The 240,535-nt window shown below is 49.8% G+C and overlaps 8 protein-coding genes and 1 long non-coding RNA gene across 17 annotated transcripts; 3 read left to right on the top strand and 6 right to left on the bottom strand.

Moving 5' to 3' along the window:
* Positions 1-9,983: 9,983 nt before the first annotated feature.
* PLPP7 (phospholipid phosphatase 7 (inactive)) lies at positions 9,984-29,092 on the bottom strand. Of its 6 annotated transcripts, none has more exons than XM_039388189.1 (5): positions 27,917-29,092; positions 27,647-27,707; positions 23,584-26,852; positions 22,394-22,866; positions 9,984-10,842 (listed from the first exon to the last, which is right to left on the bottom strand). In XM_039388189.1, the coding sequence occupies exons 4-5, from the start codon at positions 22,842-22,844 to the stop codon at positions 10,478-10,480; spliced, it is 816 nt and encodes a 271-aa protein (XP_039244123.1). In that variant the 5' UTR covers positions 22,845-22,866; positions 23,584-26,852; positions 27,647-27,707; positions 27,917-29,092; the 3' UTR covers positions 9,984-10,477. The 6 variants fall into 6 exon arrangements, with proteins under 6 accessions (XP_039244123.1, XP_039244122.1, XP_039244100.1 ...); XM_039388188.1 differs by having other exon boundaries at positions 23,584-26,810; XM_039388166.1 differs by having other exon boundaries at positions 23,584-27,707; positions 27,917-27,951; positions 28,066-29,092.
* FAM78A (family with sequence similarity 78 member A) lies at positions 28,909-42,021 on the top strand. The gene is made up of 2 exons (XM_027739297.2): positions 28,909-30,064; positions 37,509-42,021. Exons 1-2 carry the CDS (start codon positions 29,802-29,804, stop codon positions 38,035-38,037), a joined length of 792 nt encoding a protein of 263 aa, XP_027595098.1. The 5' UTR covers positions 28,909-29,801; the 3' UTR covers positions 38,038-42,021.
* A 6,353-nt stretch (positions 42,022-48,374) lies between these two features.
* NUP214 (nucleoporin 214) lies at positions 48,375-89,618 on the bottom strand. Of its 2 annotated transcripts, none has more exons than XM_027739304.2 (36): positions 89,540-89,618; positions 87,798-87,993; positions 86,968-87,119; positions 86,497-86,701; positions 85,952-86,022; positions 85,542-85,605; positions 84,763-84,866; positions 84,354-84,460; positions 83,671-83,737; positions 83,034-83,157; positions 81,040-81,201; positions 79,521-79,965; positions 77,986-78,161; positions 77,175-77,266; positions 76,768-76,857; positions 76,262-76,411; positions 75,856-76,014; positions 73,579-73,682; positions 72,862-73,041; positions 72,304-72,389; positions 72,115-72,198; positions 71,562-71,798; positions 70,697-70,861; positions 69,637-69,745; positions 66,408-66,483; positions 65,612-65,720; positions 64,525-64,627; positions 62,875-62,948; positions 59,312-61,066; positions 57,830-57,900; positions 57,168-57,324; positions 55,728-55,877; positions 53,766-53,937; positions 50,252-50,394; positions 49,277-49,301; positions 48,375-48,599 (listed from the first exon to the last, which is right to left on the bottom strand). In XM_027739304.2, exons 1-36 carry the CDS (start codon positions 89,579-89,581, stop codon positions 48,566-48,568), a joined length of 6,240 nt encoding a protein of 2,079 aa, XP_027595105.1. In that variant the 5' UTR covers positions 89,582-89,618; the 3' UTR covers positions 48,375-48,565. The 2 variants fall into 2 exon arrangements, with proteins under 2 accessions (XP_027595105.1, XP_027595107.1); XM_027739306.2 differs by having other exon boundaries at positions 57,168-57,321.
* A 1,899-nt stretch (positions 89,619-91,517) lies between these two features.
* AIF1L (allograft inflammatory factor 1 like) lies at positions 91,518-104,015 on the bottom strand. Its single transcript, XM_027739307.2, has 5 exons — positions 103,928-104,015; positions 99,004-99,070; positions 95,938-95,979; positions 94,627-94,789; positions 91,518-92,998 (listed from the first exon to the last, which is right to left on the bottom strand). The coding sequence occupies exons 1-5, from the start codon at positions 104,003-104,005 to the stop codon at positions 92,911-92,913; spliced, it is 438 nt and encodes a 145-aa protein (XP_027595108.1). The 5' UTR covers positions 104,006-104,015; the 3' UTR covers positions 91,518-92,910.
* A 599-nt stretch (positions 104,016-104,614) lies between these two features.
* On the bottom strand, positions 104,615-129,643 carry LAMC3 (laminin subunit gamma 3). 2 transcript variants are annotated; one of them, XM_027739339.2, is made up of 31 exons: positions 129,585-129,643; positions 126,365-126,539; positions 125,917-126,052; positions 123,417-124,022; positions 119,500-119,804; positions 119,184-119,314; positions 118,169-118,335; positions 117,602-117,790; positions 117,306-117,423; positions 117,131-117,229; positions 116,784-116,920; positions 115,187-115,303; positions 114,685-114,880; positions 114,350-114,462; positions 113,868-114,086; positions 111,939-112,127; positions 111,611-111,856; positions 111,125-111,278; positions 110,869-111,011; positions 110,609-110,787; positions 110,379-110,517; positions 109,700-109,905; positions 109,354-109,430; positions 109,105-109,239; positions 108,695-108,827; positions 108,429-108,590; positions 108,142-108,244; positions 107,830-108,029; positions 107,557-107,703; positions 107,260-107,359; positions 104,615-106,616 (listed from the first exon to the last, which is right to left on the bottom strand). In XM_027739339.2, exons 4-31 carry the CDS (start codon positions 123,787-123,789, stop codon positions 106,372-106,374), a joined length of 4,722 nt encoding a protein of 1,573 aa, XP_027595140.1. In that variant the 5' UTR covers positions 123,790-124,022; positions 125,917-126,052; positions 126,365-126,539; positions 129,585-129,643; the 3' UTR covers positions 104,615-106,371. The 2 variants fall into 2 exon arrangements, with proteins under 2 accessions (XP_027595140.1, XP_039244078.1); XM_039388144.1 differs by having other exon boundaries at positions 108,429-108,587.
* Positions 129,644-134,409: 4,766 nt separating this feature from the next.
* LOC120324631 lies at positions 134,410-135,842 on the bottom strand. Its single transcript, XR_005566090.1, has 2 exons — positions 135,720-135,842; positions 134,410-135,121 (listed from the first exon to the last, which is right to left on the bottom strand). It is a non-coding gene; the product is annotated as an uncharacterized LOC120324631 (long non-coding RNA).
* Positions 135,843-136,057: 215 nt separating this feature from the next.
* Positions 136,058-152,238, top strand: FIBCD1 (fibrinogen C domain containing 1). The gene is made up of 7 exons (XM_027739372.2): positions 136,058-136,223; positions 141,138-141,614; positions 142,533-142,692; positions 143,419-143,555; positions 148,653-148,749; positions 149,103-149,282; positions 149,550-152,238. The coding sequence occupies exons 1-7, from the start codon at positions 136,152-136,154 to the stop codon at positions 149,807-149,809; spliced, it is 1,383 nt and encodes a 460-aa protein (XP_027595173.1). The 5' UTR covers positions 136,058-136,151; the 3' UTR covers positions 149,810-152,238.
* A 963-nt stretch (positions 152,239-153,201) lies between these two features.
* On the top strand, positions 153,202-156,673 carry LOC113997467 (pyroglutamylated RFamide peptide). The gene is made up of 2 exons (XM_027739338.2): positions 153,202-153,259; positions 154,386-156,673. Exon 2 carries the CDS (start codon positions 154,386-154,388, stop codon positions 154,770-154,772), a length of 387 nt encoding a protein of 128 aa, XP_027595139.1. The 5' UTR covers positions 153,202-153,259; the 3' UTR covers positions 154,773-156,673.
* A 2,906-nt stretch (positions 156,674-159,579) lies between these two features.
* ABL1 (ABL proto-oncogene 1, non-receptor tyrosine kinase) lies at positions 159,580-238,112 on the bottom strand. Of its 2 annotated transcripts, XM_027739336.2 has the most exons (12): positions 237,543-238,112; positions 237,113-237,430; positions 182,609-182,782; positions 181,561-181,856; positions 175,918-176,190; positions 172,011-172,095; positions 171,470-171,647; positions 169,068-169,252; positions 166,819-166,971; positions 166,087-166,176; positions 165,593-165,757; positions 159,580-163,276 (listed from the first exon to the last, which is right to left on the bottom strand). In XM_027739336.2, the coding sequence occupies exons 2-12, from the start codon at positions 237,246-237,248 to the stop codon at positions 161,580-161,582; spliced, it is 3,432 nt and encodes a 1,143-aa protein (XP_027595137.1). In that variant the 5' UTR covers positions 237,249-237,430; positions 237,543-238,112; the 3' UTR covers positions 159,580-161,579. The 2 variants fall into 2 exon arrangements, with proteins under 2 accessions (XP_027595137.1, XP_027595138.1); XM_027739337.2 differs by lacking the exons at positions 237,113-237,430; positions 237,543-238,112 and adding an exon at positions 191,424-191,774.
* Positions 238,113-240,535: the final 2,423 nt, after the last annotated feature.

Raw genomic sequence — 240,535 nt, 5'->3', positions numbered from 1 at the left:
ACCTACCGCGGGTGCTCAAAGAGGCAGCCAAGGCACCGAGTAGATGCTTCACCACGTGGGAGTGGGTTTTGCCCAGTGTTGTGAGCTGAAACTCTTCACTTGGCGCAGGGGGAGGAGAAGAGGTGATGGGAGAGCCCTGGGAGGGAAATGAACGAAGAAGGGGATGAAAGGGAAACAGGAAGGGAATGGAATGGGGCCACGCTGATGAAGTAAATCCATGTTGCAGAGAAGTTCCCTTTTCTATCCACATGGCCCCATGATAGAGCACGGCAGGATGGAAACAAGTGCCCTATGTCAGAACACAAAATGGAGCCAAGGTGCCACAGTAGCCCAGGGTGCCAGTGGGGAGGTTAGAGCTGTCCCCTTCCCCGGCTCGACAGGAGACCAAGAGAGAAGGGCCAAAGATGAGGGAAAGGAAGGAGACTGGGAAGGGAAGAAACCATGGATGGAGCTGTCAGGGCTCTGGGAGATTCTCCAGGGCTCCAGCTCTACCTGTGAGCTGCAGGGCTAGAGAGGACACAGCCTACTTGGGAAAAAATGAGGAGGTCAGAGGATTTTGGGGCACTACTCCTAGTGCCAGAAAAGGAAGAACCAGAGCAGGAAGGAGGGAGGAAAGAAGAGGAAGAACTCAGTGCTCTATCTGCAGCCAGGACTGCCCCAGACCTGTAAGGCAGCTCCACTTTGCTATTTAAAACCTGTCCAGGGAGTGCTAATGAACCTGGCTAATGAGCACCAGCTGTGGTAAACACAGCCTGGCTCACCCTCACCCCAAATCACCCTGCAGCTATGCAGAGCCCCTGGGGCCGGGGTTGTTTGTGTGATGTGGTGGGGATGTGGGTGTGCTACAGCCCACCTTGAGCAAGAGGAGGCTTGGGCAGCTCTGGGGTGTGCACCCCAGTGCCCAGGGACCCCTAGATGGCTGCTGCAGCCTGTGTGTTTCCCCTGGAGTAGCCCAATCCCAGATTGCATCATCGCCACAGTTTTGCTGAATGTGCCATTCTTTCCCCTGCCCCAGCTTGTCTCCAAGGGGCCTGAGCCTCCTCTGCTTTGCCCTTGCAATCCTGGGAAGAGGAGCATGGGCAAAGGCAAAGGCTGTGACCATAGAAGAGGTTCAGCAGAGACAGACGGAAACCTGGTGGCTGGCAGATCCCATCCTATCCAAATAGACAGGGGGACCAAGTGCCACCAGGGTCTGGACACACCCGATGTGTCCCAGCCCGGGGAGGGGGCAGGTGACAGTGATGATGCTACACTCCAGAAAGCCAAACTTCCCTGAGCTGCAGCCTGGACCAGGACTGATTTTAGGTACAAAAACCAGAGGATCTGGGACAGGGGTGTGGTGTGTCTGACTTCAGCAGCACCAGCAGCCTCTCCTGTGCTGCAGGAGGTGCAGAGCCCTTGGGGTCTCTCCAGACTCCTCCACAAGCCTCACAGCACTCCTGCCCGGCCCTGTGGGTGGGGATGGGGTGTGGGGGCTGGCAGGAAGGAGCCCCTGTCCTTGCCCAGGGTGTGCATCTCACCTCACCACAGAGGAGAGCCAGGCAGTGCCAGGGCTGGCAGGCGCTGCAGTGGGAGCACAGCCAGGGGGTTATTAATAACCTGCTGAGTCAGGGGGGGCTCTTGGGTTTCAGGATCACAAGACACAGACGCCGAGCGGCTCAGATGGATCTCCCTCGTTCCTACTTTTTACATTGACAGGAACAACTGCTAACCCAGCCTTGCTCTATCTGCAGGGCAGCCCGGCCCCATCCTGAAAGTCACTGTGCCCAGCAAGGATACTGGATGAGGACTGGAGCTGCTACATCCCCAAAATACAAGAGCTGCCCTAAAGGAATTAAGCAGAGGGCAGGGCTGAGACACACAGCGTTGATCAGCTGTGTTAGGAGATAGCAGCCATACCAGCCCTGTTCCCACCAGTATAATCAAACCACATCAGGGAGAGAAAAATGAGTACCACAGGCTTCCCATCCTGCTTCCCTGCAGAGTCCTCTCTGCAACCCCCAAAAACGCTGGGCCTGGCACACTGCCCCTAGCCAAAGGGATGGAGGCAAGGAGCTCATGAGATGCAAAGAGAATTCGGAGAATCTTGCAGACACACACATTGTACTGTCTAATTCCAAGAGTTTTGCAGGGGGTGAAAAGCCTCAGGGCAGCTCTAGCAAGGGTGAGACGGGATCAGCTCTCCCAGTATTGTCCCATCCTGGCTGCCACAGGTCACCTGAGTTCCTCTTCAAGCTCTTGACATCATCATACAGACAGGCTGAGGTCTGCTCTGGGATGGGAACTCCTTATGCACCGCTGTGGAAAAGTAGCCTGTGATGTGGAACAGATTAACTTTCAGATGCAGCAGCCCGTGGTAGCAGCGTGCATTGCAACTGAGCAGTTTCTGCAGCAAATACTGTGCAAGAGCAGCTGGAGTGGCAAAAGCCATCCCCAGGTCTGAGCCTGCCCCTCAGGGGTGCTGTCAGAGCAGTGGGGGTGCAGGGACCCCTCGCATGCACGTGAGCTCCCATCGCTCGCTGCTCTGTGTGCTGGGATCCAACTTCCCGGAGCTCTTTAGGGCCCTACAACACACTGGTGTGGGGTTGCTGCCCTGTGTTTTTACCTGGCCCCACTCTCCTTTCCCCATCCTACCCATGGGAGTGCTGGAACACCTACTGGAAGGGAGAGCACCCCTGCTTTTGCTGGCAGTGTGCTCCAGGCTGGCAACATCTCCACCAGCTATTTTTTCACCCAGGACAGGACCAAAATTAGTCTGTCCCACCCCTCCCCAGCAGCTGTTACAGACATCACCCCAGCCACACTGGTGTTCCCTGGCCCCTCTGCTGTCACAGTGCTCAAACCCCGGCGCCTGCAATTGCTGTTGCTGTAGCTGCCACTTGCAGTGGCTGAAATAAGTGAAGTGCTGAAGCTCTGCTGTGTCCCCGGAGAGGTCTCATTTGGTTGTATCAGGCTGTCTGAGCTGCTGAGCCCCGTTCATTTCAATTAGCCCGATAGCTCTCCAATCCTATTTACCTTTATGAATGTGTGAGCATCTCGCTGCTTCCCACAGCAGTGCAGATTAAAGGGTGAGTGAGGAATACGTGCCATGTGATATCAGACAATACACCCGTTGCGAGGCCGACCCACAGCAGTGTATTTCCTGCAGTGAGTAAACTGAGACACAGATAAAGCCGTATGGAAGGGACACCGAGCTGGGAGCAGCCTGCAGGGCTAACCCACAGATTAGCCACGAACCCAGTCTATGCCTTTTGGTTTTAAACAAAGCATTTTACCCTTCAGGCGATGCATCTTTTGGCAGATAAAAGATGCACTTCTTGGCAGAAAAGCCTGGAAAGGCTGTAGTCCCACAACTCCTTTTTGACTAGGTGCTCCCTCCCAGCAGGACCTGTCCTTAGGTCCATGTTCCTCACTTGGATTTTAACAATCATTTACCATCTCAACACATTCCAACACTTAAATAGGCTCCTTGAGAGGGAGAGATAAGGTATCAGCTTTCCGGTTCATCTTGCCAGTCTGTCTGCAGCAGATAAGCATGTTGGGCAGCAGGAAAAAGGTTATCTAGAAAGGAAGCTGAGCAACGGTTGCTGTTGTTGCAGGAGGCTTTGAAAAAAAGTCACCCCACCAGGAATCCCACAAGCCATACAAGCCCTTCCCGGCGGGACATGATTGATGGTTGGAGTCCAGCTGTGCCTTCCTCCCGGGGTGGGAGGCATCTTCCCATCCGGTGAGGGCAGAGCTGCCGAGGTCGTGCTCTCCCAGGGAAGGTCACACCAGAGGCAGGTGCCCAAAAACCTGTTGCTTTCCCTCTCTCCTGCCCTGCCCCTGCTCCGAGGAGCAGCAACTGGAGGGGTTTGGGTTGGTGTTCCTGCTGCCCCTTCACCACATTTTGAATACTTCTGGGCTGAGGAATCTGCAAGAGGGAACTTTTCTGCCCAAAGCTGAGGAACTGCTGTTCTGAGTTGTGCATGGGGTCCCCGGAAATCAGCACTGATCTCTCACCCATCAGCAAGGAGCAACAATAGGAAAGAGTTTCGGAGAATTCCCAGCCTTTCTTAACCCAAGTATCACTTTGCTTTTGGGGATGGGAGAGGAGAAACAAGCCAATTTACCACCTAGTGAAAGATGTGCCTTTGTGATTTTATCTTCCCACCTGTACTTTGTTTGCTTGTTTGCAGATGTAGAAATTATCTCTGTCAGCTAGAAAAAAACCCAAACCAAACCACACCAAACAAACAAACAAACAAAACCCCAAACAAACCCAAAAAACCAAAACAACAACAAAAAAAAGAAAACAAAGAATAGAAAAAACAGCCATTTACAGTCAAATTCCCAGACCCCGCTTTCTTGTTATCACCCAGGGACAAAAGACCCCGGGTTGCAGACCTGCTGGTTCAGGAAATGTTTTGAATCAGGGACTGAAGAACGATAACTGGAGCAAATCCTGCCAGGAAGTGCTCTGAATCCACTCAGCCACCTTCTCTTCCCTCTGGACCTGCCGCCTCCCTCCTGCCTTCCCACCCAAGACATCCTCACCGCATCCCTCCCCATGCTCCTCTATTTTGCTGATTCCCATTAATCTGTGTTTTATATAACCCCTGGCTTGTGCTGGACACAAAAGTGATGCATTACCATGCTATTAATACACAACCTAAGGTTTAGGATTTAGAGAACATAAAACTCCCTTTGCAGCCAGGGGATGCAATCCATGACAAAACAGCGCTGGCAGCTCCAAGGTGCAAATCCCAGTGGAGAGAGGGCATCAGCTCTGGGTGCAGTGGACCCACACCCACATATCAGAGGCTGATTCCCTAATCACAACTGTTTTGAGTGTGTTTAAGTACTGCACAGCTCCTTGGCTGGAAGCAAACATCACCAAATGTCCAGGCACTCTGGGCTCTGGGCAAGTGTTTCGTGAACATCCATCACTGTAGCTCTCAGCTTCTGTTCCCACTGCTCTTATTTTAATTAATTTCTGCAGGTCTGACTTTCCAGCACTGATGGTCTTGCACAAGGCTGCTGGTCCTGGGAGAAGAGAGGAAGTGAGAGAGGGTCCCATGGGCGAGGTTGTACTGAGGGGATGGGAACTCAGGGCGGGTTCTGATGAGTGGAATCCAGCTACACCTGTTTGAAATGCATTAGAAAAACCGGGAGATATCCCTGTGCAAAGCCCACCCCATCCTTCGGAGAGGCTCAGAGGAACCACACTGTAAAGGGAAGAGCACTGGCATTTCCAATGGCGCCGAGCCCGCACGCTGGCCAGCAGCATTTGCCGCAGGGCTCCTACACGTGACCCCACTCGCCCACTTGCTCTGGAGCCGCCTGAGTGCTTGAACCAATTTGTCCCAACACTGCAATTAGCAGTTCATCACGGCCAGGCTGTGAACAAAGCACTGTAATACCACCCAGCCTGCTAAGAACCAGGTATTTTCCAGGGGAAGCCCTGCTTTTGGGGGGGCTGGGGACCCCTCCGGCCATTCAGCATCTTCTCCTGCAGAGGGGCTCGGGCTCGGCTCAGCCTCCCTCAGGCTGCGAGAGGTTAATGGATTTCAAGCGACTCCTGTGATTAACTTTTCCTAAATCTCTAATTCTTTCGTGCTTTCTATTTTTAAAAAAAAAAAAAAAAAAGGGGAGGGAGGCGGTATTTACAAGGGATTTCACTCAAATAATGAAATAAATGTGATCAGCCGAGGGACCTTTAATCCGCTTTGACTCTTGCGTCCTGGGGAACGAAAGAGCACGAAGACCTTTGCTGCTCCGAGTCCCAGCGAGGCAGGGAGTGAAACAACCCCATCCCTGCCTGTCTGGAGGGCAGAGCCCCAGCAACACCTTAAATCAAGCACTACATGCAGACATGGGCACATCAGCCAGGGACTCTGGGGTCAACACGAGAGAAAAACATTTGCAGCCAAAAAACATTTACACCCAACGTGTCCATCCTGGGGTGAACTACAGCCACACCTGTGCTACCACAGGGAGACCTTGTGTAACAGCCTTCCTAATTCCCCCTGAATCCTCAAATCTGCCAACCTGCCCTCCCAGTCCATCCAACTCACACTGCCCCCCCATCGGCTGCCTCGTCCTGGGAAGGACACGGATCCCAGGGACAGCACAGAGGACCCTCCATGACAGAGAGGGCAGCACAGCCCTGATGTGTGAAGGGGTTTGTCCCACCTTCCTTTCAGCACAACCCCAGCCACAAATGTACAAAACAGCTTGTTGGAAAAAAACCACCAGCTTAGGTTGAGGAGGGGAGAACTAAACACCCCAGCCGTGATTCCCACATATGCCCGAAGATATAATCCAGATTTGCTACTGGCCCTGACCCTGGCACCCTTTTTTTTTTATTTATTTAATAAATTAAAATCTCTTTTTGCTGCTGAGCATAATCAGCATTAGGGTGAGGGGAGGAGGGGCCTTTCACTGTCTGCCAAAGAATCACAAACCAAATCACTGTCACCACAGCCTGGGACTCTCCCTGTGGCACTTTGGGAGTGCTGATGGCAGCAGCCCCCAACCCGTGGGGGTTGAGATCCCTTGGCTGATCACATTTATTTAATTATTGCCTCCTCTAAGGCACTTTCTTAATTAATCTGCTAGATGAACTGAAAGGCAGAAGATGCCATGGTCAGGGTTTGTTTGTTCCTCCTGGTTGGAAGGGTCTTGACTTGGAAGGATCACTCCTCCCAGGCCTCATGCTGAGCCCTGCATGGCTGAATTTGGGGATCTAAAGGTTCAGGGAAAACACTCACATTCCTGGGAAATCCTGAGGGAGCTCAAACCATTTGGCCTTTTGCCTCCCCACAGCCATATGACCATGGTGAGCACACAGCAGACCAGTGTCCTGCCCTGGCTCACCCAGGAGAGATGGGGCCAAACCTCTGCGTGAGCATCAGCAGGAGCTCCAGGAGAGTGCAGAACGAGGCATAAACATGCCTCAGCCACTGGCTTACATGTAACACATGCCTGCAAAACCCACTGGTGTTTTCTCAGAGCCACTGCTAAATCCAAGGTCAGTGGAGAGCAGAGCCAGGTGATGCTCCAGCACATTACACAAAAGGCCACATTCTGACAGTGCTGCTGGGGCTGAGACCCAGTCCTATCCCTCTGACACCTTCTGAGGGGGGAGAAAACCCTCCTCAGACCACAGGGCTTTATGGACAGGCAAGCTGCACCCATGCTCCTCCTCACAAGCAGCAACCAAGGGCTGAAAGGCAGATGGCATCTGCACAGCTCTAGAGCCCGAAGACCGGAGTGACTGTCCTTTCCCTCGCACTGCTGTGCCCTTCTTGCCTCTGATCTGGCCCTGGATATCTGTGAGTGCAGCACTGGGCATGGAATCCTTCCCCACGCTGCCTCCTGGCTCCCCCAGCACAGCCCAAGGTCATGTCACTGGGACTGAAAGCTGAGGACAGTCACCGCAGGTTGTACCTTGTCGGTGGCAGAGCCGGGTTGTTCGGTCACTGCTCCCCACATGCCCCTGCCCACACAGTTGTGTCCCAGGGGGGCTGGGCTGGGGGACTCCTGCCTCCCTCCTGGAGGTGATATGTAGCCCAGCCACAGCCTGTCCTGCTTGTTGGGTGACAGGGACTGGCAGGGACAGGGGACACGGTGCCTGCCATCCCTCGCTGTTGCTATAGAGACAGAAGCTGCTTTTCTCCGCAGAAACGCTGGTTGTTTCTGAGTGGTACCTTCGGCATGGCAGCAGCTGGAGAGAGGGACATGGGATGGCTTGCCTTGCTGGGAGGGCAGCCATGGCCAAGGCAAGGCTCTGCCAGGTCTTTCCCAGTGCCTCTGTGCCCAGATCTACACTCACCTTGTGGGGTCTCTCCCCAAACCCTCCCTGCAGCAAGAACGGAGCACTGGGATCCCCCACTCTGGGCACTGAAGTGCTGGGGGAGAAAAGGGACACAGGCTACAGGAAGGCTGAGGAGGAAAACTCCCCAGAGAAACTCTGTGTGGGAGAAAGTCTCATCCTGTGAATCCCAGCTTACCCCCCTGGATCACCCCAACTCACCTCTCTCTGCTCTCCTGCCTTGCTTTGCAACCACGTGCTGGGGTGAGACCAGCTCAGCTGATCTAACCCACCATGGCAGTTTCTCCAGGCCACGCTCTCCTGATTACACCAGCAAGGACCAGGATAACTCCTCCAAAGCCATGCTGCCATCCTGGATATACCAGGAGAAGATAACATAAGTGCAAGAAAACCCTAACCCAGCAACATGCCTGTAGATTCATCCAGCCTATTTGCAAAGGTTCAGTAAATCCTGGAAATACAAAGTGAGAGCTTCCCACAAAGCCATCAGGGCAAAGTCCTCCCCTGTTCCCTATCCCTTCAGGAACCCACCATCTCCAGCTACACATAGGTGCGTCACACGCCATCAGAGCCCAGTGACGTGCCTCCATCCTTCCTGGGGGCGAGGATAAACTCTGCCAAGTGCAACAATGCCTGGAGGGAAGAAAAATCACCACAGCTCACTTCTTCACATAAATCTTCGCAGGAGAAGGATATTGGCAAAGAAAAGCCCTGAGGGAGGGCGGCACATCTCTGCTCCCACCCGCAGCAGCAGGAGGGGAGCTGGGCAGCACCCACCACCCCCCGCTGCTGCACCAACCTCCGGGGAGAACCACTGAGACCCCGAGTTCTCCCCTTTCCTGAAAAAAACCCAGTGACAGCCCTTCCCAAGGGACAGCCCATCCGTGAGCTCCGTGGGAGGCTCGTCTTCAAAGGACGTGGTCGCCTTCCTTACCACGCTTCTGCTCCAGCCTCGGAGCCGGCAACGCGGGAAGTCGGCAGCTCCCAGGGCTCTGTGCTGACATCCCAGCTGGAGACGCATGCCAGGGATAGATTATCTGTTTTGCTTCTTTTCATATTAATCATCAAAGAGTAACAAATGTCAGCAGCTTGCAGCAGTCATTATCTGAATGTCTTCTTCTCACCAGCTCCCGTAGGAAGCTCCTCAACATTCAGGGAGAAATGACAGTGCCAGATCCAGCTGGTTGCTCCCTGGCCTTCCAAGCCAGGTGCATTTTGCTCATTTGGGACAGACAGGAGGGCAGGGATGACAGGATCCCTCCATTCTGCAGGATTCATCCCGTCAAGGAAGGTGCTGAGTCTGGTGGTTTCCATCACCTACCAAACATCAAACTCTCTTCTAAAGACAGAGAAACCACAGAAAACTGGCACATTCTGTTCAAAATATGGGATTTTCTTATGACAGGCATGAGGCTGGATCCATTTCAGAGACACCACGTTGAGCATGACCATCACCTGGGTAAGGATCCACCAGGTTTCAAGGCAGACACTTGTCAATAATGGGAAGGAGCAGCACCATGCCTGGGCATCAAACTCTATAAGTGATCTCTGATTCACAAACAACAATTAGCTCAGGTTTGCAATCAAGGAAGGTCAGGAGTGCTCTCCTCATTTCATACAGGGTAAGACACAGAAATGTTCAGAATTAACCCCAGTAGGAGGGTTACAGCCAAGCGAGCAGAGGCAGGGACGAGGGCAGCCCTGCCTCCCTGCCCTCAGCTCACTGACACTGCTGGGTGTACCAGAAACCAGAAACAGGCACTGCTGTACCAGGCTTACCTTGGAAATTCCCATCTACCACAGCATTTGGCATAATGATAAAATCATGGCCGTGAAGAGATAGAAAAAGACCTTTTTCTGCACATCAAGATCTGCTTTGTAAAATGACCACGACAGCACAATGTCTATTCATCCCTACCAGGATGAAAGTGGGCAATTTGCCTGTGTCCCTTACCAGACCAAAAACTCCCCCCAGACCCTCACAGAGCAGATTTTCCTTTAGTGAGCACCCATCCAGGTCCACTCTAACCAATGCAAACCCTGTGAGCCATCACTTGCACCTCCTCAGTCAGCAAGACTGCAGGACCTGCTCCTCACTGAGTGTGTATCTCAGAGCCACAGCAGGGTGGGTTTGTCCCTTCCCTCACGATAAGAACCAAACAGGGCAGGATTTTTATGATTATTTATTATTTGTAAAGGGCCAGCATTGCCTGTCCTGACTCTGTAGAAGACACAACTGCTGGGCTCACAAAAAGAAAAAAGCACAGTGGCCAAAATCATTTAGCCTCAAAAAAAGTTAATGAATGTGTTCTCAGGAAGCTCTCAGGCACTGCCCATCCTGAGGACATACCAAGGTGCCAGTGTGAACCACCTAAAGTAGGCAGACATGGAGCTCATTTCTCTCACCCGCAAAGCTTAATTAGCTTGCTGTCCAAACACAGCTTGAGAAAATGGCCAAAACACAGGTATGGCCCTCGATTGCTAAAACCCAATCCATTGCAAGAAACTTTTTTTTTTTTAAGGTGGGGAAGCAACATTAAAAAACATCACTACTCATGGAAGTTACAACTACTTCCAACAAACAACATGTAGAAAATACTGGGAGGGAGACTGTCAAAGTATCTGCTAGTTTCCAGTGGAAAGGCATCAAGTCCCCCATGTTCACCAGATGGATATCAACATCTGACACGTGTTGGAAGACATCCATATCAACTCCACCAGCCTGAACTGCAAGTAGCCAAAAACAAAGCCGGAGAGGACATCTGTGATGTGGTGCCGTCCGATCATGACACGGGAAAACCCCACACAGAGGGCCCAGAGGACCAGCAGGATGCGGAGGGGGATGGCCAAGACCAGGTGGTTGAGGAAGAACTTGGAGAGCATGGCCACTCTGCTGGCGTGCCCGGCTGGGAAGGCGTAGGTGTCCATGGTCAGGTAGTCCAACAAGCCAGGGTTGATGTCGTACGGGCCCTTCCGCTTGGCCAGCTTCTGCAAACCAGCCACAATCATGATGTCCAGCAGCAGGGCTACAGAATGAGAGAATAAGAGGGAATGGTCAGAGACAGAAGAAATCCAGGGCTATTTTCAAGGCAGAACCTCCAAGGTTCTGTTGTCTTTAAAGAAAAGGTTTGGGTTCGGTTCCGGCCAGATGTCCACAGTTCAGCTGCACACAACCTCCCCCATCCTCAGTTACCACCCAGATGTTGGTTAACCCTCCCAGTTCGCTCACAGAGAAGGCAATTACCAGTATCATCATCTGACAGAGGAGAAACCCAAACCGCAGAGCAAGCAATCCGCCTGGGGAGGAAGGGAGCAACTGGCAAATCTAAAATTAAAACTCTTTTGGCCTTCAAACCACCACTCGGGGTGTTCCTCTGGCTGTCCTCCACCCCATGCTACAGAAACCTCATGCAGCAAGGTCCCTGCCTGGGGGCCTCTGTGCCAGGGTGACCAGGCTGCTGGAGGAAAAGTGCCCCACAGCACTTTCTGGTGTTGACCCTTGTCCTCTCCCAAGCCCACCACGCCCCCCTGCCCTGAGCCAGCCAGCAGAATGACACCACACTCACAGATTTCACTAAGAGCATTAGGAGCCAGTGAGCCAAGGGGAAAGCCATGCAATAAAGAAAAAAGGGCTCCTGCATTAGAAACAGCACCACTGCAAGTTGAAGCAGAGGGTGGGCAATGTCCTCCTGGATGTCCCCCACCCATCCCTTTCCCTTTGCCAAAGTGCTGAACACCCACTTCTTGTTTCAACTTGTCTTTTGCTCCCTGTGGCTTTCTCCCTGCAAGTCACCCCACACACTCCCTTCCCTGCACAAACGTGGTGGGGGAAACACCTCCCAGCCCCAGCAAACCCAAGCTTGTAGTGGCACAGGGACCATCCCTCCAGCTGCAGCTCTCAACACCAAAACACCTTTCTTCCCTAACAGCTTCAGGAGTGAAACCCATCAGCACTCGTCTACATCCTCCTCCTCTTCATCCCACCTCCTTCTTCCCAGCCGACAGGTACTGTCATTTCTATTTCCTAGCATCCATTTTATTTTTCTTTAATCCCCTCATCTGCTTTTCCCCAACCCTCCTAATTAGTCAGAGTGCTGGTTTCAGCTCCTTGCAGCAGTGACAAGGACATACATGCCATCAGGAGCACAGCCTGCTCCCCTGGCAGGAGCGTGAGGGGCCAGTTGCCTGATTCCCAGGCTGTGATAAAGACCATTCCTTGAGAGCTGACAAGGTTTCAGGAGGATGGATGGGAGTGCGGCGGCGGTGGGGATGGGAAATGAGACAGCACAGGGGAGGAAGGCAGCTCCTCCTGCCTGCTCAGCACCTGGCAGGAGCTGGGAAGTGAGGAGCTGTCACGATGGCTCTGCTCACCCGCCTCCCACAACATCCCACCCCTGCGCACCAGCCCCCGGCACTGCTTTGGGAAGGGGCTGATATTTATCCTGGCCAAACTCTCGCCTCATGGGAGACTACTTTTCTTCCTTGTCTGCAGGGCACCTTGCTTGGGGAAGTGGGACAGCAGGACCTCCCACCCACCAGGTCATGCCCTGGGCTCTGGAGCAGAGGAAGAGATCTGGACACCAGCTCCTTGCTGGCACAGGCAGCAGTGGGAATCCAAGCTAAACACAACAAGAAGCAGGAGGCTGAAAGTTTCATAGGTGGCACCTGAAACAAGGTGGTGAGGCTGCAGGTGGCAAGGGGCTGCAAGGTCACACCTCCGGCCCTGTATTGGTAGGGATGGGCTTAGGAGGACAAGGACAACAAGGGGCTGCTCAGATCCCACCAGGCATGACCAGCAGGAAGGGAGAGAGCAGGGTTAGGCCTGCAGCCCGTGGGGACCCCAGCACTCAGCAGAGCAGTTCTCTGCATTTTGCTGATTTTTTTTTAAGGGCACCCTGAAGGATCCCAATGTCTCCTCCATGGTGTTCAATACACCCACTACAGACCATTCCTCTCCAAACCCACCCGTGGATCAGCAGCACAGATGCTGTGTCCTTTAGCAACGTGTGGTGTTCACCATTGCCCGTCTGTATTTTGCACTGACAATATTTTTTTTACGGTCAAAGGTGATGTCAGGGCAACTCGAGGGATGCAGGCATGTGTGCACGGAGGTGTTCAGGGCATGGAGAACAAGCCAAAGAGCTGTTTTAATAATCCTTTCATTCAGAAGATGAATAAAATGGGCCTTCAGTACTGCTAGGTTTGATTTTCGTCAAATGATGCACAGAAAGCAAAAAGCCTCGTTTGCCCACATTTCAAGATCTGAAGGCACGACAGCACTAAAACCGGGGGTTAATTTGCCGTTAAAAGAAAAAAAACACAGCAAAGATCCCTCTGCCTGGTGCTTTTTCTGTCACTTCCCCCTGCACTTTCTGTTCCTTTCATGAAGCAACTTCTTTATGAAACAGCCCCAGCAGCCTGCCCTGCCCCAGCCCCTGCGGGTCCCACTGCCCTCACCCGGAGCTGGGTCCCCACGGTGTCCCTGCCCTCTCCTGCTCCTGCTGCTGCTGCTGGGCAAGAGCTGGCAGGGTGAATCAGCAGGCAGCACTGCTGCTGACGGTGCTGCCAAGGGCCCATCCTTCAGAAACAGATAAAGATGATACCATTGCCCAGCAGCCCCGGCCCTACTCCCTTGCAATCCCATGACCTACATACCCGCTTGGACCTCGTCTCGCTTGCTTTGTCCCCTTAATGCACATCAAATCCTCCCTCCTCAGGTGGGCACATCCGTGCCAGTGATAGGCAGGTAAGGGGTTAATTGATTACAGGTGCCCTCCACAACTCCAGCTGCAGGTGGGTGTCTCTGCACAGGGGAAGGTGCCTGATGGCTACCAAAGCTTCGAACCCAAAGCCCCCGAGCCCACCTGCAAACTGGCACCGTCACCTTCAGCCTGCCCTTCCCTGGTCCCTCACACAGAGCTGTGCAAATCCTTCAGGCTGACCTGACTGAAGGCTGGAGGAAATACAGCCCCGGGAGAGCCCTGGGAAGGGAGCCTGCAGCTGATGTACCAGCCTGCACTTGCGCAAGGCTGCTCTCTGGGGACCCATGGGGCTGCCAGAGGCGCAGCAGGGATGGCAGAGTGCCACCGGACCGAGGGCGAGATGAGAGGAGCAAGAAATTTTAATTTTAAGCATTTTTTTCCATCATGCCCTTTCTCCAGATCCAGGTAGCATTGGATTTAAACCAGAGGCATCACTGGATGTAAAATCCAGATAGGGCTGGATTTAAGAGCAAAGGAAGGATTAGCTCTTGCCCATCGTTCCTTTCACATTTTTCTGCAAAAGATCACGAATTTTCCCTTTGACCTGCTGTTAAGGGAAACAATCCTTCAGATTTCTACTGCAAAACCATCCAATCCCAAAATCCTCTATTAACATCTAAAACTTCCTTAAAGCCCAAAACCAAAGAGCAAGTCTTGTCTTGCCTGTGACAATTTGAGCATCAGAGATCACCTCGGTATTGAAAAAAACCCGACATCTGGCATTGGATGCACAGTAAATGAGCTGAAAGTGAGCCCCCTGGGCAGGCATTTTATATCTATTAATAAGAAAAGGAAAACAGACATCTGCCTTGCTCCTACCACCAAATTTTAGGAGCACATTAGGAGCAGAGAGGTGAGTGGAGAGGAGCTCTGGGCAGGCAGGGCATGAGGACGAAACTGAACCATCACCAGCAGAACCAAACCAAACCCCAAAGCTTATATGTAAGAGAAATCAAAACAGTTGGACATCTCCTGTCACCATAAGGTGCTTTCTGTCCCTGAGGTGCCACCTCTGCTGCTGTTCCTTATGGCTGAAAGAGGCTGAGGATGGTGCGAGCACCTTGGAGGCATCGCCTGCTCCAGGTCGGAGCCAGGCAGCGTCTCCAGGGACAGAGGCAGATTCCAGCTGAGGTGTTTATATAAACATGTTATCTAAACCACAGCTGAAAAACAACCTGGGTGCAGTGCTGAGGTCAGAGGGGGGAGGAAAAGAGGAGAAAGCCAAAAAAGCCCTTGGCCTTGTCTCCTGAAGCCATGATTCACATGACTTCACACACATGGGGCTGCTCTCCAGGGTCCCAGCCTGTGAGGTTGGGATCAGCAACAGTCACAAGCTGGACTCGGCCTCCCAGGACTGTGGGTGAGCATGTGGGGAGAGGAAAATGGGGAGGTAAATGCCCAGGAATGAAGAGGGAGCTCATCCCGAGAGCTCAAGAGGCTCCCAGCATGGGAGCAGATGTGCATTAGGCAACCCCTCTGCCCAGCCCAGCACTGCCTTAAAGAAGAATCAAGCTGGTGATAACCCATTGCCTGCACCCCACTGTGCTGGAGGTGGCCACTACAGCTGATAAGACCACGTGTAGGGCCAAAACTGGCTTTGAAGGTCCTGTATTTCCCAGACTAGCCAACCTCACTCAGGAGTGAACTCTGGATAAATGTCACCATTCCCAGGAAGCAGTTTCTTTTGCTCCATAATTAGAATTCACAATTCTTTCTTTCGTTTTTCTTTTCACTTACATGCCCCCTCCCACTCCTTCTGAACTTCCCAAATCACCCGCAGGCATCAGGCTCCCTGACCTGGAAAATGAGCTGTTTGCAGCCTTGACTAGTTGACATTAATGAAAGATGTAGGTTTCAAAAGGATCTTCACCCTCTCTCCAGTGGAGTCAGTGGAGGAGGGTTGGAAGAGGTCCACTCCTCTGGAAGTGAACTCCTCTACTCCATTTTCTTCCCCAAACGTGGTCCTATGGTGTGTAAGAGCTGACAAAAGGCACAGATGGCACAACACACTGAAGAGACAATGAATCAGGCACTGTGGTGTTTTGGGGGGGGGCTATTTTTTGGCTGAACAAGCAGCAGCGTGGGGTAAGTGGTCACGGGGAGGTGAAAAAATGGTGGAAAGCAGAATTGTGTAATTAATTAAAATAAAAACCCCCAACCACTAAAAATAGACTCGCTATATTCTGGATGATTAGAAACAGCCCCGAGTGCAAACACAGGCTGCTTGGAGTTCTCCCCTTGGAAACACTGTGCCCTGGGAGCTGGGAAATTTGTACTTAGCATCAAATACCAAGCGGGGCCACCTCACTGGGGGTCTGCACGGGCTTGGATGAGATGTAGGCGAGAGGGGGACTGCAATGAAAAGGGCTCGTGCTGCTGGGGAAAAGGAGCTGAGCAGCCCCCAGGATGGCTCAACTGCCTCCCAGAGGGGCTCTGACAGCTTGAAATGCCCCTGTACCCAACGGCAGCAGCACAGGTACCATCAGCACGTCACAGAGGTGCCACACGCACCAGCACAGCATGGGATGAACTGGGGAAAGAAAAGTGCTGATGACCAGCAGCATGTCCCAGACCACAAAGGCTGGGCTCCTCCCTCGGACTCAGTGCTTCCTGGGCTTGTATTTACACCTCACTGCCTTCAATGAAGCAAATTGGCAAAAAAAAGAAAGGGGGCTGATCCTGTGGGGCTCAGAGGGTCTCCAACCATCAAACCTAACAGGGCACTGGACCTGGATCAGGTACATCCGCCAACATTCCTATATAGATGGAAACGGAGAGCAAGACCAGAACTCTGTTCCAGGTTAAGACATGGAGATTTCTTCACAAGGGGAGTAAAAGAGACAGTTCATCTGATTACCCCTCTCCTACCCCATCCTCCACCACTCCTGGCCCAGAGCAGGAGACCCAATGGGCTCTCCCTGCCTGCTGCTCCTCCCAGCAACTCACCTCACTCCCCCACCTTCCTCTTCCCAGCCACTGCTCCTGTCAAGGCGTGTTAGAGGCAAACACACTCACCCATTTCCCGGGATCTCCCTTCGGGCCAGAGCCTGGCTCAGCTTCCCTGTCAGGGCTGGCTCTGCCTGCGTGAAACAGTTACTGTCCTCTCTGAGCTCCAGGCAGGGGCAATGGGAAGCTGTTCCCAGAGTGACAGACATAAGGATGACTCATTTCCCATGTTTATTCCCCCTTTTCCCATTCAACAACCCTCGCACTTCTCTTTCGCTCTGCATTCAGGCTCTGGAACGTTTCGCTGCTCGCTCTGCGTGAGGGTTTCATTCCAGCTCGCTGCAGATTCCCCAAGGGCTGCACACTGATGGCTGCAGGGCTCTCAGCGTCTCCAGCAGCCTGCCAGGACCTGAGCTCCTCGGTGCTGCCTGGTACCAAGGGGATGATCAGACCGTGGATCTGATGGAGACCCTGTGCAGGTCACTGGAAATTCCCCCCTGCCTGCTCCAGCCACAGTCAGATGGGTCCCAGCCTGTCACTGACTGTCCTTTATCCGAAGGGACACTGCAGCCTGCCCTGCAGTGAGCAGGATACGTTTCTGTAGAGGAAGCAGGGAGGGAGGGGGGCAGGGAAAGCTGGGAGAGCTGGGCATTGCTGCCTGTTCAGAGATGCCTGAGCTCATCAGCTGTGAGGGGATGAAGGCTGAGCACGGCACCTACCAAAGGACCAGGGACTTCAACAGCTGTATCTGGGCAGAACAACTAGAGGCAGATTAGCAGCCTGATGTGATGAAGAGGAATGTTTAATGCCGGGCTGGACCTGGATTAGATGCTGGATGCAGAGAGTGGGCATCTGTGTCATTCTCTCTGCCTGGCACCCTCCATGGGTCAGTTGTGTTGGGTTACTTGGCATTTAAATGTTTCCACCTCTCTGGGCAGATGTGCTGCTGGCTTGCTGAGGTCTTGGTGGGCAGCAGGACAGAGGCTGAACCTCCTCCATGTGCCAGGTTGTACAAGGAGGGACGTTTCCACAGGGCACTGGCTCCCGAGCTCCTCTCCCCTTCCCTGACAGAGCATCATCTGCCCTGCCCGGCTCAGAAAATCCCTGCTCTCACAGCAGAAAAAGGAAAGGGGGAAAAAATAGACACATCTGGCCCCAAACCATCTCTGGGGCTCTCGGCTTTAGCAAGCTCTGCTGCATATGGACTGATCCATCTGCTGTGCAGCTCCCTGGCCCCGTCTGGGGCTGGGCTGCCCTGAGGCTCGACAGGATGAGCTTGTCTGTACTGCCTGAGCATTTCATCTGCCCAGTGACCTTTACCAGTAACGGGCTGTACCGTCTGGATTTCCATCACACAGCCTCCAAAGAGAAGCATGACAATACCTGAGATACGTCTGTATTGTTAGAGCAGGGTCAGTGAGCTCCAGAGGGGTTTGGTGAAGGCATTCCTTGCCTTCTTTCCTTCCTAATCCACCACTTTCCTGCCAATCTGATCTGGCTTGGAAGCTGCTGCAGTGGGATCACAGAGTCCTGACTATATATATATGTATTTATAAATATATATACATATTTTAAAGAAATATAGATATGGCTTGGGATAAAGTCACAGGTTTGCAGGGGACTGTGCCTTAGAATATCACAGCTTGGTTCCCAGTTGGAATGAATCTCAGTCAGTATTCAGGGAGAAGGCTGGATAGAGCAAGAACTTCCTTCTTGCTGACCTCCAGGAATGGAGAAGTGGCCCTGGGCTCCCTCTCTCCCTCCTCCTATGGCATCCACCCATCCCCATTCTGACACACTGCTCAGATGATACATCCACGCCCCGCAGCACTGCTTCACTTGATGGGATAAATGCTTAGTGACAGCACCAAAGAGCCATCCTGCCCCTCGGAAGCAGGATGCAGAGCCAGCTGGGGATGGCTGAGGACTGGCACCAATGTCACAGAGACAGCAGGCGAAGAGAAGACCAGGGCTTTCTCTTCTCCCAGTTTGGATACCTATTTCAGAGAGCCACGACCACAGCAGAACCAGTTACTGGCTGGTACTTCAAACTGAGCACAAACACGAATTTTCCATGCAAGGGTTACCCAAGCAGACACCTCCCAACAGCAAAGGCACATGGCTGGACTGCAGATAACTGAACACAGTGGTGATCTGGCTCTAAACACAACAGCTTTGGGCAGGTGACCATGTTCCATCCCCACCGCAGTGAGAAGGTGCCTGGATCTGCAAAGACCATCAGTTTAACGAGATCAATCTGTTTAGTTTAATAAATAGGAGGTGAAGAAATGACTTGAGCACTATCCAAAATATTGAAAGGCGGAAAAGATGTTGGCTAAAAGAGCTGTTGAGCTGGAGAGACAAGGGTATGCAGTCGCAATGAAGGGAAGAGTCCAACTAAAAGCGCTTGTGAGAAGCCCTGCCACTGCAGTAATACAGAAATGGCTCTGACAAGTTCACCCTCGCTTGTAACTGTACATCAGATTGAGTGTTTGGGTTTTTTCCCTTAGCAAATTGAACAGGAATAAATTAAGGGATGTGCTACAGCCTGTATTTTGCCGTGGGTTAGATCGATGATCCAAATGTTCTTTGCTGGCTTTGCAGTCAATGAATCACTAAATTTGGATCCACATCCTCACTGGATGGATCAGAACCAGAAACCGAGGTACTGCTGCCCCCAGGGTTTAATGGAGTTTATGTTTGGTTCTGAAGCAGACCTGGGATTTTTACTGAAAGTTTTATATCTGCTTTCCCCCTCAAAGGCCAATTGCAAGGTTCAAATAACTTTCTAAGCATCTCAGTTTTCATTAAATCCTTGTGATTTTTCAAAGTAAAGCTTGAATGGTTCTAAAAGTTTCAACACTGGCAGATAAATAAAATGAACCTTAAAACTGAGGGGTTTCCTGAATAATGATTTTCTCCATTTGGCCAGGGGGTGTGGACTTTCTCCCTGAGTCTTGCACAGCCAGGGCTGGTGATGCTGAGACAGACTTCCTGAAAGCATATTCTGGCAGAGGGATTTTTACAATGGGCACAGATATCTGGCTTCTTCTATCTTTTCAGTAACAGGCTCTGAGTGTGTTTCTCTGGCTGTTTGGCATTTGCTGGAAAGGATTACGACGAGAAGGGGAAATCAATAAATTCCATCACAGATGACAAACACGGAGGGAAAACATTGCTCGGGGTTGCTAATCAACATCTGCAGTGGGGATGGATGGAGCATCCCAGGGTCAGACCCCCTCACCCGAAATGCTCCCACATGTGTTGGCAAAGCTCCTGCCGAGAGCTCCTCCTCCATCTGCAGTGGTGCTTTGCCAGGTTCCAGGTCCCACTTCAGCAGTCTCCTGTCTCCTCGCCTTGGAAGCCTGATTGCAAATCCTAAACAAGTGCTCTATGATGGGCTGGCTCCCTGCCCAGAGACTGCATCAGAAATTCTGCTTGATGTATCAAACCCTCAGCAAGCAGGGGGGAGGGAGGAGAGCCAGAGGGGGCAAGGAAGAGGTACCACGGACAACCCCGACTTCCCTCCTTCCCTCTTCTCAGGAGAGCAGGGAAGCACCAGGAGGTTCCCTTCCCTTTGACCTGTCCATCTCCAGGAGGGCTTTTCACCACTTCCTGATGGATTTGAACCACAGGAAACCAGCAGTGAGAGGGACCAAGGAGATGCCAGATGCAGCAGTCGTGCCATGCCCTTCCTGTGTACACAAGACCCCACTTCTCCTGGGACCTGTCGAGGTTCACCAGCCCCACACTTCCCAGCCAGGCTCTTTCCTCCACCAGCAGGGCAGGTATTACAGCAGCAGCTACTCAGATACTTGGAGCTTCTGACTGCAATCTTAAATATCAGCCCAAAGCCACTCTCACAGCAGAGATCTGCTCTGTGGGGTGACACAAGTCCTGCTGTGCAAGCTCTGACAAGAGAAGCTGAGGGCACCTTGGCCAGTCCCACCAGTCTGTGCCATCTATTCAGAGGAAGCAGTGGAGATCTTTGGAGGCTGTCAGATCTATGGAACTAGTTTTTCACACCATTTGACTATTTAATTTCATGGCAGGCAGAGAAGAGGGGTGGGTGTAGTGCATCTAGGGAAGGAAGCAAGACTTCAGAAACCCACTAAATTGTTCCCAGACACCACATTTGAGCTCAGGAGACCTGGAGAGGCAGGCAGTGGTGCAGGGCTCTGCCAGCCACCGCTCGATACTCAAAGTTCCAGCACAACCCCAAGGTGGCTTTGCATTTGGCCTCCTCACATGGCAACAGAAGGGTGAGAAAACCTTCCTTGTTTTTAAACCAAAGAGGGCATCAGCTCTTTATAAGGATCTCAGATATTTTGGAGTCAAAGAGGTCAGTTTTCAGGCTCCAACACCATCAAAGGCTCTTGGGTCAAGAGACATCTGGAAACTGTGGTGGTTGTTGTTAGTCACCTACTATTTCATCCTCGTGCCCTTTTAAATGGATCTTCTCTCAGCGAGGGGTTGACCCCGCGCTCTGAGGAGCCCCTGGAAGAACTGCTGACGCTGGCGGGCTCTGCATCACGCTGGTGCTATTCTGGCTCCTTCCCTGCCATGGCCTCCCCCCATTAGATGTCACAGCATTTGGAGGACAGTCTCCTCCAAAGGCAGAGGGGAGAAAAGGCAGCTACCACTGTGCTTTTCAAGACAGTTCCGTGCAATCTTCACCCTCTCTGGAGGATGAACTTGTGAAAAGAAAAACAACCTGAGGCCACGTTGCAGAGCCTGTATCATGTCTCAGTCAGCTCCTGTGGACAGGACGTCCCTTTCCTGTGGTGCCTGTGAAATAAAGTGTCCCTACGTCGCCTCAAAACGCTCCCTGAGAAGAAGTGGTCTAAATATAATGTTTTTAGTTTCTCTTACCAAACAAAAGAGGGATCGTTGGGTTTTTTGGGGAGGGTGAAACACCAGGGTGGATCACAGCCAGATGAGAGGGTAATTAGTCACAAGGAAGAATAGGATAACTGGGCCCTGTGCCAAAGGCAGAAGAGCAAGAAGAGCAAGGTCCTCAGGTAGACATGGCCAGGGCAGGTTGGGGCCAGGATCCAAGGCAAGTCATGCCTAGAGCTCAGCCTGGTCACTGGTGGGACATCAGTCCACACGGATGGGTGGGATGGGCCCTGCTCAGCAGAGAAGCCAAACCCTTTAACACATCCCAACATTTAGAAACAGGGACACCGACCACCGTGCAAGGAAGAACTAGCAGGAGGGCCAGAGGGATCCCAGCCTGCCTACACGGCCTCTGGGTCAAATTAGCACATGGAAACGGGGACAGCAGCCAGATAGGTACTCAGGGGAAGGAGGATGAAAGAACAAACTGCAGTAGCGAAGGAAACAGGACTCCATTACACAGCAGCTGAGACGTGGAGCCAAGGTCTGGTCAAGAAAGTGGTAAGGGGATGGAAGTCTTTTTTTTTTTCCTCAAGAATATCCTCAGGAATTGATCCAAATATCAAAGACTAAAATCTGCATCTTTTCCTTACATACCAAACCACCAACGCAGATGACCACAGACTAAATAAAATACATCATTGCTGGTATCCACCTGCCCATCACAGATACTCCCCCTCAATCTGACTGGACAACCCTGCCCCACACAGGACCAGGGACCTGCCTCTACTCCATGGGTGTCACTAGCTACCAGGATTACTCCATCACTCTTAGACAACTTCTTGCTACATCTATCACCTACAGTACCTGGGAATGAGATGACCAAAACGTGCAACATTAACCCTAAGGGTCAGTCCTTGCCGCCCGACCACATCGGATTCTGGGAGCAGCCAGAGGAGGAGTCCCAGTGCCACTGTCCCTTGTGACTAGGGTTGGGCTTTCCCAGCAGGGAGGGAGGTTTGCTACTCACCTAGCAGCAGGTTCATGAGGACCTCCTGGCCCGCCAGCGTGCTGCTCTTCACCAGGCAGATGAGTGTACCCGCAATCCAGGGGATCCCGTGCCCCGTTATCCCCAGAAGGTTGATCATGGAGCGGGCACCACCCCAGGAGGAGGCTCTGTTGGCACACACTCCCAGCCTCTTGGACATGCAGATATCGATGGCCAGCAGCGAGTTGAAGGCGATTCCCTTGAAGGAGGGGTTGAGCTGCATGCAATCCTCCTCGGGAAGCTGCTGCGACTGCCTCCGCTCCTTGGGGTTGGTGTTCTGGGCACCGGCTGCCCCGGCCTGGCCGCTCTGCTTTCTTCCCGAGCTCCTGCTCTCCTGGTTCCCCTTCAAGGGCTGATTCAGGGAGAGGAACTCAGCCCTGTTGAGGACATTGTTCCTGTCCCTTGCCCTGGACCGTGGCTGGGATGATGGCATTGCAGTCTCTCTTTAACGCAACCTGCTTTGCGAATAGCGGGAAGGAGAGAAATCCCTCTTCTCCCTGCAGAAAGCTTCCCCCACTCCCACCCTCACAAGCTGTGAATTTGGGAAGCTACAAAGGTTCCCCTCTGTTGCAGTTGCCCCCAGCACAGACTGCAGCTGTTAAATATAGAGTAAGGAATGCACATGGCTGTTTACTTCATGGGCCTAGCAAGCTTGGAAGGAAAATTAATGCCAGGCTTGGCAGCCACTCCAGTGCCAGGGAAAAAGGTTAAACAGCCAATAGATTGGAAGAAGAGGAGGGAAAAACGTTGTGCCAAAGGTTGGTTGCTTCTGGCCTGGTCTATTTAAATCTTCCAATTGCTTATTCCCCTGGGCTGCAAGGGAAACTGGGAAATGTAGTTTTTTGTGCTGCAATTCACATTTCAATATCAGAGTCAGAGCTGGAGGCGATGACAGCATCCCCCTCCCCACAGCAGCCGGTGTTGCTCCCACGGGGGGCTGTGCTGCCTGCCTTTGCAACACCAAGGCTGAGTATTGCCTGGGGGCTTCCCCCCAAGGAGCTGTCCCCAGAATCTTCTTGATTAGTCTGTTCTGCAACATCTCCCCCCCCCCCCCAGGCTAGGGCACCCCAAACACCACCCTCCTCCCCCTAGCACAGATACCTTTCAAGCCCCACTAGCCCCATCCTCCCTCCCCGCTCGGGGTGAGCCCCTGCAGCGACTTCATCACTCACCCTGTTCCCGGACGAAGGAGAAGCATCACCTGCCTCCTGATTACAGGAGACACAGCGCCGCTAATGAATTCCCATCCTCCTGCCCCCGGCGCTGCGCGTGGCCTCGTTACCGCACGTGTCCCTGCCGTGTCACCCAGCACCGCGCAGCCTGTGCCCAGAGCAGGTGACAGGCAGTGCCCGTGTCCCTCAGCTGCAGGTGTGATCAGCAGCACAGGTACCAGCCCCAGCAGCACGGGCAGCGCGGGACAGGGAGGAGGAAAGCTCATGCCAGGCCCTGGGGAGTCCTCCAGCAGAGGACAGGGAATACCTGCTGTCCCTCCTGCCACGGCACATTGTGCTCCATCACACTGCATGGCTGCTGTCAGCCTCCTGACTCCCTGCTCCCCACCTCAGCTGGGGAGAACCCCTCTGAGACATCAAGGGATGGTCCTCGTGGGTGCCTTCCAACTCAGAATGTTCTGTGATTCTGTGATCTCCCACCTGCCGGTCCCAGCACTGATCAGCCCCTGGGAACATCCCATCGGTGCTTGCAGCTCCAATTTACAGATCTGAATGATCTTTCTACAGCCCCTGAACTGCAGTTGCACGGATCTAAGCTGGGAGAAGCCATCCAAAGGATGACAGCCCATGGCAGCAACCACTTGAGCCAGGACCACCCTGGCATCAACCCAGTTACCTTCCCTGGGCAATGGGCTGTCGCAGCTCCACACCACTCACATGCTCCTTGAACGGGATTATTCCTATGCAAATAGGCTGGAAGTCCCCTGTGGATAGACAATTGGAGAATATGAATATTACATTGAGGAGTAGAACAGCCAGTCTCGTGGTGCCTGCTACATTTGACTACACAAAAGTCCAGTTACAGAGGTCAGTGTTTGTACAGGTAATCCTGGGAACTGGACACTCAGGCATCTCAAAGTCTAGTCCAAAATGCACTTGAGAGCTTAACTGTTAAAGGAAAGGTGGTTCTTGGCATCTGAAAATAATAAAAAAAATTTTGCATTTTCTTCACACTTTTTACCCACAGTTCTCAAAATCCTCTCAGTGAATTGTGCACCCAGGCTGTGCCCATCTGACTAACCGACTGGCCAGAGGCAACAGCAATGTTTGGACAAGAAAGTGCTTGAGGTCCTGAGGAGCCCTCACTTCTGGGTTTTGTTCATATTTTCCTCCCTCAAAGGAAAATAACATACATCAATTTATTTCTCAATCATACCCTCCAGCAACCTACCCCTAGTCAAGGGAGGTGATGCTGCCCCTCTACTCTGCCCTGGTGAGACCTTACCTGGAGCACTGTGTCCAGCTCTGGGGTCTCCAGCATAGGAAAGACATAGACCTGTTGGAATGAGTCCATGAAAGGCCATGGAAATGCTCTGAGGGTTGGAGCCCCTCTGCTATGGAGAGCTTAGCCCAAACCCTTCTGTGATTCTATGATCCCAGCTGGAGGAAGAACTCATCCCCTCCTCAGGCACCCACACCCAGCCCATAAAACACAACCCTGCTCAGCTCAGGTACCACATGGGGCTGTGGCAGCCCTGGAGCTTGCACAGAAGGTGCCACAACACCAACACCCCCCAGCTCCCGTCCGATCACCGGCTGTGCAGCCGCATTCTCACACTATCGGGGCAGTCAGCACCCTGTCCCTATCTGCCTGCCCTCATCCCACTGCCCAGCTCCCAGGCATGTGGAAAATCTCAGTCTACCTGACACCAGCCGAGGAGATAAATGTCATCATCACTGCTTTCACTTGCCTGTAGCCATCACCTCCCTGGATGGCCTCCCAGATTCTCCTGCTCCTTGCAGGGCTGCTGCAGCGTGGGGCTCTTTGCAAACATCAGTGGGCAGAGGGTTAAAGGTGCTGGCAGCCAGGAGGCTGCAGAAATAGGGAGACTCCTGCCCAGTCTGGTGCTGGGGATGCTGAGCTACAACCAAGCATGTTCCTTGGGAGCTGTCATGGGTTAAAAAATACCTTGAAAGCTTTGAGAGTGAATTTAATCTGGTGCCTGTCTCTTCTGCTGACACTGATATGAGGGAGCTTCTCTGCCCGAGCCGCCCTGTGAGACTCCAACCTCACGGCCCAGCACGAGTCCCTGGTGGGAAGGGCACAGGGAAGGAAGGGCAGTGCGTGATGGCCCCAGTGCCAGCAAACCCCTGTCAAAAGTAGAGTGGGAAAGGAAAGCTGTTTGGTCTCTCCTGCAGCCAGGTGGGCTGTCACTGCCTGTCCCAGCCAAAGAAAATGAGCTTGGGAAGGAAACGTCCCTGACCCTGCTGGGGCCACAACAAGCCCCATCCTGCTGCGCTGCTCGCAAAACAGCCACAAACCCAGGGGTTTATAAATATCCCTGCTAAACCTGTAGACAGGCTCCCTGCTCTGGTGGGGCTATTCCAGGCCTGACACATGATCCACGGGGGTCATCAAGCACCTGGGAGAGTGCCCAGACGGACAAATCCAGCATGCTCCCTTCACCCATGCCCTGGCTGTGCTCCTCGCCATCCTGCCCACCCTCCCTGGCCCAGGGGCTGGGGGCTGCTGGCCACAATGCCCTGCACAGCTGTGGCCACACACAGTGTCAGTGGCCAGCAGGGCCATGCAAACCACGCTGGAATGTGGGTGGGGCAAGAGTGACAGCTCCAACCCCTTTCTCTGCAGTTCACTGGCAGCATTGGTGAATCTCAGCCACTGGCAGCAACTGGCCAAGAAGCAACACTTGCAACCAAAGTGCTTCGAGCAAAACCAGTGTTCCTGGGTGGGATATTCTTCTAGGGACAAAAAGAAAAGCTTGGTCAAAATAAAATATAATACCCTGCAGTATTTACTGCACACGCAGTGGTGTGTCAGCAGTGCCAGAATGGCCTCTGGTGGGCGGCTTTTATTGCCACTACTCAGACAGTGCAGGGAGACCCTGTCCTTTAATAAACCCAGAAAACATGCTGGAAGGACGTGGAGACACTGTGCAGGCCATGATGGTGGGGGGAACCCCCACAGGAACGGAGCATGGCTGTGCTACAGTGAGACATGGACGGGTGCATCAAATGGGCAGCAGAAGGAAACACAACTCACAGCATCACCAGACACTCCTAATTTTTACTTACCACAGCTTGACCTCGCATCTCCAGCAATCCCATCAGGGAGCACCACGCGCTCGGGCACAGGAACCCTTCTGCCCATGGCTTAATGCAGCCACTCTGGGGTGGGGTGTGCTAATGCCTTAATCACTCACAGCAGCCTGATGGAGACAGGCAAGACCAAAACCCAACGAAAACTCCAGCTGAAGATGAAAAGCTGATTTAATTAGAATGAGATAATGCAATTTCCTAGTTGACCAGAACACCAGAGACAGCCAAGTTGAAGCAAGACCTGGCTGAAGCTTGAGTGAAACTAAAGTCGCAGAATATGCAGTTTCACCAGATCCATGATGCTCTGAGAAACTGTGACAAGCTTGTTTGAAAAGTGTGAAAGAGTCTTGGAGATGTCAAAGGATTTCAGCACCTTCTGGAGGCTGCTGGATATTTCATTCGAAAGATGCTAATTTCATTCTTTCTTGTACTACACAGTAGTAAGTTGCTCGTAGCTTGAGCAGGTTCTTAGTGTTTCTCTCTGTCACAGGGCTAGTGACTGTAATTGTGCCCTTCACAGAGACTGTGAAGTTTAAAATAAATACTTCCCCAGTGCTTTGAGAAGCGCGTGCGGAAGAAAAACACAACAATATACTGTGTTTTTTTCCACCTGCTGTGGGTGGAAAGGAGCAAATTTGCCTCCCCTCATTCTGTGACATTCACTTGTCAGGATCACCCAGTAGCTCCAGTCTCTCCTACCTGCCGAGGGCTAATCCAGCCTACTGAGACTGCGGGGTGGGAAGAGCTAAAAGACATTTACTCATGTCTGTCCTGCTGTACTGCACCACAAGCAGCACCAGCAAAGCAATTTTTACCCCTCTGTTCCCCAAGTTTCCTCTTTAGAAACAAGCGACAGAGGACACTCTCACCCAACATTCAATGCCCACCAGTTATTACCAAAAAAGGAGAGCCATATTCCATGAAAAGCTGGATGCATGCACCTCACCTGGTGTTCAGATCCTCAGATGGCCAGCAGGACCAGCCAGCAGTGGTGCTCCCAAAACCATCTGTAATAGAAGTTTACAACTTTCCACAGGCTGCCGCTGCCTCAGATTCTTCTTCCTCCCTGTTCCAGCTACTCCTTAGTCCCGCTGCTGCTATGGAGAGCATTGCATTTCTCACTGCTGGAACCACAGCCCACCCAGCCTAGGGGCTACAGGTTCTGCAAATAAGGAGACCATCGCCTTTGGTGCCCTTGGGTTGGTACCAAATTTACCTGCAAATCTTCAGCCAGCAGAGGAAAATCTTAATCTGAAAACCCAAGAAAAAATATACTCTGTGTCCAAATTAGAAAAAAATAATAATAAAGGGGGGCGGGGGGGAAGAGAAAGGCGTTTCTAAAAGAAAACAAAAAAACTACATTACCCACAATTCACGGACATGTGGGAGGAAATGCTCCTTTTTTTTTTTTTTGCAAAGGAGGTTTAGCCTTCAACAGCTGCAGTTTAAAAGCGAAATACAGGGGGAGGGATGGCACTGGGCGAAGGAGGGCGGACAGGGCGGCGGGGGGCGCGGGGGGGCCCCGGACCCGCAGCCGGTGCCGCTGGGGCCGGCGGAGCCAAGGGGATGCGGCGGACCCTGCCCGGGCAGCCGGGGCGGCATCGTTCGGGCACGCCCGGGGGCACCGAGGGGCTGCGAGCGAGTTCCTGCAAAGTTTGACCCCGTTGCCTCCCTGATGCTGCGGCGGCGAGCGGAGCGGGAGCCCCCCCGCAACCCCCCGCTCCACCGGCGAGGCTGAGACCCGCGGCCGGCGCCGTCCCCGGGTGCGCGAATGTATTGCGGGAGAGGAAGCCTGCGGCAGCCGGGAGGTGGAGGCACCGATCCTGCTCCGCTCACCTCCCCGGGCAGCTAAAAGCAAAAGAGACGAAGGGGAGAAAAAAAAACCCAAAAAACAGAACCAACCAAAACCAAACCACCCAGCGAAAGAGAAGGAGCCTCCCCCCCCCCCCCCCCCCGCCCCGCGCCGCCGCTCGCCCCCGCAGCGCAGGGAGCCGGGGCTCGGCGGCGCGGCCGGGGCTCGGCGCTGCTCCCCGGGATGCTGTGACGCCCTGCGGGGCCCACGCGTGTGCGGGGCAGCCCCGCCGCCCGCCCATGAGCCCCGCCGGCTGAGCCACCGCCGGCGCGCCCGGGAGCAGCAGCGGGAGGAGGAGGAGGAAGGTCGGACACCCCTGCGGAGAGCCGCTCGCCGAGGAGGAGCAGGAGGAGGAGGAGGAAGGGGAGCGGCGGGGCCGGCGCCCCCCGGGCCGGTGCGTGTCGGGGGATGTCACGGGCGGCGGTTCCGCGGCGCTGAGCGGGCGCGGAGCGGCGCGGCCCCGGCGGGCGCGGGGGAGGCTCCTCGCCGCCTGCCCCGCAGCGCTCCCGGAGCCGCCGGCCCCACCGGCACCGCGCTGCTGCCCTGCCCGCACGGCTATTTCTAAGAGAGAGAGAGAGAAAAAAAAAATTAATCCCCAAAGCCCTGACATCGCTGGCGGAGGAGCCTCCAAATTGGGAGATTTGGCGACTTTTTGCGTTTTTCCAGCCGTCGTTTCTTTTCTGTTATTATTGTAATTCTGTGCGAAAGGAAGTTATGAACAACTGCAAGTCAGGAAGTGGAAATCCACACCGGTTGTGACAAGCTGGGGCTAAAAACTATTTCATTATTTATATAGATGTGTCTATCAACATTCTGCTTTTCATCCAAAGAATAAAGGGAAATACCGGCTAGTCCTATGTTTGACGGTGAATGACAGACCGCATCTGAGGAAAGGAAGGACTAAATATATCAGCTAAGAACACCACCGTTATTTATTGAACTCAAGAGACTTTTTTTAACCCAAAGACTGAGCAAGAGAATTAATGGGTCATTAAAAGGGGAAAAAAATTTTAAAGGCCCTTTTGCTTCTGAAGCGCAGCTAACCTCAAAAATAGGAGTAGTACTGGTAAGACAGATACTCAAATTAAGGCTTTACAAGATGAATTTTCTATCCTATGGATATCAGTTTTGAGACTACAAACCCAGAAGATCTGTAATTGATCTAGCACCAGATAATTTCAATGCCTAATATTCCCAAGGATTGCTGGAGTACCCTAGGAGCCGCGTCGGACTGTACTCGGGGTATGCCATGGGCTGTATTCAGAGTATTAGCTGCAAATCCAAAGTTTTCCGGGAAAGTATTTCAGTGATTGAAGTCAAAGCCTCCATCGATCCCATTCCCACCAGCATTGACGAGTCCTCCAGCGTGGTCCTGCGCTACCGGACCCCTCACTTCCGAGCCTCAGCGCAAGTGTTGGTGCCCCCTCTTCCCAAGAAGGAGACCTGGATTGTGGGCTGGATCCAGGCTTGCAGCCACATGGAATTTTACAATCACTACGGAGAACAGGGGATGTAAGTACTTCCAAGAGCGCGTGCGGGTGCGTTTGCCTAGCAGGAAGGAAGAGAGGGAGGGCCATGGCCTGGCTGGGGAATAGTGGATTATGCCCAAAAATTATAATCCCGATTTTAAAAACCAGCTCCTCTGAAACTTAACAGGACTTTCTTATATGTTTAAAGTACAGGAGAGCTTGTCCCTACCCTATTAAAGGAGTGGGTGTTCTTCTCTTCGAATGGGAATATACCTGCCCAAGCTCCAATCAAACCCTACTTATTCTGGTAGGAACCCAAAAGCAACACTATTTCACAACAGCTTTTGGGCAGCAGTGGAGATCCTGAAACCCCAGGGCAGCCCTACCACGGCAGGCACTCCTGTTTTGATACGTGTTTGACACGAGTGGTTCTCCCGACCACCAGCTCCTGTCACCTGCATCCCTCCCCATCCCAACACTGCGCATTGAGAAGCCCCAGGGAAAGCCGAGGGCTGACACTTGTGGCACAGAGCCGTCCCTGGCGTGCTGTGCTGCTGCTGCTGCTGCTGCAGAGAGCTGTGGCTGGGAGCTCAGTAGCCCACCACCTTTGGGAGCACATTTAACGTCACAGGAGGAATCCTGCTTGCTTTGCCCACGGTAGCAGGCAGCCCACGGGGAAAGCACAGGATGCATTTAACCCATTGATAATTAAACCCTCTGCATCACCTTGGAGCAGGGTGAAAATTTCACGTTACCCTCCTTATGGGTAATGCGCGAATGGGAATTTATAGGTGTATATGTGAGGTAGGGGGAATATAGGGGCTGTTTGCACACCAAAAAAAATCCCCGTGTTACTGGTCAGACAGTCATAGTGAGACAGGAATGAGTCAAATTAGAATGTCACCTCCCTGCTGAGAAAAGTCGTCTCTCCCCAGTCCCCCACCAGCTTGTTCTCCAAACATTGTTGCAGGCTTTGGCCCGCAATTAAGTCAGCCCCAGCACCTGATCCCTAAATGCCCGCACAGAGCAGCAATTCTGCAACTCACGGTGCCGGGCAGCACGAGGTGCAGCCTCCTGGTGCAGCAGAAATCTGTCCGTCCAGGCACGGGGACAGAACCCGAGCGCAGAGCGCGGCGCTGGCAGATGGGTCAGTGGCTGCGGGCGCTGATGCTGCCCGGCCTCTGGGGGAAAGGGAGGAAGGACGGGAAGGTCAGGTCCGAGCAACCCGCCCGCCTGCTCATCCCGAGTGCCCTGAGTCAGGGGGATGCCGGCTCAGCCCCTGCAGGGTCAGTCTGGGTGGCTTAAACATCACCGAATGAGGAGGGCTGAGGGAGGAGGGGAGCACGGAGGGCTGCAGAGCAGGGCAATCTCGGACTTAACGCAGCGCCTTCCTGATGGCCTGAACATCTGCACGCACACCCCGGCCCTCCTTCCCTCCCTGCTGCCAGTAAGCCCCGCCGAGGACACGGGTTCAGCATCTCAGCATCACGCGAATCAGGCGCTGTAAGATGTGGACCAGAGGGAAGGGCACGCCGAGGAGCAGCCGGAGGCGACAGGCTGCCCCCCTTCTGTCCCCACGTCCCCTCTCAGCTCAAGCAGAAAGTGCCTGGAGAAGCGAACTGGCACCTGGCAAACACCAGCAGTGCAGACCGGCTTATCTTGATTTTAAAAGTACTTACAGCAGGCCCGAAATCTGTAGGCTTTTTGGCTCCAACACCATCTTTAGCAAGGACAATTTGTTGCTCAGATGTTCCCAATTCCAGGCCTTTGGGATTTGCATGTGTAATTCTCAGGCTCATTTAGAAATCCTGTCTTTACTGACCAGCTGCAAAGGAAAACAGAGAAGTCCACTGTATATAAATACAGCTCAGATGCACCGAAATAAAAAAGATTGGGCAGTGATGTGCCAGTGCTGCTGTGGGCTGCAAACCTCAGCCTGGCCTTTTATTTCCCTGCACCTGAGTTTCTCTGTGTTTAAAATGAGGCTTTGGTACGGTCTGCCCTTGCTGGAATGCTTTGGGACAAAAAATAAAAGGGAGTATCTACCAGCTAAGTGCTGTAAACAGGTAGAATTAAAAACTGCAGCTATGTAGGAGAGCTATTAGCCAGAAAATCATGGAAACAAAGATTTTTCCCTAGGAGGTTCCTTGACATTTAACTGATACTAAAAAAGTTACCCGAACATAAGCAGGAATTGGTCTGCTCCTCCACTCTCCTTCTATAGACCCGTTGCCATCTGAAAGCTATAAATAAAGGCATTTGGGAGGAAAGGCCTCTTCCAATGCCATCAGAACATGCTCTTGGAAGACCTGTATAGAGAGAGAGACAGGACACAAACCTATGGGAAAGGATGGGCCAAGCCTTTAGCTGGTGTAACTCGATGTAATCCCACTGACCTCCACAGAGCTGCATCGATTTATGCCAACAGAGTATTTGTCCCAACTTTCCATGATGGAGAGAGGCTACTGCCACATGCATATTTTTAATCACTGTCGTGGCAGGCAAAGAGAAAACTCCAAATAATCAAAAATCAATTGGTCAAACAGAGCACCAATACTTACAGCAGGCTTTGGATTAATTTTTCACTTCTCTGCTGGGAAGTTGGTAGCTGTGCATAAGCTGGCCATTATATTGAGGATGGAAACAGCTGAGAAATACTGGAGCAGATGGAGCCGTGCATAATGCTGCTATAAGGATGGGAGCTACAGAGGGGATAATTTAGACACATGCGTTTAAAGTGGCACTGACAATTTTGGGGCTAAATGCAGCGTTTTTAGATGTAAAGGAAAAGAATTAAAGCTCAGATAACACATAAATGCTGGCATTGTTTTACTCAGTGTGACTCAGTAGATGCTGCTGGGTACATGAAAACCACCAGCATGAGGATGTGGATGTGCTCTCTCACCCTGCTCTATGCAGAACTGGGGCGAACTCCTGTTCACCCCTTGACTGCTGTTGCTGCTCCCCCCATGCAGGGTTTTACCCTGATCCTTAGGGAAGGTGCTGCTGTGCAGAGGGAAGGCATCAGGATCAGGCCAGAGCTCTGACCTGCAGCTCTGACCAGGTTCCTGCTGGCATCTCCTGGGGTGGGTGCTGGTTTCTGCACCTGGTGGGACCTGTGGCAGGGGCTGGGCCACGCTGGAATGGCATTATCAGCCCTGTTTCTCCATCTCCATGGAGATGTGCAAGAAGCGGTGCAGATGGGAGATATGCAAAAGAGAGAGAGAAATAAATTGGAGTTGGAATAATACAATCAGCCAAGAATCTGGAGAAGTTTCAGGGGGATGTTTCTCCCCTGGAGGACCGGATGGGGCACTTGCATCATTACATCATCACTTTGCCTTACAGGGCTTCTCTCTGGTGAGATTAAATCTTCCCTGCCCTGCAGCAGGGACACAATGAACTGGAGAAATCAACTTGTCAAGAGAATAAAACCCCAGTCCTCGGGAGGGAGGACACAGTCAAATTTCAGCAAAGGGAAAAAAGGGTATTCTTTCCATGGGAAGTGAAGGGAGGTCAGTTCACTGTGGGAATTCACCCCTCCAGGGGTTTAGAGGAAAAGGCTTTGCTGCCCTTGCACAGCCCAACTCTCACCTGTGCTGTGAGCACCCACCTTAGCTTAAATAGCTTGTCCAGTCAGACTTGAGTCTTCTCAGTCTGCTCAGCTAAACCAGCAGAAACTGATCCTTTTTTCCTAATGCCAGTTTTCTGCTAGTTTTACTCCCTGAACCAGCCATGCATCAAACATTGCTGCCAATTCAAGACACGAGGCAGGAACATGCAGCTGGAGGGTGGGGGGAAGAGGGACCACAGCAACACAGCTTTGTCAGCCAGGGAACAACATCTGAAATTTCCTTCCTGTTCTTCACTCTGACTCTGCCTTGACTTGCCTGACGTGCTGCAGTAGCTGAGAGAGGCACTGTAAAGCACAATTTAAAATTAAGCACCTCTGGCTGTCAGGCTTTCTTTCTTTTATGAGTCCCCAGCACAGGCCAGCGGTGGAGGGAGGCAGGTGGGAGCAGGGATGTGAAATACCTGAGACAGCGTTTCACTGCACCCACACATGGCCCTGGTACCTGCAGGAGCAGGGGCTGCATCCCAGCGGGGCTGCTCTTGTTTGAGGAGCTGCTGGAGAGGAAAGTACCAGAGAGCACAAGGTTATGCAAGTCCATCTGGCCTGTGACTAGTTAGGAGCTGGCTTTAAGGAACTGGAGCTGAGGATGCAATAGTGCCTGTCTGAAAAGGTTAACTGGATGTATCCACACTGCTGGATGCTCAGGGCTGGAGGCTGCTGTGCTGGGTTTGCTGTCACTGCCCAGGCCAGTGCAGTGATTGCCATGGTGGGTGCTGTGAGACAGATATCTGGGGGCTTGAGATGAGCTGGGGGCTTCATTCTGTGTGACAGAATAGGAAGAAAAGTGTCTGAAAGAGGACTAGGAGGCTTAAACCTACAGAAAGCTGCTTGGCTGTCAGCAGCAGGGCTCCGGTTCTGACACAAGAAATAGCTCAAAGTTCCTTCTGGTAGCAAGAAGACATTTGTTAAGAGAGGATTCTTGGCAGCTCCAGTCACTGATGATGCCCAAACTGACTCTGAAGGTTTCAGAAAAGGTTTAAAGCTTTTTTCAGAAACTAGCTTGTCAGTAGTACAAGCCAGAATCTACTGATTTTGGAGCTGATCAGCTATAGTGAACCCATGAAACCAGATAGCTTGGTTTCTTTTCATTCCTCTTCCCTGCTATTGTCAGCAAAGTGTTTACTGGGCACTTTCTGGTCTCTCCTTGGCTCGACACTACCAAAGAAAGATGCTGATGCAGCCAAAGATCATTCCACAGCATTCTTTCCAAAATCATCCAGTTGTTGGCATATTATTTAACATGGACACGCTCTGCAAGCAAAGGCTGCCAAGCCTGGCTGGCACACAGGCTCTGCTGTAGCACCAGGCGAGGGGCAACCACCGCCAGCAGCAACCACCGTGCAGCCTCTGCTCTGCTCCAGTCATGGGACCATCGTGAGGCCTCATTTTTCTCCCCATTCCAAGCTGTGCAGATAAAGCGTGATGGTTTTGAAACCCTGGGGTTAACCACACACCAGAATTAGGCACAGTGTGCTCCGTGAAGAAACACAGTTTCTCCTTCCCCATTCCTGCCCCCGCCTTTCCCTAAGCTGGGTGCCCACCTGGGCCACCCCAGCCAAGCCCTGCCATGCTGCTCACTTGGCTTTGTGCTGGGGTTCTGCAGGCTCTGCCTCCAGCATCCTGCCCAGGCCCTGACACAGCTCCACCTTTTTACTCTTGTGTAAACGCCAGGTAAATCCTAAGAAGGTCCTGCAATTCTGTACTGGGAATGAAGATGGGGAGAAGCAGATATTAGTGGACAGCATTTTCTGAGCATCCTCTACCTGATTTTCCCACCATTCACCCACCAACCTCTGACCCACGTAGGCTGGAGCAGCCCAGGAGGGTTATCAGCCTCTTGTAGCATCTCAGGTCCTGGTTTGGCCCCTCTGTACCTGCAGACATGCTGTGGTTGCACCTTAGCACTGTGCCTGTCACAGAGTCAACCTCCAGGACACTGTCACATCTCATCCCTGGGTGACAGCCAAGCTGAGTACCAGCCACGGTCTGAATGGAAAGTAATCCTAAACCAGCTGCTGAAAGGGAGAGAAAGAGCCCCCAGATGGGGTTTCGGAGCCGGGCTGTGCAGTGGGGAGGAGGTGGGGGGCAGAGCACGACCTCCACTCATCTGCCTGCGAGGGCTGGGTCATAGAGCGTCCCCAGAGCCTTCCCCTGCTCAGCCCTGCCTGCAGAGCGTGGGGGTGGTGAGCCAGGACGACTCTGCTTTGGAGAGCAGAGCATATCAACATCTCTGCAGTGGACAGGGGTCCTGGCAGCACTGCTCAGGGATCTCCTTTTGGCTGCCTTCACTAAAAATTTTCTTCCAGGGAAAGGACTCCCTCTGCCTGCTGGCGATGGGCTCTGGAGGAGAGGATTGCTGCAGCTGCGGTGCTGTAGCTGACAGCAGCCTGTAAATCTGTGCAGGGAGATGTTGTGCTTGCATAACCCCTGGTCCTGCGGCTCAGAGCAGCCCTGCAACCCCCAGTCCTGCTGCTCGGAGCGTCCCCTGGCCCTGCTGCTCGGAGCATCCCTGCATCCCTGCATCCCCCGGAGCACCCCACATCCTGCCTCGCACTTCCATCTCCCGGGTTCCTGCCAGGCATCCGCCTGCGTGGCACAGGGGAGGTGTTTGCTAGGACCCCCCGCTCGCATGGAAAAAAGATAAATGAGATCTTTAAATCCCCCACGGTATCCTCTAGCCAGAGCCAGACACAGCTCACTGTTGAACGATCCAGCAGCTGCAAACATGGAGGCAATTCACGGTCATTAACTAATTAACAATCAGAACAGCCTTGTGAGACGGTCACATCAGCCCTGCCCAGAGCAGCTCATCCCAAAGCTGTGCAAGAGCCGGCCAGGCTGACACGTACCCCCACCCACAGCCCCCACTGCAACCAAAGGGCTATTTTAAGCTGCAGCACCAGACTTATGAAAGGCTTGGACAGTCACCCTGACCCTGACGAGCCTCAGCGTGTCCCGTCTGTCCCTTCCCGGGATAAATCACGTCCCAGCCCGCAGCAGGGAGCCGCAGGACTTGGGGGGCTGGAGCACAGCCCAGAGTCCCAGCCCCAGAGCAGGGTCAGGTGCAAACACCACTTCTGCAGCCACCCAGCCCCTTCTGCCACCTCGGTGGCTGGGACACCACCCCTGGGTGGTGGGGAGGGCTCATTTGTGAGAAAGAGGGAAAAAGTACCTTAGAACCACCTCTGCCAGCCTGTTTTTGAAAAGAGTGTCCTTAAAACACCTGGTGTGCACTGAGCATGTGATCTGTGGTCGTGCTGTCTTAGTGCAAACGTATAACCCTTCTTCTGAGACGTTTACAGCAGTTTGCGCTTCTATTGGCAAATCTAATCTTAAAATTCAAATTGGAAGTTAATAAAAAACCCCACTCCAATTTGTGCATCAGCAGTTCAAGGTGACAGGGGACCATTTTCACTGACTTTCTTGTTAGAAAGACTGACCTTTCTGTTCCTCTCACGGATGACCAGCACAGGCAGTTTTACAAGCTGCTCGACCTCGGGGTCTCTGATTACTGTAACACCATCCCCAGTCGGGAGCCTGGTGTGCAGCCCTTGAGCTGGGTCCTTCCAAGGGCTGGAGAAGGATGGGTTACACTTCCAGCGCCAGGCAGACAGCAGGGAGGGACAGTGGCTCATCCAGAGAGAAATTTAGGGGAGGAACGGATCAAGAGCAGCCCTGCTGAGAAGGATGGTTTTAATGGCAGGGATGAGCTCCTGCAGCAGGATGGCACGAAGGGCACAGATTCCAGTAAAAGCTAAAAAGGGAATGCATCCACAACTTCTTCCTAAAGTCCAGCATGCTTCTAAAGTAATTAATTAATGCACTATCCATAATTTGTTGTTGATTACGGCAGGTCGAGTTGGGAGCTTCCCGATCTACTGGACGGTAAAATCCAGGCCATCAGTGACTCAGACGGGGTGAACTATCCCTGGTACGGAAACACGACAGAAACCTGCACCATCGTGGGTCCCACCAAGAAGGAGTCCAAGTTCAATATCAGCATGAACGACAACTTCTACCCGAGCGTGACGTGGGCCGTGCCCGTCAGCGAGAGCAACGTGGCCAAGCTCACGAGCATCCACCGGGATCAAAGCTTCACCACCTGGCTGGTGGCGACCAACACGGCCACCAACGAGATGGTGACCCTGCAGACTATCAAATGGCGCATGAGGCTGGGCATCGAGGTCAACCCCAGCAGGCCCCTGGGGCAGCGTGCCAAGCTGCAGGAGCCCTCTGCCCAAGAGCAGCCCCAGGTCCTTAGCAAGAATGAGCCAATACCACCCAGTGCCCTTGTCAAACCCAATGCCAATGATGCTCAGGTACTCATGTGGAGGCCAAAGGATGGACCACCACTCGTGGTGATACCTCCCAAACATCGGTAATACACACCTGGCGTCCCCGGCACCAAAAAGGGAGAACACAAAAACCTGAAGCAAAACAATCACTTAGGTATTAGGATACACATGTATAATCTGAGCAAAATCAAAATGCACTTTTTATTCATTCAACAAATGCAACCATTCTACCTTCTCCCATTGGGACGGATTTCACTGTGCTAAAGCTAAAGAGGAGACCTTTGGACTGGGTCTGTCTCATCACTGGATTTCTAAGGGAAGAAACTAACACTGATGTCTACCCTATAGCTTTTTTTTTTTCCTTCCCTACTTTAGTTCCTGTTTGAATTTCAGTCTCATTAGCTTGTCCAGACTGCCCAGAACAATAAGAACATTTTATTTGGGATTTTAAGAAATTATTTTATTTTCTTTTTGGTTGAGAACGAAACAAGTTCCTGGAGCAAAAAGTTGACTATTTAAGATAAGGGATTTTTTTTTTTTTTAAAAGCAGTAAGGTTCTGAGTTGCAAATCCAAGTCATGCGGCCTTATGTAGACTTTGCTTTGCATTGCCAAACTTTTGCCTTAAAGCTATGTTTGAAAAAAAAAAAACAAACAAACAAACAACAAAAACACCACCAGGCAGAATGTTCTTTCTACAGAATTTTGGAGAGAAAATTTTGAAGCCAGGAATAGATTGTCAGTGTGGCACGGGCTGATGGATGAAAAGGGCATGAAATTGGAAGAAGCGAGATAAAAAGAAAACCTTCCTGGTTTTAAAACCTGGAACAAGGAAGCACGGAAATAATCTCAGTTTCAAAGCAATGCAAATAACAAACCTGCTGTCAGCTGGCTCTGGAATGGGAGCTACCAGGCCATCTCCCTACTTTGCAGGAGGGGTAGGAAGCAGCTCACGCTGCTCACCCGTGGTGATCTCAGCCTCCCGTTAACATTTTAATATGGGATAACCTCACAGCTGGAATTGTGGCCCTGGGAGTCAATATCAGTCAAGGGGTGGATGTCCCACTGTGTTTGTCTTCAGGACACACAGATGTTTGCCCAACTAGCCCATAGTCTCCCTTTCTCATGGATAAGAGCCAAGGGCTTGTGCACTGGCTGTTGTTGGGTGAAGCTCTGTCGCCCCGTTTTCCCATGAAATTCCAATGACGGTGCTGTACAAAGAGCAGGATATAAAAAGCATCCTTCTGAAGTCATTGGAGACTCATGGGTGTCAGCGAGGGCAGATCTTATCTACCAAGCCTACCCAGCAATATCCATAATTCAGGAACAGCCACATCTGAAAACTAAAGGCACCCATTCCCAGCAAACACAGCAGAGACAGCTGTGGAAAACTCTTCCTCCTGTGATAACAAACCACATTGGGGTTAGTAGATAATTTTCTTCCCAGTGACCTCCCGACCTACCTGACTGTCAGGAATGGGGTACAGACAGGACCATGACACCATCCCTGTCTGGTCATGGCACAAACATCCACTGTAGCAAAGGGTGATGCACGAGAAGGTGCAGGCAGGGCAAGACCTGAGCCTTGGGTGTGGATCCTCAGTGAGGAAGGAGCATTTGGAGGAGGAGGTGGAACCTGTAGGGTTCAATAAGGACCAGATGGCTTCTGAGATAACCAGATGCACTTCTGCAGAGGAAGGTGGCACGGAGGAGCTGTTTGAATGGGAGGGACGTGGTTTGCAGGCAGAGGAAGTTCTGTGGTAAAGGTGGCATCTGGAAGCTGGGGCACAGGATGGGGAGCAGAGGATCTGCCCTGCTCCAGCACATGGCCCGAGGCAGACCACTTCCCTCTGCAGCTCCTTCCCCTAGAAAACATTTCTTCCTCATATTAACAACTTGCCTCAAGAGCTGAGACTGAGGAGAGCTCCGTGTGCCAGGTACAAGCCTGGCCCTGCTGAGCTGGTCTGAACAGGTCTCACAACCCCACACGTGCTGCTCAAAAGGCTCTCCCCTCAGAGAGGCACCAATTAGCTGCTATTCTCATCTTTATCTTCCACACAGGACATTACCAGCAAGAAATTCTCCTTCCTCACTTCTCCACAGCCACACCACCGACTTTGGCAGCAGGTTCAACGTCACCCCCTGCCCAGGGAACACGCACCCAAGATGTGTCCCCCACCAAGACAGCCTCCAAACAGCAAACAAGGATCCTGGGGCCCTGCAGCCATCCCCTCATCTCCAGGGGAGCCCACCCTCCTCCATCCACTGGCTTTCAGAGATGTTCAGCCCCAGAGCTACTCCCTTCCACGGGCAGATCTCTGAGGTGGGAAGTCCAGCATTACAAGCAGCTTGCAAATGACTGGACTGGATCAAACCCAAATCCATGAGCCAAAGGGTGCCTAGATCTAGGCTTTGGGACTATACAGGATGAAGCTAGAGAGACTTGGACTTGCACAGTCACTCTCTGTATTAAACTCCGTTTTCTTACCTGGATTCAGATCCAACTACATCTCTACTGGCACAGCCCTTTGGGACTTGTCTGTATTTTCTCCGAGGCAATACATGCAGAAGAGGACAAACTGTGAGCTGTGGGTGAATAGCTGATCACACTCACACGCATCTCAGCTGCCACTGAGGTGCTCTCCTGGGCAGTCCTGTGGGTGGGAGCAGAAGGGGGATTTGTGTTTGGTATTCACTTTGTCTCCAGGTGCTGAGTACTTACAGTTCTCACTGATGTCAGCGTGGGTCAAAGGAATCGGGCCCAGTTGTCTTAATTAGCTGCACGAAGGAATTCCAAGGAAAGATTTCTTCTCAGTCACCAAAAACCACATTCAGGGAACACCTCTGTCCTTTTCCACTTAGCTTTGTGTTGGACTTTAGTCTCCCAGTGCATTAAGTAAATCTGGTTCCTCCTATTCCCTCTACCTGGTGGACTGGATGCATCCATGCAATTTGGTAGAAACCTCTTGGCTAATTTGTCCTGTTGCACTGAACGGACCCAGCTAAGCAGTAAATACAAAATTCGAATTTCACGTTGGGGTCGGCTTTGCATGGACTCCTCCCTTCCCAAAGAATGCCTTTATCCCGTGCCTAGGTCAAAACGTGCCCCTCCACCTCCATTTGCATCACCAGACATGGCACAGAAAGTGATGCTGCCTCTTGGGATTTCATGCGTTGTGATTCAAAGTGATGTTTTCCCAGTGCTGCTTCGTTACAGAACTGATAGGGACAGATTGTCTATAAAAGGAAGGATGGCTGGAAGTAACAGGGCTCTAGACACCGCTGTTGCTCCAGCTGGTTAATGGCCGTGTGGTTAGAACAGGGATTGGCAGGGTCCCAGTGGGGACTTAAATATCTGGGGACCTGGGGCATCCTGCACTGAGCAAGGCGGTAAATGAGCAGAGGTAAATCAAGCTCCTTCTCTGGCAGCTTTTTGCAGAACAAGGAATACACAAAGGATACGCTGGGAAGGTGATGAGGCACCGACATGGGATACGGGTGTGTCTCTGCCTCACCCCTCCCATCAACGATGCTCAGCTCTTTACAGCCCCAAATCCCCACAGGAGCTGAGTGTGCAGCCTGACCATCCCTGTCAAAGCCCTGTCGTGGTGCAGGGTGGGAAGCAGGAGGGCTCAGACCATCCCCTGCACCCACTCCCCAGCCAGGGACAGGCAGGAGCTGCCGAGCCTGGCCAAGGTGCCGAGCAGCATCACAGACCTTGTGGTTCTCCTTTCCTACCCTAGACACCGAGATGAGCGTGGGAAGAGAGGGGCAGCCCCTCGGAGAGTCAGTCAAGACCCTCAGCAGCCTTGGGGAGGGGTAGAGACCTGTAGAGCCGGCGTGGCAGAGAGCAAGGGTGGGCCCAGCAGTGGGGGGAAGGTGAGGGCTGCCCAAGCCCCGGCACCGCCGTCCCTCCTGCCCTGGCTCCTGGCGCAGCAATAAGAATCGTCTTTGGTCTTGCAGAGATACTGTGAAAACAAAATCAAGATGTACCGAGTCTGGACACTTAACAGAGATGTAAAAAAAAAAAAACAAACCCAAAACCCTGCTTTTATAACAGACGGAGAAATAAAGTGAAGTTTTCAAACACGTCTGCCTGGAGTCGTTTGGGCGGTGGCTGTTTTTAAACAAATGGCTCTGTGCTCACGTTTCAAGGCAGCGATAAACACCCTGTTTACCAGGACTGCCTTCTCTCTCCATATCAACTCTTAGGCCACAGCAGACAAAGCTTTCTGGTGAAAAACACTGACATCCTGCATTTTTCATCACCAGGCTGCTGCACATCTTGGGGCAGCCAGAGCTGGGCTGGTTGGTGCAGGCAGTGGCTGAACTTCTGCACAGTTCAGTTTCCTGACCCTGTTTGCTTATTTAGCAAAAGCCAGGTCAGATGTTCACTGTAAATACCACATCTGGAGAGAGCACAGCCCTGGGCAAAGGAGAGAGTAAAAGCTGCTGCAGCCCATGATTGGTTTTCAAAGACCACCTGTATTCATTCCATTATTCATTGCTTCCCTCAAAATTATCACGTTTAGCTTTTCTTTGCTTTCCAGCAAAGGAAACTGCTGCCATGAATTCTGGAGAGCGGGGGTTGCCTGGTCAAGCAGCCAGCACAGCTCCACTGCTGATCCCTTAAATCCACCCTGGCACCTTCCAGCTCTGTCCTCCAGCCCCTCCTACCACAGCCCGATCCCACTGCGGGCTCCTGTCCCACCATCTGTGCCCAGGGAAGGGACACAGTTTCTCCTTTTTACATTTTACCCAGGGGCTGGACCCTCACCTGTGGGGACCCCCCCAGCAAGGTGCAGTTCACACAGGTGTCCCCCTTTGCTGCACCTCCCTGGGGTGAGTGAGAGCCTGTCCAGGCCCACTACACTCCTCAAAGGTTCCAGCCAACCCTACCAGAGCCAGGCAGCAGTGAGATGTGGCACCACCACCCAAACCCACCGAGGTGTGTGCCCACATAATCCATGGAGAGCCACAGAGTCCATTTGGGAAGCTCCACCAGCACATGGCAGTGACACAAACCCAAGTGCAGGAAGGGAAGGGAAGGAAGGAAACGTACTGAAGGAATGTGCATGGATGGAGCCTGAGCAGGGGAGAGGACGGGCTCTGAGTGGGATTCCTTTCCAGAGTGGAAACTGTCCAGCCTCATCTGTTGATAGCAGGTTAAATTTAGATGTTCCACTTTTGGAGGGAGGGAGAGGTGGGGAGGGGACACCAGCCAAGTCACAGCTGCTTTGGAAGACACCCTGAAAAAGCCAAAAGCACCCGGTCACTCCCTGTCTGCTCAGAGACTTGGGAACCCCCTCGCACGAGGGATGAGGAGGATGGAGGGAAGCACATGGGCTGGTGAGCCCAGCACAGCCTGGGGGGTGCTGGAGCCCTGTTCTGGTGCTTCAGGTGACACCAACACCAATCCTTGACTGCAGCACATCTGTGAATGCTGAGGCTACAAATTAAAGGTTTTGTCCCTTGGCTTTGTGATTTTCTAACCTCAGTTTTAAGCAGACTGAGGCGGCGGTTACTTCGTTTGAAGAAATACCCTCTGACCCCCACAGTTCCTGCTTGAAACTTTGCAGGGAAGTCCCTTTGCTGATGCAAATCAGGTTTTGTTTCCTATTTCTCCTCTCTCACATCTTAAGCTGCTCATGTGCAGCAGCTGCAAATGCTCATTTTACTCCTTCATGTTTTAAAGCAAAAATATTTTTAGCAATGCCCTGAAGAGCTTGAAGCATCCATTAAAAATAAAATAAAAATACAGTGTCATGAGTTGACACATGATTATAACAGAGCTCCTCAAACAACCTGCACTGAGATTCCCAGGGCTGCCTTTAGTAACCTTTGTAAATTGGTCCCTGAAAAGCTGTCTGTTGGGTACAGTCCTGGCAAAAAGGATTTTGTTAAGAGGGTGGTAAGGGACTGGCACAGGTTGCCCAGAGAAGCTGTGATGCCACATCCCTGGAAGTGCCCAAGGTCAGGGTGGACAGGGCTTGGAGCAACCTGGGCTAGTGGAAGGTGTCTCTGCCCGTGGCAAGGGAGTGGAACTGGATGAGCTTTAAGGTCCCTTCCAACCTAAACCAGTCCCTGATTCTGTGAGGAAACCCAAACATGGCAGAGCAGCACTGGAGAGCCAGGTCTGACTCTACCACGATTCGTTACTTTGGGGCTGTCCCACGTTTCCCCCAAGCTCTGCACCTGCAGCCTGAACTGGGAGCAACTCCAGCACCCTTCTCCAGGAGAGGGTGGTGTAAGGGGGGTCACGGGTCCCTTCCAGCACTGGGGTGGGTCTGTGAGGAGGCAGAGCTGCAGCCCCAGGCCAGAGCAGCACCACAGTCCCAGGAGTGGAGCCACAGCACTTGAGCTTATCTCGGGCACAGGGACCGGTCGGAGTCCCAGTCCAGGCACTGGTAGCACAGAGTGTGCCTGCATGAGATAAGGGCAGGCAGGGGGAAGTTCTGGCTCTGCAGCAAGGGACAGACACATGTTTGTAGAGAAGGAGCTTTGTGACCTTCTAGGAGCTGCAGAAAAAGGAGGGGGGGATGGTGCAAGACAGGGAACCTGCTGAGCACAACCACAGGGCCTTTGGGGGGGGTGGATCCCACAGACACACATAGGTGTGCAGAGCTGAAAAACGTGTGGACACATCCAAACTCAGCCCTGGGTGAGGAAGAGTCATAGAATCACTAAGTTGGAAAAGACCTCGAAGATCATTGAGTCCAACCTTTGGCCAAACACCCCCCTGTGAACTAAACCAGAGCACTGAGTGCCTGTTCCCCGTGGCTGCAGGACCCCGGAGCCTCGTTGCTGCAAGAGGGAGGACAGGGATGGACTCACTGCTGACCCAGAGCTGCTCATCCCTGTGAGCCACAGCCACCTCTTCCCAGCCCCTGGGGCTCCACACGACATTTATCTAGGAACAAAAACTCCCCTGGCACTCCCAGACACACTCATGCCAAAGCCTCATGCAGGATTATTTTTCCTTGTAAGCAATGCTGGAAGCAAAGCACAGGGGACACATGAAAACTAAGAAGGGATAAATAAAATGTGACTTCAGCCTCCGAGCCTGCAGTGTAGGGACACGTCCATGGCTGACAGGGAGAAGGGAGGCAATTCCACACCAAACTGCTGGAAAGGACAGAGACCAGCGTCCCTGGTTCCTGGGCAAAGGGGTGGCAGGAGAGGCAGAGCCACAACCTGCCTTCAGCTTTCCATGGCCTCTGGAGCAAGGGGCTGAGATGTCCTACAGCACTTTTCCAACCTCCCTGGTCTGTCACAGGGATCTTACTCATCCCTGACACTCACCCCACATGTGAACACGCCACAGCAGCCACTGTTGAGGCTGAGAAGCCCATCCTGAGCAGGGTGATCATGTCAGGAACACATCTGGTTTCTCTCTCCCATGGAACTCACCAGGATTTTGGTCAGAGACACACCAGCTCTGCCCCCAGCACTGCTCAGTCAGGAAGGTGGCTGCGAGGGACAAGGCAAGCCCAGGGATACAGCCCAGCAGCACAGGATGAACTTCAGCCCTGTGATCCCTTCTCAGTCTGACAGCAGTGGGATGCCACTGGCATTTGTCCTCCAGTCTCCTCTGCATCACAGCACTGTGGCACAGAAGGGCCAAAGGAACGATGTCCTTCCCTTCCCAGGAGACAGAGCCAGATACAGCCAGGACCACTGGTACTCTGCAAGACACCCACATTCTGGAACACCAAGCATTATACAGTAAAAACCTTTAAAACATGAGATTAAATATTTTTCTCCTACCTCTCTGTGACAAAGGTACGCTTTCTTTGCTCCTTTTCCAGGAAAAGGCTCTTTTCTTTGTTGCTCTTTTAACCTTGGAGGAAGCAGAAATCCCTGGTCTGGTCTCCCCATGGGTTTGGGGAATCCTCTCTGTGCCTCAGGCTCCCCTCTGCCCACCAGTGTGACACTATCCCTGGTGCTCTGCCATAGCAGCATCACCAGCACTCGGCTCTCCGCTGCCTCGAGGCCACGGCGTGGTCTCAGGGGAGGGGAAAATAAGTGTGTTCTTTCCTTAGGAATAATTAAGACTCCACCTTTGATAAAAGCCTGGGAAGATTTCTGCTCATAGTGAAGTGGCAGGAAAAGAGGGGCACAACCACCTTAGCACAGACAAAGGGATAAGCTCCTTCAGAGCAGTGGTGGAGCAAGTGCTGTTAGTTATCAGAGGATTAACCAACATGGACAAACTACTGGAACGAAACTCCAAGCCTGGTTAGTCCTTGACTTCTTCTCCAAGACTGCCAAGACTGGGGCTTTCTACATTAGCAGCTTTGCTCTTTGGTGGACATCTGTCCCAAAAGAGGGGGGGACAGAGGCCCCATGACCACAGGCCACTCAGCACAGATGTGACACAGCCCGTGACAGCTTCTGGCAACCACCAAACGAGCACCACGAGCACTTGCCAAGTCCTTGAGTCATCTAATGAAAATGCAGATTTTTCAAAGTCGACTTTGCTGGGGTTTGTGCATATTCCTGTAGGCTTGTGGTCACGATCAGCCTCTGCACTGCTCAGCTCCTCCAGCAGCTACTATGGAAACCGGGAGCAGCACCCGAATCTCAAGGGCAGATAGTTCAGAGGGTTGGGTTGTTTCAACCATTATTTGGGAAGCATTGCAAGAAAATGGGTCTGGAGTCATTCTAAAGGCACTTCACTTGCCAGGAGTTAAAACAGGTACCAAGCAGCAGAGCAGGGACAACCCCCAACTGCTCCCATCATTCCAAAAAAGAAACTTTAAATGGCTCAGCATGCCAACATCACATTCTTACCAAGCCAATCTTCTCCATAGCAAGAGGTTTCTGAGCTATCTGGGGGAGCACAGCTGATATGGCCTGGAGAGGAGGTGTCACATGCCACAGCCAGGGGAGATTAATGCAAAGAATTTAAGGTCAATGGTTTGGGCCAGCTGCTATTTATAAAGAGGAAGGAAAGCAGAACAAGAGTTTCACCTCTAGGCCTTAAGAAATGTTGTCTAGTCAAGGAGAACACACCGGGAGGGGCACACTTCAATCCAGCTTCAGCTTTTCTTCACCTCCAACCAGCAAAGTTTGGAGCATTCTCTCCTCTGTTCCAGGGCTGTGGTCCCTGGATCACCAGCACTGACCCCCTCCCATCACATGGGCTGGAAGGTCACACACAAATCCCAATAGTGCTGTGACTCTAACATGACCCACAGCACACCTGGGTCCATAAATCCAGGGCATATGGAAAAGCCTTGGGAGCCTATGGCCTTGCAAAGCCTCTCCATAGCTAAAAACAAGCCCTCCTCGGACACTGAATTTCCCACATTTCTTCCTTCTTAAAGGGAACCTACCTAAGGTTGTTCCCAGGTGCAGAGATAGGAAAGTCACCTGCCACAGGTAGGACAGGAGTTAGGACAGACACTGACTTTTTAGGCTGACTTGAAAGAAGCGATTTCTTCAGGAACTGTTGACAAAAGTAGTTTATAATGCTGGACGTGAAAACAAAAAATTATCAACTATTTACAATTCCCAAAAGTGACCACAGGCCCACCAAACCAGAAAATGCCACCTGTTTCTGCTGAAAATAGAAGAAGCAGAGGCACCCCAAAACATCCTAACAGGACCAACAAGATAAACCCATCCAATCTGCAGGAACTCAGCTAACACATGAGATATTATTTCAAATACCTCATTCCAAAGAGCCACCGAACCTGATTACATCATTTGGAGGTTTCATGGAGGTCAAATGCATCAAACAGAAGAAGTGTTTGGCCAGAATGCCTTCAGGGCATTCTTTAAAACATTTGCTCAGTACGTTCAAGTATAATAAACACAGGAGAATTTCACAAACGATAGTGACTAAAGCCAAAAGCTACAGGGAAAAAGCACAAACTCATCCATGTTAGAAAAAAAAAAAATGTACCCAATGGTAGAATCCACGAGTCAAAGCCATGAGCTGCAAAATCACTGATGCCTCTGGATGAAGGTCACATGTGCACTTCAGGGCCAGAAGTTTTCCCTATAACCCAAGTTTGATTTTTTTGAGTTCTGTAAAATTTACAGAAAGGTAAAAATAGGAGAGCTTTTACTTCCCACCTCTTTGCTGAATGTTACTGCCATGGGAACGTGCTCTGCACGCTGCCAGCTTCTTCTCAGATAATTTCCTATTCCTCCACTAAGCCTCTGGCTCACACATGACTCAGTTTTAGCACTTCACTGAGATAAGCATGTGCCCCATCCTAGACTTAAAATTAGCAGGGTAAACCTCAGCCCCTTCTTTAAGAGCCTGGGATAATCAGGCATTCTCTTAATGAAAAATGTGCTGGTTTATGTCAGGAACCAACTGGAGCTACTCCCTTGTGTAAGGCAAGGGATGAACAAGAGAAAAGTTGGAAACCCCAGAACACAGGGAGATAAACCCTTCCAACACAAATAACACCAAGGCAGATAAAATAGTTTAATATAGAGCGAGAACAAGTATTGCATAAAAATAAGCAAAATCTTTTCTTTTTAAAAAAAAAGGAAAAAAAAAAGAAGTCTGAGAACTCGTATTTAAAAGAAAAGCTGGTTGGATATTGATCACGTTGGTGACTCAAGAATGCAGGTTCTACAGGAGAGGTCAGCATGTTCCTAGCTTCTCCATCCACTAAATCCAGAGGAAGATCTGTGGAGCAAGGAAATGAAAAAAAGAAAACCAGGGCAATGAGTGCTAGAGCCTCCCTCAGGCAGCATTAATTCAGCAGATCTCTCAATCAAACCTCCAGTCTCCCTGGTACCAGAAGCTTTTTATGAGAACACACGAGTATTTCCAGCATCTTTTACCTGAGCCTGCAGCAACACACCCTAAGTAGATATAATTGTGCTTATTCTAGAGCCTGTCATCTGCAGAGATCCATGATCTCTCTGCTTGACAGGGAAACAAAGTTTAAGAAACTTGCTGGAAGGGATCCAGCCAGGCAGAGTGGATGACAGAGTTAACCTTTAGCTGTAAATCATCATCTCACTTCAGCCACAAAAGTACCAATTTATTTCATTCCTTGTTTCAACCTGATAAATGGAAGAGATTTTCAGATTCACACACACAGTCTGAGCACACACATAATGTCCCTGAGAGGTGGAGAAAGAACATGATCCAACTAGAAATTCTCTCTTATGAAACAGAAGAGCCTCACTGGAAAGCACAGAGCCTGGACTTCAAGCTCTCTGCAGTGCCACCAAAATGGAAATCAGCACCAGTATTTCACTGTTATTTTCAGAGTTTGCTCTTGTAAACCATTAAACTTTTTCTTCTGATTCTATTTGTATTTTTATTGAAAAATTAGATACAAAAATGGTACTTACGTGTTAGGTGAACCAAAACCAAACCCTGAAAAATTAGAAAAATAGTTGTTAAAAGGGAAAAATGAACACATAAGATTTGTAGTAAATGCCCCCTCCCACACACAGACTGAAAAATATTTCTTTCCTGCCTTGGGCCAAGAAAAAAAAAGATGGGCAAACAATAAAAGTCAAATCTCCATCTAGAAGAGAAGTGACTTGCCTGGCTCCTAAGAGGGCTTGGCTTTCACTGCTCATCAGCCAGGCCATTCATTAGCAGCACTGCAGACAATGTGCCTGGTTTATTCAGCTCTCTGAGAGCAGCTTTCTGGAGATGGTGTGTGCTTAATGCACGTCCTTGGTGACAGGCAGCCACCAGTGAACGTGGCCTTCCACAGGCTCTGCTCTCAGCCCTGGGTAAATCACTGTGGCTTCACTGAATTGCAGCAGAAAAACACTTGGCTATTGGTGCTCCAGCTCAGTTTTGCAGTGCATATTCCTCAGACAGTAGTACTTACACACACAGATACCCATGTGCATGGTACTGAGGAGATATTAATTACTTCTCAATATTTTCCTTTGAGGAGAAAGAGCAACTCCACAAAAAGGGATGAAAAGCAACAATCTGATAAGGTGTGCAGAGGAGGCAGGTATTGACATGCCACACAGCACATCACTGATGGAATTAGGGGCTAAAGGCTGAGAAGGTGCTATACCCCACCCTGCAGCTCAGTTTTCCAGGACATGGTGCCTTATCTATAGCAGAGCCAGGATCAGGCAGATTTTTGGCAGGGAACTGATGAGTCACACCCAATTTCCAGGGATAACCAGAGACGTGGTGGTTGTTTAGGGTCATTATATTTTCACAGAATCACACAATATGCTGAACTGGAAAGGACCCACAAAGGTCACAGAGTCCAACCCTTACCCTGCACAGGACCATCCCTAAGACCATATGCCTGAGAGTATCACCCAAATGCTAATTTTAGCCTCTCCTACCTCCTCCACCTGTCCCAAAAGCTGAGAATCCGCTGCTCTGTGTGCCAAAGCCGGTGCCCTGTTGTGACAGGGATCCAAACGTGGGGGTATTTTGGTTTGCCAGGGTGCCAAACGATGCTGTGTTGTTACTGGTACCACCAAACCTGCAGTTTTTAAAGAGAAAAGCTGTGTTTGCAAACACCTGCTCACTTACACTGGAAGTCTGTCCCCACACCAATGGTAACAGTGCACCCCTTAAGTGAGGATACATCAAAAGTTGATATGAATAATTAGAATAGGTCATTTTGGAAAGAGTTTCTGGTTTGGGAAAGATTATTCTACATAGAAATGTCTGTTCAGCTCCCATTCTTAACATACACCAGGCAGAAAGGCAAATATGTTCATGCTTACCCAGGGTATGTTTTCAAGTGCTTGGAAAAGCCAACTCCAGCCATGAAACGGAATATTTTAATTCACCTCTGTGTGTAGTTTTCACCAAAAGTAGTGCATCATTTCATTTCACAAACAGGGCAGCAAACACAGAATTCATATGAGCTGTTCATGGCTGGAGCACAAAGCAGAGCACAGATACAGAACCCACGCTCCAAATTTCAGGGTGTACCTTACTCACTGCCCATGAAACTATCTGCACATTTCTCAATTCCTTTTTTTTTTCCCAGCCCATTTAGAACCACAAAGAGTTCCAGTGCTTCTCTGAAGATCTGCATCTACCTGGCACTTCTCCCCATCCCCTCTGGATCACTTCCCTAATTGCCTTTGGGGACTGAGATAAAAAACAATTTTATATATGGAAATTTGTCTCCTTTCTCCACCCACTCTGTCCAAGCAGGCAGTGCAGAGCTCCCAGCACGACACACTAATGAGACCACGATATGCATTATGGTTCTCTGCCCCCTCTACACTCCTCCTAATTCTGAATGTAAGAAATGCACTCAAAGAACGACCTTCAAGTTTAACTTAAACTGGGCAAAATGCAGACACAAGATTTCCAAATGCCAAGCTCTGCTAAAGCTCTGCAAGTGCACAGCTCTACCAGCACTAACCCAGCACAGCCTCCCCTGAGCAGAGCTGGACCAGTCACAGTGTGCCAGCTTTGCAGAGCTGTGCCTCACACAAGCTCCTGTCATTTCTGACTTAAAATATGACCTGACAGCACGTTAACCCACCTCTCCATCCATCCACATCTAGTAGACTTAAAAAAACCCCAAAACACAAACCCACATCAAAAGCTATCTCTGCAGATAAAAGACAGCCCTTGCAGTAGTGTGACAAGCAAGTCACCTGGTAAAGGACATCACCTCTCCTCTCCCAGACACTGCCAAGTGCACACACTGCTCCCACAGACAGCATTAGATACCAGGGCAGTTCAGTGACTTTGCATCTCTGGCCCTGCTACCCATCCCCTGTGCCTCTGCTTTGGCTCTTGACCCCTGTACCTTGCAGGCAGCTTCAGCTTAGAGCCACAAATGTGGCTTTGAACAGAACAGGTTTTTTTAGTTCTTTTAAAAGAGAAGCAAGATGGGGTGATACTTTTAGAACAAGAGGCTTTGCAGTGCTCCATCTTCTCAGGACTATACCACAACTCACAAATCACATCTATCTGGTGTAAGGCAGTGGAGGTGAAAACAGTGACAAGGAAAACTTGTGGTTCAAACTGCTCCTTTCAGTTGCAACTAAAACATGCCTGTTGGAAAGTATGATCAGGAAACAGCTTAAGCTACGGACAGATTTTTTTTCCAAACATATAAAAGACATGAGATGCAGCCACTGCCTGGTAACAATTTAATCCAACCTATCTTGCCCAGGTCTTTTGTAAAGCTGATGTGCAAAACACAATTGAGAGGCACTTGAGGTTAGTTTATGAAAGCAAAACGTTATTTGCTCACAAACAGTCAGAACTGCAGACTCTGAAGAAGTGTAGTGGTTTCTATTTTTGACACCCCAGTCATCTATTGAGTGATGCAGATTTTTCAGAATTGAAGCAGTATGAATCACATGTATTTCAGTCAGCAGGGTGTTCTCAGGAACTTGGAGCTAATACGGCACAATGTACTGGCAAGTAACTTCCTTGGAATTGGGATTTTTAAAGTTTCACTTCAGGAAAAAGGCAGAAAGGAAATCCTACACAGATGCTACATTATACTGCAGAATTAAACTATTGCTCAACATTTTGTGGTGAGATTTGGATTTTTGTAAAGCTGCCTGGGAATTCTGCACACTCTTTAAAAGTTTTAAAAATCAAAATCACATTCCTCAGGCAACTCTGAAAATATCAGACCGAGTCTGCACCTTTCTAGTAGAGAAAAAAATTGTCAAAACTTCCCACAAGTTCAGTCACCGAATTATCTTTCTTGAGTCTGCAGACTGCTTATGCAAGACCTCTGTTTCATCAACACGCTGCTTGTTCTGAATCCCATTTTATCTTTTAAGCTTCCAACGTTGTCAGGGAGCACATCCAGTTTCAGTACAAAATCCTGCAGCACAATGGCTGGATGTCAGAACTGAACAAGCCATCAGCTAAGTTAAGCTAAGTCATCCCTACAAGAGCATCCTTCTTTGTGGAGATTTAATCACACCCTTTCCAAAGGGACTGTCCAATTTGCTGCACGGGAGCTCTGGGCAGCAGAACCACAGCTGGAGCCTCCCACAGCTCAGGGGTACCTGCCCTAAACCTCTCAGGGAATTAACAAGTTACACTTTGGGGTGCTCTAATGTGTCTTACATAAAAGGCAGTTCCTCCTGAAACCAGACAGAGACAAACACTTGTGAAATATGTAAACACCAGGACTGGGAAGACATCCGGTTTCCTCTCCTCACTGGAAGTTTTTCCTCTTTTTAATTGGCTCTGTTCAGTCTGAGTTTAACTGCAGGGCGTGAGGGAGCACTGCTGGCTGGTAGCACAGTGTTCAAGAAGTGCACTTACTGCCAGTTGCAGAAGCTGCTCTGCAAGGTTTGAAATTCTGTATTTGCTGAACAAAGCCAGGAATAATGTACTGTCTGCTCTGGTGCCAAGCACAGGCTTAAGGGGTGCAGAACAGGTAAAAACAATCAGTGTGGGATAAACATAAAGTGCTCTGGGAGCACAGGCTGTTACAAGTGCCTCATCCCAAAGGTGAGGGAACAGCCTGAATTCTCATTAGTAGCTCTAGCCCAAATCTAACCAGTGGATAAGGTGGCTGGACAGAGTCACAGATAACAACATTGGTTATTTTCTTTGCTAGGCCTAGATTTGCACTCATTAAGTGAAATACTCCTGCGTTCCCTTAGACAATTGCAAGATGACATCTCTAAAGCTAAAGATTCAACACAGAAGCATCAGCATTAAAATGAGATCACACACATTATTTCCTTTGGGGTTAAAGTCTTATCTTTATGCCTTAATTGTTGTTTTAAAACAAACCAAGGACATTTTGAGCTGGCCAAACAATCACCGAATGTTTTCTTCCCGTTAATGGGGAGGTAACTAAGCATAATCTTGTCATGCAGGAATGTTGTTTTCCCCTGGTTGCCTTACCCAAATCCTCCAGCGCTGGCTGCTGCAGTACCCTCGCCGAACACTTTGCCTCCCGTTGAGCCCAGAGGGCTTGAAAAGGTTGGGGCTGAACCGAATGCTGGCACCCCTCCGAACCCAGGGGATCCCCCGAAAGTGGGAGGGCTGCCAAACACTGGAGCAGCACCGAAGCCACCTGAGCAAAACAGAGGCAAAAAAAAAAAAGAAAAGAAAAAAAGGGGACAAGAACATCACATAAACAATAACACAGAGAGAGAAAGGAAATACTAGGTTTCCAAGTAGATAATGGGGTTTTTCCATCTTATCGTATGAACATCACATTATTTATAAAACTAACTGCAGGGTGTTTTGTTGCAAAAGAAACAGTTGAGAAGTGCCTGAATGCATGCAAGAAACTGCAACCAAATTAAATGAGCATCCATAAGAAAACCACATTCTGTGTCTCTTGTGCTATAGCTCAATTCTAGAGCTGCACTAGAAGGTGGTAATATATTGCACATGCTTGCACACCACGAAGGAATCTCTACTTGCTTTATACAGAATAACCATGGTCCAGTACAAATACATACAAAAGGCCTTAGATTGATGCTTTTACTATTATTATTATTAACAAAAAAAAAAAAAAAAAGAAGGCATATCCATTCTTCATCATACAACTCTTTACCATGGGAAAAAAAAAATAAATCTCATCTTATTTAGTTTTAAAGCTCTGCTCCTCACCATTTAAACATATGACTATCCAAAGGACTGCACACAGCAATGGGGAATGAGAAGTCTCCTGCCAAGGTCAGGTGTATGAACACTTTGCTGCTGTGATTTTATGCAGGGTTTTACCCTGGATCCTAATCTAAAATTCTGGAAGGACACACAAGTGTCCTGCAGACAGAACTTTTCTTGCAGGTGAGTGCTTAAGATGGAATAACTCCCCAGTGCAGTGAGCAAGTCTGCCCCATCTCTTAGGATCAGAGAGTAGATGCAAGCTTGGTTTTTAGGTGCTCCAGTGATGCAAAGATTCAGGAGGCAGGGTATTATCTAATCCCAGTTTAAGTGGTGGAAACTAAAATGCAAGGATTAAATGCCAGGTCAGTGGAACCACACAATTCCCACAGAACTGTGCTCTGCTCTTGGCAATTTCTGTTTGGGGTTTAGCTGCCTTCTGCAGCCCTCAATGGACTTGTACCCAGATTATTTTATTCTCTGTTCATCTGCTGATATGATTGGCCTGTTTCTAATTGACACTGTGGAACGTGAAGGACACCTGCTCTTTTGTCTGCTTAGGGATGAGGATGGGATACCACTGCACATTTTAATACCCAGGGTGAAATTCCAGTCCATGTCAAGGTAATGGATACTGTTTGGCTGTAAACACAAAAGGTCTGGAAAAAAAATAAATGCTAGGCCTGAATTATTTAAACACAGATCAGATATCTTGTTACCTCTGTCTCTAGGAAGTTATAGCACTTATCCCACGGGCTGAAGCTTTGCTCAACATACACTCTCTTCTGCAATGCATTTAACATGTTTCACTTTCTTTTTGCCACTATTTGTAAGTAGTGAAATGGGGATAAAAAGGGTTACAAAACCCAGAGTGAAGTTTGTAAGATAATATTCCAAGGAAGTATCTAAAATAGCAAAAATTCTTTCAGTTCCATATTCTGTACTCTTCATTGTACAGAATAGAAGACCAGAATTAAGTCACACAGCTCTCTGCTCTTAAATGGCAAAGGCAATTTTTGGAATTAAAATCTGAGGATATAGTTTGCTGGGGGCTTTCTTGCACAAGAGTGTAAATTTTTGCCTTGAACCCACCACTTACAGTTCCTTTCATAAGCCATTAGTTATTTTTATTTATTGTTCAGAGACAATGTTTGTATGTGCAAATGAGTCCAGTCTGTAGAGAGCCAAGTGGTAGAATTTTAAATATTTCCCAGACAAACTGTCACAGTGGGTGGATTCCCAAAGTACCTGCTTTGTTTGGACTGGAGAACCCAAAGCCTTGAGAGGCCACACTTCCACCACCGGAGCTGAAGGTGCCCGTGGGCTTCTGCTCTCCAAAAGATGAGCTGCCAAATCCAAAAGTCTTTGCTCCACTGTTTCCAAATAAGCTCGAAGAATCTGGGGAGATGAAGAACACTTGTCAACAGCCAATACTCATAACAGTCAATATTCTACACTGCACTTCATTAACTGAAGCAGCAGAAAGGAAAATGCCTTTTCCTTGCCCAACCCCCAAGCACACAATGAACATCACACCGAAAACAATGAACATCACACTGAAAACCATGCAGAGAGAAGCCAAGTCTTCCCCAGTTACAGGGCTTTGTAGTTCCACCAAGATCCATTCTGGATCTGATGGACCACTAACAACCCTTTATTGCTGCAATCTATAATCTAGTAAATCACCACAATGGATGATTTGTTTAGATGCATCCTGTGCCCCAGTCAGTAAAAGACAATCCCTCAAGTGAGAAATCCCAGCAGCTACAGTCAGTCTCTCCAGGCAACACAAATATCAGCAAACCACAAATTAAAGATTCTCGGCTGTTTTGGCAATGGCCAGTATTTCTACACATTACTATCTGACAGGACCTTAAAGTAGGAGAAATAACTCATGTTTTCATCTTTCACAAGGCTAAATGCTAAATGCAAAACTGAGTTTTTGCATTTAGAGTCAGGACACAGGACAACCAAAGCCTTTCTCTGGTGAATCATCTGTTTTATTTCATCTCAAAACCCAGCACTGCAATAAATTATTAAATTGGCAAGGTTAGAAAACTGACCTCAACCATTAATCCCAATGGATCATTAAAGATGTAATAAAATAAATGAATTTACTCTCTCTTGAGTTGAAGTGCTACTTTTAGCCACTTGCAGCTAAACCTACAGCTACCTGCTTAACCATAGATCATAGCAAAGTTTGATAAAGTTATCTTGAATGTGCTGCACAAAGACGTTCATTTTTAGGATGAGGTTGACAAAACTTCCTCACATACTTGTTAACTTGGTTTCTCTTGATTCTTTAACAATTTTTACAATCTTAGGGCAGATGAGAGATAATTAAAGCTTTCTAACTTCCAGCTAAGTTGGAAGCAGAAATTCAGTGATATCGATTTCCAGTATTCCATTTTAAGGAAGGATTTGGCTGAGAACTCCCTACAGAATATGAGTATTCTTCACACTTCCTGCATCTGCTTGTTTGTTTCAATGGCTTCTCTACTTGTTTTCCATAAACCTAAAAGAAAAATTCTGGATTACACATCACACATACTCTCAGTTACCCCCTCAAAGCCTTTTTTAAATTAACACAGAATTTACTCAAACACAACCAGCAGCAGAAAAGCAGATGGGATCACAAAAGCAGATGGAAATCACGGCACATTTTGTATTCTTGTTTTGCTCACTTACTCTGGGAAGCTGCAGATCCAAATCCTCCACTGGAGGAACCGAAGGGATTCTTATTGGCTGCATCCTGACTTGGCTTTCCTCCCAGACCACTGAAGAAGCCTCCACCTCTCCCACCACTGCCAGCTCCAAACAAGCCTCCACTGGAAGAAGATGGCTGCTAGAGAACAAAAAGGACAAAAAAGGGATTTAAGTGAAGTCAAAGCAGCACATGTTCCCAAGGCTGCTCTTTCTGTCTGGCTCTGGCCTATTCTGGATTTATGAAGGGGCTGACAAACCAGCAAGCAATCACCTTCCAACATGGAATGCCATGAAATTTTATTTAAGTTTGCCTTAAACTTCATCCATGGCATAGAATAACACCTTTGAGACTTGCCCTACATTGTTCACTTTCCACTTAGCATGGAATAAAGGCAGGTGACTTACTGCATCTGTGTCTTGTCTTGCCTGTGATAAAATGTTTGTGCCTCCAAACCCCTCAGAAAACATTCATGCAGATGCTAGTTTGGTGCTCACTACAACAGCAAATGTCTTCACTACAGACTGGGACACGTTTTATTGAACACATCAATTTTTTTTTTTAAATATATCAGTAATAGGGAACCCTGATCAAGTCCCCTACATGTAACAGTCCGTTGTTCCTACAAAAATCCATAAATACTTGCCTGGCCAAAGACAGTGCCTCCAGAATTAGCTGCTTGCCCAAACACAGAACCTGTGGTACTAGAACCAAAACCTAAGAAAAGAAAGAAAAACAAACCACCAGAACTATTAGTAGGGTATAAGACATTCAGGGAGGTGACACTAGTCCAGGACAGGGAAAAGACAGGTCTTCCATACCAAAATACAGGGATACAAATGATGCTACCAAACATATCCAGGCTGCACAAATACAAAGCATGTGCCAACACACAAATAATAAAACGCACTGAAAGTTTATTTGAAAGTCCTTCTCCTGCTCTTGTTGTCCAGCTTAAAAACAAACAGACAATAAGAGGCCTTTTCACTTGTGGGATTGTTGCTACCACCAAGAGAACTGGATTTTTGTTAACATGGCAAAATAGTGCTGCAAGTCATGCACAAGGTCTGCAGCTTTCTGATTGCCCTTGTGTAAGGAGGATCTGAGCTTTGTTACCTGATGACTCTTGTTAAAGATAATGAAATGTTTTGATTAAAAAAAGAACTCCCCTTTCCATTTCCCAGTTCACTTAAATGTGCCTTTTGTAATAAAACTTGCATTTCTATAATTAGGAACACCTTTCTCGAGCAGAGTTCACTTCCCCCAATTTAACTATTCTCTGTTACTGTAGTTAAAATGAACAAGCAGTTGCCTCCAGTGCCATAATTTTTAATTAAATGAGCCTAATTAGTTTTTCTTCCTTGCAAATACATGCTCTCTGTTATTACTGTGTAGTTTTCACTTTTCCCTGGGAGGTCTCTGAAGATTGTACGGACAAACCTCTGTAAAAAAAACAACAATAAGCAGTGAGGAGAACAAAAGGACACTGAGGTTTGGTCTGTGTAAGTATTTCATTTAACTGTGTGGACAGGTAGCTGATGGTCGTGCTACTGTTATATTTAATTCTGAGATGTTTCCAAATGCAAAAGCAGATTTAGCGGATTATTCCTCACTAACTCATCACTTTGAGGGTTTAAAATTTTTTTGCCACCCCAGAAGACAACATGGTATTATACCTGTTTGTACATCCACTGTTGCACATCCTCAGCAGCCCACTGAAGGAAGGGCTGCATCTGTATTCATTGCCTTGGTTATGGTCTCAGAGCTGCCTTTGCCTCTTCCATGTAACAATTTACAACACTTACACTTATTGTGCAACAGGCAGGACAAGACGTCGTTCCAAATTAAATCAAGGTAAACTTGTAAGAATAAAATGAAGGCAGGATTGGATTGACAAGGCTGCATTCAAGAAAGACCTGCTGATGAACAGTGAAGCAGAGCAAAAGCTTCTTTGGTCTCCAACATCAGTCTCCCCCTCACACACACATTGCAGCTTCTGTTCTTACTAATTGAAAAAAAACCAAACCAAAACAGAACAAAGAAGGAGAAAACCCACCAAAAAAATGTAAACCATCAGGTGCCACAGGGGAAAAAAAAAACCACGTCACATCTCCCAGTTTGCTCTTACCTGAAGCCTGGCAGAAGCTGAACGCAGCAGACGACGTGGTGGTGGTGACAGCGGCGGTGCTCCCGAAGACAGATCCCCCCTGCCCAAAGCCAGTGCTCTGCCCAAACACAGGGGGGGTGCTTTGCCCAAAGAGTCCCCCTCCAGTGCTGGCAGATGGCTGTCCAAAGAAGGAGCTGGAGCTGTTGGTGCTAGCCGGTACTCCAAAAACATTCACGGTGCTCGAGGTTGCCGTGGAAGCTGCCGGCTGGCCAAAGGCTGGCATTGTCCCAAACCCAGACTGGCTAAAGGTAAAGACACTTGAAGAACTGCTTGCAGGCTGCCCAAAGATGGGTGCTTGCCCAAAGGCTGGCTGACCAAAGCCCCCTGTCGTGGTGGTGCCAAAAGCAGAAGTACCAAAGCCCGAGCTGGCAGCCGGTGTGGTGGCGGTGGCAGTGGACAGGGTGCTGGTGGTGAGCTGCCCAAACGGAGAGGATGCTGTGGTACCTGCTGGGAGCTGTCCAAAAACCGGTGGTGTGGAAGGAGTGGCAGCTGTATCACCAGCAGCAGGTTGGCTAAATGCTGAGCCAGAAGAGCTGGAACTTGGAGGCTGAGAGAACACCGAGGAGCCTGCAGAAGTGGGGGCAAACACAGGGGCACCGACAGCTGGACTCTGCACAGCTGTAGTAACGTCAGAGGGAGCAGCCAGCACAGCCGTGGCTTCTGCAGGAGAGGCAACGTTTGCTGCAGAGGTGGGTGCTGAGACACTCTGATCTGGTGGGGCGGCTGCAGAGATGGCAGGAGGCACCGGTGCCTTCAAATCACTCGTGGAGGCAGGAGCAGCCACGGCTTCGGGGGCAGGCGGTGCCGCCGTGGTGCTGGAGCCCTCCAGGACGGTGTCCCCGGCTGTGGCCTGGGGTAAGGCGGGTTCTTTCACCGGCTCTGAGAGCTGTGCCTGTGGCTGTGGGGACTGTGCCACTGGAGGTGAAGACACAGCTGCCACAGCTTCATTTTCAGATGTTTTTTCTGACACAGGTGGTAATTTGGCATCCCCTGCAGACTTACTAGAAGTTGCAGCAGGGACGGCAGTTTGTGATGAACTGGAGAAACTTCCAAACGGGAGGGACGTTGAAGCAGAGAGAGTAGAAGGGGTAGAGGTGGATGTGGTCACACTGTTTGTTTGCTGAATACCAAATGAAAAGGTGGGTTTGTTGCCACTAGAGCCTCCAAGATTAAACACCCCGGAAGACCCTGTGTGGGTTAACTGGACATTGCCAAAGAGATTGCCCGTGGCACTCGTGCTGATGGACACGGATGCCATGCCAGCTGACGTGACTGACGTTGAAGCAGCTTCTCCAGCTTTTCCTAATGTCAGGGGAGCAGCAAAATTAAACCCAGAAGGTATTGTAGATACTTTTGTTGACTGAGTTCCTGCAACACTGGTAGATGGTGCTTTAGTGGTAGTCTTGGCATTATCATCTACTTGACCAACCCGTAGTCCTGAGAAGCTCCCCAGAGTTTCCCCAGCCAGATTACTCTGAAACAAGTGATCTCCTGGTTTAGATGGAGCAACATCCAACTTGCCAGAGGCTGTGGGGGGAGCAGAAGATGTTGTTGCAGCAGGTTTGTTTGACTGGGTGCCATCTGCTGAGGAGCTACTTCCCACTACTGGAGCACTTGCTGACTTGTGGGACCCAAAAGCAAAGGAGCCCTCGGGAACTGGGGCAAGTTTGGAACTCCCAGCAAACAAAAATGGCTGGGTAGAATCTTTAGCAGGGGCTGTTGGAGAGAGAGAAGAGGTTACAAATCGAGTTAGGGTATGCAAAGCTCATTTATCAGTCTTACAATACTAGTCCTCTTCAGCACTTCACAGATTGACAGTGCTCTTGCCTCAAAACTATAAAGCCTCTGACCATCAGGTAGCTGCCACCTTCATATGCAATCAGGAGACAACAGTAGCATCTGAAGACTTTATAGCCAGGGTGGCAGTGAAAAACACTGTTAGTGTCATGTCATAGCCTCCACTTAACCATCCCTGTCTTTGAGTACAGACAACTCCAGCCTTTGGCTCCTATTTGTTTTTCTACTGTTTGATAAAAATATAGAAGACCTGATTACTACAAACCATTTGCTATTGACACCACTTTCACCCTTTCTTACTTGGTTCAGCTAAACAATTCCTGACATTCACTACAGAACTTTGTTTAAACCAATGGCTCAGAACAGAGTTTAGGTCATAAAAATACTTTCCAAACACTTAAAGAGTCTTCTACAAATTCAAATCTTTACAAATTCAGCTATTTAGAGACCACCAACCAGTTTCTACCAGCCTGCTTTCAGCTTTGAAAAACTAGAGAAAAGCTCTCAAATATAATTACCAAAGCAGCTCCACTTGTAACATACACTGCTGTCCAACAGTGTGAAACTGCTGAAGTTCTAAGGGAGACTGGGCTAGTTTTATTTAATGTACTGTCATTTCATTTCTGAGCACCAAACACACAATTTCTGACTTGAAAACATTGCATTGGTACTTAGACCTTGGGCCAATTTGGACAAAGTATAGGAAATCTGCATGGAGATCAAATAACAAAGAGCAAAAGCTTCTGAGCTGTTATTATCCTTCTGCTTTCCCCTATAAGTATATTAAGTATATTTAAGTAACCGACGCTCAATAACATCTCTTTTTTCCCCTCCTGAGGCACTGAAATTCCTTCTGTTGTTGTTCCATCACCAGCTAATAGAGACAAAGGTGCTCCTACCATTTCACAGAGCAGTGTGAAGCATCTGCCCTCACACAACACTGTGGTTTGCAAGTCTGTCTCCTGCACCTCCCAATCCTCCTTTATCTGTGTTATTTACCTAAGCTTTTATGTTAACTAAACCTTCACATTTTAAGCCCAGTTCGTTCTCTCTGCTTAACATCAACAGAGTATCAGTAGCACTACTGTGACTGTGATGGTCTAAGGATAGAAACAAGCCAAGATTTGTAAGAAAAGGTGATATCTCTTATCAGAGCAACCAGTAACATTGGGAGCAAGTTTTTGACCATATGGCCTCTTTTGCAAGACCGGAATTAAGAGGCAGAAAACTTCAAGAATATTATAAAGCAGATATATTGGTCCCCTTTGTCTAGGCTGGGCAAATATGATCTACCTATGAAGTGGAAAGGCAGCCTATGTATTGTCACTTCAATTTTAGAAGCAACACAAAGCCATTCCAAGCATTTCCCTCTGATTACTAAGTGCTCATTTCACTGGATGACAGTTTTCTCTGTCAGTCCACCTCAGCAACTTTAAACCTACAGATTAGAGACAGCAGAGGAAATGACTACAGATGTCACCCTTTTTATAAACTAGTACCTCCTAAAAGTTCTTGGCAACAAATATTTTGCTTACTCTTAACTGAAAGGCAGGTGGCCCAGATTCCTGTGTGTCATGGGACAGAGCCCTGTATGCAGCCTGTGCATGTACTGTTATTGCAATTTTAGTACTACAACTGCAACGTAGAACAAGAACCACATGAATTAAGGAGAGTAAATATTCTCTGAGTAAGGAAGAGATGCTGTTGGCACACTCTCCCAAACTAACCTTGCGAGGAAGCGAGGCTGAGCGGCGTCGGTGAGGAAGCAGCTGATGTGACACCACTAAAATTAAACACAGGCCTAGGAGGAAAGAGGAGGAAGGCAAAGAATGACACTTAGCTCAAAGTGTTGAAACTCCCAACCATATGATTAAGACAACTCTGAGACTCAGATTTCCAGTACACACTTGCACAAGGCACACAGCAACAGTTCCTCCAACAACTAAACTGGAAGAGAGAAGCATGCACACAGACTGTGCTCCATTTGTTTCCTCTCTGACAAGCCTTCTAGAGGGTTAAAGCAAGTCAGAATTCAAAGTTCTTTTGACCACCCCTCACCCTCCCACGTTCCTTCCTTTCTGCTGTATATTTTTCCCCCTGCAGCTTGGCCACCGAACACCATGCCCCAAAACTTATAGCTTTGGGGAGACTGGCAAGAGGGGAAACCACAGTGGCAACTAGAGTTTAAAACAGCTAAAAAGGGAAGAGTCAGTGCATGTACAAAAGGGAATAACACCCATCAAAAAGGAGATCACTCATAGCGAGACAGAAATGAAAAGTTACAGTTAACTATTTCACATTAAAAACATTCTGTCTTGCAAAAATACTGTGATCTTTCATAATGAGCGCTGGGGTCTTAGAGAGATCTTCATTCCCTGAGGCTTTTAAAGCTTTCTCTGATTCTCAAAGACCAGCTGCTGATATAGAAGTAAGGCTGTGGAACTAAGACATCACTGACAACAGCACTGTACTTAGCATATGGTTTACACACTGAGGCACTGCACATGGGACAAAGGCAGAGTTGTTTGCCTTTTGAATCTGAATTTCCATCACTCAAAAGGACTCTTTTAGCCCTCTGAAGAGCACAGCAAGGCACTTGGGTAACATCCTCTTGACAAATGTGCAGAGAAATGGGTAAGACTGCAAGAAATCAGCCATTTGAAAGTACGTGTGTTCTGAAATACTTAACGTTGCCCACTTCATAAAGAGAAATTCCCTTGAGTGTTAGACTGGTAAACATGCAGAATTTCAAACAATCATGTCTAAGGAGTTGTCCCTCTCCCCTAAACATAGATTATGTTTAGATATGATCAAAGAAGTATTTCTGCCATCCCTGAAAAAACACCCCCTAAGAGAGATTTCAGAGTAACTGTATGTTCATAACATGTGCCTTGCTTTGTGCTGTTGTTATGTAACAGCCATCACCAGATGGCAGGGGGCCTCTCTAGTCACCTTCAGGAACTGACTTTTTTTCCAAGCCAAAACATGAAATTTGCTCTGCTGTACTAGAATAAATAACTCATTCAGCAAGCCTGACCATCAGGACAGATGTCAAGCCCTAACTGGGAACTTGTTCAATACTCCACTGTAGATAAACCCCCAAAGCAAGCCAGTCATCCTTTACTCTTGATTAGTTACACACTGAAAAATCTCAGAGCAACATGATACTGCACCCAAGTCTCAGAGACCTTCAGACCTCGCTCAGGCTTCCACAAACAAAGTCTTCCAAGAACTCTGGTACAAAACTCCTGCCCTCCCAGTCTAACACGTGCAGGTGCCGTTTTATAGCATTACACATCTTGCAGGCAACACCTGCTGTAACAGCCCATACTCATATTTAAAGTCAACCACAAAGAACTCTTAAGGTTCATACAGACCCCGCAGAAGAGAACGAGAACGCTTTGTTAAGCTGTGAAGTTGTTGCTTGTACTGATGTCACAGTAGAAGAAACAGCTGTAACTGTTTTTACTGTCCCTTGTCCTGTAAGTTACAAGAACAACAAATAAATATACGGATAAAATACATTTACAAACAAAAAACCAAAAAGCACCTTGTCGTCCAGCTATCAGAAAAGGAATTAATAGCTTGCACATGCAGTCTGCAATTTAATAAACTTCAAATAAAAAGGAAATACTATCAAATTCAGGAGCTGACATTTTCAATAAACCAAAATTTAAGAAGCATTTGCCAAGTCAAATATGATTCCTAGTTATTTTTACTGCTTTTTACCCCTAGCTAAGAGGCAACCTACATCCACGGATTAAAGGCAAAAGACCAACAGAGATGGATTTCAGACATTTATGCAAGAGGCTTATAAAACCATGTCCAATGCAAGCATTATTATCTAATACACATTAAAAATCAATTCCTTCCTTCCCTGTCTCCTCTTCCCCCATTTGCATGAGTGATTTTAACTGAGCATTCCTTTCCTAAGAAACTTCCAAGCTGCGTTAGACCGATCACAGCATCTGAACTGGCTCTGAAGTTGGTCTTAGAGCTCAGTGCTCAACACACCCAGCACCAAATTAGTTCACTTCAAGCTTCTTCCGGTACTCCTATAATGCTGTGTGTTTAAAAATCAAACTAGCATGTTTAAAATGTTTAAAACCAGCATGATTTTCACATTTTAAAAACAAAACAGCTGCTTTTGATTTGCTGTCAAACCGCAGCAGCCTTTGGAAGACGTGCTTTTGTGTCTACTGATAAGGATTACATGTCTCGAGTCCACTCTGAACAAGGAATTCTATCACTGAATTCTAGATGCAGGAACAGAGACAAAACACAGGGCAAGATAGAAAACCACCCTCCTGTGCTTCTGTAACTCGGTTTCTCAAATTCTCTCCCTCAAGACTGGCACAGCAACCTCTCAGGGGAGGCAAATCTTTTCTCCTCTGTCTTCATTCACCCTGAGAGGTGGCAAGAGACATCCAGGCCTTATTTCCACCCCCACTCACGACAACTTACCTGAGATCTTGTTGACAGATGATGTTGGACCAGCTGTAGATGCCACAGTACAGGGTGCACACACAGAGGAAGGTGGAGTCTGTCCCTTAATGGAGCTTGTTAGAGGTGTCTAAAAACACAACACCAGGTCAGTGCAGTCTGTCCATTGACAAAGGTCCTTGGACATTGGTTTGGTATTGTTAGTGTCAAGCAATGACTTAAGAATAAAATAGAGGAAGGTGGTTGAAGCTCTCAGAATTGCCCTTCAATCTTGGGCCCATTATGTCCTGACACTTAAATACAGAGTCAATACTGAACTTTTTCAACAGGTCAGTAAACCTCCATGGGCAGCAGCTCAGTGATTCCAGGGGACAAAAACTGCTGTGTTGTTTTTTTTTTTTGATGTGTAGATATAAAACCCCCTAGCCTGACAACCAGTAAGAAATGTTTTCAGTAGGGTAACAGGATAAGTAAACTACTCTGTCCCTTGATTGCCTATCACTTTTTTTTTTTTGGTGTATCTACCTAACACAGTTTCCTTTGCTGTTTTTTTGCTGCAACCCCTCCTGCAGCAAGGTTGTGGCCATTAGAAAGCTGCAAGTCTTCAAAAGTGAGAAAAGGCAAGACATAACAAAGATATGTCTCTGGCATCACACTGTTGAGGTCACAGATAGATAAATGGTTTGTCAAGAATGCAGGGCGAGTTGTGAAAAGTGATTTTTAGATGATTTGTTCATCAACAACAACTAAACCCCCAAACTGTGCTGAGCATGCCCAGGTACAGCATTCCCCAGGGAAAGGGTTCTGTATCAGGTACCTGTTTAGCTTGATTTGTAGCAACAGTAGCCAAAACTTGATGAACTGCCTGGGCTGCAGAGTGAGGCACGGATGATCTTAAAAAGAAAAATTAAACAATTATATGAATAACTAGTCTGAAAGAGGATTTCCTCTCCTCTCAGAAAGCACAGCTTCCAGAAGCCTCGAACGACCGCCGCTATTAAAGATTCCACACACAACTCCAAACGAACAAATCTGATTAGAGAATAAACCTCTTAAGTGAATCAGCCACATTTAACAAAGGAAGTCTGCAAGTGTGTTTAAACCTCTAGACTTAAATGATCAAGTCTTCTTCATATACTGAAGGGAGTCAGGGCTTTCTATTTTACAGGGAGTTGATGAAATATCAGCAGGTAAGGAGATTACAATTTTATGCTTTGTGGATAACAAATCTAAGCAGCTTCCTTTATAGTGTGGAACCCAGACAAATAAATGCAATGCTCAGAAATGCTGAGCAAGGAGACAGAGTTGGGAGGGGGTGGAGAGAGCATTTCCTGTCTTTGAAGTGTAGCACAAACATTAACGAGGTCATGGCAAGAACTGTGATAAAATTAACCTGCATTCTACACTACAGGTTTGGGAATTTGACCATGAAATAAATTATACATGAGAACCCACAGAAAACTGCTGCAGAAAGGCAGCTTCTTATGGGATAAAGCATCCAACCTCTGCACTGTGGGCCATTAGCACACCAAATCACCATAACCTGGGAACAGCCATCCAGTTTTAACACCTCCTCAAGGTACGTGGCCCACCAGGTTCACAAGTTTCAATGGTCAATACCAGAAGATTTCAGAAGCTTAAATTCAACACTGTTTGCATTTTTTTTGTGGCAAAGGCCAGCTTTCTTACCCTAGCAGGCTCTCTCCATTTTGACTCAGGTCAGATGTTCCCTAAGGCAATAACCAATCTCTGTAATATGAAAAGGGCTGAGGCTGAAGTGAATCTGGGCATCTAAAGCTGTCTATCTTGTAAAGCATGTAACTTCCCAAACTGCAGTTACTGTCTGGTCAGCTACAGGCCAACTGACAGGAATTTTCTACCATATTCCAAAGGAAGTGGACACATGCATGAAACATTTTGCATGGCCATTTGGTCTTGGATATGGTTTTGTGCCTTAAACAGCTTTGCATTACTAGTAAGTCCTTTCTCCCCTCCAGCAATGCATGCTGTCTCTCCACATTGCATGGTCTGGATTTGCCCTCTGCCCAAAGCAAAACTAAAGCAAACAAGGAAAACTTCAAGATTAACACTGGAAGGAGTCGGTGTTGGGATGGTGCAGCTGTAAACTCAAGTTTAAAGTGAACAAAGAAGAAAACAACAGAAGGTCTGTGAAATTCATGACAGGGTGGGACCTTTCCCCCAGAAAAGTCTCAAGATCATTTGACCCACAGGTTCTCTGACAAGGCTATGGAAGTGCTGGGTTGGACTTCAGTTGTGGAAACTGGATTTTTTTTCTTCCACTGGAAACTATGTAAATGGACTGGGACCACCAACAAACCCAGTCACAGGCCACTGAACAACTGAAAAATCGTTCCTGCTTAACAACCCAAAGAGTGTGCTGTGGCAGCAAAAGGGAGTCAGGATGTCTGAAGTAGCAAAAACTGATGAATTAACTTTGCTGGGTGAATGCTCTTCATTTTAGTGCTGAATCTGACTGGCAAGTACGGTTCATTTGGGTAGAATTTTTAGAAAGTACATTTTTATGAGGTCAGCTATAAAATAAGACTATAGAGAAAGCCTTCAAGATATCAAGCTAGCTGGAGATCTATAAATTAGAGAGATCAATCAATACTGCCAGTCTAAAACTACTTGAAAGTAAGACAGGTCTTTAACTACAGCTCAAGTGAAAACCAATCTCATTTATGTATTGCTTGCTCACGTCCTTCTCTATGCACAGCCAGTACTTTCTACTTTTTTTCATCATAGTTCTGATGAAAAAGAGAGTGGAAAAGTCTTCCTGGTCACAATACTGCTAAAATGCTCCCACACTGTTTCACAATTAAAATGCAGAAGAAACCATGAAGTAAATGTCAAGGTCAGCAGCTGAGCACCACCACTGTAAGATTGTTCTGTCTGAAAAGCTGCATCAAAGGAACTTCACCTTTTTTCTTTGACAGTGAAGAGTATAAAAAAAATGTATGAAAACCAGAAGTGATGCAACAACAGCACTTGTTCCAGGAGCTGCATGTACAGCTCACAGTCATATGGATAAAGGATCTGCAACTCTGAGACATGTGGTGAGTTTATCCCACTTTATGCAGTAAGCCCAACTTTGCTCATACTTTTCAGCAGCACCCTTGCCTTCCCAGCCCAGAATATGGTGGCCATGCACTATCCTGGTCTTAAGCAGCAGTAGCAACTTCAAACAAAGACAGTTTCAAGGTCATTATAATGACAGGGAAAAGGACTAGTTCTGTGGCTGGTGACAGAGCCTGGTGATAAGACAGAAATCTTTGGAATGAGCTGAGCTGGCTGTTGTCTGTACGAGGCAGAGCAGGGAGGCCAAGTGTTACAGCTAACTCACAAGAAATCATAACAACTTCAAGGTTAAATAACAGAAGTCAACATTCATAATTTACTCATGAGGAAGACAGCCTGGCAGCTCTGTACTTCCCCAAAGTGATCGGCCCCCAGTGACACACAACCCTTCAGTCAAAATTCTGATGTCAAAAAATTTGAGACAAGTTTCCATAAAAGCCAGAGCACAGTTCTGCCTCCCTCAGGGGGTGAATCTGGGAATAGACAGAAGAGGCATAAGTCCAGAGGTTTTCTCTGTAATGGATGACAAAGTAGAAGGAAAACATCTGGACAGCCTAAAGTCAGACCACACTCAGCGACAGAGGGCTGCACGTCCCTCACTGAAAGAGGCAGAACAGAGGTAGTGACTGGAGAGATACCAGGTCCAAAGTACATATTAACAGTAAAACCATTGGATCCCAAAAGGAGAGGATGCACTAAAATGCATTTCACAGACTAATGGAGAAGGAGGTTAATACTGGTCTCATCATTTGTTCAGGACAAACCATGAGCAAATCCTTGAATGACCCGGAAAGAAGATCTATCTTTCTTTCTTTCTTTCATTCCACAAACCCAACACTCTTCTCTAAAACCCCTTTAGGTTTTCCACAGCCAGGCTATGTAAAACACTGCTACTGCTCCCCACTGGCAGATGTGCTCTACTGCAAGTGTTACTGAAGGCCACTCACCCTATTACTGCAGAGACAGCTGGAGTCAATGCACCAGGCTTGAGTTCTCGCACATTCACCACCTGAGGAACGTTTTTCAGAGTTGATTCAGTCAAGGAGGTGCTTACAGCTTTAAGGAACAAAAAAAGAGAGGAGGAAAAAAAAAAAAAAAAAAAGATGTAAAGATGATCTCCATATTAAGCATTTCATTCAAGATGGTGCCTGAGTAACTCCAAAAAATCCATCTCAGTTTCTGCAACATATGTAGCATATCTGGCCAAAAACATTTGGTATCTCAGCCCTCAATAAAGACACCAGAGAAGTGGACAATGACCTATATAGTTGGTACAATTTTTGTTGCTTGTTGACCAATTATTCTTATGAAGTTTCCCTTACACACACTGTAACATCTTCAGTTAACAGTGTAGTTACTCCCCAGCCTCTGCCAGAATTCATGTCACTAGTTAACCTTCTGCACTTAGGCACTCCTCAGGCAAGGAGAATAAACTAATCCAATTCCTCTACCAGTAACTGAGTTGTGTGTCTTTTCTGCACTGGCACTGCAGTGCTGGAGAAGCACCAAGAAATGTCTAAAGCTAAACAGGAAAAGCTTAGATTGGGGAACTCTTCTCCTGTCAATTCAAAACCTTACAAGCAAATCCAAGACTTAACAGTTCACCTTCAAATTTAAATTTCAATATTAATTTGTTTTACAATTCAGATCTTTAATTGCATAACTAATAATGAATAGTTATTAATACAGGCCACTGACATCCTTTCTCTGCTCTCCAAGAGTTTCCTGCACACAGATCAATGGTTGTGCCAGGACCTCATCAGCATTTCTGCCACTGCACAGATGAGAAAGGCAGAAGAAGTTTGAGGTGGGAGTTCCTCAGGCATTTTGTACTAGTAGCTTCCAGGAAGAAGGAAGACAAAGATGCACTGGATAGCTCAGAGATGCAACAACTACAGATCTGCGTCACATTTTGTCTGATGATCTTCTCCTCTGAGAGAAATAAATTCCTGTGAAAGCCACATTCAGCTGCTCAGAGGTCACTTGGGCAATTAGCCATCCTTTTACCTGGGGATTGGTTAGCAGCCATCTGCCTCTGCAGAGCTGCAGCAGCTGCTGCTTGTGGTGCTGGAACAGTGACAGTGGGAGCAGGGGCCCCGTGTTTCACAGTCTTTGTTGCAAGCATTGTGCTGTCTGCCCCTTGTGGTATTATTCTGTTTGAAGACGTAGGCACTGAAAAACAAAATGCACAAAAACATTACAGTCCATTGTATCTCTACAAATCAGGCAAGTCTTTGAAAGCCTTTGCTGAACTGCAGTTCCTCTAAAGTGCACAGTTTCCTTCTGACAGGACTGATGTGCAGACCTTTCAAAACAATCAACACAATCTGTCCCTAGCAGTTTTGGTGTATCCCAAGGAATTCAGCAAGTAAGTCTCAATAGATGTCATTTCAGTGCATTAGAGGACTTTAAGTTTGCTGTTACAGACACTTCTGGTGACACTTTATTTTTCTCTGGCTTCAAAGATTAAAAAACCTCTCCCACACAAGGAAAACTGAGTGTATGCAAATACAGTTCTTAGTGAGACTTGCTGGGCTCAGAACTCCTAACCTTGGCCACATCAATCAAATGCAGCAGTACTTCAGTTTCCTAGTCTTTAGGGCAGTATTTTAGGTCACTACAATCTGAAAGAACCAGGCTATCATGAAAACACAGTCAATGAGTCAAGGTCTTTTAGTACTTTTAGCTCAAGTTCATGAGTTAACAATGCCACTCTGCTATTGCTCCTGGGAACTTGGCAGCATAAATCTGCCTCCTGCAATCTCACTTCTCCAGGGCCTGAAGCACTGGCAGTGGATACAGTGGTTAAAGATACCCACAAGAACATACTCAGAATTGAAGAGGCACTGCAAACACAACTCATGCAAAGTACCCAGGGAGAGGTGCTGCTTCCCAAAGGACGGAGACTGAGCCATCAAACCAGGCTGGATAGAGGGAGTTCGGACCACAGGAGCATGACGAGGGATCTGGACTGGAGCAGCCTCTTCTTCCTGGTCCACTGCTTGGGAATCATCATTCTCCAGTGACTGGGAAACTGAGGATGTTGAGCTGACTTCATCCAAATCTTCATAGTATCTTGTGGACAGGAAGGCAGATCGGGACAAACTTGCTGCAATATCAGAAACAAAATCATGTGTGTATTAAGTTGAGGGAACCATTCAGCCCAACAGCCACAACAGGTGCACCCTATTTTAGGATGCTCTTCTATTGGCTTGTTTTAATCCTGCATTGTTAGGATTTGACTTCTTAGCTGCCAGGAAAGGCAGCCTTCAACCAGACAGTAACTGAAGAAAATTCTTACTGAGAGCAGATGGGGGAACAGGAAAGGGTTGAGAAGCCAAAAGCTAACTTCAGGACTGAGTCCTACAGCAAGTACTCACCCTCCTGGAAATCACTTCAGACTTCTACATTAACTAAAGGTTTACCTGGAGCTGTAGACCTAATTGGTGGAGTTTTCCTCTTGGCTAGGAAATTCCTCAACTGTGCCTGCTTCACTGGGGACAACTTAGCTGAAAAATGGAAGACAGTTATTAGTCTGTAATCGAACTGCAAGTCAAAAAAAAAAAAGTAATTCACATTTATGGTCTGAATGCCAGGAAGAAAGAATAAATTACCAGGTGCTTTAGGCAGAGGTTTGGCTTGTGATTTCAAGGTAGTTTTCATCAAAGCATTGCGTAGGCTTTCAAGGTCGCTGTCAAAACTGGGACAAAACAGAGCAGTGAAAAAACATCATCAGCAGAAAGAAGCCAAACAAATCAGGAACAGAAGAGGGTCAAAAGAGCCACTAGAACCACTGGAAGAACAATCCGCTCCTCTAGACACTGTGTGATTTAAACAACTATTTTGGAAACTTCAAGAGCCATTCACTTCTTCCTCCCAACTCAGACAGACAACCAGCAGTATCTCAGCCTGGAGGCTCTATTATCCCATTTACTATAAAACCCCTTAGGCTTCTAGGGGAAATTTCTGACACAGCATCAAACAGTGTGTCACAGAATATAACCAATGAGCTTCTATATCACCCGGGCACAGTTCAGTGTAATTTTTAGGGACATCCTGTCCTCCCATACCATGCCCACAAAACATCATTCTTTGGAGGATGCACCTTGCACACTGCTAGGGGCAAGAGAGGAGGAGTGTCAACACCACTCAGAAATTCATGTTACACATACCTCTGAGCACTGCTGAGAGATGTATCGCTGGGAACACTCCACTGAGATGTCTGATTATACAGGCGGAGCTGCTGCAGGCTGTTCACCAGGTGATTCAGTCTCTTCCTCTGCTGGTTGATTATTTCCCGGTTATTAGCCAGGGTGTTAAACAAAGTCTCTCGCTCAGGAACGATCAGACGCCTGAAGGGATCAGATCAAGAGATAAGGACCATTCTGTCTATCTGGCCACAGGCAGGCAAGCAAACACCAAGTGGTTTAGTGGTTCTGGCTACTTAAAACTCAGTGAGGTTTGGTGGTTCTGGCGACTTAAACTCAATGAGGTCAAACATGGTTTGGTTTGAACAACAAAGAAGTTCAGTTCATCTCCAGTGCATATTTCTCCTTTAGATATGCTGCCCCTTTATTCATTTAGCTCATTTTCTTCATGATGTTTTACCTATTAGTAAGGTTTCATTAGCTACCATCAATGGATTTCTACAGGTTCTTTCTATAAGCACTATTTGCACTTACACAGAGACATAGCAATGTATGTAACACGTATGAAGCCAGAGAGTCTAAACCTGTAGCTCCCAGTAGGTGTCTTAGCCAAGCTTTACTCCCAGACCCCTTGAAAAAGATCACCCTGTTAAAAGGCTTCTGTCTGTTGATTAGAAACTAATTCCCAATTCACTGATGTGTTCTTTATAGTAGTTCTCTACTCCAATTTCAATGACTTACTTCTGCTTTCTCTTCTGTTCCAGATGCCGATCCCACTCCAAATCCAGAACATCATTCACATCCTGAACAGCAAACTTCACGTACTGGTGCAAGCGCCGGATTTCCTGCCATGCAAGATAAAGTCAGTTTTTAATTCAGTTCAGAAATCTCAGTTTCAGAAGCTGAAGACTCTTTGGGTTCATTCAGTCCAAGCCATGCAGCACTTCCCTATATTTCTGCCTGGAAAGTTTTACCAGCACAACAGAACCAAACGTAGAGAAAATTTACTTATCAGTCAGTAGGGTACACACAGGGTTTAGCTTGGGCATTTTACCCCAGCTCTCATTTCTCTCTCTAGAAATAATACTTTCCATAATATTTGCAAAACATTGCCAGATCTTTAAAGAGAGGGTTTTACAAACACCAGGCATTGTACAAAACAATCCTTATTTCAAATGTCATTTCACAGAACATGAGTCATTTGCTCCCATTTTATAACGCTGAAACTTCTAACAATTGTAAGTGATCAAAGCTTTGCAGGCAATTTGCAAGGCTCTGGGAGACCAGCGTTCACAGACCATGATTCATGAAAGCATTCACAAATGCTCACAACTCCCACATTAAGGCAAGGAATTAATTTGATTTTTTATAGGTAGGAAAGAAAAAAAATAAATAAAAAGCAAGCACGGAGAGTAAAGTGACTTATCCATGACCACACAGTTGCACAACTGCCACGGCTAAGCCAGAGACCTCTGGCCTCAAGCCCTGCTCCTTAAACAAACCCAGCACTCAGTCTCATTACTGTCATCCCTCCAGCCTGCCATGGCACGGCCATGGCTTGAACTCTGACCTTGTAAATTGGAAGAAACCAACTGCAGTTGGTTCCAGCTCATCCCAACAGAACGCTCACTTAAAATACAACGATCAAGCAGCCAAGGAACATGGTTTGGGAAAAATTCCACTGCAAATGTTTTCAAGACACAGCATGAAATTCTAGTGTGACATCCCCAACCTGAAACCAAACCTAGTTCTGCTGTGGGCTTAGTGTTACACACTGCCAAGGCCAAGTTTTCTCCCTCCAGCAACTATATAGCAGCAACTCTCTGGATACCAAATCAATATGGCTGGACATCAGAAAATTTTCAGGGTCTTTAAAACTTCATTGAAAACTAAGACACAAAGCTGACTAAGGGAGCTTTTCTCACCCAGGAGAATGGGGATCATGCAGACTGAGCAAAATTTAAGAGTCAGAGCAGAGCTTTCCCTCAAACTTTCAGAAAGTTGACCTGAAAGTTCTCTCCTTACATTCCAGTCCACTTCCACTTCTCTCTCAGTGTGTTAGCCTTTCCTCATGATCCTCTCTCTAGAACAGGGAAACATGCATTTCAAGATTATCTCTGAAGTCACAAGCATAAGCTTGAACTGTTACAGAGACATACTGGACATCAAAGCAAGGGGTGCAATTAAGACTGTGAATCAATCTGCAGAACCCAGGTGAAGATCAGAGATCAGACCTGAAAGAAATGACTTTGTGTCAGCTCATTTCTAATAACTGCATGCCTACTCCTGATAACTCCTGCCACAAAGATGACATTCAATTATGCCTTCAGCCTGCCAGTCAAACTTCTTGAGGGGAACTTATCAGTGTATAAAAGACCAAGTATCATTTGTAGGGCACATTCACTCTATTTTGCTTAGGGTTAAATAGCCCTCATCACCAGAGCTGTAACAAAGAGTGCTTCACCCCTATTTTCTTTCATGTCTTTGAAAGCCTCTTTATGTACTGTTGGTTATTTTCCTTTGTGCCCCAGCTTTTAGAATATCATTAAGCTTTATGCTCCACCATCCATGAAATTAACCACACAATTCTGTAAGTCATAATAAATCATCAAATTGTTCCATAAGGCACTTGCTGAAGATAAAAATAATTCCAAGAACTCTTCTATAAAGTGTAGGAAAAAAAACCCCAGCACTCTTTTATCTGAAATCCTTGAGCAAATATTACAGGCTGAGAAGGAACAGGATGTCAAAGAGTCACATTCTAAGCTTAGAATAGACTTGGATCTCAGGTGAACTACTTCCCTTCAGCAGGAGTTTTGAATCACTGCAAACGGCAACAACAGAGAGGAGCTTTAGGAGAAGATTTTCAGAGTGTCTTTAAACTCATGGAAAACAAAGCTCACTGCACTTTTGCTAGACTATGTTGAAACAGCAAATACCTAGGGCAGAACAACAATGCTGGGCACTCGCACATGCAAACCTCAGTTATATTTTACTTAAAACTCTCTATTTTCGTACCTGAAGCTGTGCTTCACTCTTGGGATCCAAAGGTTTCTTATAGAGCAAGTGTAAATACCCCGAACTACGGTTCTGTTCGTTCTGTTCTTTAGCCTCTTCTACCCCTGCAAATCCCTCCAGCAAGGTTGTCTTCAGAATACTAATATCTCCATGAAGTGACTGCAATTAGAAATAGAACAGATGGGACAAGGTTCAAAGTAGGTTCTCATTGCCATCTCCAGCACAAGGGCTTTTGCAAGCACCTGCCTGAAAGCACAAATGCAAATGTCACCCCCACATTAACACGGCAGAGTCAGATGTTCCATCTACATCAGTTCAGCTCTGGCAGGTTAAGTAGGAACATCAGGTGAGGAACAGTCACTGCTGAGGAGCTAAATGGTTTACAGTTTGAAGATACCCTGCTCACCTCTGTTGTCTCTTTAATTTCCAAGAGGAAGGTGTGAAGATCATCTGACTCGGTTCGCAACATCTTCATTTCCTCTGGAGTTCCAACTTGGAAACAGGCTTTGGAAGTCCGGGCCTTCAGCTCCTCCATCTCCTTTTGAAAATGTGCAATCTGCAAAGTCAAGAGGAAGAAAGTGCAGCCAATGAAACACAGCAGGGTCTGGAACAAATGTCACAGCTCCTGGATCATGCTTCAATTGCACCATGAACACCTGTCACTTTGCAGCCAAAGCGGGAAATTTCTCTTGAACTTTTTAACAGGAAAGAACAGTCCATCTTTTTAGCACAGTGAGTGAAGATGACTGAAGAGGACACACAGACAGCAACTACAAACCAGGCTGATTATCTTGGGAAAAATTTCCATTCTGATTCCTAAGCTACTTACAGGCACCATCAGAACACAGCTGAACTGAAGTGTCTGTGGTCTTAACAGTTTCCAAAATGTAGAAAACTGCTTCAAAGTCTCACCTCCTCTCTGATTCCTGCTATGACAGGGTCTGAATCCTTCCACTGGTGGGTCTGTTTTTCTAAAGCTGCATTGGGGAGTGCTGATTTGCCCTGGGGAAAAAAAACCAAACCAATATTAAAGGATATATCCACTGCAACAGGGAGCTTAGAATACCAACAAAGGCCTCATGTTAGAAACTACATTCAGACACCAGATAACTCTGATTATAACAACACAGATCAAAACACAACTCTCTAAAGACATGCAGAGAACATTGTTTTAGAACCACAGATTTGCTGTTATTTAAATGTCAAAAGCTAGCTAATTCTTGGACCTAAGAATACTAATTCTGTCCAAGGAATTCTAAGCAATTGATGGGCCATGCAAAATATTCACCCTCTGAAGAACCCAGTCCAGTTCCTGTTACCTGAGCAGAGCTTGGCTTTGCTGCAGACGGGGTGATTTTGGGTGTCTTCTGTACTAAGGAAGCTGAAGGAACATTTTGAGCAGGACGTGCCACTGGAATTTAAGAAGAGGAACAGTAATTTATGAACTTATACAAAGGTTGAGAAAACAGCTTGTGATCAGACACATAATCACTGCTGTCAAATCCAACAGCAGCAGTGCTATGGGCCCTAGCCCAAGAACACACCTTCCTCAGGTGCCTTTTCACTCCCATCCAGTGAAAACTGGCTAACAGTAAAAACTGCCACTTTGCAGTAAACCCAGTAAAAACTGCTAACAGTAAAAACTGCTACTCTGCAGTGGCTGGCTGTACCACTCCTGAGGACCTCGAGACCCCCAGTCACACAACCATTTGAGAGATGGAATATCATTCTGCTAAGAAGTGAGTGCCATCTGATTTGAACTCATTTGCGATCCTTTTGAACTCTAGTCAATCCAGATGCAAAGAAAGGCATCAATTTGTGTGACTGCCCAGAAACATGCATAATCAGAGCTGCATTACAGAGCCCTGAAAATGCCAGAACTTGTGGATGAATGTAAGCAGCTGAATATAATTGTTTCACATATGTCTCTCTGAGGGATGAAGAGCACAAATGGAAAAACTGCTCAGTTTCAAGACTAAATGCATCACACCATTACAGTGTGCCAATCAGGAGGGTCATTAAAGCAAGAAAAACAAGAAAGAAAGAAGCCAAATAAAGCTCTCTATATTTTAAGACTTTTAGAACATTGTTTATAATGCACTATTCCCAACAACAGGATCAGTCTCCTACCCGTGGGAGGCACAGGGGATGAAGTCTTCAGTGGTGTGGCAGGAGAGGCTGGGACAGGTGTGGACTGGCTCAGAGAACCTCCAGAAGCAGGTTTTGAAGTGGTTGAGAAGGAAAACATTGTGGAAGTGCATTGGCCACTGCTGCTCGTGGGAGAAGAGGTGTCTACAGCAGTGAACCTGCAACAAAAAGCAGAACATCTCTCAGCTCTGAACTGATCCTGCTGCCTCCCTCCCTCCCTCCAAAATGAAGCATTAAGTTCCCATGAATTAGCATCCACTGGAATCAGCAACAACTCAAGCTCCAGCTATAACACCAGGAGGGTAACTTCTGGAGATGGTAGGGAGGAGCCACTCAGGATAATTTCTGAATACATGGAACCACAAAGACTTCTACCACAGACCCACCCAGTGAGCAAAAGCCAAATGCCAGCAAAAAGTACTACACTGCTTCAAAATGCATCTCATCATTTTGCACCAACTATAGCAAATCTGAGCTGCCCTTCAGTATCATCCTCACAGCAAGGCTCAAGCAGAAATTCTGCAAGAAAAGATGAATTTCTATTCATCTGCAAACTCATCTCCTCAAGGCAGCCAGTTTAAATATTCAGCCAATTCACTGGTGTATCATTTGCTTTATACATAAAATATAAAAAGCCCTAAGAGCTCCCATCAGATCCTGGTGTAGTAAAGATTTTCCCAATTAAAAAAAAAAAAATCATTTGAACCATTGGAAATTTCTTGTGATACATTTACATAAAAGTTGCTTTCTATAAAAAGCAGCTTCAATTAACATAGCTCTGTGTTTTAAACCATTTTTTCTAAAAACAGAGAGCAAATCTCAGGAGTTGGAGGGAAGAGTGGGTACATGAAATCTGAGAACATTCACTCAAACCCATTTTGCATAGTTTCTAATCAATATTATTTTTTTTAGTGGGTGTGAACAAGCTTTAAAGATTCCAGATCCTGTGTTCAGTGACCAAGCATCCATTTAGAACAAAACCAAAAGGTCTGGCACCTTCTCTGTCGAACACAGGAGTGGCAAAGCCATCCATCAACTGTGGATACAGCTTCCCCTCAGCTCTCCAAGTTACTCTTCAGGTTGGGGGAAGGAACCTTCAACAAACACTCTTGTGCTATCACCACCTCAATAAATCAGTCCCAGACAGAAGGGATTTCAAATCCCAGAGTTTTTAACCACGATTTGCATCAAACCAAGGCATGGAATTACCATTTGATGCCTATGAAGAAGACACATAAAAAAAACCTCCTAGGTCTCAGGCAGTTTGGCAAATTATCAGTCTAATTTTTGGCATTGTCCCTTCACTTATATCCTACCCATGAACATAACCTCTGAGGGTTTTCACAGTTGAGACAGCTACATCTTAAAGGTGGGCTTCCTCAGTGCTTTCTTGGGAGCATGGGGAACAGCTGTCAAGGCAAAAAGCCAGACACCATCTTCAGAACTACCATACAATATCCATGCCTAGAGCAATTTAAGAAGTAACCAGCCCCTGCATTCACTATTTATCTATTTACTTCTCATTGAGGTTCACTTTGACTGAAGAAGCTGAAGGTGCAAAAGACGACTTCTGAGCAGCAGGAGCTGTGGAGAACGGTGGCCCAGGTGAGCTGTCTGCAGCTGGCTTAAAGTTCATGGATCCAAAAGGAAAGGAGGTGGCAGTAGCTGTAGTGGTGCCCACAGGAGGAGTCATGGATGCCTTAGAAGCAGCAGAGGAGAATGTTGCTGCTCCAGTCAGAGCAGGAGTCTGGGCTTGCTTGGAGGCATCAGTGGCAAAGGGGTACGGTGGAGGATCACTGCCCGAGGAGCCAGGTGTCTTCACAGCCGAAGGCATGAAGGAAAAAGCAGCTGTTCCACCCCCTGTGGGAGGCTGACTTGAGGCAGGAGTAGCAGGAGCAACACCCGGTACTGTGTCAGGCTTTAGAGAAGTTGGAGGAGTGGTTGGAGTTGGGGCAGTGATTCCTGCAAAAAGACAAATTGGAAAGGATGAGACTCATCTGGCTGCACTGACTAATGGCAGAAGGTATTGCAAGGCCAAATGTTGTTTGATGGGGACAGCTCAGCACTGCCTCACTCACTGGACAGACAGCACAGTGAGGAAGAGAGATGGCAGAGCTGGGCCTGCAGTCCCCAAACTCAGCAAGTGATACAGAAAGTGCACACAGTCCAAGTCACGATCAATACTACAATCTGTCTAGATTAATGTTGTCTGCAGTTTCCTGTGAAAAGGCTTCACCTCTCTCCATTGATTTTGATGAGGTTCCTGCCATCTCAAGTAAAACAGGCAATCAGCACACAAGCCAGCCAGCACTGCAGAGGGGCAGGCTGCCAAACAGCAGCATTGGGGTTGGGGAAGGAGAAGCAAATTTGGGCTTAGAGACAAAAATGATGCTTTTGCAGTTATTACTCCTGCACTGAGACAAGCAAAACAATCAGCTTATCTGCCTACCCCGCACAGAGAACTGCCTATGTCACACTACACAGGGCAACACATCTATAATTCAAAACAAAACTACTATTCTTCACCTGCTGACACAATTTTCACAGAGCTGCAGAAAGCTATCGTTTAAGTAAGGTTTGCTGCAGCCAAACACCTTAGTTTGCATCATGACCTCCTGTGGCAAAAGTATGGAGGAAAACCATCACCTCTCTGAAGTGTGCAGACCACGCTCTGGGTCTGCAAAGTGCTTGATCCTTGTCCCCAAGCAGAGCCTGCAGCCCCTGCTGCAGTTAGAATCGTGCACCCCAAAGCTGGACAAAGGGCCTCCTAAAACTGCTTTGGCTCTGTTCTCCAGAGGTTGAGTCTAAGAGCACAGCCTGCAAAGTACTTGAGATCCTACAACAGACAGGACTAGATGATTTCACACTGATGCACAAAGGACACAGAACAGTCCTGGGAGCACAAAGCACCCATCATTACATAGAAAAAAAAAAATGTTTTCTGTGACCACATACGTGTCTGACTACCAAACTGACAGACGAAGACGACACAGATCCACAAATGCAAGTGTTCCCCTACCCCACTGGAGCACTTACCTGCTGACTTTGGAACTCTCTCTCCTGCCAACTGCAGCGGCTCTGGGGTCACAATAAGTGACCTGACCCCCGGGTTTTGGTTGATCATGTAAAACGGGCAGAGCACACCGTCCGTAGAGAGCAAGATCAGAACTGGAGCTGGGGCAAGGACCTTGTCATCACCTGCCAGAGACCACATATGTAAGTCCTGCAGTCAAAGTTTCTTGTTCTGTTCCTATTGGCATTGCCACCTTAATGTGACTTGATGAGTACAATATTTCCTACATTTCTCCCTTCATGATTTTATTTGCATTTTTGTTCCCTTGCTTCTCTATGAAATGCCCGGTTTTTTATTTTCCTTTTGCTGTCCTTTCTGTTCCTGACTTCATGTTTCATAAATTCATAGATGAAGAGTTATTTTGGCACTCAGATGTCACCTCCTGAATGACAAAGTCCAAATTCCACCCATGAATTCCTGTGCCAAGCTTTTTCATATTTTGAAGCAGTCCTTTTTCCTCACTGATATGCTGCTCCCTCTGTCCCTTTCAGCAGTCCCCATATTCCAGTGGGTCCTGTCACCTCATTAACATTCATATCCATAAAGTACCAAAGAGAATTGCTACATAGGAAGCTTCTTAACTTTAAAGAAAGCCAACATCAAACAAATATCCTTGTGATCTGAACCTCTGATATAAAATACTTGTGTTATTTGCAGCTGCTCTGTGAGTCTGCTTCAGTTAAAAAATTCTCAGCACGGTTAAACGCTCCCTATATTTCTAAATAAAAAAGTCAATAATGGTTTAACTGCCTTTAATTAAACAAAAAACCTCATACAATCTAGAATGCAGGAAAAATCTGCTATAATCATGGTGCCTTGTTTGTCAGGCAGTGCAGTGCATGGCCATGTTTCTTTACCTATCGATTCTTCAAGAAAAGCATGCCAGGGAAGGGCAGTTTCCACATGGGAACAAGTTACAGGACAAAAGAGGTTTGTTTGCAACCTAAACTTGCTGTGAACTGCAAAGCCAATTGGTTGCACTCTGTGAGAATACAGAGAATGTGTTAGTAAAAAGCTTCTCCAAAAGCCTTTCTAAAAACCCTACAGGTTTTAAAAATCTGTCCTGAGAGATTCCTTAATCCAGCAACTGTATAGATTAACAGAGAAAAGGCTTCAAATTCAATTTGGCATTCAAGTACAAAGTTTGACCTCAATTCCCTACTGTAGGTTTTCATCCAGGTAAAGTTCTCAGTTAACTGGCACCCTCCTGTGCTCTTCAGGAACTCCTGACTGCAGTACCTTCCACTCTGCCTGAAGGCATCTCTATTTCAATCTGCCTCTGGGTTTCAAGGGAGAGTTCTCAGAATTCACTAAGATACAACACAGTAGCTCAGATGTAGCTTCAGACTCTGACAAGGTGCTCAGAAGAGCCTTCAGGCAGCACAGAAGGTACAGCAATAGTGCAGCTGCCTAGATGTAGAGCACAGCAGGGTTTAGGCAGTACAGACCCTGTGCTTTAATGCAGAATTAAAACCTACACATTCACCTCAACAATCTTTGCTGTTTCTGGCTTTGAAACCAACCCATTTTTGCTTTAGATCAGTGCAAATGTACTTCACACAAAACAGTTCAGCAAAAGGACATAAGTGACAAGAATAAAGAACACCTTGCAGGCAGCCTGAAATCCCCAGTGTTAGAACATGACTCATTTAAACTCGCTATTATCCCAGTTCTGTGAAACACAGGTGTAGCTCAGGAGCTTTGTTTCCCAAGTCTGTTACTGTAGTATCCCAGGCTCCTGAAAGCTCCAAGGAAGAACTGCATTTAACACTTTGCCATTTGAATCCTTACACAAAAGTAAGGCCACATGTTGTTGGTTTGGTACTAAAGGCAGGAGGTGTGTCAGTCTGCCTTTCAGAACCATCTCCCAGAACCCCGAGCACCAGCCTGCCCCTCAAAAATATCTCCTACATTGAGATTTTTGGACTACTCCACCAGAGAGACTAACAAGACTTACTGATCATGATGGGCATGTTACTGGTGTAGTCTACAGCAACACCAACGGGCAGAGTGTCATCACTTTTATCTGTCACAGGAAGTTCTGCTCTGCTGGAGTCCTCCAAAAGCCACAATTCCCAGTTCTGCAAAAAGCGAGAATATTAATTTGACTACTGCTTTCCTGTGATCAGCTCTCTTCAGAACTCCAGCCTGAAGGACTAGCTAGAGAGCATCTACTTAAATTTTTCACATTAACAAATGCCAGAAGTATCAGGGCCCTTCACAGGTCTGTGTGTGACTTCTCACACATCACTGCATGTCACCTCACATGAATCACTTCATTAAAGTGAGCTTGACCAAATTTTGAGACTGCTAAATGAATCATGAAAAACAGACTTCTGGTATTTGGTTCACAACCCACTGTTTCTGTTTGTGCTTTCTCTCTGTGTCACACAAATCTCTTGTTCATCTAAGAATTACCTTAAGATTCTGTACAATTTAGAAGCTTGTTTAGTTTTGAGGTGCTTTTAAAAAATTCATCCTCTCATTGTATTCCAGGTTTTATACAGGTTATACTTAGATTTCTGGCAAAGAGGAGGTACACATGCACAAATACAACACAAAAATATATTCCCCAAGTGGAACAAAAACATTACCTGATCCCCTTGCTTGGCAAGAATGCTAACTTCTGTGGAAGCTGCCGAAGCTGCCAGAACCAGATCCCTGCAAGCATGGACACAAACAGCTTAAAACTAACAAGACAGTCCACTGCAAGGTCCCCAGCTCCACAATTCATTATTATCTACATAAATCTGCAACTAGGAATCAACTAAGAATACAGTTGTACAATACAAAAATGACTTTCCCTGCCAAGATGAGGGAAACACGTCTGGTACATCACTACAGAGCTTTTTCTTTCTTTCAAAGCAATGATTTGGCAGACCCTGTATCATCATAAATAACAATGGTCCAAGTCAGGTAGTTGAAAAGTTAGAACAGTTTCTTCATACAGACACATAACTAAGTGAGACAAGTCGTGCTTTACCCACCCAGTAACTTAAAATCTCAAGGGAGATAGTTATGACAGATTTTAAACAGTCTTATGTACCTACATGAAATCATACAAATTCTCACCAAATGAGTATGTTGGCACAGAGATAAAGCATGCAGGAGAAATAAGCTGTACTTTTCACACAGCATTTTCAAAATAGCAATTTAATTTCTCTCAAACTCAGGTATTATATAGTTTACAAAAAGAAGGAACACAGTATAGGGAAAGGAATGACCACTCAGACACAAACACCAAGGGAAAGACCTTGCCATGATTCCTGCCACTCACCACTCCTCAACAAAGCTGAGGAAATAATGATGCTGTCTCTCCGTGCAGCTCCCATAGCACGGCTCCATGAAATTCACAAACTTCTCTGGTCGCTTCTCTTCCTTTTTCTGTAAAATCAACATTCCTGATTTATCTTGCAATGTAGAAACTGAGTAATCTCCTATAAATCTGCATCAGGGTACACCAATAATGTCCTGATTTGATCTCAGCAGAGAACAGGTTGAACTCATTGATTTTCAAGTGGATTTTACTTCCTCCACTGAATCCCCCCAACCTCAAAACCATGATTTACCACAGCACCAAACCTGAGTTCTATATGATGCCAACAATAAAGGCAACTTGCCACTGTAATAAACAAGTCAAGAACAAGCAACAAACACTTGTGTAGCTGTGACTTGCTGGCACTTACAGGCAATATGGCTATGACCACTTCTGGGGCTGTTTCCAGAGTCCCATCAGCTGCTGCATACACGATAGTAAAGACATATGTGCCAATCCACAGTACATCCAAAACTGAAAGAGAAAGCAAATACCTCAGCCAGAAACACTTCAGAATGATACTTCCTTGGTTATCTTGATTTTAACTGTGCACAGCACACAGAAGGAAATGACAAAAAAACGGCAACTAACTCCTTAACTACCAAGTTTCAATGATTTGTCTGCAGAACATCAAAATTATTAGGGGGGAAAATTCTTTGATCCCAGAAATTTCAAATACAAGCTAAAAGAATATATTTGGGTTGCTTGATGATATCACAGATGAGACAATGCCAGTGTTTCCACATATAAGTGGTGGTGTGGCATATCCAAATGAAGCATTCCTGCTTTTCTAAACTTTCTATTTTGACACTGTATTGAAGAGGCAAAATGATGAGGTGAAACTCATGTGGAATATGAGAATTAGATTTATATTCAGAAATTTTCATGCTAAAGGGAAATACTTGTGACAGTACTGTCTATCATATCAGTGAACAAAAAATAGCTTTCAAAATGCATATTGAAAACATTCTAGAAATAGAGGAGGACTCTGGCCAACTGGTAATTTTTCTATGCAATTCAGAGATATAGCATTTTTCCCAAATATGTGAATTAAATCACACTGTAATTACATAACCAGTGCAGTATACAGCTGCTACAACTAAAGACAACAGGAGAGAAAACAAGTTAAAAAGAAATAAAAAGATGTACCTTTAACAGGATTGTCCGAGTCATAAAAAGGAGGACAAGGGATTACTTTCTTCTCCTGTAGATTCTGCAAATAAAACAACTCTTAAATACAAAGAAAAGACAATGAACAAAGCCAACTGCAAGTTTTGCAGAAAGCCCACAGAATTGTTTTAAAGCAACTCACTCTTTAACACTCATCATGTGCCACTCTGAAATTGTGACTTTTTAGTGACCATTGCAAAACCTTAAACTAAACCCAATATTGGCCTAAGACACTTGAATATTACTGAAGCACTTGGGCAGCATTACATGGCTCACACTGTGTGCCACCTGACCAAATGCTGTAGCTTCTGATGAAAAAAAAAAGATTAAAAAAATCATATTGCAAAAGTATTGAGCAGACATAAGGCCTTACCATCAACAATACTTACAGGCAGATATTGCACCACGGTGCCATTTTGCCTCCCTACAGCCAGTTGTTTTCCCTTTGGGCTCCAACACACTAAGCAAAAAAAAGATAATTTCATTAGCACCAAGGAACCAAACAGTTACAAGGCCCCACAAAAACAGGACCAGTAAATTCAAACTGCTATATTTTTTTCCCCCCGCAAAAAATCATGAATCTGAATTAAACATGGAATCATCCAGACACAGAGAAAACAAGTCAAAAACCAACAGCTGATGATGTTTATTTGCCTGTTTTCCTGGAAATGAGAGTCAAGCCTGAGACAGCAAAAGCCACAGGTGAGCCCATTTGATAACTCACAAGACTCAGCTGCTCCAATCAACTGGGAAAGAGCAATTTCATTGCAACACACTCTGAGTCTCAAGTTTAAATCTTTCCTTTTTGCAAAGGTTTTTTTTTAACGTTAAGAAACCTCCTCCCGAGACAAACAGCCTGTGTTTTCACACCCATCGACGTGCGCCCGCTCTTCAGCGCCCAACGCTCCGTGTGCCACCTGAGGATGCCACTCACCAGATGTCACAGCCACGGAGGATGGGAGGGTGGCATAGACCTTCACAGAGTCTGTGACCTGCAGGACAGAGATGCTGCCATCGGACAGACAGATGGCCACCATGGGGGGACTGGCAGGGTTCCACTTCAGGTCATTGACTGTGGCCGTGCTCCCCGAGTCCTTGGCCAGTTTGTGGTAAGCAAATGCCTGTTTCTGCTGCTTTGCCTTTTAGGAAAGACAAATACATGAGACAAAGCTGATCACAGAATTCTCCCAAAGTTATAGCTCAAAGCAGTTTTGACCTTTCTATAAATTAATGACTGATAAAAAGACGCAGATTTATGAGCTTACTGAGCAATTCCTTTACAAGACATCTCTCAAAGAGAGAGACAGAAAATCCCACCCCAGCTATTCCTCTCCTCTGCTGTATTCTGAAAAAAAACCAAACCAAAATCTAAACCAAAACCAAACCCACTTTGCACACACTGTACCTGATTCAGGAACGTGCGGACATCGAAAAAGCTGATGAAGGAACCGATCTCACTGGACGTCATACACACAGAGAGGGTGAGATTGTCACAGCTCAGAGCCAGGTGCTGCACAGGAAACTTCATGGGGACCAAGGTACTCTGAACATTCTCCACTGAAAACACAAAAGGAAAAGAAGACAGAATGAAGGGGACAAATTTAAATAGCAAGAACTGTTCTTGTAAAAAAATACAATTAGAACAAGTTTATGCAAAAATCCACGGTCTTATTAACAGCAGCTGTCAAAGATAACATGAAAAACTGAGGAAAACAGAAAAACTGAGGGAAAGGGGTACATTTGTGTGTAGGAAAAGTCAGCCCCACTGCATGGCATCAAACACAGGTGACCCTGAACAGGAGCACAGAGCTCCTGGTGACATGTTCCCAACAGCAATTAAGGTTCTTCCCCCACAGGGTGGTCGGGCACTGAACAGGCTCCCCAGGGCAGTGGTGACAGCCCCAAGGCTGCAAGAGCTCAAGGAGCATTTGGACAAGGCTCTCAAGGATATGGTGGGGTTGTTGGGATGTCCTGTGCAGGGTCAGGAGTTGGACTGATGATCCTTGTGGATCCTTTCCAACTCAGGATATTCTGTGATTCTATGAACTGTACTTCATTTCGGCTACAGGTACAGCAAATATTGTTGCTGCCTTCCCACACAAGAACCTGTGGCAATTCAAACCCATGACAGAGCATGACAAGGTCTGCATCACATATCAGAAACCAAAAGCTCCGTGTCATAAATCCCACATAAACCTGTCCCTGCAAAGACTACGGAATGTCAGCACATCTTACCGATTTTATTGGGATCTTCTCCCAGCTGGTTCTGCATGAGAAGATCTCTGGTGTGGAAGATCTGCAGGCTGGTCCCCCCACCAGCAAAGACCAGCCCATATTTGTTGGACACTGCAAGGAGGCTGGAGCGCTCTTTGGGGAGGTCATCTGGAGCATCAAAGATACGGACCTTCTTCAGGGCTCTGAACTGAAAATCCTGTTGGGAGAGAGTTGGGAAGGAGCTGTTCATGTGCAGGGCAAGAGGAAGGGTTTACTTCAGTTTCCCTAAGGCAGTAAGTGAAAGAGCCTCTCCACAAGAGCTGCAAACTCGTGCCAAGGCAGAGCCCACATTGTTTCTGGCCATCCCAACAAATTTTATGTCTCATCCAGGAAAGACTGAGATCACACCACGTTTTTTCTACTGCCTGAATTTCCCTTCCGCCCAGTGCCTGTGCTCATAAAACCTGCAGGAGCTGAATCTGTTTGGGACATCTGACCTTCTCAGGAACACACCAAAAGCAGCCAAGGGATACAGAGGAAAAGAGAAGGGAATAAAGCAAATACAGAACAGGACTGAACAAAACCTGCTGCTACAAATCACACACTTTCTTACATGGATCTTTGGTTGCCATTGTACCATATGACACACAGAACAGACACAGGTTTTCCTCTCACCCACCCCCAGAAATTACTTCGTACACTCAGATATTTTTTTTTGCATTCATTTCTCTCATAATTCACCTTGTCCTTTTGGAAACAGGAGGGAGAGAAAAGCAGAGTGAGAGATAAAAGCCTCCAAACCCACAAAGTGAATTAAGAAACAGCAGTTGCACTGTTACCAAGCAAAACCTGAGGTTCCCTTTAGGAATGACCCTCCCTTCCCAAGTAGAGAAGGGAGATCTAACACTGGATCTAATGCCAGTAACTCCAATCAAGCATCTGAGTTTTATTTCCAAATTATTCCCAAAGCATTCCGTAAGCGCATTCCTGCAACCTGAGGAACTGCAGGAACTCAGAAACTTCTGCAACACAAAAAGCCCAATTTCCCTGTTTCTGAGGGCAGAAAGCAGCTGCACAAAGACCCACACGTGCTCCAGGAACCTGTTCCCCCGTGTCTCTGCTTACACAGCCCCACGGGAATATCGGGAGACACAGCCAGGGGCCAGGCTGGCACCACACAGCAAGGCTCCAGTTTACACTGCCCCACAGCCCCACGTGCTGCTCCCAAACCCGGGAGATTCCCAGCACAAGGCATGCTCACAGGAGGGCTTAGGAACGCCTCACTCTTGTCCCAGAACAAGGCTCGTCCAACTCTCCTTCATCCCTGGAAGTGTCCAAGGCCAGGCTGGACAGGGCTTGGAGCAACCTGGTCTGGTGGAACGTGTCCCTGCCCACGGCAGGGGGTGGAACGGGATGATCTTTACAGTCCTTTCCAACCATTCTGTGGTTCCTTCCCCAGGAGTTACCAAGACCCCCCTCCATCAAGGCCACGCCAGACTCTCCCTTCCACCCCCTTACAGGAGACTCCGCTGAGAGTCCTCAAGTGCTTCACAGACCCTGCAAGGATGCCCCGAGCCGACCCCGGTTTGTGAGTCCCCAGAGCCCCCTCAGAGCCCATCACCCCCTGCAGCCCAGACCGAGCCCTCCCCAAGCCCTGCTCCCCTCCGGCCCTAAGCCAAGGCCCCTGGGCCGAGTCAAACCGCCTGTCGAACTCCCCTTTCCCCCGGCCGGCGGTCCGCCACCTCACACCATCCGCCCCTCACCTTCATCTCCCGCTCGGGAATCACGTCCATATCGTCCCCCATGGCGGCCCCGGGGCCGCAGTCTCGCCGCCCGCGCCCCGCCGGGACAGTCACCACACACTTCCGCTTCCGCCGGGGCCGCTCTGGCCGCCGCTCTCGCTGCTCCGGGTCCTCCCGGGTCCTCCCGGCGGCACCTGTGGTTAATAAACCCCCTTCCCCTCCGCCCCCCCCCCAGTCAATTAGGTTGGAAAATACCTCAGAGGTTATCGAGTCCGCCTGTGACCGAACACCACCAAGTCAACTAGTCCGTGGCACTCAGTGCCACGTCCGGTCTTTCCTTGCGCACCACCAGGGACGGTGACTCCACCGCCTACCGGGCAGCCCCTTGCGATGTCTAATCGCCCTTTCTGGGAAGAAATTCTTCCTGATGTCCGACCTAAATCTCAAGATTATGTCCTCTCATCCTGATTTTTTCCACATGTTCTGAGGCAGGGCCGGACCCGGTGGGAGCTGCGGGACTCCCATCCCAGCTCTACCCTAAGGAGATCCAGCCCTGCTCCATCCATAGGGGACGTAGGTCGGCTTCATCCTAAGGGGATCCAGCCCGGAGGGGACAGACCCCCCTGCCACCAGGGATGGGGTCTGGCTGTCCCTGCCAGGCAGGCGGCTGCTCCACCCCAGCCATCATCAAAGCAAGGGGCTCTGATGACTTTTCCGTATCAGAGATCGGGTGTTGCTGAAGCTCTGAGCTAATCACGTCCTATCATCCCACGAGGATCAAGTCCAGCTCCTGGCCCTGCCCAGGACACCCCAACAATCCCGCCCAGTCCCTGAGAGTGTTGTCCAAACGCTCCTGGAGCTCTGGCAGCCTTGGGGCCATCACCACTGCCCTGGGGAGCCTGTTCAGTGCCTGACCACCCTCTGGGGGAAGAACCTTTTTCCTGTGTCTGACCTAACCCTCCCCTGACACACCTTTATGCCATTTCCTCAGGTAAAATCCTGTTCCCTTGGTATGGACTGCAGTGGGAGCATAGGGATGCTCTGGGTCAGCCCCTGTACACCTCCAGTTAGGGGTGGCTGAGCTGGAAACACAGAAGCCCTGCGAGCTGGAATAGCTTTATTGTGCTCCAGGGAAACACAAAAGCAGCATGTGGGTTTTTGATCACAACAGGACCTCGATTTCTTTACTTGCTCCTCAAGTTTTGGGGCTTCAGCCCCCACTCAGACAGAACACCAGCACTAGGCATCACCTTACACTCAGCCCTGTGGGGACATGTTGAGAAGAGCTGTGTTCATCTTTAGTAGGTTGTACTACTCTTTTCCAGGACCAAAAAGGACAAGGATTTCCATAGAGGCAGAAGCAGTGATGGCCTTGGGTAGTGACCCAAACTGTGGCAAATCACATCCAAATTTCCCTTGTGTAATAAGCTTCCTTTATTTTCTATCTGAACAAAGGTTTTACACACATAGCCCAGAAAAGCAGGTGCATTCCCAGAGGCTACGAAGCAGCAGAAAGCAGACACAGGGGTCTGATCTCAGGAAAATACTGTCCTTTTGAGAAACACATGGAAACAGTGCACCCAGTCATTCCCCAGGAAACCTGGTCTAACCCTTTTGATAATTCACATTAGACAAGAACCTCAGGCAATTGCTTCAAGAGCAGAGAGGATGAAAAAAAACCACCACACTCTTTCAAGAGAAGCATTGCAAGTGTCTGCTCTTGTTTATTCCTTAAAACAAGCACTGCCACCTGTTCTCTTTCAGTAAATCAGGAAAAAAAAAAAAAGACAGCTTTCAGGAGGTGGCCTCTGTATTTCATCACACAAACTCCATGGCATTTGGTCAGTTATTACAGACAAAGATCAGATCAAGACAGTCCAAACCTATCTCCAGGATCTGCTTAAGGGTTTATATTAACAGTCTTGGACACCAGCTTCCTTAATCTGCAACCAATCATATGGACCAAGCTTCAGAGGAGATAATACAGACTGACACACAGTGTAGGTTCAGGAGATTTATTTTCAGTCCTTGAAGTAGACTGGTGCTGCTTTTGCTCATAATTTTTCTCTCCATTACAGTTTTGGTTTTCACACAAACAGTAGTGAGAATTTTTTTTTTATTTTTTATTTAAAAGTGCAGCCTTTGGCAGGAACAATCAGCCTAGTAGAGTTAATCATCTGTATTTCCTTTAAAAAATGTACTTATTAAACCATGATTTTAAAAAAGTTAAAAGCTGTCAAGAACATTTAAGAAAAGAGTAGGAAAAGGGCAAAGAGCAAACACCTGGGTTCCAGAAACTGTGTGTGGAACAAGAATCACCACAGTAACCAGAGCATGGATAGCACAGTCCCAGTTCACACTGCTTACTTACAGCCATTCTGATTTTGCAGACTTGAGGGCTTATCTATGAGGGAAATGTACCCCATAGGCCCAGGGGACCCAGATGAAACACATACAGGGAGGTCTGCAAAAACCAGAGGGACAGAGCAGCTGCCTGAGGACAGATCCTCATCTGCAACTGGTCTGGCAGGACTTAGTTTGGTCACCCAGCTTCCTTTCACCTGAAGGTTTGACTTCCCCCAGGCACCCTGTGGGGCTGCAAAGGCATCACAGCTTGTTTCTGCACTCCACGGATGGGACAGACAAACAACCCATTCAGAGGTTATGCTCCTGGTCAGATCCAAGTTGAGATTTATCAGGAAGGGGGTCCCTAAGGTGACTTTAACCATCCTCACTCACAGTGGGTGGTGTTGGACCCCTGAGATCTGCCTGCAGGATGAGCCCCCGGAGCAGACAGAAGCTGTCCCTGCAGGCAGCCGTGCCCACCCCAAGCCAAAAGGCCCTGCAGGCAGATCTCTGTGTCAAGCACATCCCCACATCCACCTAGAACATGATCAGACAGAGCCTGATTTGCACTTTGAGGAGATCAGGAGGGGAAGAACTAGTCCGAAGTCAGGAAGCATAGGATGGAGTAGAGAAGGCACTTATTTCTTTTCACCCATTAAGCTGCTCCCAGGGGCTTTGCCAGAGAAATGCTCCATGTCTGGCAGCAAGGCCCTTTAGGTACCTGTTATGACAAGCACAGCTCCGAATCCATATGCTGGGAAGAAAGCAGCTCCTTGTCTGAGAAATGCAGGAAGGGCAGAGGAAAGAGTAAGATCACAGGGTATTTTTTTCTTTTTTGGTCTCACATTACACTTGGTGCTACAGCTTCTGTCTAAGAGATCAAGCAGCAGAAAGACATGAGCTGGGGGTCTCCAGCTTCCCTTGCTGTTCCTCTAAGGCAGGTTAGTTGAAAACTAGGACTGTCCACAGTAAAAAGAGTAACAAAGCACAGGTAACCTCTGTTACAGACAGAAAGCAAACAGTGCCCATTTTTCAGCCTGTCCTCTTCAAGGGAGGCTGGCTATGTCTCTCTCTGGAGGAGGACCAGAAGGTTTTGGGTTGCTTTCATTGGCTTTTCCTTCAAACATCATGACCCTGCAAAACACAACAGATATTACCAATTAAAAAAAAAAAGCAAATGCATCTTTGCCCATCATTAGGCATTATTTGCTGAAAGAGCATCTGGCTCCTCTGCAAAGGGCACCCGATAATTAACAGAGGAGGGAAAGCCAACAGAGGGCAGTGCTGCCAGCCTGGCTTTCCCAGCAGCTTCCAAGAGTGTGTTCCAAAAGTCTCTGCCGGTTTTCCTCTCCGAGCCCAGAGGATTAGCACATTTTATTTAGACAGCCACTTCCGAAATCCCCTGGGCACACACGGCACGCCAAGCGCTCCTGATGCGTAAAAGCAAAAACCACCCCTGGCCCACCTTGCACGAAACCACACAGCACAACATTCAGAAGCCAACACCAAGCAAGCAACAGCAACTACATTCCAGGGAGAGGGCAGGGACAAGGAGCAAGGCACTGGCTATAAGAATCCCAAGCATTTTGCAACCACTAGCACTGTCTTCCTCCCTAAGGACTGCAGCTACGCTGGGAATGCCAGCTGCCTCGATGGATCAAAGGACTGCACTGCTCTTAGGACAGAGTTTTACATTTCTGCTCCTGCTCTAGAGTCCAACAGACAATGGGGTTTCTGTTAGCAAGAGAAGGGACCTGTTTGTGAAAGCTGCTGCAGCTGGGAGGAGGGATGGAAGATATGGGACAGGCTGCAGGCTCAGTCTGGTTCTGTGGAGAAAGAAAGGAGGAGCAGGGATGTCAGAAGTCTGCGTGTGCTTGGAAGACGAGCATCCCAACACACAGAAACAGGGCACACAGTGGGGAGACTCACTGCCAGCAAGAACGTACCAGCTTAGAGGAACCTTCCTCCCAACCTGCCCTGAAAGCTGGCTGTGTTTCTAAAGCTGCCTTCGAAAAGGGGGTAAGGAGGATGGAGAGGAGCTGCTCCTATTCATGGTGGTTACAGACACAAAAGCAGGGCCAGCCTCTGTGGCTGTGAAAGGAAACACCAGGCTTCAATGGGATGGAGATGGAGCCAAGCAAGTGTTTGGAAGCCATTTGTTACAGCAGCACTTTCAGAGCCCCGTTGAGAGGGCAGAGGGGGCCGTGGGAGGCTAGTGCTGGCAGCCTGTACCACAGAAAACCTCTCCCAGCATGAGCCAGCTGTTTCAAGTATGTGCCCCATCTCCTACCGCCTCCAAAAAATCAGGCAGGGACAGACCATCCTGTGGGAAACAGGAGCCAGCACTGCTGGTGTTGGCAGGACCATCATTAACCACTAAAGTCCTGCCACCATCCACAGGGGAAGCCTCTGCCCCAAAGCCAGCAGGAGCCTCAGGGAAGAGACAGGAAGAAGTCCTGCAGTGTGGAATGCCTGCACACCCTCGGGAAAGGAGGAGATCACTCCCACTGAGCACGTGGGAGGAAGCCTGTGCTAACACACAGCAGGCAGCTCTGCTGGGAGCACTTGCCACTGCTCAGCCTGGACATGGGCTTATACACCCTCTCATGTCACTCTGCAGACTCCCCCTTCACAAGGGTCCTGTCTCCCTCCACAGTCACTGAGCATGCACAGCTCCACCTCTACCAGACAGAGCAGCTTGTGGCTTCCCAGCTCCCCAGCTCAGGTCCTGTGTCTTTCCTGCTCCACCCCGGGACACTCACAGTTTAAGCACAGCAGAACGTTTTCCAAGCATCACGTTGACAAAGTCCTGGTATGAGATGGTGTCGCTGACCCCTCCAGTCACCTCAGAGATCATCTTCTTCAGTTCTAGGTGGGTCTTGGGAGCCCCCAGCTTCTCCATCATCCTTTTGACAGACATCAAATCTACAAGAATATGGAAATGTGACCACACTGAGCATAGACTAACCCTAGGGACAGAGCCATGAGTTCCCACCTCAGCTGTGGACTCCACGACTGACAGCATTAAGCTGTTGCCAAAAGCCACTAGAAGCCTTCCAGTACAGTTTACTGCTGTACTGCCCAGTAAAGAGCATCACTGCCCAGTTATGCAGCTCAGGATAAAAGCACCACACACACAGAAGAGGGACAACTCTCCTAGTGCTCCAGAGACACGTGGGGACACTGCTCTCCAGCTCGGAGTGCGGTGCCAAGAATCACAAGGATGGGGAGGAGGGAAGCAAGACCGGGGTTAAAGCTGGAGACAAACAAGCTGTGGGGAGCAGGCGCCCCTGCCCAGCGCCACAGGCCATTTCCTTCCACTGCACTGCTGCCTGCTGAGACCTGCGGGCCCCTTCCCTCCCGGAAACCCTGAGTCAGGCCTCTTCCAGCTCCCCACAGGCTTCGCTTCAGCTGGAGGACTGGTGGAGGAGGGGAATGAGGCAGCAGCCTCCTGGAAGGGCACAGGTCACAAGTGGTTACACTTCTATGTCAGCTCCAGGCCTGCAGAAGGCTGGGTCTTTATGTAACTGGTGCTTTCTGGACCCAAAGCAGGGTTGCTCAGCTGAGCCAGACTCACACCCAAGTCCTTTGCTTCCCTCTGCTCCCCTCCCTGCAAAGCAAAGAGCTGCTCTGCACCAGAAGTACTCATGGATTTATACAGCTTCTGCTTCAAGCCAGGCAAACCCCAGGATTGCCCAAGCCCTGCGGCTTCCCAGCTCTGGATTCCCAGCTTTCCAGCAGAGGATTGAGAAGAAAGCCTCCACAAAGAAAAAAAGGAAAAGAAAAAAAGGATTTAGAGCAGAAAGAAGTGGAGGAGCTAAACAGAACTCCAGGAGAACAGGACTGAGAAGAGCTTAGATCTTGAAGTAGGCAAGGAGAGACTAAGGAAGCTGAGAGGCAAGACCTAGAAATCCAAGGAAGCTCCTGGCTGAAAAATCAAGATTCAAGCAAGGCTGGGCACAGAAAAGCCCACAAGTTTTCCTTCTCAGCACCACAAAGCAGCAGATACAGCAGCAGACATCACCTCAGCAGACTGTTGTTCTTCCAGCCCAGCATCCCTCAGAGTCACTCACCAATCTCCCCTTGGTTGTTCAGGTCAAACTCCATGTATTTCTCTGGAAGAGACACAGAAGCAAGTTAGCAGGACACTAGAGTAGGGGATGTGCAGGGCTTTAGAGCGCTGCCTGCTTGGGGCAATGAAATAAAAGATATGGAGATAACATTGATATACTGCTGAATGCAAACTTCAGAGGGGGAGACCATCTCAAGGCCTCATTTTAGTACCCTTATCTCAGTTCTAGGGCTCTAGAATTAAGTACTCTGTAATTGTGGCTGCTTTTCACTTAAGCTGAAGGAAAACACTGGCATGAGAACAAGGTATCGGCTAGCTATGAGCAGCGTTAAAAGGTTTCCAGCCAGAAAAACAAAGCTCTGAACAGCCTCCCAGAAGGAGTAGCAAGGAAAACAAACCCCTGAGCACTCCCAAGATGAAGCTTGATCGGCTTAGGAGGGGGATTAAATGACGCAGTTGCCTGCAATAACGAGGGAGAGACTCCACAGTCCTCCCAGCACTGTGCTCGCTCCCAGGGCAGCTCCTGCCAGGAGAGATGCTCAAGGACCACATCAAGAGGGCCAAGCCAAGAACATGCCTGGGAGCAGTGATGCTGGAGCAGGTTTTTTTGCCCTTCCAGCCTGCTGTCAAACACTGCTGACTCGAGCAACTCCAGCATTCTCAGAGAAAGGCAGAACCTGCTCCAGAAGGTCTGATTAGCTCGGCAGGACAAAAACTCTCACGCTGTAACAGGCAGAGCACTGATTTCAGTTAGAAAATTCAGGAATTCCATCCCATGCAGTTTCTGCCCTTTGGAGTGGTACACCTGGGCTTCCTACAACTCCCCCCCCCTCCCTTGCTGTTCCCCATTTAGACTTTAAGCTCTTCAGGCAAGGATTTGTCTGTCTTACAGACCATACAGCTCCCAGCGCCTCAGGGGGCCCTCCATCATCTCAACTGTGCTAAATGAAAAGAGCAAGATGCAAGATGCCTGCTGCCACCATCCATCAGTACTGAGCTGGAGAAATCACCACTTGCCCTGCAGTTAGCACTCACTCCCCACAACAGCCCCCGAGGACTCAAATTAACTGAGTCCTTCCAGGTCGCTCCTTTCCCCCAGGAAGGAAAATGGAAAAGACCTTTTGCCTCTCCTCCAGGGACACCAGCAAGCAGACGAGCGTGAACAAAGAAGTGGCAGGCTAATTTAAGGAGTCAAAGGGAAGAGTGGTTATTGCACAGAGCAGAGCCTTCCCAGGACCTGTGCTTCCAAAGAAAATTGCTGGGTTAAGTGGACTGATGGGCAGGTAAGGGCAGGAAGCAGAGGAATGGCTTGGATATGTTCACCTGGGTCTCAGCCCATGGATTACTGCTGTCATGAGCTGACCAAGACAGACCTACGGGAGTATCACATACAAACCAAAGCTGCTCACGCTTCAGGCAGGAGTAAATGTCTCCCTTCAAGCATCCAGCAACTGATCAAAGATGAAATTGGGGTTGTAACACGTGCTTAGGGACCAAAGCAATGCTTAATGTGGGACTGTCTCTCCCCACACTCTGCCCCACCATAACGACCTTGTGCAAATGAACTGCTGCCTCCCTGGCAGGGGTCAGACACCCCAGCATGTGCCTGGGGACACAAACCCTGCTCTGCCACATCCCTGCCCAGCACATGTTTTCTTTTCTTCTCATCTGACACTTTGCCAAAAGTGCAGAGAACAGAGGCAGCTTTACACCAGCCTCAGCTTGCACACTGATCTCTTCCTCCCACCCCAGTGGCAGGGATTTAGTGGGGCAAAACCATGCGTGGTCCCTCCCTCACAAATACACTTACACCAACACTGCACAGGAGTTCCATAGGCCCAGCTGGGAGGTGCAGCAGGAAGGGCAGCAGAGAAGAAACACTCCCCCCATCATCACACAATGAGCTGCTTGTTGGGGGAGCTGGAGGAGGCGATGGAGAGTGGGACAGGCCACGGAGGCAAACTCACGAGGCAGCAGGAGGAGATGCCAAAGGCTCTCATTACAGGGAATTCTGTGCCTGTGACCTACAGTTGCAATGTTTGAAGAGCCCCAATTGTGATGGGAAAAAAATAATGCAGGGCTGCAGCCAAAAGCCAAAGTCACACAAAAGGCAACAGAAAGGGAACGGGGAGCACAGGAGGCTCCTCTGTGCCCGGCAGGGTAAGGGATCACAAAACCCCAGCCAGCTTCTTCCATGCTGGATTGCAAAGCCAAAATTCAAAGGGAAATAGCAGACAATGCCTGAAATGGAAGCAAGGTCAGGTTTTATTTGGTTAGAGCCAGGCTGAGGACAAGCCTTGAGGGCAGTGTGACGCACAGGCATGTTTTCTCAACTCCCTTCAGCCACTGCTTGGAAAGAAAGTAGAAGTACCCAGAACAGCCCTGCCAGATCTTGTCCTGTAACCAGTTTGGGGACAAGCTCCAGAGGACTCCAGGCTTTTGAGCTGTTTCTCTATTCCTTGTCCCAACAAATGGCCCAAACCTAAGCACTAGATCCGCTGACCCACTGGAGTTAGGCTTTGGCCAGGACTAGACACATTACTGCCATTGCCTCCAGGGTCAAGTGGCTGGGGAAGGACCAGATCAGACTGATGAAACTTTTGAGCAGAGGAAGTCCCCAACTTCTTCAGAAAGCAGCCGAGACTTCTGCTCTGTGGGAAGAGGTCCTCCTACTCACTGGGAAAAAAAAAAAAAAGGTCCAGCTATTGCATGGTCCATTATGCCAGTTAGCTTGTGTGGGTAACTAGACAGAAACCATCCTCCTTCACTGCTCCTCATAGTTTTGCCCACGCAGCAGGTTTTGCAGTAATAGCAGCCACCAGGCAGGATGTCTGCAGGGTGACATGTCCCTGCCTTGCAAGTGGGAGAAACACAAAGGCTCATGTGGAAAACACCCCTCCAGGGAGTTTCAATGAGTTCCATAAGCAAGGGGGAGGCATCCATCCCAGCTCAGTCACTTGTATTTGGCAGAGAATCTCAGGCTGGTAAGATCCAAGTGCTGAGGAAAATAACCTGGTTCAGGGCAAACAGTCAGGCTGAAAGGACAGGGAAACCCTCCAGTTCTCACCTTTGAATGCTGCCAACTTCTCCTCCAGGTCTTCTTCATCACTGAACTTTGGATCACAGAGAAATTCCTATGACAGAAAAAAATAATAGCCCCAAGGTTAAAGATGCAAAGGAAAACACCTTAGAGGGCATGTACAGAGGCAGCATTACCCAGAAGACCCACACAACTCCCAGAGAGCCACAGCTGAGCAACAGCACCAGGAGACTTGGAGATGGGCTGAATCCCTCCATACCTTGTCATTAGAATTCCAGTGCAAAGGGAATCCCTCCAGTGCCTCAGATTTCCCACCAGCAGCTTGAGGGAAGATGGGACCCCACATGCCTTTGGAATAACTGCATGAAACCCCATCTTCTTGCTTACCCAAGGTTTCAGCTCCCCACTGAAAGCTTAAGCACATATAGCATGTGGACTGGGCACCTATTCCCAGCAAGGGCTCCTAGTCCTTGCAAAAAGCACTCTTATCTCACACTTCAAACTCTTGGATAACTCCGAGGGCTTGCAAATAGAACAGGCAAAGTTTGCAGAATGTCATACACCCAGGAGGACGGGGGTGTGGGGCTAAGGGACAGGCTCTCACTCTCTCAGACCAGCTATCCATTTTCTCCCCGTACCCTGCTCACGCTGGAGGGGAAATCCTGGGTCACTTCTGGTCACTTGTGCCTAGCCCCACCTCAAAAACCTTCGGATACCCAAGAGAACAGACCACAACTTGCACAGCCAGCTCTGCTGCTTTGCCCTGCCAGCAACACCCCCCTGCAGCTGTGAGCAGCAGGGTCTTGCTCCTGTCCCTGCCCTCCCACACCGCCCAGCTCCAGCGAGCCCAGCACAGCTTAATGACTCGATCTGTGTTCAGCAACAACACCACATTCTTCAGTGTAGAAATCATTAACATCTGCACAGCTTATGCATGGCCTGTCCAGGACAAACCCCTCCAGGGGTTAGTGGATGGAGGGCTGAGGCTGTTCCCTACCCTGGGCATGTGTTCCTCACTGTTGTTCTCCATGCTCATGGGGAAGACAGGAGTGGGTCACTAAGAGATGAGGATTTCTGGCACTGGTAGTGCTGGGGCAGCATTGCTTGTGATTAATGAGACCATCTACCCAATGAAGCCCCACCTGCAGGCACTAAGACACCAGGACTGCACGAGGTCCACAAGCCCAACAGTAAGCCAAATGCTCTCCAGCCTCCGGAGCACACTCATTCCTTCCAGAAGGAAGGCTGAATCCAGCTATCCTCAGGTGTGATGAACTGTGGCAGTCCAGCTGCTGGGCAAGCTCCAGCAAAGACACAGCCCCAAACTCATGCCTGGTTCTGCTGCCACAGCCAGCCTTGTGTGCTGATCACTGTCAGTCACGCTGATCCTGCTCCTGTGCTCTGAGTCCCTCCAGCCCACACGCCTGGAGCTGCTTCCTCCTTCCTCACTGGGACAGGGGAGCTCAGACCTGCCCAGGGAGTCCTCAAACCTTCACTGCCAGTTAACCACTGCTATGGCAAGTCTTTTACCTGCAGTTGAACTAAGGTTTTGTAGGAAGCCCACTAGGACAGAAGTGACTGCCATCCTGTCCTCCCACCTCGTGAACCACAGACAGAGACCATGGCCACTAAACCAGTGTGACACTGACTTCCCTCATCACCATGGTCACCAACTCAAATTGAGAGCTGTGGTGAAAAGTGGCATTCCCAGTTCCTTCTTTTGCTCTCCTTTGCCAACTCAGTTTCATTTATCTCAGTTATTTCTACCCAGGGGTATCATTTACCAGCCCAACACAAAGGCCCCAATTGAGCTCTGAGACTTGGGCCCAGGCAGCAGCAGAAGTCACCAGAGACTGGAGTAGTGTTACCTGCTGCCATCGCCACTGAAGAGCCTCTGGGGAAGGCAAACATCACTGAAAAACAACACAAGGTCAAAGCACCTCCTGACCACCAGGTCATAGCTTCACTCCTGCCCTGCAGGAGCAGCAAACAGCTTCCGCCTACCAGCAGGACAGAGTGTGTGAAAGCAGAGCACAGCATCTCTCTGAGAGCAAGAAGCAGCACAGAAATGGTGAAGACCAAAGGGAATGCTACATCCATACGTGATGGCTGAGGGCCACGTGCCCAGGAGCCCACCAGCCCCTGGCAGCAAGGTACAAGAGCAGGACAGGTGACATTGCACACATCTGTGCAACCCCTTGAGTTTCAACCTGAGGGGGACTGGATAGACCACCAGCATCCCAGCTCTGCTCCAGGTGGAAGGAAGCAATAGGGGGGTGTATTTGAAAGGCATTCCACCCTCCACATTGTATGGGAGCTGGGCTGTGACTGCGATAAGGCAAACACTCACAATAGCACACAGGAATTCAGTCCCCAGGGCCTGTGACTCAGAGTGGCTGAAGTTCCTCCTAGAGCCCTTTGCTAAAGTTCCCATTTTAAGGGGCATGTTCTATTAATAAGAACTGCCTAATAAGCCTCTCCCCCGCTCCTGCCCTGAGCAGCCTTTCTTGAGCTGTTGAGAGACTTTTCTAAGCCAATAACCTCAGCCACACAAGTCCCAGCTACCTGCAAGGCAACCTGAGCAAAAACAGATTCTTCCTTGCTCCCCAAAAAGGTGACCCCACCTGGCAGGCCAAGCTCTTACTGGGATATTTAAGTGCTCAATGCCAGCTGCCCTGCCTTCTGGTGCTGGGAAGGGGCTGAGGGATGCTCCTGCCTGCCCTGGATGAAAGAAGTGGGCACCTGCTCTCTAACAGGCTGAATTTCTTCCCCACAGCCCAGCGTATTAGTGGGTAAAACTAGGTTGAAACTAATCTGTGCTGGATTAGACTTGCCACCTTGATGCACGAGGCTGAACAATGTGATAGCGTTCCCCAGGAAGAGGGGAACAGGCAAGAGGGGAGCCCAGAGGAGCATTTCAAGCTGGAAGAGAGAAGTCAGTACTAAGACTCAGCTGTCCTTCAGCAGCACATGTGCACTCAGGATGCTGCCTGCCAGACCCTTATCCCAGTGAGAGCTGCAGGGAAGAAACCAGCCAGGAAAACAGGGCTGGGAGGGAGCTAATTGTTAGGATGAGACAATGAGATTAAGCCTGACAGGAATTTGGCCTGATTGGTTTTATTAGGAGTACTTGACTGTTTTACAGCCCTGGGGCTCTTCAGGTCTTGGGAAACCCCCTCTCTGGCTCCAGCCACAATATCAGCCCAAGTTTCTATCAGCTCTGTGACGGAGAGGTGTGCAAATGTTCACTGCACTCCCCCCACTGCCACGCAGAGCTGGCAGAGAGACCAAAGCAGGGCAGCATGGGGGCTGCTGCCCTGAGCACGATGGCTTCTCAGGATCCACGGGCAGCTGCTACCCATGCTATCTGCAGCTTGGTTTTGAGCTGCTCAAACCCCCTCTCCCAGCACTGAGCCGACACACAGGACAGCAAGGATGCAAACAAGCAGCTCCATCAGCAGTTATGTAGCTTGTTTTGGTTTTTGTCATACAAACCTCACCCAAAGGAAAAGCCAGAAGTGATGGCAGCTTAGGGGACTGATAGGAGCTTCTGTCCTATGTGTGGGAGAAGGAAGATGCCCCAGCCCCGGAACACAGCAGTGGCACACCAGCAGCATCCCAGGAAGCACAACTTCCCAGACTCAGTCCTACAGCTCCCACCAGCTGAAAGATCACATATCCATCCTGTGCCTGAGTGATGCTGGAGGGTGGTTCTGGAGCAGCAGAAACTGCAGCAGTAAGTACAACACAGTCCCTTCATCCTCAACCTAAGGGCCAACACCACCTTGGCTAGGGGAGATACCTTAGGCCCACCTATGCACCTTCTTGGAGCAGAGTATGCCATGTCTGCCTTCCAAGGGCTCCTTTTTAGCCAAGTGCTCTTATTCTACACCTTAATCCTGCAGCACCTCTTTTTCCACTCTTTTTCCACAGCACACCCTAGTTTCTAATTAATTGAATTATTTCTAATGACTTAATTCCCTCTCCAGTGACCTACATAAACTTCACCTCCACTGTCTCACTGCTGTCTGGTGGAACATATTGGCACTTTTCACAGCTCAGGCAGTGTGAGGGCAAGGTGAGCCACCATCTCTTCTGGGCTCTCATCTTGTGCAGTGATTTGACTTCTCCACCTGTAACACTAAGGTGCCACTGGCTATAGGAGCAGGCAACCACCAAACCCACCTGGAAACTACGCTAAAAATCCCAGCGCTGATTGTTTCAAGGTTAAACCCTTCTTTTCTCCCTCAGGACCGCTCTTAGCCGGGAGGGATGCCAAGAGAACTGCCCCTGCCGCCATGCCAAGCAAGGGACAGGGTAAGCCTGACGCTCTGGGGAAAGGACCTTGCCTGACCCTGGCATGAAGGGCACGAAGCCCAGTGCACTTTGCACTAATCCAGGAGCTGCCATTCCCCCTGCCCAAGGCTTGGGGCATGTCCAGCCATCCTGGGCTACTTATTCATCACCCGCTGTAGTGAAAAGCTAAAAAGGCTGGAGTCAGCTCTGAGCAGCAGCTCCTCATTCCGGGAAGAAGTCGAGGAAGAAGCTGAAGTGCTCAATACAGTGGAGGGGAGGTTGAAGTCCTCCAGGAGAACAATAGCCCCTGTTCTTGCTGGAGCAAGTTCCCAAGGGGACTTTCACGGCAGCTGGTCCCCAGGGCACCCACCGGCCCCGCTCGGATCTGCCGGGGTGCGGGCGCTGCGGGGAAAGAGCCGCCTGCGAGGGCAGCACCAAGGGCGGCGGGGATGGAGCACGAGCCCCGCAGAGCCCCCCTGCCTCCTCTGGCCGCATCCCCCTCTCCAAAGGGGCTCAGGCAAAGGGGGCCGCAGCTCCCCTTACACCCACCGCCCTCCTCCTCCTCCTCCCCGGGGCAGCCCCCTCCCCTCCCGGCCGCCCCCAGCCCGTTCCCCCGCCGGGCTGGGGTCGGCCCGGGGGACGGCCCCCGCCGCACCTTGTTGATCTCCTCCAGCCGCCCGTCCTGCGGGGCTCTCCGCAGCCCCCCGCCGCTCGGCCGGCGCGGAGCCGCCATCGCACCGAGCCGCCCCGCGCCCGCCGCCGCCTTAAATAGGGGCGGGCAGGGCCGGGCCGGGCCCTCCGCCCCCCGCCCTTAACCCCTTCCTGGCCGAGCCTGCCCCGCGCCGGGAGGGCAGCGCGGACCCGCGGGGGGCTCGATGTACCGAGCGCGGTGGGGAGGCACCGCCGCCCGCGGGCTCCCCGCGGCGGGGAAGGGACCGGCCCCCTCTGCCCATCGGGCATCGCTCCGCAGCCGCCCCGGGATGGGCATCCCCGCGCCGCGGCTCCCCGCCGGTACCGGCGGCGGGTCCGCGGGTGCCCCGTGGGGCGATACGCTTCCAGCTGCTGGATAGACCCTGGAGCGCGAGCAGCGGGAAGAGGGATGGACCGAGGGACGGCCACAGCCGGGCTGATGCGTGTCCCGACCTGGAGCTGCTGTGGCGATCGCCCCCGCGATCTCAGCCTGACACCTTATGTTAGGAACATGTACTAAAGTGGTGTTTAGCAGGAGCTGTCAGACGTTCGCTCCTCACCACTCCAAATTCAGCTGCATTTCAGCCCCTGCTCTTTCAAAGCAGGTACAGCGTTTGCCCTCTCACTTTCGCATGCCCTGGTCGGGCAGCTGTGTGTTATATTAAGGATTTTTAATGGATACGGCTCTAGGCAGGTGTTGCCAGCTAAAAACACAGAATTCCGGGGAGAGCAGGAGGGAGCGTGAACATCTTCAGCAGCAGGCACACGGCAGAGGCTTGACATTTCTGTAACAGCAGCAAATTTGTGTGTTCACCGGAGATGTACAATTGTCCTCCCAGGGAGACAGTAAGTGGCTGTGGCTCCCTGCCTCTGGCCGAGCCGGATCACAGTGTGCTCTCACTGCTCTATGGTTATGCTTTCCCAGAGCTGCTCTTGGGCAGAGGGAGGGGAGGCCCTGCCATTACACCCCTGCTGCTCTGGCACCCCACTCCTTGGGCAGCTTTTGTGCAGAATTATGAAGGCAAAGGGTTTGTTCTCAGTACGAAAATCCCATGTCCCTTTCAGGCCACTGGACACACTGAAGATGTTGCTGGGGGAATTCAACATCTATGGCAGCAATTTTACATAAATTACACAAGACTTTAGCAAACCTGATTTCCAGCACTGTGAGCAGAAAAAACACAGGTAAAACTGGTTAAAAAGTGAAACTTGCTCCAGCCTGGGGACTTGGTTTTGGTCTTATGGGAATGACTTCATCTACCTGGAGTCAGGGCACAGCCAGCACAGGGTGGGCTGAGCCAGGACCTGCCTGCGTGGCCACAGAGCCCAGCCCTCATGGGAGCACAGGGGAACACACACGCCTTTCCTTTAAAGGCAATACAGCCACCGACCTCTGCCACCTCGTGGGAGTGACACTGGCAGGAGCTGGTGTCCAGCTGTTCCCCATCCAGCCTGTGCTGGCTGCACAGCCTGGTGCCACTAGCCAGCTCCTCCCAGTGGGGAGGGGGCGCAGGTGCTGATGTGGGGCTGTGGGTGATGCAGCTCTCCCACCTCTCAGCCCGGTGCCTGTGCCACCCAGCCCCCGGGATTGCAGATGTCAGGCTGGTTTAAAGCAAGGCCTGGTGGCATCCAGTAAGCCAGGAGGAATGGGACAGGACACAAGGAGCTGTAGGCAACAGCAGTGTTGTGCTACCCTGGAGCAGGGGAACAGCAAGAGCTGACCTGCTCTTACCCTGCAGCAGGCAGAGGATGCCCCGCCTGCCTGCCAGGAGCTGGGTAAGGGTCCAGCTTTGCTTCTGCTTGTTAATCGATCCCTTCCTGCTGCAACCTCCCTTCCCTTAAAAAGCAGACAAGCTGTATGCCCTCCGGTGAGCAGCTCTCTGCCTCGCTTCACCAGGATTCCTCTCTGCACCTCTATGACCACAGCACATGAGCACGATACTGCAAGGCACTGTGCAGCAGGTGAGAGCCTCTCTCATCTCCTGGGGCAGGAGGGACTGCTGGGTGTTACAGCTTGGGTATGTTACATACTTAATAAGCTCTCCCTGCCCAGTGTGCCATGCAGTGGTGGGGAAGGAGAGATGGAGGAAATCTGTGATGATTCTTTGTTCACTCCATGGTGAGAAACCAGCCCTGTGATGGCTCAATATCCTGCACAGAAACGTTGGTGGTCCCTGGTAGCTGGTTGTTCCCCCATCCCAAGGGGAGCTGGTGGCTGGAGTCTTGCTGCAGAGCACTCGGAATGCAGAGCCTGAACTGGTAACAGATAAAGACCTGGGCTGTGATACTCTGGAGGGCAGCGTGAGTAGCAGTGGGAGGGATTGATGCTGGTTAACACAGGGTGTCCTTCCCTCTGCCTTTCCCTGTGCAGGGGGGCACAGAGGGGATGGGGCAGCAGCCAGCAACTGGTCACTTCGAGCAGCCCTCGGGGAGGCTCCGCAAAATATCCTCCAGGTTCCGCTTGTCGGCCCGGATCTCAGCCAAGTCACTCTCGAATGCTTGGATCTTCTCCTGCTGCCGGGCTGCCTCCTGCTGCAGCCGGCTGAGCTGGCCGGCCAGGGAGCCTGGCGTGGCCAGGCGCTGCCACAGCCGCTCCAGCTGCACTTGCCCGGCACTCAGCACCGCCTCCACCTCCATGTCCTGCTCCAGGTTTCCTGGACAAGGGGAGAGGACATGAATGAGAGCAGGCAGCTGGGCAGGAGAGTTTCTGGACATACTCCAGGGGCTCAGACCCTTGGCACCAGGCAAGCTATAGGGAGCGGGTGCAGCAGGGCATGGAGGCTTTGCAGCTTCCCAGTGATCACAGATAAGCAAACAGGACTGTGGCTCCAGGCAGGGCCTGGGCACGTCTGTCTTACAAATGGGTGATGTCCACCCTTTTGCAAAATTTCTTGGATGCAAGACTCCTGGAGTACTCAGAAATGTACCCAGATGATCAAAGCGGGAGAAGCTGGAGCAAATCCAACCGGCAACAAGGAGTGAACCCAGCCCAGTACATCCCTCAGCTCCAAAGGGAGCCCTTAACCCAGCCCTGCTCCTTCTGAAGGTGCCAAGGGAGATCAGTGTCCCCACACCAGGCATGAGCACACACATTCATTCTTCATGGGGGTTTTCCTCAAGACATGAACCTTCAAGAAGTTTTGCTGAGACCATGGCTGATCTCAGCCAAAGAGCACTCAGCTCAGCCTGGATGGCTGGTGAGAAGGAGACCCAGCATCAGTGATCAGGAGAGCCCTGGGCCCCCAAGGACCCAGCCCTTCCCCGGGAACCTGCACACCATTCCCACCCGGGTCTCACCGAGGCTGCTCAGCAGGTTGTTCAGGGTCTCGATGTCTGACATGAGTGAGCCCCGGGCTTCCTGGAGACTTTTTGCCATCTCACTCACCTCTGTCCCCACCTTTCAAAAGAAAGAGAAACCCAAATCAGGGACCCTGTTGACCCTTGGCTGGATGGGAAAGGGGATCCCAGGAATATCCCCAAGGCATTGCCCATACTGTGGATCCAAAAAGCTGTGTTGTTCCCTTTGCTTTGGGCTGTGGGCAAAGCTTGTCCAGGCTCCAGAGGACACAACCTGCCCAAGGGCACCCAACTCACCTGGTGTGCTTCCTCCAGGTCTCCCCTGAGCTTCTCAGCCATGTGCTCCTGTCGGGATAGCTCCCGCTGGGTCTCGTTGGCACGCCTGGCAAGCTGTCTGGCGTGCTTGTGGGCCTGTTTGCTCTCCTGCAGCACAGCCCGTGCCCTCTGCAAAGGGATGGAGGTGGGGACAGTCACCTGGGGACATGCAGCCCTGCCTGCAGCAGGCTGGGCTCTGCCTGTGGTGGCTGCCAGCCTGGCCATGCCCAGCAGTTCCCCACACCCCACTCAGACCTTGGCACTCTCCTCAGAGACTTTCTCAGCCTCTCCAGCTGTCCTCTGGGCTCTGATGGAGAGGGACAAGGAGTTTCCCAGTGTCTTCTCTGCCTGTTTAATCTTCCTCTGGGCATCCCCCAAAACCCTGTTCCGCACAGTGGCCATCCTCCTCCTCAGGGCAGCTGGGCCCTTCCGATGCCGCAGCATCTTCCTCATGCCTGTGGGGACAAATTGGCTGTCACCAAACTGTCCTCTTCTCCCCTTGGCACCCAGAGCCAGTGTGGTGAGAGCCAAGCTGTGGCTGGACATGCTCTGACTGGTGTCTTTTACCTTCCAAGCTGGCCAGGAGGGACTTGGCATCAGAGTGCACAGCTTTTCCATGTGAGACAGCCGAGGTGGCCGTGTCACGGGCAGAGCCAGCCCGGTCCCGCAGCTGGGAGAGGAGAGGGAAGGAGTGAGGCTGAGGAATGCTGAGTGAGGAATGCTGAGAAATGTGGGTCCCCGTGAGCCCAAGGGGAGATGTCTCCCAAAACATCCTTTCCCTGGCTGTAGGCACAGTCCCTCCTGTCGCTGGAGCAGCAGGGGTGGGGCTCCCCATGCAAGTGAGCAGCAATTACCTGCTCAAAGCCATCAGTCCTCTGCAGCTCCAGGCGCAATCCAGCTGCCAGTGTGCGGGATGTCTCAACAGCCTGCTGAGCCAACAGCTCCTGGGCTGCTGCTGCCTGCTCCAGCACTGCCAGGTCCTGTGCCAGGGCTCCAGCTTGCACTGGCAGTACCTGCTGTGGGGTCAAGAGTGCCAGAGCTCTATGAGAGCATCTCCCAGCCCAGGAGGCAGCACTGCTCAGGGAGTAGGTTTACCAGCCGTAGCTTGGGCGCTGCTCACCTGCCCCAGAGCAGCCACCTGCAGAAGTTTCTTGGCCATGTCTGCGTTTGCCTGTTGCATGGCTGCCAAAGCTCTCCTCGCCTCTTCCATGCCCACACCCAGCTCCTCCTGGGCCCGTTGGATCTCCTCGTACCTATGTGGACAGGATGCTGCTGTCAGCCCAGGCCCTCTGGTCCCTCAAAGGAGGGAGATCTGGCTCCAGACACAGATGTAGCAGGAAAGGCTGGGGGTTTTCCCTGAAATACCCGCAGTATGGAGCACCCTGTCTTTTACTTGGCAACACTGTGGTGCAATGATTTTGACAGGGCTCAGCACGTCCCTGTTGGGCAGATGCCAAATCACTGTGATCGAGTCCTGTAACAGGGACCTGGCCAGAGGCAAGGAGCTGTGGTGCCCTGCCAGCCCCTCACCCAGCCTCCAGCTCACGCTGCGCGTCCCGCGTCGCATTCCCTTCCAGCAGACTCCGCAGGAGCTCGGAGCTGGCGTTGGAGGCACGCAGCGCTCTCCCGACCACTGCTTCCACCTCTGCAACAGCGCCCTCGTGGCTGCAGGGACAAGGACACTCAGAGACATGATATTAGGATTGGCCTCCTGGGAAAGGGGCGGCCTCCCTGCACCCCCGGCTGGGCAGACACCTCGTCTGCTTGTTGCAGCCCTACCTCTGGGACAGAGCCCGTGCCTCCAGTGCCCAGTGGCTCCAGTTTGTGGGCTGCTGAGGGATTTCCTGGGGAATCTCCTTAAAATGCAAACAGTAGCAGTGAGACCATGGCAAGGAGCAGGGACTCTCAAGCCCCACCAGCCCAGCACCAAGAACCTCCCAAAGGGCTGGGGCAAGGAAAATAGCTCCTCTTGACTCAGCTGCAAGGAGGGTTATACCCACACAGACCCCAGGCTTTCCTGCTCACCCACTGTGCTGGTCACATCCACATCCCACACCACCAGTCCTGGGGGCACATCCCCCTGCCCCCCAGGATTGCCAGCAGCCCCCCCAGGAGCCCAGTTCACCGTGGTAGCCAGGGTGTCTGCAGCATTCAGGATCTCCTGCTGTGCCGACTGCAGCACGGCCCCGATCTCTGACAGCAGGATGCAGGTCTTGGCAGATCCGTGGCCAGAGCAGCTGGTGGCCTGGCTGGCGTTGGTGAGACGGCCTCGTGCGGTGTTCAGAGCCCCTGCCAGCTGCCCCAGCTGTGCCAACAGGGTGGCCCAGGCACCTGTGGGCAGCACAAGCAACTCGTTGTCCATAGAGGTGCTCAGGACTCCCTGCTTGCCTGTGGGGCTGCCCCACGCCCTCCCTCCCACTTGCTAAGAAAAGGGGAAGACAGTCCCTCCTGGTGCTCAGGAGGGACCCACATATGCAGTACCCAAAAGGCACCCATGTGTTGGTGCTCAGCCCTCAGTAGCACCCATCACCACCTGCTCCAAAACCTCATGGGTGCAAGCATCCCTGCAGTGCTCTGTCCTACCCAAAAAGGCATATCCCCCCCCTGCGCTGCCCTCTGGGTCACCCCATCACCCACATTGAGCTCAGCGCTGACCCAGGAACTCCTTGCATCCACCCAGCATGTCACACCACCCTGCAGGAGCAGAGGGCACCCAGAGGGGTCATGTGGGGCTCCCCCATGGTGGAGGGAAGAGGAGTCCTCTATACCTTGCAGGACATGGGGAAAAGGAGTGTCCCTTGTACCTTGCAGGAGGTGTGGGCTGGGCAGCCCATCTCCCCGGGGTGCATCCCCCAGCATGAGAGACTGGCCTGGGTGGGCATTACAGCCTGGTTTCTGCAGCCATTCCTCCATCTCCTGCAGCCTGGCCTTCAGCTGGTCAGCCTGCGAGCAGGACGCAGGGGGACATGGGGGGACAGTAAGGAAGGGCGGGGGTTGAGGTTCTGTACCTGCCTCGGCAGTGCATGGGCTGTACCTTGTCCTTCACTAGCCCGTAGCAGGCAGGACACTGCTGGCAGTGGGAGCTCAGGGGGTCGAGGAAGAAGTTGGCCTGGCACCGGTCGCACTTGTAGCCCACAAAGCCAGGGTGGCAGAGGCAGGTGCTGTTCTCGTGGCACTGCGGGGTCACGGAGCCCAGTGGGGAGCAGTTGCAGGCTGCAGCAGTGGCAGAGAAGTGTCATACTGTGCCTGCCAGCCCTGCTTTAGGGACCGAGGCGCAGTCCCCACCCCCATTACCTCGGCAGCCCCTGGCAGAGAAGCCAAAGAAGCCGTGGTGGCAGCGGTCACATTGCCTCCCCGTGACACCTGGCTGGCAGGAGCACTGCCCCGTCACTGCGTGGCACTCGCTGTCACGCGACCCTGTCGGGTGGCACTCACAGCTGGCACGAGAAGTGGGGGGACATGAGCAGGCAATGGACCCAAAGAGCAGAGAGCAGAGCCAGGGATACAGGGCCACCCTGCCCCTGGCAGCCCTAAGCTGTGCCCCACATACCTCTTGCACCCCATGGCAGGCTCCAGGCCGTAGTAGCCAGGCTGGCAGTGCCCGCAGGCTCTGCCCGTCACGTGTGGGAGGCAGTGGCACTGGCCCGTGACAGGATCACAGCCCTCCAGACCCGGGTCTGAGCCGCTGGGGTTGCAATCACAAGCTGTGGGAGACAAAATAGCACCTACATCCCAGCACGGAGCTGGTGGACAGGACTGTGGGAATGGGACACTGGGGCTGAGCCCCTCCGCCATCAATGTGGAGAGTCACGTCCCCCCATCAAACAGGACTTCGAGAGGCTGAGCTCCTGCAGACCAGAGATTCTCCAGGGACGGATGGCAGTGGAGAAAGAGGACAAATCCCATTCCAGAGCATTTGGGGCTAACCTGGACTATCCATCAGCCCTAGACTCACTGGGCATCCCCCTTCCACCCTCTGCCTCCACTGCTGGGAGGATTTTGGCTGTAAGTGAGCTGTCCCCAGGACTCTACATACGTGCACACTTCCCAGCAGGGCTGGGAGCCAGCGCGTCCCCGTAGAAACCTGGCTGACACCTCTCGCAGTGCTCGCCCATCGTGTTGTACACACAGCGCAGGCAGCGGCCAGACACGGGGTTACAGTTCCCCACGGCATTCAGATCCACGTTCCCATGACACTGGCAGGGTTCACAGGGATGCACAGGCCCCCTCTGCCCCAGGGGGTCCCCGAAAAACCCGTCATCACAGAGCTCACAGCGTTTCCCTGAGGAAGGTGAAAAGATGGGGAGGGTTTGGCCGTGTCGGTGCTGCCCACAGCTCCTGTGCCCACCCACCCCCAGCCTCACCTCTCTGCCCTGGGGGGCAGTGGGTGCAGACCACCTCCCCACTGCTGGGCACCTCGGTGCAGGGTGAACCTCCGGGGCAGGGGCACGGCTTGCAGTCATCAAAGCGCCCTACGAAGGGGTTGCCATAGAACCCGGGGCTGCAGCGCTCGCAGGAGGGACCCTCTGTGTTGTGCAAGCACTGGCAGTGCCCTGTGGGGAGAAAAACAGAGCTGAGGGTCTGCAAAAACCCAGCCCCAAATAACAGCGGGGATCGCGGGAGGGATGGAGAGCCCAGCGCTGAGTGTGGCACACAGGGTGCCAAGAGGGATGTGCAGCTCCAGCCAAAGGACCATGCTGGGGTTGCACATCTCCAGCCAGTGCTCAGAACATTTTCCCTCCCTTCCTTGTCCTTGCTCAAGGGAGAAGGTTTTGGAGAGGACACGGGGGGACACAGCTGCGCAGGGACAAGGCAGAGCTGGCACAGGCAGCACCATCAGTGTGTGTGTGTAGGCTGTCGGCGCCTGCCATAATCAACAACACATTTCTCAGCAACGAGACACGTCCTTTCCAGCCTGTCATGGAAAACACAAGCAGCCGTCCCGGCACCCACTGGGGAGCATCTCCTCCAGGGCAATCCGAGCTGGTGAGTCAGCCTTCCGAAATCGGCTGTGAGGAGGAGAAGGAGGAGGAAGATGAGGAAGGGTGCTCAAGGAATCCCCACTTCCAGGCAGATGCTCTGCTTCACTAGGGAGAGGAGGAGCTGCAGGGAAGATTTTCCCCCACAATTTGTGGGGTCAGGTCATACCGTGAATGTTGCGCAGGAGGGAATGGGTGTTTTTTCCATATTCCCCACCTCCAGGCAGTCAGACAAAGGAAAAGAAAGGAAAAGCGGGTGGCAGGAAGAAGTGGAAAAATAAACTAAAGGAAGTGCGCAGGCTGGCAGAGCCCAGGCCAGGACATCAAAAGCCTGGCCCCGTCCCTGGGGATTGTGCAGCGGCGCCAGCCCCAGCTCTGTGAGATGAGGGCAAGTTTGCAGAGCTGCCACCACCCCCAGGAGCTCCCCTCTATCCAGGATCTCCAGGTAACAAATGCATCATTGTATTTCCAAGCTCTTTCCAGCACTTGTTGGAGCTGCTGTTGTCTGCAGGGGATGGGGAGCACAGCAGCACCTCATGAGCCCCACAGGGCTCTGGTCTGCATTTCCTTGGGGCTGACAGCAGCAAGACTGTTGGATTCACACGGCCACCTCAAGCTCCATGGCAGCTGTTTGCAATCCTGCTCCCCTTCCCCATCCAAAGCCACCCAGACACTGTCTGGCAGCAGAGGTGAGTGACAGCACCCTGTGAACCACCCCAGACACAGCCATACTGCCCCAAAGACTTTGCTTTGGCTTTTTCCTCCCTTCATCCGCAGCCCCTGCTGCAGTCACACACCTCTGAGCTGGATCTGGAGGCAGAACAGGGCTTAGGCTGGCAGCACAAGGGCCAGCTCCTCCCGTGTCTTCCCACAAGCCTGGCACTGATGTGTTTTCCTGCTCTTTTCCTTGTTTCTCTGCTCAGGTCGACCCCCAGTTTGCAGATTCCAGGGCTGTGCCCAGTCCTGCTCCACCCATCGGGCAGCAATGCTGCCTGTGAGACCCAGCCTGGCAAAATCCTCTGCCTCTCTGCTGCCTTGACCTCTGCTCCCACACTCCTCTGAGGATGAGCACCCTTCCCTTCTCCTCCTTAAAGGTCATATAGTGCCATGAAAAATGCCCCTCTAATTATAAGTTACCACCGTTATTGCACTTCATTAATTATCTCTGTCTTTGCAGCTACAAACCCAGTCCCTACAAGCAACTCGACTTGCAAATTTTGGGTACAGCAACCCCCACCGACGGTTTCAGAACAAGCACAGACATGGATTTGTCACTCGTGCATGGGGTGAGTGGAGGGGCCGGGGGGTGCACACCTGTGAGGGGGTGACAGTCCCCGTGCTGGTTGCAGGCGCAGGGCACGCAGCTGACGAAGGGGCCTCCAAAGGGGATCTCCCGCTTGAATCCGGGTGCGCAGGACTGGCAGAACTGCCCGGCATAGCCCGTGGGACACGTGCACTCCTCCACCCAGCCCGCCCGTGTCCCCAGCCCAGGGCTGGCAGATGTGAGCTGGACCTCGCTCAGGGACAGCCTGCCTGCGAGAGGGGAGAGCGGCCTGAGGATGGGATGGCACATCCCATGCTCGGCTCTCTAATTCCTGCCTGGAAGTGCTCCAGACAGGCATAGGAGACGCCAAAACACCTTCTGGAGAGCCCAGGGGTGTTCACAGAGAGGAGCCAGCCCCTGCTCCAACACACCCCCTGCAGTGCTTCTCGTTCATGAGAGTCTGCTGCTGCTTTGGTGTCCCCGGCTCATCCCAGCTTGGTCCCTGTGGGAATGTTGAGTGTAGACCACCCACCTCGCACGGGGCCGCGGCTCACACGGAGCCGGAGGGTGGTCAGGTTGGAGAGCAGGCGCTGGAAGCTGAAGGCTGACAGCAAAGGCTCTGCACCCTCCTCTGCCTCGTGCAGCCTGTTGGAGAAGGAGCATGGGAGCAAGGACAGGGCCAGTCTGAGAGCCACAGGACAGCTTGACTCCCTGGCTGAGACCCAGGCACAGCAATGGGAGCACAGTTAAATCCCTGATGGGAGCAGAGAGTGGAGCTGAACCCCATAGCAAAGGGCAGCCCAGACAAGATCAGGCACACTCTGCCCTAAACCCCACTGAGGTTCCCCAAAGCACTGTGACAGGTACCTGAAGGTGACAGCTTGCTTTCCACGCTGGGGCTGACTCTTGCTGCTGGGTATGGTGATCTCCATCCCCTCACCCTCCAGAACCAGCTGGACTTGGAGCAGAGACATCCCGAGCTCTGTCCCTGTCCTGTTCTCCACTCCCAACAGCAGGGACAGGAGCTGCCCATAACTGAGGCGCTGGTTCTGCAGAAACTTCTCTGCAAAGGGAGAGAGGAGCAAAGTCTGTAGGACGTGGAGGAACCAGCTCTGCTGCTGAAAGTCCTATTCCCACGAGCATCATCAGGAGCCAGAGTCACCCTCCTAGGGCAGTGCCAGCTCCAACCTGCCCTCCCAGGCAGATCCACTGTTCCAAACCTCCCCACCACCTTGTACTATTGAAACATGCTCAGCTCTGGGATGGAGCCCAGTGCCTCACACAGCAGCATAGCAGTGGGACACCCCATGAGAGTACCAGGGGGTCCTCACGGCAGAGCAGCACCCCAGGGACCCAGCACACACAGTACCTGGTGCACGAAAATCCACCGGCCCCTCTCCATCCCACTCGGTGAAGATCTCCTCGCTAGCCCAGCGCAGGGGCAGGTCTGTGGTGCCTGGAGCTGTGGCAGCCCAGCCCTCCAGCCCTGTGTGACAGCACACAGTGGACACGTTCACCAAAGGGAGCACCAGTAAGGTGCTGCTTTCAGGGGCTGTGTCCCTCCTCCCCAGGCTCTCCAGGGTCTTGGAAAGGGCCAGCACTTTGTAACACCCTGTTCCACTTGGGCTCTGTGCTCTCATGCACTAGAGGGTGGCCCTAGCCAGCCCCTATCTGTTTATTTTTTTTAGATTTGGAGGAAGTTATTATCTTTAAACTTTTGCCTCTCTGCCTGTGCTGCATTGCTAACATTACTGTGGGCTGGAGAGTGCAGGAAGCCTGGGGAGAGATGCTGGAGAAACCCAGAGAGAGATGGGGCATAATTGCATTAAGTTGGTTTCCTTCAGAAGCCAGTTAAACTCTCCCCCATTCCCTAGGGTTATTTCTTCTAGCCCTGCAGGACAAACAGTTGGAAATCCCTTCCCAGCTCTCAAGTGGGCTGTGGTCAGCTATCAAATCATCCCCAGTTGGGACTCTTTCACCCAGGACAGGAAAATTCCATCTGATCCAGCTCCACTGTAGATTGGGGGGCACTTTGGGGAGTGGGGCTTTAGGAGGGTGTCATGGCTACATCTTAGCCCAGGGCTTTGCTAAACCAGTCCCAAAAGGAAAAGCCCTAGATTAGCTGTGTAAAGGGTGGAAAAAAGGACTTGATTTAAAGCCTGGCTCTGTTTCAAGGCTGTGGAAGACATTCCAGCAGTACAGCAATTGGCAGCGTGGCTTAATTGCAATCAGGATCAACCCGTGCCTGGCGGGTTCGTATCCATCTGCTCGTCAGGGGACAGGCGAGGCAGACAGGGGGTGCCTGTCATGGGTGCTCATCCCTGCAGGGTGCAGGGGGGGAGTCCTGGTGAGCGGGGACTTGCGGTGAGGGCTGTGGTGTCCCTGCAACAGGGCTGCACACGCCGGAATGCGCGGCAGATGGCAGGGTTTCCCCGAGCATCCCGCACACATCCAGCCCTGCCACCACAGCCTTGGCTGCAGCCAGGCAAAGAGCACCCCATCCTGCTCTCCCAGGCACTCTGCCACATACCAGCCGAGAGTGGGGAGAGGAGGGAATAAAGGGGAAAGTTCACAGCAGGCTCCATCCTTTTAGATTTTAACTTTCTGAGCTGTTTTTAGTGCTCTTGCAGTCACTGGTATTGTGGGGCAGCCATGCCTGGCCCCACAGCCCTCCCTGAGGGGAGCCCTCCCTGGCCCCACAGCCCCAGGAGCAGGTTGACATGGAGGTATACCATGAGGAGCCAGGGAGAGCCCCTCCATCCCCATGAAGCTGGGGGCAAAAGCAAAGGCTTAACAGTAAAATAGGGGCAAGCCAGAGAAAATCCCCACTGGCCATCACCACTAGTTAGCCATAAAGGGGATGCTCAGCCCCAAGAGGGGTGCTCAACCCAACCCTTCCCAAGCTTTTTTGGCTGGAGGTGGCACAGCTGTGCCTTCTGTTTCACCCAGGGCTTAGTGGTCAGTACCGTGGCTGAAGTCGGAGCGGATGTGAGTCTCCTCGTATCCATCGGCTGCTGTGCAAGCGGTGGAGTGGCTGTAGCAGAAACAGCTGGTGCAACCAATGGGGTTGTGGGGCTGCAGATTAAACCAGCCTGGCTGGCACCTGGGCACAGGGAGGAAATGGGAGCAGGTGGCACAGGGCAGGCAGAGCTGCAGGGAACCCAGGGTGGGACACTGGTGGCAGCTCCTTGTGTACCCGGTCCCAGAGGTCCAGAGGGATGCAGCCCCACAATCTTGCCACCAAGTCCTGTCACTGATCCCAGACTGGAAAGAGACAGTGGTCCCGTCCCCATCCCAGGGCCATGGTGCTTACCTGTTGCACAAGTGCCCCTCCACCCTCTCCTTGCAGGTGCAGTGCCCTGTGTTTTGGTCGCAGGTCCCAACGCTGCCCGCTGGGTCACAGGTGCAAGGTCTGGATGGAGATGAAGGCATAAGGTGAGCCCTGCTTCCATCCCGCTGCTCCTGCCCAGGGCCAGGCTCCTCCTCACCTGCAGCCACCTTCACTGAGGCTGTGGTAGCCGTCCTTGCAGCGCTCACACTTCCAGCCCGTCACGTTGGCTTTGCAGAGGCAGGTCCCCGAGTTGTCACACTGGGGCTGCAGGGAGCCTGTGGGGACCCCGGCCAGCCCTGAGGCTCAACAGGACAGACTCAACAGAGACACAGGGTGGGAGCAAATGTGTAAACCTCGAGCAAGGGAGAACCCAGCAAAACCATCCCTCCCAGCTAACTCCAGCTGGGACAGGGGTTGTGCAGCCGCAGCCCAGCTGGGCACAGCCCCACGCACCTGCGGGGTGGCAGTGGCAGGGCTGGCAGGCTGCCTGTGGCTCCCAGCGGTAGTGGTTCTGCCGGCAGCGCTCGCAGTGGGGCCCGGCCGTGTTGTCGCGGCAGTGGCGGCAGTGCCCGCCGTGCCCGCTGCGCCGGTACAGCTCCCGGTCGTAGAAACACTCCTCGGAGCGGCCGCTGCAGTTGCAAGCTGGGGGGAAGGCAGGAGAGAGGGTGAGCACCTGCGGGGCACAGGGCTCACCCAGGGGTTACAGCAACCTCCTGTGGGGTCGGATGAGCCGGAGGGGACGCTTGGCTCAGCAGTGTGAGCTTTCGGCAATGCTTCTGCCACTGGAAGCAGAGGCGGGTGCAGCACCACGCATGGAGCAGATGGCTGCGCTCACGGGGTGAGGGAATGGGGAATCCACAGGGTGATGCTGTGAAGGAAAGCCCTGGGGTGCAAACCCTCCCTCCCTTACAAGCAGGTGCTCTCTTCCTGTACAGGAAGGGCAGGAGCCTCTGGATGAGCCAGTGCAGCACCAGTATGGCCACACACCTTGACCAGAGAGACAGCCCGAGCGATACTCACGGAGACACTCGTTGGCAGCCTCGGCGGTGCCGCGCGCCCAGGGCCGGTCCTGGTAGAAGGGCTGGCAGCGCTCGCAGTCCACGCCGGCCGTGTGGTGCTGGCACACACAGACCAGCTGCCCGGCCTCGTCCGGCGCGCACTCGCTGGCGTGGCCATTGCATTTGCACCTGTGGGGAAACCCCAGCACGGGGGAGCCTCTCTGAGCTCCGTGTGGGCAGTGATGGCAGTGGGACAGTGGCCCTGCCAGGCCGGCCACGGGGTGAAAGCAGCTCGAGGCTGTGCTGGTGTTGAGGCCGCCCATGGTGTCCCTGAGGTGATCCCAGTCTGGCCAGTCGGAAGGTCACACGCCGAGGGTGGCCTGTGCTAACCAGCTCCATCTGCTGACCCCGAGCGTGGGACGGCAGCTGGGAGCAGTCCCAGCCCTGCTGCCCAGGGCAGACAGCTCCCTCCAGGATGGAGAAATTTCCCACTTGTCCCAGCTAGGGAAGGGCACGTGCAGCACAGCCCATGGGCAGCACCGAGTGGGTGCCAACTGCGTCTCTGACCCACATCAGCTCCCCCTTCCCACAGGCAGCTGCTCCAGCTTCTCGGACTGTGTCCGTGCTGACTCCAAGCTCCTCCACCAGCCTCAGCAGCCTCAGGCTGCGGCTCCACTAGAACCACAGGGACCCCTTTTGCCATGCCCAGGGACCAGCAGGGCCACAGGAGGAGCAACACAAGCCCTGGTGTCATTAAAAACCATAGGGCTGGGAGGGGACAAAGCAAATAAAGCTGGTGGAACATGCAAAAGAGTTTGTGGGGAAAAGACCACCTTCCTGTACAACTGGGGAGGCTCCAGCTTTTATCACCCATCTCTGTATTTCCAGCTCTGGTTTACATATGGAGGAAGCCACATCTGGGCAGGTTTCCCAAAACCACAGTTCAAATAAGACTGGTGTGGAGCAGCTGCCCCAGCCCCACAGCCCCAGGAAGGTTCCCATACTCCTGCCCTCACCCCAATCTGGCTGCCCCTCACCTGCCACCGACTGAGAAGTCAGAGATAGCGTAGTAGTATGACTGCAGCACCTTGGGGTCCTTGAAGATGTCATCCCCAAATGTGTTGAGCCGGTTCAAGGAGATAAGCAGGTCAGTGACTGTCACCCACTCCTGCAGGGGACACAGGAAATGCACCTTGGCAAGGGGTTGGGGCCACCAGCTCCCAACTGGGACTCATCCTGCACCTTTCCCTACAGGGATGCTGGGCATCACCAGTGCTATTACCCCACGTGGGTGCAATAGTGCTCTCAGTCCCCAGGGCTCCATACACCCACCCCCTCCCGCCCTGGCAGCACCTGCAGCGCGGGGCTCCCATCGAAGTTGTAGGCGCTGGGCCGTCCCTCGAGGGTGGAGAAGGCCACGTTGCCCCCGCTCAGCGGGGAGATGTCGCTGAACTCATCAGTGCAGAAGGCCACCTGCTCGTCCTCCCCCGGCCTCAGGTACTGCCGCGGCCGCTTCCCGTAGGTCTTCTCGCAGGATGCACTGTAGTACTGGAAGGGCACCCAGGGCCCCTCGGCGTGGCTGCGCTTGTAGATGGCGAAGCTCTCAGGGCGGCTGGTGTGAAACTTCAGCCGCACGTAGGTGATCTCGTAGGCTTTGCCTGTGGACAGACCCACTGTGCTGTGACCCTCTCCAGGCCTCCCGATGGGCACCACCAGCCTAAAAATTATCCCAGTGCCCCATCCTGCACAGCTGCTGCCATCCCGCTGCTCCTACTGCATTGTCTCCCTCTCCACACCACAGCCAGAAGAGAATAAATCACCATCCAGCTGCCCTTAACCAGCTCCTCCATGGTGCAGCTCCATCCAGCTCCAAACTGGTTCTCACCCCAATGCAACGCCCACCCCTTGAGTGGGTGCACTGGTGGGTTGTATGGGCAAGGAGTCACTGCAAATCCAGGCTCTATCCAGCAGCAGGGAGGAGAGTCAGGCCCACAGCACTGAGAGCGTCCCCAGGGCAGTGGTGCCACAGGGATGGAGAGTTGGAAAGGGTCAAGGCCAATCCCTTTCCCAAGGATTCCCAGGGAGCTGCGTGCCAGGACCCAGCCTCACTGCCCTGTTTGCTGGGATGAAGACAAAGAGAGGCCACCAATCCCTGGGGCAGCCAGCGAGCTCTGAAAGCACTTGAAAGAATTAGCAGAAAGGAGAAGAGAAAACACCAAAGTGAACATCAGACCCTCTTAATTGCCAGAGATGAAGGACCAGCTCAAAGCCTGGATTGCTCCATAACAGCACCACTCCTGACAGCACAAAACAATTAGCTGCAAGGTTTTGGCTTTATTTGAAAAGATAATGAGTTGGGAATGTTATAGGGGTTATTCTGGGACTAGGAAAACAAGCCTTTAATTGGGCCCATATGAATACTGTCGCGTATGTGCTGCGACTGCTGCGGGGGAGCCAAGGCAGTCGGCTACCAGCACTGGGAAAAGCAGCTGCATCCCATCAGGGATGCGGGGAGCGCCCGGCTGAGTGCCTGGAGCTGGGGACAGACCCGCTTCGAGCCCACCTGGAGGTGATGAGGGCCAAGAAGGGTCTGCAGCCAGGCTGTCCCACCATCGCCACGCTCCCCTGTGCCTCTCCCCTCCCTCTGGGACCCCTCCAGGCTCATGACAGCAGGGGTGCCCTTGTCCTGCACCCCGAGCAAGGGGGGGGACGCCTGGCAGGCGCCGGTTCCCAGACAGCAGGGTCCCAGGGGGGATGTCTACCAAAACAGCGAGGTCAGGGCCATCACCTCCCAGAGCTGTTTCCTCTGGGAGAGGAAGGGAGCTCAGTGCTGTGTCAATAAACAGCCTCTGCCCCAAGTGGCCCTGCTTGAGGGGAGGGGTCAGCCAGGCTGGGGGAGCCCCATTTCGGTGCCTCCAGCCGGGATGGAGGAGACTCACTTCCCTGTGGAATCATCCTGAGGGAGTGTGTGCTTATTCTAGACAGGTTTTTCAATCAGCCGATTTCTACTTAGAAAAACCTGAACAAAGTGTTCCCTTGCCTCCCGTGGAGCCTGAACTGCAGATCATACAGCACTGGGGGCTCCAAGAGGATTTTAGAGAGAAGCCTGTGGGACAGTCACACCACTTACATGTCCCCAGCCACCTCCAGCCCCACAAAACCTCAGCACTGGGCTCCCGTCCCACAGGAAAATCAGAGGCAGAGTCACAGACACGGATGCTGCCTGATCTAGACACTCCAAAATGAGCCATTGACATTCAGGGAGCTTCCTGAGGAGTCCTGGTGTCTGTTGCCTTCGCAAGCCATGGATATTTTGGGTTCCTCCCTGACGTCTGACAGAGCAAGTGCAGGAGCCATGGACACTTGGGATGATCGACCTGCTCTGAGTCCAGTGCACTGTAACGGCACGGCTGAAATCTCCCAGGGAAGAGAGGTTTAAAGGAGGATAATCTAGTTAACGCCAATCAACAGCACGCAGGTAAACACAGCTCTTGTCCAACTCATTCCATATCTTATTTAATAAGCTCCCCAGGTAACCACTTTGGAGAACCTACATGACGTATGTCTGAGCAAGACAAGCAGGCTGAGGGGACACGTTGCAGGGGTTAAAACACCCCATTACCCGGTGGAGCTCACGAGCAAGGACTCATTCTGGGGAGGCTGCAGGGCCAGTTGGGCTTTTTCTTCTTAACCCAAGTGAAAGCATTAAGGCAGCAATAAAAAGGTCTGCAGCTGGGACAGAAACAGGGCCTGGCAGCTCTGGCAAAGTCAGACAGTGACATGCCAAGCACCAAAATGGCACTTTTTAGCACAGCAAGATGTAGGAGCCATGCAGGAGAAGGGGACATCTGCAGAGAATGCTCCAGCTCAGGAAGGGCCACAGGGACTGGGTTGGAAGATGAGCTTGGTGCGATTCTATAGCCTTGGCTGTGTTAACATAGACACAGCAGGGTGGGCACAGGGACTGGACTTCACAGGAAACCCGAATGCAGGGTCCAACAGGGACCACAGACAAGCCAGGGAAGAGCTGGAAGAAAGGCAGAGACTGGGAAGCAAGCCCCGGGGCCTGTGGAGCCCGCACATGTCGCTGCGCCAAGCTGGGATTGGTGGCCACAAACTCGCCTGGTGGCACTTTCTCAGACACACAGGCTGCACTCGGGTGGTCTGTGCCCCAGGACACCCACAGACAGATTTGGGGCAATCTGACAGTGGACAACAGGCCAGCAGATCCCTGCGGACAGGGCTGGCAGGAGCAGGAGCAGGGATGGCAGGTTCCTCTGGCATCGCTTCTCATGCCCGGCGGGGAGCCCAGCCCCGGCCCGGGGACAGGACCAGATGTCCTCCTGCTCGCAGGGGGCTGGGAAAGCGGCGACCTCCGCCCAGCCGGGCAGAGCCCGCGTCACTGCCGGGGCAGGCACGGACCCTCCACCGCCACGGCGACCCCAGCCAGCCTGGGTGCCACCAGTACGGCTCTGGGCCACACCAACACTCAGTTATCCCCTTACCTCGCTGGGCTGTCCCCTTACCAGCTCCAGCCGCAGCCCCTCCACTACCCCCCTTCGGCATGCAGATGGCAGGAGACTGCAGAGAATGAAGATTTTACAGCGCTGGCCAACAGCCAGGATAGTTTAGATGGTAGGAAAATGTTATAAAACCTTTTTAAAATGCCAGACATGCCCCGTGGGTTTTAAGTACCCTCCAAGCAGGCGGCTTGCACAGTATTTAAAACACAGAGGGGCGGATTCCAGCTGGGGAAACCTACTGGGACTGCACGATGTGTGCAGAGCTCTGCACCCCGAGATATACTGGGCACCCTCAGCAATGCAGGGGGTGAAACGGCAGGGGCTTGGCACCCGTGGTGCTCACTCGTCCTGGGCAAAGCTCTCCCAGGGGTAGGAACCACCTATCTCCTGCTCCACAGACCTCCATAACCAGTAAAAAGCAGCCGGGGATGAAAAGAAGGGCAGGCATCCCGGTCTTGGGAGGCTGGGAAGCAGCACAGGCAGGCATAGCCGCTGACATCTTCATCCCATGAAGGACCAGGGCTGATGGACAGGGCAGACCCTCCCTGAGTCCTTTCAGTGCTTTGCAGAGGGCACCTCCCTCCTTGCACCCCCTAAAAGACCTGGGGAAGGTCCTGTCCTTAACTCAGCACCGGCACCAAGAGCTACCGGATGCAGGAGCATCCACCCTTTCCCCCCCATCTCTGCACCCAGATCTCGATGCCCCCACAGCCGGTGCCCCTCACCAACATCACTGCTGGCACTTACCGAGGTGGAGGGTGATGTTGACGGAGTTGGGGTGCTGGATACCGAAGGCCATGGACTGGCTCTGCCACCAGGTGCTCTCCTCCTGGCTGTGGAAGTCGGTGAGGAAGGAGGCGTTGTGGTGGAGCCGGGGGTCGGCGGCATCGCAGCGATGGCACAGGGCGCTGTCGTGGCGGGTGCCCATCTGCAGGCAATAGTCCTCCGGGGGCGACCCGCACGTGTTGGTGGCCCGGGCGGCCCGGCCGAAGGCGGCGTTCTCGAAGACGGGCATGCAGCGGCGGGGCTGCCCCCGGGGGTCCCAGCAGGCGGGCGAGCCCCCCGCCCCCAGCCCCAGCCCCAGCAGGGCCAGCAGGCAGAGCCCGGGAGGCCGTGCCATGCCGGGGCTCGCCTGGCTGGACTCTGAGCCTCCTCCCGATGGCAAGGCGGGAGCAGGCAGGACGGGATGGGATGGGACGGGACAGGGTGGGATGGGACGGGACGGGTCCCCTTACCCGGCACCTCCTCTCGCTCCGAGGTCCATCTTGTGGAAGCTGCTGGGAATGTCGAAATCTTCGTCTGTGAGCCAGAGCTGTGGGGTTGGTATCACCGCAGGCCATCCTGGTCCTCAGGCTGTGGGGATGGGCAGGATAGGACCCTCCAGTGGGATACATCCCGGCCCCGTTGTTTTGGGGATGGGGGATTTGCACCTCCAGCTGCGTGGATGGAGCAGAGCTCCTCCATTTCTCAACCCCAGGAATGAGCCTCAGGAACGTGCCTCACCTGTAGCTTTTTTCCTTAAATTGGTGGTGGTCACCACTTTTCTTGCAGCCCCAAAATCAAAAAGGGGTGAGTGAAAGGCTTTGGAGCAGACCCAGCACCCTATTCTCCCCTGACACTGATTTATGGGATGCCAATGCTCCTGTACTCACACCAGCCTGGCTGGGTTGTGGGTCTGTGACACTCCCTTCAATGCCTCCACACCAGCACCCACGAGTGGGGGTCCCATCTCTGCCTGCTGCCATGGACCAGCCCAGTCCCCTTGACCAGGATGAGGGCACATCCCTGTGGAGGCATCTCCACGGGGTAGCAAAACCCAATCATCACCATGCCTCATTAACAGCTCTCAGCTAATCCTAATTATAGTCTGTGCCAAGGGAATCCCTTTGGGGACCATGGCACCTTCCAGATTTGACTCATGGGGGCAGGAGGGTGACAGCAAATAGGGGGAGAGGCAGACTGGCACAGTGCCATGCCCCTGGGCAGACCCTGCCCCACACTCCACAGGAGGTGTGTTTGCAAAAGAGGGGTGCACAGGGGGAGCGCCGCCTCTGACTCCCACGCTGCTTCACTGAGCTGCCCACAGGGGCCTTGGAAACTTAGCTCTCATTTATAATTTAAGCTCCCTTCTTCCCCTTCCCTTCCACTCTTATTTATTTTATTCTCCTTCCCCGTACACACTGCGGGAGAAAGCACCGGAGGGGAGCTGTGAATCAGAGTCCTGGGCAGCGGCTCCCGCAGCAGCGCCGTTTCAAAGCCCCATTATCATATATTGACCCAGGCTCTGACAGCCAGAGCCAGCTCCGCTGGGAAGGGTGAATTTCCCAGCACTGAGGAGCTCTGCAGCAGCTGCCTGGGAATGGGCGGCCAGTGGCAAACACACTGTCAACCTCCAGGGAGAAGGAGAAGGGTTTTCAGCTCAAGAGTTGCCCCGCACATCTCTGCCACCAGTTTTAAGCAGATTTGCATTCTGCAGAGATGAGGTTTTCCAGATGTTTTGCTTTCCACTTGCTGCTGAGGCAAGGAGATGCTCTCTTGTGTCATGGGTTTGCTTCCTCCTCCTTGGATGTTACACACACAGAGGAGATGATTTCCCTGCCCAGCTCATCCCCTCTTGCACAGGGGTCCATGTTAGAGAGTGATGAGACCATGTAGTGGGGGCTTGGTCTGTGCCCATGGGATGTACAGTGGATTCAGGCAAAGCTGATGAGCATCCCAACCTCACCTCCTCCAGCACAGCCCACCCAGCATGGGGGGATGGCCCACAGGGCCAGGGCTTGATGGCAATTGGTGGTGACACTGCTGTGCTCAGCAGTGGTAATGCTGCAGCTGGAGTGGGAGCTGCACATCCCTAGACGGATTCAGCTGCACCCTGGGCTGAACGAGCCCCTCATCTTGTCAGGTGCTGGGCACAAGTGTGCCTCTTGCCTGCACAAGGAGATTCCCCTTCACATCTAATGTTACTCTGCAAGAGAATGGCAGGAGTAGCCCCCACAGGACACACCTTCCTTGCACTGTGATTCCTACCAGGTTTGGATGGTGGCTCCTCACAGCAAAACCTTCAAGCACAGATGCATCACCTGTGCCATGGGTGAACTTCACCCCTGGATATGAAGTAGAGCTAAGGTTGGATATGGAAACCCCTTGTCTTCCAGGGATATGGATGATCTTGAACAAGAGTGTCCTAAGAGTGATCAGAGCTGGGATTTGCCCCCAGCCCAACTGGTGTAGCAAAGCCCAACCTCACCTGAAGTTCTCTGTACCTGGAGAGACTTCACCTGCTGCCCTGGGACTTTGGTCCAAGCGTAGCAGAGATGTGGTGACCAAGTCTGTGATGACACACCAACTTGCCCAGGAGCCTGGGATGAGGGGGACCTGGAACCCTGCAAGGGTTAAAAGTCGTGGAGGCGGAGAGGAGAAAATGTTCTTCTGATTTGCTTAATGAACGTTAATTAAGAAGACAGAAGATAGCAGATTCCTTCAGGGTAGAGATGAAAGGCCCGTTAATTAAATCGGGAGAGCGAGGAGCAGGGCCGACTGATCCGTCTCGTGATCAGACCTGACAAGGCAGGCGTGGGATAGGAGTGAGGTGTGCTGGAACCCACAGTCCCCCATCTCCCACAGCCCAGCTCCAGGCTGGCAGCACGGCCAGGTTTCAACAGGGTGTACAGGACTGGGTGCCACCACCCACTTACCTGCCCCCATCCACCCCATGGAGCTGTGTGGGACCTGGGTTGGTGCCCTTGACTCCACTTGCATACGGAGTGATACTCTGAGATGGGCACACCCTGGTTTCCAGCAGAACCTTCTCCAGAAGGGATGAGCTGACCTTGCTGTAGCACTGGTGAACACAGAATGGCCAGTGCCTTCCTGGGGAAGAGGAGGAGAAGGAAGTTTGGTCACTCAGGGGTTTGCCCCAGGTCCCAGCACCGATGGGAGCTGGGCACAGGTTAAACAGGAGCAGGTCAGAAAGGCACTGGCCACCACTTTGTGCCATGGAGGGACAAGGCTCTGGGATGGGCACCTTTTACCCATCCCTGGCTTTCGGCACACAGGCTGCCTCTCTCACAGAGTGGGCAGCTCCTACCACAGGTGATTTGCCAAAAAGGGCTTTTCTGCCCACAGCTGAGACCTGGGAGGCTGTGGCACACTAATGGGATTCTGCTGGCAGCTGCTGCCTCCGCACCCGCGCTCCCCGCCAGCTTTCAGCACAAGCTTATTTTTAAAAGCAGAGCAGCTCAGCATCCCAAATCACAACCCAAAACTGCAGCAGCCCTACCTGGCCTGCCCCTAGACTGTGACCAGTTCCCTCTCCCATCCCATCCTTTACCCTGGGACTGGAATGGGAGTTGGAGGCAGGTTCAGCTGCACGATGCCAGGAGCATTTCAAAGGGCACAGCCACAACGCTCTGCCACTCTCCCAGCACACAGATAAAGGGACATCTGGGGTGATGGGGTGCTCCTTGTTAAAACTAGCAGCCTCTTGGGCAGAGGGGAGGAGAGGGCAGCTGCCAGCCCACCCCCTAACTCTGCTCACTGTGGGGCAAAAGACCCCATGGAGGGGGAATGGGATGTGCAGCATAAATAACGGCTGGAGCTTCTCTCGTGTGCACCGGCTTATTTTGTAAACCTGAACTTTGCAAAATGTCACAAAATGGAGAAATGAGAGGCTTGGGATGAGTAAATCTCTATTAGAAATTCCCTGGGATGGCAGCAGTCATGTTCTCGCTCGATGATGGCACATTACAGCCCAGCCCGGCTCGGGGAGTGGGGTCATGTGTGGCGCTGATTGCAGAAAGTATTTAATTAACACTGCTGTAAATACAGCGCTAGTGATGCCAACCAGACCACGGCGGGGCAGGATGCTGCTGAGCTGCAGGAAGTTTTGCCAAGGCAGGCGGGAGAAGATGAGGGAGGGCAGAGAAAATCCAGCAGATTTTGTCCCTGCCTTGTCGCAGCCCTTGGGGGCATCAGGAAGCACGAGGAGGATGGGACAGTGACACTGCCACCTGAGAGGGTGTCCCCTGAGCAAGAAGGCTTCACCATCAGTGCCCAGACAAGTAGGGAAAACCCATAACTGGGAAACAAACTCTGTCCCAAAACAATTGCCAGGATACATATCACAATTCTCTCCCCTGATGCACAAATGGTTTAGAAGTCACCTTTTCAGAGCTAATAATCCCCAAATTCTCTCAATACCTGGCAGACAATGAAAATAGTAACATCTCAGCTTCACTCATGCATGACCACAAGCTCATCATCTCACTGATGAGCTGAATGACACCAGATTTGACCCAGCCCAAGGACACAGGGTGACAGATGAGCCATTGCTGTCCCCAGAACACACACTTCACCCATCTCATCAGGCTCAGGAGGTCAGGGACCACAACAGGAGGAAGGGCTGGGTCAGAGTAGGACCAGCCAGTTCCAGGCACAGCCAAAAAGGCCCTTTCACCGCCTGAGCTCATCAGCAGCTTAATGACACCCACTAAAAAGCTTCAAAGTCCCTAATCACTCATCATATTACGGCTGCTCACGAGTGAGGCCAACCAGTACAAACCTCCTCGAAGCCTTTCTAATTAATGAGCAGGAGCTTAGGCTCTCCCAGCCCAAAAGCAGCACCTCAGATAAAACCAACAGCCTCCTGCCAGCCCTGACCCCCTTGATAAACCCCTTTAATGGGCTTGTCTGCATCACCTGAGGGCACCCCATTGGCTAAGGAGGAACATCTGTCTGTCTGTCTGTCCTCCCCTGCCTCCCTGCTGTGGGTGGGGAGATGTCCATCTGCCCATGCATCCATTGTTCCATCCATCCATGGCATCCATCTGTCCCCGTGGAAGCCATGGGATGTGCTTGCTGTGGCTGCCCCTAACCCTGTGCCAGATCTCTGGACATGTCCCCTGCATATCCCCACCTGCGAGGTGCCCAGAGCATCCCCTTCACCAGGAGGGTGGGTGACAGCTGAGCAGCAGCAGATGCCACCAGATGGTCACCACAACCAGAGACCCGGATAAACTGATAAGTGGGAGGGTGCTGGAGCCCCTCATTTCCTAAGTGATTCCCTGTACCAGTCCCGAGTGGAGTGGGCTTGGGATGGTGGCACTGAGCTCCTGCCCACAAAGCCCCTGGGACCTTTGCAGCACTGGGACACCTGCATCAGCTCTGCCACAAAGGTTTGTGGCTGCTGTCACCCCCCAGGCTCTCCCCTGAGAGGGGCTGAGCACTTGCAACTCTTCACAGTGATGGTTTCTCAAAGGGCTTTGGAACAGCAAGCTCAGAAAGTGCTGGTGATGGGCTCTCAGGGGGCTTTGGAAAAGCAGGCTTAGAAAGCACTTAACCACTTTTTGAGCCTGCTTTTCCAAAGCCCCCCAAAAGCCCATCGCTGTGACGAGCTGTGAGTGCTCAGCCCCTCTGCCTTCCCCTTCCCTCTCCCTCCCGTCAATCAGAGATGCTCCAATACTCTCTGTGACAAATAAGAAGTTGCTGTGGTACCTTTGACTTTAAAGCAGGAGAAATAACTCCTCTATAACGTGAGCTACCGTGTCTTTATATTCCCAAGCGTGTCTCCCGGGATCGGGGCTGGGGCTCTGATTTAATATTCTCATGGAAACCAGTGCCCTCATCCAATTACCACGGGGATTTCGGTGCAGTCAGCAGCTGAGCTGCCGGTAGCCCCCGGCATGGGAGTGAGCCCTAAGGGGGACCAGACCCACCGTGATCTGGCTGGAGTCACCCCAAAACTGCTGCGAGGGGGGTCCTGAGTTAATTTAGCACCCCCAGACAGGGGCTGTGCCAAGGACTTAGTTTAGACTGGGAAGCGCTGGGGGAAACTGGGAGAGCGAACGAAAGATGAAGCATCGCTCCAGGCGGCAGCAGAGAGCTCTGTGAGTAACATCCCTGGAGATTTCCACTTACCGCGGGAATAAAATCCCTCTGTTTCAAACTGGAATGCCTGCTGCTCCGCATCCCCCTCCAGCCACGGAGCCTGGATGTTCCCTGGTAATCCTGCATCATTTATTTTCATTGGCTGACAGAAAAAAGTGCCGTCAGAAAAGCAGTGTTAGCTGTGCTGGCTGGCATGGAAAACGTTGCTTTAATTGTATTTTATTTGGCAATAAGGAAACAGAAGCAAGAACAAACCCTCCAGATATCTCCTCTCTCTCCCCATTTAAAATTTCAATTTGGTGATTTTATGACAATGTTTCTGATAAAGCCCAACAAAGCACATTAAAGTGAGATAAGTGATTTATCCTTTTCAGTGGCACATGATCTTTGGACACATTTCCCAGTCTATAAATATTAAGACAGTTAAAAAAAAAAAAAAAAAAAAAAAAAACCAAACTTGTTTTTTTTTTTTTCATGTCAACTGTTATTTTTCAAAGAGCAAACTCACTATTTTTTCCAGCCCTTTTTTCCATGCTTCTGATCTCTAAAGGCAAAACCAGGGAAGTATTGGACATCCAAACCAAAAAGCAGCCTCACTCCCTCCAGCCCTGGCCTGGGCATCACACCATCTCCTGCTGTGATTTTACACTTTCAAGGCCATTTTCCTTGAAAATTTCCCTTCCATCCTATTCCCAAAGAAATGGTGTCATTGATTTACTATTGAAAAGGGAAGAAGAGGCTTGCTCGTGCTCTGATGCCAATGCCAGCTGGGAGCTGCACCAGCTGGCCATGTTTTGGAGGTTCCCTGACCTTTTCCCAGCATCTCCACAAGTCAGGAGGATAAAACCTTCCAAACTGCCACGACATCAATGCATAAACCTGAAGATTTCTCTGTGCCACCTGGAATAAAAAATTCTGAGTTTTGACTAACCAGCCCAGCTCAGTTCTCCCATCCCGAGCATCCTTCCAGCATCCTGCAGATTTATTTGCTGCACAAAGCCCTGCTCACACCCAGCGTGGCAGTGACGCCTTCAAGGCACCAGGTGTTCCACATGGTGCGGGGGGGAGCTCGGGAAGGGGTTAATGGGTGGGCAGAGGCAGTGCCGGGGAGTTGCTAGGAGACTTGGGGCTTTAGGATGCTGGATGTGACGCTCAGCCAATGGAGGAGGCCTCTGAGGAGTAAATCTGCTAATTTGGGTGTCGATGATTGCAGGGGTTAGGGGTGGATGTGGGTGCTGAGCAGGGCTGACCCTGACCCCCCCTCCTCCCAGCCCCACACCGGTGCTTTCCCGTCCTGCTCCTGCAGTTTCAATTAAACCACTGAATTAATCTCTTGCAATAAACTCGGCCGCTATTGCAGTTTGCTTTGGGATTCATCATCACTTTTCCAGCAAATACAGCAATTAAACAGAGAGGTCTTGGTAGCCTGGCAGGGAAAGCCGGGGTTCCCCCAGGCTGATGGCTGGGATCAGGGTGCCTGCCCCCCCTCAGGGATAGCTTTTGTCAGCCCAAAGCCCTTTTAGGGGCTGCTGATAACGATGGAGCTGGGGGAGGCACCGCTGCCCCCCCTCACCTGCATATGCTCCTCCAGATGGCCCAGGCTGCTGCTCTCCATGTGGGAAAAGGTTTTAAATTAAAATCTTCCCTGTGGTTTTTGGCGATTTTTGGCTGGGCTTTTTTCCCCTCACTTTCCATTGCTCTGATCCATTTGCCATCATTAAGTGTAGATGGAACATCGGCACAGTGGAGTGGAGGGGGGGAGGAGGGTGGGCACAGGGTGGTTTTCAGCCAGGGTCCTGCCCTGCAGGGGCAGCCATGCACCCCAAAACGAGCCCCTCTCAGGCCAAGGTCAGCTCCAACTCCCCACAGCCCTCCTTGGATGCCTGGAAGCAGAATCACTCCTCTCTGGAGAGCCCCTGCTGAGCCCCCCAACCAGCCCCTCTCATCAGCACCAATGTCCCCCTGTGCCACCATCCCCTGTCCTGCCAGAGGGGTAGGAGGGTATCTTCAGATGTCCATCACTCTGGATATCCATCCCAGCAGGATCTGGAGCTGGCTCTGCTCCAAACCAGAGCCTTCTCCTACCTATCAGCTCATGCTGTCCCCTCCGCCAAGCATATGGCCCCTGGCTTTGCAGGGATGGGATGGGGCAAGTCACAGCCTTCCCTCAAAGCCCCATGCCTGGCAGAGGAGCAAGACCCATGCTGGGGCAGGATCTGGCCCCTCCAGGGACTCTGGGATGCCAACTTTTCTCAGAAACAGCGGATTACAGCACATCAGCTCCGATCAATACTCTGCTACGGCAGAAAGCAAAGGGAAAAGAGGAACAAAAAAAGGTTTCTCAGTTGCAGGGGATTTGGGGGTTTTGTTGTGTTTGGAGGGAGAAAAATAAAAGCCTGAGAAAGGGCTGGGCAGGAAGGGTCAGAAGGTGAACACAGCAGCCCCCCACTCCCCTGGGGCACTACTGCAGGGTGGGACTCTCTGTAACACGTGGGGTGCCAGGGAAAGCACATGGACATGGGGTGGGCGTGGGGTGGGTACAGGGTGGGCATGGGGTGCTCCCCTCTGCCTGGTACAGGGGGTTTGATTCTTTCCTCCCCAGATCAGGGCATCCACAGCAAAACCCTCCTGGCTTCCACCACGCAAGCAGGGCAAAAGCTGGAGGAGAGGGTTTGGCAGAGGGGAGAGAGAAGAAGAGATGCTCAGTCCCTGGTCTGGTCCTGCTGAGACCCTCACAACGAGTGACCAGGCTTGGGGATGCTCTAGACAAAATGAGGGTGTTAAAGGAGGTTGTTTGGAATGCTCTAGACAAAATGAGGGTGTTAAAGGAGGTTGTTTGGAAACCCAAATGTCTTGCAGGGAGATGAGCAGAAGAGATGCCCCAAGAGCTGCTGCCACTGACCTACTGTTGGCTGCAGCCCAGCACATCTTCACGGGTGGTTTGTCTGATTGTCTGAGCCATCGATTCCTCCCGTGGAAAAAAAAAAAAAGGTCCCGGCACAGCGAGCGATGTCCTGCCGTGCCTCTCAGTGATGGACACAGCACTCAGCCCTTGGGAGAAAGGCTCCTTCCCTGACAGCCAAAACGGCCTTTCCCTGCCAGGCGGGGGAGCCTGCACAGAGCAGTGACAGGGACAGCAGCTGGGAACACCGCGGGCTTCCCCCCTCCCAGGCAGGGACCCCCCAGCACCCAGTGGGGACAGCACCCATCGGGGACCTGGCAGGTTTTTGTCACCCGGGTCAGCGGCCTGGTGAAGGACCAGCGAAGGACCATCCGGGCATCGCAGCGCTCTCCCCTCGGCTGCTTTGGGATGAGGCTCACGCGCCTCCTCTGCATTCTGTGCTCTCGCCGGCGCGGGGACGAAGAGCTTTGAAGGAGCTGCCCTTTCATTATTAATATGATGATGATGTCTGACGCCGCGCGTGTGCAGCGACGGCTCTGCCTCCGGGGGCACCCTGCCAAGGAAAGCGCACGCTGTTCCTCGGGGAGGGGTCGGTGTCCCCCCCACGTCAGCCTTGCCCCCCGGCCCAGCACTGCTCCGTGTCTCGGGTGTGGTTCTGCCCTGCACAGCCCCTCACTGGGCTGGACCCACGGGACTTTGGTCCTCTTGCCAGCTCTGGCCTGCAGCATTTTGGGGATGCAGACCAAGCGTGGTTGAACTCAACAAGGGGGCTAAAGTGTCATTGAGCCCTGTCTTGGGGTGTCCCACTCCCTGGGGTGTCCTCTGCCCTGACCCAAGCCAAACCCCTGCCCAACACCACCACTGCAACTTTGCTTGCTGCCTTGGACCACAACATAGATGACAGTGTCTGAAATTTTTAAAAAAGACTCAGTTTAGTCCATGGATCTGGTCCCGTGTTGCTTCAGCCATTTTCTGCCCCCAGGCCAAGCCGAGACCCCTGGGCAGTGTGGGCAGAGCTGGCTCTGGGAAGGGAAACACTGCCAGGAGCCGCAACTCCCAGCAGGACCCGCAGCCTCCCGGCATCCTCACATCAAACCTCTCTCCCGTTTTTGCCCTCGGGCCACAGCTTGAGACATGAATCATCCCCTCTGTCTGCCTATAGATCAGGGCTGAGCTGCTGACAGAACCCCTTCTCCACCTATCCAAGCCCCTGTCAGCCCCCAGGGGGGCCCATACCCATCAATGCCCAGGCATGGTGTGTGCCCAAGTCCTTGGTGCACCCTGAGCACCCAATCCCTCCTGGCACAGCCTATGGAGCAGAATCCAGGGCTGTGGGGCCATGGGGCTCATCTGGCCGTGGATGCCCATATCCATGTCCCCAGTGCCACAGCTACAGCCAGACCCCATGATGGGTAACAGGAGGTGACACAGCTCAGCATGAGTCAGGGATGAGCCAGGCCAGTGTCCCTGCCATCCCCTGGCCCACCAGAGCATGGGCAGGGCTCACCCACGGCTCCCAGAAACACAGCCTTCTCCTCCAGGCAGGCACCCTCTATCCTGCTCATCGAGTTGCTTGGAGACTGGAAACTGGGAAAAGCACTGGGAGCGGCCGAGCCAGAGCCTCGCGGGCACCCCTGTGTCAGGGTGCAGCAGGGACACCCCACACAGGGCAGGGGCTGCGAGGGGCCAGCCCTGCCTGCACACCCCTGCCAGCGGGCTCCCAAGCATCCCACCCCGCACCACCTCCGTGATTCGGCTGTGGGTTATGTCAAGGTATGTTGGATTGCAAATTAACCATCAGCGCTCTGCACGGTCCCGGCTCCATCTGCAGAAAATGAGTTGCTGGACTTGGAGAGTGTCCAGTTGTGCAGCTCGGCGTGCCTAACGCCCAGGGCTGACAAGCCACTGAATCACTCCTCCTCGCACTGCCAGGCCACATGAAGCCAAGATGCATTTCTTTTTAATGATAAGTTTTTATTGTTTGGAGTTCAGCTAAAACAGCCTCCCGGGTGCCCGTGGCCTGATGCTTCCAGAGTGGCCAAGCAGAGCCGGGGGCTGAGCCCGGCTGGTGTGGGCATGTCAAACACCCCACTGGTGGCACGAGCTGGCCGGTCTCAGCTGTAAAGGGAAGTCCTTGAAAATTGTCCATGGGGAAGGAGCTGGGCTGCCAGCCATGAGCATCGCCCGGTAAATCCACACACAACATCACTGCAGCCAAAGGCAGGATTTGCACCTTGCCAGGAAACAACACACACACACACACACACACACACACGTACTGACTGTTTGAGGCAATGCCTGTGATTCCCAACCCGCCCCAGAGAGGTCTTTTGGAACCAGCCGACCCAGCATGCACCAACTCTTCCCCAAATGGGGTGTGTGTCCTGGAAAGAAGCTGCTTGGACCCCTGCCCCCCAACACACAAACAACCTGACACACCCCCCCACCTTACCTGCCACCACATGGGAGCTGCTGGAGGGTCCCAACTTGAGCTGAGCTCCAGGGACAGAGACCCAGGGGGGTTTGAACCAACCCCCAGCCCATTGTGCTGCCTGCCCAGGGGACAGCCCCATGCTGCAGGACAGGAGTGTGCAGGGTGGATGCAGGGCCCTTCCAGGAGGTTTCCCAGGGGCTTCTCAGCACGGAGAGATAACCCAGCCTCCCCCTAGATGGATTAAGAGAGGGCTGAGCCATCGCTGCTCTCACGATGCTCCTCCGAACCTCTCAGCAACGCTCCTGCCCGCAGGTCAGACAAGTGGCAAATAAAAGATTTACGGGAAGTGCGGCAAAGCTATGGGAAGGAAAACCACATCCACTCGGGAGTGGCGGCACATCAGGCCGGGAGGGACTCCTGGCACGCAGGGTCAGCACCGCTGCTTTGGGCTGACAACGCTGGGGTTTGGGCAAGGGATGCTCCAGTGGGCATTGGTGTGACCCCGCAGGGAGGGGAGCTGCTGCCTCCTCCCCCATCAGCCCGCACCAGCTTCCCACTGTGCGCTGGGCTTTGCTCCGAGCCCCCCAGCACTTTGGCTACCCTTGGGCACAAAGGTTATGGGGGGTGGGGGCGTGCCAATGGCCCCCCTCTCTCTGCCCAGCACCCTGCCCATTCCTGCCCACCGGTGGGACTGAGCCCCGTCAGCGTGGGGGTGAAGGGGCGTATCTTTGGAAAGGGGGTGAGCGGGTCCCCAGGGCATCCGCCTCCCCCTTCGCCCCCCGGTCCCCTGTAGCACCCCTGGCCCCGCCGGCACCAGCCCCCACCTTACCTGCTGCCGCTCCTCCAGCTGTGCTGCCACATCTGGGCAGCTGCGGAGCCCGGGGCTGGAGGAGGGGGGATCGGGCCCCAGTCCGGAATGACTGGGGCGGCCGGGGGGCTGCGGGCTGTGCTGGGGGGGGCGGGGAGACCCCCCGGGGCATCGCCGGGCGGGGGGCCCGGAGCGGGGCTGGGGGAGCCCCGGGGGGGAGCGGGGCGGGCGAGGAGGGAAGATCCACCCCCGTGTCCGTGCCCGTGTCCTCCCTCCCTCCTCTTCCTCCCTCCCTCCTCCTCCTCCTCCTCCGCCGCCGCCGCCGCCGCCGCCCGTCCTCCGCCGCGGCCAGCCGGGCAGCGCGGGCGGGCCGGGGGCTGCGCCGCCGGGGAGGAGGTTTGGGGGAGCCTAGGGGGGTCCGGGCACTTACTTGGGCTGGAAGTTGGCGGCGAGATGGGGAACGAGCGTTGGAAAACCGTGGGAGGAGCCTCGCAACTTGAGGATGGGCAGCAGGAGAAATCGCAGGTACGGGGCGGAGGGCGGAGGGGGGGGTCAGCCATCCCGGGGGTCCCACCGACCCCCCAGTTCCCCCAGCGAGCTTTCCTCCCAGTGCAGCCTGGTGTGGTGAGCTGCCTCCCGGTTCTTCCCGTGCAGAGGCCCCCGGGTTGCCCCCCCTCAGCCCCCCCCCCCCCGAATTATTGTGTTTATTAACCCGCGGCCAGGGTCCCCCCCGCCAGCGCCGGGGCTGCCCCCGGCCGGGTAGCGGGCGATGCTCCGGGGCTGCCACACTCCTCTGCTGAACCGCTGCACGCTTTAAACTGCTTAAATAACCCTTTAAAAGGGATTCGGCATCTCAGCTCCCCGCGGCAGCCAGAGCCATCCCTCCCTGTTCGGGGGCTCCCGGCTGCCTGGCCCGCTCTTAACCTCCAGGAGCGCCCCTGGTTTTTGGGGGGGAGGCCGGCGTTGCGGCGGGGTGCGGTGGAGCGGCGGCAGAGCCTGCGGTGACACGCGGGGGATCCGGCACGTGCCGGAGCCCGTTTGCACATCCCGCTGCACGTGTGCCAGCCCCCCCATCCCCGGCACGGCCCGGCCGCCGAGCTCAGCAGAGCAGGTGGGGGATCCGAGAATCCCATAACGGTTTGGGTTGGAAGGGACCTTAACGCTCATCTCGTTCCAACCCCCCTGCCGTGGGCAGGGACAGCTTCCACTAGACCAGGTTGTTCAAATCCCCGTCCAGACTGGCCCTGGACACTTCCAGGGATAGGCACAGGCACGGCTGCACGGCCAGGCACGCTGGGCGCAGGCAGGGTGGGAAGAAGAGGTGCTGAGTATGGACAAATGTGTCTAGGAAGAGCTGGAGGAGAGTGAGTCTCCGACTGTGACTGGAGGGAAGGAGCCAAGAGCTGGCAGCGCTGCCCTTCCTCCGCACCCCGGCGCTGGGCGAGGGTGGGGGGAGCAGCCGTGAGACACGCTCGCCCCCAGGTCTGACACTTCCTGTCCCCTGCCACCCGCAGTGAGGCAGGAAAGGGACTTTTGCCTGGCTTGTCCCTTCTGCACACCCTTTACCTGCGCCCTCTTCTCCCCGGTCAGCCCCTTCACGGGAACGGCTTTCGCGCCTCACGGGAGAGGGGCTGCGCACCCCGGGAGACCCCTGACCCCCCAAGAGAGAAACCTCACTCTTCCCTCCCCGGCAAAGCTGCCTTCCTGCGCTCAGCCCCTCCACGCAGGGATCCGAGCAGTGCCATCGGGCTGGAGCTACCATCCCCCCGGCTTTGTGCCCCCCGTGGCCCCGAGAGTGAGCTGGGCAGGATGGATCCAGCCCCACCTCCCGTACGGGACTGGACGACCCAGCCTGGAGCTGATGGTTCGCGGTGCGTTGCAAAGGATGCACAGAGTTTTCCGTGCTGCGATCCCAGCTTCTGTAAGCTCCGCTGAAATCCCAGCCCAGCCCGCCTGCATGCTCACCCACAGAGCCGGCTCCGCTGTGCTCGCCAGCCTTCCCGTCTCCTCTTCTCTTCCCGATCCGCAGAGCGTGGCGTGGGAGCGGTCGCAGGCAGGCTCTGGATGATGAAAAGAGCTGGGAACGGGAGCGGGATTCAGTTCATCTGCTCGGTGCCTGCGGGGAGCCAGAGGAGCGCGGCGTTGGGCTCCGGGAGGCGGCTGTGATACAGCCCCGGCGCCAGGCTGAGAACAGCGGGGCTGCACAGGCGGGGAGGGTGGAGAGGGACGGGGCAGTGGAGCAGAGCAGGGCAGGGCAGCGGCTGGGATGCAAAATGAGCTGCTCGAGCAGCTCTGGGGCAAGCAATGAGTTGGGGGGGCGAGAGGGACAGGGGACTGACTCTTCCTGCCCTGGGGTGCCCACAGCGCCGGGTGGGCTCCAGCGGGAAGGTGGGGGTACCTGGGCTAAAGTTTGCTCCAGCAGCTGAGCCTGGGCAATGCAAGCCAGTGCCCCCCTGCCTCGGAAGCAGAACAGGGGGCCTGGTTCAGGGGGAGAGCACCCAGGCAGCCAGATCGCTGCCTGCCATCCCACAGCAGCACTTGCCTGGTGAGCTGGCAAGGAGCAGTGACTTTGGCAAGAGCAAAGGGCACCTCCTCCTCAAAGGGCATCTGCCAGGGCAGAGCTCAGCCTCTCCTGCCACCACTCTGTCCATGCTCTCCAGGCACCAGTCACCTCTGTCTGCTCTGGGGACAAGCCAACTGGTGTCCTCCCCTCCTTTCAGGCTGAGTGTCTCCCATGCCCAGCACAGGCTGGGAGGAGGCCGGGGGATGTTTTGGGGGCACGATGGGGTGCAGGGCAGCCTGCAGGTGGCTCATGCAGTGTGGCTGGGGCACCAAGGACAGTCCCCACAGGTGACTGAGCACAGAGCTACTGCCTGAGCCAGTGCAGGGCATGAAGAGCCTGGGTCATCTATGCACCAGGGACAAAACCATGCCTTGGTTTCTGCGTGGGGCTCTTTCCCAAGCTCCAGTCCCAGCTCCACAGCAGGTTTGCAAGTAAAGCTCCACTCATCCTGAGCACTGCCCAGTCTTCCAGCTTCTGCTCTCCTCAGGAAGGAGTGATTTGGAGACCTTGGGACCTCCAGCCTGATAGATGTCTCCAGAGGGATATCAAGAACCAGGGGCATGTCCTGCAGCTGCCTGAAAGTCTTGGCAAGAAGATCCAGGAGCCTGAGGCCACGGAACAGACAGCAGGAACCCCTGGGGTCATGAGGGCCGTGGCCATGGTGGGGCAGGAGCATGTGGCAGAGGCATCCACAGGGTCCAGTGCTGGGAGCTGGCCATGCTGCCGTGCTGGGGGAGTTTGGAGGGACCACTATCCCTGTTTGGAGCGTTGCTGGTGCCACTGACTGAGTTTCCCTCCTCTCCCCACTGCAGGTTGCCAGGTAACACAACCTGCCAGCAAAATGCCGTGGGACTCGTGAAGCTGCCGCCACTCAGAATCTTGTGGTTGCAAGCAGAGGGGCTAATTTTGGAAGGGGATTGGTCCCCTATTCCTTGTGCCAGTAGGAGGGCAGTGATTCTATGTCTTAAAGGCTGGAAAGCAGCTGGATACAGCTCCCGGTGTGATGGTAGACTTGAGCAGAGCTGCAGGATTTTGGTGTGTTAAAGCCCGGTTGGGATTTGTATGGCTGTGGGAAGTGAAGCATCAGCTGTGCACAGCTCTGCTCTGGGAATCTTTACTGCTCAGAGAGGTCCCTTGGCCCATCCATGTGCCCCCTTGAGCTGGGGACATCAGTGCAGTGGGGAGCAGCAGCAGCGGGATGGGAGGGCACAAAGTTGTGGAGCTGAAGGTGCTGTGATAGCCAGGACAGCCACAGGGACACGGTCCCTGCTCACCCCATGGATCGCAAAGCTCCTGATGGTGGCTTTTTTCAGCAGCCATCCCTCCTGTCACTTCTGTGCTTGCAGGGTGCTGAGGGGCTGGGTTGAGCTCAGGTCCCGGGTATCCACGTAAGGATCTCAGCAGTGGGCATCTCCCACCTCTGTCTGCCACCATCCTGCTACTCCTGGGTGTCCCTTGTGCCCCCAAGCCAGGGCTCTGTGTCTACAAACACTGGGCAAACTCCTTGACCCTCTGCTTGCCAAAAGCTCCCCTTATTGCCTTTGACATCTTCTTTTATCGTGTGCTGAGGGGCTGAGCCTGGGGCTCTCTCCTTACAGAGCTCCCTGCAAGTGGCTTCCCCATTCAAGCCAGTGCTGTTTGCATCTCCAGCCTCACTCCCTGGGCTGGGGAAGAAACCTGGAACATCCCCTGGGGCTGGTGGCCAGCCAGCCCCTCCACAGCTGGGGTCACCTTAATGCAAATGGTTGCGTGAGCGTGAATGAAATGAAGGGTGCTTGAAGGAAGGTGTCACTCCAGATAGATGTGCACAGGAGGGGACAGGGCCTGGGAAATCTTTGCAGATGCAGCAATTTTCCCCTCGTTTCAGGGGAAAGTAGTCTTTGTCTCTCTGAATCTGCAGTTTGCTGCCAGCCCTGCAATTCCTTATGACAGCTGTGGCCAGGGTCAGGGGAAAATCGCAGCCTCTGTCCTGCAGGTGTAATGAGGAGGGGAGGTGGAGGGGGACTGGGAGCTGGCGGGATCGGGTGGCAGCTCACTCCCTCTGCACTGACTGTGTTGGCACTTCATGCTTTGCAGGGAGAAAAGGCTCTTGGTGGGCAATGGAGCAGCTCCCACGGGCTGAGCCAAGGGGTCTGTACAGCAGCCGAGCTGCTGGAGGGGCCTGGGGAGGGTCAGAGACCTTTCCCACAGCACCTTTCCCTCACCAGTAGGCTCTGGGACTGGTCTGAGGGCTTTGAGAGCAGCTCTGCTCCCCTCCAGCAGGCAGTGAGGGCGCAAGGGGGATGGGGACATGTGGCAAGCCACAGCTGGGAGATGCCCCATGCAGAGCAGGTCCCCACGATGCTCAGGGCAATGTGTCCCCAGCAACAACCCACAGTCTCCCCTTGCTGCTGGGACAGCCCTTGCCTCCCCTCCCCTCCCCTCCCTGCTTTCCCTGCAGTCCTGACTCCAGGGAACACAGGGGGTGTTTTCCCTTTCTCTCCCCATATTTGTGCCCAGGGCACCAGGGACCCCCACACGCTGCTCTCCCAGGGACCCAGGGCTGTTCCAGCCGAGGATCACCACCATAAATAAAACACACCAGCGGGAGCTGGTGGCTGCCGTGCCTTCGCTCTCGTTATTATTTCATACCCTGCTCCCAGGCGGGTTTAGCTGCTTTGCTCACTGAGTGTTCACCCGTGGCCTCCACGTTCCTGGCAGAGCCTCAGGGCTCCCTGGGGTCTCCCACCTCCCCTCGTCTGTCACCACCCCCTTGGCCAACCTTGTTGCTGGGCCCCCCCAAAGCCTGTGAGGGTTTGAACCTACCTCTTGGAGGAAGGGGAGTGGGATGGGTCTGTCCGGACGGGCGCTGACGGTGTCTGTCTCTCTGCCGACAGAGGATGAGCTGCGGGTACATCCTGTGCACCGTCCTGCTGTCAGTGGCCGTCCTCCTGGCAGTGACAGTCACGGGGGCCATCCTCTTCATGAACCACTACCACACGCCCGTCACCGAGTCGCCCCCCGTCATCAGCACCAACCCCGAGGAGGCCAACGCGCTGGTGACCATCGAGAAAGCCGACAGCTCCCGCATCAACATCTTCATCGACCCCAACTGCCCCAGCGCCGCCGGCACCCTGGGCCGCATGGAGGGGCTGCAGATCTCCCTGCTGCGCGCCGTCACCGACCACGACGCCGAGGCCAAGGCCACTAAGAGCCAGCAGAAGGCCCTGCTGGTCACGGTGGCGGACGAGGTGGCCAAGCTGCTGACACACGCCGTGCAGCTGCGCGCCGACTGCGACGGCCTCAAGAAGGGGCACAGCGCCATGGGGCAGGAGCTCAGCGCCCTGCAGGGAGAGCAGGGCAGGCTCATCCAGGTGAGCCGGGGCTGTCAGCGCCGTTCGGGGCTCCCTGGGGATAGAACACCCTGTTCTGGAGTCCCTGAGGGCATTGCCGGTTGCAGCCCCTGCCCATGGTGTCTGGGGGAGACCTCCAGCAGAAGGAGCTGAGGTTGAAGGTGGGTTCTCGGGAACTGCAAGTTGGGAAATGTGTCGTTGCCAAACCACCTCAGTGCCAGTGAGCTGGGCATGCAGCCTCCCACATTGTGGTTCTCCTGGCTCTGGGTCCAGTTTGGAGGTTCCCAGTCAGAGCTGAGCACAGCACAGGACCTTCCCAAGGGCAGTTCACGCAGCAGTCACCCTCCCCTTATTTCCAATCCCCAGAATTGCCAAGCTGATGAACTGTATTGCAATGCTTACCTGGGTATGCTGGGGGTCTGCCAAGTGTTGTAGCAAGATCCAGGGCCCGACCCTCCTGGTGCTCAACTCCCTCCATCCGGAGCTGTTTGTTTCTCTCTGCTTCGCTTTGCTCCCCATCCTGCTGCTCTGCCACGGCCACCCCGTGTCACTCTCCCAGCCCGGGTCACCTCAGGAAACGATGAAGAGCTGGTGGCTGCCTCAGGACACGGCTATTCCTGCCGCCTCCGTGATCCTGTCCTTTGCCCAGAGATGCTCTTTATCCTGAGGGGTGGCAGCACTGACACACCCAGGTTCAGGGATTTCTCAGCCCTGGTGGCAACAGGCACTATCTGGAGCCTGACCCACAGCCAAAAAGAGATGCCGTAAGGGATCTGCTTGGCTTTATGTCCCCACCAGCCCATGCCCTGGCAGGGAGCACTGCTGAGCCATGGGAGCAGGCAGAGCATCCTCACAGTGTCAAGGGGCTGGGGCGTGGAAAGGGTTTAACCACATTTAACCACAATTCCGTGTCCGCCCCGCGTGTCCCCTTGCCCACAGCTGCTCTCGGAGAGCCAGACCAACATGGCTCGGCTGGTGAGCTCCGTCAGCGACGTCCTGGACACGCTGCAGAAGGAGCGGGGCGGTGCCCGGCCCCGCCTCAAGGCTGACCTGCAGCGAGCACCGGCCAGGGGGGCGCGGCCCCGGGGCTGCTCCAACGGTGAGACTTCATCCCTGCCAGTCCCTGGGGAGAGGGATGTGCCTGGCGCTGCTCTCGGGAGGGGGAAAACCACCCAAGATGGGGCAAACCACCCTGGAGAAGGGATTTAATACAGAGAGGGGGCTGGCAAGGTGGTGGAGGAGGAGGGACACAGGGAGGTGTGTCCTGGAAGGGGGGGTTTCTCACCACGTTTCTCACTAGTTGTCTGTAAACCAGCACAAAAGCCACTTCACACCCCTGCAGACCCACCTGCTCCCCAGGCAGATGTATCTGGGGCAAAGGTAGAGCAAGGAGTGACCGTTTGCCTCCATTTGGGTGCAGAGCGTGGCCCTGCACGGGCTCGAACAATCACATTTATCAGCGTTTGGTTGAGTTGCAGCTAAGACTGTCCTGGGGTCGTGAGCACATGCCCACACTCTGCCCAGAGCCCTCTCTGGGCATCGGCTCCCCCATCCCCAGCTGGGTCCCAGCGTGCCCTTGCCATCACACGGGGGACGTGGGGTCAGTCCCTGCAAGCTGCTGGGGGCTCCCCGTGGTGCAGCGTCCCCCTGGGCACCGCTCACTATGAGCATTGGAGGAGAAAGGAAGGAAAGAGCAAGGCAGCACCAAGCAGCCAACTAGAGCTGGAAGCAAGGTTGGGAGCCTGGAAGAAATGGCAAGACACTAAATTAGATCATTAATTAACCAGCTTTCCTCGTCCCACCCCATCCCAATGCCACGCTGCAGGCTCCCGGCCCCGAGACTGCTTTGACATCTATGCGAGTGGACAGCAAGAGGACGGGATTTACTCCATCTTCCCCACGCACTATCCCTCCGGCTTCCAGGTCTACTGTGACATGACGACGGACGGGGGCGGCTGGACGGTGAGCTGCCACCAGGCTGGGGGACACCGGGGGATGCCACCGCTGGCCACGGGCTGGCCCTGTGCTGGCATGCCGGGGGTGGGAGATGTCAATTTTGACACTTGAATGTGTCATTGGGATCTGGCATAAATGCTGAGGGGGTCTGGCTGCACACAGGGGCTCAGTCAATGCCCGTGCTGGCAGCATGGACTGAGCTTCCCAGCGGTGCCAGCCAGACCCCTGAGCTGGAGCCCAGCAGCCCTGCCCTGGACTGGGATGGGGAGTTTGGCTGGAGCTGGAGGGTGGTTTCAGGCAGGGTGTTGGATGCCAAGGCATCCAAGGAGTTTGTCCTTCTCAGTGGGGCTGGGGCACAGTTGGGGCACAGCGTGGCTGCAGTTGTGCCACGGGGCACGTGGCTCTGCTTTGCCGTGTCCTCGTGGACACGGTGAGCTGGTGCTGGGGCTCAGGTCAGACCCCAAACCCAGCACTCTTGGCCTCATCTGAGGCCAGGGTGCCTGGGGCGCCTGGGATGCTGCGCTGATTCACTCTCTCCCTGGCTGCCCTGTCCGATTCGCTTTGCCACGGCAGCTGCAACGGCCCTGTAATCACAGTAATGGGGGCAGGGAGCAGGGGGAAAGGGGGGACACGGCAGCACCAAGCTTGGAGCCCCCCCATTGCCCCAGGGACCACTTGGGTGCAAGCAGCCTCCCCTACCCAGGAGGGCATCACCTGGGGTGCCAGCAGGGCAGGAGGTGGTCCCAGGGAGGTGGTGGGGGCTCACTGGGAGGGGTGGGCAGGCAGCCTCTGCCCCGGGGACACGCTGGGTGAGCCGGGCTAGCCAGCACCCCTCCAGCTGGGTGCTCTAGGAAACAAATCCCCACGATCTGATTCCCCTAAGCAGCTTTGAGCAGTGCCAGGAGGGAGCTTAGCCCCCCTGCCCCCAGGGACTGATGAGCCTTTGACCTCCCAGCGCCCACCCTGTGCAGGAGGAACCTGTGGTCTGTGGGTTGGTACCAGCAGCTCAGATGGGGAAACCAAGGCACAGTGCAGCCCTGGAGACCTCATATCTTGGGGGCTCACAGAGGGAAAAGGAGAGGACCTCTCTAGCTCTTCAGGGTGTGGAGGGTCTTTGCAAACCCCATGCACAGTCTGCACAGCCGCCACCAGCCCCAGCCATGCCTGAAGAGCAGCCCAAGGTGATTAGCGAGACACTCAGAGGCTTATTTAAAGCTGCTGCAGCCGGGAGGGCTTGGGCTGAGCTGGGGAGGGGGCAAAGGAAATGATTTTAAGCCCAGCAGCACCCTGGGGGCCTGAGAATGGGATGGCACAGCCAGGCAGCACCTCAGCTCTGCCCTGTCTCGATGGGATGAGGAGCCAAACCAGGTGCTGAATCCCACTGTTCCAGAGACAGACACATCCAGAGCAGGGTCAAGAGCACACAGCCCAGGCTCCTGTTTCTTGTGGCTGCTCTGCAGCAGCAGGTCCCAAACATACCTCTGGTCCCTTGGGTACAGGGGTTGTCTCAGCCACATCCCACAGGGCTGGGCACGAAGAGGGTCCTTGTGTCCACTGGCTTATCCAGGCTCCAGGTAAGCCATGGCACAGCAGGGTGTCGTGGTGCAGAGCCTGGGAAATTTCCCTCCCCTCCTCCTCTCTGGAGCGATTACTCCTGACATTTGGGCTTATTTGCATGTGGGTGGGTGGGTGGAAGTGATGGCAGCAGCTGAATCAATTTTGACTCGGGAGCTTGGGAGCTGCTGAGCTAAGCTTTAGCCTGCACGGACAGCTTAGAGACCACAGGGCAGGGAGAAGAGCTCACTGGGTGCTGCTCAGCACCTCCCCGTCCCCGCGGTGTGATCTGCGGTGCCAACCTGTCCCCTCCCCAGAGGCAGCTCCCTGGTCACTCCCCATCCCCTGCCTCGGGAAGGCTGAGCAAGGCACAGCTGTTTTATCCCCCCTGGTCCTGCCTGCCAGCCACATTTGCAGCTGGTGGGGATGTGGATCCAGGTCAGTGCCCTGTGCTGATGGGAACATCCCCATCCTGCGCTCAGCACCGACTGTAATTGCAGTGGCTGCCCCGGGCTGACCCGTCCTCGTGGCAGAGCCGGCGTCCAGCTCTGTGATTGCCCAGCCTGACCCTGACTCCCTCCTTGACACTCACCTCCAGCACTTTATTAAAGTAATAATGGGATGATGGATGGCAAGGAAGGCTCAGTGTCTCAGGAGGCTTCAAAAAGTTGCCTTTTCGTGTGCTGTTTGTCTTTGGAATGTCTTTGCAAAGGCCACACGCTCCTCACGGTGCCCCTGAGCCTCCATCCAGCATCTTGGCCCTGTAAGCCATGGTGCCACAATGGCTGTGTGCCTCAGCATCATTTTCCATGTACAGTGCCCATTGGGAAGTGGTGGGAAAGCTGAAGGATGCAGAAGAAAAGGCTGTGCCAGCAGGACTAGGGCTGTGGTGATGTTAAGCGACAGCTTCCAGCTTCACGGGCACCTGCTGTGCCAGGCACAGCTTCACCAGCTCATCCTTCACTGGAGGGGTCCCAGAGCAGGCTGGGGGATGAGCAGACACATGGGCTGGGTAGGCTAAAGGCAGCTGGAGAGAGGAGCCTGGGGAAAAACCTGTTGTTTCCAGAAGATATGATTTATGTGTCTCCACAAACAGGGACGAGATACTCCTGCTGGTGGGGACAGGCAGGAGTTCCCAGGAGGGGAATGCTGCTGGCTGTGGTGATCAGCACTTCCCAGAGACTGGCCCTGCAATGCTCTGGGATTGCCTTGTCCATGGCTGAGCCTGAAGATGGTCTCCCTGCTGTGATGGGGCTCAGAGGAACACTGTGGGGCCAGGGCTGTGGGGTCTGTGCCACGGCTGCCAAAAACCCGACCAGGAGCCCAAGTACTGCACAGGCAGAGAAGTGATGGCAGAGTCTGTCCCCAGACTGGGCCTGCCTGGGTTTCAAGCACACCCTGGGTTTGGTGGAGCTGAGGGAGAGGGAGCAGAGCCCTTCCTCACTGCCACTGCCACAGCAGTCACAGGCTGATGCTCCTGCTTTTCTCTGCTTTTAACCCATTTTTCTGGTTTGGTGCCTTCGCAGGAGCCTGTCCCTGTCCTGCAAGTGTGACCAGGGGAGGCAGAGAGTGAGGGAGATAAATATTTCAGCCTCGCCTTTAAAGGGAAGGAAATCCTTTTTGCTTAAGAGGGGGTAATGAATATTTGATGAGGAGGAAAAGAGCAGCGAGGCAGGGCTTGGAGGGCGATGAGCCTGTGGGTCTCCTGTTCCCCCAGCATCCCAGTGCACCCAGTGTTCCAGTGCCCCCAGCATCCTGGTGCACCCAGTGTTCCAGTGCACCCAGCATCCCAGTGCAGGCAGCATCCTGGTGTGGGAGGCAAGGAGGAGTGCACGGTGGATGCACAAATGAAGCACAAGAGGGACTGTGCATAAGAGAGGATGAGGATGGAGCAGGAGACCTGGGAGGACACAGGACCTCCAGCACCCGCCAGCCCTTCCAACCCAGCTCCAATCCCCCTTGGGGACAAGCCTGGTGGGCAGTGGGGCACTGAGGGCTCCTCTGGGGTGATTCCTGATCCGTGCCAAGGCTCAGCCAACGGAGCCATGTCCCTCATGCTTCCCTGGGCACCACTCAGGCAATTGGCCTATTTAAAACCACGGGTCAAAGCCGATTAAGAGGGAGCATTGGTGCTGCATCCACTGCCTTCCCCACACGGCAGCGCCGGAGCCGACGCTGGCTGAGGAAAATCAGCTTCAGGCCCCCGTCCAGCCGTGCTGTCCCCCTTTCGCAGCAAGCCTGAAGAAAGCCCCTTTAAATGGGCTTAACCACAGCTTCTCAAGTGCTCAACGCAGGGATAAAAATTAAGGCTCTAATTCTAGAAGGTAAGTACAGCAGGATCAGAGCTGGGCCACACCGAGGAGCGTGTCGGAGCCTGCGGCCAGCAGGCACGGCCCCGAAAATGCCCGTCTGGTGAAGTGCAAGCTGGTGTGAAGCTCATGAGGGATGAAACCCTGCATGTGCAGGAGGGCAGGAGCAGCCCAGGGGAGCAGAAGCACAGTGGCTTCCCAGCCTGCCTCAGGGTTCATCAGTGTTCCTGGAATTGGGGTCCAGCCCCAAAGATGAGGTGCTCTGCCCAGCCAGGGCATGGGATGGCTTTTCCTAAATCACTGAGTGCTCTCCGCCACAGCCATAGGAGCACAGAACTCGGTGGGAGTGGGGCAGGCTGGCTCAGCCAACTTTAATGCAATTAATCCAGGACTGGAGGCTTAATTAAGTTCAAATGGTCAGATACGAAGCAGCATTTTCTGGATTGCTGTCAATAAATCAAACCCGAATAAAAGGGGATAAAAGGGGATGAAACACACAGGACACAGCACACTGATGAGCAGATGGCAGAGGAAAAGGGAAAGGCTCCAAGGAGAAAAGATGTGCTGAGCCCTGGGATCTGGAGGCTCTGCAGGGGTCGGGGCAGTCAGTGCCCCCCAGATAATGTCTCTGAGAGATAAAATCTCTGGGAGACTAACAATGCCATCACAGGGATGATGCCTTGTAATGGGGTGGCTGCCCAGGAGAGCGTGGAGATCCAAGAGGGGGAAATCAACTGCTGGGTTTTACACAGCTCTGAATACACACTGTTGGTAGGAGGGCTTGGACTGGTCTGGGCCGCACGACCTGCAGGACAGACCTCAGGTCATGCTGTCCATCCATCTGTCCTTACCTCTGCTCTCATGTGCAACAGCAGACCCAGGCTGGTTGGAGGTGGGTGCAGTGTGCTCACCACTCCCAGGGGCACAGGACACCTTCCCACAGGATCATGCCACAGGGTTCTGGGGCTCTGCTCCAGAGGGAGGATCCTGTGAACTGACTCACCCACCCTGGGATCTGGCAGGTGATGATCCAGCATTTCCCTGGGGACCTCTCCCCAGCATCCCTGTATAATGGCTGAGCATCCCTGTGTAATGACTGGGCTGATGGGGTTTAATTCGTGCCTGTATGTGATCAGGTGGTGGCAGGGAGTGGTGGGCAGCACGGTGGGGAGCAGGGGGGCTGCCCGGGGTGCACAGCCTTGGAGCAGCTCCACAACTGATGCCCTGTGTGTCTCCCCAGGTGTTCCAGCGGCGGGAAGATGGCTCTGTGAACTTCTTCCGTGGCTGGGAAGCCTACCGGGATGGCTTTGGGAAGCTGACAGGAGAGCACTGGTTAGGTGCGTGGGGCTGGCAGTGCTCACTCCTGGGGGAGCTGGCAAAGCCTGGGGTCCCCTGAGGAGGTCCAGGGTTTCCTTTGCAAAGGAGGGCACACCAAGACACCCTCGGCCAGTGCCCATGTCCTGGGAGTGATGGGCTGGGCAGGCAGGGAGGGTGTCAGGGGGCTGCACAGGGCAGGGAGGCAATGGGGCTGTTTGACCCCGAGCTGAGCGTGTGCCCTTTGCCGTGCAGCCAGAGTGAGGGATGGAGGGTGGGAACCGCTCCCTGTTCCACCCCGGGCCCCCTCCCCCTGGCCCACTGGCCACCCCATCCCCAGCGGGGTCCCTGCACTCACCCCTTCCCTCTGCTGCAGGGCTGAAGCGGATCCACATGCTGACAGTCCAGGGCACCTACGAGCTCCGCATCGACCTGGAGGACTTTGACAACGGCACTGCCTTCGCCCACTACGGCAGCTTCGGGGTGGGGCTCTTCTCTGTGGACCCCGAGGAGGACGGGTACCCCATCACCGTCACCGACTACTCGGGGACGGCAGGTAAGGCAGCGGAGTGGGGGGACACACGTGGGCCCGTGGGGCAAGGGGAGCCCACAGCCACCAAACCCCCCTGCTGGGGTGTTCCAGTCTCCTCTGGCAGTGGCACTGGCTGTATCCCTGCGGCTGCAGGGAGCTGGAGGCAGTTAACAGGATTTTGCAGGAGACTCATTGCAGGAATCCCACTGTGGTGCCCAGGAGAGTCCCATGGGGCAGGGAGCTGGCCCAAGGGCAGGAAGGGCTCATCACATCTCCTTTTCCCCGGGACAGGTGACTCCCTCCTGAAGCACAATGGGATGAAGTTCACCACCAAGGACCTGGACAACGACCACTCGGAGAACAACTGCGCCGCTTTCTACCACGGTGCCTGGTGGTACCGCAACTGCCACACCTCCAACCTCAACGGGCAGTACCTCAAGGGCCACCACAGCTCCTACGCCGATGGCATCGAGTGGTCCTCCTGGACCGGCTGGCAGTACTCCCTCAAATTCACCGAGATGAAGATCCGGCCCATCCGGGAAGAGAATTAGCTGGATGGCAGGAGCCCCCCCACACTGTGCCCAGCCCCCTGCCCTTCCCCACCACCCTGCAGCCCCATCCCCCCCAGCTGCCATCCTCCCCATCCTCCCCGAGGGCTGGCCCATCTTTGAGGGGCCTCTGGGGAGCACCTGCCCCCAGTGAGGGTGACTTTATCTCCTGGGCATCCACGGACATTGCTGGACCTTTGCTTCCCACTGCCACGGCTCCGCTGCAGCCGGAATGGCTCTGTTCTGGCCAGGGCATGACCTGTGGCTGGTGCTCATGCCCCAGAGAGGGCAGTGGGATGCAGGGATTTGGGGAGCAGTGCCCAGCAGGGTCCAGCAAGGAAGAGAAGGGGCTGCCTGGAGGTAGGGAGTAGCCCAGGTAGGCTGAGCACCTCTGATCACCTCTGCTCCGGGCACAGACTCCAGGCAGTGGCCTCACCAAGTGACTGGGGGCACTTGCCACAGGGAGCCCCAAGACCCCCAGAATCCCCCAGACTGGGACAAGGCTGCTCCACAGTTCCAGCTCCCCCCATGGTGCTACTAGTGATGGGGAGGGCTCAGCTGGGTCAGCCTGACCGTGCCAGTGATTCTTTCTCTGGACTACAGAACATTCGCCTCTGCCCCTGGAAGAGCAGCACAGCTGGGAAGGGACGACTACCAGCTCCTTAGTCCCTGTTGTCCCTGTCCTGCCTCCTGGAGCCTCCCCATGGGTCAGAACACCCCAAAGCAAGCTGATGCAGTGCTGCAAGGACGTCCACCCAGAACTGAGCATGGCATGGAGCTGTTTTGGCAGCACTGGAGAAATGGGGAGCACAGCAAGTAGGAGGAGGAGGCGAGGAAGGTTCACTTCCCAGCACAGCTCTGCCTGCATTTCGCAGCTCCTCCCTCCCAACCAGACTCACTCAGATTCATGTCGGCCATCCAACAGCTGTGACCTTTCCCCAAACCCTTGGCTTTGGGCAGCACAGACACATCCCCCACGTGAACCCCCTCTGCTCACTGCCGGCCCGGGGACCCGCGTTCATTTTCACCCCGGCTGAGCCGTGCGCTGGCACGGCACCTGCAGATATCCAAAGCCTTTCATTTCCTCAAATCCCGTTAAGGTTTTGCAAAAAGAAGCCCCGAGTGGGGCTTAGCATCTGCAGGGCCCTGATAACTGGGCAGCAGTGGTGCCACGCACCAGCCAACCCAAGCAGGAGCTGCTGTGGGGTGCGGGACTGATGTCTCCTGCTGGCTCCCTGGAAGGACTCAAATGGGGGATTTTGTCCAAAAGAAAACTAGAACCAAATGTGAGAAGGCTCTGAAGCAGGAAGGGAAGGAGACAGCAGGGACCCAGTCACCCTGTCCATCATTTTCTGCCTGTGCTACAGCAGCGGTGGGGAGCAGAGCCCTGGCCCCCCAAGACACTGTTGGACAGATGGATGGACCGAGGAGGGGAGGAAAACTCCCAGTGTCCCCATTTCCAGGGGGGCTTAAGGCATGGGGAGATCAAAGGCTCAGCTTCCCAGCTGCGCCAGGTTTGTACTGCCCTCTGTGATTCTTCTTTTTTTAAGCCTTCCCACCTCGGATCCTGTGCTGGACAAGCCCGTTCACCTGCTGGGTGAGTCCCTGTCTGTCTGTTTTGCGAGGAAAACAAGGACAAACAATGTATTGGGATTGCTTTTCCTGTTCCAGAGACATTCCTCAGAGCCCTCGGGTGAGGATGAGCTCTGAGTGCAGGCACCAGCTCTACCTACTCCAACCCTGCCCAGAGCAGCTGGTCAGGCTTTCTGGAACGATGGAATTTGGGGAGCTCAGCAGTGGCATTTCCCACTTCAAAAGCAGGAGCCCTGACAGCTTCCCAGGGCCTTCCTGTGCCCCACTGGACCTCTCTAGAAAGGGTCCCGCCTGCACCCATCTTTACTTCTCGTTCATTTATTTTGTGGAGTAGCTGTAGCTGTGTTTTCTAGCACTTGCCTTTGGGCCAGGAAGGCACATGGAGCCATGTGCCGGGTGGGAAGGCCCTCCCCTCCCCAGACCCCTCCACTGGTGTTTTGCCACGCCGGGGAGGGGACACTGTACGTCGGTTTGTCGGTAGCACATCCTTGAGTAACTGCCTGTGTCATCCGGGACCCCCCAATGACTTTGTTTTGACTTGCACGAGAGGTATTTAATCCATGCCAAGACGCAGGATTGCCCAGGATTATTCCCAAGAGCGCACACATTGCTCCATGGCCCTGGATTAGGTTAAACCCGTCCGCGGTGACACCTCCCCGGAGAGGGGAGGGCAGGGGCGACTGGGGGTCCGGGATGTGGCCACGTACCTTCCCGGCGAAGCCCTGAGCCAGGTCGTGGTGTGTAGCAGTGCCGTGAAGTCTCTCTAGGTCGTGTGTGAGTGTGTCCAACGCTGTACATGTGGACTTTCTAAACTCCTTAATAAAAGGATCTCATCGTTAGCCAGCGGCTCGGCGGCCGTGCCCGCGGCGCTGCGTGGGGGCATCGCCGGAGGGACCTGCCATGGTGATGGCAAAGGGAGTGACACTGGATCGCTGCAGCCCCTGCTGTGCTGTGGGGACAGCTCTTTCCCTGTGCCAGGCTCGTGGCATGGAATCCCCGGGAACTCGATCACTGAGCCAAAACCACTCTACAAAACAAGGGCTGGGGAGAACCGGGGGGCAGTGGAGGCTTCCCAGAGCTCCAGCCCAAACCGAGGCACCGTGGGACCTCAGGGTGGCCCTGGGGCTGGGGCTGGGAGGGTGGCAGGTCTCAGAGCCAAGGGAACCCTCTCCCTGCTCTGACAGGCAGAGCACCAAGCGATGCCCTCAGCCCCTTCCCTCTGAGCTGCTCCCCCCACGTCCCATTCTGTCACAGGCCAGGACAGACGCGGAGGGGACAGCAGGGTCCCAGGCACTGGGGACCGCATTTCAGCACTGGTGGCTGCATGCATTGACCAGTGAGGGTGGGAGCACTTGGGCTTATGCATGAGGGGCCAGTCCCTGGGGGAATTTGGGGGTGCAGGAGTCTCCCTTGGTGCCTGCGTACCCACCACACTTACACGTATGTCTGGGACCCCCAAGATCTGCACACAAAGACACACCAGCCAAACGGGGGGGACACACTTGTGCCCCCAGACAAGACCCTCCCTCTCAGCAGCATCCCCAGCTGCCAGGGGCTCAAGGCCAGCTCCCAGCCACCGCTCCAAACAAGGCAGCAAATGAAGGCGGCGCGTTAATGAGCGGTGTTGCCGTACTCACATTGTGGCAGCTCCACCAACCCCTGTCCCCCCCATCCCCCTCTCCAGCCCCCTCCCCGAGATTCCCACCCTCTGCTCTCTTTGGCCACACGTTCAAGAGGTGACACAGCAATTAGACCTGGCGGGTATTTAATGGCCCAAGGCGGGCTGGCTGCTCATCTGGGCACAGGGCAGCACGGAGCAGGGCCAGGGCCAGCAGCGCTGGGCAGCACCAGGGCAGAGAGGTGAGTGGCTGGCATATGTCTGTCTGACTATCTGTCTGTCTGTCTGTCTGTCTGTCTACCCCCACATACCTGCTTCACACCCGCAGCCAGTGAGGAGGCAAAGGAGCCAGTGGGAGCCAGTGAGAGGCAGGCGGGGACCCACCGGCACCCCCAGACCCCGGGAAGGGACTCAGCACCTCTTCTCCGGCTGCACCCAGCGATTTGGCTCCACGATGGGCAACTGGGTGGAAAAAGAGAGAGCAAAATGACAGCAAGGTGTGAAAGAGGCAGGAAGCACCCAGAAGTGAAGCCCCTGGGCTGAGGGGTGCTGGGTAGGGCATGCAGGGGCTTTGGTGCAGCTGGGTCTGGTGTAGGAGTCAGGAGCACCCACCTGCAGCAGCCCCCACCCTGCAAGCACGAGGAAGAAACCCTGGCCCCCAGAAGCTGCAGTGACTTTTACGGCAACATCTCCAGCAAATAATAAATATAATAATAATTAATAATAATAATAATACCACCATTTCCCCTTCCTGAGCCATTGTGGGAGGCACCACTGCACATGACCCAGGACTGCACTCACTCCCACTCTGCTCAGACCCCACTACCAGGGCACCTTCAACCCCCATAAAGCAGAGGGATGTCGAGCACCTTCCTCTGCACCTGTGTCATCCAGGCACTGCGGGCAGGACTTACTCGTGGGAACAATCAGGGTGATGCACAAAGTCCTCCCGAGGTGCCTCCAAGAGGAGCGGGCAGCTCTGGAGCCCTTCGCCCTGCCCGGCTCTCAGCCCCCCACCCCAGCAGAGCCCGGCTGGCTCCCGGCTGCGAACCAGGGGAGTCGCTGCAAGGCTGGGATTTGTGAGCACGGAGCTGCTGCTGCTGAAGGGCAGCAGGTCTGAAGGAAGCGTGGGGAGAGCTCAGACTCCCCCAGCACCCGCACTGGGTGCTGGTGTGGAGGCTGCAGAAGAAGCAGTGGGTGCTTAGTGTGGGGTGAAGTTCTAGCAGGGCCAGCGGGGCTGGTTTGGGGGTGCTGCAGCAGGGGTGAGGAACTGAGGGCCGAGGGCAATCCCGTGCTGCTGCCTCAGCCGCCGCCCGAGGATGCTCGGCGGTTTACTGACCTGCCTTTCCCTCCCTGTGCTTCCCCCAGATGAGAGCACCCTACTCGCTGTCCTGCCTCTTCCTCCTGAGCCTGGGGACCTGCTTCCCTCCCAGCGAGCGGCGGGAGCCGGGACGCCCCGGGGAGGGGACCCTGCTCGGTCCCAGGTGGCAACCAGCGGCGGAGGACCCGGGCGCCGGCTGGAGGGCAGGGGCCAAGCGGAGGCGAAGCGAGGAGCTGGACGCGCTGCTGGGCATCGCCCGGGAGCTGCGGGGCTACGGCTCGGCGGGGGCCGGGCAGCGGCCGGGCAGGCGGGGGGGCTCCGAGGTGCTGCCCGCCGCGGGGGAGAAGCGCAGCGGCAGCCTGGGCAACCTGGCCGAGGAGCTCAGCGGCTACAACAGGAAAAAAGGGGGCTTCACCTTCCGCTTCGGGAGATGAGGGCTTGGACTTGATACCCCCCACCCTCCTGCGGGTCACCCCGTCCCGTCCTTCCCTTCCATCTCGCCTGGGTTTGCTCGGACAAAAGGGTATTGGGGGTTTTTTGCTGCTGGGATTGCCTTGGGGATGGGGGACACCGCGTTTGCTCCGCTCACAGCCCTGCTCTAGGTCTCATGTCCCTGTTCCCAACCAGTGCAACAGAAGAAGAGGAGGGTGCCTTAAAAAGAAGCCCCTACATCCCTTTCCTGATCACAGACAGTTTTGCAGGGGCACAAGGAAAGGGCCGAGCACTGGGTCTCCAGTGCTGCAGGGATGGCAGAGAGCAGGGATGGCACACGGGGACAGGTAGAGCAGGGGTGGCACACTGGGACAGGCAGTGCCAGTAAGGCCAGGCAGCAAGGCTGGAGGGTTACAGTGGGATAATCTTGGTGGTGACAGTCCCCAGGGACTGCCTGTAGCTGCCATCCAGGGCCGGCTGTTAGGGAGGAGAGGGTCCTTCAGAGCTCTCTGCCGAGTTGCTGCTCTCCTGCCTATTAAGGAAAAGTCCCTCCGGCAGCAAATTCTGCTTAGTGTCAAGATGCCGCTCACACGAGGCAGCTCCTGCGTGCAAAAACCAGGGCAGAGCAGCGGGGTTTGAGAAAATCTTGTCTCTAGCAATCCCTGACATGAGCATGGAAACCTGCCCTGGCATCACTAGTCCTGCCACAGCCCCAACACCCCTTTCACTCCCTGGCCCCCAGAGTCAGTCCTCACCAGGGTGAGGTGGTGATGATCAACCTTTTGTATCCTTGTCACACCACCCCAGCACCTGCCTGGAAGCCTGGCCCTTCCCAAATCCTTCCTGGCCTCATCCCCACCTATTCCCGGCTGTAGAATTTGGGTGCAGAAGGGTTGAAACAAGGACTTCTGCACCTACCTGGGGCCACTGAGGACTTCTCAGTGTCTCCCTGCTCTCCAGTCCCCAGTGGTGCAGCTTTGGGAATCACCAGCCCCGAAAGCCAGCGCAGCCACAGCGGTGCAAGACAAACCCCACTGCCCAGACACTGCCTTCCCCTCCTTTGGGCAGACTGAGCTCTGCCAACGTCGGCATTTGCTCTGTGCCTGCCAGAGGTACCAGCAATCAGAGCTCTAACTACCTGCTGCAGGCACTAACAGCAACTTACACACTGAGCGACTGCTGATATTTCATTGCAGGCACAAAAATGAGCTGGGAGATGATTTGCAAGCGCTAAATTGCACCCTCAAAAATCAGAGACCGTGGCAGGACTTGGTTGGGGGAGTAAAAAGATTAAAAAAAAACCCTAAATCAGGCTGCAAGAGGTGCATTGTAATATCCATCAAGCAGACAGACCACTTAATGCAGTGCTGTGTGAGTTGCTCTGGCAGCAGGAGCAGTAACTAAAGGCTGGATGGAGGAGCTGGAACCCCTGGGAAAACATCAGCCATGGGGTTCAAGAAGGAGTGATGGAGACACTGGACCAGGCTCATCTAGGGAGGGTGCAGAACGGGAGAGACTCCAGGTTTGCAGGGGCACAGAGGATGCCAGGGTTTGGTCCTCACATGGGGACACCACCAGCTGCGAAGGCGAGGAAGGGCATTTCCTTCCCCTGCATCCCTGCTGCCAGGACCATCTCACACTGCGGGGACCACAGCAGAGACCAACAGCACTCAGGATGGCTGAGCCCACACAGCCCCCCACCCCAGGCACCCCCAAACCCACCTCCATCCCTCTCGATTCCGCCCCACCACAGGCCCTGGTCTGGATCGGGACGCAGGCGCCGCGCTCGCATCCCTCAGTGGAGACGGGAGCTTTATTGATGTTTCTATGGCAACTACTCTTTTTTTCCCCCCCTTTCTTTTGAGTGTTCAAACCATCAATAAATACGCACTGATCAATTTTACCCTGCACTGGAGTCGGGGGAGGGATGGGGAGGGAAGAAGGGGAAAGAGTTTTGGAGCAACTCTGGGTTAGTGAGGGCTGGTAAATCCCTGGCTTTGCTGTGATGGATCATTGCAGGGAAAAGTGGCATTGGCTGCTGCGGAAAGGGAAAGGAAAACTGCTGGGCAATGCTGTGGCCACAGGGATGCCTGAGCTACTGCTCTCAAGAGCAGGAGAGGAACAGGCTCAGAGCAGCACGATAAAAGCACACGTATAACGAGGCTGATTGATGTCCAATAACCTCTGTAGAACTCACTGAAAAGTGAAGCACTTACCTGGCAGGTGGGACAGAGCTTGGCTCAGCCCCTGCACCCCAGGGCTCCTTGATGGTCAGCTTGGTGCCACAGGGGTGATGCCATGCCCCTCCTCACCCTCTGGCAGGAAAGGGGTTCCCGTCAGGCTGAGATGTGGGGCAGGTGAGGGGCTGTGGCACCCCTGGAGCTCACCTTGGCACACACCTTAGGGTGGCTGGTGTGCTTGGGAAGAGGCAGCATTCCAGGCTCTTCATTATTGCTCCTTGGTGATTAACACTGCCGGGAGAGGGGAGGTAAAAGTGAATGGAAAATAACTGCCTGGAGTCTGGGGGTGTGTCTGGGAGGAAGGAGGGGGGAACGTGCAAAGAACGATCCCCGGGAGGCTGGAAAGCCTGTCCCTGCACACTGGATGTGGTGTCTCCCATCCAGCTCTTCCCAAATCCTCCCTTCCCCGGTCCTTTGTGGAGCAGCTCCTGAGGGGACACCGAGACCCCCAACACCTTTGTGAGCTGGAGTCCTTGGAACCCACCTGCACAACAAACTGTAAGGAGCTGGATCCACTGTGGAACGGCCACACCGGTGGCAGAGAGGAGCGTGGACAAGGCAGGACATTCCTGGAGCTCTGGCACCACTGTCTGCTGTGCCAGCCAACCCACACAGGGATGGCACCAAACTGGCACTGGATTCTTCTACACACGGCCAGTGGGCCCAGGCAGCAAGGGCTGATGCAGACAACTGCTGCCAACATCACCACTGCTGGGACCCCCTATAAAACACCCCCTTATCCTCCCCTGCCCAGGCACAACCCTTGTCCCTGTCCCGGCCCCATCTCTGCCCATCAGCTCCATTCCCACAGGCTGCTCCTCACCTTTCCTCCACCCCGAGCAGACCTGCAGCACTACAACACACACAACAGGAACAGCAAATTTCAGAAGCCCAGGGGATCCTCTGCAGAGAAAGAGCCCAATTTAATCACATCCAAGGGACTCATGAAGAGGCTCGTGTATCATAACTGGGTCATGCAGTGCTGCGGCTCCCGAGCACTGATGGGACCTTTATCAGCAGAATGGATGGCAGGACAAGCACAGAACCCTCAACACGGGGGCAATTGCTAAGAAAATGTTCAGCATGGACTGGCTTGCAGGTCAACTTTCTGCTGAGCTGGACCTACCGTTCAACACCCACCGGGCAGCACTGCCAGGGAGGACAGCTCTGAGCCCAGCCTCTACATGGGAATGACTCGCAGGGCTGTCCCTCATCCACAGCTTTAGGGGCACCAGCACTGCCCAGGCATCAGGACTGACCATGGATTGACTCAGGAGCATCATTCCCAGCAGCCCACCCAGGCAAAGGCTCAGCCTTGGACCGGGAGCATCCTGTGCTCTGCTGCCAGCCCGCTCTTAGATGCACAGGTGATGTCAGGATCCCTCTCCTCAGAGGTGACACTGTTTTTAGGTGTGTTTTCCTCTCTTTTCAATTGTGAAAGGATGAATGTCAACCAAGGGAGAGGCTGTGGGTTGTCCCTGACCATCCTGGGGGACAGGCAGCACTCCCACACACCTGAAAGCACTGCTGGCCCAGCAGCACCTCCACAAGCCAGGCTGCCACACCAGCCTGTCTGTAATAATGTGGGATTTTTAAGAGAAAAGAGCCTAAAACACTGACCACATTTTATATCTCGTGACAAGCAACTTCTCAACAAAAGGCAAGATGACAAGTTTTCCTTTAAAACTTAAAAGAGCGAACATTGTAATTTCAAAGACACGAAAACCAAAACAAAACCACAAACACAGCTATTTTTCCCCCAGAGCACTCTCACTTTCAAGCTCAATAGCCTTGAAAATTGGAGCAATCAAACTGTTAAATGCATCGATCTGTTAAATCAACTCCTACTGTATTCAGCTAAATTTAGCCTTTAATCCCCTCTCTTTCACTCCCAACACCACAGATCCCCGGGCTTTCCCCAGCCAGGTAACCCAGCCTCTGCCTTCCCACGACACCATGGACTGGTCCCTAAGCCAGGGGAGATGAAGATCACCAGGAGTGGTGGTATTTAGGGGCAGGTTAAGCTTCTTCATCTTCCCTCAGCCCACAGCTATTCACCACATGCAAGTCTTTGAAGAGCAGCCTGGACACTGACCTTGCCAGGATCTTGGTCACACTCCCACTTGGAACCCTCCAGATTTGCTGGAAAGGCTGAAGATAAAAATGGGCAACCAAAAATGAAGGAGGGAACTGTATAAGGAGAGAAACTCATGGGTCATTTCATAGCAGAGGAGGAGGGAACCACAAGAGCAGCTGAATTACAGATTACAAACCATTAACAGGAAGAGAAGTCTAGTCAAATCTCTGACTTAAATCTTTGAAGACAACAGTGAAGTCTTTGATTCAAAAGAGGTGATGACACAGTCTTTATTCTGTGCATCTCTTTTCTCTCCTGACTTCCCAGAGCCAGATCAAAAGAACATGGAAAGGGGCTGCTGCCTGGCTCCACAAATCCCTCTGTGCCGAAGGGCCACAGTGAACCCCCCAAACAGGGAACCCCTGTTTTCAGATGCTGAATCTAAGGGGAGGTAACTGGGTTGGAAAAGCTTTGCTAACAGACAAACACGGGTTTTCCTCAACATTGATTTATTTTTAAATACACTACACAAGAGAGACTGGAATAAAAAATAAATCAAAAAAAAAAAAGAGAAGAAAAGTAGAGAAAGAGAGGAGGAAGAATTGAAAGTCGTGTACAGAAACAATCTGTACTGGACTAAATTAAAGGGGAAACGACCCCCTTAAGTATCACAGAGATGAAGGACAGAGCTATTTACACACTGTAAAAAAGACAAGTCTACAAAAGTGTGTAATAACAAGATACAAATGTATAATATAGTGGCACAATATGTTATCAAAGTAAAAACAGTACCTCCAGGAAAGAGACAGTCCGAGGGTTGGGTTTTTTTTTCTCTTTTCTTACATTTTTAAAGGCAGCCTGTGGCAGAAGTGTGTATTTTCTTTTGAACATTTGTCACGTGTTAAGTCATGGCTGTTTGTGAGGGCGAGAAGTGGTGTGAACACACACGAGTGAACTACTAGAAATCATATACAAAACAAACAGTTCCCAAGAGAACAGCATAAAATACAATTGAAGGCAATTAGTGTTTAAGATACACAAGAGGGGTCACAAGAGTTACAGAGGAACAGGACATGAAAAATGTGTTTTTCTCATGTTTGGAACTGTTAAGAGGAGTTAAATTGCACTGTTAATAGCCCTAAACCTTGTTCTTTCACTATGGTCACAAGTCACAGTTAGTTCCCAGCTGTGCTGCATTAGTTGGGAAGGTCACAGGACCTTGGAAAGGAAGGCCAGGAGTCCTGCTGGCAGCATTTTGTGGCAGTTTCCTAGGGAGATGCACCCAAGGGAAGTGTCTGCAGTCTTCACAGATCCTTGTTTGATGCTGGATGGAACCACACCACCATGAAGGTACTAATGGTTTTACCCCAGAGTACTGGCGCTGGAGCTCTCCCTGGGGAGCTCCACTGGCACGGAAAGGCAGGCACCACAGCCCCTCAAAGCACAGGAGGGCAGAGGCCAGGCCTCATCTCTGCTCACAGAACAAAAAACTGGAAATTCAACTGGAGGCACAGCAGTTCTCACCCACTGCAATGTGCAGGCTCAGCCGAAAGGGCTGCTGGAGGCACAGTGGTGACTCAGAGCTCATCCCAAGCCATCCCCCCTCACTGCCACCCTCTGGCTTTCAGGGAGCAATGCCTTGCTCAGCATCAGCTCCCCGGGCTCTGCAACCCCTCACCCCAAACACCAGCCCAAATAATGTCAGATATCACGAGACTGTGATAGCACAACCTCCTCCAGACCTTCCCCACTCCCGTTTTGCTACTGAGGGAGATCCGCAGGTGCTGCCTCCAACATTGGAACCCAACAACTCATTTGAGCTCAACAACACTGAGAATCACAGAAACAAAGGGCAGCTGGTGAAATCACAGGAAGAATTTGGACAATCATCACTTGTAGCATTCTGTCATTCAAAAAAAATTTACACTAATTATTTTTCCCCCTGCCCTCCCAAGGGCCAAATCTGTTGCATTCATGTCAGGTAAATGTCAGACTCGGGCCAGGGCCACGTGTTGCAGCTCTCCCAAGAAACACAGTGGGTATATTGCTATCCAAACACTCCTCCTTGTGTACAGGGGGGCAGAGAGAGGGGACAAAAATGCAGTACAAAGTCCTCCTGAGGAGGGTGGTATCTCAGTGTCCATCAGCCTGGCTTCAGTCTTAACAGTCTGTCCAGAACAATAAAATATTACTAAAAAGGCATGGCGTGACATCAGCATTTAGACTTGTAGTCCACAAGGCAAGAACTCCACAGATAAGACGATTACGACTATATGAAACACAGGGAATCTGAGTTCAGAGGGTGGAAAGTGCCTCCTGAACACAGCCCTGCCCTCTGGAGCTGGGGTGTCCAGTCACAGTCTGCGTCCTTTGCGCAGCCCCAGCCTGAACGCCCCGGTCCTTTTGTCAGTCCACACGTTACTCTCTCCCCAGTTGGCTTTGGCCCATTGTGTGATTGATTTGACTTGTGTGTTTCTAACCCAGTTTTTCTGCTACCTCTGAACAATGTCGCTGATTTCTTTCACTGAACTGAGAAGTTTGCTAAAGTCCTGGGTGGCCGCGGCACCGCTGCCGGCCGTGGCCGGGCAGATCTGAAGCTCCCGTAGGTTGTTCTCCAGCTTATTGATGGCCTCCCTAAAGGCAAATTTGTTCCTCATCTGCTGAATGGAGTCCACGTAGCTCACGCAGAAGGTGTAGAGGTTCTTGCCAGCCTCCAAGACAGCGCTGTGGCTTGCCATTTGCTCAGAGTTCTTGCTGATGGCGATCCGCAGAGCCTCGGTGCTTTCCAGCACCACCCCTTTGGTGATGGTGCCACTGGCAATCCTCTCCGGGGGCTGCCGGGTCTTCCGCAGCGAGACCCTGGTGGATATGAGAGGGATGAAGGCTGTAGATGACGCCTGGTCCCCGCCTGGGGCAGAGGGTATGGACGAGGAAGAGGCAGCTGGGGTTGCTGTGCTCAGCAGCAGCTTTGTAGAGGACTGTGGCTTTGGTACAGAGGGGATCCCCAGCTTTTTCACACCTTCCCCTGACTGGTTTGGCTTGACAGCATCACTGCCTGCAGCCTCTCCAACCTGAGTCAACTGTTTGGATTTCGGCCCAGACACCACATCTGCTGCTTCATGGCTGGGACTGTGAGAAACCTTCCCAGGCTTGGCGATGGAGGATGAAGAGAGAGGGAGTGGAGGGGCCGGTTTCAGCTTTGATAACTTCCCTTTGTCCTTCCCTGCTGACTCTGAGGTCTGCTTGATCCTCCTCAATCGTGGCTCCTCAGAGGAAGCCTTGCTGGCCCCCATGAACCCAGCAGGGTTGGGTTTGGCAGCAGAACCTTGGTCCATGGTCACAGTGGTACCTAAGGCACTGGATTTGACTCCATCGTCCTTGTGGAGCCCGCTGGAGGAAGGAGGGGCAGCAGGTTGCCTACGGCCAAGTTTTGGTGTCAGGGTGGGAGGGCTGGAGCCAGGGCTCGACTCTGCGTCTTTGAACACATCATCAGTGGTCTCTTCATTTTTCTTAAGCAGCCGTGGAGGAGGGGTCACTGTCCCCCTGACAGCAATGTCAGTCTTGGCCTCGTTTGCTCGCTTCCGAGGCAGTGCTGGCTTTTCACTTTTGTGCCCCCCGAAAGTGGAGGAATCAAACTGGCGTCCTGTGGACTGCAAATCCCGAGGCAGAGTCACGGATTTCCACTCCGTGTCCTTCGCTCCATGGGGCACACAGGAGGCTGAGCAGGACCTCAGGAAACGCTTGCTGGAGTTGGAACTGCTCTCCTCCTCCCCAGCCACCCCCCGACTGCTGCTCATCGTGCTGGACTTCTTCCGTAAATGGGGAGACAGGAATCCAGAGTTCCCAGCAACAACCCCGTTGGTGACACCAGTCCCATTGCTTGGGTTCTGAAACTTGGGGGGGTCAGCTGTGTCTGTGGGGGGTGCAATGAAAGCCCCATTGCCAGCATCCCTGCACTCCTCCTCCCCGCCCGCCCGGCGGTCCGAGTGTCCGTCCATCTCTCTGAAGGAACTGCTCCGTTTCGGAGGGGTGGGAGCAGTCTTCTTCTTCTTCTTGATCAGGGCACTGAAGAGGTTGTGCTTTTTGTCCTTTGGAAGCAGCCGCTCATCTTCATTCAAACTGCTCTCCAGGGCCACCCTCTCCTTCCGTGGGAGCAAGGGAGAAATAGCAGGCTCATGGTCCAGAGGGTCTGCAAGGGAAATGAAAAGAGTTTTCTGAGCATTGCTCCAAGAGCCAGAATAATCTGTTTTCTTACAGGAGCAAACCTGCAGCACCTCCAAAAGGTGGAGGTTCTCTAAAGAGACACAACTTCAGAGCAGAGCTAAAGCAAGTGCAGCCACACTCAAGCCTGGACTGAACGTGGTCCCTGATACTGCATCCATTCATTCCTGAGGTGGCTGCCAAACTGCTTTCCCTGTAGGCTTCCCATTGAAAGAACATCACACAAACATCACATATTCGTGTTCAGATTCCCATCCTCACATCTGGAGACTTGTCTAAACTTCACACTGTGAAGAAGATAAATACAAAGAGGCCTTTGCTTTAGTCCCTGTGCTCTTGCTGTCTTTTGAATCGCTGACCCTCTGAATTAATAAGGCACCTCTGTAACCCACCTCCATCCCCAGGCTTCTCCTTCATTTTCCTGATGTCACCCTTTGTGGGGAACAGAAATAACTGTTCCATGAGCAGAAATCAAGACCAAGATACGACACTTCAGGTCGTACCACGGTGAAGATGCTCAGCTTTGTACAGTAACAGAGCAAAGGGGCAGCACCAGCCTCCTTCAGCAGCACTGCTGCGGAGGGAAGTGATGGGGTGACCCTTTCTCCACTTACAAGAGGTATTTAAAAATGAATAATGGTTTATAATAAATTCATACAGAGTCCTGAAGGTCTCTGGGTTTGACTGACAGAGGGGCTCATTTCCAGGCCAGGCACTGTGAAGGCATTCTGATCCAAAGGAGGAATGCCTGCAGGGCAGCAGATACATTTACAGCTTGACTAGGCAGTAAGAGGGGAGGTGAAGCAAAGTCATAGGAGAAGGAAGGATGCTTCTTAGTCACATGTTGGACACCATCATGCTATGGGTAGGATTTTGGTTGAGGGGAGAGAATTTGAAATAAAATAGTTGTGGACTTTGAGAAGATAGCACACTTTCACAGGAACACCAATCCCACAAGACTTATGGGGACCTGGGCAGCCAGAGCACAGGTCATGGCCTTTCTGATTATAGACACAGTGGAGTTGCAGGATCCACAGAAAACTAGCAGCTTGCACTGAGGATCAGCTTCCAGCTGCTGGACTTGCTATGGAAACACTGACAATTGGAGGGGAAACTGCAATAAAACTTTAATGTGCAAAATTTTCTTTCACAGTAAAGAGTGAAATGACTCCCAGTATAATGTTAAAATCGTATTATTCCTGCTGCACTTGAATCCCTCAAAACTCTTAAGTATTCAAATGAAATTATTTTACTTCAAAAGCTTGTAATAATAGGCAATTTCATTTCCTATATATGGTAAATAACCTTCATTTCTAAGTCACTTTTACTTTCTTTTCCCAACATTTTAAATCCCCTCCTTTTTCCCCCCTTCTTTGTCTAGATGTGCATTTGCTACTGAAACATGTACTACTGGATGAATCTGACACTACATAAAAAAGGTCACATGAATGGTCAGAAGAGGCAGCCTCAACAGGAGCTGAAAAAACCCCCCACTGTATTTCATTTTACCTTTTTATTTTTCAAACGAGGTAGATACAAATCTCCTGTACTCATTCACCCTTTTACCACCGCTTTTATTTCCTCGGAATGGCAGGTAAATGTTTGAAGAAACTGATTGGAAGTTTAATTTTATGGAAGATTCTGTAAATACCTCCTTGTCCCTCGCTGAAATTATATTTGGTACCTGCCAAGAGTAATAGTCTTCTGTGCTGCAAGCACAAATCTGGTAGGATGGAAAGTGAAGAAACCTCCCTTATGGGGCTTGCAAAACCCGAGCTATCACCCCGCTTTAAATTATGCAGTGTGGTAGTGTAAAGTGGCTTGAACACAGCAGATTACTCCGCACTCAGAGGCAGTGGGAGATCCCACTGATAGCTCCTGCCAGGGAATGGGAAGAGGATATGATCAGAGAGCTCCGTGCTCAGGCTCTGGTCTTTGGGGAGCTCCAGGTAACAGCCATTATAAGTTAAAAGAACTCCGAGGGCTTCTCTAAGCAACGGCAGGGATAGCACCAGTCCCTCAGCCAGTTAAGGATTCACACTCCCAGCTGCTGTGCCTATCTGGTCCCAGAATTAACAACCTACCTTTGCAAAAACTAATAAAAGGAGTTCTGGACCCAGGACAGCAAACTCAGCAGCCTGTCACCCAGAAACACAGCACTGGTACAACAGAGATGGCACCTGTTATTAGGTACAGCTCTGCCTACGTGAAGGCCTGGAGCTAGATGTGCATGCTGTTTTTCCCTGTATTTCCTGAAGGAATAATGACTTTAATTAAAACCTACCACATTCCCCCTGGCCTCGAGCATGTGCAGTCTCCAAGCCCTCGTTGGCATCTTTGCTTTCAGCAGCTCTCCTTGATGTTCGTGTCTTAGTTGGTAACTCTGGGGCTTGGAGGAAATTGCTCACTACACTCCTCATGCCCTTCTTTCCCAATTCCTTCTCCACCTCTGCAACGCACAGAAGAAAAACATTTATTAAAATCAGCAGAAGATAAAAAACCACTGCACTGTTTGGAGTTAATATCACAAAAAGAAAAGTGAGCAATGCAAAGCAGAAGTTCCTTGAGGTTATTTAGCCATTTGGCCCTTCAATATGAGATGTCTGCTCCCAAAAAAACCCACATGCAAATATGTATCTGCTTTCTATGCCATTTACTACCAGGTAGTACAACCTAGGACTGAGTTTCAGTGAAAACAGTCTGTGAATAACATCCAGAGTTAAGGATGCAGTCAGCCCTTTCCCCATCTCTGGAATTGCTGGTCCAAGAGGAACTTACCATCTGATATGCTGGATTCCTGAAACATAGTTTCAAAGGCCTGATGGATCTCAGCAAAGGAAGGTCTATCAGAAGGGCTCCACTGCCAGCCTGAAAAAAACACACCACCACTCAAAACTTCCCTCCAGCAGCAGACACTCAGTACTCTGCACCAGGAGCAGCCAGAAATCACACTTCCCTTCTAATACACTGAGTGAGATAAAACACTGACACAGAAATCTGATTTACAGGGTGCTGGGTGTCTGCAACCACTTTGGCTCAGTGACAGCTGCAGACACCCAGCACTCCCTAAATCAGGTTTCCATGTTAGTGTGTGACAGTAGGTGCTGAGCACCACTGGAAAAAAGCCTGTGGCACTGAGTCACGTACCAAGAAGCCACAGTGAAGAGGAACAGTCAGTCCTGCAAGAAGCCAAATGAAGCTCCTGCTTCATCCTTGAGCACAGGCTTTTCTTTAAGTTGTCAGGAAAAAGGAGACAAAGAAAGCATTGAGATCCACAACAAATCTCTCCCCGAGGCTTGTGGGCTCCCAGCAGGGATGAACAGCTGGTTTCATGGCATGTTCATCCTCTGGGGAAAGCAGCTTTAACCAAACACTTCCACACAGCATTGCACCTTCCCTGGGACTGGCAGGGGGTTTCTTGTGCCTTGCTGCACGTGGCCAGATCCCGGCACTTTTGTTGCACCCCTGCAGAGCTAAAAAGCAGCATTTGCAAGGCTGAGGAACACTTACATGCTCTCATGAGCTCATAAACTTTCTCAGGACAGCCTTCAGGGCGCTCCATACGATAGTCTTTCTCCAACAGCTCATAGACTTGAGACAGGTCAATCCCAGGGTAAGGGGACATGCCGTAGGTTGCTATTTCCCACAGCAGAACGCCAAAGGCTGCAGTGGAGAAAAAGGGAGGGGGAAAAAAAGAAGAAAAAAATCAATAAGTTTTGTTTTCATCTTAAATTTGGGAGGATGTTTGGTGGGACTGGTCACTAAACAGTGCTGCACACTTAGACCAGCTCTGGGTGGCTCAGATCCCATGCTCAGCAGCAGCTTAAATGTTAAAGAAGCATAACAAGCCTCTCCGTCAGCACAGACAAGTCTCCTGCGATATGACAGGGTAGAATTAGACTAATTTTCAATGTATCAGTTGTCTCAAACCTGAAAGCCTTGAGATCCTTCAAGTCCTATTAGAGGCACAATTAAGAGACTTCACAGTGGATTAGCTGAAACCGCTTCACTGCTGCACTGCAGTCGCTCCCTCAGTGTGACAGCTCCTCTCATTTGCAACCTCTCCCTGGAGGACTTGCACATTTTAATAGCTCAGTGTTTTTGGGGTGCCCTTGTTTAGCTGCAGCGTGGTCTTGAAGGGAAATGTGGGAGGCAGCAGTGAGAGGAAAGTTTTAGCAGTTGCTAGCAAGACACGGTGAGGGCGAGATGTTTTGGTCACAGGGAAAAGCTGAACAGGAAAAGGGAGAGCACAAAAAGGGTCTTGGAACAGGCGAGGCATTCAGTTCTCGGGAGCTGGTGGGGATGCAGGTCAGCACCAGGGTCAGGCAGCTAAAACAGGAGTCAGGCACACAGAATAAACCCAACACCAGTTCAACAACCTGCATGTAATTAGTTCAGTCACCCTATTCTGTTCTTAACCTGAAGAGAAAGCGATTACAATTCTGCATAAGTAAGGAAATCACATCACATTACATGGCAAAGCCACCAAGGGCAATTTACATTAGACATTTCTGTGCACAATTTTCTTTGATTGCTGTCTTGAGGCAGTGAGGTGAAAACATCTAAACTCTGGCATTCCCAGCAGCAGCCGTGGCCTCCAGGGACAGCAGGTTTGCTCTGATCACACCCCAAAGTCCACTGCCCCAACTCTGCTTTGCAAGGTTACAACTAACCCTAACTAAAGATACCCAATACTCCTGTGGGATCTTTTCTCCTGGATTAGTCTACTGCTGAAATGCAACAGGGATCCTGCAGCCACCACAGCAGCATCCTGAGGTTGTGGCAGACAGAAACAGTCAACACCACTTGCAAGCCCAAAACAGCAGAAACGCCTTGGTCAGCAATCACATATTCTTTGGGAGGCTGTTTTGGGCTTTAGAGAACATTTTGCATCAGCCATCTACCTAAAAGTTTCTTCAAAATAAAGCCTTTCTCTGCACAGTTTCCCCCAAACTGCAGAAGACTTCAGCACTGCTTCAGTACTGTCTGTTGGTTTATATATAGAAGATGTTCAGGATATCATTTTCCAAGTGCTTTTGGGACCACGTCCCACAAACTTCTATCTCATGTCACTGGGCACTTCTGAGAATTTGACCACCAGCTATGGCAGAGATATAAAACCCAAAGAAGGGCTGATAAAAGTACAATGAGATTTTCCGTGGTCAGATTTGAAAGAACAGAGCTCCACTTAGCTAAGCCTACTCTTATCACCAGCACTTCAGGGCTCTTCAATAACCATTTGTCATCAAATTTTCCCTCTGCTTCTCCTCATCTCACTCCAAAGATTATTCTTTTAAAATGCAGAAAGATGAACTTGGAGTTATCGCTAGACAGATACAAACATAATTATTATTTTTTTAACATAAAATGAACCAGATTCTTTCCTCCCTGAAGTAGTTAGAAAGTTTTTTTGCTATATAACAATATATCCCTTCATAGTCCTGTGCCATAACTCCATCAAGGCAGTAGCATTGGTGTCCTCCAGCCCCATTTCATACATTTCTATAAACCCTACAGTATCCTTTATTTTCATATTTGCCAACAACTCAAATATATAAAGTCAGGTCAGCATCCTCTGTGCTCTGCTCTCAGACTGCCCGAGCAGAGATTAATTCCTGCACTCTGACAAGCTCAAAGAACAATGTGGCTCCAACCAGGGAACGTGTTCCCTCCTTGTGAAATGTTCCACAGTGGCCTCATTTCACAGGCCTGGAAAAGAAGACTATAATCTGCATTAATTTGTACATGCAAACTCTTACCCCAGACGTCGGATTTAATGGAGAACTTGTTGTAGGCCAGGCTTTCTGGGGCAGTCCACTTGATGGGGAATTTGGCTCCAGCGTGGGCCGTGTACGTGTCACCCGTCATTAACCTGCTCAGGCCAAAGTCTGCCACCTTCACCAAGTGGTTCTCCCCTACAAGGCAGTTCCTGGCAGCAAGGTCCCTAAAAAAAAAAAAAAAAAAAAGACAAAAAATAGGCAATGAGAAGTCTTTGCCATCTCACTTTTAGTGATAGCAAGGAAACCTGCTGTTCCCGAAGAAACCTGGGCCTGTGTGATTATTCTGATCAGAGTATTAAACAGAAATTCTGTAGTTACATGCACACATGTGAGAGGGAAAGTTATTTTCCATCCTGGCTTTGTAAGACTGTCATCCAAATGTTTCTTCTTTTTTTTTCCCTAATCTGAAGTGAGAGCTTCAAGAAGCCCCCTCAGTTTCAATAAAAGCTGCCACCCTCAGGATAAAAATAATTTAAAGAAATGTCAGTGCTCAAGTTATCAATAGCTGAGGATGAGCACTGAAGAAACCCAGTCTCAAAGCCTCACTTTTTGCCCACCCCTCTAACGCTTCAGTCACCCCAACTAACACCAGTTATTCTCCAGACTCCTTTTCCAGTCCTTGCTCAAGCACCAGGACTAGCTCCCAGCTCTGCCCTCCCTCCTTCCAGGTGTACCACCTTTTACAACACAACTTGTTCACACCACCTTTTGGCCTTTGAAAACCTGTTGTAGCCTCTGCTGTCAGTATTGACATTTTCAAGGGACTGGGCAATAAGTAAAATTAAGCTTGTCCTCTGCATTTTTTCACCTGGCTCCACCCTGGCAGGTGGGAGATGTGCATGTTGCATTTGCCTCTTCCCTGGCAAGGGAAGACCTGCTTGCAGGAAAACCTGTTTGCACACTCAGAAGTGCTTCAGGAGGATAAAAAGGTAAAGCACAGAAGTATATCTTTCCTAATGTTAGGTTTTGTTAGAACACTTTTCCAGATTAGGTCACATTGAACTAAAAATTGATTCTACCAGGAAGCTCCAGTGAGATCTTTAGATAAGAGGCAGACACTGCCACTGTTTCTTTTGCTTGTTCTGCTCAATCAGAATAAATTAAATAATTAAAAAAAAGAGAAAAGAAAAAATTACATCTTACTAGATGCCCATTAAATTTTCACAGTGTTTTCGAATATACCTTCTTATCAATGCTGATTACTACAATGTGTATCTAAATAAAAGCTCCTCTTCATAATCAAATTCCTCCTCCTTCCTGATTCATTAAATGAGGTCAGAGCCCAGCATTTGAATCCATGGATGTGAATTTTGACAACACTCTTCAAATAATTGGGTAGGTGGTTATGGGGGTGGCTGATAAGGAAAAATGCTACTATTTATTTTAGATAAATGGATCATCAGAAATAAGAGGAAATGAAGTGAATGGCAGAGCAGACAAACGAGATTCACACAAAGCAGTTTTTAAAGTTTACTTCCTGCAGGCTGACGGGACAAAACACTTTCAACAGAGCAAATCAAAGGCTGGAAATTTTAATTGGCAGCATCACTGTTCAATTTATTGACCGACGGCAGCATTTAAACAGGCCTTTCAGGCAGCAAAGGCAATGCATGACTTGGAGGAGCACCTAGAACTTTACACACGATCTTCATGTTTGTCTCTATGAAAAAACACGTGCTAATTCCATATTCCAGTTAATTGGGCAGGAAAGGTCACGCTACAACACCGAGAGCATCTTGTATAAAGCTCAGTGACTCTCCAGCCCTGGCGCAGGATGTGTCATTATATTGCCAGGAGCCCACTTCTGCAGATGAGGAACGTAAAGCTCCAGCCATAATTGCAGCACACTTAAAGGTCAGAGTCTCTGAGACTTTTAAGACTGCAGAGATGCTTATTAAAGTGGATACGCAATCCGGACAATAGCGGGAACAATCCCTACAGAGGATGGGAAACAAGGTGAACCAAATAAGAAAGAACATGGGCTGACGTGGCTCTTAGAGGGTGGCTCTGCTGTGAGCACTTGCTCACATCCAGCAACACCAACTGCAGTTTTAATGGCTGTTACAATCAAGGAAGTAGCTTATCTGGTCCATTAAAAGTCTGTTACTTTGGGAAGCCTTTACAGTTAAGGCCCTTGCCCAAAATATAAAAGAACTGACGTGTCTTTCACCTGCAGCTTCTTCAAAGGTAAGAGAAAAACCCTGAGAGAAAACCCATCCTACAGACAGGTTAACAGACTGTGTCAGAACACAATGCACTAGTGTGTTAAATATAGAACACCAACTGCATCTAAGCCAATGCCGTCACAGCCTGAAAGGCAGGAAAATACATCAAGGGGTGTTCTGTGCTCGAGATTCAGGGGTGCTCATGGTCCTTCCTACCTGTGAATGAAGTTTTTCTTCTCCAGGTACTCCATGGCTGAGGAGATCTGAGTGGCCATGTACAGCAGCACCACAGCGTTCACCTCCTGCCTGTTACACTCCCGCAGATAATCCAGCAGGTTCCCATATGTCATGAACTCCGTGATGATGTAGAAAGGAGGTTCCCGCGTGCACACCCCTGGGGACCAACATAAAGGTGCCAATGAGTGTTTGAGAACCTCAGTGAATCTTCAGGTTTTGTCCTCGAGGGCAATTTGCACCTCTAGAAGGTAGAAATATGGGGCTTATGGAAAGAATGTGTTCTGCTTGGAAGTGGTTAATAGAGGGGTTTAATTTTCTGCTTCAGGCTCTGGCAAATTAAACATTAGGGAGACGAGATCATTAAAAACCATGTATTAGTGGTACAAATTGTGAATTTTGCCAGACAATAAGTGTCTGTATTTAAAGCCTTGGTATGGTAAGCAGCTTATCTGCTCCTTAACATCCATATCACTGCACAAGGGTTTAGTTCAAATCCCTCTGCTTGGTATTTATCACTTACCTAATAATTGCACCAAGTTCGGATGCTTGATCTCCTTCATTACTGCAGCTTCTTTCAAGAACTCTTCCACTTCCATGGTATCCTCCTGCAGAACAATGGCAAAGCTTTGGCAAACAGTGTGCACAAAGGGGGAACAGATTTTTGTATGAGGACACAAAAAGAACTGCAAACTGACAACATAAGCCATAGTTCTTGCAAGGTAATTTTTCCCTGTAGTCACATCACAAAGCCAGGGAGTTAGGAACATTGGCTTTTTTGTATGATTTTAAAAATACATATTTTTGTCATTCTTATTCTAACTGAGCTTTCTGGGGAAAGAAAATCCATATCCTTTTTGTGAGGGGTCTCTCACAGGAACACTCAGGAGCTGAAAAGGAAAAAAAAACGTGCTTGTTCCTAACAGGAAAAAAAAGATAACATGAAATAAAAAGTACAGCAAAGGAACAAGAATGAACATAAAAGGAAGGACACAACACAATCAAACGCTTGAGAAGCTGCTGAAATTCAGGTCTGCAGATTCAATGGGCAGGAACAAGAACCCCCTCCCCATCCCAGACAGGGAGACACAACTGATGGCAGCTACTCTGTGATTGAAAGTCCAGGGTTTCACAGAATCATTTCTGGCATTTAGAGCCTGACCCATGACGTAACCACTGTGGGCAGACGTGTCACTACCGATTTGTTGGACACCATAAAGTTACTTGGCACAGCACAAAACCAAGGAAGAGACACAGTCTTGCTCAAAAGACATATTTTTCTGAAGCAAATATGCCCCAAATGGCCGGAAGGTCGTTTCAAAGTGGTGCAAAAAATACAGATCTATTCCTAAAGCAATGTTTCTTTCTATATCCATATTTTTTTTTCATTGATGGATTAATGTTGACAGGCTACATGGACAAAGTGTTTTAAGGAAGGATTGGAAAGGATTTACTGCTGCTGGTGAGAATGATAACAGTGGGCTGCCACGGTGAGATCCAGCCAGCTCCCTGCTTTGCAGTTAGCACGGAGAACATTTTTCCAACAGTTCCATTCAATCATTTACTATTCATTGCCAATTGGCTTGATTGGCAGCTGCAATTTTTCTGAACACACTGTCAAAACTAATAGTCCAAAGGTCCTTGTGAGCAGGACCTTAAACTGTTCTCTTTGGCAAAGGAAACTGGGTTAATAATCCAGGTTGCAAAATTACCCTAAATACGCCTTGATCTTATTCATGCTACACAAACCCTGGAAGGTTTCTCCTCTGCATAGCTGCTCCACTGTTTGAAATCTTCTACCTCTGAGTGACCAAATTAATAGGAAGGACACATACAGAGAACCACTGTAACAATGATCTCTCTGAAAACCTGATCTCGTGCAAAGGACCAGCCTTAACCGGCTTCCAGCTCCCACTGGAAGAAATAAAACAGTTCTGGCTGTACAGTGTTTTCCTAGCAGAGCACAGGGCCATGCCATGGCATTAAGGGACACTGGGGTTGTGTGTTGTCTAATTTAGAACACAGGTTTCTCTGCTGGGGAAAGAATACAAAAAAAAAAAGGAGAGAGGAAAAAAAAAAAAAAAAAAAAAAAAGAAAAAGCAGAAGCAGTCCTAGTGGCTGCAGACTCAAGGTGTGCAGTGAGAAATGTGCTGAGCTGACCAGCTCATAGCAGTTCAGCCATTAAATGGCCCTCAGGAGAACACGCTGTGGCCACAGTTACAGCAGGATGAACTTGGTCCAACACTGTGCAGGTCACAGAGCTCTGTGCCCCATTCCTGCAGCCACTGCCTGCCTTGTGCCCCCTTTCCGACACTGGGGGTAAAAACACAAATTCAGAGTGTGTCCCTTATAAATACTGATGTGTCCTGTGCAACTCGTGGAGCTGCCAGTGATGCATTTTAATGGGAAATATCTCAGCACCACAACACTGTCTGAGGAACAGTGTGTGCTGCTTGAATTGCCTCCTTCTAGAGTTCTGTGCCAGCCATGAGCTATGTTTAGACACTTGATAGAAAACTGAACAACAAATGGGTGTTCATAAGCATCATTATTCAAAAAGATGCTGGAAGGACCTTTTCTCCCCCTCTCTCTTTTAGTCTGCCCTCCCCTTCTTCTTACAGAGAGATCTGGAGTAGATGGGGAAGGAAACAAGAAGAGTCATATAAAGTTTTGAAAAATATTCTCTCAGAGGAAAATAAAATGAGTCATCTGAAGGGTTGCACAGAAGCTGCGAAAGGCTTGTTTTCCCCAGTAGAACTGGGATATAAATGTGATTTAAAAATGTTTCCAGAAACTTTGAAGAAAGCTATAATCCCACCTGTCAGGCAGTACACTAATGGATTTTAAAAGGTGGATTATAAATTCGCTTTTAAGGATGGTTTTAGCGTGCATAATTGCGGGTTGGAGTGTTTCTCAACTCTCTCTTCTTGGTTGTTCTTACATTCCCCAGTGGAACATGCTGCTCCATGCTACATTATGAACCACTTTTAGCAGTGTTTCATTAAATATTTATTTGATATATTTGAAACAGCCATGGTCTGTATTAAGGTTTCTCCTCTGCACAAACAGATTTGATGGGATAACATACAATTTGTCTTTGTTGAGAGGTTTTAGAGAGAAGAGAATGAAAGCAGGATGAGAAGTCTGAAGGCGTCGGGAATCCTCACACTGCAGCTCACAGCAGGGAGATGTTACATCAAGCAGTGTTCCAGGAAAGCACTGAGCTCTCCTCAGTATAAAAGAGGTGTTTTCTTGAACCTGGTCACATCCCAGCTCACCTGCTCTGCAACACTCCCGAGTGATCCCGAGCAGGGACAACACTAGATGTCACTCGCTCCCTGTGCAAGCAGCACTTGGACTCCCCCGCTGGGAGCAACAGCAGGAGCCTCCAGAGTACAAAAAAGGCCAAAATGAAAATACTTTCTGCAGCCATAGCAACCCAGAAGTACTAAGGCAGCCACTGCTCAGAGAGTAAGGATGAAATATTTTCCCCAAATCAAGGAAAGGTTCTTCCCCTGGCACTAAAGCATCTACACAGTTTTCTCCACTTCAAAATTTCCACTGCAAAAAAACCAAAAAGAAACAAACAAAACCCCCTGTTCTGTTTGTTTCTGCAAGACCAAACCACGTCCCCATTCGAGGAGAAAGAACATGGTGTCAAGTTCGCATAAACTCCTATTAAGCAATCAAATGCAATGTGTGCAGATGGTGCCAGAAGATCTCAAGACAGTTTTATAAACATAGATGAATTAAGCAATGACCTTATGAACTCACAGAGCACTATTTGCATTTCAAGAGACAAGGAAACCAAGACACAGGAATCAGGGAGCAGAGCCAGCAGCAGAACTGATTATCCAGTTCTTCATTAAAGCCACTTATGAATTTTAATACATCTTAGCTTGGATACCCTTTTTCCTCCTCTTGTGTGTTTCGATCAGAAGCAGCTGTGAACAATTGCTTAAGACTTCCAGGTACACAGGGAGCTTGTCTTTTGGGAGAGACGCCACATAAGACAGAAAATCAAAACATGTAAAGCCTCCCTGAAGCACAGCCTTTGAATTTTGTGTTGACTGACTCATAATCCACAATTTTCCTTAACACACCAGATTGTGCTGGTGTGTTCATCCGTGAACAGCTCACCTTTACCACACCCTGAATGCGAGACACCACGGCACTATTTACTTTTCTAAGGTTTCATCCATTCTGAAGTAAAAACTGTGCTTTTAACATCCTCCTCTGTTTACATATGAGTGTTTCACGCATCGCATAAAACGTAGTAGGATCAAGCTCTTTCAGAAATTAACTATTCCAAGCCTACAGCACACAAAGGAAGGCCCGACATCAAACCAAATTTCTAACCAGGGCTAAGGGCAGGGCAGACACCCCGAACTCGCGCTTCCTGCTGGGAACGTTCCGAGATTGAGTCCTACCTTTAGAGTCTTCACGGCCACTGTGAGGTTGTACTTCTTCCAGACTCCTTCATACACCTCTCCATACTGCCCTCCACCCAGCTTGTGCTTCATGGTGATGTCGGTTCTCTCGATCTCCCACTTGTCGTAGTTGGGGGACACGCCGTAGATCGTGGGCTTGTTGCGCTTGGGCGCCGGGTAGTGCAGGGTGGTGATGAGTCCATCTGCCACGGTGGAGTGGTGGTGGACCAACTCTGCCAAGGTGTTGAAGCGGCTCTCTGAAGACACATACAGCTGGGAAGCAAAGAGACACAGAAAACTCGTTCAGGTAACGCGCGCTGCGGTAGAAATACGCTCATACGTAGAAACTGCATCGCAAAATTGTGAAAGCGGAGTGTTGCGCTGCTTCTACTCAAGCTGCAAGAACTATGAGCTCCACAAGGTCTTGTAACCAGCTCCAGAGCCCAGAACAGTCACTGCTTACATGGGAAAGGCATCGATTCAGGAGAAAATACATGCACTTCGCCAAAACAAAACAGGAGGAACGACTGCAAATAGCACCAGACTGACATGCTGCTGCTTGAGGGGTCTCTTTTCAAAAGGTTGGTCAGTAAAGATTGTGGGACATTTCCTGGAGGGTGAGGGGTTGTCAGCCTCAGTGTCTCAATTTCACTATTTCTATTTGGGTTATGACATTTCCTCCTTGAAGTGTCCTTGGCAAAATGGAGGTTTCCCTGCTTTTTCCTAAGCTTCTGCAGAGCATTAGCATGAAATCAGGGAGCTGGTCTGCTCCGTCCTTTTGATGGGCACTGATCGATAGCACAGAAGTAAAATCATTACCACTGAATGAAAACCTGCTGCGAGGCATGATAACCCGTATTTGTTACCTTCTTAACATTTATACAGAAGATCCATTTTAAGCCTAAAATCCTAGTAAAGATAACAGACAAGTGACTCCCTCCCACCAGAGGGAAACTATCTCCAATTTTCATCCTCAAGCCCAGCCTTCTGCCAGGCAAGGTGACAAAAGCTAGGGATTTAATTATTTGAAAAGTGATGCTGGTTACACCTGAAGGAGAGGGAGAAATCTTTGTATCAGAGTGCACTTTGCCTATGCTGGACACAGAAGATGGAAGAGCTCCATTTCTCACAAAGGACCAAAGTCTGGCAAGGGACAGAGCAGCACCATGCTGGCCACCCAAATTTCTGTCCAGTCCACACACTATTCCTACTGCTCATATCACATGCCAATAGCTATGATCAAACTTCCCAAACGCCTCTGACTTGCTGGATATGCACTCAACAGGTTCTGCATGTGCAGTGGCCATCTGTCAGGGATTTCAGGAGGCTGGGAAGTTGACGGAGCTGCCAGGCATCCAAAAATCCCAGGCTGAGGGTCAAATTTTGTCTCTTCCACCTGGACAGAATTGCTGGATGGAAAAAGAAGATGCACCAGTGAACTTCCAGCAATAAGCAAATATGTCTAACAGAAAAGGGACATGCATTTGCAAGAGGGGGAAAAAAAAGATGTGCAGGGAGGGACAAAATCCCCCTCAAACTCGAGTAAAGTCTTTGTACTGGAGACTGGCATTTCCTGTATGGATACACCTCCTTTGCAGGCATCTGTTTACTATGCAAACTCATAAGGAGAATGAGAAGAAATATTCTGAAGCATATGGGAGAACAGGCACTACATGCAAGAAAAGGTGAGGGAAAAGAGCAGTTCTATCATCCAAGGAAGGAGGAGTGATGGATGAAAGTGCCTCTCCCCCTCAGCATCCTGCTTGCCCACATCCCTACTCAGGTTTATGAGGATGAGCCACAAACTTATGTATGTCCAGTGACTATTATGGTCAGAATTGGCAAAAGTTGATAATCTATGTGTGTCATGGACTTATTTGGAAGAGCTGCAGAAAGGTAAAATGCTCAGCTCAGGCACACTGTAACCAGGAAAGGGGAAAACAAACACAGCAGTGAACGACCTCGCAGATCAGCCACAGTTAGACTGCAAGGTACAGGGAGGCCATTGGCTTTCCAGCTTTGGCCTTTGTAACACAACAAGGGCCCCTGTAAGGGTTCTGGGAAGTGAACACTAAATAGCATTTGTCATCCAAAAAAGGCAGCTATGCTGTAGAAACCTACCTTGCCAGTGCTGGGAAATCACAGCCCTTGTTAAAGGCTTTTCGATGTGCAAGGGCATTCAGAGTGGAGGGGTTTACACCCTGGCCTGGAGAAATCTACTTTCCCTTCACTCTTGTTTTTCTTTCGCTACAGATGCTGATAAAAAAGACTCTGGGGGAAACTTTAACTCTAGAAAATAAAGGCATCCTCCTGGGGAGCATGTTCACAACCCTCTACCAAAATGAGTTGGATATTGTTTTGGTAAAGTGACCAAACCTCATTCCAACACCACAGCTAAAAAAAAAAAGAAGCCCCAAACCAAAAAAAAACCCCTCCAAACCCCCACAACACTTTGCATGGCCAATGAGGTGAAATCACCTAATAACAGATGTTCTGAAAACAGAAAAATGACAACATAAGAGGCTTTCACAGCTGCCTGGTGCGAGCAACCAAGCATTAGCTGGTACAATCACAATTTAAAACAAGCCATGCCTGTTTGGGAACGACTTGAAGTACTTGCAGTGGTATGAGCAGTTCACACGTTACACCGAGGATTAAAATCTAAAAATATGGATGTAGAGAAAGCTGAACTCCAGGATTACTTGGAAGTATTAGAGAAGCACGGAGAAGGAAGTTGCCCATGGTTTTATGACAGCTTATATCTCATAAGAATTGGAGATATCTGTATTTAGTGTGACAGATTATATGATCTTGTTATAGAAGGAGAAGAGGCTAAATAAATGGCCAAAGGTTTCAGAGAAAACCTGCATCAGGATGGAGGACATCCACACCAAAAAAAATCCATGAAGGTCCCTGATAAAGGAGTGAGTCTGCATCCGAGTTCAGCCATTGGAGGGTCCAAGAGACTCAAGCAGGACATGAATCCTGATTCCTTAATGCTGAAGACAGCAGGATTTGAAGAACTAGCTGGGCAAGGCTGTTTATTCAGTTGGTTACTCAATAGGAGGCTTTGCCTCAAGTACTATCAAGTCAGGAAAACCAAGTCCTCTGTACCACGGAAGTGGTTTACCAGATGACTGGTTGCACTGTGCCAGCCAAATCAAGCAAGTTCACTTTTAATACCTTCCTTAAAAAAAACCCCAACCAACAAAACAAAACATTAGAAGGTGGTCCAGAAGAATATGACCCATTAAAATGGGAAATAAAGTCAAAAATCCTGGAGAAGTTTTTTTTAAAGTTGTTGAAGCCCAATGCATTCGGTATCACCAGTACTAAAGTTAAGACAAACAAACCTCTGATCTCTTCCTAGTCCCTTCAACTTCCCTCCAGGACAAAGCCTGGGTAAGGCTGTGCAATGCAGGACACACATTCCTCTAACACCTCTTTTTCCTAAAGCATGTTCTCTCAGGCAAAGGATATGATCCCACCAAAGCCATTCATCCTTACTGGAGAACTTGCAGACATTAAATTCCCTGGACAGGCTGGCTAATGATACAGCAGGCTGGGGAGGCCCCAGGTGCTCAGGGCAGTGAAGGTAAGAGCTTTCCTTTGGCACAGCCACGCTCTGCTGCAAAGCTGGTAACTGAGTGTGACACGAGCAGCTCAGAGCAGGAACCTGCTCCAGCAGCCTCCATTCCGCAGAGGGACAAACAGGGATATTGGCTGCTTCTCCCCCCAGCTCCTCAGCTTTGACAGCCAGGGACAGTGTGTTGGAAGAGCTCAGTGTCCCCCAGCCCAGCAGCAGAGTGGGCAGCACATCTGGCACTAAACTGTCACAATTCACTGCCCGGCTCATTAACACAAATTGAAAATGATGGGGTTTAACACGCCAGGCTGCAAACTGCAGCCCATGATGCATGGACATGGCAAACTGCCCCTTCTGCAGGGATGCTGGCACTTGGCACAACATCAGGAGGACTGTGGTACCTCTTCACTTGCCCCTGCATGCAGAGGTGAAGCACAAAAGCCACAGCTCTCTCAGCCACTGCTGCTGCTCAGTTTAGCATTTCCAGCCACCATGAGCTGCAGTGCATTGTTCCGACCTGCACCTTTTCTCAAAAACACCAATTCAAACAACTTCGTGGAAAATGAACAGTTAACCTGGCTAATACAGACCTGAATGGATTATTGTAGCTCTGCAGAACTGTGTTTCTGGGATAAAAACAGCTCTGCTGGGATGAAAGCCCTCACATGCCAAACCCTTTTAACAGCTCAAATGGAGAACATGTGCTATCTCCTCACGGACACGTGTTTATTTACACCAACCGAAGGAGGATTCGGTTCAAAACATTCACATGTGAATACTGCTCATCTGCCAGCATCTATGGGAATAGAGGGACTTATCAGCTACAGAGACAGGAGGAGGAATAATATTCCAGATTGCCATGTAGCCCTTCAAGTATGCTGCATGCCACAGTGCTGATGCTGACCACAGAGTGTGTCTACATGGGAGGAAAAAGGAAGAATCAAAGCACCGTAACTTGGAAACACATTGCCTTAAATAACATGGTCAGAATTGTCTCAATTACAACCTGTTTGCTAAAGCAGGCAAGAAGTATTTCATCACTGAATAAAATCTGTTCATCTTATTAAAGGTTTCTGAGAAATAGGGAACCAGTACATCACATTCCTTATGTTTTCACACTAAAGATTTTGCTGGCAGCATTGCTGTAAGAAGAGTGAAGCTCTCACAGGACAAGGGAAAATTGGGCACAGTGGGCCACTACTGTGCTTGATTATTTTTAGTTTTTTCTTTTGAAGTGATTTAATGGCACAGAATCTGTCATCTATTAGATGCTGGCAAGAAGAGCCTCAGCAGCCATGCTCCAGACCCACACTTCAACTTCTGCACAGGATCTAAAGAGACACTGCTTAAACCAGATTTGTTAAAAAACAACGTTTTCCGAAATCCAATGCCAGTAGAAATGTTTCCATGGAATTCAAACAAAAATCTGTGGAAAACTACACTTTTATGCTAACATTTCTCTGCAGCATCCACAAAGCACGGCATTGCAACACTGCTACAGCACACAACAATCTAGGGAAAAAAATGAAGGAACTAGGGACACAGCCCATATAAAAGTGAAAGTGCCTACCCGTCTCCAATGATCACGCTGAAATACTGTAGAGAAATCAAAACAGTAGTTAAAAATACTTCAGAATAGCTCAAAAGCATTCTGTCCCTAACATTTACAGGATTACTGTAATAATTACAGCAACAGGTGCTGACTTTTCTATTTGGCAGTCAAAGAGATTCTCTTTTGAACATAAGGGACAAGAATTCATCCTCAGAATCTCTTATTAATGATCTCCATTACATTCAGCTCTGATGTAACTCTGGTATCTTCTACCTTAAAGTGTTTCACTGCTGAGCTGTATTACATCACAGTTTGCTAAAGGAGTAAAAGTGTTTTGTCCCGGCCACGCCAGAATCTCAGAGTTTACTGTAACTACAGATGATAAACGCTGTGCTCAGGGTTCAGAGCTGCTCAGTTCAATTGCTGCTGTTTGACCTCGTGCAGTCAGTGGACAAAAGTATCCCAGCCTGGTTTTCCCTCAGGGTTTGGATGCCCTGGAGCCTACCTTGCCGTCGGAGGCGGTGTTTATCCGGTAGTGGTACACCCTTCCTTCGTATCGCAGGGAAATGGATCTCTGGCCCGGGCTGCTCTCGCTCTCCCGCACCAGGAAGCTCCCGTTGATCCCACTGCTCAGGAGGTACTCGGCAGCATTCCGTGACACCGGCCCATGATACCAGGAATGCTTCTCCAAACTGTTCACGGGGGTGATGTAGTTGCTGGGGACCCAGCCCTGCCCGTTCTTTGTCTGGGCCTCGCACCACTCCCCGTTGTGATTGTAGCCCAGGACACGGAGCTTTTCACCTTGGAAAACAGAAAATGTATTCACACCTGGCAAACCTGGCAGCTGAGGACAAAGATAGGTTCTTTCTGGCTAACAGATCACTAGTAATCTCCTAGAAGAAGAGGTATCTGACTCAGCAGGGAGCATGTGTTTCTCTTCAAGCTTGAGTGGACCCCTCCAAGCCAAATAAAGTCACATGCTTCAGGAGATTTTCAGGCTCTCGTGCAGTTCTGCACTAGCTCCAATACTGCTTGAGCTTAAAAACTGAATCCAGCAAATTTTATTTGAACTGAGCTGGTTTGATGGAGCCAGGAGAGAACTGGAGTGGATAAACAATAAAAAAGTAATTTCAATTAGCAAGGTAAGTAGACGTAACTTGGAGCACATGTAGTGTTTTCTTACTCAATCCTTCTGGTCCTTATACCTATATACACAATCATTTGTCATACAGGGATTGTGTTTTGGAGAACTATGAAAGTAGAGGTCAGCTCCAAAATCAGCTTAGTTTAATTTCTCAGTTCAAATTCTTGCTCCTAATGGAGACCTTAGTTTTGAGAAACAGTTTCTTGTTCAATGCAACAACAAAAAAACCCCAACAAAACACTTAACCTTTAAAAAGGTTATGATTCTGTGAAATATTTGTATTTAAGAAGAATCCTCACAGTAAAAAACAATTCCATAGGGTTTAGTGTATAACTCAGTTATTTCATTGTGACTTTTCTTCCTATGCCTTCTCACACATTCCCAGTGCCATTCTGCCCAGTAACCTTACCTTTAGTTATGCTGAGAGTGTTGTCCCCACTCGCCACAAAATCATACAGTGCAACAAAGAGATGGGGATCATTTTCACTAGGGCAGGACAGAAGGTTTTCCTTGGAGTTCCAGCGAGCTGCTTCACTCAGACCTTGGGGCTCAAAGTCTGACACTACCGGTCTCTGAAGGGCTTCTGGAGGAGAAGGAGAGAGAGAAAGGAAAAACCAGGTTCATTTTGGCTGATAAAAGCCATCTGGTCAACCCACGCACTCTGACTTTCTAATTTGCATTGTTTCTTGACACGTGTGCTCCTCGTGCATCAGAGGATAGATGTGGACAGCTCTTTAATGCAGATCTCCTGCCACATAGGCAGGACACTCCTGTTCCAGAGCTGTCCTCCAGCCTTCCCAGAGCCCCCAGCTCCTGCCTCCCACAATTCACAGGAGAAGGAAAGTCCCTCTCCCTCCCTCCCTCCAGTAAATGCAGCTCACGTAGGCTGTTTGCTGCCTGTAAATCCTTTGGCTCACACCTAGCTGCTGGAATGGTTAGATGTGAAAACAAACCCAAGACCTTTAAAAGGTAAATCCCTTAATTATCCTATAAATGAAATGGCCAGAATGTGCAGCACAGAGAGCCAGGCAGGGTGAGATTTATAAGACATGGTATTTAAGGAGTTAGGTATTTCTGTTCTTCACAGTATTTTTAACCACTTTCTTCTTATTTGAGGACAAGGTAGTGCCTTTTTTGTTGCCCCCTCTTGAAACCAGAGCACAGCAGCGAGCACACTGGGCACAATGAGCTGCCTACATTTTTAGGAACCCTGAGATACCTCCAGAGAAAGAGATTCCTAGAAATTGAGCTACACAGGTGAGTAAAAACCAACCCCCAAAGATTTTTGTACACTGCAGCACACTGGGCATATAATATTCTGTGATGATCAGGCAAGTCCAAGTCCAGAAAGGAATTTTATTGCAGTTGCTCCTGCAAACTCCCCCGCTCTGGACAATGAGTGGAGAGTTTGGGGCAGTGATGCCCCAGGTAGTTGTGCCCCCTCACTTTAACGTGCCATCCCCAGATATTCTGGCAGCCCCACGTGTGACTGTGTTAGCACAAGAAGAGCAGGACAATAAGTTGCGAAACTCTTGTTTTTCGAAGGGTCATTTTGCATCTGGGTGAGTTTTTTGAGCGAGGTCACAGCACTGCACACAAAGCACTACGTCAGTGCAGCTCTGGGGACAGGAAACACGGCACTGTCACATCAGCCCCTTGCGCCACAAAACTGCTCTTCATTACACAGCAACAGCCCTCACATGCTGAATCCCTCCTCTGCACAGGCAAACACAGCAGGGCTTTGGAGGGAGAAATACCTGGCCAAATGGTTCCTACATTATCAGGTCACCTGGGAGCACAGCTCACTCTTTATATGTGTAGATTCAAGAACCGATACAACTGACACCAGAAAACATATGGAAGTCAAGTGTGGATTGGGACAGGTCCAAACTACATTCCCCAATGGAGAAATGCTGAAAAAACCACGCTCCCAACCCTGCAAACACTAACAATACACAATATTTTCTAAGCTTTGGTGGTATAAGTGCCACTATTCACCCACAGACAATCTGGCGTCCTCCATGTGTTGGTCAGGTCACCACTGGAAAAGGCTCTCTTGGGTGGTTATTTATGTACACGAGTACTACTGTATTCTTTGGAAAACACAGTATCCTATATGTGAACAAAACAGCAAATATAGATACTGCTGGGTCTGTTTTCCCAGCTAAACCGTATCTGCAAGGAGATATATTTTTGAAAGCAAAATAATTCCACTTTCTACACTCTTCCAAAGTAAGAAATGTGTTGGGTGGGTTTTTTTCAAAGCACATTGCCTCCCCTTCCTGTGTGTCCTCCAGGAGAATATATTTTAATAGCCTGAGTTTGTTTGAAGAGGGACAATGAATAAAGAAGGAGGAAATCCACTTTCAGAATAAGCTATAATCATTTCACCATGAAAATGCTTTGATCCTGTCAAGCCCATTAAGCTCCCTTATCAAACACAGGGCACTGCTGTGACTGGAGATACTCCAAGGAGTTACACCATCAGTAAACACCTGGAACAGACAAACAGCAGAGCTGTAAGCAGCACATACACAACCTCAGCGAGGAGCCACACCGTGATGCTCTCCCCCAAACAGTACAAACCAGCACATGCTGCTCCGTGGGATGGACCATAACCTCTGTTAGGAAGGAAAATGCCTCCCACATGGGGCATAGATTTGACAGGAAGGCAGGAAATCCAAAGCAGGCTCCCCTCCAACTCCAGCGCGATCGCAGCCCAGTGACGGACGGATCATGCACAGCCATGGATGAGGATGTGGGAGGAAAGCCAAGCGCTCCACAAGAATCCCTCCCTTGTGCCCGGGGATGCTGGGACTGACTCACTGCACACGGATGCCAAGGTATGTGCTTCGATTCATCTGTGAGACAACACTGTGCCAAGAGCCAACAACACCCACAGGCTGCAGTGCGAGAGTCAGGGAAGGCAGGTTTTGCTCGATGACATTCCTACACACACTGACTCAGTGATAATGTCTGCAAACCCAAGGACCAACAAGAGCAAGGGCTGTTAAATACACGTATGAGAATGTGCGAAACTGGAAAACCACCCCAGTGGCCCAGGATGCCCATATGCTCTGTATCCCCCAATGTGACCTCGCTGTGCAGCAGCCACCAGCACCCCAGTGTGGGCACATGCTGAGCATGAACCCTGCTGTGCAGGACAGAAGGATGGGGAGACGCCAGACCCAACTCTTGGATTGGGTGGGGCTGGTGTTTCCAGAGGGCAGAACCCCAGGTTAAGAACTGGGGTGGGGAAGGCGACGAATGAGAGGATGGGCGGCCAGAGAGGGAGGATGAGGCCCTGAGTCAACACGGAGAAGAGCATAAAGGAAAGAGCAGAGTTGTGGTGACCCGAGTGTAGCAGAAGCTTGATAGACCGTGACAAAACACACTTTTAAAGGGCTAGGCCCCAAGAGGAGGCTGTCAGCAGACGGAGGACACAAACCTATGAAGCGAGAGAAGCAGACAGGACACGTCCATCTGGGAGCCACGTACAGCCCGGCTGTCAGCAGTGTTTATCCCTGCGAGCGATTCTCCGGTAAATTTGCCCAGACATTCCAGTCCTTCAGAGCAGGAATTAGACATTGCTGTTCATACGTATTGAGGGTCTTTCTCAACAGCTTCCTCGCCTCCTACTGCTGGTTTCAACTACAATTTTACAGCACTTCTGAGCTCTTCAGTGGGCCAGATTCCTCCTAATAAATCAGCCTGGCTGCTACACCTACGGGAGGCCATCCTGGCACGGCGACGGGGCAGGAAGCAAGAGTAATTCAATCTGTTATCGCTGCGCTGTCGTTCCTTCCGTGCATCCACTTTGTCTTGTGCTGCATCCCAGCAAGACTGTCATTTATTACTCTGATCATACAGGCTCTGGATAACACCTGGATTCCTGGTAGGAGTTCCGAGGCAGCGCTGTAATTCAGTACTCCACTAACACCAACTAAATGATGACTCTTAATTAAAGTGGTGCAGACTTTGAAGTAAGACAACAGCAGCTTACATTTTGAGGCACTAGCCATAAGAATGTCATCATTTCCCTCCTAAATTAAGTTTTTACCAGGAGATATTTATGCTTGCACACTAAAAGGTTTCATAAGGGTAACTATCTCTTGCTCATTACTGTTTATACAAAGCCATGAATCATCGTTAGGGGCTGTGTAAGAAGTTCTCAGACATGAATAATTCTGGTCTAGATCAACGCAAGCAAATTTCCTTCCCAATGTAAGGGAAGGGTTGGGAAAAAAGGCAGGAGCACAGAATTACACTCGGCTTCTCCATAGCTGACTGCGAGGCAGTCCCGAGGGAAGGAGGAGACCTCCTGTCTCCCTGCAAAGCAAACATCCTGTGGGCTTACAAACTGTGCTGGCAATTTTTCCACAAGGTTTGTAGAGCGAGGGAGAGCAGAATACATCTAGTAATCTCTTTGGAGGTACAGCACATGCCACCTAAACCTTCTCCTTCCTCTACATTCCCTGTACTCTTCTTTTCCACTGGAAGAAACTCTGATAAATGGCAGAATAGTTATGGATATTTAATACATCCAAATGGTCCCGACTCTGAGCACATAAGATGGAGCAGCTGCCTCTCTGTTCAGTATTTCCTTAGTGGCCCTCATGGATTCCCTATGCCTGATGGAATATGGATTTAAAAATTAAAAAAAAAAAAAAGTAAACCAGATCTTCCCAAAAAAAAGGAAGGATTCATGTTTTATTTCAGATTCATCCCTTTAGTGAGATCAGGGTCACGAGGACACTCATGGCTCCTGCTGCAGTGCCTGTGCTCAAACGGGCCCTCACCACCAACTGCAGGGCTGGATCTTGTCTAACACTGAGCTCCCTTGGTGGTGTGCTGTCTCCCCCTCCTTCTGATTCTGCCATCATCAAATGCATCTGTTGCTGGTTTTTGTTTGGTTGTGGGTTGTTTTGTTGGGTTTTTCTGGAAGTTCACTCTTACACAGGCCTGTAGGTTCCCCCTGAGCTCAATTCACTGAATTTATTCCATTTATAAACCCCTTAGTGACATGGCAAACATCATCTTTCCCCAGTCAGCTAATCACAGTTGTAGATGGATGGAGTGGAATAGGGGGCATGGCAGAAATTTGGATTTTATTCCCAAATCTGCTACTAAGCTGCTTCCTGACCTTAGACAACAACCTCTGGGAGAGGAAGGGGAAAGAGTAACCAGATCCAAGTGAACTTCAGTGACACTTCAGTATTTCTGACAACTTCACCTTTGCAATTTTTGGTTTGGTTTCCTTATTAAGGGAGCAAAAGCAGTGATGTGTGTCCATTTCTGAGCCGTGGGAAGGGAATGCACCAAGCAAGAATCACCAAGATTTACTGTTATATTCCCCTGTTTTACTAAGCAGCCCCACAGACTGCTCAGGGAAGGACTAACATGTCTGTAGATGATCAGTTTTAAGTCTGAAAACAGTTACAGCTTTCCCCAGGAAATGATAATCCTTTCCTCACCACATCCCATGGGAAATGGTAGCAAAGCACCATCAGCCAGATTTTTAAATGAAGATGGGACAGGCAAGAACCACTGGAACAAGCACATAATTAACAGGCCATTACAGAGCCAGAAACGTGTTTAACAGCAAGAACTCTACAAGGGGAGGCAGCAACTCCAGCTTATTGCATTTGCTCTTCCTAACAGGGTGACCAAAGCCCTCCCTGCTGATCCTGGTGACATCAGGGCAGGATGAGTCGCTGCGTTGCTGATTTGGGTCTGGCTCAATATGTGCCCAAATGCATTAAAAACCCTCTCTCTCCAGGAACAGGGCAATGGCTACAGGCTGCTGCTCCTCCCCAGGGTTGTCTATTCTGCTGTTACAAGACACTCTTAAAAAAAAAAAAAAAAAAAAAAAAAAAAAAAAACACAGAGAGAGAGGCAGTCTGACAGCTGGCAGGACAGGAATCATTTCAGTTAGAAAACAAAAGGACTTTACTAGTGTCCCCAAAATGGTTTTTAAACTTCACAGTGAACACTGACAAGTTTTAAACAAGGCTTCTGCCTTTCAGTGGTAGAGCCAAGCCCAAAAAGGCAGCAAGAGTATTTCAGCCCCTATTTGGGACATGGACACATTCTGTTTTCCTGATCAGATTGGCAGCACTACTCGCTGTGCCTCTTCCCTTCTACTCTTTACCCTTTCTTGGTGTGAAGTGGGTGAGGAATTATTCACTTTGGCAAAGGCAGAAAGGAGACAGCAGATGACAGAAATTCAGATCTGTCACATTTTAAAATAATATTTACTAGTGGGAATAGAAATGAGGGCAAAGAAATGCCCAGCTCAAACATCAATATGAAAACTCAGTCATCACTAGAAGCAGTTGAAACTTATTTTTGATGAAGTTAAGAAAAGATTTCAGCTTCTTCAGGGAGCAGAGCAGCCTGCCCATGCATAGTACCACACACAGCCATGGGCCACAGCACCTGCCAGCCCTCCACACCACCACAAAGAGGATCCACAAACAATCCTCATTCCTGCAAACTAACAGAGCATAAAGGCCTTTCAGAAGGGACCACCATGAAAAGAAAACCACATTTCTGATTACTTGGTCAAAAGGACATGTACAGCTACACATGTGGCTGACACTAAATCAGCCTTACACCAAATCCGGACTCAGAAGAGTATTCTCAAAAAATGTGTTTAAAAATACAACTAACAGACTTGATTTTCTTTTGATTTTTGCTATTCATCGACCAAGCACTGCTATGTTTCTATAAACACACAAAATACAAAATAAGAAACTGAATTAAGTAAAATGTTATCCATCCTCCTGGCTGCAACTGCTCTTCCAAGCACCTAATGTTTAATGTTTCCTAAACTAGTAGTAAAGAAACTTTCAGCTTTCCCTTTGTCCTGAACAGCTTCCCATACAACTAAGATATCAGGAGCAAAGTTAAATCCTCCAATGATATCACCATCATCTCCTTAATCCTTTCAGAAGCTTCACAGAGGCTGTGGAACACCCGTGGGAATGGACTGGCCATCACATGCTGCTCACAGGGATCCAGGAGCAATGATCCCTAGTTTCTGACCCTTGACATAAAACTGTCCCCTTCTCATGATCTGCCAAGCTTAAGTGGTTTCTATCAAAATTAACAAACCCGTATGTAAAAACTCGTTATCTTCTTAAGGGCAATGCAAGCAAATGGTTTTCACTCGTGCCCTTGGAGTTCAGGGGTTTGGGACAAGCCACCACCACTCTTTCTAAAGAGTCCTCAACAGCACTTTCAACCTCACAATAATTTTAATAAGAAAGCTGCCCAGGAATACCACGTGGGGACCTTCAGCTTTAGAAAGGAACAACAGAAAATCCTATTTTTTTTTTAAATTATTTTTTTTTCCCCACCAGATGAGTATAGATTCTCACTTCTTACCCTGCTACCCTGCTTTCCAAGAGGTCCCCAGCTGATTATGAGGGTCCTGGGCTGCCTGTCCTGACTGACTGTCACATCGTGGTCGCAGTTGCCACATCTGTTCACCTTTAACACGCCACTCAGCTTTGCCCCATGCTGAGCTGAGAAGTGAGACTGAGCTACTTTGAGAGAAGACCGTTTAGAAGTTCAGTGCTCGTTTCCCACCCCATTATAAAAAAAAAAAAAATAAATATGCAACGACAGTCTCAGGGAAGCAGAAGGTGAAAATATTACAATATCAATCGTGTTAATGATCACGTTCTTAACCCGCGCTGCCGATATGGCCAAGTTAAACTATGTTCTAATCCTATTATGCAACTGCATTGCAAAGTGGGAAGGGGGGCAGTGGTTGTAAGGAACACAAAAGAGAAAACTTGCAAAAACAGTCAGGGTAACACCCTTGTAACATCATCCTTTAGCATTCATTTCTGCAGGGAAGAGAGGCCCCAGATGCTCTGCCTGTTCTCCCAGGGCTGTGTTGAAAGATCCAACGGCACAGAGAGGAGGCCCAGCACAGCTTGGAGCTCCTTCTCAACACACAGACTGAGCAATACCAGAGGCAGGGGACACAGACAGAGGTTTTACAGACTTAAAAGATCACAGAAGAACTCAGTCACAGAAAAGGATCAAAATTACTCATATACATCTACCCTCTGTTTGGTTTCTGAAACTTTGAATAAACAAAAAAAGTCCTCTGGAAACCGTTCTTCGACTTTAGAGAACAGAAAATTCTTCAGAGCCACTAAATGCACCCGACAAATACAGACTCTCGATCCAAAACTACTTCAAGTGAGTTTGCCACGAGCAGCCATTTGTAGATTTTGAGATTCCTAACCTATGAATTTCCAAGGGCCGTTTCTGCACCGAATATTTGAGAGTTGAGCAACAGCGACTCGCGATAGGCCCCTGGAAATCAGCTGCTGCCTTTCGTGCCTCTGATTTGATGAGTTAGCACGGTCCTCCTGGCATGTGGATTATTTTTACTGAGGCAACATCCAGCAACACAAAAGAAGTTGAAGGAGCCTGGACGGCCCCAGTGGGTCGGACACGGGGGCTGGGGCTGGATGGGGGGACTGTAACGCTGCTCCACAGGTGGGGTGTGAAGCCATGAGGTCACGCCAAGCAAGACCTCACCCCAAACTCCCCCCACCCAGCACGGTGCCTCAGTCGCCCAGGCTTTCCATCCCAAGTAGTTGAGTCCATATGTTTAACATCTCATTGTCTACAAGTAACCATGGGTGTGACTCAAAAATCACTTCTTAAAAGCAAGCATGCGAGAAAATTCAGCTCAATGAATGCCTGTGGAGAGCAAACTTAGAAGGGGATAACCAAAATTAACTAAGACATTATGCGTTAACTCACGCTGAAAATATTTTACGGATGGACTCATCTAAATTCTCTTCTCGAGTCTGGAGTTGGGTTTTTTTAACATCCAAAATAAGGGATGTCTTCCCTCGGAAAAAAAAATAAATAAAGCTGAGGCCTGAAGATACGGATTTGTTTATGGGCTCGGCAATAAGATCACTTGACATTTTACAACCATAAATGGTAGAGCCGCGCTCCCTCTGTATAACTGCACTTAATGAAAGGCACCTGGGTCTGGACGCCACGAACACCCCTCGGTTCCTTCACCCCAACACCCAAAAACCCAGCCTGAACCTGGCCAGGACCAAATGTGCCCCCCAAGCCTGGCCCCAACTTCCAAGAGAGGGATATAACTCGTGTCCAGGATAGTGGCGGGATCGGGTTGTGCCCCCTGGGAGCACGACCCAACTCCAGCCCCTTTGGGTACTCACCTTCCAGGTAGCAGCTGGAGGAGGAGGAAAGCCCCTTCTTCGATTTGCAACCCACCAATTTCAAGCAAATCTCCAACATTTTCATTTGTTAGAGTTTGGCTTCGGCTGTCTGGTTTCCCTTCCCTCCCCCCCTCCTTCAGCTTCTTCTCTCACTGTGGAATTATCCGTTAAAAGTCTAAAAAGAAGTCTGAAAAGATCCGGTAAGAGTCAGAAAAAGTCCAGGAGAAGCCTAAAACAAAATATCCAAGAAAAGTCGACGAAATCCAGGGCTCTGAAAAGCATTACAAGGGTGAGCCCGAGAGGCGGAAAATCCAGGGGCCCCGCATCTCCTCTCCCGGGGAGTTAACTCCAGCCATCTTCCCTCCTTCCCAACTCTTTTGGCGGGAGAGGGAGGAGGAGGGGGAGGGAAAAAAAAAAAAAAAAGAAAAAAAAAAAGGGAAAAGAAGAAAGAAGAAAAAAAAATAAAAGCGAAGCCAACCAAGTTGGGCAGAGTCAGTCGTGCCGGGCGAGCGCTGGGAGCTGGGGCTCCGCTGCCAACAAAGGGCCCCTCAGCCCCCGCCGGCCTCCATGACATCAGGCATCCAGCAACGCCCTCGCTCCTTAACCTCCTCCTGCCTGCGCCTCTCCCGGCAACACGGAGGCCAGGGGGAAAACCAACAGGTTTCCCACTCCTGGGAGAGCCCCTGCTCGGTTTGGGAAGGCGGGGGGAAAGGAGGGATGGAGGAACGAGGCTGCTGCGCTGGCGCTTTGTGCGCGGCGGTTGCGCCAAGCGAAGTGTGGGCGAGCGGCAAAGTCTTCCAAGCGTGTCATTTCCCAGCGGATTAAGGGGCTGGTGGAACACTGGGAACGGGGAGAAGCAACTCGAGAGCGATGCCCATTTGTAACCCGGCACAAAAAGCGGCGGGGGAGCTGGAGCTCCTTCCCAGGGATCCTATCTTAGCATCCCTGTGCTAATTACAGGCAACAGGACTCAGGTTTCAGCTGATGCACTGACACAAGCAAGATACTGCCAAAAGTTTTCGCTCTCCCACTACCTACTGCTCTTTTTTCCTTGCAAACTGTGCCCTTGCCCTGCAGGTTTCTCAAGGCTATGCGTTAATTAGTGCTCTCTGATTTTGCATTTTTTATAGATTATTTTCTAGCATCGTTGTCCTTTTTGAAACAACCATCGCTTTTGTTACATGTATTTATCTATATACATCCCTCTCTCTAATGGAGATAGCAAACTGCAGTTTTTTCCACTCAAAAATCCCCTTTCATCTCCCAAACCTCGGGGAGCTTTTGCTGCTCGGAGCAAGAGGTGCTCAAGGGTGTAGAGCTCATCAGGGGTGCCAAACAGAGAGGTTGGGGAAAACGGCCTGGGAAGCTGATCCCAGCACAAACCGCACTGCAACGTGTGGAGTGCTTGGTGTGTCACACACAGAGCCAACAAAGCAGCAAATCCTCATTTCTGTCCCTGAAAGCTTGCCTTCACATCTGACAGTTTATTTTGGCAAGGTTACTGACTAGCTAGTGCTCTTTTGCCCTCCAACGTTTTCAAACAGTGAATACTTGAGGGGAAACTCTGCATGCTTCCAGCATCTGAGGACCATGCCTCCGAAACAGCAAACATTGCTCAGACTCTTTAAACATTATTTTATAGCATTACTTTGCCTCAGCCTTCTGATCCATGGGGTGTACACATGAAAGACAGCTTGGAAAAAAGTCCCTGATCTCTCAACCCGCGCTGAACTGCAATAATAGCATTTGCATCTTTTTTTTTAAATACCGCAAGTCTCATTTCTAGCAGAGAAATAATCACAGTAAGGACAGTGTGATGTTCGAAGCACTTTCATGCTTTTCTCAGAAAACATGAATGTGGATATTCCCATTTAATACATCAAGAAACAGTGAGAACACTTCAACATTTCCTCAATTCAGACAGTTCAGCAAAGAGATGAGGCCCCAGATGCCATCCCCACCTCTGGGAGGCTGCACAAGCTTTGTGAAGACAATGATACAGTTCCCTCCACGCTCTCCCGTCCTCCTTCCACTTCTGGAAGTTTCAAGAGAAACCAATACGTAATCCACTTGTTCCCTGCCTGCCTAACATGGAACTTGTGTGGAAATGCACTGGGAGAGAGAAAAAAAAGGAAAGAAAAAAAAGAGGAGTTAAACACAGATTTGGAGGAGAAAGGTTACATAAATCACAGAAGGAACTCAGTCCTCACGTGCTTCGGCCCATGTTTAGAGAACTGGGATGAAATGATGTCTGAAGAGCAGACCAAGCATCTTGCACGCAACTTCTTTTCCATGTCAGGAGCATCCCCATCCCTATCCCGCTACTCCTGCAGCTGTAGGAATGAGGACTCCCCACAGCATTCCTTGGCAGTACAAAGGCTGTCCCCCATGAACACCACCCAGACATTACAATTAAGGTGAACACAATGAGCACCAGCAGAATTAATGTGGATTACATTCCCGATGAACTCCTGGGGTTCTTATTCCTGAAGAAGAATGCCTCATCTCAAATTAAATTAACCCGCTTGCGAAGAACCTCACTGCAGGAGAAACACATCCACTTGGGGAGTTAAACACAAAGAGCTATCCTGGGATAACTTCCTCTGTAGATAAACAAATTAATTCCCTTTATGCTTCCAGGCAGACACGCTTGTGTGGTCCCTGTGCTACAAACATCATCCTTCAACATTTCCTCTTTTGTCTCATGGCAATCTGGGCTGTAAATACTTTGAGCAAACACCCTCTGCTTTTCCTGAATGTCATGAAATTAACTGGTGATACAGAAATAAAAGCCATATTGGTAGTGTCACACAACCTCTGCCACTGTTACAGCTGTCAGCTATTAATCCCTTTCAGGTTTGTTTGTCATATACACATCTTAGAACAAAATCAGTCATGAAACGTGCGCAGAATTCTGGACTACAATGACTGATGCAACCTTCAACTCAGGCTCTGTGTTGCAGAATAACAAAACAATTTGGTTGGGATCAGGCTCAGAAGGTCTCCAGTTCCAGCTCCTGCTCAGAGGGCAGCCATCTCTCTAGATCAGGCTTTTCCAGGCTTTTTGCAGCTAAACTTTAACCGAGTCTGCTGAGCCATTGAACACTTTTCATCCTCTCGCATCTACCCAGCTTTGCCTTGCTGCAAGTTTTAAGTGTCGCTTCTCCTCCTTCTGCTGTGCACCTCTGAGAAGAGTCTCCAGCCACCAGTTGGGTGGTTATGAGAGCACTGGGACCCCTTCCATCCCCTCTTCTCTGTCCAAGTTAAAGGCAGCTCCCCCGGCCCCAGGGGGCACCGGCGGCTCCAGCCCCCGCCAGGCTCCCTCCGGTGTGTCAGCATCTGCTACGGGGGAAGGAGGGAGCTGGACAACGTGCTCCAGATGTGGCTTCACAGGCGCCAAAAAGAGGGAAATAATCACTTCCCTCGACCTGCTGGCTCTGCTCTCGTTAATGCAATCCAGTATCCATTAGCCTTAATTGTTCATGCTCCTACAAGAGCACAAACCTATTCAGCCAACGGCCTTCGTGTTTGAGCTGTTTCTAGCAGACAGATATTTGTTCTTTACTTTCTTAAAGCTACCCAAAATTTGAGGACAGGTTTTTTTCCAAAAGAGAACGGTCTCACACACGACAGCAGCAGCAAAAGGACTGGACCCCATGAACAGAAAGTGAGTTTTGGCATGATCCCACGTGTTAGCAGCTGGAGTGAATTTTGTTGCAATACCATTAAAAACAGCTTGAGTGTTTGTCGCCCATTTAAAAGCAGAGCTTAATTTTGGTTTAAAATCCTCTTCTGAAACATGGAAAGATAACAAAAGTTGAAGTCTCAAACTCTGGGCATTTTTTAATAGTCCCAGTCAGATGATTTGGGATGGAAAAAGTCACTTGAAAACATCACAAAGTAGTGGTTAAAGCAAAGGAGTAAAGGAGCGTGCCAGAAAAAGAGCAGATTCTTGCTTACAGTTTTGAGTTACCTGTGCCTTATCTTTCTCTTCTATAAATGCAGTTGAGAATTTCCCCACAGGTGATAAAGACTAACTCAGTGCCAGTTGTTAAACACTTTTTTTGTCTCTGGAGCAACAAAATGTAGAATCACATAATTTGTGAGATGTGTTTTTCTGAGTAAGTGATAAGATTACATGTGATTTTGGGCATCCATAGGTCAACTGTCTTTAGGATTAAAAATAGATCCATGCCACAGAACACTCCCATGCTACACAGTTCTCTTCTGATAACATCTCTCACATAGTGGAATAACACATTCTATCACCATTACCTGATTAAAAATATATATGTATATGAAAATGATCAAAGAAGCCTCTGTCAAAATCCATGAATGACCACAGCATGTGCTACAGATGCAGCTGTAAGAAAGCTGGTCTTTGATCCAACAGCAAATGCAGCATTGCCTGTTTTCCTGGGGGGTTTGTCCAGCTTTGACTGACAGATTCCAGTTTTACTTTGGATTTTCAGGTCCTCCACTATTAAACAACTTCATCCACTCTTAGATACAAATTGCCAAATGTTTGGGGAGATGCTGGTGCCTATTAAATAGAGACCAGTCACTTTAAAATCCTGGCTACTAAACTCTACCTTCTCGGCAAGTGAAGCACAAGCACACTGGTGGAGTCTTGTAAAGCTGTTTGCAAAGAGTCCAACTTCAGTGGATCAATTACATTGATTGAATCACAAGAGCTTTGAGAAATTCCTTCTGCCAAAGAAAGCAGGGCAGAAGGTGAGTCTGAGACTGGCAGGGTTCAAGGTGAGTACACATCCCACACCCAGCCCGTTAAAAGCTACCTCAGATTTAAGCAACTGTCTCGAATCAATCCTTAGTCTCAAGGAATTGTTCAGACACCTTGTAACTACTCCAAAGGATGAGTGGAAACAAGTCTTCCAGGTTACTCCAAGGTTCTTCACTTACTGGAAATGACAGCACTGCTCACAAGGCGATGACGTTTGGGATTTATTTGTAATACCTGCCACGTAACGGGCAAGAGGGGGAGAAAAGTCCTCCTTGGTGTGTGCACACAGAATGACTAAATCAGCCCAGTAAAACTTTCCAAGTATGTTCATGCACCTCAGGAGAAAGCCCAAGCAACCAAGATACTGAAGGATCTCCCAACTTCCACCAGTCTGGTGAGCACTAGGAATCCTTAACACCACTGGCTTTAGGAATGCACACCCAGATAAACAGGGCTCAAGTGGTTTTACTGCTCTGCCCACGTGTGTGTGTGTGCCTTCAGAGATGTGTGCAATGTGTACTGCCACCCCAACCTTCTCCAGCACTGCCCAACCTCAGAACCACTCCACCTGTGCTGCCAGTGTCTCTCTTCTTCCAGCTTTTTACATAGAAATCTCTGCCTTTCCTTTTCCACTTCATACACAAAGCATTTTTAGAAACCACTGTTCTACCTTCCTGTTTAAGCTCTTCTCAAAATCCAGCTGACATGTTTACAACAGCTAGTTAAAACAGCATGTTAGAAACAAAAGTCTCTTGCTGCTACTCTGACCATGCTACAATAGGCATTATTGTAAATAAAATAAAAAAACCCACACATGGATTTGAACAAAGGCAAGTTAACACCTGAGGGCAAAGAGTGTTTTCCTTCCTTCAGCCACCATCCAGCACAGCATGAACAGCCCTGCAAGAGCACAGAGAGGTGTCTGCACGTATACTGAAATATTAACACTTCTGGCACTTGGACTTTGCAAGTCCCAATCTCACAGGAAGAAACTTCAAGAAAAAAAGAAAAGCCAGGTTACAAAAAGTCCACTGTACACATCAACGGGAAAGCAACGGGTTTTGCAATAAAGCATGTGCATTTGTTGGGTTTTCTCCTTGATTTAACAGATGTTTGTTATTTGCAATTTTCATGAGTGAAGGAGGAGGCTGGGAAGTGATGGGATTTCAGAGATGGGACGCTCAAGTATTTGAAATTCCTTTCAAGCAACAGGGCAGAATCCTTATTTTTTAAGGTAGTAACAAGGCAGAAGGCACTACTAAATTCCTGCAGTGCTGGTCTGTCTTCACTGTACTCATGTAAAAACACAAGATGGGTTGTGGGCTCCGCAGGGAATTGCCTGGGGTATTAGGATTTGAAGCCTGCAAGGTTAAATTCAAGTCTAAACAGCCTCGTCACAAATCACTGAAAAAGTTTGGGGCCTCTTCCATTAAATGTTTTTTTGAAACATCTGCAGGCAAAGAAGAAATAAGAAGTTTCTTGCACTTTTCTGATGTAAAAAAACAACAGTGTACCTTAAAGATACAAAAATTGCACAAATTCCTACTCACTGTAATGACTGAACTTCCTTTGTCCAGGCAGTTTATTGAGGTTGCAAAAGAGGGAGCAGGGACTGGGAGTTTCTGTGCAATAGGTAGAGTCACATCAGTTTAGGAATCCTACTGAAGCTCAGTGTTTTCTGCCAGACCAGGGAGGAGAGGACTCACAAGACAGCCAGGATGCAATCAGAGAAGATACATGCTTGGAAAGTATCAGCAAATAAATTTTAGAGAGATTTCTTTGCCAAATACTGACTCAGATCTTGAGTGGGAGCATTTCCGTATTTCTTTTAAATGAAAAGGCAAGGAAATGCAGATGAAAAAGTTAAAGTTAAAGAAGAGGGTAAAACTGGGAGCTCAGAACTGATAAGTCTGTGGGCTTTTCTTGAGGAACTCTGAGCACGTCCACAGGAAGAACCAGAGGGACCAGTAAAGAGGGTTTAGTCCTGCCAGTAACTAAGTGGTTAATGTCTTCCATTCAAGAGCTGAAAAATCTGCCAAAGCAGAAGAGCAGGCCTCAGAGATCAAATTACACATGAGGAGGGGGTGGAAGGGGAGAAGAAGAAAAGAAAACAAGTATTACTGAACCACTGCTGCAGGAGACCCAGCAGGGATTAGGAGGAACATGGAAGAGGAGAGGTTTATCCAGTGCTGGCTGTAAACACACACTGGTCCGTGCCTGCACCTTGTCACTCCCACTGTGAGAACACTGACCTGTCCTGAGCACCTGAACACCAGCCAACTTGGAAAACCCTTTGTGCATCAGCCACTGAATTCACATTATGGCACCGCCTGAAACTCCTTTCTCCCCAGCTCTCTCCACCCAGGTGATTTGGTTGTGCTGCATTTTCTCTCCCAGCTGGAGAGTTCAGGTTTAGGTCTGGGCACAGATCTGTGGATGTGTCCTGCACTTCTGCTGCTGCCACAGGTATGGGAATCACCAAAGTACTTGAAAAGCAAAGAGGAAAAAAAACCACACAGGGCAAATAATAATCCACAGATAAACAAATAATCGATCAAACCTAAGAGCTGTTCAGCTCCTTTGCCTTAAAGTTGATCGCACAAAGGAGGTCTCACAGCAGTATTAACATTTTTACAGCCATTTCCAGGCAGGTGAAGGTTTCCCTCCCAGCCACACATCACTTCTATCCTCACTCGCCTAAGCTCTTCCAGCACTGAATTCAGCAAAGATTATTGTAATTTTCTGAAATGGAGAAAATTTCAAGTACCATACTCAGCAACAGGAGAGAAGGATAAATTCAATTGCAAAGATCATTTTTCTCTAGGGATCTAATCCTAAACAGTCCCTTTGAACAGTATCAGTATCGATAGACAGTAACCTTTACACCATACATGTTTCCTGACACTGCAATCAGTGTGGGTTTTTTTTTTAAACTTAAAATAAATAATAATAAATAAAAAACCACACAAAAAACCCAACCCCAAACTCCAAACCTCAGTGCCTTCTACTCAGGAATTCCAGACGTCACTAATTCACCCATAGGGGAATACATATTATTTTGAGAAAGAAGTAGAAGCCCTTTGTAACTACAGAAATAAAAAATAGTCCATATAAGTATAAAAGATGCTATATAAAGCCATTTACAATCACTTGATTTGAATTACACTATTTATCCACCCACTGGATCCACTCTTAGCCTCCCTCAGATGTGCAGGTAAGTGCCTGGTGCTCCACAGCACTAATTGCTTATTATTCCCAGTGTAAGAAATTAAATATATGCTCCCAGAAAGGAAAAGCTTCCAGTTAATTAGAACTGCCTGCAGCAATGGTTCCCTCCAAACAGTTCAGCATTTTATTTTGTTGTCAGGACACAATATAAGAAGTTTTAAGAGTCCTGCTGGGACTATGACGTAAAGGCAGGACCAGTGTTTTTTCCTGTGAAGACTGGGGCCAACAGGAAGAAACTGCAGACAGAAATAAGCTGCTTCACCATGAAGAAAGGCAAAAATAAAATGTATATATACACCTCTGTCCTGGTCCAACTGGAGCAGGGATGCAGGAAGAGGTCTCCAGTTTACTCATGCACTGCTGAGTGCAAATGCAGTTTGAGTGCCTGACCTAGTGCTAAACTCTCACAAGGGTTTAACAAACTTTTTCAATTCCTAAACATAAAAACACATTTTTATTTGGATTTTTTTTAAAAAGCTAGGGAACGTTCCCCCCCAGGTCACACCATTAAGACAAAGCAAACGTCTGATGCTGAATTCATAAGGGGCAAAAGTTCTTAAACTAAACTCTTTCAGGATGAGTTTTCCTCGGTATGCTTAGAGTATCATGCTTGTCATATCTGCACTTAGATTTAGAAAATGGCATGAGACTGTGGGATACCTCCATGTTTTCTGCCTTTCCATGCAAAACTGGCAAGAGAAAGAAGGAAGGTGTAAGAAAGAAATCAGTGCTACTGACCTCCAGTAACCCCAAACTCTGCCTGTTCCACGTATGTTGAGAAGTCCAAAATTCCTTTCTATTCACTCCCTCTTTACCTGCCCACCACTAATGAGAGCCATTCCCAGAGCAGATATGTTACATGTGGTCTGAGGTTTACAGCTGTTGGAGTGAGTAAAGACTGGAGGTTCTGTCTGCCCACATACCAGACAGAAAATAGAGAGAAGTGCAGAGGAATCAAGGAATAGTGACTGCCAGCACCCTACAAGCCATCTGACCCTGCACCACACTGGCCCTAGAGCTGCCACTTCTTTCATTTCAGGCTCAGCCGAGTCACTTCACTGTTCAGGGAGAGAAGTAAATCTTGAGGATCTGCACAAATGATCAAACAAACAAACACAAAAGTAAAACACACCTGTCACTGCTTTGAAAACTTGCACAATGGAGCAGGAGGGCAGGAAGCAGGAAAGCACTACAGGTTGTGCTGACAGGGAGTGAGGGTCCTCAGCCAGTTAACCCCATCTAAACACACAGTGCCTTGGTCCCACCTTTCCCATCTTCTCTCTTTTGCTGGCATAGTGCTCACACAACCATATGGTGACCCAGTTCAAGAACATGAAGGCTCTCCCTCACTGTATGTTCACACAAATAACAGTGCTGGCATCATGAGGGGGCTGGGAAAACTGTTTCTTAATTCAAAATACTGAGAAAATAATCTGGATTGACAGACTGTATGAACATCTTAATCTTGCCAACCTTTCCTGCTGAGAGAGCCACAAACAAACCCCAAAGAAATAAATGTAAATGTTGGACTGGACCAGCTACAGATCCATTTCATTAATCATTCAGAGACCCTCAAATGGACCACAGAGTCATTCAGTGCTCAGAGAGCTGCTTCCACCTGAAATGGAAGTACTTCAGCCAGCCTCGAGTAACTGGCTGCACTCCAGTCTGGATCCAGGGAATGCAGTGCCTCAAATTCCTAGAGAGCTGACAGATACCCAGATATGCAGCAGTGCTGCAGTACAGACAGTGCTCTCTGAAAATACAGCCTGGGGAGAAACCTTCTGCAGTATGAAGTTCCTCTGCAGCTCCTCTCTGAGCCTCTCCTGATTCTGGGGGTGTTCCATGAAGCTCCAGACAGAAGATATGACCAATCTGTAATTAAATTCACAGCTTTTCCTGTTTCTGATTGATCTCCAGTCCATCCTGAGGTCTCATGGCAGTGATATGTAAGTCAGGTGGGCTTTCATGCAGAAAGCCCAGATTTCATTGTCCATGGTGTACTCAAGATTCCCTGTGCAAGTTCCTCTGCCTGCCCAGCCAAGTTAGAGATATTATATCAAATTACTGCAAGAATAAAGACTGAAAATTAGTGAACAAAAGCAGCCTAGAACATGTAGCAATGCATGGGAAGGAAGACTCTGGCCTGAACCAACATCAGGTGGGAAAACCCAGAGCAAAAGCCAAACATCCCAATTTCCTCCCTTCTCTTGGTTCAGCTCAGTCTTTGCAAGTCCTGCTCCTGGAACGGGACCAGAGGATTTTCAGAGGGTGAAAGAGCTGCTGTGTTCCCCTAATCCCTCCCTACACCACACATAGCAGTTAGGGTGCCAGGAGAACCTATTTTAAAATTAATCTCAAAGGAGAGGAAAGTCTGGAGAAAGAAACAGGACTAGAAATCTCCAGCAGCTCTGGAGTTAAGGGGGATGAAACCTGGGCACTGCAACAGAGGGTACCCAGGAGGTAACACAAAAGGATTTTCAGCCATGTAACACCATTTTTAAGATCAAGAAAAAGCACAGAGGAAGAACCCCACAGACTATGTGATCTCTCATTTTTTAATTCTACTTGAAGTGTTTATAAAGGATGCCACAAGATCACTGGAAGGATTAGCAGGTTTTTGTTTTGGAAAGAGCTGATGATACCTTGGGTGGCTTTTGCTTACACTGTCAATTCCTCAAGCAGTGCCTGGACTTTTAGAAGATAATAATTTTAGGAAAAACAAATAAATAAAATAAAGGAAGATTAACTATTCTGCTTAACCACATGCTCTAGGAATAGACACACCATGGTTTTATTTCCAACTCTTCTTTAGGTTTCTCTTGTCATTGTGGATAAACAATTACCTGACTCACGTCTCCATATTTTTCAAACGTAAAAGATTTCGTGCCACCTGGTTTCTGAGCAAGCTAAATACAAATCAGGTCCCAGCCTCAAGACCCACTGCTTGGAGGTACTACACCAGTGTGAAACGTTCAGTAACACACTCAATACACCAACTTCCAGCTTATAAACCACATTTCTCATGTACTTCAAGGGCACTCACATTCTTCCCATCAAGTGGAGCTGCCTCATGGCAGCATAGCTGTGAGAGGGCAGGATTTTAAGACTCCTGATGGTGAACTTGATGGAGGCTTTTCACAGCTCATCCAGGATGTGCTCAGTATGAACAACACATCCTGCACCACCTGAGAAAAGCCTGCACATGCAGAAATTATAACAGACACAAAAAGGAGAGAGATCCAAGGACAACAGACAATTTTTTTCCTCCTTGCACAAGAACACTTTGTTTTGCATCTGAGAGAAAGGAGGTTTTCGTGTGTTGGAGCACCAAGAAGCCTATTCTGGAAGGGGAAACAGGTATCCCAGATGACAAGCTGTTCCACATAAATGCACTGGGACTCCCTGAGGTCTCTTAAACTCAGATAGAGGAATAACAGAAATGCAGTGAGCTCAACAGCCTCAGGACAGAAGTGCTCCAAACCACTTCAGTCTCGAAAGCTTGAGGAGTCAACATCGTATTAATTGGAAAATACGAAGGCTTCCACAAATGCCTGTGAACACCTATTACTGCCCTGTTCTGAATCCACTCTCTTCAAGCTTCTTGTAATATCATAAGAAAAAGCAAACACGAACAGCAATGAGGAACAGCCTATTCTGAAACCACTTCCAGGAACAGGGATTGTTTAAACAAAATACATTAAGTGAAACCATCTGTATTAAGGGTCAAACGCCATCTGAGGCTGAATGTGCAAAAATAGCCATTTTACAAAGTTTGGGCAATTGTCCCTTTGTTGGTTCTGTTTTTAATGTGAATAACCAGTGCCATGGAGGTGTTACCAAGGGGGTAAAGCTTGAGCAAGGAATTTAACTCGGCAGCTCCTGAGGCTACAGTGCCAAGAAAACATTCCTGTTAATCTTGGTGCTGCCCTCTCCGGAGTGCTGGGAGGAAGGTTTGCTCAATCCCATTCCCTGAGCATTCTCCTCCCAGGCAGCGTGGGGTCCGGCACAGGGGGTTCGGAAATCGGCCCTGGATCGATTCCCAAAGGAGGATCCTCCCAAGCACTGCCTCATCCCGCTGCCAGACAGTCAGTTGATCTGAATCACAAGGGATGCTGCTTTCACAAGACTTGCTGGCAAAAGATAGGTGACAGAAGAGGTTCGGGGAAAGAAAAAAAAGGCAACTTAAAGCTACGGAGCCACCAAAAAAGTGTTTTAACCTGTTTCAGCAAAGGAAATTAGTGCTGGAACTCAGTAGGATTCGAAGATGGTTGGCCATTGCTAAGGATAATAAATATTAAGCCAAAATATTCAACATTTATATGGAGCCTGCAAATGGGCACCTTGTACAAGACTGATGCATTGCACTGCTTCAAATACATGTTGATCCTTTCCCACCCCGAATTCATCCAACTTATCTGAAACTTAACTTTAATCAGAACAAATTCAGTGCTTCAATGCAAAGGGAATGGAGCAGATCCTGGACACTGAGCTCCTCAAATATTTATTTAATGTAAATTGTGAACTGATATCACTATACAAAAGGGGAAAGTGCCACGAAGGGGAATCTGCCCTCAGAGATCCTGCTCAGTGCAAAAGAGGGAGAACAACTACATCTGACTATGGTCTTAGTCACCTGCTGTGGATTCGATAATATCCAATTAAGTGCAGAAATATTTCTGTATTCATCACTAGTGAAGTCAGACTGCAATCAAATATTGCAGCTGCAAAGCCAAAAAACTCATTAATCATTTTTTTTCTGGGAGCCAAGTAAGGTGATGATGGAAGGGAAAACTACGATTCATTTGTTTTCGACAAAACTGCCAGCAAGAAGGCCAAAAGAATACCAATTTCTTATTTTTTTTTTAATTAACATTTACATGCTAACATGTAAATCCCTGCCAGCTTTTCAAGCAGGCACATATTTAATGGATCCAACATAAATGCAAATCCAGCTATCAGAAGTCAAATTGCACAGCTATGATGTAATGAAATAGCTTTGCTTTATGGGGGATGAGGTCACAGGTTTGAAACATGGCCTTAGGTGCAAATAATTAAAAAAAAAATTCACAGAAGTTGCAAAAATGTAATGCAATTACTTGCCTAATTCTAAAATTTTATAGGAATTTAAATTCAACTCTAAAGATATAAATGAGTCATCGATTTGCATTAGGATGGCTGGGGACCATATCACTCTTCAATCAACATGAACTAATGAAGCTTTCATGGTCTGAATACAATAGCTAAACTGTAACACTGGAGTGCATGCACATTACAGTCACAAAATGTTTTTATGTTCCTGACAATAAAGTGTCAGAATAGTTCTGAAGGAGCCCAGGGACTGAGCTGCCCCTGCTTAAAAACCTGAACAAACAGGAAAATACAGGTTTTCTCATTTTTTTTTTTTTTCATTCTCGGCTCTCAAGAAACTGTTTTTTTCATTTTCAGAAAAGTCACTCCAGAGGATCATCTTACCTGTAAAGGGCCAGCTCGCTTTGATGCCTCTTACCCTGTCCTGCTCAGATAAAATGACAAAGTTCAGCACCTGAAACTACCCTGTCCCAGCAGGAAAAGAGCCAACCCAGGGGGGGAGATTTGTCAGGACTTTTTGCTATGTTCTATTACCTCTGCTAGGAGGAACAGCCGTGTTCTGCTGGCCTTGTAAATGAGGAAAATGGGATCTCAATTCTGAAGCAAAACCAATAGGGAATATATGAAGCACAAGAAATTGCCTTTCATTTCACTGTTAGGCCACTGTATACTTTTTCCCCCCCAGAAATAGACCATAAAGATTAATTCATCTGTGGTTTTGAGGCATCCAAATACTACAAACATCCCAGAAAGTTTACAAATAGAACAACCAACAAAACAACAGTATCATGACAGACCTTGGCTACTTCGTCTGTGATAGAAACAGAAAGTGTTTAAAGAAGAGCACACCTAATCCCTGAAATGACCACTGCTGGATCTGAAGGAAGGAGGTATCCCATGGCCATTTTGTCTAGCTGTGGGTGGACACGAAGAGAAAGATCAGTGTCCACTGACAGCAAATCTCCCCATGGTGGTGGCACCTACAGCCCATCGAGGAGTTGGGCACATCCTTACAAACCACACGGAAATTCCGTGGCAGGACCTCGTCCTCTGGGAGCAGATGAGCTGGTCCAAGAGCAATCCCAACACAGCTGCAGTGCAGCAACAGCACAGCTCGTAATGCTGTGGAAACCATCCCAGATCTGAAGGCGGTTGAAAACGTTAGAGCAAAATGATGAGTGGGGGCCAAACCGAAAGGCTGCCCCCCTCCTTCCTTCCTGTCCCTCCCAATAAGTTATTCATTAAAATACCAAAATACACATATCAATGAAGAATTCATGGAGATTCCCTGAATACCGAATTACTGAGTATAATGGCAAGAAGAACTGGCTTAACACCCTCTTCCAGTTCCACACCCTGTCCCAGGTGGATCACTCTAGTTCGTATTTACAGCAGCAAAATCCCCATCGAACCCCTTCCTCACCAAAGCCTTCCACGAGTGCAGAACATCTCTAAACAGAGCACTGGCCACAAAGGCTGTATCTTTAAATCCATCCCCATTTCGTTTTCCAAGTTTCTGTTTGAGCCGTTACAGCTCCCTCAGGACTCCACTGACTCACTGCATCTTCTGCATGACGCAAGCATGCTCTTCTGCACAGCTTCAAAACAGGCTCCAAACATTTCCAGGCAGAAAGTGGCCACCAAAGAACCACAGAAATCAGGTGCTCTTCCTGAGCAGGCATCACCCTGCAAAGCGGGGGGCAAACTTCGCTTCCTGTCCTCATTGGAAATGGATTAATCACTGGCACTTCTGCTCCCCGGGAATGCTGCTAGGAAAGCTTAAGTTTCCGCTCTGAAATTCCGTGGAAAATAGTTTGCTCCTGACAGAACACCTACAAAAGCTGGCCCACCACTTCCTCTGATCCATCCAGCTCTGCCCCTTCTCCCGTGGGTTTGTGGTTCCAACCCTGTTGTTGAGTGTTAATGCAAACCTCTGCTCTGAAGCTGCACCCTTTCAAAGGACCCTGCAAATTTAAAATCCCTCCTAAATTCCCCACACCGGTTCCCAGTTTCTCAGTTCTCCCTTCCAGCAAGGGCAGGCAGATAAAGGAAGAAAGATTCTGTTCAGGGAGGGAATGTTTAAGGAATACTACCTAAGTTAAGCACTTGTGCTGGTGGGTGGACTCTATAGGAGACTTGAAGCCACCACGGGGACAGATGCATGCAAAAAAAGCTGGATTAGGAAAAGCATCTTCCATGACTCAAGACTGAACTCTGTTTCTCTTCCTTCTGAATCCCTTTACTCAGCTCTTTGTGCTCTCCCAATCACTGAAAGTCAGCAAACAGCCCTTTTATGTACATTTTTTCATACAGGAATGGTAACAAAAGCAAAATAAACACTGGGCTTCTGACTGATGTTTGCTGCTTGATAGCAAAGGCAGCTGAAAAATTCTGGTTTCTGCTTGTAGCCTTCAGCTTTTATCCACTCTGAAAGATTTCACCGTGATAAGAGAACTGGAAGTGACATAAAAATGTAAAACTGAATAATGAAGCAGAGAACAAATTCAGAGAGAAAGACGAGTGTCCTGGTTTATCATCTCCACTACCATCGATAACACACATCTCAGGAAAGAGGCCTCCTTGCTGGAAAGCCTGCTTACTCTCTTCAAGCCAAGTTAAGGAAGATAAATGTCTAAGACAAACCTGTTCACACTTCACTCTCTAGAGTGGAAACAGCCTTTCACTAGCAGAGGGTTGCCAACTGCTGCCTCACAGGGAGCACCTAACATTCATTTTCTCACACTGCAGAGTGACACAACCCCTGTTATGACGAACACTGCAATACCTACAGCCAGGAATATGGAGCAGACAAGGAGCTCGGAGCCACCAGGAGAAGACCAGGCAGCGGGAGTGGAGCATGTACATGGTAAAAAGTGCAGGACAGCTTCACATGGTTATGTAACCAAGAGTCCAGCAACCAGTGCCCAGGCCCATTTCCTGCTGCAAAATTTGTTTTAAGTCTTACTTTCAGTCATTTAAAAAAAAAAAAAAAAAGGCACACAGATCTTCATAATCTATGTACAGACATCGGGAGTTTTATGTTGAACCATATGTGAAAAAGATATCGGGTGTAAATATATGCAAACAACTTTACTTAGATATATATTTTTTTTAATTAGTTTTTGTGCTATCTTGGAAAGACAGGATTGAGAATCCTGCTCCCATTTATAACAAAAAGAGCAGATTTTCTAAACAGACAAACACTCTGTTTTAAATAGTGAACTGAAAACTGCATACAAGGCATGCTTCTGCTCACAGTCAAATTACTGGTGATCTATCATATTTCTACAGCTAACTAAACTTCTTTTGCTAAATTTTTGGGTCTCCTAGTTCACTCTTAAAGCAACAGAGAAAAGAAATGAGCCACAGAGATAGAGCTGTGCTTCAGGATTTAATGCACTGGTGTAGGAAGCTGGCCAGCTTCTAAACTGCTTGAAAACACAGTTCCTTCCAATCAGACTGGAGTCGCAGCCCGTGAACCAAGGACGCACTAAGGACAGCGATTAGAAAAGCGTCAGGAATTATGATTCAGAGAGGTGAATCACCACCAGCTCCCCTGGGGGGTGGATTTGGGATAAGCATACCCAAGCTGCAGCCCCTATGCCAGATTACACAACCCCGGGCAGCAAGCACAGCCATCAGGATCGTTTACTTGGAGTCAGAACTCAGGTCCCCGTTCCCAGCCCTCTCTCCGCGGAACAGCACAAGGCGCCTGCTGCTCTTGCTGGGCTGTTTCCACTTGCAGCCTGAGGTTTCAGCTGCCCAGAAGCCCACACACCAGCACGGCCCCGCTGCCAAGCACGCGATAGAGCCCTGGCATGGAAGTCGGATTTGATCTTCTCAAGAGCTGTTTGTTATTCAACAGCCACAGATTAGCCAACTTCACTCCAGCTCCAAACAGCAAGGGCAGCGGTGCTGTGCTTCACTCCCGGTGTGCTTTGCTCCACTCTTTTCACCCCAGACCTTTAGACAGCACATGCTTGCCCAATACTTTTATCCCTAGCAAAAGCACATCCCGAGCTCAGACACCACACTTGGCCAAATAACCCGCCACGCTTTCAGAAAACTGCATTTTGTTCCACAGGAAACTCCAAGATGTGTTTTTACGAGGGTCTTTTGAATCACGGATGCGCAAACAGGGAGAGAAATTCTGCAGCCCACATTTGAAGACATCTCATGGCTTTTTGCTGGAGCAGGAGCTGTGGAATTTGGCCTGTGGTGCTTTATCCAAGAAGCCATTCGATCCCATGACTAAGTGCATGTGAAGCGATGGGGGCGGTGGGGAGGAAGAGACACGCAGGAAGATGGAGCTCTCATAGTAAACATCTGAGCTGTCTGGAATCAAGGCTGCGCTACTAAAATGAAGCCACTGCCGGTTTTCCAGTATCTTCTCCTCTGTTTATCTCAGTTGCCATGGCTCTCACTTGAATCATCTGCACAAATTACATACACATGTCCTGGGCCACATTATTTCCACTCGAGCCACAGCTCCAGATCAACTTTCACTCACCTGGCAGCTGCTTCTGCCAAACAGTGTCATCGGGGCCAGCGAGGGAGTGCTGCTTCACGGACACCCTGACTGCAAACCAATGGCAATTCCTTCAAGACAGCTGATTAATATTTCAGGAAGTGCAGAAAAGAGAAAGAACTCTGAAAATAAGGCCTCGTGTTATCCTTCATGACCTGGGTTCCAAGAGAGTTGAGTCTCCAGTGTTGACATGACCAAGGGCTCTTTCAGGGCAGCTGGAACAGACCAGCTTTGAGCTGCAGAAGCTGCTCCCCTGCTCCTGTATGAGCAAGATTCAAAGGAATGGAGTCAAAATTCATCTCCAAGCTATCTGAATAGTCCAATATATTGTCCTCTGGCTGTGGTTACCTGCCAAGTGTCTCAAGCTTTACTTACACATCCCACAGTTAGATACCAGCCTGCTGAAAGAGGGTCAGACCCTCAGTGCTGCTGATCCCCAGCTCTCAGAAAAACACCTTATTGCTTTGGAAACTCAGAGCTCAACAAGATAACCCTGAAGCATCCTACATCTGCAGTAATAAAAGATCTGTTTTCCGAGTATTACTCTCAGCATCAGAGGATTTACAGAAGGAAACTGTGCTCTGCCTTAAGCATAGAGCGTGAAAACCAACCTCTACCACTGGAGCCGTGTGAAAATCAGGAATATTGAGGATTTCTGCCCCTCCTCCCCTTTCCATCTTCTCCAAACCATTAAGAATCAGAAGGCGAGGGCTGACACTGTCTGAAAGCAGCAGCTGAGGCAGCACTGCAGACAGGATCCTTTGCCCAGACAGAGATTCTACTGCTGCTGGAGACATAAAGACGGCGTAGAGAGACTGCTGTCCTCCGGTGTCAGAGACAGCAGACACCACGAGGAGAGGCTGCTGCATCTCAGGTTGCACAAAAACAAGTATCCCTCAGAGTTTGTGTTGGGAATGACTTTCTGCCTGGAACTGAGCAAGATGGAAACATAAAGGGATTGCTCTCGTGGTTTCAAAAGCCGGATTTCTCCTGCTCGCCTGCTGTCCACCCCTCAGCTAAGAGAAATCTTGCTCAGCCAGCCAGTGGTGTGTGAGCACCTGCACTCCCCAGTCACACAGCTCGGAAATGGAGCTGAAAATTGAAAATCATTTTCTACAACACCAACGTTCCCACCCTGGGAATTTAAGAAACAAGCAAATCCACCAAGTAAACTGCCACTGTAATGTTTAATCGACACACTGTAATGTTTTAATCAAGTTTGCATTAGGAGCAGGCCCGACCTCAGAATCTCTCTGTTGCCTTCAGCAACCCCATTAAGCTGGCTTATTCTAGAGGAAACTCCAGTCTTTATGAGGTTTTCTTTCTGTCTTATAATCCTGGGATATAACTGCAAATTAACAAAAAGAAGAAAAAAAAAAAGAACCACTAAAAGGGACATGGTTTAGTGGTGGCCTTGGCAGTGATGGTTAATAGTTGGACTCAATCTTAGAGGGCTTTTCCAACCTCAACCATTGCATGACTGTGAAAAGCACTAGTGTGTTGACTTACTGTGTAACTCCACAATTCTATACTGAACTGAACACAACACAAATTATCTCCCTTTGCAGTACACCAGATTTCAGAGCCCAAGTAAACTGATCCCAAATTCTTGAGATTACCAATTTGCTCCAGGACTGGAGCTGCTAGAAAGGTTCTCCTGGCACCAGCACCATGAAATCCACTAAAATAGCTCAAATACTAGATAGGTTCAAGAATGTTTCAACAGTCACAGTGTTGCCATACAGCAGCACAAGAAGAGCAGACTTAGTTTTGAATTTTATTCTACTGCTCTGACATTCTGGGAGGAATTTTTACCAGATTTGAATGGAAAGAGAAGATACAATAAAGCGGAATGAAAGGGTTCAACTTGCCATAAACAGAAGGGAAGTGGAAAATAAATAAGTGTGATTTTGGTGGCCAAAATAAATCCCAGAACAGGCAGCCATGATGGTGGTCATTTTCCTCTCCAAATACAAGCCTCAAATGAACAGCCCCATATCAGTCTGTGCCACATGGAGAAAGCAGCTGTCCGGGCTGTGCAACACACTGCACAAAAGACATGAGAAATGGAGAGCCACGGCTTTCAGTCTCTCCTCATGCCCTGGCAGGCTCTTCTCTCCACAGCAGAAGACATACAGCTTTCCCTCACACCCATTAATTTTTGCCTTTCCACAACAGTTGTACTTGATGATCTTAAAAGGTCTTTTCCAACCTTAATGACTCTGTGATTCTGTGAAGATAATTTCTGTGGTTAGTCCAGCACGATATATGCTGGTCTGGCCAGTTTTTACTGGGCAAGGAAGGTTGAAAGATAAGCTTCCCCTGCTTCTCCCTCTATTCCTGGGTTAAATTTGGCTGCAAGTTATTAGGTACAGACCAGCCACCACACAGATACCACCCAGGAAACCTGCCTGAAACCTATTTTCTTCACTTGAAAAAATGGCCAGCTAGCAGATTCACTACCTAGAATTTCACTGAAATTTTATGATTTCAGAGAATATTCTGAGTTGAAAGGGACCCACGAGGATACAGGGATACCCCAGCCCATACAGGGATCAAACAGGAATCAGCCTTGGTGTTATTAGCACCATACTCTAACCAACTGAGCTAATCTCAGGGTCATAATAAATTAGCAAATAAATACATAAATCAACAAATAAATAAAATAAATTAGCAAAAACCTCTCCAGCACCTGGATTGTGCCTTTCCATGCATCCATGGAGAGATGAGCAGCATGGCCTGAACAGGCTTTAGGAAGCTGCTGACCAGGTGTGAAAGTGGATATGTGTCACCCCTGAGACACGCTCCAGGAATGGAACCCCATCATTTACTGTCTGTGACTGCTCCACAAAAAAGTCCTGGCAGCACATTACATTCCAGGGAGTGATTTAATGGGAACTGATAACATGGCATCTAGAGCAAACTGGCATCAAAGAGCTTGGATCCCTACACCCCTACTTCACACGCAAATACATCCTTGTACCCCAGTCCTTCCTTACTCTGGAGATTCGCTGTGGAGGAGCACACACTGGGCAGTTGAGTTCAAACCCTCACTTCAGTGGTGATGGTTTTATTTTAAAAGACTGTCACCAAGTGGCAGAGCTCTGAACCGCTGCACAGGGGTCAGCAGAACGTGCCACGGGCGTTTGGGAAAGCAGAGCTGCAAACACACCATCAGCTGGAGTGAGACGACCAAAAATCCACCCCCCCCAAGACATCTCAGCACAGCGATGGGAAGGGTCGGGACAGATCGTGCAACGAAACCAAAATAAGCCATGAAAAAAAAGTTATCGCAGAAGGAAACTTCAAATACTGCGAGGTTTGTTCTTTCAGTATAAAAATGGATAAATTCAGTTTCTGATCCTTTCCTTTGAAGCACAAAAATCACTGACAACGGAGCCTGACGACACTGTTTCTTGTGAAACAGCCACCTTGGGGGCTACAAAACAAAAAGAAGGAAAGACACAGCCTCCCACTTTAATCTACAGCTTGAGTCAAAATGCAGTGTTTTATACCTGACATGAAGTGATGTAAGTTATGTTTAACTATTGTACTTAATGTTTTCCCAAAGCACTAAAAAAAAGGCAATTTTTAAGAGTGCATACATCTACGCAAAGCAGGCATTTGAGGATTCATCTATTAATCAACCTGGAGCCTGGCTGGTGAAGCTGTTAGCAAATGGCACTACCATTGTGCCCACGGGGATGGGAGGCTCCTCAGCTGCATCAGGCACATCATGATCCACGTAGGAAGTTCAGGATCCATTTGTTTCATCCCGTACCTGTGAGCTGTCATCTGCACTACAACAGCAGCCAGGCTGTGCTTTTTGTTAGCCCTCCAAGCAAAACACCGTAGTTTCTCTTTTAAATGGCTCATAATCTTAATTCATTTGAAATTGCTGATTTTTCTACGTGTAACTGAAGGTGAGTGAGGACAGGGAAGGGCATTGCCAGGAGTCACCAAAATTTACATCAGCAACAACCAATCTTTGTGGGTCACTGCTAGATATAGACTATATCCAGAGAGCAGAGACCATCAGAGCACACTGATGGAGCACGTGGTACCCAAGTAGTCTCTTGACAACTGGCTGTCAGTGCTTTAGAAAGAGCTTTGATGCACCATCATTAAAGCTACATCAGCTCTCTGGGTCTAAACTTCTGGCAAAAGAAGCCTGGAGTTAATTTAGGCTACCTGTGCCTGCTTTCCAGTTAGAAACTTGCCTTCTAATTTATTTGGGGAATAAAGTGAGTTTACATGGAACTTTCTTTGCACTCTCTATTCATTACCCAGAAATCCACAGCAGTGTTAAAGATCTGGGAAGATTTTCAGGAGTAAATTGGAGGTGGTAATTTTCTTGCAAGCCTCCTGGTGCCTAGCTGGTGTTTATTTAGGCCCGCTATAGGGTTTTCTCTTCAATCAGCAAAGTTTCTCATCTCTGACAAGTTACAGAAGTTTGACAGATTTCCATCTTCTGTTCCAGGCTGGCAGGCCCAGCTGCAAGGGGCCTGGATTCACTTGGAGGAGAGGGACACAGCCACCCACAAAGGATTTGCACTGAACAGTACAAAGAGAAGACGGTGCCACATTTCTTCTGCAACTGCCAGTCTAGTTAAAAACAGCATCACTTGAGAAAGAGGAAAACATCAAATCTGCAAACTGGAGTCTCTACACTTCTGCTGTAGCTGCACAGCACAGTTTGAAAAACACAGTCTGCTAGGCTGAAGGATATTACCTTTCAGAGCACCACCACACCCTCATCCCAGCCCAAAAGGACCGAAAACAGGTCAATTTAGCTGCCCCTTGGCTGCTTCCAGCACTCCAGTTACCTGGCACAGCCACAGGGAATGCACCCATGGAACCCACACTCCAGGGCACCGACGCAGACGGGGCCATCTACAGATCCAGGAGCTTGTGTGCCAAGAACTTCGACTCATCCCACACAGCCCACAAAACAATGAGACACCGATAATTCCACTTACTAATTGCTCTACTCTAGATTGCAATAATGATTCAAAAGAAACAGCCGCCAGCCACTCCCTGAAATAACCCATCATTTCCACCATCCTCCTTGTCTCTCTCAAAAAAAATAAATCCTTCTGCCACAGCAAACTGATCTGGAAGCTTTACAGCTCCTGGAGGAAATCTTGCATCACGCCTAGAGACCTTTAGAAAAGCACTGGCAGCAGAATAAATTATTTACAGCACTATTTCTGACAATACAATCTTCATAAATGATACAAGATTGAAGGGTTTAAAAATGAGTGCGTGTGGCATGGGGCCCGAGCATGTGTCTAATAGAAATATTGATTAACTCCGTTTCGACAGACTCTGTAAACAGTCTGATGAAAACGGAAACTGCAAGTAGATTTTTTCCCTTCACTGTAAAGGACAAAGCAATCACTTCACCTGCTCAAACTAAGCCAAATCAAAGCGTTTTTGGATACTTACAAAATTATTTTCTCTTTAAAGCAATCCAATCTACATGTTGTTTACCTGATTCTAATTCACGACTTACTCCATTTCCCCAGAATAACTCAGTCAGTCGAGGCTTCTGGCTTCCAGCAAGGTTCCTGCTGTTTACTTAGGTTTTCCAGCTGGGTTGAGTGATATGCAAAGAGGTCTGAGGACTTGCTGGAGGTCATAGGGAGAGGAAAGTCAGTTGGCTCCGTCGGCATAATAGCCTTGCACTTTTACAGCTCCCAGGACTTTGCTCTAAGCACCAGGCTAACCTTCTCATCAAAAGATACTAAATCTGTTCTCAACATTTCAAACATTCCCCGGTTCTTAGGAATAAGGCACTTTCCTCCACAAAGAGGTTGAATCGACCCTTTGCTAAAGGGCACGATGAAAATCTGAAGGCACTGTGAGTGCACATGCTCACAATTAGAAAATTCAGTGGAAACTGCTAACGTGCAGTTTTCCATTTTCAACAGGAGAATTTCAAACGCATTTAGGTGTGCAGTTTAAAAGTAAGGACACTTCAGGGGATGTTTAAATAGAGCCTGCCTAAATATTTTAAGGGAACTATTTTCATTTTGGCTGGAAGTTATAGGGCAAAACATCCTGGGCAATCCAATGGCCATCAACCTTCAATTTGTCCCAGTCTGGAATACCCACACGGCCAAGGACAATCCATTGCACCTCCCAATGCCTCAGTTCCTGCAGAGTTACCTGGAAGGTAGGGAGTTCTCTCTCAGGTTTTCCCACCCCTACAATCCCACAGGGCTTGGGAGCATATTTTTTGGATCGGCTGCAGGACTTCTGATTTGTGATGTTTGGCACTGTTTTCCCAGAGCAGCACCAGGGACATGTACTGCTGGAAGAGCAATTTACCTCCCCTGTGCCACTGCAAATGTGCTTCACATAAACAAGCCCCCCTGAAACTCTGACATGACAAAAGCAAGGGCTGTAAACTTCTATTTGAACACAGCCTTGACACTAAGAGAGATTAACAATGATATTTTGGAGAAAAAGCATTTTTGCTAGTAATTCAACACCCACTCCCATCCATCGGGGCAGCAGCATTACCATCCATCCTCCAAGAACTGCAGGGCCCTCCAGCAAACCACTTTTCCATTTCATCGCTTCCCCCCAACAGGCCTCCTGCCCTTCAGCTTTTATATTTTTGTCATCTAAAAACCACTCATTTTCACTTCCAAGCACTTCAAATTCATGCCCAGATGTTCCTCAGCTCCTGTTCTCTTCCATCCCAGAATAATTCAGGCAATTGTACTTCTGAGATCCGATCTGCCATCTCAGCCCTTCTAATGCCCTTTGGCTCCAGTGTGGCTCCTCAGCCCTTTCTTTTGCTCCTCCACTGCACCAATATTGCATCAGCTCCCATTTCTCAATTTCGCATTCTTCCAACTTTCTTCTTCTTTTCAACCTTCACAGTTTATTCTCTTTATTTTCTCCCAGTGTTACTCACTCTATCCTCCTAATGGACATCTCCAATTAAACCTTAATTATATCTCATACCAGCAGCTGTTCTCAGGCTGATGAGCACACTCTAGAAGAAAACCCAAGGCAAAAGGTCTTGCCTGTTAGACACTTTGCTGTAATTCAAAGGTCACGTGTACAGACACATAACCCAATAATTTACACTTACTCCAGCATCACAGATTTTTCTTTCTGTTTAAATTACTTCGTAAGAGGTTACCCTGCCCTTAACAAGGTTAAGTATCTTCACATGGTGAGGTTGCACATGTCCAGAGCTTGGCAAGCTGTGTTGCTGGGACAGCAGTGCTGGCTGGCTGTTTGGTACATCAGTCACAGGATGAGAGTCTTTCCACAGGATGACAGCCCCTCCTGTCACAGCATTTCTGCTGTGCCATGGTGGGCTCAGACCCTGAGCTGGTCTGGGTCTGGATCTGGGGTTACCACGGTTCTCCAGCCTGATCATGAACCAGCCAGGACAGGGGGTGGGGATGGAGAGGCCAAGTTATGCCAGGAATGAGGCTGGGGAATGCAGCAGAGGTCACATTGCAGCGCGGGTACCCGACACATGCCGCTCGTTCCAGCCCGCAGCCTGCTGAAACTCCTGGATGGAGGGCTCTTCCAAAGCCTGGGAAACTAGCAGTGGGCGATGACCTGCACCCACTGGAGCTTCATCCTGCTTAGCATATGCCAAACACAATAAGATGCATTAAGTCAAGTCTCTGCTCTACCCAGCGCATGACGTGATTGGCAGAAGAACCTTTTTTCCCCCTCTAATTCTGCTGATAGTATGTAATTCTGTTCATCCCTTTAGCCTTAGCCAAATATTTATGTCAAGCTGGGAAAAAAATGCCAGGCACAGAGCTGGGGGCGTAGGGAAAGCAATCTAGAAAAGGCTTATAAACCAATTTCAGCACATAAAGCACTTTACTTCTGCACAGTCATACTCAGATTAACAATCAGGTCGCTATGCTGGCCATTCCTTTCCTTAATTAACCTTCAACAGGTAAACAGCCCAAGACCACACTATTAGACAATCAATAAACATAGGTGCTAATTCCATACCCACAACACAAATATTTCGCTGGGTGAGGAAAAAAACCTAATGATGCCACTCAGTTAAGAATAATTCAGCACTCCTGAACTGCATTTGATTCTTCAGTCACACTGCTGCTCCCAAGGCAGGGATCTAAGATGTGCATCACTTCTACCACTTGCCCAGTTCTGGTTGAATGGGAAAATTCATTATTCATTTAATTTTAAGTAACAGCCAAAGGGGCCCAATCATCAGGATAGTGCCCCAGTGCTGTGCCAATGCAGATGAGGAACAGCTTCTCTCTGATGCAGAGGGCTCAGTGCTGTGGCTCCTGGGTTAAGAATATGCCATCATTTTCTTAAGAGATTCAAAAGCAGAAACAAAGCCATAAATTATTTTCTAATTGCTTAGCGGTGAACAAAGGCAAAAAGGACCTGCTGCGTGGCAGCTCTCCCAAAGGCACATGTGAATAAACAGGACTGCTAGGAGCCTAACAGGCTGACAACCCATCCCAGGGAACACAAAGAAGAATGTTTGCCTAAACACTGCCTTTCAGCAAGACTGTAATCAGAGAAAAAAAAAAACCATGTATGATAAGAAAGATTCCTGGTGGTTCTGGCGCAGCGATTATTTTCTACGTAATTGGGAAAGTTTGGAAACATTGACTGCGCCGTTCTGATGGCATGCTCTCAAAAAACACCAAAAACCCAAATGCTGTAGTTCAAACAGCAAACAAGGCCCCAAACCAGTTACTAAACCAAAGCACTACGGATCCACAGGGAAAAAAAAAAACAACACACACAGAGTTCTTCCCATTTTCTGCGCTATGAATGAAGAGATAATGGAAGTCTGTACAGATATCTGGTATTAGCCTGTCCACAGGACTGGGGTATAACTATTACAAGTTGAAATAAGCAACTTGCTTTTACTTAGGAGTCAGACAAAAGAGCAGAGAGGGGAGCTCCAGCTGCACATCTCAGCAGGGACGGGACAGGGCAACGTGACACCGCCAGGTATTGTATCCTGAACATTGGCCCTCCTGGGAGGAGCACTCAGGAGGTCCCTATTTGATGACTTTGAAAGTGATCCATGAGCTGTACTAGGTCTGCAGGAAATCAGGCCAGCTTGCATTTTCTGAAGGGACTAGAGATTAAACAAAGGGGCAGAAAGATCATGGAAGTAGGAAAAAAAAAATCAGGAACGGCGATAATACCAGTAAAAACAAGTGAGTAATAGAACAAGAGGAAAGTAAACTGGTCTTTTCCTTCCTAGAGAAGCAGGGAGATCTTGCTTAAAAGCTTCCTAGAATGAGTGCCATTTCAAAATCCTACCAAAAGACAGCATATGCTGAGCAAACAATGTTCTGCTCACGAGAAGATGAGTCCAATAAAAATTGCTCCTGGAAACCCACGGAGCACGGGGCACTCCTGTACTGTCCACTGGCTCTCCCTAGGGACAGCTCCTGCATGGAAAGGATTTACCTTGGTACAACTTACCTGTACAAGGGAAAGGCAGCACAGCCTACACAGTTTGGGGTTAAATACAAGTTAATACAGTTTACCTGAACCAGGCCAGAGGCAGCTGTGGAATATAATGAGTTTGTGATGGAAAGAAATGCATGGCCTGAACTTCTAAGCCACAAAACTGAGCTAAGCCAACAATTCATTAGTTACTTTTTCTAAAACTGGAAGGGGGAGGAGTATCTATTGAAGTATGAGCTAGATCACTCAGCAGGTATTTCTCAGATGAACGGGAATAAAACACCCTGCAAGGCATTATTAACGTTTATTATTTGGGTCTGTTGCAACACAGTTTATCACCAGTTATCTTCAACAGGCTCAACACCCAAGCCTAAATTAACCTGGAGTTTTACAGACAACAAAAAACATGGGTGCACAGCCTGGAGGGGATCTCCCTGGGCCGAGTTGTGCCATTGCTCCAGCAATCCAAGTCTGCAGGCTGGCACACCACTGATTTACACCCACAAAGCCCCCAAAATGCCTCCACACGCAGGAGTGTATTAGTGAAAGGAGAAGTAATGCATAACCCCTTTCATCAGTCATGTTGACAAATCAGAAATAACTCAAGATATCTTAATTACAAAGCCTGAAAATCACTTTCATGGCTCACCGGGAGTCGTGGGGAGGGAATCAATCCTTCAAGGGAAAGGAATGAGCTGCTTCAGGTTCTTAGGGATGGTAAAGGGGCTGCAGCTGCTGGTTTTAAGTTGATAAAAACATTTTAATTAATCATTCTTAAGAATAAGTGGTTTTTCTACAATGTTATTTTATTTTCAGGATGCCCGTTATCCCATAACAACCGAAATAAAAAGATTATGCTGAATTTCCCTACTAGCACCCACAACCCCTCAAACAGACATCCCAAACCCATATAACCTGAGTTATTAAATCAACATCACGGCACATTTAAGAGCTCCTTGCATAAAAGCCCTATTGAAGGCAGGTCTGTGGGGGGACCCTGCATATTGACCCCAGGCAGACATGGCTTCATTGGCCTGAAATGGAGAAGTCTGGCACAAAAAGGTGTTTTGTCCAGGAGGCAGAGAAACACAACACACCCCCCTTCAACACACATCTCCCACAAACAGCCCTACATCAATCAGCTCTGCAACATCAGTGCTTTAAGGCATTCACAGAGTGAAACAGCAGTAGGAAAGCCTTCTCAAGCCTCCCCAGAGCAAGCAGGGATTCCACCAGCTGCCCAGGAAAGACCTAAAAAAAAGCTGTAAAAGCAATCTCAGCTTCAATCAGGGAGGCTGCTCCTCTCTATCTCTCTAATTGAGCAGGAGAGCAAGCCATGGGGACAGCAGAGGAAACCTGCTCTGCTCCTCTCCCAGAGAAACATAATGACATGATGGCAGAGCGTTTCCATCAGGTCCCCAGACTGCCAGAGCACCATTCATCAGGAGAATGGACCAGGAGAACAATCAGAAATCCATTAGCAAGCTGCCACTTGCCTTTGCAGCTCCCTGAACTCCTGATCAAATGTCAGAGCGCTGAATGGCTTCTGTTGCTTCAGAGGATGGAAGGATCAGGAAATTGTTCCGTAGTGATAAAGATAATATTACAATTTTAACTTTCCTTAGCATGTGGGCAACCATTTGCTATCAACTCTTTGCTATTAAACTTCCAGCATAATTAAGATGGAGAGAGATCTCCTCCAGGACCACCAACTGGCACCACAAGGAAAGTGGGGGGGGGAGAAGGAAAAGCTGGAGATGGAAGGAGTGCTGCTGGGTGGTTGTGATCAGTGCTTTTACTGCCTATATTCAGCAGCCAGAGTTCAACTAGGAAATACTGCAAAGTTGCAAGAAAATAGCAAAAATTACCAATGCTGCTATTTAGCAGCAGGGGAGTGACCCTGTGAGAACATCAGCTCATCAGCAGCATTTCACCTTGTTCTTCTGCAGGCTCAGTCCTGCCCTAAGTAAGATTTCACTGGCCACCTACCACAGTGTGAGACAGAGCCAAAACCAATCTGCTCAAAATCTTCCCCAGCTACTTCCCTTAGATGAAAAGTGATCAGGCCGTTTGGAAAGCAATGCAAATAACCAGGTTCATAAATACATTTGTCCATTAAAGACTCCATACCATCTCTCCCCAATGTTATTTGTGTGTCTGAAAGCTGTTATCTGAGCTATTATCCAGCACAGAGACTAGAAAAAGATATTCTGAGCATATTAGCAGCATATTGAAATGATTTGTGCAGATTCCCCCCGTTCAGATGCTGTTGATGCTTGAAATACAAAGAAGAATTTCAAACAGGAAACTTGCACATGTACTGGAAGTAGGGAAAAAGCAACAATTAAAAAAAAATTAGGAATTCTCCAGCGCAAGTATTTCTAACTGCAAACTGATTCTCATTATCTTTCATCTGCCAAGAAAACAAATTAAAATATCAATCAAATGTAGCGATCCAGGTAAAAGTCTTCAACTGCATCTCTGGTTCAATAACAGCAATTACTGTGTCATCGTTCTCAACTCGTTGAGCTCCTCAAATGAGATCAGAAATGACTACTGAAAAAAAAAACCACAAAATCTCAACATTAATCTGTCATCCACAATACCCGAGTTACATTTGAACGATGACATTTTTGCCTCCAAAACAGGTAAGAGCGAAATGAAATTAAGGTTGTCAGCATTACTGTTATGAAATGTTAGCCATAAAAACTGCCACTCTGGAGTCTACCTTGGGTTTATTTACTAGAATTTTTCTATTTTTTTCAAGTGAAAGTCAGTCTGAAGCTTTGAAGTGTGTGAAAACAACGTGGCAGTATTAAATCCTGGAGGATTAAAGGCTGCTGAGCAAGGCTGAGATGCACTTACTATGACACTAGAAGTCCACCATGAGTACAGGGTGTGTTTTACACCAGTGTGCTGAGCTATCACGAGTTACACACAGGAGCAGATCACTGAAACAGTAGCTGGTGTCATCTTAAAGCTCTGTTTATTTTCCACTAAGACAAGAGGAAATGCATATCCAGCAAAAGAACACTTGGATCCACACCAGACTCAGAGACTTTCCTTCATCTGCAGAGACCAGACCATACACACAAACATTAAAATACTGTCAAATAGTGAAAGGGACTAGAACTAGTGGCAAACCTCTTGCTGTAACGTGCAACTCCAGGTCTACCTGTAGGCCGGGGGCTTTACAAGCTGAGATTTCCTAAGGAAACTCTTTACAGCAATACCTCCTATATTATCTTTATTTCAGAAAAGCCGTTTTAGGGGTATTCAGACTTCATATGCCAACTGTCAGTTGAGTGTGAATCTTCTTTAAAACCTTAGTTAAGAACCGATGGAGGAGGGGTAATTTCCTTCCTGGTACAAGGTCTGTGTTTTCCCCATAGCCCAGCCCGGCAGGGATCAGCCATCACAAGCCTCCAAAGACCGTGGTGTGGCTGATACCAGATGAGATGAGCTACTAGTTATGGCCCAGTTCCTACAGACAGATGTCCCCCCAGCATTCCATGAGCACAGCCATCAGCCTTCCCGACAGCATCAGCAGCTGGGGAAGTGGGCAGGACAGACTAAAATGCCCTTTCTCTCCTTAAAATGCCCAGAATCCTCCCCTCAGGCACCGCAGCCACCGTGCTCAGTCACTGCCTGTGGATCTTCTGGCTCGGGGACTCTTCTGCCGGGGGTTTCAGACAGGCACCTCTTGAAGCGCCGCGTCCGTGTAAATAAGTAGTTTTCTTAAGAACGAATTAGCTGAGCATATTCTATGAAGTTATTTCATTTGTTTTCGCTCCTGTTCATTTATTCCAATCTGCTGCACCTTCCCTTGGAGAGGTTATTAAACGCTCTGCTAATGGCCGCCAGCACTCGTTTAATTCTTCCTAATGAATGTATGAGTGAGTAGCGGAAGCTATTATGTAGGGCTTAATAAAGGGCGGGAAGGAATTTCCTAAAATTTATTGCCACAGGCTGCTGCTTGAAGATAAAATAAATGGTAATTGCTTGGAACAGGAAAGAGGAGGATGATAAAATGTCCCTAGACATGAGGTAAAAAAAAATACCAAGTGCTCTGAACCAAAATCTCAAAGCCCGGAGGATCACGAAGGCAAGATGGTCTCCTCCAGCTTTAGCTTCTGGTAATCCTTAAGACTTTTCCTTTGAATACGGATGCTGACTGAACTCGATCTCAGCTGGAATGATTATTTTATGACACTAGAAAGACAACCATTCATCTGAAAAAATAAAAAAAAAAGGCATTAATTCAGACCGCATCTTATGAAAATATTATTTGCTGGAAAGGGACAACGTAGAGGAAATGGAAGGACAATGTTTCTGGACTATTGAGTCCAGCAATACAATCTTCCCTAAAGTACAGGCTTTGTGGAATGCAGGAGACACATAACATTTTGCTACAATTATGTTTCTTCTCTGCCATGGCTGTGTTGGTCAGGGCTGATGGAAGAAGGGAAATTGCCGAGAGGTGAACCTGTGTGTTGTTTCTTCGATTTCTGCGACTGTTTGTTAAAAGAGATCAAAATCAGCAGGCTGGATGAGAAAAAGCGTCTGAACTGAACCGAACTGAGTGTCTGTCCTGCTCCAAAGTGCTGCAATCACAGCGTCAGCCTCCCGGCAAGCTCCAGGTCAGGTCTCAACAACTGGCGAGAACAAAGTGGAAATCTAAGCCCCGTCCCCTGTAATTGCAATGCAGGAGAAAAACCACGGGGTTTCAAAACAAAGCTTCTTGTTATAACTCACAACAGCTTCCTGTCCACGGAATCCTTCAGCCTTCGCTCAGACGGGGTGATCCAGTCACACAGATGAGTTTGGCTAAAAACTTTTGATCAGTCCCATCAGGAACGCTGAAAAGCAAGTTTCCCCAGAACAAGTCTGATTTTTTCATTCCACTAAGCCGTTGTAGGTGATATTTTGCACCTTAGAAACTGCCAAAGTATTCATTAAGATCGGGCTGTTCACGAGTTACACCAACTTGTATGTTTAATAACAGAAGCAGCAACCAGATTGGAACACTTGTGATTAGAGCAAATAGCTCAAGGGTCACAAGCTGTGGTGAGAGAGGAGAGCAGGGATGTCTGGATGCCACCTTATCCAAGTGCCACCCACATTTCAAGTCCAGCTGCCCCAAAACGAAAAGGACCCTGCCAATCTCTAAGCAGCATCTTCCCAAAATGCAGCAGGAAGGAACAACTATGTTGAACTACAGAAAGAAGATGTCAAAATAGCAATTTGAGTGGGCAAGGCAACTATCTCCATTTAAATAAAGGGGCAGAAAGAGAGAAATACTATTTTCAATAGCAAGCTAATATATCCAAGAGCTTAAAAGCTGACCCAAGAAGAAAAACAAGATTAGGTTTGCTCTTTTTTTTCTGCTTAGAGCAGACAAAGCCTCTCTCAGAAAACCACCATTTTTCATGCCAGCTTTGACCATCTTAAAACCAGGGGGAAAGAGGATAAAATCCAATTTTTCTTTCTTAAATCCTTGGCAGGTCATCTGCAAGAGCAGGCCAACAGCTTTTCAAGCAGGCAATAAGAAATTATTACTTTCTTTTCTAAACAAAGATTTCAGTTGCTTCAGCTCAACAGCAGGATTTTCACAGTCCAGTGGAATACAAAGCAATCACCCGACCTTCAAGAGCATCCAATTTGAAGATGGACAGTTGCTTCTCCAAGGGAAAAAGTAATAATTTGATAGAGAAAAAGAAAAACAACCCAAAAAACCCACCTCAAAATAATCAAAACAAAATAAGCAGCTTTAGCAAACTGGAAGACAAAGGGTGACCAGTTACAAGATGAGTGTGAAATGTCAGGGGATATAGATATATTACACAGACTTGCAAAGGATCAAAAAGGATCAACTTTGGGTGGCTATCAGATAGGCATCTACAAGAGAGTGTTATACATGAGTTTAATCTTCCCCCACCCCAATGAATAAATCAAAGCCAAATCAATGTGCAATGAGCATTCTGTAACAGCACCAAAACCTGTACAAAAGGCAGAGCTTCCAACTTAAACCAGCAAATACAAACTGTCCCATCTCTGAGGACCTTCAAGCACTTCCACCTTTTTCTTAACCCTCTTCCCCTCCTATGAATAAGTCTTACAGATTTATATGGGTTATAGAGGAAGAAGTTGCAGCTTTATGATGATAAAGAACGTAAAGACAAAGGATCTGGTTTTGACTTAGGAACAACCCAAGCAGGTAGTTGTTAACTACCCGTGATGCTCACTGCTGGTCCCTGCTACAAGGAAAAAAACACAGCATTCCATCTGCCTCGGGATGGGCACATCCCCGGAATCACTCCCTACACAAACCTCAATTGCCCAGCCCGAAAATACATATTTTACTTATCCAAGGGCAATCCTCGCACTGAGGAGAAATGATTGGGGAAACAAAAATAAAATCTCAATTATACTTTCAACCGTAACACCGATGTCAGGCATAAAGAAAAAGCTGCTTTTCTTTCGGTTGTATTTTGCTTGGTTTCGGTGACACTGTGTGCAAGAGCCAGATGGGGGAGGAAAAGTGTAGGTGGCACAAGGGAAAGCAGGAGTGAAGGTCCCTGTCGAGGTTTATCTGTGGTACACTACATTTCACAAGAACAGGAGCTCTGTCATCCAGGCTGGCTCGTAACCGCCCCCGCAGCAGGAAGCGGCAGAAGAGCCCTGGAGAAGCCCCGCACATTTCCATCACCCTCCTCCCCCATCCCTGTTATCTGCTTTTACTTGTGCATCTCATAAAACACCCTCAGGCCAACCCCTGGCAAGGCCAGCTCCTCGAGCCAGAGCTTCATAAAACGTTCCAGGTATGATCCCGGGCTAAAAGCAATTCCCTCACCAGAGCCGCAAACCTTGGATGCTCGCACTGACACGTCAGCCTCCGAAATCAAGAGTCAGGGCAGGTGATTTGTACTCCAGAGGAGTCAGAGGTGCTGCGTGGCATGAGGAGATGAATTCCAATGTCCCTGGCTCTGGTGGGACTTTGGGCAGGAGTGTATTCACACAGGTCAGCTGGACATTGGCCCCACCACGACACGGTGTCAGGGTGTAGGTGCACCAACAGAACTTCTTAACAGAAGCTCTCCCACAGACCTCCTCCTCCCCCACCCCTTTTTTGCCTAAAGTATTGCACTCTGAGATTATTTTTTTTTTAAAAACACATTTTTGATGGTGAAGGAGGCTCAGGGGAAAGCATCCAACACACTCTAATCCAGTTTGCTGTAGCCTAAAGAAATCCATTTGTTCGGCTTTGCATTCAGCATCATTGTGAGAATAATTTTTAATAGTACTGCTTATTTAGATCCATTTAATAAATCACAATTTGGTTACAAGCCAGGAATGCACCCTGAAATTACCTTTTCAGGACATGTCCTCTCAAGTAAGACCCTACTCTCCAAAGGAGGCTGCAAAGCTTCCCTGGACTCATCTTTGATGCCCGCTGCACAGATGGATACCTCCACGTGGTTGACCATGGATCCAGCCACAGAAAACACTGCAGTAAGGATAAAGAGAGCTCAAATCCAAGTGTGGTTGTGCAAGATTGTCGTAAAGAGGTCTTGGAGTAGAAGACAGCACCTTTACTTGCACAGGGTTAGTTTTACTCCTAAAAATTTTAGAAGTTAGTACATTTTTAAAATTCAGCTGCTAGCAATTCCAATTTGAGAATTATAAAAAGTACTATATTAATAATTGAAATGTAAAATGCCTGTCTGATTCACTCCAGCCCTCAGTCCCCCTCCCCAAAGGGCTTGTTTGCCTTAGGGGAGCATTTCACAAGCAACACATCAACTTTCTGAAATACAGCTTGAACAGATGAAAGCCTCAATAACCACAGAAGAGCCGCCATCCTTCTAATTCTGGAATTTAAAAACTGTGACATCCACAGAGCTATTTAAACTAATTTAAAGGTAGAACGGCCAAAACATTTCAGCCCAACCAAGCACTTCAGCTGCCACACTGTACAGTGATTTCAGATGTGGCTCACCAGCAATCTCCCCATTGCAGCCACAACATCCACCCTTTATCACCCGGCAGACACTGTTCTGACTCACCAGGACCAGGGTGATGAGGCACCCTCAGCACTGGGTGATTCAAGACTATCTGGTGGCCATGAAACGTGTCTCATTCCAGGGGCTCCAGATCATCCAGCTCTGAAGTCCTGCTGAAGCCCACCACTTCCTAATTTGGGAACGCTGCAGATGACAGGGATGTCTGAGCTGGAAGGCATCTGCTCTCTTGGTGTCTGCGTCTTTCACCTTGATGTTTTTAATGCCTCTGTGGTTATGCAGGACTAAATGATGTGGACATGGCCAACACAATGCAGTATTCACTTTTCTGGGAAGAAGTAACCTAACTTATCAAGTTAGAACACAAACACCTCACTTGGATTTGTGCTGCTTATTCCAATGAGCGGAATGCAAATATTTCAACTTAACATTTCACGGTTCTTTGAGCCCTTACCTCATAATAAATGCAGCACTGATCCATTTTCATTTAATGTTCTTCAAATCCTGTATTTTTAACCACAATTACAAAGCCACGCTGCTGCTCAGTGAAGTTCACCATTCCTCTCAGGAGAGGTCGGCTTATCAACACTGCGGCAGGTCTTCAGTGAAATGTCATGCACTGCCTTTGCTTTGCAGAGGCAAAACTGCAGTCACCAAGATGATTATATTAGCATTTGAAGCTAGTATTTGCCTCTAAAAATCCAACCTTTATTATTCTAATTCATCCTTTCGATTGGCTCGAAATATTACCTACTTAAGAGGGGTTATTTAGCCGTCCCTTTTGCTAACCAGTCACAGCCTGCAGGGTTTGCCCCTCTGCAGACCTGTTGCTGCAGCAATTCCAGCACTAACTCCTAGATTATGTCTCCAAGTTGTACTTAACAAGCACAGCAGAACCCACACCACACCTGGTGGGGTATCTGTGGTCACACAAAGCCCTGTTGCGTCCCCACTCTCCAGCAAGAGCGAGGTAAAAACCACCAGCAGTTCTCGCAGTGAGGTCTAAATTAGACTGACGTTTCCCCAACATTCCTTTTTTTTCCCCTAATGACAGGGAATGTGAAAGGTTGAGCAACACTTACACTGTCTTATGTGATCACCTCATAACAATAATTACTACTTAATACCTGAAACATGATAGCACCTTGACATCCAAACCTCTGCGTGGGAGGCACTATTTAGACATAACAGACAATCTGCAGAGCCCAGAGAAATTGCAGCTTCTGTATGAACATCAACAGTATCAAATGATGGGAAGAGCTTTGTCTTCCCTCCAGTTCATTTCCTGTAAAGGACATCTATTTTCTATTAAATAGCTGCACATTGGGTTAAAAAAAAAAATGTATTTAGCAAACACATTTAGTGCAATCCATCAATAGTCTTATAAAGAAGGTTTGATTGCAGAAGAATTTTAAATGCAGCTTCTTATCCATCCAGTTAAATATATCCAAGAAGAAATAACAGCTTGGCATTTATTCAGACTATTTCATTAGAGCTTTCCTAAGTTATTTGCAAACATGAGGTGTAGCCAGACAACAACAGCTCTAATAGCTGTTCCAGTCATTCTGGCTAAACTAGGACGTAGCTTTTAAATGAACATTATGTGTTGTCAGACTTATAGAAGAGATGAAAAGAACTTAGAACAAATAAAAAGAATAAAAATAAAAACCCATTCAAGCATACATATTTATAGCTTAAACTATTTTGCTTAGATACACTAAGTCTTCTTCGTTATTATAAAATTCTCCCACCCAAAAGAGATTTGAGTTAAATAGAATATTATTAGATTACAGCTTTGCTTTTGTAAGCATTGTTATGACTTCATAACAGTTCAACTCCACAATTAGTTCTGTGAGAGCAGTTCTGACATTCAGATAACACCAACTGTGTAAATAGCTGTAACAGGCTGAATTTGTTTCCAGATACTCCCTGAGCATCTTTGCCAGGAACAGCTCACGTTTACACATGTTGAACACCATGCTACAAGAGGATTTACAGAACCTCTATACCGAGAGGAATTTATATTAAAAAAAAAGTATATGTATTTTTAAAAAGGCAGTGCAGCATAACAAAAGTAGTAGGGGAATGAGATCAAATGCAGAAGACAGCAATAAATGAAAGGGAATGTAGCACTGAAAACTATTTGGCTTTTTTTTTTAAACAAAGAACGGTCTGAAATGGAGCTCGAGGAGGAGAGGGAGCAAGATTTTCCCATTAGCAGCGAAAGCAAACATCACCTACCAACCTCTTTTTCATCAGCTCACAAAGATTACAGGTTCTGAAAGTAACTAAAAAGACTCGACAGCCACTATTTCCAAAATTCACCGTTGTCACTTCTGACCCTTGTTCTTGCCATTAAACTTTTGCTCACTTCCAAGATGCTTCTTACTGCAAGGGCTGTTTTAATCAGTGCAAGTTAGGGAAGTCACAGAAGACATCTGGTGGCCAGTGCCCCAAATGACAATTGCAGTTTCTTTACACCTTTATAATAAACCTTAAATTTTAATTAAGTAAATAATTTCGAACAAATATTTTTAATTAATTAGATAATTTTATTAACCAAAATACAAGCAAAACCTGCTGTGGTTACTGCATAACAGCCCTGTGATAACCTACTGTAGTCAGGCCAGGAACTGAGAAATTGGGAATAACCCTTCACCAGGCATATTAAATGAGGCAGTGCCTAAAAGGCAGCCTTTGAATTAACAGAAATGACATAGCAAACACTTCCTGAAAGCCCAAAGGATTTCCTATTTAAAGTTTCCATGTCCTTATCCCACTCCCATGAAAAAGCCATCAGTTCCCCCAGGTGTGGATTGGCAGCGGATCAGCTCACTGGGGTCACTGCCAAACCTGACAGAGCTCATCTCTGTGTGTTGGTACATTCTGGATGCACAGAGTAAGTGAAATTCCCTCCTCTACAGTGACAGGAAACACAGGGAACGTGCCCAGGTCACTCTGCTCTTCCAACAGCAGTGGACATTGGACAGGGAACAAACAGCAGGTCAGCAAACGAGGGACTCCTGTCCTGCAAGCCTTGCTGCCCAAAACCCAGGCATTTAACAGGCAGCAGAGTATGTAATTCAACATAGTCTTAATCACACATTATTCCCAGTTTCTGAGGCCATCACTCCCTCTTTGATGCAAATGTGGAGTGCAAAGCACAGCAGAGGAAGGTTGAGCCTTTTACTATTTTATGAGCTCTAAGGACAGACTGGACTGAACAACATTTACTGTGGCTCAGACAGCTCTTCAAAGGAGGAATCTACAGAGAGGCAGACTGAACACAGCTCAGGCCCTGGGAAGAATCCTGAGCTGATGTGGTAGGAATAAGGTAGGAACTGAAGTCACCCAAAAAGATAAATGTACCAAAATGCCTTAGAAAAGCGGCACTAATGGATAAGCAGCTTCTCAAGGCAGGCAACGTGTAGCAATATTGATTCTTTAATAGACACAATGAAACCAAAGTCTTAATGATTAATAATCTGTTGTGAAACTCTATTCATTAGGTAAAAACAGTGCTCAGAGATGACACAACATAAATCAGGCAGTCTCCTCACCCATGAAAGAATGATGAGCTCTCTCACGTCCATGTAAATTAGCAGCAATCACTCTGCAGACAAGCGAGCTCCTGCTTTTCACAACCCAAACGGTAACAGCAAGGAAGAAATGCTGGGTTAAAAAAAAACACAACACACAGAAAAACTCCCCTAATTTCAACACTATCTTCAAAAAGTACTTTAGGCAAAAGCTAAAGCAAGCTGGTATTCAGGACACGCTTGCCCTGGCATTACAAAGAGATGTGTGGAAAGGGACTCCTCCCACAGCACAACACACCATTTTAGCAGATTTATATCAGATTTTGCCATGAGGGCAAAGAAACTTCCAGCCATTTCACAAAGAGTTATGCTTAATATCTACGTGCAGCACTGGCATTGAACATACAGGTTGAAAGACAGAACAAAGTTAAGAACTAAGCTCTAAGTAAGAACTAATTTAGTTAAGAACTAAGGAAAGACGTTGCCTAAGGCAGCTTTACTCACTAAAATTGAACATTCATTACCTTTTTGTGCAAGAATCCTCCTTAAACTGATAAAACAGACACTCTGGTAAGCAGATTAATAACCTCTACAGCTTGTTTAGATCGATCTTCAATCAACATGGAGCAGGGTAAGAGCCGACTGATAACACAGTCACAAAAGCAAGGCAACCAAGAGTCCAGTCCCTCTTGCTTCTGCTGAAACTGCTCTGCATGTTCCTACAGCAATGGACTTCTGGGATTCACAACAGACCTTTCATAAGGAGACTTACTACTTCTCACAAGAATGGCACAGCACGGCTGAAATGACAAAAGACTGCTGGGTGAAGACACTGGTGCTCTTTATACAGCTCTCAACAGACACTGCAGATAGAAGGCAGCCCCCTCCCCCTGCCAAAAAAAAAAAAAGGAAAGCAAAGTCCATCTGCAACAATAACTCCAGAAGGACACTAGTGTTTTAAACACTTCCTTCAGTCTGCCTGAATGCAAATCAGAGCATTTCATGCAGCTGAAAGACGTGGCACCTGTAACACACCAAACGTCCACAGGACCACGGCCATCCAGGTTTTAAATGGTGTGGTGTGGATTGAGTGCGCTGATGGAGCTGCAGGAATGTTCTGGGAAATCTGGGGACTCTACAATACTCCAGACAGGGCCCAAGGCTTAAGGCAGGGTGCTTTACTGCACACAGCTGGGATCAGCTGGGTGTTGAGCTGGACTAACTCCTGCAGCCCTGCATCCAGACTGCCTGGTGTCAGCTGACAGCATTCCTTACCTCACACCTGCAAGACACTGGTTACATCCACACCAGGGCTATCAACACTCACCCATTTATTTCTTGTCTGCTTTATCAGAATTCCTATAAGCACAGCTGCAAACACAACACTGTTGTTCCAAGAAGCAACCCAAAAGCATCCCCACCCTTACATGACAGTCAACAGGACAAGATTTTCCAAGGCCATTTTCACCTTTCTGCATCCTCATGATTTGCCACGTGCCACAGAGCCCATCACAGGGCACGAACTCAAGATTCCCAACTCTCAGCAAGAGGACTGTGAAAACTCCTCACTTTCAAGCTTAAGATTTAAACTTTTCAATTTCAAATACTGAGAGTTTGATGGTAAATGTTGAAGCGTACTGGAAGAGATGATCTCCTGCAAGCAAAGACTTCTATTCTAATACACAGCAGCTTTCTCTTGCCTCCCTGTCCTGATTTTCTACCATAGCCTTCCTATTAAAATTTGTAAATAAGAATGCAGAACCAGCATAATCTGTTAATGAAACTCTGGCATACAAGAAACCACCACCTATTTGTCATGAAGGAGATGAACTGCTTAAACATGGCGAGTTATCAAAGATTAGTCAGTGCACAAAACAGAACTGCTTTTGCCCAGGAAAGGGATTAGCCTTTCCCCATCATCATCATCATCATCCACCTCAGTCTGTGGAAAAGCAGTTTAGCAAGTCTTAGGTCTCTTTCCTAATATATTCCAACTTTGGATGAAGTTTTGTGGAGGAGCTTCTTAGCAAAACCTACTGGTATTTGATAATCAGAGCTGGAAAAAATACAGGAAGAGCTTTTTATGATGAAAAGGGATATAGTCAGAAGCAGTAAACAAATCTGCATTTGGCATGCAGCAGATGTGAGCATTAACCAGGCTAATACTGAGGCACAGCAAAGTTGGATACATGAGCAATGATCTCAAAAGCTGGGGATAAATCTCTCCTAATAGAGATGGAAATTAAAGTTTGGGAGCTGCCAAATCTCCAACGTAACAACGAAGAAAGTTTTGTCAGTTCAGAACACAGACCTGAGACACTGAAGGCAGGCTCTAAATAATGGATTCCTATTAGGCTGATGCTAATGGTCCAATTTCAGGTGAATGGTCTAAAACAGAATCAGGAGTAGTAAAACAGTTTCTTTCAAGTCTCAGGTTTTGCAGCTGGTGAAGCACAGAGTGTAAAAATGCCCTGAGGAACAATGGAAAGAGATAAATGCAGGGTTTATAAGTACATGGGTTTGAAGAGACAGTTCTAGTATGGAAGGAATCTCAATTAAATCATTTCCATGTATGGGCAATTGACTATCTAATAAATGGATATTGCTTCTAAAGAAGACATATTGAGCTCACCTGTAGGATAAAAGATAATGAGTACAAAAATCAGACCTTGAAGATCATTTCATTCCATCCCCCTGCCATGGGCAGGGACACCTTCCACTAGACCAGGTTGCTCCAAGCCCTGTCCAACCTGGCCTTGGAGTGATGGGGCAGCCACAGCTTCTCTGGGCAACCTGTGCCAGGGCCTCTTCCACAGGGAAGATTTTCTTCTGAAAACCTAATCTATATTTACCCTCTTTCAGTTTGATCCCATTCCCCCTTGCCCTATCACTCCATGCCCTTATCCAAAGTCCTTGTCCTGCTTTCTTGGAGCCCCTTTAGACACTGGAATGGGCTGTAAGGTCTCCCCAAAGCCTTTTCTGAGCCGAACACCCCCGGTTCTCCCAGCCTGTCTCCACAGCAGAGGGGCTCCAGCCCTTTGAGCATCTGCATGGCCTCCTCTGGACTCACTCCAACAGTTCCAAGTCCTTCCTGTGTTGGAGCCCCCAGAGCTTGAGGCAGAACTGCAGGTGGGGTCTCACCACAGTGGAGAAGAGGGGGAGAATTCCTTCCCTCACCCTGCTGCCCACCCTGCTGGGGATGAGCCCAGGTTATAATGTAATTTACTCATTTTCACAATTCAAATAGTTGAAATAGGGAATTTAACAGCATTAAAAAAAGATAGATTATTAAACCTAAAGACACTTAAAAATGAATTTTTAATCAATAATGTAGGGAAAGATACTTTTAATTGTTGGGGGTTTTCCTCATAGTGAATTGCATAGGGCACATCTCCAACTGGCAGCTGTGGCAATCTGATGCTATGGATCCATTTTGCACAATTACTTCCTAATTAAAGCAGTAAAACTTTCATCACCCTTGTAAGAAAAAGAGTTCAGATCTAATATGGCAGAGACTGTAGTTGGCTGACTTCAGCTATATTCAGCATTAAAGACATAAGAAAAAGGATCCAGTTCTGCTGTTTATCTCTTTTTACAGTGAGGTAAACAGCTCATTTGATCTTCCCTATCAATTACCTGCTGGAAGAGAAACTCTAAGACCACATTTTATCATTATGAAAGACTAAGAAAAGAACATTCTTGTGTGACTGCTTTATCAATCTCTTCTTCACCTCAGCACCATGTGTCTAATGATTAAAATTCATTTTTTAAGCCTTCGAGTGCTGCTTTTGCTTGGAGATGCTGTTCTACCAAGATGCTTCAGGGAATCTGCTCATCATTCAGCACAGCAACACCTCTCCAAGACAGTTAGAGAAGGTGTGGTGTCTGCTGATCACTCCAGTTAACTCCTGCCAACTCCAGGATCAGAGTTGAGCCCTCTGGGAATACACCTTTCTTTTCAGAGGTTTGAGTTTTGCTGAGATTGATGTTCTGGAAAGGCACAAGATACACTAGTGTGCAAACTTCAAAATGCACTGACAGTGTCTTTCCCATTAACTGTCTACTGACCACAGCTTTTCTCTCAGCTGGATATTCCTAAAAGCAGTAACTTCAGACTCGTTTCTCGCCAAGAAAAGCACAGGGGAAGAGGTAAACTTTGCCTTTATAATTCCTCTCAAATTCAAGCTTGCAAGCAAGCTTTGAGCTGAAGTAATCTGCATCAGGATGAAATCTGAAACATCCCATCAAGGGCTAACTCTGCTGCCCAGGGTAACGACACCAGCGTGAACTCCAGCTTGTAAAACAGCCTTCGTGGGGAAACTAACAGTACAAAGAGAGAAGCCCAAAACTTGCCCATAGATTACTTTTTTCCCCTTAAGGCCCTCCACAATTGTCAACTCATGACAAAATTTAGAGCCTTTCTGCATTATTCTCACACAACATTTGAGCACCAGCAGAGCTCATTTCTGGCCAGTTGCCTCCTTGCTTTTCAGAAGCCTCTTGATGTGTTGCTTTGAGTGCTACGGAGAGTGCGACGACCGAGAAATGAAAGTTATTTTGCCTTACACTGTTAGCATTTGATAATTTTCCTTAGCCCTTTCTGCTAAGATTTCATACCACTGAAGCAATTGGCATCTTCAGTGGTCTGAAAATCACTCTAAGTGCCTGCTGAAGGAGCCTTGGTAGAACTTTGCAGGTAGCACTCCCACCAAAACAGGGCCATGAAAGAGCTTTATGAAAACACAACCCTAAGAGGAAAGACCCCTGCTACCAACAACTCCACTTTTGGGTTTTTTTTACCATACAAGAACTTCAAACAAGTACCTTAAAGAGTTCACCTGTCTCTAGGGGGTTAAGTTGCCCACCATGGAATTTCTCCTTAAGTATTTCTTACTCAAGAAAAGCCAGAAACGTGATTTTCCTGGGACAAACTAGTTCCCACAGTGTGATAGAGAAACCAGATACAGTGTTTGGTATTTGGAAGAAACTCTGTAATGACAGTACTGAAAGGCAAACATGCAAACAAGCCCTGAAAAAACACCCATCTGTTTTTATGAACTACAGCCCATGGCACAATCCCTGAATAGGGCTGAAAGCATTAAATACTGTTCTGTCCATTAATTATGAACTATGTCAAGCTATGTATTTCAAAGACAAATTATCAAGATGAAAATTGAAAAGAGCTTTCTAAAATGAACTTTGTTCCCTCTGTATTTGTCCAGATATTTTAAGACAGCATCTTTCAGGACAGGAGCAGCCCAAACTCAAACAGAGCTGAATAAACAACGGTGGTACTGCCTTCTACTGCCAGGAGCTGGAAGAACCATTTCATCCACTCAGAGGAAGAAACTTTTCCTCATGTGGATAAGCGAGGCTGATCTTTTGCAGTTCTCTTAACAGATGTCCTTGCCCTGATGTCCTCCTCTTTCAAGTTTATTCTTCTCTAAATCAAGACACCGAGGTCTCTCATGAACATATGGCGTATGGACATTAGAGATGCCATTTTTCCTTGCGAATATGCTGGGATCTGCTGACCTCAGGTCACACTGGCAAGAAGTTACCATCTGTCTATTCCTGTTGGATGATCAAAAAGGAGCATTTCTGGCTCTTCTGCTACAGCAAAACACCAAAGGTAGTTAGAATATTGTACTGCTTGGAGTTAGTGCTCTGGCTGTATCTCATCTGACCTTGAAACTCTGTCCAAAGTAGTAAAAGCAGGAACCAAACTGGGGGTGGAGGAGGAGAGGGTATATCACAGGACTGAGAGCATGGAAAAATCCAGCAGCAGGTTTAACATCAAAGGGCCAAAGTAGCCCTTACACTCTCTAACCTTCCCTTAATTCCCTCCAGTTTCCTTCAGTGCACAAACACTGCATGGGAAATGAAAAGAAACAAAAGTGAAGGAACTCAAACCAGTGTTTCAGCACAGCAGTACACACCTGGGATCCCCGTGTGTGCCTTTGCTGAACACTGCAAAGGATTTCATGGGCCCTTCTAGAAACATACACAGAATGAGAGAAAGTTTGAAAGCAAAGCCCAGCTAAAAATAAAAACAAAACAAAACTTTTCCACTAACTAGGTCAAACACGGCAAATATTTCAGGTTTCAGTTACATGAAGATTACAGATGTAGTTTTGTTTTGCTCACAGGTAAACTTCCTCTGCGGGACAAAACTGTTGCAGAAGCTTTGTCAAAATCCCATTCTCCAGCCAAGGACAGCAGCCAGAAGTGTGTCATCTCACATTAGAATTAAAAGTGTTGTGCAAAAGCAAGGATTACTCCAAGAAGTTTCACTGAAACAATGCATTTCAGCTCCCTGTTTCTGTAGAGATGCCTTCAGCTTACAATTTCTTTGGCCTTCTTTTTTTTTTAAGGAAAAAACCAACATTTGAAGCAGTCACTAAACCTACCTCTGAGTCCTACTGAGCTTTTCAACTGGCTTCTTTCCTGAGATTCTCAAGTCCCCTCTTACTTTGCAGAAGACCAGCAAGTGACAGGTTTGCTGTACCCCAAACTTGGCCCCATTTGGCCTCTAGCACTTCAATCCATCACAGCACAAGATGAAGGTTTAAGCAGTTTGAGAAACCACTAAACAGCAGTGCTGCAAATGCACTAAGCAAATTATCAAGAGCAAATTCACAAACTTTCCAAAATAAGGTGGGTTTTTTTCCAAGTAGCAGAGTCCCTTTTGTAAAGATAATTAAAGAACACTTGTCGCTGACCACAGCCTCACCATCAGCTCTAGTTAGTGGCTCAATACTGCGACCCAAACAATTCAAAAAGTATCAAACAAACGTTTTCCCAAACTGCACACCAGAAGGCAGAAATGAGAAACTTGTACAATGTTAAAGTTACTTCCTTGTATTTCACCTTTAGCTGTACAACCTCTCCTCAGATTTCAGGCAATCTGACTCAAGTATTTTCTTAATAAACAATCACAGAAGATCTGCATTTAGCAGCAAGGGAGAGAAAACAAGACTTCCATAGAGTACATGTCTGTATCTGCTCCGTGCCCTTGAATAAATCCATATTGTACCTAGCTCAGCAAACCAAAATTAAAGCAAATACCAGTAGAAACCTCTCACCATGTTCGACGAAGACGTTACAGTGTGGGCCCCCATGCCTCGATGACTCCTTCTTCCCTGCTCCTTTGATAAAGTGCAGGGCAGGCAGACTCGGCCTCCTTTGGTCCCCAAGAACTTTTCCAGGCTGCTGCCCCATAAAGTAACTATGGGCAGCCTTTCCCAGGGCGAGAAGTTTTTCGAAGAAGTCCGTGATCCCTGATCTTCCAGGCTGGGAAGGAGCTTTGAGGGAGAACGTGTTTAGGTGGGTGCGTTGGCTGCACTCACGGTGGGATAAAAGTCACTTGAGGCGAAGAATTAAGACAGATTCCTCCAATGCTCCTGAAGAAAGCAACAAGGCTCCTTAGGTGACTTTACGCAAAAAAAAAAAAAATAATAAAAATAAAAATAAACAAGTAAAAGTTCCAACCGCTCAGCAACGACCAAGCATTACCAAAGTTCAGGTTGCCATATGTAGCGTGTCCTCCACCAGGTAAAAAAAAGCGAATTAGCTCATCTCACAAGCAAGAAACCACACACAGGCTCACCCAGGGCAGGAAACAGCCATTCCCACCGCAACCAGTGTCAAGGTTTCCTTTTTTTTTTTTTTTTTCTCCTCCTTTTCTTTTGCATAGCATTGAGTTAGCGAAGGGCCAACGTGCCACGGGGTTCGGCTTCAAGTACCGCCGGAGTCCAGCGGGGTCAGGTGCGCTGGAACCATGTCAGCTCTCCGGGCGAAGCAGCAGCAGCAGCAGCAGCAGCTCTGAGCGGGCTCCTCGCTCTCCTTGGGGTGCGGGAACGGGACGGGGGCTCCTGGGCTTCGACTCCTTCCACCGCCGCTACCTCGGGGCCGGCGGGGCCGGGGGGGCCATGGCGGCGAAGGAGCAGCGCTGGGGCGCCCCGTGCCCGCCGCCTCAGGCGGAGCCGGGCCGGGGAGCTCCGGGAGGCCGGGTCCTGCCCAGCGGCCGGGCGAGGGCAGGCGGGGGGGACGGCGCCGGCCGCATCCCCGGGCGGGCCGGGCGGCGGGAGGAGGAGGAGAGGGGCGAGGTGCCCCCGGGGGGGCCGGCGGGGCTGGCGGGGGGCGGCGGAGGCGGCGAGGGAGATCCCGGACCCCCCGGGCCGGCGGGCGGGCGGTCACATCCCCTTCCGGCCCCTCCTCCTCCGCCGCCCCCGCCTCCCGCCCGGCAGCGCCCGATCCCGGCTCCGGCCCCGATCGTGGGGCCGCGGGGCAGCGAGGGGGCTGCCCGGGGAGGAGCCCCCGAGGAGGTGGCCGGCAGGGCAGGGAGGGGGTTGGTCCTCCCCCTGTGCTCGGCCCTGGGGTGCTGTGCCCGGTTCTGGGTCCTCAGGACAAGGGGCTGCTGGAGCGGGTCCAGCGGAGGCCACAGAGATGATGAGGGGTCTGGAACATCTCTCCGATGAGGAGAGGCTGCGGGAGCTGGGCCTGGTTAGTCTGCAGAAGAGAAGACTGAGAGGGGATCTCATTAATCATCCTCACCTGAGAAGGTGGTACCAGACTCTTTCCAGCGGTGTCCAGCGACAGGCCGAGGAGCAGTGGCCATAAACTAAAACACAAGGAGTTTCACCTCAACATAAGGAAGACTTTCCTTCTATAGAGCACTGGAACAGGTGCCCAAGAAGGTTGGATGTCTCCCTCTCCGGTGACATTCCAAACCCACCTGGATGCATTCTTGTGTCACCCGCTCCAGGTGACCCTGCCTGGGCAGGGGGATTGGACTGGACCATCTCCAGAGGCCCCTTCCAACACCTAACAATTCTATGATTCTGTGAAAAAAACCCTCTGAGGGGAACGAGGGACCAAGCAGGACTGGGGGTCGGTGAGAAGTGGGGGCAGAAGAGGGTGAGGTGAGCTTCTTGATTAGTGCTGTCAGAGCATATGCAGAACTCAAAACCTAAACCAGCCATAGAGGCCATATGAATGTGACAGTAAAACACATATTTTATTGATCTACTTTTTGCCATTTGGTACAAACATGGAGTTAAACCCCCAAATTTTCCAGCCTGCACCGGGACCTCCTTGGATGTGCAGCATGAGCGTTCCCTGGAGCTAAAGGGCAGACAATGTTGCTGAAGATATTTAGTTTCTCATACATTCTCCAGTTCACCTGGGGAATAGAAGAGGGTTGAGGCAGCAGCTTGAGGTCAGGGTGTTTCGGTCAAAGGTCTGTGGTTGCTCCCACTCGACAACAGGAGAACACACAATTGCAATTCTGTGCTGTAGCCTCCTGCTCAGGGTAACCATCTGGACACAGAACGGCTTGTTTATACTGACTCCTCCCTCGTGACAAATCCAAACACACTCCTTGTCTCCTACACCACATTCAAGGTCCCTGGCAGACATGTATTTTTCATCTCCTAACAATAGCATCCAAAATGTAGCACTCTATATAGCCCTACAGGATCCTCCACCACTGCTGTGCCTATCTGCTCCTACATCACTAATTCTTAGCCAGAAGACTGATCCCAAACCATTCCTATTGGATTTCTCCATCAGTGGCTCAGATTGCAGGTACTGAGGCTGTTTGTGCTGCACACACACACAGGAGAGAGAAATTCTGGCACATCGTGCTGAGACAAATCCGGGGTCACATCTCTTGAACTCAGCAGAATTTCTCCAGGTTTATCTCAGTAATGGGAGATCAGCTTCTCACCGGGGTGATGTGACCCTCTGCTCAGCTCCCATGGATTGAAGGAAAAGTGAGGAAACAAAGCTGTCTGTCAACACAGGCTGAGCAGCAAAAGCCAATACCAACCATTCTTCACTGAAAAACTTATTCCCTTCTGGGCCTGACTGGAGCACTCTGGATAATATCTCCTACCATGGCAGGACTGAAGCAGAGTGAACTCCAGAAGACAACTGCGAGTCTGTGATCGTCAGAAAACCTTCCCCAAAATACACAAAAGTAATTGCAAATATGCAGGACTTCATAGAATCCCAGAATGGTTTGGGTTGGAAGGGACCTTAAAAACCATCTTGTTCCACCCCCCTGCAGGGGGCAGGGACACCTTCCACTAGACCAGGTTGCTCCAAACCCCATCCAGCCTGGCTTTGGACACTCACAGGGATGTGTTCTGGACAGTACAGGCTGTACATACCCTCCTCCCTGGCTCACCTGAAGTGTTTGTTTAACAACCTAGGTGAATTTATCATTCAGGCCAGCAGGCAGTTATTCCTTCTGATGCTTTGCAAGCATAAGCAGCAAAGTGGGGCAGTTTCTTTCCCAGCCCTTCCCAACCATTCGTTTCTCCAAAAGCATTTCCCAAAGCAGTGCTGTAGTTAATCTGGGACAATATACAGGCAGATGGGCCAGCTGGTCACTCCCAAATGTCATAGCAAGATACCTGCCTTCTTTTCCTTCCTGAAGAGTATTACATTTTCTGTCCCCTACCCTGCAGCCAGTTTTTGTGAAGATGATTGTCTCATGTTAA

The sequence above is a fragment of the Pipra filicauda genome, unplaced genomic scaffold (assembly GCF_003945595.2).
Source record: "Pipra filicauda isolate LSUMZ 115617 unplaced genomic scaffold, ASM394559v2 scaffold121_size3267253_pilon, whole genome shotgun sequence".
In the NCBI taxonomy this organism is placed as follows: Eukaryota; Metazoa; Chordata; class Aves; order Passeriformes; family Pipridae; genus Pipra; species Pipra filicauda.
This window is presented reverse-complemented; position numbering and strand designations above follow the sequence as displayed.

What these genes read in the sequence shown, in the direction of transcription:
- ABL1 (XM_027739336.2), bottom strand. Translation starts at nt 237,248, where the DNA reads ATGGGGCAGCAGCCTGGAAAAGTTCTTGGGGACCAAAGGAGGCCGAGT. An exon ending in TGGCCGTGAAGACTCTAAAG is followed by an intron (nt 172,096 to 175,917) that starts GTAGGACTCAAT and finishes ATTGTTCTGCAG; the next exon opens with GAGGATACCATGGAAGTGGA. An exon ending in TCGAGGCCAGGGGGAATGTG is followed by an intron (nt 163,277 to 165,592) that starts GTAGGTTTTAAT and finishes TTTCCCTTGCAG; the next exon opens with ACCCTCTGGACCATGAGCCT.
- LOC113997467 (XM_027739338.2), top strand. Translation starts at nt 154,386, where the DNA reads ATGAGAGCACCCTACTCGCTGTCCTGCCTCTTCCTCCTGAGCCTGGGG.
- FIBCD1 (XM_027739372.2), top strand. Translation starts at nt 136,152, where the DNA reads ATGGGGAACGAGCGTTGGAAAACCGTGGGAGGAGCCTCGCAACTTGAG. An exon ending in GCCCCGGGGCTGCTCCAACG is followed by an intron (nt 142,693 to 143,418) that starts GTGAGACTTCAT and finishes GCCACGCTGCAG; the next exon opens with GCTCCCGGCCCCGAGACTGC. An exon ending in GACAGGAGAGCACTGGTTAG is followed by an intron (nt 148,750 to 149,102) that starts GTGCGTGGGGCT and finishes CCTCTGCTGCAG; the next exon opens with GGCTGAAGCGGATCCACATG.
- FAM78A (XM_027739297.2), top strand. Translation starts at nt 29,802, where the DNA reads ATGGGCTGTATTCAGAGTATTAGCTGCAAATCCAAAGTTTTCCGGGAA. An exon ending in CACTACGGAGAACAGGGGAT is followed by an intron (nt 30,065 to 37,508) that starts GTAAGTACTTCC and finishes TGATTACGGCAG; the next exon opens with GTCGAGTTGGGAGCTTCCCG.
- PLPP7 (XM_039388161.1), bottom strand. Translation starts at nt 22,844, where the DNA reads ATGCCATCATCCCAGCCACGGTCCAGGGCAAGGGACAGGAACAATGTC. An exon ending in CCTCATGAACCTGCTGCTAG is followed by an intron (nt 10,843 to 22,393) that starts GTGAGTAGCAAA and finishes CTCATTCTGTAG; the next exon opens with CCCTGCTGCTGGACATCATG.
- NUP214 (XM_027739304.2), bottom strand. Translation starts at nt 89,581, where the DNA reads ATGGGGGACGATATGGACGTGATTCCCGAGCGGGAGATGAAG. An exon ending in GAGAGTTCCAAAGTCAGCAG is followed by an intron (nt 79,966 to 81,039) that starts GTAAGTGCTCCA and finishes GTCTTTTTGCAG; the next exon opens with GAATCACTGCCCCAACTCCA. An exon ending in GGCTGCTAACCAATCCCCAG is followed by an intron (nt 69,746 to 70,696) that starts GTAAAAGGATGG and finishes TGTTCCTTAAAG; the next exon opens with CTGTAAGCACCTCCTTGACT.
- LAMC3 (XM_027739339.2), bottom strand. Translation starts at nt 123,789, where the DNA reads ATGGCACGGCCTCCCGGGCTCTGCCTGCTGGCCCTGCTGGGGCTGGGG. An exon ending in CAGCCCACACCTCCTGCAAG is followed by an intron (nt 109,906 to 110,378) that starts GTACAAGGGACA and finishes TGCTGCCCACAG; the next exon opens with GTGCCTGGGCCACCCTGTTG. An exon ending in CAGACACCCTGGCTACCACG is followed by an intron (nt 109,431 to 109,699) that starts GTGAACTGGGCT and finishes TTGCATTTTAAG; the next exon opens with GAGATTCCCCAGGAAATCCC.
- AIF1L (XM_027739307.2), bottom strand. Translation starts at nt 104,005, where the DNA reads ATGGCGGCTCCGCGCCGGCCGAGCGGCGGGGGGCTGCGGAGAGCCCCG. An exon ending in GAAGTTGGCAGCATTCAAAG is followed by an intron (nt 95,980 to 99,003) that starts GTGAGAACTGGA and finishes TGTCTCTTCCAG; the next exon opens with AGAAATACATGGAGTTTGAC. An exon ending in GAACAACCAAGGGGAGATTG is followed by an intron (nt 94,790 to 95,937) that starts GTGAGTGACTCT and finishes ATATTCTTGTAG; the next exon opens with ATTTGATGTCTGTCAAAAGG.